The sequence below is a fragment of the Anabrus simplex genome, chromosome 5 (assembly GCF_040414725.1).
Source record: "Anabrus simplex isolate iqAnaSimp1 chromosome 5, ASM4041472v1, whole genome shotgun sequence".
Taxonomy (NCBI): Eukaryota; Metazoa; Arthropoda; class Insecta; order Orthoptera; family Tettigoniidae; genus Anabrus; species Anabrus simplex.
In genome coordinates this window covers 210879775-211168132 of record NC_090269.1, presented here as the reverse complement: position 1 = coordinate 211168132, position 288358 = coordinate 210879775, and the positions used below count along the sequence as shown (strand labels likewise).

The 288358-nt window shown below is 40.9% G+C and overlaps 1 protein-coding gene across 7 annotated transcripts; it reads left to right on the top strand.

Moving 5' to 3' along the window:
- The first annotated feature begins 102659 nt into the window (after positions 1 to 102659).
- Positions 102660 to 280003, top strand: Axs (Abnormal X segregation). 7 transcript variants are annotated; one of them, XM_067147275.2, is made up of 14 exons: positions 102660 to 102855; positions 139938 to 140103; positions 155262 to 155488; positions 166803 to 167079; positions 182701 to 182817; positions 213063 to 213238; positions 220160 to 220321; positions 243973 to 244195; positions 253749 to 253879; positions 256293 to 256382; positions 263564 to 263764; positions 268574 to 268765; positions 271553 to 271801; positions 279531 to 280003. In XM_067147275.2, the coding sequence occupies exons 2-14, from the start codon at positions 140007 to 140009 to the stop codon at positions 279606 to 279608; spliced, it is 2220 nt and encodes a 739-aa protein (XP_067003376.1). In that variant the 5' UTR covers positions 102660 to 102855; positions 139938 to 140006; the 3' UTR covers positions 279609 to 280003. The 7 variants fall into 7 exon arrangements, with proteins under 7 accessions (XP_067003376.1, XP_067003381.1, XP_067003378.1 ...); XM_067147276.2 differs by having other exon boundaries at positions 102730 to 102748; XM_067147280.2 differs by lacking the exon at positions 139938 to 140103.
- Positions 280004 to 288358: the final 8355 nt, after the last annotated feature.

The window sequence follows — 288358 nt, the reverse complement described above, 5'->3', positions numbered from 1 at the left end:
CCATCATCTGTTAATTTCACTGGCACGGAGCTGGGTGTATGTGTCGTCTTCATCATCATTTCATTCTCATCACTACGAGCAGGTCGCCTACGGGAGTCAAATCAAAAGACCTGCATCCTGGCGAGCCGAACGTGTCCTCGGACACTCCCGGCACTAAAAGCCATACGCCATTTCATTTCACAAAACATCGTTCTGGTAACGCTGTATGGAATGTAGTGTTGAACTACGACCAAAGCTGCCAAGCGTCATCATCATCATACTATGTGGATATCTCCATCGTTGATCACATTCGCAATGACACTCCCAGACAGCTATTATACATGAGGAAATGCGAGAAGCAGTTCCGAAGATTTGGCCTGGTCTTATGGGCGACCATTATCCCCTGTCGCTTTCAACAACAATGGGCAAGGGTCACTTGGTGGGAGAAATGAAAAACTGCAGGAGAAGATGAACATGGTCATGGAAATCTGTGTAATTTGTCCTAAGGAAGCCCGAAAAAAAAACTATGATCCAAACCCAGGATCCTGCGTTTACGAGTTAAGGCTAAGAAGAAGAGATTTCTTTAACATTTAGAGCCTTACAGCACTACTTAGGACAGCATTTTAAGCTTCAGATTAGATAGCCCGTGATCAACTCTCCCGTGAATTAATAAGACTTCGGCGGAGGTTAGGTTTCAATGTTTTTTCCAGTGTGAGTAACTTATGGCCCAATAGCTCCGGGTTCATCTTCCTGATGTGTCCATCAAAGGCTAGTTTCCTCTCCTTTTACTCGTAGTCATCGTTACTTTTTGACCATCATATAAATCTCCTGAATTGGTCTCAAGCGGAGGGTGAGTTGTTCCGTCCGTAACTTCTTTGATCAGAATTTCTTTCTAAGGACTTTTTTCTCTCTTACTAGTATCTGCATCTATCATCCTTGTCAGAACTTCAGTCGCATAGAGGCATTTCGTTCCATTCACAGCACTGTAATGCAGTAATGCTGAAGATTCCTAAGACATGGTGTGAAAGCTATCTGAGTGTGTAAGCTTATATTTCGAATGAAAGGCTGGCCTGGAGGGTGCGGGCCGAAATTCAATGGTCAGTGTAGAACTGTATATCAAAAACTTTCCCAAAAGGAAACCATAATTTAATTTCATCGACACGATAATACGGATACGGTCAACGCAAAACAGACTAGACAGGACTAGACAGATGTTTCATGACGATGGTTTATGAGGAAAAATGTAATACGGAGTCCCTCCTTCTATCTGATATTTAAGGACCCTGCAAATATTAAGGTATTTAGGCATTTTTAATCGTGAAATTGCCCCAGTGTAGCAGTGGGATCATCAGTTGGATTTTTTCCGCCTTTCAAAAACGCCTGGCCTGCCCCAATGTTGGCTATCCTGAGAATGGTTTTCCGTGGTTTCCCATTCTCCTGTACTAAGGCGAATGCCGGGACAGTTCCTAGTATACGCCAAGGCCGCCAACCTCTCACTTACTCCGCACACCTCCTCCGATACATATCTCCTGGCCTGAGAGATGCGTCACCGTCTAAGAGGCCCGCCTTCCCCTTCAAGGGAGGATGACAATATTTAGTAGTAATAATAGTGGCTCAAAGACGCACTAGCTACTAGAGTCTTGGGAAGTTGTAGCAATCCAACTGATGAGAAGTTGATCATCTGATGTTTATGGTGATCTAGTTCAAACAGCCTTAAAAATAAAGTCAACTGACTGATGTCTGCAAGTGAACGTAAAACGTTCATAAGCTTCGAACCATAATATTCGGTAAATTAAACAAGATTATGGAAGTAAGGAAATAAAATAACTCCTTGGCCTCATAAAAACCAAAGCTCGTCAACGTTAGGATAAAACAGCATTTGATCCAGGGAGGCCAAACAGAAAGAGTGACGGGGACCTTGTACATGTAAGCGAAGTGAATCAGTGTCAGACTCAGATACGGTCCTGTGGTTCCATACCACTCTCACAAACCGTCAGTATCTCTGAAAATGAATAATGTTGAGGATCTGCTGGTAGGAATTATTCAGCATGAAACGAAAAATTGACCATCTAGTTCATATGATTGAAGCCACAGTAGATGTTTCATGACGATGGTTTATGGGGACAAATGTACAGTAATACGGAGACCTTCCTTCTATCAGAGATTTAAGGACCCTGCGGGCAGTTTGCCAAACTGAGTCTCGGCACACTTAGAGGATAAGGATCAATAGTGAGGTTTATGACTATTGCGATTAACCTGAGCCACAAAGCATTCGTTAGTCCAATTAGCAATGTGGTCTAGAAACTGCTGCAATGGGTTTATGTAACGTGGCAGCTCTTGTAATGCAAAGACCTACACTTCTACTCAATCGCCACAAGAAGGGAAACGTCTTAAAATGGTGAAATAGTATAGAACGTAATTCTAATTCAACCAGAAATATATCCTACGGCTGTCCGGCTCCATGGCTAAATGGTCAGAAGGGTCCTGGGTTCGATTCCCGGCAGTGTCGGGAATTTTAACCACCATTGGTAAATTTGGCTAGCACGGGGGCTGGGTGTATGTTTCGTCTTCATCATCATTTCATCCTCATCACGGTGCCCAGGTCGCTTACGAGAGTCAAATCAAAAGACCTGCATCTGGCGAGCCGAACATGTCTTCGGACACTCCCGGCACTAAAAGCCATACGCCACTTCATTTCATCCTACGGCTGCCACACATTTGGTTGAACATCCAAAACTGGTGATTAAGGAATTTAATGTAATTTTACTTATTTTACCACAATGAACTCTTGGTAATACCTGTGTTTCTACTATTTTATTTACAAGCACGAGATACAATGGAAGGTGTCAGATGCAATTTTTAATTTATAACTAAATGCAATTTATTTCAACGATGCATATCTGTTCTCTAACATTAAGTTACATTAATTTACTCATGAAACCGAAGAGATTAAAATTTACTTACTTGTCACGTAAACATATCATCGGACGATCTATTCATTACTACTTAAATAATTCATCCTACCGTACTTATACCCAAACCCGATCGTCATATGCGTGTCCTGACCTCCTCCTAGTATTTGTACTCACATTTTTTCCTCCAAAAATGGACTAGTCACCGTTGTCTCTAATTCTGATCAAATTTCACCAAATACGATGTCTTCTTAATAATGAGTTCTGTTTATACCACTTTCAACACTCTTCGGAAAATCTACATTCAAAACTGTATACCTTCTTTCTTTCTTCTATTGTACATGTTCAATTTCTGCACAATGCAAAGGTCACAAAAATGACAGGAACACATTATTCCACTTAAATCTTGGTGACGTCTTGTCCGTAAGGATCCACAACATTCTGAACAAGAGTGATGAAAGGACGAGTCCGATAAAAGAGGTCACAAAAGAGAATGAGAAGTACACAGCAAACATGGCAATCAGGTCCCGTAACAACAAGGGAAGTTTTGAAATACTGGTATAACGTCAGAGGCTTTGCTTCCAGAATCCATTTCTTCAGTCATCTCAGAATCCATAACTGGCAACGTTGATGCATTCAGAAGACATCATTATACCCGCCAGTGAGTGAATTTCCACGATGATAGCTTCTCAATCTGATATATCCAGCATATGCTGACTTCATTATATCGTTTTAGATTTCTTTACTCCCATCTTGTTCTCCTCTAAGACTGTGCCTCCACCACTCAGCAGCTTCTCCAGTTCTTCTGCGCACGATCACATTGGCATCGGCAAAACTTCTAAGATTTCTTCTCCTTTAGCTGCGATTCCCTTTCCAAACATCGCATTGATTGTTTCGTTGCCAGTCCTAACATAAAGACGGGGAGAGAACAAAATATAAATCTGCTTTATTCCTCTCCTTCAAACCTCTCGACTGTGTACACCTGCCGATTTATTTTCGTACAAATTGTGGATAACATATCTTTCCCTCCATTTAATTCCAAACACTTTAAGAATCCGTGAAATCTCGAACGTTATCACACACCTTTTCGAGATCTACAAATGATCTCCACGTGGGATTGCCCTTTTTGGCTTTAATTTGCATTTGTATTCTTCGTGAATAATTCGAAATATAAATTCCTCACATTTCAGATATCCCAAGGCAGCTAGACATGCTGAGAGCATATAATCAATTCAGGTGCCTTGTCCCTAATCAATGTTCCTCAAGGCTCTAACTTCAACATTGGGTCTCCCATCCCATCAGTGTCAATAGCTTCTTTTCGTTCCAGAACATTATAATACAATTCGTTCCCTTGATAAATTTACTCAATGTTTTCATGTCATTTTTCAGTTTGGTCTGTTTTCCATATGTCACTTTCCCTCTGAATTATTATTCATACACTAATATTTTCTTTCTCCAAACGTTTCCTTATTTTCCCCTTGTGCAGTTCCGACCATTTTACAACCATAAAATCTTTAGTAATTTTGTTTGACACTCTACTTCAGCTGCCTTTCACTCTCAACCTACTTCGTTCTTTAGTTGCTAGTATTCATCTGACCCTTTTCATATTGTACTTTTTATATTTCAGCCGTTCGCCAGTCAAACGGGTCCAGTATCTCCTGAGTTATTCATTGATACCTATCTGTTCCTGCCTTCCTTTCTACCATGTGATCTGTTGCCCTATTCTTCATCACTCTTCACCCTCCATCTAATGCAATGTATATTTTCACTCCGTTCAGTTAGTCTTTGTGCAGCCGGTTCAGTAAAACATTTCTTTACTTCCTGTTTCATCAATTGAACCACATTCCATCGCTTTGCTTTCCTTTCTTTCTTCAGTTCCTTCAACTTCAATAGACATGACCACTAAGTTATGGTTTGAGTCTGCTCTTGGCAAGATTCTGCAGCCTGCAGGTTGTATTCGAATTTCAGTCTCTTCGGACGCCTATATTCTTTCGATTTTCTAATCTTCTAGAGGACCAGTTGTAATATCGTGGTCGCCACGACATTTACATAATCTGATTGCCCACCCGAATTAATTATATATATCATGTAATTTTATTCATTATTAACGTCCATCATCATCATTTATGTAATTTTACGTAAGAACGAGAAATTACTGTAATATATTAGAATTCCGTGGTAATGTCAAGACAGGTCTTGCGCTAACAGGCTACTTGGTGTCTCGCAATAGTCCAGGAAGGTTAATTTTGGATGGTTCTTGGAAACGTACACAACAGCAAGAGGAAGATACATAATTTCGTTGTTGGGACGCTAAATTACCCCCATATCACGTGCTCCTTTCAGGAGGGCTTTTTCTGTGAAGGACAGACACTTCATCTATATATCGACCGATTGGTGACGTATATCGGCTCTCATTGGAACGAGATGTCATGTGACATCAAGGGAGGAAGTGGGAATATGAAGAGGATTTATATAGATCTACACGGCGTGGTGAAGATCATTCTGATTCTGCATTCTGCATTCTTCATTCTGCATCCAGCTTTCTTGAGTCTCCATTCTCAGGTAATCCACGTGCTTTTAGAGAGTCACTCTGCTATCTGAGTGCATAGCTTACGATGTGCTTATACTCAACATTTCTTATCAGCTCTGTGAGACTTACTCAGATTATTTAGAAAGACGAGTTCATATAATATAGAAGGACTGGAAGTTTTCTGTTCTCTCTATTCAATTAATTCCGATGTGGAATGTCACATTGTAAGGCTGGTACTATGTGTTTGGTACTCAGCACAATAGGGAGTGATAGATTCAGGGTGAAATCCATTCCATGAAGCAGATGCCAAGGATGATGCTGGTGGAAGAAGGACGACAACGATCAACCACGGAAGCAGACGACGAAAACATCAACCTCCGGTGAGCATGAGTTATCCGTGTTATCGCAAGTCCGCGCGTGTCGATTGACTTGTAATCTCAGTCAGCTTTTTTTTAATTTTGGTAAAAACTAGTTTTTAAGTAATTTCATCATTTTTTGGAATACAACTTTTTTCTTTTTACATCGTTAAATAATTAATTTTTTAATAGGTTCCCTATGTTTTTCCACGTGGTATTTAATGATCAGTATCCTTATACCTCACGACCGGGATAGTCTCATTAAATTAAGTTTAGTACTTTTTAGATCTAAAGTTGGTTTCGAAGCCTGGCGTCCAGTGTGCAATTGTTGTTAATTATCTATATAGGGTGTTTGATCCGTTACACAGTGTGTACTCTATATATACTTGTAACAAAGAAGTAATAATAGGCTTCTTGGCTATCTTAATAAATATTTGACTGAAATGAAAACAGCCTTTCACAAGTTTATATTGCCAGGGATCTTTGAGAGTATATAGGATAATTACATTGTAAAAATAGTACAATGAAGTTGTCATTAATATAAAAACTACTGAGAGAGTCGAGTTACTCTTAAAAAAATGTGTATACCTGGATTATCTTTGTAGAATTCTTGTAGTGATTGTATAGTGTTGAATTTTTCATCCCAAGTTATACAGTGCGTTATACTGTATTTAAATTTGATCAAATACGTTATCATCGTGTTGGTACATTTACTAATTACTATTTAGTATCGTGGTTAGTGGTGTGTATTACTAGAGTCACGTTCTACTTCGTAAAACATGGTCAATGTGGCTGAATTGTTTAGTAAGTGGTCCTGAGATTCGGAATACAAATTGCTATGGAGTAGGAGTTGGCATCTCGGACATATTCAGGGTCATGGCTCTCCCTGCGATCAGGCAGCTACAACTATACAACCCACTAGTCGTCCTTAAGCCGTTAGAGAAGATATTCTCACTGGAACTATGTATAAGTAGTGTAGCATCCTACATCACAGACAATTTACCTATCACACTCAGAACGTTTTAAGCAAGCTTCAGATCTATGCAATGACGGATTCCCACTTCCATCTGACAGGCCAGGAACTCTTGGAAACAAAATTGTGCCCGAAATGGATTCCATGGGAAGCTATTAATTTTAATGAAACTTATGGAATAACTAAAACAGAACTGACTGAATCAGCAAAGGGGATGCGGTTGGATGTGTTAGGAAGTAATGATATTCAGGTAAGGAGAGATACTGAGGAAGGTATAGGAAATTAGATGGTATTCTTAAAAGATGTGGCAAGGTAAAGGGCATAGTGTGGAGCAGGACTGTTCATCATTAATACCACAGCACGCAACATACTGTTAAGCATCTGAATGATGTAGATAGATTTAGCGGTTGAAGGAATTAGGTCGGGAATTGTCTTAGTGTATTCTGCATTCACCAGATGAAGATGAAGTAGACACGTTTTATGAAGTGCGGAGCGACGTCGTAATCAGCGTCAATAGCAAGAACAAAGTAGTGTTCATAGGCGATATCAGTGTTGGAAATACAATAGGAGAATATGAGGAGGTGATTCAAAAATGTGGCGATGATATAGAAACTAATATAAATGGGAAACGTTTACTGGACTCCTATCTCTGTGCTAGTAAGGAATTAGCAGATTTGCAGATTCATTCTTCAGTCGTAACTCTATTCAACGTTACACATGCTATTCAAGCATAACGTTATTCACTCTTACAAACGAAAAGGTCCTCCCATTGCTATTTATTTATGGGTGCCGTAAATTTTCATCTGCTTCTTGGCACGGACCAGAATAAAATGTAGCTTCCACCGAAGTCCCAAACCCAATCGCGCTTGTGATAGTATGGGTGGTGCTTATTACAGTGCCTCTGAGTGTTATGAAATGTGCTACTCATAGGATCAATCGAGCTAAAATAGCAATTTCGGGCCCTGTGACGAAAGCTCCCCCCTCTCGTCTTCAATCGTAGTACGCCTCATTTTGGCGTCAGAATAGGTTTTTGCGGCTTTGCTATAACTACATACACTTCAGTGGTGCTATTTAAGAATTCAACAAGATTATGGGAAGGTAGAGAAACTAGGTCCATAATAAACTATATCATGACTGACTTTCAATTCAGAAAAATCTATTAGAAATATGCGGATATTTATAATACAGACAACTATTTTATCTGCAATGAACTATCACTAGAGCAAAAATAGAGAAAGGTTGCCTGCAGACGGATAACGGATAACGGTAATAAATATCCACAATGAGCAAATCCGAAGTACTTGGACATGATTTGACGTTTCTCAAAATGTCCATAAAATAGTCAGTAAAAAGGTTCAGGATTTGGAAAGAGAATGGGTAACCTGCAGAATTGCTCCAGTAGAACGAGAAAAGAAATGCCTTGCAACAACTCTATTTAAAGATGGGAAAAAGCGAACATCTTGATGGAAAGATGAAGCGATAAAACCTTGTAACTTAAATGTAACAAGAATTAGGATAAAACATATCTTCAAACAAGACCTGATGTAGAGAGCAAATTAAGCGAAAATGAAAGAAATAGAGTAAAACAATCATTGCAGAATCCAAGAAGATACCAAGGAAAGGTTTTTGGTGATAACCTTCAAACCTTTGGTCAAGCAGCAGAGGAACCTTTCTGGATTATAACAAAGAATCTTATAAAGGTAGGGCAAAGCAAATTAACGGCATTTTGGGTAAATCAGGTGAACTCATAGTATATCCCAGGGAATATTGAACAGATGAAATGAATATTTTGAAACTTTTCTCAACGTAAAAGGAAACCTTTCTGTTGAAGTCGCTAACAGTGAAGTCCATCGGAAAGAGAACGACGATGGGGGAAAATTACGCTCGGCTAAGTGTAAATGATGGTAAATACATTACATTGTCATAAAGTATCAGGATTGGATGAAATTAGGCCTGAAATTGTGAAATATAATTAGAAGATAGGAATGGAATGTCTTCATGGAATAATAGGATTAGCGAGGAATGTGAGCAAGTTGGACGAAAGTAGTAATTGTACCAACATGTAAACAAAGGAATAGAAAGGATTCATAAAGCTATCGAGTATTTAATTGGCCAGTAGGCCTACCCCTGACAAGGCGTTCTGGTATTTTGTAAATGGCGTAGAATCGATGGCGGAAAGTTAGGTGGATGGTTTGAGACCACACATAGGCAAGCAGGGTGAGATTTTCAGCAGACGTCAGGGAATTACAAAATTCTACGAGAGGAATAGTCATATCAAGGGAAGAGATGTGTTCCGTACTGGGGGTAGAATGAGTTCTTGGTTCAAAATAGTTACAGGAGTTAGACAAGGCTGTAATCTTTCACCATTTCTATGCTGCTGACTTGACTTTAATGATAGGCAATGCTGAAAGTCCGCAATATGATATCCTAAGTATATTTTCAAAGGACGTTCGGTGAGTACGATATTGCATTTTCAAGGCAAAAGTGAAGTCAGCAGCGAGGAAGCTTAAGAGTGTTGAATATGAAATGGAAACCGGTAAATCTTTTCAAGTATTGAGGATATGTATTCTCCCAAAATTGTGGTATATTAAGTCAGACTGAATTAAAATTCAGCAAACTTAATATAGTGAGCTTTCAGCTGCTATCAATTGTATTTTGTAAGAGAGAAATACACTGGTGGAATAAATATCTAAACACCAAGAAGGGGTTGTGCTAGATTAACGAATGTCGGTAGGCGTGTTTGTACATTTGAAAGAAGAAGTTGATTCAAATTTCCTGCAAATCGCATTAGCGCGGTGCTAATAGCGGCCCCATGACGTTGCATATCAGGTTTGCTTTAAATACGGCCTGTACTGTGCGAGAGCGTTGGTTACATGTAAGATTGGACGGAGTGACTGTAAGTGGGTCAAGAATGCCTTTACGACTACGAAGAGGCCAGTATCAACAGCTCACTGCGGTTGAACGACGCCGAATAATTAGACTACGTTAAGATAGATCTTCCTTCCGCGTTATTGCAGAACGACTTGGCGGGAATGTCTCCACTGTGCAAACGTGCTGGCAGCAGTGGTCACGAGAAGGAGCGCATGCAGGAAGACCGGGCTCCGGACGTCGCTGTGACACCACCGTGAGAGAGGACCGCCGTATTCGGCGTATAGCTGCGGCACAGCGGACTGCGTCTGCAGCAGCAATCTGAGTGGCAGTTGGCACTACAGTGACGCAACGAACTGTTCAAAATCGGTTACTCGAAGTACAGCTACGAATCAAACGCCTACGGCGTGCATACCACTTACTCCAAACCACCGCCGTCTGCGACTTCAGTGGTGTCGAGCGAGAGCTCATTGGAGGATAGAGTGGAGGTGCGTTGTGTTTTCCGATGCAAGCCGGTTCTGCCTTGGTACCAGTGATAGCGTTGTGTTGGATAGAAGGACGCCAAGTGAGCGCCTGCATTCCACCGAAACACTGGACCTACACCCGAGTTTCTGGTCTGGAGATCAATTTCCTATGACAGCAGGAGCACTCTCGTGGTTATCCCACGCACCCTGACTGCAGATGTGTACGTCGGTCTGGTAATTCGACCTGTTGTGCTGCCATCCCGGGGGTGTGCACGCCCCCATGCCGCTGTTTTAACCCAACGTGCTCTACAGAATGTCGACATGTTGCCTTGGCCTGCTCGATCACCCGATCTGTCCCCAATTGAGCACGTATGAGACATTCGTGGACTACAAATCCAGTATCATCCACAACCTGCACTAACCGTCCCTGTATTGTCCGACCAAGTGCAACGGGCTTGGAATTCCATTCCACAAGCTGACATCCGGCACCTGTACGACACAATGCAGCTACGTTTGCATGCCTGCATTCAACAGTCAGGCGATTACACCGGTTAATAATGGACCAGCATGGCACATTTGCGATGGCTTTACTCGCGTGGATATTAACCTGTAGTTTTGTATCTTAAACGAATTAAATATATTACCTCGACTAATACATTGCTAAACTTTCCTTATTTCATGGTGTTTGGATATTTATTTCCGCCAGTGTAGGTTAGCTCCCAGACGAAACTCTCATTACATCGGTCCAACTTCAAACCCATGTTGCTGTACCACAGTGAAAGCTGGATGGGCAGAGGATATCTTGTTCGTAAGTTCGTAGTAAGGAGCATAAACGTAGCGGTAATGATTGCTGGTGAAAACAGGTGGAAACAATAGCAGCAGTGTACTCGGAATGAGGAGATAAAGGCCAAGTTACGAATTAGCATGATGGATGAAGCTATATGAATAAACCGACTTGGGTTGTGGGATCAAGTCAGGTGAAGGGAGGAGGGTAGGTTACTAAGAAAAATACTAAAATTGTCCATTGAGGGTAAGATTGGAGAGAAACCATGAGACAATGTTTAGACTCAGTTCCTAATGATAATAATTGAGGAATAAATCGAGGCCACAAGGCTTCTAGGTAATGAAGGTTTGTAAAGACGCGTAGTTGCTTAGTGATTAAGCAGCACTCAAAGCCATAGTAGTCTGTAATGGATATGTATGTATGTATGTATTATTATTATTATTATTATTATTATTATTATTATTATTATTATTATTATTACGGTGATAACCTTACATTCAATAAAGTAATATGTCCTTTGTCGATTTCTTGATTCTCCTCTTGATGATGATGATAGTGACAGTGATGGAAGTGATTGAGTAAGTGGAAGGTGTGATGATGATTTTAATGAAATACTTGAGATGTCTTTAGTCATCAGTCCTTAGTAGTACGGTGTGTAAGATCAGTCTGATAAATTGCCGTACTGTGGAGTCTTGTTACGTCTGTCCAACACATTACTTGAGCTTAGTAGCGGGGTTATATTCCACAAACTGAAGTTCCCTGGAGAATATGTGTTACAGATGGTATATAATCACACTCATACTATGTCTTGTAAGACTTAGAAATCGAAACTCGGAACTCGTAAATATATAATTCGTCTTTGCGCTGTGTAAATTACCGAAGCATTCTACGACGTTGGGTAAATGTTGATACTGGTTTCTTCGTCAACTATTGTTGGTCTTACTAGGGAGCCACCTCGCTCAAGCAAGCAAAGGCATGCTCGGTTCACGCGAAAGGACGTGTGTTCGATTCACCGTCATGAATTCGAAACACTTAGAAACGAGATGAAGGGAAGATGGTCCCGGGGTTCACTTAGTTAACAATACAAATAAGCTATAGGTTAATATCTGAGGGTAATGCGACCGAGAATTGAGCTGACCACTTTGTCCCACCTATTATCGAGGGTAAGAATAGTGATAGCCTTTAAAAATCACTCCTCAAAGGAACTTCAAGACCCGTACGGAGATGACTTTGCTTTCCTTATCAGTATACCCTGCCTGCTGTAAGAGGCGACTTGAGAACCTGGGTTGGCCCTAGCTGAGTCTGGTATTGCCGCCACTCACTTGTGTCAGGCTACTCGCTTTCATCTCTCCTATCCGAACACCCTTGGTCAACTCTGTTCTCTTCATACCCCAACATTATTAAGTTTGTAACTCCTTAGGATTCTTTAATTTTCACGCCCTTCGTGGCCCTTCACTTCCTTTAGTCAATACCTTCACACCATAAAATTCTCTGACCTCTTTCCTTTTCCTTCTGATTATTGTTAATAGAGGATGGTTGACCTGTACTTCCTCTTGAAACAATGATCAGCACCACCATCACCCCCACCACCACAACCTTTTCTTACCTGTCTTTTGAGAGACGTCAGAGTACATGAAGAGACTTATATTGAACAAATTACAAGTACACCAATATAATTTTGTTGCACATGAAATGTTGAACTTTGTAGTGAAATGCACATGCATCCATGCCCATTTCGTAGACGTCCGATGCAATTCTTCAAAGGAATTTTTGATGGCTACCTCAGTGTTGCTCCGTCTCCCGTCAAAATAAAATGTCTGAATCTTTAACAAAAATGTGGTTGTTGCTTGATGAGACGTCAGGCAAGCGTCGTCCATGAGGATGTGTCTCAGAATATAAGCAGGGCGTTTTTGGACTACTATCTTGACGTATCACGAATCAGTATAACTTCTTCATTATTAATCAATCTAGACCAAGCATGTCTTTCGACGCATATTTCAGGGCCTTATCAGCACCTAGCCGTTGTTCAGATCGACGACGATTATCATCCATTCTTTGTACATTCTGCTCAGAAATGGAACGTTTCTGTTCCACAAGCGCGCGTAAGTTCAGTTTTGAAGACCACGTCGTAATTTACAAATTAAATGATTCCGGGCCCACGCTCAGAGATATCCAACCCTTAAATACACAGTGTAACGTATCTGCAACAAGGTTTTGGATTGCCGTGGGCGCCTCTGGAGGGAAATCATTGAACTACTGTGTGCTTTCTGTCCTCCATGATTTTAATATATTACTAGGTGATGTACCTGTCCTTCGCTACGGAATTCTACATTTTGTACTGGAACCTTTCCCACCGTCCCCCATGACTCATGGGACCATGTGACAACAAACCAACCCTTTCGGGTAACGAACACATGGGACCATGCTCCACGGAAGCCGATAGTCAAGGGATCTTTTTGGCCTGTGCCGATTCCTCCTCATTGGGATTGTATATTTAATCCACTCACATGAGAGGTTATCGGCCATGCGGCTCAGCTAGATCAAAGCTACTCTCCCGTTCCTGAGGTCTGAATACGGACTCCTCAGGGCCGAAGACCGTTCGCGGCATATAAAGGCTATCAAACATAAACTATCTTAAAGGCCTACAATGAACGGAAGAGGATTCTGGATGCATGTTTTTCGGTATAGATAGGCACGAAATAGTTTAGAACAATTTTCTATTCACTCGGTGAAATATACAAATTTTACATACACTCTTGATACTTATTACACAATTGATATAAGCAATCACTTATTTCAGCAGCGGATAAATCCGTGCTGCCATTAACATCAGCTGTTACCTCCACATTCCACAGACAAAATCTATGTGGACGGCAACGTTAGCTGGTACTTTCTCTAATCCAATAAATTTTCCTCTTTGACACGGACGTTAATATCCATATCCCTCTCTACCAGAACAGAGAATAACCGAGAGGTTGTTAATATGATCTCACTCTTTCACATACTATCACTTTGAATTGCCTGTGCCCTACATTGCTTACATAAAGACTACATTGGTTTGAATGTATGCTGCACAGATTGTTTTGTGTATTATCGCGATTGTTCTGTGCGTGCTATCACCCGGTTTACCATAAACCACTGAGTACGACATAGACAATAAAATGACCCTACCATATTCACAAAAACAAACAAGCCATGTTTCCCCCAATGCGAGTATTCCATGGGACTGAATCCCGTATTACACGTTAAAATCTATTTACACAAAAGAAAAATGTCCGCTTTTTGAATGGTCGGCTAACTTAAAGTATCAGTAAAGTGAATATTAAACAGGATTAATCCGAACATATCAGAAATCCATCACTAAATCACGGAAAAGAAAAATAAATGGACTCAAGTCTTCCATAAAATTAAACACAGACTTGAACAACCACTTGCAATCACTACCAGTGGACTTTCACGAAGTCTAGATTCAAAACGACATCGATTACAAGTAAACAAAAAACACATCCTGGAAAAGAAATATCAAACACATGTATCAATAAATACAATGGCTGTAGTTGATCCGTTGTAACCCGCTATCTTAGCGAGCTGTTGATCCCTGCTGTGCTCACACGAGATTTGAACCTGAGACTCTGGTCGTCTCCATCCAGGGCGCTGTAATGCAAAACCCTAACTAAGCTAATCATGTCTCGTACAGTAGTTACTCTCTACATTGTTTTCCGGATCAAGGCTAATGGACAGTGTGTAGTAGTTACATAAATTTTGTGTCTTATTCCACACAGTAGAACGCAACATTCTACCAGAAACGTTTTCTTAACAAGGCGAGTTCTCTTTCAGCTCTGGCCATAAATCCTGACCCCAGTCCATCCCCCTCTCGCACCACGGCGAGACTAATTCACCACATTCACAGGCGGCCTTCACGGAGTCAATAACATCATTCAATTTAGCTAATGCAGGGTCACCTGCTCAAATTAGCTCAATACGATAATTATTTATTTATTTTTATTACTCAGCCAGATTATATCAAAAACTCCCTCATTATACTAGCAGTTGGGATTTAACCCTTACATTTCCAATCGTATCCTCATTCACACTTCCAATCGCCTTTCCTCGAAAGACAACGTCTCCTAATTCCACCCGTGTGGGTATAGATTGTGTACCTGGCATAACATTAACTTGCCATTTAAAATAGATCGGCATGGAATCATCGATCAAAATATGAGAGGGAGATAATAATAATAATAATAATAATAATAATAATAATAATAATAATAATAATAATAATAAAATCAAAATTATTTTAAATTATTAAATCCTGCCAAACCACTAACAGACCTTCTACGTGTAACCTCAGTAGTGTAGTGGAGGACAGGGGTTCAAACCTCGGCATTTCATTCCTTGAACATCTTCAGTTACAGCCAAAACTTATATTACCATGCAACAAACTACTATTTATGTCTTTACGAACATAGTGCTGATTCTAGCCCAAGCCTTTCCTTTTATACGGGCACTTGTTGATGACTCTGTCACCTCGCTAACCCCTGCGTAACTTAGGCCATTGCTCAGATGAGATCTACATCATTAATCTACATAGCATTCTACTCCTTTTCCCCCTCAATTCCTTCTCAGCACTAAATAAACAAAATATGATAACATGCAAATATAGCCACTAAAAGGGGTCCCATATTCTATACACTAACATAGGATCACTCCCTTCCCATATCTAATTAATTACAAAATGAATAAAAGAATTCCCGACCATTCTTAGGCGGATTTAGCCTATTTAATCATGTTATTAATAACCCTATACTTCATGACTGTTATTTACAAAGGGAAATACTAGCATTGGAATAGAAACATAACTTTGTACTCAACGGTTGATGTCTTCGGCCCTATCCGGAGGTTCCGGAGGCCTACCCATGTTGGATTACTCCATGGCACGGGATCCTGGAGTCCTGGAGTTCAGAAGTTCCATATCTTGTCTCGCGTAATCCATTTTAGTAGCACACGGATCACTGAAATTAGATTGTAATTTACACAATTTATCGATTTCTTGCTCACGCGTCACCATTCACTCCTACTACTTCTTTGTCTACCCACTGATAGTTACATGGAGATGATTATACCGGCTACTTTCAGCTAGTCTACCCCAATTGCATTGTTACGCCGGGCATTCCCAGCATCCGCATGATGCAGAATTTTCTATCCCTATCTTCTGTAGGTTCTAATAGTTCAGGAACACTTCTCACTGCCTGTTAATCAGTTAATAATCTGACCTGCGCTTTGTTCAGAAAACCGCGTAGATTTATACAGTTCTTTGTCTCTACCTTACCTATTTCGCAAAGGTCTTTGAATACTGTGATTCTGTCCCTCTCACTAGTTCGTTCTTACGGCTATTGATTGTCAATCTACGAGAGCGTTCTCCTACATAAGTCCTGCGTCCTATCATGTAGTCGTTGCTATACAAATCCTACTTCACATTTCACGAAGTCTTAGTCTATTTTGCAACCGATATCTTAAGTACATCTCATTACCATAATCTTCTGTCACCTATCACAAATTATAAGCGAAAAAACTGAAACATTTTACTCCCGCTTTGTTCACATAGTATACAAAGGAGCGGTAATTCGATAGCGAACCGGCCGTCGTTTCCCGTCGAAAGCTCCTCACCGAAAGCTGCAGCTCCTTAGGAAGTGCAAAAACTTATACTGGACCCGGCAGTAGGGGCGGCTAGCGAGTTCATCCCCCACTCTTATTTCGACTGCCTCTGGATAAACCAGCCTGTCGAAATTTGCAATACGCTAGACTGTGTGACTTGGTTATGCACAAGTGCACTATGTCATGCGGAATTGAATATGTTCGGCGGATTCGCAGTAATTAATTAATCAGCTTGGAGGGGACGTAGGGAGTCCCCGAAGGCATCTGGCTTTCCACTAGGCGTACGTACGCTAACGCAGTTATATAAGTTGTTTACCAACGCCTTTCGCTTGGAGAGTATTTTCTATCCGAACTCCTGACTTTATAATTCCACCAAAATTCAGCACACTGCTCTGACGGGTGCAGTTTTGTTAATCAAGCCTTATTTACGCCGAAAATACATTAAATTTGGCCCGATCGCTTTGGCATCGCTGTACGCTGGCATTTGTTTTCCAATATGGAGTCGCTAAATAGTGTTCTTCTCCTGCTTCTTCTATGACGTGTGCCTAGTTCGGGGATTCTTTAAGCCACCCAGTGGGCGGGTCAGGCGTCTCTCTGGCGGGCGTCCTATTGCACAACCTGAAGCCACTCCCAACATCCACACAAAGAAAGCTTACTGCCTGCTTCCTTACCAAGCATATCCCTTGAAATAAATATTAATTGTGCCGATACGGTCACAGTACAGAAATCTATGTTAGGTAGTGTACACGTTGTAAGTTTGTATTCAATTGCATGGTTTTTAACTTTACCTCAGAAACGCGTCGGTGAAATCACAATACGTCTTTTCTCATATGAAGACTGGGTTAGAGAAATTTTGTTGTAATGGTAGGCCCACTTGACTTACCATCAGTCACAATCAGGTTGGGGAGTTTTCAATATAATCGCAGACACTCACTCCCCGCCTGCCTTTCTACATCCTCAGAAAGACTGTCTTAGTGGTTTTTCGAACTGAAATGAACATAGGTCATTACAATGACGTTAGTAGGAATGGTGCGATTAAAAGCAATGCTTTCATATGAAATACTCGATCCAATGAAAATCCACACATTTTCTCACTTTTAACGAACAGTACTACGCTGCCGATCTAACAGTCCAAAGTTCCAGAGCTGGAATAACCAGACCGCAGACAGCGATGATCCGTGAACTCTCTTCGTCCTTTATCTGCGGGGGTGGGGTCAAATGGTCGAGAGTCCCAGGGAAAAATTTGCTCTTTTACTAATCTGTTTCCTATGAGTACCCGATGGGCCGGAAAATCTCAATTCACTACACTGGCGGCGGAAAATCTATCTTAATTAGAGGCAAATTTTCCCTCCAAGTCAGAAGAGAAACCCCCTCTTCACTGCTAATTTGGAATAAAATGAGTGTAGAAATTAATAAAAGTGAAGAGGGAGAAGCTGAATTCAGAGCTGAATTTTTAGTTATTTAGTGAATTGTGGTGCTGTAATTTGGAATAGGCCTAAATTGTAATTCTAGACCAGGTCATACTACTACTACTAATAAGTAAGCCTCTGCCTTAACAGCACGTCAGAGTAGGGATCGAAAGGCTGAAATTCTATGATGAACCAGTGTGTTACGTACCAGCAGTATCAGAAAATGTATGAACCAGAGGAATGGCATGTTAAAGAAGAGAGATTTCTAACTCCTTAGCCATTTACCGCCAATATTCAGTCAAGCTGTTATACTCGGTGAGCAACAGTAATCCCATCCATCGGAGTTAGGTGGCAGCATAAGATACAAAGAACATCACAACAAACAACGGTCAATAAATGTTATTGTTGATCAATGTTATGCGCATTCGATATTGTAGGCCTTCACATTTAGTTTTCTTCCGACTCTGAAATACCACTCTTATCATAGTCAGCACGGTAAAACTGAAGGAAACATAAATGATAGGAAATTGTATTCTCTATAACTTTTGTTAGGTAGTATTTTTTGATCGGACCAATAGCATAGGTAACTTATTTAAAAATTAAATTTTAGGCGCCTTCCCTTAAACTACAATTCCATCGAGGGTGAATAAAATTGTTTGCAGCTTAGACTGTATTTTCTTATTCCCCGACTCTATATACCGATTTTCATTAAATTCTTTTTTACCCATATTCTCGTGGCTCGGCGTTGATATGGACTTAGCAACAAAAATACAAATTCATGAATATCTGTGTTATCACAGCCGATACGGTAAAAATGTTTAAGACATAAATGATCGGAAATATAATTCTATATAACTTTAGGTATGTAGCATTTATCGATAGGACCACTAATAAGATAAATATTTGATAATTAAATTTTAGGCCTTCCCCTAAACTACCATTTCTCTCAGCGTGAATAAAATGATTTATAGCCTATATTGTAGTGGATCATCCCCCGACTTTATATACCGATTTACATTATTTTTTTATTTTTTATTTTTGCTAGGGGCTTTACGTCGCACCGACACAGATAGGTCTTATGGCGACGATGGGGTAGGAAAGGCTTAGGAGTTGGAAGGAAGCGGCCGTGGCCTTAATTAAGGTACAGCCCCAGCATTTGCCTGGTGTGAAAATGGGAAACCACGGAAAACCATTTTCAGGGCTGCCGATAGTGGGATTCGAACCTACTATCTCCCGGATGCAAGCTCACAGCCGCGCGCCTCTACGCGCACGGCCAACTCGCCCGGTGATTTACATTAAATTATCTTCAGCCGTATTCTCGTGATGCATGTACACACATACATACATCAGGGGCGGCTTTTCAGCTGAAGTAAGTGAAGTACCATTTCACCATTTATTTTTACCGGAATTATATTTTTTTAATTTATTTTTCTTATTACATTTGTTGGTTTTGCGGAAGGAACATGTTTTTTGTACGGCGTTTGGAGCAACAAGAGCTCGCATCACTTGATGAGAACCAGGGGAACTCACGAAAACGCCGGCTGTCGGCCACAGTACAGCGCGTGAGATTGAGTGAAGACGAGAGATTCCGCCGCTGGCTCTACTCCCAAGTACTCCCTCGTACCGCTTGGTCTTGGCGGTTGCCATGACAACCGTGACGTCGCCAGCGCACTTTCCTCATGGCGGAATGTGCAAGTGAAGTTGCCGGAAGATGGGAATGTTTCATCTTCCCTGCATCATCCTGTGTGAAGTACGAGTACTCGCACGTTGGAGAAACGAAGATCAGAACGTGAAAATGGTGTTTCTAATACAATACACACTATCTCATAAACAGGATACATGTTTAAATAAAACAGCACAACACTACGAATGAACCACGATGCACCGAACAGTGTACAAATACTGCAAGAGGAGCTTTCTCTTTCATTAAATTTGGTCTTACAACAGAGTTGTAAAATAATACGAAAGTGTCGCGTAATGTAATTTCAGAAGAGAGACTTTCTTATTTGGGGAATATTGCTATTCAGAAGGAAATACTTATGCAGTTAATGAACAAACAACCATTCTTTGAATACATTACCGTCAAGTTTTCAGCTTTAAAGGGCCGGAGGATCGACTTGATGTACAAAAAATAGGCGAGTTCAATTATTAAGAAAAACAATTAATGTAAATATATATTTTCTTTACTGGATTACCATCCTTTTTCCATCACTCTGCGAAGAGATCTCACGCCATTTCTGCTGTATTGAGGCCACGCATTCCAACCGTGACTCCTGTCCGCTGGAGCTCGAACTCAAAAAATTGTTGAGTGTAATTGTGGATGACTGGGAAAAGCTGAAAGAAGTTTTCGAAAATATAGTTACCAGTGAACATTCCGGTGACAAATGTATTCTACTTGCCAGAGGCTTTCTTCACGACATGAACAGTTTTAAATTCACTTTTCTGTTAGTAGGGTTTCATGACATATTTTGTTTAACTGGTATTCTTTATGATATTTTGCGAAATAAGTCATTGGATGTGAACTATTGTATATCAAAAATAAGAACAACATGTGATCTTCTAAGAAACAAGAGGACCAATGTGCATTTTCTAATTATATTTGAAAATTCCAGCAAAATTACGGATATGCCCCAAACCCGAGAGTATAGCACCCTTACTCAGGACCAATGTGTTCAGGTGTATCTAGTTTTATATTTTTAAATTTTGGATAACATTTTGATGGAAATTGATCCGAGGTTTCGCGATTGTGGAAAAAAAATTAAATTTGTTTCCTAAGCCGATAACAAAATTTGAAGAATACAACACGTGCTTTCCTACTAGAGCTCTTGAAAACGTGCAAAATTTCTTTGGATCTGTGTTTCCCAAGATGCATCGCTTAAGAAATGAACTCTCTATTTTGTATGCTGATGAGAAGTACAGACATGTTTCTACTGAAAAGATGTTCCAAATGCTTCACGTAGATAAAGACATTATTACGGACGCTTATAAATTGTTCTCCCTTATTCTGTCCATCTCATCTACTACTGTGTCAGTGGAAATAAGCTTTTCTTGCCTAACGTATAAAAACATACCTTAGAAATGCAATTTCAGAAGAGAGACTTTCTTATTTGAGGAATATTGCTATTCAGAAAGAAATACTTCTGCAGGTAATGAACAAACAACCATTCTATGAATACATTACCGACAAGTTTTCAGCTTTAAAGGACCGGAGGATCGACTTGATGTACAAAAAATAGGCGAGTTCAATTATTAAGAAAAACAATTAATGCAAATATATATATTTTTTACTACTATTCGGTTTCTAGCGTCAGTAAACTGCTGTGCGTCGTAAATGAAAACACGACAAAACGTCCAGCTCTTCCTGAGGGTGCCGCGCTTCCATAATTGTTAGTCTCCCGGTCAGATATTATCTCTACTTTGCATTGTAGAGCTATGGTAGCCACATGGTTGCCGCGCTGTGACGTTATACAGCGCTCCGGTCTGTACACATTTTTGGTCACGTGCTGGACCCTCCGCCAGTCACAGGTACGAGGTACGAGTACTAAACAACCAAAACAACACGTAGTTCCTAAATGCGTCGCTCGAAACCGAACGGGTTATAGCTCCTCACCATACTTTACAGCCACGAGCCGCCACTAACATACATACATACTGTACAGACAGACAGACAGACAGACAGACAGAAATTACGGAAAAGTAAAAAAGTGCATTTTCTTGTTACTGTGGACATGACCGGTACAGAAATACCATTCTTTTCAAATTCTGAGCAATGCACAGACAAAACTCTTGTTTTATATAACTTATATAGATATTTCATGAGTACGTACATAATCCTGTCTTCGACAGTCGAAATTATTATCTATAAAAAAGCTGGAAATGTTAAATGGCCCATTAATATACCTTATGAATAAAAGTTAAACTTTCCATGTTTTATAGCATTCGAAAGAAATCAAAATCAGATATTATAGCATTTTCTTACAAACCATAATGAGTGAAGTTGTAGCTCAGGGTTGTACTTTGACGTCCACTGATCTGCGTACTCCTGAGAAAGCCACATACAACTGTCCAAAATACTGACATGGGGAAACGTATACCAACTTTAAAATGCATCCTGGTGACGTATTGAATGTGACAGAGATGGCTAAATTTAGAGGAAATTGCCTCTATTTAAGAACGAATTGTTACCCTGATTCACATGTTCTAAATCTATTCTTGGTATAAAATACTTTCTTCCTGAAGCCGAGTCAGTCTGAATTTCTGCACTAACGATATTTTTGTTTAGCTTTGGTAGATTTAATCTCGTTCCATTACATAAAACGTCATTAACATCATCGCACATTATCGAGACAATGCTAATGTACGTTATTTGGTCACCTATCAAACTATTCGTAACCTATTGGTTGATCATGTTTGCTTGTTCGTTTCTTGGACAAAAAAGAAGCTACTTTGGAAAACATTGTACTCTGATTTGGTTGAAAAGAATAACCAATTGAACAATGTAAGAAAAAATTGAAATACTGTTTTGTTGTATCTCAATAGTACCATTTTGCCTAGTTCACCGTTCTCGAGGTTTATAATCCGTTCAGTGAAGTTAAATCTTAACGTTGGGCCATAAAGTAGAATATTTCTAAGTTCACTGGATAACATCTGTTCTGTTACAGTGAGAAATTACTGTTGGGCACTGTCTGAAGTCTGCATTAAACAAGATAACTTTTCTAGCGAAATGTGATTTGTTGTTTATTATAAGTAGCTGACGTACTACTGCAAGAGCGTAAAAAGGAGCTATGTTTGGCTCGTCCCATTTAACTTAACCTGTCTCATTTACACCGCGTCTTCTGACATTCTGATGTTAGACGTAGAGGTCTGCAAATTGCTTTCTCTTTCCTGTGACTTAACTATTCTCAATTTATCTTTCTCGAAACGTATCGTTTTAGCTTCAGTTGTTTGTCTCTGTGACTGCGTACTTTATCTTTGCCACTTCTGACTTTGTTTACTCTTTTCGTCTTCCTCGTGGAGCTGTAGTACGTTGAATGGTCGCAAATATATTTTAACATTTTTTTTATTTAAGACACCAAAATTTATACAGCCTTTGACGATCGAAAATTCTTTCAAATGAGACCTCATTCCTTCATGGAAGTCATGTTCTCCCGAAGGATTTCTGAAGAAGTGGCGGATACAGGAAAATCGATGGCGTAAATTCCACAATCAATTATGTTTGGCAAATTATCTACGTTTTAGCTTCAGTTGTTTGTCTCTGTGACTGCGTACTTTATCCTTGCCACTTCTGACTTTGTTTACTCTTTTCGTCTTCCTCGCGGAGCTGTAGTACGTTGAATGGTCGCAAATATATTTTAACATTTTTTTTATTTAAGACACCAAAATTTATACAGCCTTTGACGATCGAAAATTCTTTCAAATGAGACCTCATTCCTTCATGGAAGTCATGTTCTCCCGAAGGATTTCTGAAGAAGTGGCGGATACAGGAAAATCGATGGCGTAAATTCCACAATCAATTATGTTTGGCAAATTATCTACGTTTTAGCTTCAGTTGTTTGTCTCTGTGACTGCGTACTTTATCCTTGCCACTTCTGACTTTGTTTACTCTTTTCGTCTTCCTCGCGGAGCTGTAGTACGTTGAATGGTCGCAAATATATTTTAACATTTTTTTTATTTAAGACACCAAAATTTATACAGCCTTTGACGATCGAAAATTCTTTCAAATGAGACCTTATTCCTTCATGGAGGTCATGTTCTCCCGAAGGATTTCTGAAGAAGTGGCGAATACAGGAAAATCGATGGCATAAACTCCACAATTATGTTTGGCAAATGATCTACTCGGTGATAAACATTGAGACAGGAGTCAGGAACCACCTAAATATAAAATCCTTCTGTCGTGACAACGAAGTATTAGTGTTTAAACAATCGTGAATATTAATGTTGAAGCTGTCATTAAAAACAAGTATACAATGCGTGACGTATTCAATGTTTTGACATTTCTTCTAATTATTACCTATATGTGTGGACGTATAGCCGATTGAACTAAGTCCAAAACTCCAAGCTTCAAAGAAAAAAGAAGCATTGTATGGCCTAAAATATGTTTCCCTGAGGACAATATGATGAAAAAATAATTCACATAATCTCCTGGTAAATAATCATCAGATTATAATTCACTCATTAAATCTACCATTATAGTGCGAGCGAACTGAGATGATGTGTACCACCCAAAACACTTAAATGCACAGAATAGAAATATATTGAATATTGAGTTATTGTTATGTGATAATATGTCTATCTCTAATGCGAAGACATGAAAGCGGCCAGCAGGACTTGGTTCAGTATAATGGTATTAGATTCCCTTAAAATGACAACCTCACTGCAATGAATGAGAAACACCAATGATTGTTGTCCATTATCGCATTCAATACGCGAAAACTTCAAAGCAACGAGTAGGATTTGGTTCAGTCTTATGCTAATACATGAAGATAATGCAAGAAAATGGCAATTTCGCCTCGTTGAATGAGAGGCATTTTGTCGAGAAAGAACCAAGCATACGAAATTTCATCTCAACTGAAATATACCGTATATCTACCATAGAAACACCTACAACGAAGCATCCAAGATCACCACTTGTTAAGATGTCATTACTCATACTTAAAGGAAGGCTTTCTGTCTCACGTTTTATGCCAACACTTATCCCGTTTCTCTACGGAATCGGGTATGAAGTTAGGTGAAGCGAGATTTTACAACCAGATGCTCTTCCTGACGTCAACCTCATCAGAGGAGTGTACGAGATGAAATTAATTACGTGATATAAGATAGTAGGAATAGAGAGGTTGAATCCCGGTGTCGGGCACGTAGCCTACTCCTGTCGAATAGCGCCAAGGGGTCTGTTTAAGGCTTTAAGTCGCCACCCGACGGACGAATCACCATCAAGAGCGTCATATGCCTTCACTCCATATGAGAACTGCGGAAAGAATTGGAATTCAAACCAGGCTTTTGGCATGTATTCCAGTGATTAGAAATTATACAACACCACTCCCCTACCCTGCTAGACATCATTCTGATGGTAAAGATATTTTCAATTAACGGGACTCGAACTGTCTAGCCATGATGCCCTACCATATATATTTATATATATTTGACGCGTTAACGATCACGGCCACCATGTGGGTTGGTCAACTCAATGCTTATTGATAGAGATAAACATCAGAATGGAAAAAAGTGATTCATTAATTTCGCTGAAAGATAGTGTTTTTCACTGATCAGTTCAAGTATGATTTTCATCATTGTTCTGTTCTTGTAACTCATTTCTCGTATCACTGAAAGTAATAGAAGCCAGGATGTACGCAGATCTATATCAAGCCGATAGGTGTAGCTGTGTACCAACGCCATCATGGCGAATATGCGACGACTTCGCTCATAGAAACGTATCTTTCTTCAAAAACAGGTACAAAAGTCGTGATCCTGAGAGGTTCATTGTATTTTTCTTGTAAAGAAGACATAGAAATCTATAACACGTACCAATTTCAGCTGTTGAGACCTTTTCGTTTTCTCAATATCGCTGTGAATGACAGACAGAATTAAGGATTATATACAGATATTGGTTGCTGAGTGATTAACTTCACCAAAAATTTACGGTGGTATACTGTATGCTGATGAGCCGGAAGATACCACCACATGCTGCATTGAGCTGAAGTTTGTTATTCGATTTGCCACACAACCGAGATGGAGTTCTCCTAGAGTGACAGAAACTGTAAGTTAGACAGAAGGCTGAATCATGGGTTCATCTATAATTTTGTCAGTGAACGAACACACACTGTTTTTGCAGATCATTTGTAGTAAGCACGTGGAAAAGAAACTTCTTCATGAGCATATTTTACAAAGTAAAATGTTGACTGTGAAACAAATGCTTATTCATGCTGTATGTAGCATATATGCAACGTGCAATGAAATATATTTGCTCTTTAAGCTACCGACATGGAAGTGTTTAATGATTTTCTCTTGCCATAAACCTTCCAAGGATCCGTAAAACAATTTGTATCATAATTTAAACCTATCTTGTATTTAAGGGTTAAACAGTAGGCCACTACCCAACGCACTGGCACCGTCTAGCGATGTTGCTAAATACGAAAGAGTCATTAAATCCCTAAATCTGACTTTTCATGTACATCAGCGTGATGCATGGATCGAACATCAGGTTGTACGAAAAATGTATACAGAAGATGGAAATTACTATGTAAGAGCATAATTATAATGCTTGTAAATATTTGCATTCTCCTCCATAAACAACAAAATATTTCATAACTTTGCGTTTGCGTTGATTATGTTGTTGTTGGGATCTCACTGTTTTTCATTCCATCGTCATATTACCACGATGTACCTCCCGTAAATTATAACTTTCTCAATTAGGTCTCGTAGGAGTAGACTCATCAAATGAACTGCCACCATCCAACGGAAACCGTGCAGAAAATCACTTAATTAACGAAGCTCAATTTCCTAAGTGATTTACATTCGTGGGATGATGAAGCTGCAAACTGGAGTCATAACTCCAAACAGGTTGAGGCGCACAGCCAGCCCCTTGGGGCCACTGCTGGCTGGGCTGCATACTAATCAGGCGAGAACATTATGCCAGGTTCTTGCTCACTTACTACTGGCACACTGAGAATTAATTCGCTGTAAGGAAACAGAAAATGTATTAACATATACTTCACGTGAAGAATGTCCATTTGCGTAGTGTAACGGTTAGTGTTATCTGCCGTCTTCGGGGCCCGGGTTCGATTCCTGGTACTGCCAGAAATCTAAGAATGACAGGAGGACTGGTATGTGGTTGAAATGGTGCATGCAGCTCACCCCCATTGGGGGTGTGCCTAAAAGGAGCTGTACCATCTCGGGATGAGGATGCAAGTTTACTTTACTTTTACCAGAAGAATGAAGATATGACAATGCATAGTACGTCTTCAGTATTATTTATAAAAAGAATAAATAAATAAATAAATTAATACGTTCTATAATTACTTTGCATTAATATGTAATAGGTTTTGACGTCAAGAGTTTAACATTGGTGTAACAAAATCTCGGGTTCGACCTTGGTTGAGGCTGATGTATTTTTAAAAGCAGGAATATCCATAGCTAACCAGTACGTGAAAGAGCCATGATGAACACATTAGGAATTTGGTATTCACTAGGTTAAATTAAATCAGTATTATACTATATCTATGCAATTTAAATTTTGGTGATGGGAGCGCTGATTAAGGACTTAGATGGGGTGATCTGCTGATAAGAATGCAACTACGAAACCAACACGTGCAGAATATTATAATTTCGTCACCTGAAAATCTTCTTCTTCTTCTTCTTCTTCTCCTTCTTCTTCTCCTTCTTCTTCCTCCTCCTCTTCTTCTGTGAATCTGTCTTGAGACAGGTGTATCTTTTCCTTTTCTTTATCTGGTTACCTTACAAGGTTGTTTCTTTCTCGGACTCAGCGAGGGATCCCACCTCTACCGGCTCAAGGGCAGTGTCCTGGAGCTTCAGACTTTGGGTCGGGGGATACAACTGGGGAGGGTGACCAGTACTTCGCCCAGGCGGCCTCACCTGCTATGTTGAACAGCGGCCTTGTGGGGTGATGGGAAGATTGGAAGGGATAGACAAGGAAGTGGGAAGGAAGCGGCCGTGGCCTTAGGCTAGGTACCATACCGGCATTTGCCTGCAGGAGAAGTGGGAAACCACGAAAAACTACTTCCAGGATGGCTGAAGAGGGAATCGCAACCCCTCTACTCACTTGACCCTTCGAGGCTGAGCGGACCCCGGTCTAGCCCTCATACCACTTTTCAAATTTCGTGGCAGAGCCGGGAATCGAACGCGGGCCTCCCGGGGTTGGCAGCTAATCACACTAAGCACTACACCACAGAGGTGGACAGACAGGTATATACGGTATTATTATTATTATTATTATTATTATTATTATTATTATTAAGTGCATAAATTAAAGACATCAAAATGGACACATCTTACATACGAACAAGTGCTCTAATCATATAAAAGTAATAATATTAATAATAATAATAATAATAATAATAATAATAATAATAATAATAATACTTGCTTTACGTCCCACTAACTACTTTTACTGTCTTCGGAGACGCCGAGGTGCCGGAATTTTGTCCCGCAGGAGTTCTTTTACGTGCCAGTAAATCTACCGACACGAGGCTGACATATTTGAGCACCTTCAAATATCACTGGACTGAGCCAGGATCAAACCTGCCAAGTTGGGGTCAGAAGCCCAGCGCCTCAACCGTCTGAGCCACTCAGCCCGGCCATACGAAAGTACAACTATAAATATTTGATCACACACATTTTGACGAACTGGTAATATTATGAAATATAAAATTTTATTTCAAATGTATCATTAGTTTATTATAAATGTTAAATATGAATAATATTAGATATTAGCCCAACGTGTAAATTATCACTCCTGATTTGTAGAGATTAAACCGCTCAGTCCGGTGGTATGTGAAGGTGCTCAGATATGTCAACATCGTGTCGTAAGAGTTACTGGCGCTTAAAAAAGACTCCTGCGGACAGCATTCCTTCATCTCGGCGTCTCCGATAATTGCCGGCACCATAGTGTAGGGGTAGCGTGCCTGTCTCTTACCCGGAGGCCCCGGGTTCGATTCCCGGCTAGGTGAGGGATTTTTACCTGGATCTGAGGGCTGGTTCAAGGTCCACTCAGCCTACGTGATTAGAATTGAGGAGCTCTCTGTCGGTCAGATTGCGGCCCCGGTCTAGAAAACCAAGAATAACGGCCGAGAGAATTCTTCTTGCTGACCATAGGACTCCTCCTAATCTGCATACCTTCGGGCTGAGCAGCGGTCGCTTGGTAGACCAAGGCCCTACAGGGCTGTAGTGCCATGGAGAGGAGGTCTTCTATAAACCATAATAGCAATCATAAAACCAATAACATAAATATCATTCCCTTTTGTAAATGACCCATGAACACATTGCTGGTGTACTCAACAAAGAAATACCTCGACAGTTGTTTCAAACCTTCCTGTTTCTTCGCTTGTAGATTGGTGCAATTACTGTCCACGCATAATCGGAAGGTCCCTTTCCATAATCATATTATTTATTCCATTTATTCCATCGCTTTCCACTCTTCTTCAACATTTCTGGTCGAAATCCACCTACTCGTGTAATTCATTTCTTATTCTTTCCACTTAACATCACCATTGTTTTAATTGCACATCCACCGGGGTTGAACCCAAGAACTTAAGACTAGGAAGGCCATTGTTCTACAGTCCGAACCAGTCAGGCTGGCTGTCATTCAATGTGTCAGCAAATCTGTTGAATTGGGTTTTCGCATATAGACATTTTCAAATGCTAAAACGATTGCGTCAGTATCGAATTACTGCTTATCTGAAGATCTTTCTAACAGTCACGGTAAAATTTCGTTTACCAGTTTCTTGTCACTTTGATGTCTCTAAATATCGGAGCTATTGCATAAAGAAATTTCGTATGCAGCTGTGTGCATTTACTGTAATTCCTATACATCCCGAGAATTGTTTCACAACGTTCATATAAAAGTAAATAGGAAAGCTGAATAAGAAGCAATCACGCGAAGTGAGTGAATGTCACACAGAACTTGCAAAATATATTTCATCTGATTTCCTCTCTCGAATTACTCAATCGTGGCGGTACTGTGAGCATTTTTCACTGCCATGCAAACGAGAAGCAGCTAGCAGCTGTCCTCACAAAGAGTACTGTTAGGCAGGTACATTGGAAAATGTCTACAGTGAATCAGCGCGAAAATAAAGAGAGAATATCCATTTCCGTCTTCCCAGGTGATAAGAGGGAATGCAGATCGTTTTGTCAATATCGAATGGTAGTGAGGGTAGGTATATAGAGCATGGGACTCGGAACACAAAGTTTCTCTATAAAAAAAAGAGGAGCTATAAATATAGTAAGTGGATATTGTTTTCCACTTGCACTCTGCATTCGAGTGGTGTGATGTCATAAATTGTTTCCTACACTCCGCACTGCCGTGAGTTACATCCACGTCGCTCTGCTTGCGTTTTATTTCCCTGGAGAAAAATAACAGAACAGGAAAGTGAACTCGCTGTGAATCCTGGATGAGTAAACTGTTAACAGTTAGAAAGGGAACCTTCACATCAAAACTACGGGTCTGAAATAATATAATATAAAGGTTTTAATTCAATTGTGCCTTACTGGCTTTTCAAAGCTGGGATAGCGTCATTTCAAGTCCTTTCAAGTCCTGTGGCACCTTACCCAATCCTAGCGCCTTATAAGTTGATGAAACTCATATGGCTACACATTTGTAAAAGTACAAGTTAAAGTCAGGTTCCACAGGTAAATGTATGTGAAGTTGATCAAAATATCTCTATTCTTTAAATGGTGACAATTGGACGAACGAAGAGAGATTCTGTAAAAGTCTAAAGCAATGCTACACTTGTAGTAAATTGAAGGCGTATTGTCGTAAGTAAACTGTAAACTTAAAAATCACTTAATTAAAGTGTGATCTAAAATACCGGGGAGAATATCCAATAGATAACCGATCAGCCAACTAATCAATTCGTACAGAACGTTAATGATAACATTGAACTTCAGTTTTTTCTATATTTGATTACTATTTTTCTAGAATGCAGGTTTATATCTGATGTCGAGCATGAGGGTTATATGTTAGATTTCCTGTCCTGTACTTAACTAAAATGTTAAGCATTTTCCGTAAATAGTCATGTCGTGGAATACAGGTAGTCTAATAACTGATAATGGGAGTAAATCTTCGATGGAAGCCATATTTTTGCTCTGGTCCAGGCCAAGAGACAGATGTTAAAAGTACTACATCCATCAAGAAATGGCAACAGGTTGTTCACAGAATACAAAAATACGCATTTCCCACATTCTGTTATTCTAGACTTCGTTTACCAATGTAGTCTATAGAAAACATGAGAGGCAACTTTAAGCTTAATCATTTTCCCCTGTTAATAATACAATTTCATTTTACTTAAGAATGGATAGCATTTAGAGTTCAAAGTTTTAAGAACGAGTATTAAAATTCTAGTTCTTTAAATAAACCAGAAAATACTCAGTACAGCAAATTACCTTCCCCACTTCTATGGCACTCCAACCTAATGGGCCTTGGTCTTACGAGCTACCCCTGCTAAGCCCGAAGGCTTGCTTATTACGGTTGACGCGTGGTCATCGCTACGAATACTCCTAGCCGTTATTCTTAAATTTCTAGACAGGGGCAGCTATTTCACCGTCAGATAGTCCCTCACGTAGGCTAGGTAGACCTCCAACTTGCCTCAAATACAGGTAAAAGTTCCTGACCTGGGCGGAAATCGAAACCGGGGCCAGTCTCATCCACGGCTGTGACAATAGGGACTTGTGTCTGAGTGTTATGAAAGATGCTGGTCATAGGGTCAGTCGTGATGCAATAGTACTTTCTGACCCAGTGAGAAAAGCAGTGCCAAATTATCTCACTCTTCGTCATCCCTAGTACGCCTCCTTTTGGCGCCACCTTCGGCTTTTGCTGTTTCCTATAACCACATGACCTTTGGGGCTGCTGTTTGACGATCCAACCAGCCTCCGGGCTGATGACTAAACAGAGCAAATTGAACATGTTGACATTCTCTGTTTTGAAACTATTGGTATCTTTGTTGTTGTGGCTATTCTTGTCATAATGGAAAATAATAATAATCATAATAATAATAATGACCGCCTCTGTGGTGTAGTGGTTGGTGTGATTAGCTGACGCACCCGGAGGCCCGGGTTCGATTCCCGGCTCTGTCACGAAATTTCAAAAGTGCTGCGAGGGCTGGAATGGGGTCTATTCAGCCTCGGGAGGTCAACTGAGTAGAGGGGTTTTTGATTTCCTCCTCGCGCATCCTCGAAGTAGTTTTCCGCAGTTTCCCACTTCTCCTCCAGGCAAATGCCGGGATGGTACCTAACTTAGGGCACGGCCGCTTCCTTCCCTCTTCCTTGTCTATCCCTTCCAAACTTCCCATCCTCCCGCAAGGCCCCTGTTTAACACAGCAGGTGAGGCCTCCTGGGCAAGGTACTGGTCATGCTCCCCAGTTGTATCCCCGACCCAGAGTCTGAAGCTCCAGGACACTGCCCTTGAGGTGGTAGAGGTGGGAGTCCGAGGAAAAAGCTGTCCCTGGAGGGTAAACAGATGAAAAAGGAAAATATTATAATAATAATATTATTAATAATAATAATCATAATAACAATAATAATAGCAATAATAATAATCATAATAATAATAATAATAATAATAATAATAATAATAATAGGTAGTATATGAGCCAGGGAGAGGTCTGATGCAGGTCTTTTGAATTGACGAATTCACGCATACAGGTGACCTGCGCGTCGGTCAGGACGGGCCCTGCCTATGATTCATTCTAATGTTGAAGACAGCACACACACATACACACAAACAGACACCCAGCCCCGAGACAAAGTAATTATCCAATGAATATTAAAATCGCCGAGCCAGTGGAAAATCTAACCTGGGGCCCCTTGGACTAATGGCCAGTACCCTAAAAATTTAGCCATGAAGCCGAACACTGCGGAGTAACAGTTGGCATAATTAATTACTAATTGAACGTATGGGGTGTATCATTTTCTTCTCTACATCTCTTTTCTAACTCTTAGGAAAGCGTTCCTTTTGATTCTGAATCTTGGGGCCTAATCTTTACTGTATAAAACTTCCTGAGGGAGGTGAAGGCGAATGTTGTATTAAGCGTGTTAATAAATGAGATTACGATCCTCAAAGCTGGATTTTATTGGCTGATGTGACATTTATGGAAAGCCCAAAGCCTGAAATACGTTGATCCCCGTAACAAATTTTCTTCTCCTTCACTATGCTGCAAATTTTTTTGTTTATTTATTTATTTATTTATTTATTTATTTATTTATTTATTTATTTATTTATTTATTTATTTATTTATTTATTTATTTATTTGCTAGTTGCTTAACTTCGCACCGACATAGATAGGTCTTATGGGACGATGGGGCTAGGAGTTGGAAGGAAGCGGCCGTGGCCTTAATTAAGGTACAGCCCCAGAATTTGCCTGGTGTGAAAATGGGAAACTACGGAAAACCATTTTCAGGGCTGCCGACAGTGGGGTTCGAACCTACTATCTCCCGAATACTGGATACTGGCCGCACTTAAGCGACTGCAGCTATCGAGCTCGGTATGCTGTAAAATGACATACTGAGGTTACGGACACGTCTTAATTTGTAATACCCTCTTGTTTTTACTTAAATTCTACAGCAGTTGATTTAAAATAGCGTTGTCCCACTCCTCCAGCTGCCTTCCTTTTCTTCACAATTACTCGTATTCTATCAGTTTTGCATGATCTCCAACAATTTCATTCTATTCTTTCTTGCACTTTAGGAGATTCGATGTTATAGGTTGTATTCTCCCTTGCACTACACAAGAAATGATACTGTAGATATTATTTTCGCGAAGCGAAGTAAATAATAAATATACCGAAGCAGACAAACTTCCTTTCGATGCAGCACATATAACAATATTAGTTTTCTCGTCACGCATTTCCCTCAAGGAACAACAATACTTCGAATCGTTCCACTTATATTGGATCTCCTCTCCTCAAAGAGAAGTGAAAATAAATAATATATTGCAAAATTTGTTTTATTCATGCAGAAAGGTCTCAACTGTCAGTTAAATCATTGACACACATCTTACAAAGTACAGTACAGTCCCCTCAGCAACAACATTTAAGACGTTCCAATCATTCAGATTCTTGTTGCAGAAATAAAAATCTGATTTCAGTCTGACTTATGCATTTCAATCCTGTCGTCACTCAGTGAAGACATCATAAATAAAAGAAATAAAGAAACAACCCATCACAGAAGTAAACAAAAATTAAATTTAGAGAGAAAATTCAAATAGGCCCTGGATTTGAAAATGTATTTATTTTTCGGTACAGTTTCAAAACGGTGCATTATTTCCCTAAATCTAACCATTTTACCCCAGAATCAGTCTTCGTAAACATAAGTGAATTCTCAGGTGCTTGAAGTTACAAACGCCAAAAGAACGGAAGTCAGGAGCGGAGCGCACGTATGTAAACATATCTCAACAATTTTTACTTTAATTTTTTAATTTTTACAATTTGCTTAACGTCGTACCGACATAGATAGGTCGTATGGCGATGATGGGATAGGAAAGGGCAATGAGCGAGAAGGAAGCGGCCATGGCCTTAATTAAGGTACAGCCCCAGCATTTGCTTAGTGTGAAAATGGGAAACCACGGAAAACCATCTTCAGGGCTGCTGCCAGTGGGGTTCGAACTCACTATCTTCCGAATGCGAGCTCACGGCTGCGCGACATTAACACATGTTCGAACAGTCGCGGAATACGAAATATAACCTGACGTGTTGATCATCGAAATGAAAACAGATAAAAAATCAGTTTAGGTTCTGTCTAAAGTACTTACAATTATTAGAGAGCAATTTTTCTGTCCTGCAAATAATAAAATTCCGGATCTGGACAAATTTGCCATGAAAGCGCACATATCGCATGCTTTCGCATCGAGTCTTATTTTGCATGCTTTTCCACTTTCAAAAACGTGTATAGAATGACACTCACACATAACTAAACGGCTCCTTGACTGAATGGTCAGCATCGAGGCCTTAAGTTCAGAGGGTCCCGGGATCAATTCCCGGTTAGGTCAGGGATTTCAATCGTATCGAGTAAATTTCTCTCATTCGGTGACAGGGGTTTGTGTATGTCCCAACACTTTCTCGCAACACACTACACAACCAACCACCACAGAAATACTTAATAGTCAAAACATCCCTCCACACACAAGTTTAGAATCAGAAAGGGCATTTGGCTGTAAAACAATGCCTAATTCACATGTGTGACACAGATGGCACGCGTGACTCCACCAGGATTTGGGAAAGGCGGTAGAAGAAGACTATAACTCCAAAGTTCGTGGATACATCATATGTGAAATTTCAAGGTCCCTAAAACAGACATAAATATTATGTTCGTTCCATAACTAGATTGAAGTTCGAAGTGCGATCTGGTATGCAGTTATGAAATGTCGCCGGTATACAGCCTACGTTTGATAGAAATAAGCACATCCGTATACGGTATTTGTAATCATAGAGCAGAATCATAGAATGAGCAAAGTATATTCTGGAACAATGGGTGTTGAATCAGCATTTTCCAATGCTTTTGACGGAAAATTTGAATGTTTGCTGTGTCACAATTTTTTGGTGCGGGCACGATCACTGTCCTGGGAGTCATTGGCCCTTAAATAAAACTGTAAACCAAAATTTATATTTACTAGCATAGAGACTTATACTTAAATCACAGGGGTAGGATTTTAAATAATTAACCATTAAGTATCGCTTAAGAAAGAAAATTAACGCAATATAAAATACAAATGAATTTATTATACAAAAAAAATTAGATGAATCGGAAAAGTTTCCTTAAAGCGTGGAGGAATTTATAATTTACTGAATTTACTATTGCTTGCTTTATCTAATTGAAGCTCACCAACTGCAGCTTTCGTTGACGTCATCTGGTTTCCGTGGTTACTCGTTCTCTTCTTCTCGATGTAGACTTTACTCCATGGACATCCTTCCTTCCTTCTCTGATATGGTACGGGCTATCTGGACTAACACTCCCTACTTGCCTAGTCTTTAAATTAGACATTGGCCCTATACTTGTAATAACTGATCAGCGTTGATCGTATGAGGAGAAAATTCAGAGATATGAATTTTTCCATATTAGTAGAAATATCAATCCAACTGAGCTATACTATTTATACGGTACAGACTTGTACCAAAATTCCGTAGACTTGAACTAAACATAGTTCTTCGTCCAGAATATTTGCTGAAAATAACACAAGCCGTAAGCGTGTTTCGTTTCACGTAGATCCGATAACATTACCGCAACTAAGTACTGTATCGAAGCGATAACACATTGTACAAAAATAACTCTGTCGCGGAGCGACCACACACTGTTTCAAAAATCAAATCACGTCGTTCAAAGTAGATGTTCACAGTAGAAGTAGTAGTGATGGAGTATCTCGTTAGGTTGTAAAGTCGTAAGGTCCCGTTCTCGTGTTGAGAATCAGTATATATCCGGGCTCACCCCCACTCTTGGTAACAGTTCAATCTCAAAACTCATATACAACGAAGTATCTGATTCTATAGATCGAAGCATCAACTCCCCTTCTCTTCCTCCTCTACAAATCCAGAAGGCGTGGCGATGATATAGCTGACCAGCTTGCAAGCCTCGAGCGCGGGTCGCTGTTTACTAGCCTTGGTCATAAGATAAACCCATGACGCACGCAAAATCCCAAGCTTCAAGAATAACCCTCCGCATACACAAATATGAGATGAAATGAAAACAACTATGTCTCAACATATTGACCGTATTTACAACATAATGAATTCTTATCCTACATAATATAATAATTTAAATACTAAAACGATGTTATTATATATACAATATGATTCCAAAAAGCCTTGATTACAAATGATTGACGTTGAATAAATATGTTATTACAAATAATTGCCGATAGCGGATAAACTTGATATCAAATGATATCGCGTAAAATGATATTATATTAAATTAGTAGGGCTGGAGAAGCCTGGACGGTTACAATGGTAACAGCGGTTTTCCACAAAGGATAATACGATTCCTTCTTGGTGAAAATTTCGCCTTTGTCACGATGATGAACTGTTTACAACCTATGTCGTCTTTACCCTAGATACAGGTTTTTAAAGACAAATGAACAAAATGTTATTAAAAGTGGTAGGAAAATTATATTTATATTCTTACAAGGTTTCTATTGAATATTACAATATCCCTGTAGAGATATGACTGTTGTATACTGTCTGCGCATGAATTGCAAGTACATTAAATAAATTAGTTTCTCAAAATGACTCCGTTCCACTTTCTCATGTGATAAAAACGCTCCCAAGCGTCTTGTCAATGGAAGCACACACTACCTCCACCAGCAAGCACTTCCTTTCCTCAGTATTCTGTGAGTCTCTCCGCACAAACCAACATAACTTTTGCAGAAGTTTCGTGACAGATACCCACAATTAATTATCTTTCCGGCTCTTTGGCTGAATAGTCAACGTAATGGCCTTCGGTTTAGAGGGACCCTGGTTCGATTATCGGTTGGGTCTAGGATTTGAACTAAGTATGGTTAATTTCTACCTTTTTTACGCCGCACCGACATAACAGGTCTTGTGGTGACGATAGGGTAGGGCAGTGCTAGAACTAGAAAGGAAGCAACCGGGTATTTTTCCTGGTCTGGAAATGGAAAACCACGTAAAACCAACTTCAGGGCTGCTGACAATGGGAATCGAACCCACCATCTCCCGAATGTAGACTCACAGCTATGTGTCCCAAACCGCGTAGCCAACTCGCTGGGTCGAATGATTAATTCTTCTGGCTCCGGGGATAGGTATTTGTTCTCGTATTAATACACTTCTCTTTATCTACGTACAACACGTCACACTACCAATCACCATAGAAACTTGCAGTAGCGAATACCTCCCTTCAAATAGGGTGGGTGTCAGGAAGGGTATCCGGCTGTAAAACTGAGCCAAGTGTATGTCAAGTGCCGACTCCAATAAACTGGAAAAAGACCAGGAAGCATAAGAAGAATTAAAATTACTCTTTTATCAAACTATCAATGCAGATAAATTCTCGCTTATTAATATCTTGCTATGTGTCTGTGTACACATATATACGTCTTCCTGACCTTTCTTCCAATTATTTGGGTTCGGATCTACTTACGAAGGCTATTAATACCACTGTCAAAGACGCAGTAAGCTTTCTGTGCGACTGGCCAAGAAAAACTGTTTATTTTCAATTGTGTATGTCCTTCTTCGACTAGAGTTGACTTTATGGTTTTAAGAAGTGAAACATAAAGTCGTTTCTGTGTTATTCGTCGTTTGAAGACGTATTTACGTTCTGCTATGGCTCAAAAGTAACTGGACCATGTGGTAGTTCACTTTACGTACCATACCACTTAGGAAATGTTGACTTCCAACACAAGTGGCCGCGATCTTTGTGTTCAAGAACGATAGAAGAAAGCCACTGTTTGGTACTGCCCATTAAGATCGCTGCTGTCTGATGAAATTTTAGAATTTATCTTTTAGTGAGCCATTTGTTTTTATTTTAACTGTTCTATGAATGATGGGCAGAGCAGTCAGGGAGGACAGAAGAAAACGTTGTGAAGTCTTGTGAGAAGAAGTACCAAATTAACTTCAGCAAATGGAAGAATTTAGCGTTTGACAGGGCGGTTAACTACGGATTGTCCACGGAAAACCATTAAATTTTGAACTACATTAACGAAAGGTATGAGTGTGATAAGGTACCATCCTGGAATTTTCCTGGAGGAGAAGTGGGAAAGCACGGGAAACCAATTCGATGATAGCTGAGGTGGGAATCGAACCCCCGTCTACTCAGTTGACCTCCCGGGGCTGAGTGGACCCTGTTCCAGCCCTCGCACAACTTTCCAAATTTCGTGGCAGAGCCGGGAATCGAACCCGGACCTCCGGAAGTGGCAGCTAATCACACTAACCACTACACCACAGAGTGGGTCATAATATTATTTTATCTTAAATGGAAATCCACACTGTTCGCTTTGTGCAACTCTTTTTTTCGAAAGAAGTTTTAAATTAGGATTGTAATAAAATTGGCCCAATTCTTCTTATTTTCTTCTTCTTCTTCTGCTTTTTAATTTGCGCTTTGTGTCATCCTCATTGTATTTTTGAAATACTGCACTGTATAACATATTCGCGAATTCCATAACCTCGACTCCGATTGCGTTTCCATATTCGGCACGTCGCATCTTTGCCTCTTGTATACACTGTTTTGACTACTTTCATGGAATTAATTAGCCTCATGGTGCCAATGTACACTGTTTACAAACTAATTCTCAACCAAGCACTCCAAAAGACCAACTCCTTCAACAGTAATACCAGTCAAGCAACTAGAGTGAGTACTTGTGTAGCTACAACATGCCACCATAAAATATCACTAGCAGACATATCCTGAGTTTTCTGTGGGAAAAATTCAGATCATTGTTTCTGTGATGATCGATGTATTATAAGCATGTTTTCGTTCGGTCCTGAGTTTTCATGGTCAAGTACCGGTACGGTATGCGGCAAAACAAACAGTACTGAAATTACGAATATGCTCTGAACATTAAGATATGTCTTCATAATATGTAAGGTGACAATAACAACACGCATATAACTACAAAAATGTGCAGCCTCACATCTCACGCATTGTTCATAACGGTCTTGTTGTTTGTCGAATATGATGGCGATCACAGATTGCTGCAAGTGGTGGTGGTGGTGATTATTGTTTTAAGAGGAAGTACAACTAGGCAATCATCCTCTGTATAATAACCAGAGAGAAACAATGGAAGGGGCCCGACACTTCGAAAAATGAAGGTATCTGCAAGTAAGACAAGGGCCACGAAGGGCATGAAAAAGAAAGACTCCCTGGGCCTCCATACGTAATACCGTCGGGGTCTGAAAAGAACAAGAGTTGACCAAGGGAGGTCGGATAGGATAGATGAAAGTGAGTAGCCTGGCACAAGTAAGTGGAAGCAATGCCAGGACTCAGCTGAGGGCCCCGTGGTCGCTAACTTACGCTCCAAAGTTCAGAGCCCCTGAGACCCCTTTTAGTCGCCTCTTACGACAGGCAGGAGATACCGTGGATGTTATTCTACCGTCCCCGCCCACAGGGGGTGATTGCTGCAAGGACATAAAAAATGACTGTATCTTCTCTCTCGACTGGGGAACATCCTTAGGTGAGTGATCTGACCGGTAAACAGATTCTTTCAACATGCCCCTTATGTTTGCATTTGAGTGCGTAAGATTCGGGAAGTAAGAAGAGTGCATACAGGAATTCCTTTGCACGGGGAAATAAACGACCTCCCAATTGTCGTAGAAGAGCAAATGACCGGTCGCGGTGTGGCCTGTAGCTCCATCTTGCTCCATACGTGCCATTGCAGCAGTTAAGTTCCTGGCGACATTCAGTACTGTTTCATGGTCATAGTATGTTTGTAATTTCAGTACTGTTTTGCCGCATACTGGATATTCCTTGTCAAAGTCAATAAATCTACTTAATCCTTGATCTTGCCTTGGTCTTCTATAAATTGATCACAAGTCTTGGCTCATTTGCCTCTTCTACTACAAATCTCGCTTGTATGTCACCAGGTGCTTCAGAAAGGAGCCTTAAATCGTGAGATAAATCAAGGTCAGTCAACCTGTTAACATCATTGGATGACTCTTTTCACTTACCTAGTAACATTCTTCATTGCCGAGTTGATCACCGTCAAGAACAAGGTATGAGACAGAATGCAGGTTTGATGAATTCATGAGTGTGCTGCTAATGGCTCAGATATTCAGATTTCGTCAATAAGTATACATGTAATCACGGCACATTTATGAAACGATGTTAATGATGTGTGCTGACTATCCATAAGTGCTGTGACTTGTGAGCATGCTGAAGGAAAGCATCTACGATTTCATTAAGCGAGACTGGGGTGACTGCAGAAAATCTAAATCAGATTTCATTCATAATAAGAATCTATGATAGCAGACAAATGTACTGAACAATATTGTATCGAAATATGATTTTACAGCTGTTTTGCCCCATTATCCTAGCACTGATTAAGCTTAACTTCCCGAGTCCAGCTCATCAGCTGTCTGTTATATTGTTTAAAAGTGAAGTAATGTTATAACCCCAGCAGTGACAGGCACATAGCTTTGTAGCTCTTTTGTTAGTCTCCATTATGATCCTGGATGGACACTGAAGAAAATGGAAATTGCAACACCCAGAAGGAGTGGTGCTACATTGCTGCAAATGAACATGCAGGACGAGTGTTCGGTTTTGCTTCGATGATTACACTTTCAGGTCTCTCTGACGGCAAGTTTGGACAACAATCAATACAGGATGTGCCCACCACGAGCTGCAATACATTGATGAATTCGTCGAGTCATGGAGTCAATAAGGCCCTGGATCGCTTCCTGAGGAATTGTAGCCCATGCTTGCTGCACTGCATGGGTCAGTTGTTCCAGAGTTGTGGGTGGCTGAGGACGGTTGGTCAGTTGTCGACCCATCATGTCCCACACATGCTCAATAGGTCTGAGGTCCGCGGGTCTGGCGGGCCATTCTAAGGTTGTGATGTCGTGGAGAGCTTCTCTGGAGATGCGTGCAGTGTGAACCCGGGCATTGTCCTGCTGAAACATCCCATTAGCAATGTTCGCCATCATAGGGACAACCACTGGATTGAATACCCTATCAACGTACTGTCGAGCAGTCATAGTGCCCTCAACAAGCACTAATTGCGATTTCACATTAAAGCCAATAGCTCCCCAAAACATAATGTTTGGTGTTAATCCTGTGTGACTCTCGACAATAAGATCTGGGCGGCCCCTCTCCCCGGTACGTCGGCGCACACGATTCCGGCGATCACTGCGGGCAAGACAGAAGCGCGATTCATCACTAAAGACGACCCTATGCCATTCGTCGACCCACGTCGAACTTTCTCTACACCAGGCCAGCGTGATGCGGCGATCCTCTCTCACAGTTGTCTGTCGCGCTGGACCTGTGCTAGGTCTACGAGTGTAAGTACCTTCATTTGACCACTGCTGCCATACACGTTGTACCGTAGATGCCTGTCGGCCAACACGTGCAGCGACAGTCCTTAGCGATAATCCAGCCTCACACAGCCCAATTATCCGAGCCCTCTCAAACGGCGACAGTTGTAGATAGCGTGCTCTTCTCTGTCGTCGAAGCATGTTTGACGGGGAACACTTCACTGCACAGACTGCAAGTCAACTACGCTACACCGAGTCCGTATACTGGAGTTGATTCCTCCGCGACCAATCACGTGGAGATACCTGTAACAACAATCCAATGGGTCTGAAACTTTGATCGTTTACATACCTACATGATATCATTCCATATCTTGAAAATTAACACAAACGACCAATGCCTTCATGGTGTTGCAATTTCCATTTTCTTAAGTGTATTACATAGAGGAAACCTTCAATGTGCCATGTATAAATAGCGAGATATTCGTCTAGATAAGTGTTCAGTCGCCTAAAGTTGAAACGTTGGCTATATTAAAGCTCAGAAAAACTTTCTACATTTTTTGCGCTAATTTCTTTCCAAAGAATTTACTTATCGCATTTCTCACGACTTATTTTAATTTTTCTTCGAATATGAGTAAAAATACTGCCCCCCAAGGGACTTTCACTTGAAACGTAATTTTCTAGTTGCAAATACAGAGATAAAATCTAAGGTTGGAAGTTTTCTGCTACATGAAGCGCTGCAGTCGGTACTAGTCGAAATTTAGTGCGTTATTCATGGTAGTCAATACGTCAGTCATCTTGTGATTATTGCTCAGTTTATTATGCGCGTGACATTTCCTAATGTTTTCTTAATCCGGGTTGTTTTAAGTATGCTACTTTCTTGTGGTGTAGAATAAGCGTGTGAAAATACTTTTGCGCTGCTATGTTCCAGGTTGCAGGTCAGGTTACGACCATAATCCTACCGAAAAAAGACATTTCTTCTTATTCGCGAATTGGTCGAAAGCTATCCCACGCCAAGATTTGCGGTCGTGAACATGTGTTGGACATTATTCCACAACTTATTTCCCATTGTATTAGATGTTGCTTTTCCTTCCGAATCAAAGAACTGACAAAAGAATTGTAAGACTGCAAATCATCTAAAGCGACCCGAAAGCTGTCAAAGGTTTTTATTCGATGACTTACTGATGGTGAGGTATGGTAAGATTGTACACAAAGTAAATAATGTTGTTCATTTGCATTAACGGGGCAGTTAAATTTTAACGGATTTTAAGAAACGTGTGGTTTATGCCACTGATGATTTATTTCAATAATGCGCGTAGGCTATATTTAGTAATCTAGTATACTAGATTTAATTTACTCAAAAGCGGTAGGATCTGCATGAACTTAAGGAAGTTGTATTATTACAAGGAATGAGATGGCTGTTTCATATATTTCTAAAGAATGATTTATTTCAGACGTATCTCCTTGCTGTAAAAACACCAGTGTCAATATTCGGACACTGGTCTAATAAACCACCTCACTTTTTATTCTTTCTTTTTGCACAATTATTATGATATAAGAGGCTCAGAACTAGAAAAAATAAGTCATTTTCTTTGTAAATAAAAAAATAGGGGAAGCAATATTAACGAATAAAATAACAACTCATTGCAAAATATTCACTGGAGAATATCTCTGGTGTCAATTGCAATCACAAAAATGGTGTATACTTCCTAAATGAAACTCTGTCAGATGTTCGAAAATAAGCCTGTAAACACTGGAGCACAACAAATAACGTAAGCATTATTTAAGAAGCACTTACTAAATTTCAATCAATAATTTAAGTGACCGTTTCCCACATGAGGTCCATATGTTTACGTTCAGAAATCGCCTGCTGACAAAAGTAGCGCACTGCAGCGGCAGAGCATGTGAACTAGCCCCAATCAGCTCACTATATTACCGTATTCTATTCATTATGTTAGAATATTCAGCCTAGAACTTTAGGAGCGGTTTATATTCATAGTCTACATGATCTGCGAGAAGAGAACCTCAAATAAGGAAACGTTGGCCATATTACTTTCATCTTCAGCACTAGGAGTGAGGGACCAATAATCTATAGAAACCAAAACACCAATTGTACGTCAGAATAGGAAGAAATATTGTTTCTCTTATTATTTTCCCTTCTTCCTCAAAATTTGAACTATATGATTCTCCTTTCTTTGTTCTTTTGATTAGTTATCCGTACTCTAAGTCATATGGATAAGTTTTTTGTCACACTTATTTATCCCCAGTTACACACCGATGAAGCTGTAACGAATCATGTAGAAGAGAATTATATTCTTGCATATAGAGTCAAAGAAATTACGTCTTCAAAAGTTCTGTCTAGCTATGACACTCAGCTATATTTTGTACCTCTTGAGAGGCAATTTAAAATCATATGAGGTTGACGAGCAAGGCAATGCCTCGTTACTGCCTTTACTAGAACATCCCATCGAGCAGAAAGCAGACAGGAATACCGAGAGTGCACGGCGTTCACGCTCTAGATAACCATATTTCACTTATAAATAGGATTCCGGGAATGTACAAAGCCATTCAGAGAATATGATGAGACGAAACTTCCACAGAAAAGAGATGGTTTGCACACATTAGGGGAGATACAAAGTCGCAGAGCATATCTTTTCATATAGAGCTCGATGGAGTACGTTCTTAATAGCACTGAAACTCTTGGGATGATCTTCTTTCTTTCTGAATGACGATGTATTACCCTCTATCTTTATATGAAGACAGTATTTGAACACATTTTACCTTCACGTGAAATATTCTCTCTTATTTCAGATTAAAACTAAAACTACTATTATATGGACACTGGAAGCACACGTTATTGAAGAAAGTTAGAAATATTCGGTAGATTGTAAATCTCCCGTCACACGAGTCATTTCTAAAGAAGAATTAATTTCTCTTCTGCCAGATAAGATGTCGTGTTTTTGAAGCATTAGTCCCACATCGACATGACTTTTATTCTCTCATGTGACGCAGTAATAATAATAATAATAATAATAATAATAATAATAATAATTGTACCAGGAGTAAGGTCTCTCAGCTGCTGACGTCAAAGCATTGCGGCCTAACCCAGTGATAGAGTGGAAGTATCCATGTTGTTTGGAGGTGTTGAATGTTATCTTGGTGCCGAAACACGTGGGTCTAGTACTGTTATTGTGAAATATTGTTCAGATTACGTAAGTAGAATGCCTCGTGAATGTTACGTCCCTGCCTGTAAGGGCAATTATTCAGCCGCACCAAAAGTGAGTGTTTTTCTCTTTCCGGATGATGAAGACCTCAAAGAAAAATGGATTAAAGCTATTCACCGGGATGCATTTGTGCCTTCCAAACGATCTGTGATGAGTTAAAGTTTTTCTAGTTTAATTTTCTAAGTGTTATTTGAATGTTTTACTCCCTCTTGTTAATATACAGAGTAACTGAAATACATGAAATAACCAAATGATGAGGTATAGAACTAACTTCAGCTCCTAACCTCACCGACTTGAAGTTATGATACTTTTATCTTAAGTTACTTGACTTTATAAATAAGATATTTTTCAAAACTTTTGTGCATACTGTAATATTGACATTCTTCTTTTTTGTCAGGCCTGTGAATAACATTTCCAGTCCATTGATATAGAGAGATGTACTTCAATGTATGACCCTAAAAGTGGAAGGTTATTAACAGCACCCAGCACCCCTAGACAAACCTCATCTCAAGAAAGGTGAGGTATTATCCGCACACTTTATGTTGGTGCATTTGTGTACGGGGGTGAGGAGTAAGGAGGGAGCTGTCCCGGTATCGATAGTGCTGCCTGGTGCTGCCAACTGAATGAAAATGAAATCTGAATTGAATCGAGAATATGATTGATCGATATGAAATTTCTAAACCGTTATCATCTTAAGCCAACAACTATGTCACATACACATTATATAACATTATAAAACATTTCTCGATGCGAATCTTATTCCTGGCATAAATTCTATACTTTGGCTTTGTTGTGTAAACAACAACTGTACTAGTACGTAAAGTGTACGCCAGATGTCGCACAACGATGCTTAAGCGATTCATAGTTTGTGCTTCAAAGGTTGTGTTGTAAACAAGGTTGGGTTTACAAAAACACAACTTCTTTATTTACTTCACATGTAAAATTACAATATTTATACTAACAAAACTGGAACTTATCTCGAAGCAAATTGAACTATGAATTTGGAGAAAAGAGTCTGTCTTTGTACACTATATACATGTTGGAGTATTCACGTTCACTACTATTTCGGAAAGATAGTCCTTGTGACATGAAAAGTTCTTGATAGTTGAAAACTATCAGAAGCACTGACGTAAATATCTCAGAGAGTCCTTCCTTGTTGAAGTGTCTGAGTTCATTAACGTAAGTTCAATGACTGAAGAGTTCCTACTTAGCAAAACTAAGTTGATAATGGGAGCTTGCATTAGCTAGGGAATGATAGTGGCATATAATGGTAAGACTGGGCATGGCAGCGGAATAGACAAGAGGAGCGGTGACCCGAGGTGAGACCTCTTACTGCCAGAAATTCAGTCCACCTGGCCGAAGCACATTTTCAAGAGGAGTAGCCTCCGTGCTCGACGTAGGGTGTATTCTGGAGCTGGACACCGGGGTCAGTGGGCGTCTGGACAGACTAGGAGCTCCTTTTTATAGCACACACGACGTTCCAGGCACGCGCACTGAGAGCTGCGCGTCGAGGCTCGAAGAATAACACACTGGCACGCGTGTAGCTGGCTGGCGGATCAAGAAGGGAGCGACGGACATACAACAGTTGCCAGTACGAATCTCGAAGATCGCCGAGGTCGACCGATTCAGCACTAGGGTGTAAATGCACCAAGATAAAGTGTGCGGATAATACATGTTCTACAGTAGTCTATATGTGAATATAGTTGAATACCTATAATGATAGCAGAATTGGTACTATCATATGCCTAAGTGCTGTACATACAGCATTATTATTATTATTATTATTATTATTATTATTATTATTATTATTATTATTATTATTATTATTACCGAGTTTTCGTGGAACAGAGAGGTGAAACTTTAAAAATTAACATTATATTTCTTAGATATTCAATTTTAACAAACCAGATTTCAGGTACAGAGCTAGTTTGGTACAAAATAGAAAAAAGAGAAAAACCTAGAAAAGGTTCGTTACAATTTGAGTTCCCTATTTACAGAAGTCCCTACATCACTAATGTTGCGTATAGACAGATAGACAAGGAGACGAATCTCCCAATTTCTTTTACAGGATATTTAAAACACAATTTTCAAGAGCACTTTGATCCAACGGTTACAGGTTACGGCCTTACAAAGGCACCACTTAATATTTACACAAATATCTATTATATTACAAGAAAAGAGCCTCAATGCTCTATAATTCAACTGCGCTCCCTAAACCTTACAGCCTACTCAAGGCAACCTTTACCTTTTGACTAGAGATTAGAGAGTCTTTCCTCAATAAAATTTACACTTTCATGCCTCTCGAAGCACTACCTACCTACATTTAATAGTTCAAACAGACAGCACTATCTTCAACACTCAACAGTTTAACCACTTAACAGAAAAGTTTTACAGGATTATAGAAATACTCATTCTACCGGGCCTTGGTGGGAAGAAAGAAACATGTTAAAGTACTGGTACAAAAATATGTATGGAGGTGTACACTTGCGCTCCTTGAAGTCAAAGATTAAAATCCTACTTGGGCTTGTGGCCCGACAATGCAGAGGCTAATCCCAAACTACTGAGGTGACCAGATGGACAAGTTAAGTTACAATTTACAATAGTGAAAACAGTTACAAAATCATAGTCACCTCAAGATTAATTGAAGGGGAATTCGAGAGGGTAACGCACTCTCCATCCCCGGATTTACGTTAAGTACTAGTTGAACTTTTACATGAGAAGGAAGAAAGGTTTACATTTTACAAATTTTACGGTTACGTTATTAAAGATAGGAAAACTTCCACTCTAGTAAGCTTGCGGAGATAACTACTGAGTTAGAAAGATGGTGGCCATTACCTTAGCTGATGTTCTGCCTGCCGATGGATGAGGCCTCCGCCTCCTCTCTTAACACACACAGTCAGTAACACGACGATCAATAAGACAAGTTAGGTCGTAAAGGTGTCACCTTGTATACCCAGAGGAAGGTTCGAGAAGGCTCTGGACTAAAACCAGACACACCCTCTCATTTTTATTGGACAGTTGAAAATTTACAAGAAGCCTATGATTGGCAGAAAAATAAATACACACAATTTTTGATTGGTCAGAATCCAAAGTTGGCAGGATAAGTAAGAGGTGTTGCAAACCTTGAATTATCAGAAACAAAGAAAGTCAATTCAGTGTACAATTAATTTAGAGCTAATTAAGCTCGCATCCTTGGGTTTTCTCAAACATAAAATCTTAATTAACCTTGGGCTTTTTGGTGTTGTTGCTGGGGTCTCTTGCTCCCTCACTTTTGCTGTATTATTTTGTTATCTTATGGTGAAAAGAAAGAAAATATAGTAGGCCTATTCGCAAATGTTATCAGATTTATTTGAATTCTAATTCTGAAGAAATTTGACACAGTCATTGGAACTAATCTGAATGGGTTTCGAATGTTAGTGTTTTCTATGATTTGAAATACATCGCTGGAAATTAAATCTTTCGACGCTAGTTTTCGCAAGAAGATGGAGGGTTTACCACTGCTGCTAACTTCAATACCTCGTGCTTCAACATACGAAAATCAAATGAATCTACCGTCATTGATACATCATTCTCTTAGTAATACAGTACCTATGTCACATTCCTACCCGTGAATCGCATTTTCCATTAATTTTTGTCTTTGCCCCTTTCTACTTTAAGGTATCTGTTCAATATAAACTCGGTTCTAAAATTTCTTTGGCAGACTCTTTTACGGTGGTAACCTGTTTCAGAACCTGACAAAGTATCTTGAAGTGTGTTATCAATTGCTTTAGAGAATATTATTTTCTAAAACTTAACTTCCGTTTATGCTAGTTTCATGAGACGTCTACGGACCAAATTTGTATTTGGATACAATTGGATTCCTTAAAACTGTGGCAAAATCCCCTAACGCATATTTCGCGTATTTCAACACATTTCAATACTCGCCAATATTGATAGGATTCTATCTTGTAACCGTAAACTCAAGTGGTGAGTGTCTCACCATCTCGCTATACAGTTAACCAACACTTAACTAGCAGTACCGCAAAACCTCGGAACAACGTTCTCCGCAAACTATGTGGTACAACGTTGAACTTTAGTGCTCAGTCATTGATGTAGCCTTTTCTGCTCCTGGGTACTGTGCCCAAATTGCTTAAAGAGTTATCATGCCAAGAAAACTGATGTACATCTCAACAATACAGTACTAGAAATTCTAAACCAACTTAGTGACTTTCTCTTCTGTGTAGCATTCCTCCTTTATATGTTCACCGACTTCATACTCTAGTTAGAGAATTCCAGAAGATAACAGGTAGTCCATAATTAACCCATACATAGTGACGTCACTGACCTATATTCCAGCAGGCTCAAATCAAGAAATCCACCCCTATGCACAGCCCAGAGACTAACAAAAGAGAACTTTATTCTCACTAGCCAGTGATCACTAGGTTTGAACTCAATTTGTCTTGAATTTCACAGTATGACCTCTGTCGCAGTGAAAGGTTGTAGATTCGCTCTACCCATAAGGCTATGGGCATAGATGAATAGAATTTTTATCGCATGTGGTATATGCGCTTGTGCTCACCACAAATGGAGCAAGTTGTCATCTCCTGAGTGTGATTGAGGATCGACCTTCAAACATACTGCACACGAGTGTTCCATGAGGACTTACTCTGGTACCTCTGGATGTCGCCAACGTTAAACCTAACACTATGAACTATCTTAGGAACTTGTGTATATTTATCCATATAAGTTTGTATTTTTGTAGGTGTGCATAGTATATGTAATTCCATACCATGCATTAATAATAATAATAATAATAATAATAATAATAATAATAATAATAATAATAATAATAATAATAATAATAATTTTCATTTCTGAAAAGTCACTCCGAATAAAAATCTGTCTAAAAATTTAACATCTTCGGACTCGAATCCGAATCCTTCAAAGCTTTTCGACGGGAGTGAGTCCATTGATAGAACGTAGACAATCAGGAGTTTCGTCGAATTTAAACTACAGTTATACGAGTATGCATAGTCCTCTAGCAGAATAGAGATGAAATCTTGTGACTTCTCAGCTAATGTGAAATTTTACGCATCACTTAATGACGACTTAAAGAAACTGAACTGAAAAATTTATTTATTTATTTATTTATTTATTTATTTATTTATTTATTTATTTATTTATTTATTTATCTATCTATTTATTTATTTATTTATTTATTTATACATTGAAGATGATGTACAGTCACAGGTTTGATACATAACAAACAAGAGGCTGCAATTTTCTGAATTTTCAACAAATGCCATCAACCGAAGCAAGTCATGCTTTTCATATAATACACCGCAGATATTTCATAATTAGTGCTTCAAAAGGCACTAAGTGATTTGGTTTTTGTTTCGTATTTTTTCAAAATATGCATTTGTGATAATCTATCTACGATATTTGAAATCCTTCGGTGACATTTTTGACTGTGTGCATATATTCTAAGATTTTCACTAAGAGTGGTGGTGGTGATTAATGTTTAAAGAGGAAGAACAACTAGGCAACCATCCTCTACATAACACTAATCAGAGGGAAAAAATGGAAGGGATCCGACACTTCGAAAAATGAAGGTATCGGGCAAAGGAAGACAAGGGCCGCGAAAGGCGTGAAAATGAAAGAATCCCTAGGCCTCCATACGTAATACCGTCGGGGTCGGAAAAGAACAAGAGTTGACCAAGGGAGGTCGGATAGGATAGATGAAAGTGAGGAGCCTGGCACAAGTAAGTGGAAGCAATGCTAGGACTCAGCTGAGGGCCCCGTGGTCGCCAAATAGCTTATCACGGTTTTGGTCGTATAAAAGAACTCATTCGTTATGATCGTTTTATCTTGAAAAATAAAAATATTAGAGGATATATCTCATATACCAAACGTTAAGATACTTCAATGTTTAGAAGTCTTAGTCCAGGGAATTGTTCCAGCCATGTCGGTAAATGTAAATTAGAAATCACTTTCAAACACGCCATAAAATGAAAAGGTAAAGTAGGTAACTCTCAAGATACTTATATTTGCTATAACTTTACTACGCAAATCAACAATATTTCTCAGCCAATTTTTCATTAATCTCGATCAAAAGTGGAATATTTTTGAGGATCTGCAGTTTTTGAGTCTATAAAAATAAACTACCACTTTTCAGTACGGTACCCTACTGTATGTACACAATGAATTCGTCATTCTACAAATCTGAATAAATCGTCTTCCGAAAAATAGTTCTGACTGAGCATTACTTTATCCTAAATAAAATGTTGTATCAATTTACAGACTAACCACATATTTTAATATTTAAGCTCATATTTTAATATATAGAATAATTCTTCTTCGAATCATTCTTCTTACAATAGAGTCCGTTTCCTTTCCAACAAACACAATCTTCAAATTAATGTTCAGCTGGAGTGCCTTAGCTAATGTAATTGTATGTTCTTTGTTTCCACTTCACTATAATCCAGAGCGCTTCTCTCCAAGTGTAGATTTGCAGAAATGATCCTTCGCGTTACTGCTTCACGTAACAAAGAAGAGAGGCAGTGTGATAAATATCGGGCGAGCTTATAATGATACAGATGAGCTCTGTAAAGCTTTTAAGCTGAGAAGGAGCTTAGCACAGACATTATGCTATCTTCTAGTGAGAACAATGCTTTGCTGATGTTTCAGCATGCTTACTTTGATATCCATCGCATAGGAAATCAAGTATGGAACTTGAAACTTCATCAAAGCGGCCTAATATATAACTCCTACTGAGATATGAATGAAATTTTCAGAGGCAAACTCAGCTTTAAGCTGGCGTCAATAACATTATCTGTTAGCATTCTGTATTGGCATATCTGTTTAACTGCCATTAGAATTATTTTAGTTAAAATAACATTCATACCAACTTTTAACTGGTAAGTATTTTTCTCACATGTCTTCATACCCGTCTCATGTTGTCTACAGGAAACTCCACCGTTAGAAAATCCTAGCGCAGATATCAAGTGGTTTGAGTGTGACTCATTTCCTGGTAGAATAGAATACTCTCATCTCCTAGTTCTGGATCATCTGAAACTGGGAAGAGAGCACTCTTGTACTGGGTAATGTAATTCATTATAATTATTTGACTATTCTTTCTTTTCCTTTCTTAATCTGTTCCAGGATTGGTTTTTCCCTCGGACCCGGTGAGGGATCCCACCTCTAACGCCTCAAGGGCAGTGTCCTGGAGCGTGAGACATTGGGTCGGGGATACAACTGGGGAAAATGACCAGTATTCGCCCAGGGGGCTCACCTGCTATGTTGAAGAGGGACTTTGTGGGGAGATGGGAAGATGGATAGACAAGGAAGAGAGAAGAAAGCGGCCGTGGTCTTAAGTTAGGTACCATCCATGCATTTGTCTGGAGAAGAAGTGGGAAACCATGGAAAACAACTTCGAGGATGGCTGAGGTTGGAATTGAAGCCACCTCTACTCATTTGACCACCCGAGGCTGAGTGGACCCCGTTCCAGCTCTCGTACCACTTTTCAAATTTCGTGGCAGAGCCGGGAATCGAACCCGAGCCTCCGGGCCTATTGACTAAACATAATTAACTTTGTCCTAAACGCTAACAATGCTATATTGTCTAGGACAACATATATATCTCACTTTCCTTGGCTTACTTAATGCTTACTTTTGTGTCGCAAGTCTTTTGGAGTAACCTACCATCAACAACACTTAACAGCTAAATTAAGAGTAGAAGAGAATGACACGATAGTACAACAATTTTTATACTACTATATGTGATGTTATACCTAACCTACTACCGGGCGAGTTGGCCGTGCGCGTAGAGGCTCGCGGCTGTGAGCTTGCATCCGGGAGATAGTAGGTTCGAATCCCACTATCGGCAGCCCTGAAAATGGTTTTCCGTGGTTTCCCATTTTCACACCAGGCAAATGCTGGGGCTGTACCTTAATTAAGGCCACGGCCGCTTCCTTCCAACTCCTAGGCCTTTCTATCCCATCGTCGCCATAAGACCTATCTGTGTCGGTGCGACGTAAAGCAACTAGCAAAAAAAATACCTAACCTACTAGTAATTATATTCATTATTCTAGAGCAGACATGCCTCTTATCCATCTTATCCTTATCCTTTCTATTCGTATGTTTTAACATTTTTTAAATTTCTCTTTTTCCACATAATTTTTAAAATTCGAAACAACTTTGCTGTTCTTCCCGGTGTAATTCAATGTTTATTAAATACACTGACTGACAGAGCAAATGCAACACCAAGAAGGAGTGGTCAGAACTTTATGCCAATTGCAGGGTAGACTGACGTCACTGAGGTATGCTCATGATGTGAAATGCGCCGCTGTGCTGCGCACGTAGCGAACGATAAATGGGACATGGCGTTGGCGAATGGTCCACTTCGTACCGTGATTTCTCAGCCGACAGTCATTGTAGAACGTGTTGTCGTGTGCCACAGGACACGTGTATAGCTAAGAATGCCAGGCCGCCGTCAACGGAGGCATTTCCAGCAGACAGACGACTTTACGAGGGGTATGGTGATCGGGCTGAGAAGGGCAGGTTGGTCGCTTCGTCAAATCGCAGCCGATACCCATAGGGATGTGTCCACGGTGCAGCGCCTGTGGCGAAGATGGTTGGCGGAGGGACATGTGGCACGTGCGAGGGGTCCAGGCGCAGCCCGAGTGACGTCAGCACGCGAGGATCGGCGCATCCGCCGCCAAGCGGTGGCAGCCCCGCACGCCACATCAACTGCCATTCTTCAGCATGTGTAAGACACCCTGGCTGTTCCAATATCGACCAGAACAATTTCCCGTCAATTGGTTGAAGGAGGCCTGCACTCCCGGCGTCCGCTCAGAAGACTACCATTGACTCCACAGCATAGACGTGCACGCCTGGCATGGTGCCGGGCTAGAGCGACTTGGATGAGGGAATGGCGGAACGTCGTGTTCTCCGATGAGTCACGCTTCTGTTCTGTCAGTGATAGTCACCGCAGACGAGTGTGGCGTCGGCGTGGAGAAAGGTCAAATCCGGCAGTAACTGTGGAGCGCGCTACCGCTAGACAACGCGGCATCATGGTTTGGGGCGCTATTGCGTATGATTCCACGTCACCTCTAGTGCGTATTCAAGGCACGTTAAATGCCCACCGCTACGTGCAGCATGTGCTGCGGCCGGTGGCACTCCCGTACCTTCAGGGGCTGCCCAATGCTCTGTTTCAGCAGGATAATGCCCGCCCACACACTCCTCGCAGCTCCCAACAGGCTCTACGAGGTGTACAGATGCTTCCGTGGCCAGCGTACTCTCCGGATCTCTCACCAATCGAACACGTGTGGGATCTCATTGGACGCCGTTTGCAAACTCTGCCCCAGTCTCGTACGGACGACCAACTGTGGCAAATGGTTGACAGAGAATGGAGAACCATCCCTCAGGACACCATCCGCACTCTTATTGACTCTGTACCTCGACGTGTTTCTGCGTGCATCGCCGCTCGCGGTGGTCCTACATCCTACTGAGTCGATGCCGTGCGCATTGTGTAACCTGCATATCGGTTTGAAATAAACATAAATTATTCGTCCGTGCCGTCTCTGTTCTTTCCCCAACTTTCATCCCTTTCGAACCACTCCTTCTTGGTGTTGCATTTGCTCTGTCAATCAGTGTACTTTACCATTGGTATAGATTTCTCTCCCTCTTTCAATTTTTGTTTTATATTCACTCCCAGTGGTTCTGTTGCCCTACAAAACCTTAATAAATGCGCTTCTTCCATTTCTTCTCCACAGAGTAAGACATTGATTTTCGTTATTTCTCTCTCTCTCTCTCTCTCTCTCACACACACACTGATCCTTATTTTTATATATTCCCATTATCCACCACACCATTCCTCTTACTTCTCTCTCAGGAAGCCTTTCTCTCCGTATTGCCATATTTGTATAATTTGACTAAAGTATAGCAGTGTCATTTCAGTTCCACATTCTGCCATAATCGACTGTTTCTTAATATCCTTCACTCTAAGCATTACATTCTTACTGAATTCCTTATCTTTATACTGAATCTCTTTACCCCAGTAGCTTCTCATTCCTATTCTGTTGAGCGTCGTTTCCACTTTCTATAAAGTGTCCGGATCCATGGCTAAATGGTTAGCGTGCTGGCCTTTGGTTCACAGGGCCCCGGGTTCAATTCCCGGTCGGGTGGGGAATTTTAACCTTCATTGGTTATTTCCGATGGCTCGTGAGCTGGGTGCATGTGTTGTCTTCATCATTAGAAACGTCCGGCTCCATGGCTAAATCGTTAGCATGTTGGCCTTTAGTCACAGGAGTCCCGGGTTCGATTCCCGGCAGGGTCCGGAATTTTAACCATCATTGGTGAATTTCCCCTGGCACGGGGGCTGGGTGTATCATAATTTCATCCTCATCACGACACGCAGGTCGCCTACGGGAGTCAAATAAAAAGACCTGAACCTGGCGAGTCGAACCCGTCCTGGGATATCCCGGCACTAAAAGCCATACGACATTTCATTTTATCATTAGAAACGGTACCAGAGGTACACCCACTCCGTACGTTTAAAACTAGTACTTTGGATAATGCCATGTGCAACATAAACTTTGAAACCACTAGTTCAAGAAGTTTGAACATTTCTCAACAGATGTCGCTACTGTAAACTTAGGTTGTGCCCACTGGGGTGAAGATGAACTATTAAAATTCAAGAGTAATTTTGTATGTTAAGGTTTCCTAAACTGGAAAGTTTAGTGTTTTTTTTATGTTCAAAAGTTATCAACACTTCTATCTCTTCCCGCCAACTTAAGCCATTGGCCAATCAAAAATTTTGTGCATTTATCTATTCACCAATGATAATTTTTTATTTGATTATCCAATGAAAATTGGGGGTTTGTCAGGGCCTTGGCCCAGAACTTTCTGGAACCTTTCTTCCCCTCTGCTATAAAAGCTGGAACATTTTCGGACCAGGTTGTCTTAGTGATCGCTCCAGACTAGAGTGTGTTCGTAACGGAGGCGAGGGCCGCCTCATCCATTTTAGGGAGGTCCACCATTTCAAGGTAATGGCAGATACTGTTTAACATGTGATAGTCATTCAAAACTAGCTCGAGGGGAAGGTTTCAAATCTTCAATAATGTAACTTTATTTTCTAAACTGTAAATTTTTAACTTTAAATGTAAATTTCAAACAAGTTAAAAGAACTTAACCTAAATCAGGGAAAAGAGAGTGAGGAAACCTTTTGTATTCACTCTCAACTTGACCTTGAGGTGAATATGACTTTTTAACCTTTAAAATCTATCTTGCAGTATAAGCTTAGCCTCTGTAACGTCTGGCCATAAGCCCAAATAGGGTTTTAAACAGTTCTCTAAATTCTAGGAGTGCAAGAGCTCACCTCCTTACTATTTCGGTTTTTGTCCAGTAACTTCAACCTTTGGTTTTCACCGAAGGCCGTGTAGAATGGGTACTTGTTACCCCTCTTAAACTCTATCTCATTTACTTCATGTTAAAGGTATCAGACTGTTGAGCAGTTAAGACAGTAAACACTGTTTAATTTTTTTAAATGTAGGTGATGCCTTTGATAAGCCTGGAAAGTGTAAATTTTCGAAAATAGATTCCTAAGTGTAAATTTGTAGAGCAAGGATGCTCTTCCTTCTGATGTAAAAATTGGGAGACCCGTCTCCTTGACTGTTGATTGAATGGAGCAGTAGTGCACAAGTAACATTTGTAAAATTTGTAAAATTGTTATCTGATTATTCTAGATCGTCTTTCAAGCTCACGAGCTAAAATTGTACCTGGTTTTGTCATTTTATTGGTAAGGTATAAACTTTGAAAAGAAAAAACAGGGAAAGGTTAAGAAAGGAAATAAAACTGCCAATTTTAAAGTTTTAAATTAATCTTCTGACTGTTTCATATCCACTCATTCATGCCCGCACCTTCTTTCACCTCTAAGTTCCACAGAATTCCCGGAACAGAAACCATCATAGGTAGGGCCCCATCCTCACGGATGCGCAAGTCGCCTATACTGCGTCAAATCGAAAGACCTGCACCAGGACTCTTCGGTGGTCGCACATCAAGATTATTATTATTGTATTTTTTCTTCGAATAACCTTTTTGAGGGTCCGATAAATCAACTTTGGTTACTTTTCTTTGCATTTAACTTTCTTCGCTTACAAACTTCCTTCATTTTCTCAGAATTTTGTTCCTTTTCCTCTTGAGTCCATTTTTTCCAGTTGTTAATTTCTTTCTCTCCTGAAATCCTGCCTTTCGTGTTACTTCTCTGAAACGTACTCTGTTTTCTATCGTATATATTTTAATTCCAGCGTTTTTCATATCCTTTTCAATTTTATTATTATTTTTTTTTTGCTAGTTGTTTTACGTCGCACCGACACAGATAGGTCTTACGGAGACGATGGGATAGGAAAGGGCTAGGAGTAGGAAGGAAGCGGCCGTCGTCTTAATTAAGGTATGGTGTGAAATGGGAAACCACGGAAAACCATTTTCAGGGCTGCCGACAGTGGGGTTCGAACTTACTATCTCCAGAATACTGGATACTGGCCGCACGTAAGCGACTGCAGCTATCGAGCTCGGTATTATTATTATTATTATTATTATTATTATTATTATTATTATTATTATTATTATTACAATTTAGGAAGGCTCGGCTTGTACCGGTAACATAATGGGCTGACTCGACCTAAGCAAGGAGTCACCCTCTTGATTATGAAACTATAGGTACATATGTCTGTCTGTCTGTCTGTCTGTCTGTCTGTCTGTCTGTCTGTCTGTCTGTCTGTCTGTCTGTCTGTCTGTCTGTCTGTCTGTCTGTCTGTCTGTCTGTCTGTCTGTCTGTCTGTCTGTCTGTCTGTCTGTTAGGTCATCAGCCCAGAGGCTGGTTGGATCCTCAAATAGCACCACCAAAGTTTATGCGGTTATAAGGAAACCGCAAAAGCCAATGGCAGCACCAAAATGAGGCGTACTAGGCAAGACGAGGAGTGAGGTAGTTTGCCATTGCTTTCCTCACTGGGTCAGAAAGTGCTATTGCAGCATGACTGACCCTATAAGCAACACATTTCATAACACTCAGATGCACTAGTCGTGCTCTGAATGACATTACTCAGTACCACCCACACCCCAGCAGCTTCCATATTGTCAAAGCCATGGATGAGACTGGGACTTCGGTGAAAGCTACACTTTACTCTGGCCTGTGCCAAGAGATGGATACAAAACTACTGTATCCATCAAGAAATGGCAGCAGGCAAAATAGGTACATATAAAATATTTACAACAGAAATAATTACAACATATACAGATACTCCGATAAATATTCGGTCACTTTGATTTTTCAAACACTGATAAGGTATAATACAAAGAAACATGTAGGAAAACAAAATAACACGTTATACAAACATTGTGATGTAAGTCAAACTCTTCTGACAGTCATTAGTACGCCGTGTATCATTAAATAAAAGCAATAATTCCTGTGCCGCCTGTAAAATATTCGGCCAATACACAAAAAGCAGCATAAACTCGCATAATTCACAACACTGTTACATATCCAGTACTTTATAGGTCCACCTTGATGTTTTAGGACCTATTCCAGTCGATTCGGCATGCTGGCGATAAATTTCTCAATATAATCTGGGTTTAATGCCGCCCATTCTTGTAGCAGTATTCTCTTCATGACTGTGAGAGAACTTAGCCGCCGATATTGCAGAGCTGCCTTCATTCGACTCCACATATTCTCGGTGGGGTTCAGGTCGGGTGATTGTGGTAGAGTCCCCGAAACCTTTGGGCAGTTGTACACCAGCCACTCCTTGACAAGTTACGACTTGTGCTTGGGGTCGTTATCTTGGTAGAACTGGAAAGTACGCTGTGTACCAAATTGTTCCGCAAATTGTCGCAAATTGTTTTTGAGGATAGCCAAATTAAACCTTTTTTGTCAAAGTATGTTCAATGAAACTCAGTGCACCAACCCCGTTCGAGGCAACACATCCCTACACCATTGCACTTCCTCCACCACCTTTTACCGGACCCGAAGACGTTGAACTTTGACTCATCAACAATTAACACATCCTCCCACCAAGCAGCGGGTTTGCTTACGTAGATTTTCGCGAACTCTAGCCGCTTGTTTTTATTTACCGCACTAATGCATGGTTTCTTACTAGCTCTTCTCCGAAGGAACTCGTTCCTACGCAGTGCTCTTCGCACGGTTTCAGTACCCACTTTCTTTCCACACTCCTCTAAAACAGCCGCTGCCAGTTTCAGAGCACTAATTTTCGGATTTCGTTTCCCATTCTGAAACACAAACCGCTCCTCGCGTTCTATCACCCTTCTTGGTCTGCCTGTCTGGGGGAACTGAATCAATTCTGTCTTCATTTTTAAATCGTTTTATTATATCTCCAGTTGTTGTTCTGCTTATGTTAAGCATCTACGATATCTTTCTATGCGAATTACCTCGAGCACGATGGAATATCACGAGCTGGCGTTCTTCAAACGTGGTATTGTGTTGTCTTTTGCACCACCATTTGATACCAGTCCGCAATACTGCAGCAAATGATTTCGGCACGACGTGGCTTGCGGCACCGCACTACTGAACTGAACGTTTTGCAACGCTATCTGCCCGGTCTCAGCCAATGAACACACCGGCAATCCGGCCTTTCCGGGTGACGGAATATATTTGAGGCGTGTCATTTCACCCATGTGCACCATGTCCTTTCGTATACAGCATACTGTGCATCAAGAGTTCCGTGATTCCTCTTCGGCCTAAGCAATCACATGTAGTTCCATTACTTGGACAAATTTGGTTTCAATTTCTGCTCATGGTTGCGTTGTTGTCATCACTTTTTTGCGGATTTTATCAGTGGCCGAATATTTATGGGAGTGACTGTAATATACAATAAATATGCACAGATGATGTCACTAAACAACTTCTTATCTCCCCGTTTTGGGAATCTGTTCTTCAGTATTAGTGGAACTGCAGCCTGGAACTTCATGCTGTTTGGCGTGAGTCAGAGGAAAAGTCGTTCCTAGAAACTTTCTCACAATGTGGCAGGTGCTCAGGAGGGTGGCTTTCTGTAGTTCAACATGCCGGTTTAATGCGGCCAGAGAGCTGTGCAAGCTTTTCGGAATAACACAGGTACATGATATTACTATTGGAACTGTGGTGACTGATTCTAGTTTCCACAGGCGTTGTATTTCTATTACCAGTTATTATTATTATTATTATTATTATTATTATTATTATTATTATTATTATTATTATTATTATTATTATTATTGTTGTTGTTACGGAGTTATCCGTGGAAGGCAGAGGTGAAAGAAGGGGCGGGCTGGAATGGGTCTAACTACAAGTCTTAAAGATTATATTTTCAACAGATAAGAACATTTAACAATATTCACTAAGTGAAATAACAAAGAAAATCAGGTACAATGCAACTTTACAAAAGAAAGCACAAGTTACGGGGTCTTTACAATTTCTGGGCTACGAGCCCAAATTCGTCAATCCTTGAGCTCACAGCTGCAACCGCTCCGGGTTAAACATTCTTTGCCCGTTACCTCCATTTTCTAACTCGTCGTTGGGCAGCCTAGTTTGACGAATGGAGTCGCTCAGCGGATACCTCAGGGTTTACTTATGGCAAGTAGGACATGTAATCCTACTGTAGAATTCGCTTTACGTGAGTCCAAGAGAATTCCAATTCACGGGTGATACCTATCGTTACTCACAACATAATGATAATCATCGCCGGCAACCTTATCAGAGTTTGACCTCGAGAGAAACTAGCCATGGTTAAATAAACACTTAATTGTACGGTACCTTACTTAGCTAGTAGTTAACTTACAATCTAGACAGTAATTAAAGAACTCACGACACCAGCAATTAGAAAAATAACAAAATATTTATTAATAGAATATTAAATTACTAATTTCATATTATGCAACGCATTATTCAAATTAACTGAAAATACGTAATGAAAATGAGTCAGCGCTGGCTCGTATGACAAACAAAAGATAATATTGAGTATTTAAATTGTTAAAATGATCAGTTCCTTTGTGAAGTTGAAGTTCAATATTTGCTCTTTTACAACAGATCACTGGACACATCTGAGGTCCACCTCGCATTTGAATTATAAGTATAACATCGACACAATTAATTCGTTCCGAAAGTTCACTTTCTTTAGTCGTATTTAAACAATCTCACTTGGATACAATATCCAGCCGCAATGCATCACAAATAGATTAATAAATTAAGTGTGAATTAATTGGAATACTTTAAGTAGTTCTGAGCGAATTATAGGAAATCGAAAAAAGAACTGAGTATATTAAGTTAGGTTCTAATAAAATCCGAAGACATGATTTTGTTGCAACGAACTCGTTGTGCCTTGCAACTCCTTACAAACTAAGGCATTCTTTCCTAGTGCCAGTTAAATACGGTTCCTACTCTAGCCTTTCCCTAGCTGAAGTTCGTTAAAGAAATGTATGTTCAAAAACGGAGAATATTAACCAATCTAGCTATCTATCTAACTTCAGCGTAATCTTTAGCTGTCTCACACATGCCCTTATAGGTTCAATGTCCCTTTTAATAGTTATCTTCAATAACATTCAACCACAATGCAAGCTACTTTACTCTCTTGCAATTAACATGGAAGCGCTAAGCTGCGAGGTTTGGAAAACACAATCTCATATATATATATATCGGTGTCGTAATACTTCTGGTTAACTACAGCTATTCAAAGTCGTATTATTCTATGTTCATAATAAGTCATCTATACTGAGATACAATTTCGTCACGAGCATACATCTATACTAATAAATCCAGTTCGTACCTTGGCTTATGTAGCTCCCGCGGTGTGGGCACTCTTACGCAAATAAATCATATAATTCACTTGTAGTGTGGTATAACTTGAATTGCAGGTACACGAAGATCCTGCATCGCGTAAAACCTTCTCAAATCACTATACATAACTCGAAACTTTCATCTAATTACCATATTCATTTTCTCATAACAACATCAATCTTATATAAACACCGTAGCCTCCATAAAAATATATCGCGTTTCCCAACTTGACGACTACGATAAAGTACCACACTGATTCTTAATAATATTAACAAGTCGCAGATTCTCATAACCTACAGACGAAGTTCAATGCCCTCTCTATGAACCAAACAAATGCGTAATTCCATATTTCTTTCTACACCGCGCACAACCATACGTGACGTCAACTTCATGCATTACTTCAATGAAATCTCTATAATCTCCCAGTATGTCATTTCAATCAGCTGCTTCATATTTCTCTACAAACATCACACTTCTTTCAAATGTTCAGGTCGATATAGCATAAACTATTGCTATATTATTAAATCGTAACTTCGAACTTAATTATTTTACACTTTTTTGGTAATCATCACTTGCATTGCTATATTATCGGTCTACAATTGCCATCAGCACATACCTAAGGTACATGTGTAAGCAAACCAAAAATTATGCAATAAAATGTTATCAATGACTTAGCTCGCTCATGGTTGTCCAGCTGTTCCATTCCCATTGGATGTAGATGGGTCTTCGGTTCGGTCACGGGTTAGACATCTGGAACGTCATCCGCTCCTTCGTTCTGGTAGCACAATCTGGTTACCCGTCGCCTTCCTACGTCATGGCTCGGTCGGATGGTTACCCGTCGCCTTCCTCGTCATTTCCAGGTCGTATGGTAAGATGAATTGTTCCCAGGTCGGTCCATCATGTGAATTTAGCACATCATCTTGATCATCTTCTTGACAGTCACAATGTTGAAGATAATATTGCAATATACTGCCATTTTAATATTCTTCTCTGACGTCGTTTATCCTTAATTTAATTTATTTTTATTTTTCTTCGTAACTCTTCAACGTATCCGCAATTTCTTACGTAACGACTTCAGTACGTTTATTTTCGTCACGACTGACTTTGAATTCTGGCGAAGACTTATATTTTATTCTTATTCAATCGTTGTATTCTTTCTTTTCTCATACGCAATCCTTTGCTTCTCCAAAAGAAATATTCCGATGACGGTAATTGCGTCCGCTCTCGATGTCGTGAAAATTCAAGATGAAAATTATTTAATAATAATGTTTTTTCTATTTTTTTGAAAACAATACTGTAGACCGTCCTCTGTCCGTTTTACTCGAATACATGACCATTCCGAGAAGTATATGGCCCTCTGAGACATCATAGCAGGTAACTATTCCTTGCTTGTTTTAGATTACAAGGCCCATACCTTCGGTCGGCGCCATTTTGTAATCTGTCGTGGACGTGCGAACGGGCACACAGCTCACAACCACAAAATACCAAAGGGCAGAACGCCCCTAATTACATGGAGCACTAGTTCCCAGCAATCAAAATGTCACGCCTCCCCGAGGCACCTATTCAAAATACCGGAAAGAGCTGACCCGCTCTCAAAGCCTATCAAGAGGCCATAAACGGACATTATTACAAACTGCCCACAAGGCACGCTTATAAATAAACAGGGGTAACTTGTACCCAACCTACAGGGCCTTCGCAATGAAGGAAAAACAACAGGTTAAGTTACTGGCCCAAAGTACAGTGAGGAATGGAGGCGTGAACTTGCACTCCTAAATACACATTTTAAAACCTAAGTGGCTCTCGGCCGATTACACAGGGGCTAATCCCAAGCTAGGGAGGTGACTCGTATGAGAAAACTTTAACACATTAAAGAATAAAAGGTTATGGAAACGTAGTCGCCTCAACTTCAAAATGAAGGGGAGCTCGAGAGGGTAAAGCACTCTCTATCCCAGAATTATAGTTCAAGTTATGTGAAGTTCTTACAAGGATTGAAAAGGCTTACATATTTAAAGATATAGGTTACATATTAAAGGTTTCGAACCTTCCCCGCGAGATGAACTGCTGAGCTAGCAAGAAATAAAGATGTTAAAAGGGCATTACCTTGTTGAAGAGCTGCTGCCTGAAGAACGAGGCGCTTCCCGCCCCCTGCTACATATTCACACACTGAGAAAGATGTTATACGAGTGGCCCGGAGACAAGTAAATCAGCAGTTTTTATACCTTCATGGAAGGTTCGAGACCTTTCATGAATGATAACAACCCGCCCTCAAACTTTTATTGGCTACAGTACACGGTTACATACAAAATTGAAGTAGAAAGCCCCGATTGGCCACAAATTAATTACAGAAATTCCTGATTGGCTACATCAAAACAGGCGGAGAGAAAGGGTTAATATTGCCAACCCACAAATGACAGAACAAAATTTAGTAAAGACAAAACCAATGAATACAAAATTTCACCAAGAAAGTTCATTCCTTCACACCAGAGCGCATTATCATAGTTTTTGGTAGAGACATCTGTTAGAGAATGTCCACACTTCTTGATCAATGAAAAACAAAAGCAAATCAAAAACACACAGTGACATCTTCTGATAAACAGTAGAGTTAGTTCAGTTGTTAAAGTTCAGGGTTTCTCCAGTAGAGAGGTAATTTAAGGCGGAACATTCAAATATGCGGCGTATAGTTGTACCAACCGGTACTATTATTATTATTATTATTATTATTATTATTATTATTATTATTATTATTATTATTATTATTATTATTATTATTATTCCGAGGTATCTGTGGAACAGCAGAGGTGAAAGAAGGTGCTGGGATGAATAGGTCTCAACTTACGAAATTAAAGTTAATTTAAAATTTAGCAAATATTATACTTTCTTTTCAACATCAAGAATTAACAAGTATGACAGGTACTCAGTAGCATATCAACAAATTAAGAAAGTACAATTGCAATTTGGTAATGGATTTGGGCTTCGAGCCCCCAGACACGCAATCCTTGAGCAATGAGCCCAACTTTACCTATGTACCAAGATCAACAAAGGGGCAGAAAACCCCAATCATGCCAAGGAGCACTAGCTCCCAAATACCCAGTTAAGCCTGTTCGAGGCACACAGAAACCAAATTTAAGAAAGAGCAACCTGCTCACAAAGTTCAAGCCTTTTCAAAGGCCACACTAAACTCAACCTTCAAGCTGCCCTCCAGGCACACAAGAACAGGGGTAAAAATACCCAACCTACTGAGGCCTATTCAGTAAAGAAACAGGACAATTACATGGCCCCAAAATACCAACTTGAGTGGAGGCGTAACTTGCACTCCTAATACACCTTTTTAAAACCTATTTGGCACTAGGCCGCTTTTGCAAGGGCTAATCCCATACTACGGAGGTGACACGATAGGAAAACGTTATTACATTACAAAGAGAAGGGAAACTGTTATGAAAATGTAGTCACCTCAAAACAATATGAGTGGGAGCTCGAGAGGGTTAGGCACTCTCTATCCCAATTTGTAGTTAAAGAGACAGAATTTTATACCAAGTGTCTTTTACATTTTAAAGGAAAGTTACATTATAAAAGTTTCGAACCTGCCCCGAGGGTTAAACTGCTGAGCTAGCGAGCAAAGAAGTTATTAAAAGGCCATTACCTGATGGATGAACTGCTGCCCGAAGAAAGAGGCGCCTCCCGCCCCCTGCTACATAATCACACTAGGATAGATGTTACTGAAGTGGCCCGGAGACCAGAAAATCAGCAGTTTAAATACCCTCGTGGAACATTCGAGGCCTTTCAAGAATGAGAACCCCCCCCCCCAATTTTATTGGGTAGCATAAAGCAACATCTCCATATCGGAGAAGACATGCGTTATTGGTCAAAAATTAATTAGAGAAATTCAGGATTGGCTAAATTCAAAACAAGCGGAAAGAGAAGGGTTATACTGCCAACCCAAAAAATAACTGAAAGAAATTTAACAAAGAACAAACTTATAACTACAAAATTTCTTCAAAAAAGGTTCCTTCACTTCGCACTAGTGTGCACAATTGTAGTTCTTAAGTAGTTCCATCTAGAAGAGAATGTTCACACTTCTTACTACAGAGCAAACAAATATAAATCGAAAAAGACACAGTTCAGAACTCTTCAAAATTTACAATAGCGACATCTTCTGAGAAACTTTAAAATTAACATGGTTGTTAAAGTTCAGGCTTCCTCCAGTAGAGGAGTTTCAACTGGCGCAATGTTTGAATTAGCGGCGTGGAGGTGTACCGCCCGGTACAATTATTATTATTATTATTATCGTATAAGTGTTCCATCTGTTGTTGGTATGCTAAATTCAATTCCCTGGCTATTACTGCACCACTCCAGACATGCTGAGATTGTACAGTGGCTATAAAAAATCTGGGGACACCTAACCTAACATGTACACGGCCTCAGTAATTCCAGCCACGTGCTTAGTCACAAAGCCTACGATAACACACATAATCATATAGTTCCTACAAACACGTACTGTATGTAGACGAAATAGTTGTCAAGGTTGACACCCAGAATGTCTTCTTAAGCCCTAACGTGGACTAACAGCAACATGAACAAAAACTCACCCTTACGATTTCATTGAGTATACATTAAACACAGGACAATGAATAACGAATTTTCAATTATTTATATGTTGTTATATTATACTGCATCTCTCCTATGGATTATATAACGTCCGAGCTCTGGCCGAGTCTGTATTTGCTCCCATTGCTCCTAAAAAATTGCTAATTAGTGTATTTTCCGGGTTGAACTGTGTTTTTGTTATCTGTACATTACGTACAGTTTGCCGACGTTTCGAATACATTGCAGTATTCTTCTTCAAAGCGACTGAAATACCCCTACTCGATCCGAGGTGGTCAGTCCCCAGGCGGGGCAATGTATTCGAAACGTCGGCAAACTGTACGTAATGTACAGATAACAACAACAGGGTTCAACCCGAAAAATAAGCTAAATAATTCTACACACCGTGGCAGCTTCACCTCTAAAAAAATGTTATTTTCACTGTTTTAATTACTCGAAACTGCTGGTGAATTCTTATTCCCTTTGGGCCCTGCACGACATTATTATTATTATTATTATTATTATTATTATTATTATTATTATTATTATTATTATTATTATTATTATTATTATTATTATTATGGATTCCTCTGTGGATTCTGATAGAGTATCAGCCTCCGGATTCCGAGATCATGGGTTCAAACCTGGCAGAAGCAGTCGGACTTTTGAGGGGCGGGTAAAAGGTATTTCGGCACTCTTTTTCGTACGAAGTCGACGTGTAACCTATTTCTGGAGACACGCTTATTTTTCATCCGAAATTAATAATTATAATGTTACTTGCTTTACGTCCCACTAACTACTCTTTTACGGTTTCGGAGACGCTGAGGTGCCGGAATTTAGTCCCGCAGGACTATGTGCCAGTAAATCTACCGACACGAGGCTGACGTATTTGAGCACCTTCAAATACCACCGGACTGAGCCGGATTCGAACCTGCCAAGTTGGGGTCAGAAGGTCAGCGCCTCCTCCGTCTGAGCCACTCAGCCCGGTGATCCATCCGAAATTAAAACTCAGTCATGGGTTGCCACTCAGCCCGGCTTTTGTTAATGTTTCCATTCTATACTGCGGACCTCCTAGAGGGCCGAATCTGTCACTGTTTCGATGCACAGTAATACATTAAACAGACATGAACATAAATGGAAAGTAGTTTTTCTAACGTCATGTTGCATGACGCAAGAACGTGTATTTACTTTCAAGTTTGATCACTTTTGATTTTAGGTGCGGAGAAGGTGACTGGGTAGAGGACGTGGCGTGTAAAGGAAATGTCCCAGCACTTACCATGGTGCAGGAGAATGGGAAACCACGGAAAACCATTCTCAATTCAGCGACGAATGTAGAGTTGCAAGACTAGTAACACTCGCCGCTGTTAGGCCGAACCTACTCCGCTCGTGAACATCTATGGTTATCCTTTTTCAAATGTAATTTCATGTTGGTGTTCGTTCATTCGTAATCTGTTTACCCTCCAGGGTCGGTTTTTCCCTCGGACTCAGCGAAGGATCCCGCCTCTACCGCCTCAAGGGCAGTGTCCTGGAGATTCAGACTTTGGGTCAGGATTACAACTGGGGAGAATGACCAGTACCTCGCCCAGCCGGCCTCACCTGCTATGCTGAACATGGGCCTTGTGGAGGGATGGGAAGATTGGATGGGACAGGCAAGGAAGAGGGAAGGAAGCGGCCGTGGCCTTACGTTAGGTACCATCCCGGCATTTGCCTGGAGAAGAAGTGGAAAACCACGGAAAACCACTTCCAGAATGGCTGAGGTTGGAATCGAACCCACCTCTACTCAGTTGACCTCCCGAGGCTGAGTGGACCCCGTTCCAGCCCTCGTAACACTTTTCAAATTTCGTGGCAGAGCCGGGAATCGAACCCGGACCTCCGGGGGTGCAGCTAATCACGCTAACCACTACACCACAGAGGCGGACATGTTGGTGTTTTTCTTAAATATGCATACACATTTTACTCTGCTGCAAAAAACTTTCTTTCTTTCTTAATCTGCTTACACTTCAGAAATGGTTTTTCCCTCGGTCTCAGCGAGGAATCCCACCTCTACCGTCTCAAGGGCAGTGTCCTGGAGCGTGAGACATTGGGTCGGGGATACAACTGAGGAGGATGACCAGTACCTCGCCCAGGCGGCCTCACCTGCTGTGTTGAACAGGGACCTTGGTGAGAGATGTGAAGTTTGGAAGGGATAGACAAGAAAAACGGAAGGAAACGGCCGTGATCTTAAGTTAGGTACTATCCCGGCATTTGTCTGGAGGAGAAGTGGGAAACCACGGAAAACCACTTCCAGGATAGCTGAGGTGGGAATCGAACCCACCTCTACTCATTTGACCTCCCGAGGCTGAGTGTACCCCGTTCCAGCCCTCGTACCACTTTTCAAATTTCGTGGCAGAGCCGGAATCAAACCCGGGCCTCCGGAGGTGGCAGCTAATCACACTAACTACTACACCACAGAGGCGGACTGCAAAACCTTCGTCACATGAATACTTGATAGCTCAAAGAAGCGTTGATTTTACTGAGGATGCTACACTCGAAATCCAGTACAACATGAAGCGTGCACTGCTCGCACCATTCCTCACACAAATTACAAAGTTTCCTTTTTATTCTGGTAGTAGTTAATGATGCCGCCAGGCTGCGCATTGTCACTGGCATTCCGAGCAGTTTGGCAAGTTCCGCTCGTAGTAGTACCATCTATGGAAGATGTGGTGAACGATGGCGAGTATTGCTAGATCTCACTACTTGGTGCGCCATGTCAGTTGAAGGAACTACATGTAAACATTGATTTACCAGCACAGTGCAGCTGAAATAATATTAAACGAATTACCGGAATGACATTCGGTAAGTAGGCTTGTATTTAGCAACATAATGCATTAACTGGGACTTATGTCACACATCCCACATGTCCTCAAGCAAACGTTTGCAAATTGACATTAAAAAATATATAACGTACCAAAAAAACCGAAGTTCTTATTGTGAATTCATTTCACAAAGTCAGAATAGAACTGTCAACCTGACTCCAGCCATCGAAGAATAAAAGAACAAATTACAGTAATCTCAACGAATTTTAATACATTTCCTCCAGTTATTAAGCTAAAATATTATTGTGGTTATAATTTCAATATAATGAATAACTTCACCTACAATTGAGGAGCTTTCTTGCAAATACCATTTTTTCACATTTTTGTTTTCGTGTTAAAAATTCTAGTTAGAATGACGTGTTTGTGCTGCAGTAAAAACTTTTAAGTCACACCCGATTTACTTTTGAAAACGCGCGAGCATGTCATTCTAATAACAATGTTTAACACAAAAACAAAAAATTTAAAATGACTTAATTGGTGTTTCCAACAACATTTCCCAATTGTATTCGTACATTAATAGCCCAGGACACTGCCCTTGAGGCGGTAGAGGTGGGATCCCTCGCTGAGTCCGAGGGAAAAGCCGAACCTGGAGGGTAAACAGATGATGATGATGCTGATGACATTAATAGCCTATGTTCAAAATATGGGAAATGTAAAGAAATGGTTCACTTAAGAACCATGTAAAAATATCTGTAATTGAAACGGGTATTCTGTATCGTTCATAAAATTTAAATCTCCAAATATTAAAAAGGAAGAAGAAATTTTGTTCAGGAGTCATTAGAAAAGTCAAAACACATTTTTTTTAACACGGTCATTTCATTTGCGACATCACAAAAGCGAACGTCTTACACTTCAACAAACGCCGAACAACTGTTAACTGTTACCGTTATCAAGTTCAGTTGAAAATAAAATAACAGCTAATTCGCAAACAATGAGCCCATCGGTTATAGGAATTTATATTATGATAACCCGAGAATGGGCTCGTTTATGAAATATTTCCGAATCTTTAATTGTTTCGATGCACAGTAATATATTCAACTGACATGAGCATATATACATGGTACTTTTTGTAACGTCGCGTTGAGTGACGCAAAAAAGTGTATTTATTTTCAGTTTCGATCAAATCGGAGACACCTTTCGGGTCACCGAGTTATAATCCAATACTGTCCCGGAAAATCTGGGACACATAGCATCACTAATACAAAATAGAAACCAAAAAGAATTGTAATGTAAGCAGTGTAATTTAACATCTAATAATCGACTTGATGACAAAATTATTATATATTAAAAGCTGAACAAAAATTAATGGATTTACCAACTGGATAGGATCCACTCTCTTTTCATCTCGTACTCTTCATCGTACATTTCTTTCGCTACCGTGCTAAAATCTAATTCTGAATTTTTGGCATCAAACGATTTCTAGTTCATGGATATTCTGCAGAAGTACCTTGAGCTATTCCGATTCATATAAGGACCACTTACACCACAACTTCTAAAATACGGAAAATTTACATTCCAAAACGGAGGAGAGCGTCCCCCGTACCTTGCTGGAGGGCTGATAGGTCTGTCATAGCAGTATGAAATTATAATTAAATTATTGCACTCCATATAGCTGTATGTTTTAAGTGTTTCTGGATATTTCTTCTTCTTATTATTATTATTCTTTCTTGCATGGGGCCTCTAAATATTAGTTCCTAATTAGCGTCGACCTCTAAGATCTTTTGCTACCATGTTTTCCTTCATTCCCACCTAGATATACCGTTCGCGCACCTTTTAGCGATACATGGACACCCTAGTGCTCAATAGGTCGACCTCGGGTATCTTCGAGATTCGTATTGGTAATCTTTGAAACACAAACTATGAATCGCTTATGCATCGCTGTGCGACATCTGCCGTACACTTTACGTACTAGTACTATTGTTGTTTACACAGCAAAGCCAAACTATAGAATTCATGCTGGGAACAAGATTTGCATCGAGAAATGTTATATAATGTGTGTATGACACAGTTGTTGGCTTAACATAATAAAGGTTCAGAAAATTCACATTGATTGATCATATTATCGATTCAATTCAGATTTCATTTCCATTCAGTTGGCAGTATTAACGGAACAGGGAGAGGTCCCTCCTTACTCCTCCTACCGTACAAAGAAATATCGCTAAAAGGTGCGCGGACTATACGTGGTCTCTTCACAAAGCTGCAAGTTGTTCTTATTGGGTCTTCTTGGATTTTTCTCCCTCTTCACCTGGTAGTCCTAGAGTGGAGAGTCTGATTCTACCCAGCGCCTCACATTCGAAAAGTGTGTGTTCAGGTGATTCCTCTGCTTCATTGCATTTCCTACATAGATTGTCTCTTATTACTCCAGTTCTATGTAGTTTTCTTTTTTTTTCAGATGTTTTTTCCAGTTTTCTATTTGTTTCTTTTGTACCCAGTTCCCTATGTAGTGTCGGGCTTGTCCACAGGAAATCCCGCATACAGGTTCTGGGCCTACAAAATATGTTTCTGCCCCTTTCCTGGCCAGTTTATCTGCCTTTTCATTTCCTTCTATACCTGCATGCCCTTTCTGGACATTTAATAGACTCTTCCTTTTTTTTTCGTACAATCTTCCGATAGTGGCGACATTTACCCTCCCTCCAACGAGTCTATAGTATTCCAACTATTTACAAGGAAAATATTGATTCAGCACAATTTCACTTTCACAATATAGCTCCTTGGTCGGTATTCTCTCTCTCTTTCTGTTCGGCTGAATGGTGAGCGTAGTCAGAGGGCCCTAGGTTCGATTCCCGGCCGGGTCGGAGATTTTAAATATAAATGATTATTTTCCATAACTCGGGGATTGGGTGTTTGTAGTATCTCCAACATTCCTGCAACTCACACACCACACTATCCTGCGTTACATAAACATGCAGTTCCCATACACGTCAGATGCTGCCCACCCTCATCCGAGGGTCTTCCTTAGAAGGCTGCACCAGGCGAACCGAACATGTCTTCGAACACTCTCGATACTAAAATCCATACGAGAAATAAATAAATAAACAAATAAATAAATCTCCCTTGTTCTCAAACTTGGGCTAGGAAGCCAGAGCTGAGAAGGTTGTAACCGGACTACAAATATATTATTTAGTTAATACGAGTATGATACAGCATTTTTGCACCGCCACTAGTGATTGTGGTTTCATTATAACCACGTAACAATTGGTGGTGCCATTCAAGGATTTTTTTCTATTTGCTTTACGTCGCACCGACACAGATAGGTCTTATGGCAACGATTGGACAGGAAAGGCCTAGGAATGGGAAGGAAGCGGCCGTGGGCTTAATTAAGGTACAGCCCCAGCATTTGCCTGGTGTGAAAATGGGAAACCACCGAAAACCATCTTCATGGTTGCCGACAGTGGGGTTCGAACCCACTATCTCCCGGATGCGAGCTCACAGCTGTGCGCCCCTAACCGCACGGCCAATTCGCCCGGTTATTCAAGGATTGAAGCTAGGTAACTCCTTATTGAAAGTTTCGAGAAACCTATTCCAACCGGAGGGCCAAAAACTTACAGTTGCACACGATAATATGGTTTATCAGCCATATTATTCCACGGTATGCATCAGCTAGACAGATGCTTGTATGATACGTTCACGAAGACAGACCACATCAAATCCTGCCATAAATGGTAGGAGTTAAGAAGCTTAAGTGCGAGAGATATGTCCCATTAGTTTATAAAAACACTAATTGACTCTTCTCACTCAGTTTCAGTACAGAAGTTTCCAATCCCAAGACAGCTGGTTCGATCCCAGGTGAGGTCGATACTCCTTGTGGGTGTCTAAAAAGAACATTAAAGATGACGCAGTTCCTGATTTCCTTGATTTCCCTCAACATTTGCTGCAGACACTAAAGAAGAAAATACGCATAATCTATCGTCATTTTCCACAGAAGGAAATTCAATTCATAATCTGGATTTCACCATCAATCATAGGTATCGTGTGATGCATATTTTCATACCAGTCTAGTCTGCGTTAGGGTCGCCTTAGCCGTGGCAATATTTTCTGGCCGGCCCCGTGGTGTAGGGGTAGCGTGCCTGCCTCTTACCCGGACGCCCCGGGTTCGATTCCCGGCCAGGTCAGGGATATTTACCTGGACCTGAGGGCTGGTTCTTTCACACCAGGCAAATGCTGGGGCTGTACCTTAATTAAGGTTACGGCCGCTTCCTTCCCACGCCTAGGCCTTTCCTATCCCTTCATCGCCATAAGACCTATCTGTGTCAGTGCGACGTAAAGCCACTAGCAAGGGCTGGTTCGAGGTCAACTCAGCCTACGTGATTAGAATTGAGGAGCTATCTGACAGTGAGATAGCGGCCCCAGTTTAGAAAGCCAAGAATAACGGTCGAGAGGATTCGTCGTGCTGACCACACGACACCTCGTAATCCGCAGGCCTTCGAGCTGAGCAGCGGTCGCTTGGTAGGCCAAGGCCCTTCAAGGGCAACTTGCATTGTTGGTTGTAACTGCACGCAAACAGGATGTACGCGGAACAGACCACAGACGACGTGGAGTACAGTGGACTCAACGTAGGAAAGTGTCTGGCTCGCACGCTGTAGTCCCATTTGCGATCAGTCCCATTTGCGATCACTCTTATCACACTGCAAGTGCAAGGAATTAACATTACAGCGGCTATTAAGGAAAGAACTATAGCAGAAATGAAATGTGAAATGGCGTATGGCTTTTAGTGCCGGGATATCCCAGGACGCGTTCGACTCGCCAGGTGCAGGTCTTTTTATTTGACACCCGTAGGTGACCTGCGCGTCGTGATGAGGATGAAATGATGATGAAGACAACACATACACCCAGCCCCCGTGCCATTGGAATTAACCAATTAAGGTTAAAATCCCCGACCCGGCCGGGAATCGAACCCGGGACCCTCTGAACCGAAGGCCAGTACGCTGACCGTTCAGCCAACGAGTCGGACTATAGCAGCAATAATCGCCATAAATGACAATAACGCTGTTTCTAGGGGAACTTTTGCGAAGGGTACTAATATATGTGTCTAGTTTAATCTCCCACCCCATCCTCTCTTGCAAGTTTTGAATAAAGTTATAGCGTCGTCCCCTGTTCTTATACCCTTGCCGTGTTTTATTGTTTAACTCTGGAGCAGTACCCTTATTCCCCAGATACATTAATGGTATGCTGGTGCACTGAGTACCCCAGAACAGAAACACAACCCTCACATATTCAAATTATGGATTACTAAAAACTGTAAATATAAATGAGTAAAATGAAGCTTGTGGCACAGCATACACTAGATATTAAAGTTATAAAAATATTCAAAAGAAAATTTATAGAAATTTCAGTTATTCTGTAGACCTTCGTTCTTAGATCATAGTCACCATTTTCACTTCTCACAATCACAACAAAACACCAAGCTATGATGTTTACACACAAACGTCTTGCATTCTGAGCACAGTGGTCTTGGTGTCCTTGGATCTTGGGCAGACGGAGGACCTTCCGGACGATCAACTGGATGTTGATGACTGAGTGGGCATCTCAATTCCCAGTCGTTCCACGATGGCCACACGGATGTAGGTGTTTGAAATCAGTGTATCATCCAGGACCTCATCAGTTCTTCTCCCAACGTGAAGGGAAAATCTTCCCTAGATTTTACTTCTGATTTGCTGGAAAAATGTTCTCCCTGTAGATGATGTACCCATTCAAGCACGCAGTGTTTATCATCCCATAGAAAAGGCAAAGTTCCCATCGTCTTGTTTTCCTGCCTCAGTTGTATGTTCCACATATCTGGTCGAAAACATCAACTTCTCCCTTAGTATTGTTATAGAAGTGATTCAGCTCTGGGAAGTTTGAGTTCTTCAACATAGACCGCCCCTGGCGCATGTTTGAGAGGAGGAGGATAATTCTTCCTTTCTTTGGACAGTATGAAAGCAATGTAAGTTCCTTGTCGTAAAAAAACATTGCATTTCTGCTTTACGGTGTTTCGTAGCAAGTAATAGTTCTGCAGGAATTTCAGGCTTAGTTTTTACGAAGTGTTCCAACCACACCGCCAACGGCCGTAGCCGTGTTGAAACACCGGATCCCGTGAGATCTCCGAAGTTAAGCAACATTGGGCGTGGTCAGGAGTTGGATGGGTTGCCACGCGCTGTTGGTGGGGTAAGGGGATGGAGGAGAGGAAAGGAACTGGCCACCCTACCGCACGTAAACTCCGGCTCAGGAACACCCTGCGGAGGTTCGGACCTGCCTTCTGGCAGAATAACCCTTACCTTACCAACCACACTTACATTGTGCTTTTGAAGCATGTAGTTGAACAAAGGAACTGATGAGAACCAGTTATCGACTGTAACATTGCGTTGATTTCCATGATTTTATTTCAGACAATTTTTCCACAAAATAACCAGCTTTAAGTTTACCTCCGGCGTATTTATTTATTTATTTATTTATTTATTTATTTATTTATTTATTTATTTATTTTAGTGAATAGCATCCAAGTATATGCTCCAACATGTGATGCGTCAGACGTTGATGTCGAATATTGTTTACACGAAAATCGAAGCAGCCCTGTCATACACGAAACCATCTGAGATAAACATTGTGATGGGCAATTTCAATGCAAAAGTCGGCCATGGCCGACGGGCTGATGTAGTCGGTGACTAGGAGCAAGCAATACTCGAGGTGATCAACTGGTCCAGATGTGCCAAGAGGAGGGCCTTATTATAGCAAACGCATATTTCCAGCTACCTCCACGTCGCCTCTATACGTGGACCTCTAATGCTGACAGCAGTACTAGGAACCAGATTGATTAGATCAGAATTAACAAGCGGTTCAGAAATTCTATCAAATGTGTGAAAACATACCCTGGTGCTGATATCAACTCAGACCATAGCCTACTGTTTGCTTCCATGAATCTCAGGCTGAAGAAATGCCATTTAAAGGGGAGTTTTAGTCGGATTGTGATTCAGAAGCTTCAAGATCAAGCACTGAAGGATGAAGTTCAGTCAGCCCTACGTGTAAAACTTGCGGAAGTTCAAAACAGGGCTAATGTGAATGATGTTGAAGGCACTTGGAATCACATCAATTAACGACGTAAGTCAGGTAAAATTAAAGGATGCTGGACGAAGGAAAAACAAGCCGTGGGTGACAGAAGAAATCCTGAAGCTGATGGACCAGAGAAGGTCTTTTAAGAACAAAGATTCTGTAAAGTACAAAAGTTTGCAGACGTTAATAAGACAAAAAATAAGGAATGCAAAAGAACAAAAACTCTTTGAGGAATGCAACGAAATAGAATTAATGAATTCAAAATATTTATTTTCCAGCATGTACAAGAAAGTGAAACAAGTAACCGGTGCATATAACAAGAAGGGTTAGTGGGGTCCCCCTTAATAAGAATGGTGACATCTTAGCGAGCACAAAAGAGAAACTGAAGGAATGGATGGAATATTTACAAAATCTCTTCTTGGATCGTAGAAATGTGGATCATGGTTCTTGGGCAGACGATGGTGTGGGTATCACACGTGCAGAAGTAGAGTATGCCATAAGAGCAGCGAAGAATGGGAAGGCTCCAGGCCCTGATGAGATGTATGCTGAGATACTGAAACTGCTTGAGAAAGAAAAATCCCTTTCATTATTAGTTTACCTATTCAACAATATTCATCGCAGTGGAGCCATTCCTCGAGACTGGCTCAAATCGACTTTCGTAATATTGCCTAAGAAAGCCAATGCAAAATTCTGCAATGAATATAGAACAATATAGTTTAATGAGCCACGTTCTGAAAGTATTCCTAAAGGTCTTGCATGTGAGAATTTATCATAAATGTGAGGAGAATGTCGGAACCTCACAGTTTGGCTTTAGACATGGTTTTGGTACTAGAGAAGCATTATTCAGTCTGCAGGTATTAGTCCAACGGTGCCGAGATATCAATGTCGATATTTTTGCTTGTGTCATCGATTACGAAAAGGCCTTCGATACAGTCCGCCATGATGAACTTACGAACATTCTTCGAGAATTAGGACTTGATGAGCAGGACGTCCGTATTATTGGTAGTCTCTACTGGAACCAGAGTGCTGGCATAAGAGTTGATGATCGTGTCCCGGAAGGAGTCTCAATTATGACAGGAGTTCGCCAAGGCTGTATTCTTTCACCCATGCTTTTCAACATATATTCAGAAAATATTTTTGGAGATGCTCTTTACGGAAAGACTCAAGGAGTTGTTGTTAATGGTTTCATCATAAATAACATCAGGTACGACGATGACACTGTGCTACTTGCAACCAATCTCCAGGATCTACAGGAACTACTGTATTTAATGCTGTCACTGAAGCCAGCAGCTCAATGGGCTTGAGCCTTAATGTAAAGAAGACCAAGTGGATGGTTATAAGTAGGAAAGAAGATGGCATTCGAGGTAATCTCACAGCAGCAAAGGACCAGATCGCAAGAGTTGCAACATTTAAATACCTGGGATGTCACATCAGTGATGACTGGGACCTTACTCATGAGATCCGATGCAGAACTGAGCAGGCCAGAACTTCTTTTCAGAGACTTAGAAAACTTTTGACAAACCGTGACCTTTCCATTACACTACGGACACGACTACTCCGGTGCTACGTTTTCAGTATTCTGTTATACGACGTTGAGACATGGACACTGAGACCATGTGCAAGAAGTTGCAAGCATTTGAAATGTGGACGTACCGAAGGTTGCTGAAGATACCTTGGACAGCTAAAATGACCAATATAGACGTTTTGCACCGTATGAACAAAGAACCAGAAATTCTCACTACCATCAAGAGAAGGAAGCTAGAATACTTTGGTCATATGATGCGGAACAGTAAATACCACCTTCTGCAAGTAATACTGCAAGGGAAAATTAATGGAAAACGTGGTCCGGGAAGAAGCAGGATATCATGGCTTAGCAACTTGAGCCAGTGGTTTGGGGTGACAAAGCTTACTCTGTTCAGAACAGCTATGAACAAACAACAGATCATGCTACTTATCGCCAACGTTCTGCGAGGACATGGCACATTATGAAGGAGAAGAAGTACATATTTTTGCCAGTGTACGGCATTGCATTTAACAGATATCCTTACTACTGTTGCATATAATTACAACCTGTATTCCATACTTGACGAGCTTGCTTAGTATACACATCCTAAAACGATAAGTTCTAGGTGTACAAGAAAACTTAAAGTTATAAATGTGTCCTACAGTTCTCTGATCGCAACTAGAGGATCGCTTTCCTTCCTTACGGCTTCAGTTGTTCTATCATCAAAACGCAAATTGTTTATAAAAAACTCAAACATTCTGAAACATAACGCTTCTGGTTATTCGAACATCCCTCGTTTTGTGCCGGAGGGGGCCAGCCAAATCGCGGTTCTGGGGCTGTGCACCAAAATATATGAAGAATCCTAACAAAGCCTTAATATCACTTGTTAATGTTTCACCCACAAAAATGTGGTCACCTTCATAATTAGCTCGCTGAATTTCAGTCTCTTCGTTGGTAAAATTTACCATGTTCCCAATCATAATTATGTTCGGTTAGAAACAGTTCAGAAGCACCTACTTCGTTTTTGAGCCCTTTGGCGGGTCCTTTCGGGTGAGACCTGATTATGACTATGTTTTTCAGAGGTGTTCTTCTTGTTCTTGAAGGAGTTTAGATGTCTAACGGTTTCCATTCCTGCTTTCAAAGAACCTTTTGTTTGAACAACATTGTAATCGGGCAGATCTGAATACTCGGCATTCCTGCATGTTTATTTGATGTATCAGTGGAAGTTCTAGCTTTTGAGTATTGCTTTGCTTAGAATTTCCAGTTCTTCTCTTTTTACATCACACCACAGTACCTTCTTCTTCACTCGTTGACTCAGGAATGTATTCATCTTTCGAAATATCTGGAGTAAAACTATCTTCCTCAACGTGATTTCCCTCTACGCTGTCTATTTCACCTTCGTTATCAGAACAGTCCTCAAAAAGATTTATGTTATCACACTCTGGCCTGCCTAATTCGGGTAAAATTACTTCGTCACTTTGAAAACAATCCATTTCGTTAAGACATATCACGAACTACAAAATGGTATTTGAGATAACATCCAAGAATAATACGAACGACAGAAAAAGTTACTTTAGCAGTACAGAGGAGTACTGAGTACCCCGGAGACACTGATTTGGGTATAAACAGTGATCTCAATATATTACAGCTCAATGGGTATAAATAACTGTTACTGCTAAGAAGTACACAGTAAAGCAAGACCGACTACAAGACCTTAATGCTACTATCGATTGGGAGGAAAATGGCGCCTGCATGGGCGAACGTTTGAGACATGTGGTGTGTACATATCTGTGTTTACATTCTGTTAAAGAGTGTTATTTTGATCGAGTTATTGAAGTATAAAGTATATATTTGGTAAAATAGTAATTTTTAACGATTTATTAGTATGGTGTATTGCTAGGAGTGTATATGATGGTATTTTTAGTGTGTAATAGTGTTTATATTACCGTGCTGTAGCATTTCACAAAATGGGTCGTTCCTGCTGCGTTAGTGGTTGTAGATCGAATTATACCGTTGCTGAGGCTTTAAAATTCCCTGAAGATAGATCTTTACTGGGGAAATTGATAAGGAATATTCATTGGGAATATTGAGTAAAGTTTAAAAGTCACACGAGAAGGGCTCTAATCAGGTGTCCCAACATAACTTAATCCGGGAACGAAAATTCTCCCCAGCATTGAGTGCCCCAGTATATTGTTCCAGGGTTACTATTGCGAGATTCGCATTGTATGCTAGTCATTGTCCGATTTCTCGATCTATTATAAGGCAGTTTCTTCCGTTATTATATTGTCATTAATTATGGTTTATAGTTTAAGTGAGGCCATCCGTCTCATCCTTATGAGATCTGGGGAAACATAGTTCTTTAGTAAAAATAAAACCCTTGTCAGTGGGAGATTTTGCGTGATATATGCTATCCGTGTTTTAATATATTTAGGGAATTCTTCGCCGATATTCTGTATTTGTACACTACGTTTTATTATTTTTATGTGGGCAGAAGTAATATATCTGAGATTTCTTTTGTGTGTTTAGTTGTTTTGTAATCTAAAAACCTAACCTATATTATAATTTTAAGTGGTGATGGAGGCACTTTTGTGTATATGGGGCTATGCCCTTTCTCCATTCACCATCCCTAAATTGTAACTACAATTAGTGGAAAATAAATAATAATAATAATAATAATAATAATAATAATAATAATAATAATAATAATAATAATAACCTGGCTCATTATTTGTGTTTGTTTACTTTGGTCATCAAAGGCAAAGAATCCGTGCTTAAAAACCATGTTATAAATTTTTATGTTCGTATCTTCACATAACATTTATTTTCAAAGTATTTTCTGTATATATTGACATATTTTTACAATTTTGAGATTGTTTATGACCTTTGTATATTAGCTTTTCTGGTACAAGGGCAGTGCTTTCGTAACCTTACTTACGATGCTCTACAGCGAGTTAGTCGATCAACTTCAGTATTATAAGATCTATGATTGCTGAAGCCCTGATAGAAAAGCACTATACAGTCTACGAGGAGGTACATGGATTGTCTCAGACAGGGTCAAACTGGCGGATTGACATGATAGCTACATCACCAGGCTCAAGTAAAGTGTTCGTAATAGACCCCACAAGTAGAACCGAAGCATCATTCACTCAACCGAATGAATGTACTGTGGTGTTCCTAACTCGCTGACTGTCTTTTGAAACATATCAAACTGCATTTAAATTAAAAAATATGAAATATCTGCATTTAAAATGGAAAATATGAAAATTAATATTCATTAAATAAAATACACAATCGTCAGACCATGTACTCACACTTACTCCTTACCTGCTTACTTAAACATACGTTATTTGATGGGCGCCAGCTACCACTCAGTGCAGCAATAATAGAATGAGAATCTTGACTATCTCTAGGGTGTGGGGTAATAAGCTTACTTTTGACAACATACCATATAAGTTCTGGGAAAAGGAGATTGGCGTTAGGTTTCCCCATTAAATTAGGGGTTAAGTGATTCTACTCTGTAAATGAAACGAAAGATTAATTTGATAGAACAAAATATATTCTTGAAATAATTTCAATAAAATTTAGTAAGTCTTGTTGCGATAAAACAGATGAGAATATGAAATTATGACATTGCAACTGAAAGAATCTAGGCATGAATTTGAATCCTTCTTGACCGGGCATTTAACAATTTATACAAAATATATCCCTCACTGGTTCACTTGACTGTACACTGAGTGTAATTACGACGTATCCCTTAGATCAAGTGCTTACTGTAGATGTGTCACGCCTAATTTGGTAATGTATCCATGTGACTGCTTCTTTTCCATATCATATGACTTTTTTGTAAGTCTGTATGGTATGACTTCTTTGCAAGTGTATCCTTCTATGACTCCATCACTGTTCACCATCCACTTCTTCTCTCTTCACCTTCCCTTTAACTAATGACTCCCGTTGAGTGACTGAGGATGTCGCGGATTGACATTGGTTACGTCAACATCGAAATATCTATGTATTCTTTGTATTTGTATAGTTGCCCTTTTTACTCTGTGACGTATATGTATTGTTGAATAATAAACGTGATATTGTGAACACGACAGTGAAGTCCTCTTATAATTCAGTAGTTACGATTTATAACAGAGGACACTCCATCTCGTTCACTTAATGGCCAACTGTGGCCTCTCCTTCCAGTAGAATAATGACTGACGCTACTATATGCAGCCACCTTATATAGACGTTAGGTTGACGCACCTACGTAATCTCCAGAAATAACTATTATCTACTCCCACCTCGCGACAAATGTTACATACAATGGTGTAATAGCCGGGGCTCCCTAGGAAACTCAAAGAAACTGAGCTCATCGCTAAATGCTCACGATGATGTAGCCATGACGTAGCGATGATTCTGCATTTACTCCAGCAGTATTGCACAATGTAGCAATGTCATATCCACATCTGACATACAGCAATTCTTTACTGTACATGTCTTTAGTGTTAATCTACACACACGTATATATGCATACAGTTAACTACAATCACGCAAGCGACAAGCATTGCAAAATTGAATTGAATAATAATTATAACACAATAATAGTAATCTCACAGATAAAATAATAATATGGACATAATAATAATAATGACATAATAACAATAATAATAATAATATCACAGGTGTAATAATAATAATAATAATAATAATAATAATAATAATAATAATAATAATACAGATATCACCCTGTAACGGGATTTGAACCGTTACAGTGCACAAGGAGAAATGTGATATATATGAACCCACAATTCCATACTATGCCGAGAAATATCATCTGGACTCCATAAATGTGTTAGGATTGATGATAGGAGCAAGAGGCACCATTACTCACATGTTCCACAAATTTTGTAAAAAAAAAAATAATTTGCATAACCAATTTATTAAAGACATTGGGTTAGCAGCCCTGAAAGGATCGTTAGCAATAGTAAAAAATCATTTATACTCCTAGCTATATCTTTGTCCTATGAGGATGTTCTCGTGGATGTCATAACTATTGACTGATACAATTTTTTATTATTTAGGCTTTACCATAGTATACCTATTTATAGACACATCTTAAACGGCCCTTGCGAATACTAATAAATTTTTTTATGTAAGCTTTATCTTTTTTGCAGCCTCCAAATGTGGGAAGCAGAAATAAATGCATTTCTCAAAAAAAATCTGTCAAATAGGCGTATGTTTCTTAATACCTATGAATGTACACATTTGGTGCAGTTCCTATGAATCTCGGGCAGTCAGTAAGTCACAACATACCGTAACTAGTTTTCCTATGTGAGGTTAAAAATCTGGCATGGATGTTGTAACTGTTCGTTCTCCTCATCAAGACACTTGGGGAGATGAAAGTTATTACCTTGGGACACATGAATATCAAATAAACTATTTGTGGCTTGCCCGCAAATTGCTACGCAAATAGAAACAATTAACAATCCATGGTTTCCCATTTCTCTACATGTTGATAAGTTATCAAGACTTTAGGCCTACGGAATAGTAAAGAGCTGTACTGAGTTATAATAAATATGAACGTGTTGCACTATGTGATGTTTGGGCGCCAGGGTTACAGTTTTTGTAAACCAAAATTTATATTTACTAGCATAGAGACTTATACTTAAATCACAGGGGTAAGATTTTAAATAATTAACCATTAAGTATCGCTTAAGAAGGAAAATTTACGCAATATAAAATACAAATGAATTTATAATACAAAAAAATGAGATGAATCGGAAAAGTTCCTTAAAGCGTGGAGGAATTTAGAATTTACTTTACTGAATTTACTAATTGCTTGCTTTATCTAATTGAAGCTCACCAATTGCAGCTTTCGTTGAAGTCATCGGGTTTCCGTGGTTACTCGTTCTCTTCATCTCGATGTAGAATTGGCTCCATGGACATCCTTCCTTCCTTCTCTGATATGGTACGGGCTATCTGGACTAGCACTCCATAACTGCCTAGTCTTTAAATTAGACATTGACCCTATACTTGTAAAAGCTGATCAGCGTTGATCGTATGAGGAGAAAATTCAGAGATATGAATTTTCCCATATTAGTAGAAATCTCAATCCAACTGAGCTATACTATTTATACGGTACAGACTTGTACCAAATTCCGTGGACTTGAACTAAACATAGTTCTTCGTCCAGAAGATTTACTGAATATAACACAAGCCGTAAGCTTGTTTCGTCTCACGTAGATCCGATAACATAACCGCAACTAAGTACTGTATCGAAGCGATAACACATTGTACAAAAATAACTATGTCGCGGAGCGACCACTCAATTTCTCAAAATCAATAACGTCGTTCAAAGTAGATGTTCACAGTAGAAGTTAGTTAGCATCACAGCAGAAGTAGTTAGGTTCACAGCAGAAGTTGTAGTTAGGATGTTAGGTGCCGTTCTCGTGGTGAGAATCTCTATATATCCTGGCTCACCCCCACTCTTGGTAACAGTTCAATCTCAAAACTCATATACAACGAAGTATCTGATTCGTAGATCGAATCATCAACTCCCCTTCACTTCTTTCTTGACAAGTCCAGTAGGCGTGCCGATGATGTAGCTGACCAGCTTGCAAGCCTCGCGCGCGGGTCGCTTTTTACTAGCCGTGGCTCATGAGTTAAACCCATGAGTCATGCAAATTTCCACACTCAAGAATAACCTTTCCGTATACACAAATATGAGATGAAATGACAACAACTATATTTCAACATATTAACCAAATCCAATACATAATAAATTTCTATCTTTCATAATATAATAATAAATAATAAATGATGTTATAATATATACAATATGATTGCAAAAACCTTATTTACAAATGCTTGACGTAGAATAAATATGTTATTACGAATAACTGCCGATGGCGGATAAACTTGATATCAAATGATATCGCGTAAAATGATATTATATTAAATTAGTAGGGCTGGAGAAGCCTGGACGGTTACAATGTCAACTCATCAGCGGACATGACAAAGCCAACGACACAACCGACTGATAATCTCCAGGAATTTTCATTCTGTGGGAAGTCTCTTAGGTCTATAAGAGGAGTCAATATACATATCAGTCGAGCGCATCCTATTGGGCACCGAGCGCAATTAGTAAGTCAACAGAAACTGCCCAGAGAAATCCAAAGGACGGACGTATACGGTACTAGCTGATGTACCCGTGCTTCGCTGCGGGATTCTCAGAAAGACTGATTTTGTGGTTTTCCTAACTGAAGTCAACATATATCATTACAAAAACGTCAGTAGGAATGTAGCGATTAAGAGCAAATTTGTCATATAAAATACTCGATCAAATGAAAAACATCACATTTTGCTACTTTTAACGCACAGTACTACGGTGCTGATGTAACAGTCCAGAGTTTCAGAGCTGGAATGACCAAGATGAACCAGTATGTTACGTACCAGTAGTATTAGAAAATGTATGAATCAGAGGAATGGCACACTAAAGAAGAAAGTTATCTAACTCCCCAGCTACTTCCGCCAATTTTCAGCCAGGCTGTTACACTCGGTACGCCCGGGCGAGTTGGCCGTGCGGTTAGTGGCGCGCATCTGTGAGCTTGAATCCAGTAGATAGTGGATTCGAACCACACTGTCGGCAGCCCTGAAGATGGTATTCCGTGGTTTCCCATTTTCACACCAGACAAATGCTGTTATGTACCTTAATTAAGGCCAAGGCCGCGTCCTTCACACTCCTATCCCATCGTCGCCATAAGACCTATCAGTGTCGGTGCAACGTAAGGCAAATTTAAAAAAAATACTCGGTACGCAGCAGTAATCCTATCTATCATACATGAGTGGCAACAGAAGACACAAAGCACATCACAACAAACAATGGTCAATATAATGTTATTGTTGATCAATTTTATTTAAGAGCTTTCTATATTGTAGCCAAAACATTTAGTTTTCTTTCGACTCTGTGATATTAGGGCGTCTTATAAAATTATTTATAGCATAGACTGTAGTTCCTTATTCTTCGACTTTAAATACCGATTTTCATTAAATTCTGTTTACCCATTTTTTTCGTGACTCGGAGGTGATACTGACTTAGTAAAAAAAAAATCCAAATTCATGAATATCTCTGTGATCTTAGCCGGTACGTTAACAATGTTCAAGACATAAATGATCGGAAATTTAATGCTATATAACTTTGGTTATGTAGTATTTATCGATACGGCCACTAATAACACAAATGTTTGAGAATTAAATTTTAGGCCTTCCCCTAATCTACCGTAAGTCTCAGCGGGAATACAAGTATTTATAGTCTAGATTGTAGCGACTTATTACCCGACTTTACCTGCCGATTTTCATTCCCCTAAATTACCATTTCACTCAGCGCGAATACAATTATTTATGGCCTAGATTAAATCTGCTTATTACCCCGACTTTGCATACCGATTTTCATTATGATACGACCAATAATAACATAAATATTTGAAAATTAAATTTTAGGCCTCCCCCTAAACTACCACTTCACTCAGCGTGAATAAAATTAGCATGGCCTAGATTGTAGTGACTTATTCTGCGACTTCGCATACCGATTATCATTAAATTCTCTTACAGCCGTTTTCTCGTGATGCGTGTACATACATACAGACAGCAGACAGAAAGAAATTACGGAAAATTAAAAGGTGCATTTCCTTGTTACTGTGGACACGACTGATATAGAAATACCATCCTTTTTAAATTCTGAGCAATGTACAGACAAAACTCTTATTTTATATATAGATAGATTAACGTTGAACATAACAATTATGGCATCAAAAAAGACCGCAATGAGCATCAGTTATATCGAACCTCGAGAGTAAATTCAGTAGGGAATTAAGTAACTGGAAAGCAAAATTCACATCGGATATGAATAATGATATCTTTGATACATTAGTAAGTAACTTTCTGTCATTCCTCGCCACAGCGATACACCTTCCTCCTGGTCCTAAACATCCTGCTCATAAATATTACGAATTCAGAAAAAGTAAACGCGATGTGGTTGGTCAGCGATCATATAAAACTAGTTCCAGTCCAGAACGAGCTAGCAAGAAAGACAAAGAGAAACGAAAAGGCAAAGATTTGTATCAATTAACTCAGTTCCATTATTACAATCAGTGTAGGAAGGCTATTCGTACAGTATTTGAATGTGAAGCACCTTTATGCACTCTAGACAGAAATTGCTTACACACGAATTTTTCCAACCTCTTTTCGAAGCCCAGTGATGAAGTGAGACCAGAATACCCTTCAAACGTTAACGAAGCTGAACTTATTGAGCAAAAATAATTTTTAAGGACGTTATTTCCAAAGAAAAGGTTAATGCTGCAATAAAAAGAATTTTAGTAGACACGGCCAGTGGTCCCGATCGCATCATTGTACGCATAATTAAGAACGGAATTGCCTATGAAATCATTTCGTTGGTAGGTACTAGAATTCTGCAAACTGGATTTGTATCGTCCACCCTGGAAAGAGCCAGGACAGTTCTCAATCACAAAGAAAGAGACAATGATTATCCAGCTAACTGACGTCCAGTAACCATCTGTAGCATAATTCGGAGGGTAAGTTAAAGAGTATTAGACCAAAGGTTCCGTCGATATATAGTTTCAGTCAGAACCAGAGGGGATTCATTAAGTCCCCAGGTACGCATCTAAATACGTCAATATTAGAGGTGGTTTTACGTTCGGTTAAAGTGAACAAATACGACGCCTGCAGTGTGCTTTTAGACATCAGAAAAGCTTTTGACAATGTTGGCACCTCCATCTAAGGAGGACTCTTGATTCAATAGGTATTTTCGATAATTTGACCAATATTATTACGAATTTACAAGAAGATAATAGTACGCAGATTGAAACACGAAACCAGAAAACTGATCCCATCCAATTTAAACGTGGTGTATTGCAAGGTTCTCCACTATCTCCTGCTCTGCATACTTTAGCAACAGATCACATTCTTGCAGAATTATCTGAGGAATCTGTAGCTAGTCAGTATGGTTTCCTTCTAATCAATGGAGAACAAAGACAGACGCTCATGAGTTTCGCAGATGACACTGTGATCATCGGTAACAGTGTAGAAGCAGCAGCTGAACTGACAAAAATTGCCCTACAATGGTTTCATGACATAGACCTTGATATAAATATTTCAAAATGTGTAACTGTATGCGTCGAGAAAGAGAAATATTCAGACGAAAACCTCAGTATAAATCAGCAAGAAGTAAGAACACAAGCCCGCGGTGAATCAATACGCTATCTAGACATAAATTTCTTCGACGAACGGTTATTTGACCCTCAAATTACTCTGAAGAAACTACCAGACGGTGTAGAAATTCTCGTTAACTCACCTTTGCTGCAAGCAAACCATAAATTCCAAATTCTAAACTGTTCTATCACTCCAACACTTATATATCCATTCCAGGCAACGCCTATGCATAAACTTCCACAAAAGTTTCTATCCGATGCAGATAAGATAATATAAAGCACTCTGAAAGAAGTCCTTCAACTACTAACCGATACGCCAGACCATATGCTATACACGGCAAGGAAATACAAACGTTTTGGTCTTTTCTGCGCCTTTTTGGAAGCTCGACTTCAACATACAAACAGATTTTTAGCAAAGAGAACAACCCTTATATAAATGGCGGAAGGGGCCTTAAAGCGAATCAACTCGGCATTGAAGCGACTGACCTAATCATCAACAGTCGCACTCAATTTCCTGATACCAGGAAGGTTCGTACAGAATTGAGAAAACGTGAATTTTTGCACTGGAGTGAATTGCCTCATAAGGGTAAGGGTGTCACATTATTTAAGGAATACGCACCAACTAATAAGTGGATAACTGATCACCATTATCTGTCATGTTCAGAATGTCGCGAAGCAATCAAGATGACAGCTAACGTTGTTGCAGTTCGTTCCCTACTGGACAGATCCCAGGACAACACGCCCTGTCCGCGTTGCCACAGAGAACACGAAACACTTGCCCATGTCCTGGGTGCTTATCCGTTAGGAGATGTTTTAAGGAATAGTCGACACCGGCCAGCACCCTCAAAGAACGAGACTATATGGTCTACGAGGAAGTGCCTGGATTGGCAGCGAATGGAAGCACCAGACGAATAGTTATAATTTACACCAGAAAACAAGAACGAAATGATCATTGAACGAACGGTGCGGTGGTCAACCAGAAGAAGTTGATTTAGAGAAGAAAAGCATTTATGACCCTACAGTCTCGTATTAGAAAGAAAAGTATGGACTGCAAAACATATCCGTTACAGGCTTGATGGTGGGAGTCCCGGGATCAATTCCTAAATTCTTATCGCAGTTTTAGACTTCACTAGGTTTAGGAAAACATATTTTGACAAACATAGCGGTAGCTGTCATCCGCGGTTCAATATTAATTTTAAGAAACCATTTATACAGTCAATGGCATCGTGTACGTACTTTTTGCTTATTCATTCCTTTTCGTACTGTATGTAAAAGACATTTCATATTCCATGTTTATATGATTCATTACATAGTATTCTTTTGGTTTTGTATTGAAAATTGAAGTATACTTTGTCCTAGTGGCAACCCTATAATTAGGAAAGTAATGAAATATAAAATAACCACTTTTCTTCTCTTACAAAAGTGTATTGTCCAGTTTGCACTCCTTCGATATATTCATATTTTCAAGTTAGCCAGATTCTTGCCAAAATCCAGCCAAACTTTAAGACTTCCTGGCTGGACCATTTTCTTGGTTTGCGTTGTGTTCTTTTTCCTATGCTCACGTGTAAAGGAAACTGAACCTTACCGTACCGTTCTGTAGAGATTTATGCTTGTATGGCGCATTTACGCACTCTACAGTAGGCTATAATGTACATGAGATTCATTTTCCTTTATACACAAGCGTAGTGCAAAGGAACAAATATTCTTCTGATGGACTGCATATCCATATGTGGCGGGGAGGGTTGACCAATCTTAAGGAAAATAATGGATAGGTAGTGCATTGTCAGATAGGCGGCATTGTTTCTTAAGCGACGATATAGGCATACACTTCTAACACTACGCCCTACCAAATTATGTATTTCTGTCTTCAGAGGTAAAACAGAAAAATCAAAGTACATCAAAAGCGAGATAGCGTGAGGTGAGTTCAGCCGTACCGAAGAATAAGAATAAGAATAAGAAGAAGTCAAAATAATGGACCAACACTCCTGTTCCTTAATTAAAGCTTCTCTTTTCCAAAATCTTAATAAATCATGGATGTTGTTATTTTCCCCCTCTGGCGCTTTGGCTGAATGGTTAACGCTTCGTGCCTCCCCCCCCCCCCGTCCCATTTATGATACCTTCATTCTTCATTCTTCGGAGTGTTGGACCTCTTCCATCTCCCTTCTGATTAGTGTTAATAGAGGATGGCTGGCCAGTTGTACTTCCTCTTAAAATAATCACCACCACGGAATGGTCAGCGTACTGGCCGTCGGTTCAGAGGACCCTGGTACGATTCCTGGCTGAGTCGGATATTTTAATCGCGTCTGTTAATTCCTGTAGATCGAGGGCTACGGGTTTGTGTTCATATCCATACGCATTTTCAAGTATATACAATGCATGATACGAAAAACAAGGACAGAAACACGCACTAGTGAGTACGGTATATATCCCTCCACATGTGATTGCTGTTATGAAAGGTATCCGGCCGGAATACTAGGCTAAGTCCATACAAAATCCTGCGCTATGTAATTGAGAAAAGGCTAGAAAGAAGAGGAGAGCGTAGTTGTTAAATATTTTCTCCCGAGGCTGGGCGGATACTCAAACAAATTCTACTTTATAATTTTTAAGACATAGCGAAAGGTACGACTAACATAATGTCCGTTTGGAGGTTTATGAAGGAGGCATTTCATATTTTAAAATTTCATTCTTAATTATTATGATTATTCAATTATTTTAACAAAATTAACTTATTTCCAATTAGAGTGTTGCATTCCTCTCAACTGTAGCATAGACAAGTATACAGTTCACACCAACATGCTAGATGATATAGATGTTGATTCCCATAGGGAATCTGAAATATTTGTTCCGAATGAGTATAATACCAATATAAATGGTCCTTATTGGACATTATGCCGGCCCCGTGGTGTAGGGGTAGCGTGCCTGCCTCTTACCCGGAGGCCCCGGGTTCGATTCCCGGCCAGGTCAGGGATTTTTACCTGGACCTGAGGGCTGGTTCGAGGCCCACTCAGCCTGCGTGATTAGAATTGAGGAGCTATCTGACGGTGAGATGGCGGCCCCGGTCTAGAAAGCCAAGAATAACGGCCGAGAGGATTCATCGTGCTGACCACACGACACCTCTTAATCTGCAGGCCTTCGGGCTGAGCAGCGATCGCTTGGTAGGCCAAGGCCCTTCAAGGGCTGTAGTGCCATGGGGTTTGGTTTGGTTTTTATTGGACATTATAAATTTTCCAGCTAACTCATTCCTGGTTGCCAGCGTTTCGCCCTCGTGTGCTAGGCTGGGCTCATCAGTTGGTACCTAGCACACCTACCAAGACGCTGGCTAGTGCATACCGTGGAGGCCACTGCGTAAGCTAATTGTAGCCACCGGCAGTGCCAATGCACTATGAGACACTTTGTCCCATTATCAAAAATTGATGCCTGCTTGGCCATTAGATGATATAGATGTTGATTCCCATAGATAATCTGAAATATTTGTTCCGAATGAGTAAATTTATAATACCAATATAAATGGTCCGTTATTGGACATTATAAATTTTCCAGCTAACTCATTCCTGGTTGCCAGCGTTTCGCCCTCGTGTGCTAGGCTGGGCTCATCAGTTGGTACCTAGCACACCTACCAAGACGCTGACTAGTGCATACCGTGGAGGCCACTGCGTAAGCTAATTGTAGCCACCGGTAGTGCCAATGCTCTATGAGACACTTTGTCCCATTATCAAAAATTGATGCCTGCTTGGCCATCAGATGATATAGATGTTGATTCCCATAGGGAATCTGAAATATTTGTTCCGAATGAGTAAATTTATAATACCAATATAAATGGTCCGTTATTGGACATTATAAATTTCCCAGCTAACTCATTCCTGGTTGCCAGCGTTTCGCCCTCGTGTGCTAGGCTGGGCTCATCAGTTGGTACCTAGCACACCTACCAAGACGCTGGCTAGTGCATACCGTGGAATCAACATCTATATCATCTGATGGCCAAGCAGGCATCAATTTTTGATGATGAGACAAAGTGTCTCATAGTGCATTGGCACTGCCGGTGGCTACAATTAGCTTACGCAGTGGCCTCCACGGTATGCACTAGCCAGCGTCTTGGTAGGTGTGCTAGGTACCAACTGATGAGCCCAGCCTAGCACATGAGGGCGAAACGCTGGCAACCAGGAATGAGTTAGCTGGAAAATTTATAATGTCCAATAACGGACCATTTATATTGGTATTATAACACGCTAGATGTCACCACCGTCGCTGTTCGCACTACACTCCATGCTGTCGAGATAGTACTGCCCGGTATTGGTGTATTAAAGTATTTGACCATACAAATAACCCGTAAAGAATGCGAATAACACGGTCGAAATAACATTAACTATCCTGTAATACAATGCTAACATTACCATGTGAGAACTATACCATACATCCCCCCTTTTAAATCGCGCAATTTCCCTCTCAGTCGATAGTAGCATTAAGGTCTGAGATATTTTGGTCGGTCTCTTGGTCAAATGCTTTAATATTAAAGTATTTGTCTTGGTCACCGCCGTCTCGATCCTCCTATACTGCCTGCTCTATGCGAGCCTTTTTGCGACTACGCTGCGACAAAATTTCTCCGCTAGATGGCAGACATAGACGCACAATGTTCTAAACTTATTCTAATGACGACAGCCTACAAAACACTATGCAGTTTGGTCATATGTTCACTAAAGCTCGTAAATTACATCAGTAATATTAAATATCGGCAATATTACCTGCATGAAGTTGCAGTTGGCCTCTTCATGGACAATTTAAAGATTTTCCTGGACGAAGGTTTGGAGTGGTACCGTACTTTTTGTGTTCTTGTCAATGCAATATCAAATAATAGAGGTCTTACGAACTTGGTTAGGATAATATCACTAACAGTTTGCTGATGTTCTTTGACCTCACACTGTAACAAAACACATTCTGAAAGGTTTTTTTTTCTATTTGTTTTACGTCGCACTGACATAGATAGGTCTTATGGAGACTATGGGATAGGAAAGGCCCAGGAATGGGAAGGAAGCGGCCGTGGCCTTAATTAAGGTACAGCCCCAGCATTTGCTTGGTGTGAAAATAGGAAACCACGGAAAACCATCTTCAGGGCTGCCGACAGTTGGGTTCGAACCCACTATCTCCCGGATGCAAGCTCACAGCTGCGCGCTCCTAACCGTACGGCCAACACGCCCGGTATTCTGAAAGGGAAGACGTCGCAAGTCGTCGTATTACGATCGTACGTTTGAAGAATTTCGACAATAGGGCACAGCAGCTTAAACGAACTCCTACAGATGCTTCACCAGAGCGACAAAACAAGGTTTTGAGTATCGAACTCCTCCTCTGTCCTAATGCATAATTAGTTCTATTTAGCTGTGTCGAAGCCCTAGGCAGTGAGATGTTGCTGACACAAATGTCACACTCCATCCTCTCTTCTTCAACACGAACCGAGCACCCGCAAATTAGGATCTGATTTCCTGTTTCTAGTTTGATTAGAATATTATCGTCTGGATATCTGAGGTTGTCCAAAATGTCTAAACATGAAGACGTTTGTTGTGTGATTGCCCGTCACAATTCTTATCACAAGGAATCCACCATCCTCCACGGCTTTAATCACCTTCTGAAAAAAAAAAAAGCAGCCTGTTTCCAGTCATTCGACCGGGTCAGGAATGGAGTGAATGAAGCCCCCATCTAGCAGCGAGGATATGAATCGTGCCGGCTGCCGAAGCCTGTCGCACTCCTCCCGGGCAATGATTAATGAATAACACATGAAATTAAATGAAATGAAATTATATTCGAGAGTGTTGCTGGAATGAAATATGACAGGGAAAACGGAAGTATCCGGAAAAAACCTGTCCCACCTCCGCTTTGTCCAGCACAAATCTCACATGGAGTGACCGGGATTTGAACCACAGAACCCAGTGGTGAGAGGCCGGCGCGCTGCTGCCTGAGCCGCGGAGGGTCCATCACATTCTGAAACAAGGTGTAAAGGCACAGGTGCGAGAGTAATCTGAGAATATCCAATTGCTTTCTTTATTAGGTCCCAGCCTAGATAAAGCCGACAGCCGCTTTTCTCTTAATTCCCGTCTAGACGGTATTTCATGGAGTGGTATCTTCTTTGGCTGTGAACGACCTTGCTGAGACTGGCAAAATTGTACACAACAGTTGAATATTTCGGGGAAAGAATCTGAAGTTTCAGTTCTGCGAAAAATATTCCTTGCACAAACGGAAAGAAACAAGTACCAACACCTTAAAATCACTTTTGAAATATCTATAAGCATAACATGATTAATTCATTTCACTGTTATATACAAAATATCGCTTGTACGTTTACCCGTTGTACGAAATAACTCAGGTTTTCCACACATTCATGCACCAACAACACGGTGCAATCCCACCACATTGACAGCGAAGATTGTGCGTCTACTGCTGCACTCTTACGGAGACTTGGAGAAATATTGGTAGTCGCGCCTTCCTGTGTTAAAATAGTGCCATAGAGCAGGCAGTATAAGAGGATCGAGACGGCGGTGGTCTTGGTCTTGATTTGATATTCCTTGGTTGGATCGATTTCAGTCAATTCAACAATCAAACATGATCGATAGAAAAGATACAAGTTCCCGCTTTTGGCGGAAAGATTTTAATATATTTTTAGGTTTATTTACTTTTGGATTTAAAACGTTGCCGGTAAAATATACTGCGGTACTACACCATGAGGACCTTATTAATATGTAAGTACGTATCAATCTTAAAACAGGTATTGCATAAGAATACTTGTCGTGATATAACCTATATTTAGAAATGTGCATGTATCGGTTTAATGGCAGTTCTCTCTAAATGATGGAGTTAACAGTACGCCCATACCAGAATAGCAAGAATGACTGTCCTATTAGGCAGATATTACGAGTAATGTATGATACGGAATGAAACCATTAAACTACTGTCACTCTTCATAGCTTAGTATAGGAGGATTTTTCCATCAATGACACAACTAGCCCTGTTCATTAAGATAGTATGAGAGTGTTTTGATGTTGATGTACACAAAACAACCAGTGCACGTAGGAAATATAGTAATATTACAAGTAGTGTTGCGTTTTGTTTGTTATCAATCCTCTTGCGTCATAACCTAAATGTTAAAATATTGATGAATAGGCTTATAAAAATGCAGTTAGGCAGAAATGAATCACTAAATCTAGGATTCTTCGTGCCCACCTAAACGACCTGGGCTTCTCCATTATTAAGCGCGTGATAAATACCAAGAATCTTAACACCGGATTAAAATATACAGACCTTTGTTAACGTATGGCCTGGTATAACCTTTACTTCGACAATTTCCAAATAGAAACTTCACTGTTACTACCAGAAATTGTTTCTTAAAACGACAGATACCTCCCTTCATCAAATTAGTGATGAAGGGGTGGGGGTTGCTTCTCTGACTAGGTGAAAAAATTACTCTCTAAGATGGAGTTCCCGCACCCCCCCCCCCCACCTCCTTTGCAAGTGCAAATAATTAGAGATTTTTCGATTCATGGGGAAATCCCGGAAACCAATGAGTAAAAGGGCATAGTTCTCGCCCTGGTACTTTCATCTACTTGTCCCCAATGCTTAGGTCAACTATCACTATCAAACTACATTCAAGATAAACTCTAAAATACATTTTCACTTTTAATAATAATAATAATAATAATAATAATAATAATAATAATAATAATAATAATAATAATAATAATGTTATTGGATTTACGTCCCACTAACCACTTTCACGGTTTTCGGAGACGCCGATGTGGCGGAGTTTAGTCCCGCAGGAGTTCTTTTACGTGCTAGTAAATCTACCGACACGAGGCTGACGTATTTGAGCACCTTCAAATACCACCGGACAGAGCCAGCATAGAACCTGCCAAGTTGGGGTCAGAAGGCCAGCGCCTCAACCGTCTGAGCCACTCAGCCCAGCAATGTAGCTTTTTTCTAGATGGCTGTATTGTGTGCGATCTATAAATAACCGGTTTCTTTCTTTACAATAAAAACAAACCTCCTTTTGAGATAAGAAAGGGAGTCATTGTATCCCTTAATTAAGCAGCACGAACAATACGCAATGCCGTAATTTTATAAATTCAAACGCAGTAGAGAACAGATACCAAGACCACTGAAGGGAGGGATTGCGAAAGCAGATCAGATTACAAGTATAACAAGAAGAAAACAAAGCTAATGCTATTAGAATTAAAGTAGCCTAACAAACTGCGAATAAACCGCGACTTTCACCATTCCAAACGAATTAGCTCGTGAGATGCAAATGGAGTGACATAATGTTGCCTTCGCCGATGGTTTAGTAATTAACGTGGTAGCTTCTGTACCCGACCCAGTCTGCGCCGTAATGAGGCGTACAGGAATGAGGTAGTTCACCATTGCTTTTCTGACATGTTCAGAAAATGTTATTGGAGCACCACTAGCTCTATGATGAGCATCTTACGAAACGTCCTGGCGCACTAGTCGTTCTCCGAATTTTATTACTCGGCACACCTATACCTCAGTAGCTTCCGAAAACTGAGACTGAGACTTCAGTGGAAGCAATTTTTTGCTCTGATCTGTGCCAAAAGACGCATGTAAAACAAAAATTTACATTCGTACATTTTTTCCGCTACAATAATAATAATAATAATAATAATAATAATAATAATTTTGTGTGGCAATCTCTAGCCTGGTGCAGCCCTTGTAAGACAGATCCTTCGACGAGGATGGGAGTCATCTGCCGAGTGTGTAGAAAACTGCGTATCATTATAGTGGAATATAGTATTGTGTGTGAACTGCAAGGATGTTGGAGACAGTAAAAACACCCAATCTCATGTAAGGTTAAAATCTCCGATCTAACCGGGAATTGAAACCTGAACCGTCTGAACCGAAGAGCACTACTCTGGCCATTCAGCCACGGAGCTGGAAACTTAACTAATGTAGAAATATGTTGCGAAGCACTGCACACTCACAGATGTCAGCTGTTGCTCCCATTGACTATGCTTGCAATATATACCAGCATCATGAGTTTTCTTTATCACCCCTCAATTTGGTTGGTTGGTCTGGTGCTTACTACGTTCAATCTCTCGCGGTGTACTAATCGATCGACCAGTTATGTGAGGTAGACCACGCTCTTATTCTAAGGAAGTTGTTGGTTTTTCCGTGGTGGCCTGCATAATTTCAACTGCGCCGTATTGTTATCGTGTGTCTCTTTCTAGCGGGTTAGTGAACACCACAGAACAAGATATAACTGAACACTGTCAACTATTGAACTCTGGCGGACAGGCCAAATAGTGTAAAATCTGACTTACTCGCAAATTTAATCTTCGTATGACTTGCAACATGATACACTCATTGGTGGTATACATTGTTTCACAACAGTGTTTATTGTCCATCAATAACTGCAATTCTTTTTAAATGTTGGTAAACTCATTCTTGTTTCGATGAACTAATTGACATAGTTTCTAATAACAAACAAATACTGTATATGTGTATCCAACACTTGTCCCGTTTCTCTACGGGGCCGGGTATGAAGTTAGATGAATCTTCACAGCGAGTTTTTACGAACGGATGCTCTTCCTGACGTCAACTTCTTCAGAGGATTCAATGAGATGAAATAAATGATTTGATATATCATAGTCTAGCAAGAAGGGAGAGGGTGAAACCCGGCACCGGCACATAGAGTGTTCCTGACGAATAGCACCAAGGGTCTGCTCAAGGGTTAACGTCTCCATCCGGCGGACGAACCACCATCAACAGCGTCATATGCCCTCATTCCATATGAACACGACAGAGAGGTTTGGAGCTGAATCCAGGCCCTTGATACGCTATTGAGTGATTAGAAATTCTATACTACCATTTCTCCTACCCTGCCGGCCAACGGCGAAATTTGTTTTCGATCAACGGAACTCGAACAGGCTAAACACTGTTTCAGACCATATAGGCGTGACGCCTTATAGATCATGACCACTTGGCGGGCTTAATAATAAACAAATGTATTTGATAAAAATAAAAAGTCAGTAATTTGTTTAAATATTAAATTGTAATTAAAACATGTCCATGTTATGGTATTGGCCTCTATTGTTTCCATTACAATCAATCAATCAATCAATCAATCAATCAATCATCTGCATTTAGGGCTGTCGCCCAGCGTTTTTATGGTTACTGCTTTCAACCACCCGGTCTAGAAAGCTAAGAATAACGGCCGAGAGGATTCGTCGTGCTGACTACATGACGCCTCGTAATCTGCAGGCCTCCGGGCTGAGCAGCGGTCGCTTGGTAGGGCAAGGCCCTTCAGGGATGTAGTACCATGGGGTCAGGTTAGTTAGGTTTTCAACCAGTGAAGTGTATGAATCAATTTCGTAAAAATCATGACCACCAGGCTTAATAATAAACAAATGTGTTTGATAAAAATAGTTGGCGAGAAAATGTAATAACAGTCCATAATAATTATAATGCTGCAGTACATATCTTCAGTAGTATCCTTTACGAAGTATTTGGAAATCATCCTACACGCCCTCCGCCAACAGCTCATCTTAAAACAAGCAAGCTTTACTGTACCACGGGCGACTGGATCCCTCGCTGCGTTCTCACTAGAGCGACGCATCAAGTCGGCCGTGACAGTACATACAAGATTTACGTAATATTCACATGAAGCGCTAATGTCACATTTAAAAGTCGGTACTCGGTAAAACTTCCTTTTACCACGCGCGCGACGTCACAAGTGATAAAGAATATGTGTCAGTGTCTGAGAAGAAAGAGTAGGGAGATTAGGATATGGGTTGGACATTAACAGCGGTTTGGGGACAAGCAAAGCGGGTCTGCGGTCGAAAGCCACCAGGTATTAGATTTGCGAATCTTGGGGCGTCTTTTATGTTCACAACCTTCGTGACCCTTCCCTCTCTTTTGCTGATACCTATATTTTTCGAAGGGTGGGGCCTATTTCAGTTTTCATTTCTGGTTAGTGTTAAGAGAGGATGGTTTCCCAGTTGTTCGATATTGGCCAGGTCGGGGACTTCAACCTTGATTGGTTAATTCCTTGGTTCGAGGACTAAAGGTGTGTCGGCCCGTATTAGCCTATCTCAGACGCGCAGGTCACCCATGGTTGTCAATCAAAAGACCTACGCCATTGCTGCTGTATTGGCTGAATACGAATAGTTAGAATTATTCAAGGTAAACATGTACAGTACAGTGAGTGGTGTTGATAGAACCGATATAAACAAATTACGCCATAATTTGGTTTAACCAATAAGTCCAAGTGGTGTACGAAAATTGAAGAAAATATTATTAAGTTAAGAATTGAAATTTTAATCGAGTAACTGAGCAGTTGGCAGCTCTAATGGCTGTATCAGAGACTATATTAAATAAATGTCTCGAGTTGCTCTTTATACATGCTAGAATTGAAGACCTATGTATTGATATGAATATTATCTTTCATGTGCAGTTAAATGTAAGCATCGGTAGCACTTATTATTATTATTATTATTATTATTATTATTATTATTATTATTATTATTATTATTATTATTATTATTACCTGGTATTTTTTCCAGTTATCTAAGCTCAGCACTAATGTGGATTAAGCCTCGCTTTACGACTGGATGTCCTTTCTGGCGCTAGCGCCATGTGCAGGGATGTAATCTCTGTTGCGCTTTTCTGCGGTGGGTAGTAGTGTGAGATGTTGAGCGTAAAATCAAGTTGTGTAATAAGACAATCGCCAACAGTCAGCCCCGATTGAAATCGCTGGGCCAGCTTGGAATCGAACCCGAAGCCCTGTGAATCGAAGTTCACTACGCTGACCATTTAGCCAAGGAGGCGGATAGACATCGGTAGCACTACATCTTGGAGATCATTCCTTCCAAGACAGTCCTGGTGTTCATTAGTCGTCGAAACACACAAATAAATGCGTCGGCCAAATAAAATAAGGCGGTAATTTCAGTGGCAAGGGATTGTTGGAGAGAAAAAATGGAGAGTACTCATTGTTTCCACTTGTGTCACTTTCAAGTTTCCTATCCGACCTCCCTTAGTCAACTTCTGTTCTCTTCCCACCCAACGATATTAGGTTCGCGGGGTTTAGCATGTCTTTCCTTCTCATGTCCTTTGCGCTCCTCCTCTGCCTATTGAGTATACCTTCATTCTTTGAAGGGTGGGAACTTTTCCGTATTTTTCTCAGATAGTGTTAAGGAATGATATGTACTCCCTCGTAAAACAATAATCACCACCAACACTTCATTTAGGGTCTGCCTAGCTGAAGCGGTAAATGCGTGCTCGAAGGACGTCAGGAAGTCGAAATATGTAAGAAACGAGATCTTCACTTCTGGAGTAAGCAGCCAGTGCCAAAAGTGAATACTAGGTTAACTACTCGGATCTAAGGCGGCCGGGCACAGAACTAACCACTCTATGACACTTAGTGCCGACGTTACGGGAGGTGGAAGCCTTTACTTTCCACTCCTACAGTACGAGAGCCTTCATGGCCTGTATGGATTGGCTTTGCTTTGTTTTGCTTCCGCCACCCCCTTTACCGCACCCGTTACAAGTGAGCTACCTTCATGACGAATCCTCGAAAATACATACTTGTTGCTGATGATTACTACTCGCAGATTTTGTCGTCTTGTACTTACTCTCTGTTTATAACTATAGTGGGCCGATGACCTTCGATGTTGGGCCCCTTAAAACAACAAGCATATAACTATAGTAGCTATCGTCCCCGTTGGTGTGATTAGCTGCCACCCCCGGAGGCCCGGGTTCGATACCCGGCTCTGTCACGAAATTCGAAAAGTGGTACGAGGGCTGCAATGGGTCCCACTCAGTCTCGGGAGGTCAAATGAGTAGAAGTGGGTTCGATTCCCACCTCAGCCATCCTGGAAATGGTTTTCCGTGGTTTCTCACTTCTCCTTCAGGCAAATGCCGGGATAGTACCTAACTTACGGCCACGGCCGCTTCCTTCCCTCTTCCTTGTCTATCCCTTCCAATCTTCCCATCGCCCCCACAAGGCCCCTGTTCAACATAGCAGGTGAGGCCGCCTGGTCAAGGTACTGGTCCTCCTCCCCAGTTTTATCCCCCGACCCAAAGCCTCACGCTCCGGGGCACTGGCCTTGAAGTGGTAGAGGTGGGATCCCTCGCTGAATCCAAGGAAAAAACCGATCCTGGACGGTAAACAGATTAAGAAAAAAAGATAAAACGCTCCACAGTTGCAATAAATCCTGGCTGTGTCAAACAAAAACTCACTATGATTTTCAGGTTTTTAATGTTTGTATCTTGTTCCATAAAAAGAACAAACACTTCATACCATTTGTCACTTACGCTTTAATTCACTCCACACTTCACCTTCAGTGCCGGGCTGAGTGGTTCGGTGGTAGAGCGCTGGCGGTCTGATCCCAACTTGCCAGGTTCGATCCTGGCTAAGCCCGGTGGTATTTGAATGTGCCTAAATACGTCAGCCTCATGTCGGTAGATTTACTGGCTCAGAAAATAACTCCTGTGGGGCAAAATTTCGGCATCTCGGCGTCTCCGAAAGCCGTAAAAGTAGTTAGTGAGACGTAAAAACAGTAACATTATCATAATAAATGGCTAAATATTATTAAATATATTCGAACCAAATATCAAAATTACCAGGTAAATCTCGTATTATTACTTCACCTTTACTTTCACTATATTTTTCTTTCATGAAAACTCATGAACTAGTACTCTCTGTTCACAGGTTTTTTTTTGCTATTTTCTTTACGTCGCACCGACACCCAGAGGTCTTTTAGCGACGATGGGATAGGAAAGGCTTAGGAATGGGAAAAAAAGCGGCCGTGGCTTTAATTACGGTACAGCCCCATCATCTGCCTGGTGTCAAAATGGGAAACCACGGAAAACCATCTCAGGGCTGCCGACAGTGGGGTTCGAACCCACTATCTCCCGGATGCAAGCTCACAGCTGCGCGACCCTAACCGCACGGCCAACTCGCCTGGTAGTAAAATTTTGTGCCACTATCTTCGTGAATAAGTACCTTCCTTGTACAGGCTCCTTTCTCCTAAAATTGATCCAATCCGTAGTTAGGAGAGACTTTCACAAAGGTGTATACCAGTCTTGAATATATTTTAATGCACGTGAAATGGAAATCTACTGCATCGTTTTGAAGCTCTTCAACTATTGTACGTCCATTCATTTTCTAGAAGCTTACTTGCAAGTATGTTTCAAATGGAATTCATTTCCGTAATGCATAGTTTCTTGTAGAAAAGAGAAAAGCGAGACAAAGCCGTGACACAGGGGCATTAAATTTTATCAATAGACAGGACTGTCCCGGGAAAAACGGGATAAATGGGAACCCTACTCATAACGGTAACAATCAATAGCAATTATTACTATTATTATTATTATTATTATTATTATTATTATTATTATTATTATTATTATTATTATTATTTTGCAATTTGCTTTACGCACCGACATAGATAGGTATTATGGCGACGAAGGGATAGGAAAGTGTTAGGTGTGGGAAGGAAGTGACCGTGGCCTTAATTAATTTGCCTTAATTTGCCTGGTGTGAAAATGGGAAACGATGGAAATCTATCTTCATAATTGCTGCCAGCGGAGTTCGAACCCACTCTCTCCCGAATGCTAATCAATAAAGTATATCAGAATTTGGAGCATACCGTTGCTTTGTATTCGGAATGTAACTTCTACAAATATGATGAAGAGCTGGCAATCGTGTTTGTCAAACAAAGGATTTGACTGCAAAATACAACTGCAGTTGATTTCGGCAAGTATAAGGAACACGTAGATGCTGCGCTCTCACGGTCAAATGACAGACTACTCTGCTGAGCGTGTTCCCTCATACAAGTGCTGCTATCTCTCCAACATTTACAAACTAATACGCTGAAGCACCCTACAAATCGCATAGTTCGTAAAGAAAAACTACATACCAGTTGGCGCACGACAGCACCAGTCTCCAAACGTGGCACGCCTCCAGAATCACAGTGGGAATGTGTACAAGCGTGAACAAGGTCTGGCTATATTTAGGCTTTACATTTGTTTTAAATGGGCAGTTGTCGTGATCCTTAAGTTGCAGAGACAGGATGTTATGAAGACCCGCCCGTGCTGACGAACTCAGGTAAGTCTGTCAGCTGACTGCGTGATCTCATCGACCATCATGAGTTGTGCAACTCTTCTATGCGCCCTTTAACACTACGTTAAGAGCGAATAGACTGTAGTGTAACGTAATGTATAACATAACTGCCTGGACGATAGTTTGATGTGCTACAGTGGGTGTAGAAGAATTGTCTCTGTCACTATTTTTTGTATGCGTGTATAGCATGCACCAAGAGACGGTGTCAGCACCTTATTCGAACTTCGAATGGTGCGAATATACTGGCACAATAGGCAAGGCCGCATGTATGAATTTTATTCCCTTAACATCACTAACCATCCCTCCTTTTACTTCTAAATCACGAACTACTGACATTTATTTCTATACATTTTTGCTGTTTTAGAAAAGCAGAAGATCCAAGACATTCTCGAGAAATGCCACCTAAAGTGACACGGTTTTGAAATGTTATGCTACTATTGTCATATTATGAGCTAATATCAAATGCATAAGCGGTGTTTCATAATACTTTCGTTGCTACCCAGCCTTTAGTAATTGGATTGCCACATGGCCTATTGTTGTAGTAGTACCAGCCGTTTCTCCCTATATGTTAAACGCCGCACTGACTCATGCAGGTTTTTGGGTACGACGGGATAAGGCAGGCCTAGGAATGGAAAAATAGCGACCGCGGCCTTAATGAAAACCATCTTCAAGGCTGCCGACGGCGGGGTTTAAACCCATCATTTCCAGAATATCAAACATATAGCTAAATATCCAGTACCACGTAGGCAGCTCACTCAGTAGAAGTTTAATGTTGTCGGTTTGGTTTCTGAGAACATTTTGGACCAACTACCACATTGATGCTTGTTGTTTAAATGGGTCTAACATCTAGATAATCGGCCCAACTACCACATTTATATATTGTATATGAATTGTATGTGATAGCCTATGTTACTGTGATTTCTGTTGTGGTATGTAAGTTATCCCTCGTCCGGTTCCATGGCTAAATGGTTGGCGTGCTGGTCTTTGGTCACAGTGGTCAAGGGTTCTATTCCCAGCAGGTTCGGGAAATTTCACCATCATTGGTTAATTCCGTTGGCACGGGGGCTGGGTGTATCTGTTACCTTCATCATCATGTCATACTCATCACGACGCGCAGGTCGCCTACAGCGTCATATCAAAATAACTACGCCTGGCGAACTGAACATGTCTTCGAACACTCCCGGCACTGAAAGCCATATGCCATTTCATTCCAATTTGCCCTCAATTTTGGACCAGGATAGCGAAGGAAGTTGCCGGAAATAAAACTATTCCAGTACATGCCTGGATTTTAAACGATGGAAAATAATTCGAACCCATCTGCCTCCAGAGTCCATGGGCACTAGTCTGTATTAACCAACTTGTCTGGCTGAAATTATTCCATTTCTTTCTCTACTCGAAGTAAGGCGGGCCTCAGTAAGTCTCTTCTTTTCTAAGATCAAGAAAATTGAAGTTATTGTGAGCATAAAATAAGAAAAGTGAAAGGTGTAAATGAAGAAGATATTCAAACCGCCGGTGTCCTTTTTAATTGATACGTGGAAAGCGGCTGCGAAAATAAACATACACAGAGAGTTTCTGAAATACTTCTAGGGACCTGCAGGAGTATGTCTGAAGGAAATCGGAAAGGTATTTCGAGATAATCCTTTACAACGTATGTACTTCAGAATGGACCAGAGATAGTTCGTGGGTTATAATGAAGTACATATTGGATAAGCAAACAGCGCAGGATTGGTGTCGGGACAGTTGTTGAAACTGTCAGTCTAAATTGAAAGAAAAAATCGTAAACGTCACGTAGCTGTTAAATAAGGATGAGTTTCGTTATGACAAACCTCGAATCTGCTGCAGCACCCCACTGACCTAGGCTATGAAAGTATTAAACTACAATGGCAAAAAGTCATCCCATTCTTTTTTTTTTTTTGTGGCTATTTTGCTTTTACGTCACACGGGCACAGACAGGTCTTATGGCGACAATGGGACGGAAATGGCCTAGGAATGGGGAGGAAGCGGCCGTGGCTTTAATTAAGATACAGCCCCAGCATTTGCCTGGTGTGCAAATGGGAAACCACAGAAAACCATCTTCAGGGCTGCCGACAGCAGGATTCGAACCCACTATCTCCCGGATGCGAGCTCACAGCTGCGCGCTCAAACCGCACGGCCAACTCGCCCGGTCATCCTATTCCACCTGTTGCTCCGTGCCTCGAGGTACTAATGCTGAAATAACAAAATCGACGTAAGCAATCTTACTAGTCACTCAGGTACAACTGCTTGCAAGGTCACGTTTTATTATTGCGAAGCATAAGGCAGCGCCATGTTACACTTAAATGACTGGTTTTTTCTATAATTAAGTGCTTCTCGGTCGCAATCTTTATTATTTCCATTCAAGAAAGTACCTGCTAGACGTCCTAAAAAAGGATTGTAAACATATTATTATTATTATTATTATTATTATTATTATTATTATTATTATTATTATTATTATTATTATTATTATAGTCATCATGTACGCCTTTGATGGCAAGACCTAGTGTTTTAGACTGCACTATGTCTTTTGGTATGGGCTAGAACAATTTTGTTACTTTCATTCACCTGTCTCAGTCTCATCCTTGGCTTTGACAACATGAAAATGACCGAAATATGAGTTATGCTAGTAATGCCATTTCTTATGCAGCCAGTCCCTGTTATGAATGGTGTGAAAATGTTCCTTGTAGGATCGGTTGGTGTGGGCATTTCAGTGGGCATGGCAGACCGATATGTAATAGCAACTTCTGGGTCAGTGAGGAAAGCAACGGGAAGCTACCTCACTTCCCTAGTACGCCTCTTCAGGGACGCCTGGGCCACCTGTGACGGCTGATGGCGGAGCTGTTGAGGTCCAAGCCAGCCTCCGGGCTGAGCACTCAACATAGACTACATATACTGTATTAATAATAATAATAATAATAATAATAATAATAATAATAATAATAATAATAATTCATTCGTTATGCCCAACTAAGGAGCGTGTTTGAACTTATCAGCACATTTTTTTTGTTTTTTCTTCTTCTCTTCCCAATATCTCTTCATCCTCTCTCTGTATTCCTTTTTACGTTGTTCAGTCTCTCTTGTATTTAGTCGGGTGGGCTTTACATAAAATGTATGTTTGTGAATTAAAATTCTGAATTTAATTCTATCTTGAATGATTTCTTCATTAATGCCAATTTAATTTAGGTCTTCCCTGATTTCTTTTAGCCAATTGTGTTTTTTCGTTGATAAGGCTAAGTTTAAAACTTTCAATAATAATAATAATAATAATAATAATAATAATAATAATAATAATAATAATAATAATAATAATAATTCGCTTTGTATATAATATATAATTTCGTGTGGTTATTTCTAGCCGGGTGCAGCCCTTGTAAGGCAGACCCTCCGATGAGGGTGGGCGGCATCTGCCATGTGTAGGTAACTGCGTGTTATTGTGGTGGAGGATAGTGTCGTGTGGTGTGTGAGTTGCAGGGATGTTGGGGACAGCACAAACACCCAGCCCCCGAGCCATTGGAATTAACCAATGAAGGTTAAAATCCCCGACCCGACCGGGAATCGAACCCGGGACCTTCTGAACCGAAGGCCAGTACGCTGACCATTCAGCCAACGAGTCGGAAAAACCACTATGTATATTTGAACTGGTTCTTCCCTTACCTGTTCCTTTTCTCCTGACACCTCTTTCATTATCATTGTTTCTCTCTTTTCCGCAATCCAAAGGAAACTACTATTCTTTCCGACCTTTTCATGGAAACCTCTAGCTTTTGATAATTTATTCTTAAGTAATGAACATCTTTTGAATACTTATGCGGTAATTAAGAGTTCTTCTGTGTCATTTTCAATTAATTTAAAAAACACACATTTTTAATTTTCTAGGTTAGTTGAAAATTATCTCTGCGAGTCAGTTTGGGATTCATTCTGTGGTGGTACCCATTGAAAGAAACTCTTATTGTGTCTATTGTTCTCAGTGTGTGTATGAAGTTCGTTGTTATGGCGTCTTCAGTATTGATTTCCGCCTTTAACTGGTCCCAGTACTTTCCTTAATACACCTTACTTGTGTGTCCAACCCTTGTCCTGTTTCTGTACGGGGACCAGGTATGAAGTGAGATTAATCTTCGTAGCGAGTTTTTATGCCTATGCTGGCGAGATGTAGTGTTTACAGTGCACTATGTCTTCTGGTATGGGCTATATCAAATTTGTTACTTTCATTGCCCTGTCTCAGTCTCATCCTTGGCTTTGACTATATGAAAGTGACTGAGGTATGAGTGATGCTAGTAATACCATTCCTTATGCAGCCAGTCCCTGTTATGAATGGTATGAAAATATCGCTCATAGGGTCGGTTGGTGCATACATTTCAGTGGGCTTGGCAGACTGATATGTAATAGCAACTGCTGGCTCGGTGAGGAAAGCAACGGGAAACTACCTCACTCCTCGTTTCCCTAGTACGCCTCTTCAGTGACGCCTAGGCTATTTATGACAGCTGTTGACGGAGCTGCAGAGGATCAAACCAGCCTTCGGGCTGATTACCCAACATACATAGCGAGTTTTTGCGACTGGATGCCCTCCCTGACGTCAACATCATCAGAAAAGTTAATGAAATGAAATAAACGACGTGATATATAATAGTAGGAAGGGAGAGGTTGAAACCTGGTGCCAGCACATAGCCTAACTCCTTTCGAATAGAACCAAGGAGTCTGCTCAAGGCTTAACATTCCCATCCGACGGACGAATTACTATAAACAGCGTCATATGATCTTCTAATATATCATTAATTAATGTCCGACTCATTGGCTGAACGGTCAGCGTACTGGCCTTCGGATCAGAGGGTCCCGGGTTCGATTCCCGGCCGGGTCGGGGATTTTAACCTTAATTGGTTAATTCCAATGGCACGGGGGCTGGGTGTATGTGTTGTCTTCATCATCATTTCATCCTCATCTCGACGCGCAGGTCACCTACGGGTGTCAAATAGAAAGACCTGCACCTGGCGAGCCGAACCCGTCCTGGAATATCCCGGCACTAAAAGCCATACGATATTTCATTTTTTTCATTAATTTATTATTTGTTAGAGGAAAGTGACGTGAATGTAGACTACAATAATGTGATGTTAGCAGTGAATACAGTATTAAGATTCCTTTGCTGGCGAGACCGGGTGTTTACAGTGCACCATATCTTCTGGCATCGTCTAGAAACCAATTATATACTTTCATTGACCTGTCTCAGTCTCATCCCTGGCTTTCGCAATATGAAAGTGGCTGAGGTACGAGCAATGCTAGAAATGCCATTTTTATTATTATTACAACTCCCCCCATGCGGAGGCTGCCACAAGGACAAAGTATGTCGACTACACAGTATTTTGTCTTCTAAGTTACTGTTGACTTTGCTAGTGTGCCAGGTAGAAGATTCACCAAAAGGCTTAGGAATAGATTTGCAATACGGTTCTTCAGATGTTATATAGATGATTGCGGAGTATGGTCACTGAACCTCGTATTGCGGCGATAGCGATGTCGTGAAGTCGTGTCCGGCTGAGACCGAGAGAATCCCATAGCTGTACAAGAAATTTAGGGATTGTGCCTCGAGCTCCGATCATGAGTCCATGGAAGGAAATATTGTCTAGGTGATATTTATCTTTACTAATACAGTCAGTCCCTGTTATGAATGATTTGAAAATATCTCTCATACAGTCTGTTGATACAAAAATAGGTGGATTATTTAATAGTTGTATGTCAAAATGCCCAACTATTGTCCAACGTTGTTTTTTTTTTTCCTTGGAACACAGTGTCGTCATTATCAGTAATACTTTAATGTCTTCATGTTCAATCATATTTATTAATTCATTAGACTACCGGGCGAGTTGGCCGTGCACGTAGGGGCACGCGGCTGTGAGCTTGCATCCGGGAGATAGTAGGTTCGAATCCCACTATCGGCAGCCCTGAAAATGGTTTTCCGTGGTTTCCCATTTTCACACCAGGCAAATGCTGGGGCTGTACCTTAATTAAGGCCACGGCCACTTCCTTCCAACTCCTAACCCTTTCCTATCCCATCGTCGCCATAAGACCTATCTGTGTCGGTGCGACGTAAAGCCCCTAGCAAAAAAAAATCATTAGCCTATAAATTGTAAAAAAATACAGCATTGTTTTGGAATACAACAATACCTTTATCAGCTTCAGTGAGAATTTAGGCCTATTTCTTTCTTTCTTAATCTGCTTACCCTCCAGGGTTGATTTTTCCCTCAGACTCAGCGAGGGATCCCACCTCTTCCGCCTCAAGGGCAGTGTCCTGGAGCGTGTGCGTGATACATTGTGTCAGGGGATACAACTGGGGAGAATGACCAGTACCTCGCCCAGGCGGCCTCACCTGCTATGCTGAACAGGGGCCTTGGTGGGGATGGGAAGATTGGAAAGGATAGGCAAGGAAGAGGAAGGAAGCGGCCGTGAGCGGCCGTGGCCTTAAGTTAGGTACCATCCCGGCATTTTCCTGGAGGAGAAGTGGGAAACCACGGAAAACCACTTCCAGGATGGCTGAGGTGGAAGGTCTACTCAGTTGACCTCCCGAGGCTGAGTGGACTCCGTTCCAGCCCTCGTACAACTTTTCAAATTTCGTCGCAGAGCCGGGAATCGAACCCGGTCCTCCGGGGGTGGCAGCTAATCACACTAATCACTACACCACAGAGGCGGACTCTATTTCACCGAATATAAATGTCTCTTACAAGTCACTTTTGATGGGGAATCCGTTTTTCACTGTATATCACACACAGTAGTTTATACTCTAGTACGTCCTCGTTCTTTGGCCAGGTCCAAAAGTTTCCTTTACTACACATACAGCTGATCGTTGCTCCATTCACCGAAACCTTGATCACATTACAAGGCCAGTATTCACGCTACCGTGCTGAGTGGCTCAGACGGTTGAGGCGCTGGCCTTCTGGGGCCAACTTGGCAGGTTCGATCCTAGCTCAGTCCGGTGGTATTTAAAGGTGCTCAAATACGTCATCCACGTATCGGTAGATTTACTGGCACGTAAAAGAACTCCTGCGGGACTGAATTCCGGCACCTCGGCGTCTCCGAAAATGTTAGTAGTTAGTGTGACGTAAAGTCAATATTATTATTATTATTATTGTTACCGTGTTTTAGCGGTAGGTAGAGGCGTAAGAAGGTGCGGGCGTGAATGGGTTTCAAACTACGGAATCAACGTTAATGTAAAATTAATTTAAAATTTAACTAGGTTATATTTTCTTTTCAAAAACAAAGCAATAACAGACATGGCAGGTACAATGTAGCAAAACAAGGGGAGATACAATATTTACAGGTTTTGGGCTTCACGCCCTGACTTCAGCGATCAGCTCAGTTTTACCACAAACACAAGTTTTAACAGAGGGGCAGAAAACCCCATTCATCCCTAGGAGCCCCTGGCTCCGAATTACACAGAAAAGCCTCCACGAGGCATATGACACTCCATTTTCAAAAGAGCGATCCGCTCTTAAAATTTAAGCCTCTCAAAGGCCACACCAAACTCTACCTTCAAGCTGTCCTCTAAGGACGTATTCACAGGGGTAAAATACCCAACCTACAGAGGTCTATTACATGAAAAGAAGGTTGATTACATGACCTCTAAAATAACAATTTGAGAGGAGGCGATCTTGCACTCCTAATACACTTTGTTTTTTTAAAACCTAATCTGGCTCTGGGCCGCTAACGCAAGGGCTAATCCCATACTACAGAGGTGACTTAGAGAAGAACACTTTACATTACATAAACGAAGAATAGTTTGAGAAAATAAGTTCACCTCAAAACAAATGTGAGTGGGAGCTCGAGAGGGTTAGCACTCTCTATCCCAATATGTAGCCTTACAAGAAAAAGATGAAAAGAGTAATTACATTTTAGGAAAAGGTTACATGATGGAAATGCTTCGAACCCGCCGCGAGTGTTAAACTGCCGACCTAGCAAGAAAAGAAGTTATTAATAGGCCATTACCTGGTGTTGAACGGCTGAAGAAGAAAGAGGCGCTTCCCGCCTCCTGCTATGTACTTAATACACTGAAAGATGGAACAGAAGTGGCCCGGAGACCCCAAAATCAGCAGTTTATATCCTCTCGCGGAAGATTCTAGGCGTTAGGGGAAATAAAACACCCTCCCTCAAAGTTTTTATTGGCTAGGGAAAAGAAACCCCTACATAGAGGAAGAAGAAACACATTATTGGTGGAAAATTAATTAAAGAAATTCGGGATTGGCTAGATCCAAAATAAGGGGAAAAGGAGGGGTATACAGCCAACTTAAACCATGACAGAAAGAAATTTAACAAAGAACAAACTCTTGAAATAAAAATTTCTCCAACAAAATAGTTCTTTGATTTCGCACTAGGTTGCACTATTGTAATTCTTCAGTAGTGTCCTCTAGAAAAGAAAGTTCACACTTCTTACTTCAAGCGAAACAAAAACACATCAAAAGTGACACAGTTCAAAAACTCAAAATTTTCCACGTGGTGACATCTTCTGAGAAAGTAGAGAATTAATAGAATAGATAAAGTTCAACCTTCCTCCAGAAGAGGAGTTTCAACTGGCGCAACTTTTAAATAAACGGTGTAGAGGTGTACCGCCCGGTACAATTATTATTATTATTATTATTATTATTATACACGCTCATAATTTACAATGACAAATCCTTTGATTCTCGGTGAATATTCACTGTCTACGAAAGAAGTACAATCTCCATCTTCTGATTCTAGGAGATTAGAATCTATGGATAGTATACAACTGACCGTTGCTCCAACTTTTCTCCTGTTCGTTATTTAGGTTATTTCCGTTCCAGTGGCCTGAAATTGAAAACTGTAACTCCTTAAAGTTTTCAAAACATTAAAAAATTAATGAACACTTCAAAACAGCGTTTGCAAAGGTTGATGTTGTGTTTCCTTTTAAACACAACCAATCACATGTATATTTTAATAATAATCATGGATAATTATATCATAAACACATCACCAATAATAATGTAATTACAAAAACAACATAACCTTCAAAATGTGTTACTTACCTTGCTGTCAGTGCACAACAAAGTTTGCAGGTGTGTCATCTCACGACAAAATGACTTCCCACAAATAAAACTATCTCCAACTCTGTCGCTTCTTTCTTGCTAGTAAATTATTCTTCCAAAGAGGGCACCACTAGCTAAGCTTCGAAGTTCAACGCAGAAAAATATGTCTCCCGATAACTGAGTAGAAGAATCGGTTAACGCAGAAGTGTACTGCAATAACGGACCATAATTGCATGCCTGGTCTATAGTTATGGAAGTGAGAGCTATGAATTCAATAAAGCTGGGGTTTCGAAAATGAATTTGAAGGAATCGACGTAAGTTTTTAATTAGCTGTAATTAGAGAAGGGAGTGAACTGTGGAGGTTTGGTTGCAGATGATGTGTAAGATACTGGCAGTGTAGAATTTCAAGGTCATTGGGAGTCAGTGAACGGGCAGAAAGAGCCAACAATTTATAGGTTTTTCAATTTCTTTTTCTTTTTCGTTATAGAATATCCATCTTTAGGCTGATGAAAGAAAAAGTATCTCCACGACATCATAAGATGTATTGTACTTATCAACGTCCATGTATGCCGCTCGCTATATTCCACTCTGTCGTGTGTTATTTCCTCTTTTTCCGTAACTTTCATTTTTAAAACAGTGTTATTGGTTTTACGTCCCACTAACTACTTTTTGTGGCTTTTGGAGACGCTGAGGTGCCGGACTGTGTCCGACAGGAGTTTCTTTACATGACACAAGGCTACGATATTTGAGCACCTTCAAACACCATCGGACTGAGCTGGGATCGAAGCCGCCAACTTGAGCTCATAAGACCAGCGTTTTATCACTTTAGCTACTCAGCCCGGCACTTTCATTCTTACACATGCTTCTCGTCATAATTTAAAAAACTATTTAAGATAGTACCATAATATTTTGCATGGTAGTGTGTTCTATTTACATAAACGACATGCTTTAAGCTCTTTTCTCCGACACAAGTATTTGGAGAGAGATAATTCACCCGATAGCCTCCCCTATTAGGGCATCGAAATGACTGATCTCGTAATCAGTTCATGATTAAGAAAAGTGTTTTCAGAAATATTATCTAATAGATTCTAGAATATGCTGAAATCTCTAAATTATTTTAGCAGAAGTTTCACTTGAATGTTCAGTTAATCATAGTAATGTGCAAATCAGTTATTATGGAGGATGGTTACCCAATTGTACTTCCTCATAAAATAATAATCACTACCACCAGCTGCGAACCCATTTTAGCTGGGAAGGCTCATTATTCAAATTTAATGTTTTCAACGCCGGTGATTACTAGACTCTAAAATCTGAATATAATTTTCTGAAATGTAATAAACATATACAGCCTGCAAAACAATTTAAGTGGCATTTTTTGCTGCTGAGCTATAAACAAATTAATGTTAATCTACGAAATTGGATTCATTGTTTAATCTGAAAGGATACATGTACAGTAGGTATGATTCAGTAGGCTTATAGTCATTCCAAAATGCTGGTAGATTTACAGATAACGTAGGGAACATTTCTTCATGCAAAATACCGCAATTCCAGGGTCTCTTTAATATCGATTGCAATTGAAGGCGAAAAATACGTAACATCATGTTATTTGAATCCGGAAGAAGGAATGTAGGCCGTAGTCCTATTTGGTTCCGAGCTTACAACGTTTAGCTATTGGATTGTCCGCTACTGACCTTCGGAGAGATAGGTAGCTTGACAATTCCGGACTCCTCCTGCAGGTGAGTGAGGTATATAATATATTCACAGAACGAACGAGTTGGCCGTGCGGTTAGGGTTGCGTAGGGAAAGATCTTGTATTCGGGAGTTGGTGGGTTCGAATCTCCCCATCAGTCGTCAGCCATGAAGATAATTTCCCACTTTTACATCAGGCAAATTCTGAGGGCTATACCATAATTAATAACACGGCCACTTCCTTCCCATCCTTGCATCAGTGAAAACCTTGAATGTGTTAGTGCGACCTTAAACTACTAGTAAAGAAAAAAGAACACATTCATGGTATCCCCTGCCTGTTGTAAAAGGCGACTGAAATGGGTCCCAGGGCTGTGGAAATGATTCCACTTACTTTCACCTTTCCTATTCGACCTCGCTTGGTCAACTCTTGTTCTCTTCTGACCCCAGAGGTCATTTTCACGCCCTTCGTGGCCCTTCTGTTTCTTTTGTTGAGAACTTCTTTCTTCGAAGGGTTGGACTTATTATTTTTTCTCTTCTGATTAGTGTTGAGAGAGTATGGTTGCCCATTTGTATTTCCTCTTAAAACAATCACCACCACCTCCACCATCACCACAAAATTCTCGGTGCAGTTTCCGATGAAACGTTGGCAGATACGACGCCAAGATTCTAGCCCAAGGCCTACAAGACTGAAAATCTGACCCTGTATTTATCGCCGGCCGTGAAAGTCATAATATTTTTTGTTTAGTTTTATTTAGCACCCTTTCAACTTCTGTCGTTTATGAGGGATCCTGGAGTGCTGGAATATTGCTCTGAATTGCCAGAAACTAAACCTACTAATATGGGTAACCCATATTTGAATTCTCTGTCTACTGGATTCGACTCCACAACTTTAACAAAAGGAAGAGAACGCTTATACAACTTACCTGTGTAGGTGGCTGTGTGCATAGTAACTTCACGATGAATTTACGCTGAAGTTTCTTCTATTTTAGAGACGGATGTCCTCGATGTTTAGCCCCTTAAAGCGGCAATCAACATCATTTTCTGTTTTAACTTTGCTAGCCACGGAAGTTTTATGTCTGGCTCTTTGGCGTAATGGTTAGCACCGTGGCCTTCGGTTCAGAGGGTCCTAGATTCGATTCCTGGCCGAGTCGGGGATTTTAACTGAATCTGGTTCATTCCTCTGACTCGGGGACTGGATGTTTGTCCCAAACCACTCTTCATAAATACACTACACTACCAACCACCATCGAAACAGGCTTTAGAGAACACATCTCTCCACATCGGGTTGGCGTCAGGAAGGGAATCCGGCCGTAAAACATGACCGCTACACAGTTTGCACCCACTACTCTATCAGGACGTGGAAGAAGTGGTGAAAGAAGAGGAAGTCACTGAAATGTAACATTGTTTCATTATTAATGCACAGTAACTGGATGATGATGATTATTATTGTTTTTGTTGTTGTTTAAAGGGGCCTAACATCTAGGTCATCATCCCACAGTAACACGAAATGTTGCTCGTATGAACAAAGGCACGTAAGAAACTTTCAAATTCAGCTGCATCCTTCCTCTGATTTCTTTTCAGTGTCCGACTCCATGGCTAAACGACGACGCGTAGGTCGCCTACGGGAGTCAAATCAAAAGACCTGCATCTGGCGAGCCGAACTTTTCCTCGGACACTACCGCCATTTCATTTTTTATTTTTTATTTTTTTCCCCAATACTTATTGTCACATTATACTCGATGACTCAAGTTGGTAACCTGAAGCTAGAATTAATTATCTTCGGTAAGGAATTTCTGGTTACGTCATCACCCGACACTGTTGTTACTTAACAGAGCGCCCGTCCACTGACGCAGTGAAATCCCTCGTCAATACCATTAGCGCGATTGCATTGTCCTGCGTTGCGCCAATTCATTGCAGATGAGCTCCTTAATGTTCTGTGTCTACGTTTCCTTATTCATTTTGTATTCACTAAGAGCAGCTTAGAATATGATCAAGTTATGCTGGCCATTGGTTTAGTGTTCTGATGTAGATCAGACATTGAGTTTTCGGAGTCAGAATTGACAGGTTCGATCACGGCTTACTATGTGGGTATTTGGAGGAGCTCAACTTTGTGTCGGTGGATTACCGACACGTAAAGAACTCTGCGGGGCAAAATTCCAGTACCTCGAAAACAGTACAGGTAGTTAGTGAGACGTAAAGCCAAACACATTGTTAGTATTTGCATAAAGGAGAAAAACAAAGGAATTATCAGCCCCTTAGTGTTCTAACCGAGATTTCTTTCTTTCTTAGTCTCTTTACCCTCCAGGGTTGGTTTTCCCTCGGACTCAGCGGGGGATCCCACATCTACCGCCTCAAGGGCAGTGTGCTGGAGCTTGAAACATTGGGTCGGGAGATACAGATGGGGAGGAGGACTAGTACCTCTCCCAGGCGGCCTCACCTGCTATGCTGAAGAGGGGGGGAGGGAGGCTTGTAGGGGGATGGGAAGATTGGAAGGGATAGACAGGAAAGAGGGAAGGAAGCGACCGTGGCCTTAAGTTAGGTACCATCCCGGCAATTGCCTGGAGGTGAAGTGGGGAAACCACAGAAAACCACTTCGAGGATGGCTAAGGTTGGAATCAAACCCACCTCTACTCAGTTGACCTCCCGAGGCTGAGTGGACCCCGTTCCAGCCCTCGTACCACTTTTCAAATTTCGTGGCAGAGACGGGAATCGAACCCTAGGCCCCGGGGGTGGCAGCTAATCACGCTAACTACTACACCACAGTGGCGGACTGTAGAAAAAGTCAGGTTTAAAATTACATTTGTTATGGATGTCTTTTTTTTTTCAGCTTTACCTTCGCACCTTTTAGATGGGGTCAGTGGAACACTCAGGTTCAGGTTAGGACTTGGTTCGGTGCTTAAGGGTAGATGTCATTCCTGTTGCCATGCGCTAGTCTTATTAAAAAATCCACCCGAAGTCTCCAAAAATCTTCCACCGTTTTTCACACTCCCTTATGGGATAGAGGGTGTTGCACTTGTGGATTTGGCCCTGTTTTACGGCTGGCTGCCCTTCCTGACTTCGAACCTATGTGGAGATCTACTATTACGTGTTTCTATTCTTATTGTTAGCGTCTATATATATACAGAGAGAGAGAGAGAGAGAGAGAGAGAGAGAGAGTGTGTGTGTGTGTGTGTGTGTGTGTGTGTGTGTGTGTGTGTGTGTGTGTGTGTGTGTGTGTGTGTGTGTGTGTGTGTGTGTGTGTGTGTGTGTGTGTGTGTGTGTGTTAAATGTGTATTGGGACAAACACAAACTCCCAGTTTGCGAGTCAGAGTAATCAACCAGACGCGCTTAAAATCCCCGACCCGGTAGGGAGTCGAACCTGAGACCATTTTAAACGAAGGTTACGAAGCTGGTCATTCAGCCAAGGAAATGGACAATTATTATTATTATTATTATTATTATTATTATTATTATTATTATTATTATTATTATTATTATTATTATGTCCAGATTTCCCCCGATACAGTGTGATGGACGTCAACGTGTATGGAGACGCCGTAGTAAACAGTACATACCGAATATCCAGGAAGGTGACCGAGTCGGACAAGGTTCTGTGATGTTGTGGGGTGGCATCAGTATTGATGGCCATACGGGTCTTGTCGTCGTCCGTGTTGATCTTACCGCTGCGGGGTAGATCGAGCAGAGTGTTGGATCCTGCATAGGGTGTTGGATCTGAATTCGCACTCAAACATGGCAATGCCAGGGCTCATGTAGGGCGCATCACCAAAGCTGTCTTGCGAAAACTGGACATTCAAGAGATGGAATGGCAAGCAGTGAGTCCCGACCTTAATCCCAAAGAGCATGTGTTGGATAAGCTTGACAGAAGGGTTCGTGGGCGTTCTGCTCCACCACAGACTCTCATTGAAGAATGGGACCTGATACCGCAATGTGACCTTCGTCGACCTACAGCCGCTCACAAAAATATTCGTCCGCTCTCTTCATGTGAGGACAATAGCCAACAGCACTAATACAATAAAGAAGTTAATTGTAAACAAGTAATAGTATGTTTTATTTGCCATCTGAACAGCTGAGGACATAATTTATAGCACCCTAAGCACTGGCATTTGGAACAAATAAAACACAATCCAACTGCTTGCAGGAAAGTCACGTTGCAAAAGTATTCGTCCACAATAAGAACTCAAGGAATGTCCAGTCATTTCCTAAGTATCAGTAGCGCGTCGAACGTCCTTTGGAACCAATCACGGCTTGAAGGCGTTTCGGCATGGATCACCAGTTTTTCTGTCACTTCCGGGCCTATTTTGTGCCATTCTTCTATGAAATATTGCTTCAGAGCTTCTTTATTGGGAATACGCTGCTTGCTCAGCTTACACTTTAATTCCGCTCATAAATGCTCTATGGGGTTTAAGTCATGGGACTGGTGTGGTGTCTGCAGCACATGAGGTGTATTGCAGAGTAGCCATTCCCTAACAATCCGAGCAGTGTGCTTAGGGTCATTATCTTGCTGGAAGAAGTACCCACTACCAAGACCTAATTTTGCTACGATGGGTGTTAAGTGTTGTTTTAATATATTCAAATACACTATCGTATCCATCCGTTCAGGTATTATATGGCAGTTGCTACCCCAGCCGCCGACATACACCCCCATAACCTTTATGGAACCATATTTTACGGTTGGTTGCAGATTTTGACTTTGGAGCTCGGCGTTCTTCTTTCTCCATACACGTCGCTTTCCAGAGCAATTAAATAAACAGAATTTGCTCTCGTCCGTAAACAACACGCGTTTCCAAAATGCTGGTGGCTTCATAACGTTCTGTTTGGCAAACGCCAGCCTCTTCTTACGGTTCACCTTACTTAACCAGGGCTTCTTCCGACTTGTACACCCCTGCAAACCAGCTCTTTGTAACACACGTCATACGGTATCGGTACAAATGTTCTTTCCAGTGGAGGTTTTTACACTACTGTTCGAAGCACAGATCCAGACACATGGGGATTTTTCTGGACGGTGCGTATAATGCTTCGCTCTTCGCGTGCTGTCAGCTTCCTTGGCTGCCCAGTTCTTGTTCTGTTGAGTACAGTTTCACTGGTCTTATATCGCTGAATGATACTTGCGACTGTAGATCGCGGTATTTCGATTTTCTCAGCAATTACTCGTTGCGAATTACCAAGTTGGTGGAGTTGGATAATTCGTTGGCGTTCAACAACAGTCAGTTCCCTTATCTTACCCATTGCACTCGGGGCATGCTCACCGACACTGTCCGTTTCACTGATGGACTGAGCTTGGTGATGTCTCACTTCCTCAATGCTGTGTTCGTTATACAAGCCAGTGCACAAGGTGGACGAATACTTTTACGTTGCCATTCCCTAGCCCAACCACACTCATTATCTTTTATTAAAGAGTATTGACGTGCAAGAGGTATATTCTGCCGGTATTGTTGTACGTATATATTGCATATTCACGGCGTATTTGTTTCTGAACGTATCCGAAGCCTTGTAATGCAGTTTTGGTGTTCAATATATGAAAAGGACAGATGGACGAATACTTATGCGAGCGACTGTATACGGAGCATGCCACATAGGTGCCAAGCTGTGATAAATGCTCGTGGTGGACATACACCGTACTGAAGCTCTCCAAATGTGATAAAAATCCACCCTGGTTGACTGTTCTCACTTTGTTTTCGGCCCTATTTGGACATTTCAGTTTGTTTTCTGAAAATGAACGCGAATCCATTGATGTCCTTTTGTATACTTCAACGGTAAAGATAAAAGGTTTAGTTGGTAATATACCTGGGTGTGAGATATTGTTTTGAGGAGCATGGCATATTTTCAAAATCATGTTCCCCTAATTTTTTTGAACTGTGTATTTAGAATGACAACAAAAGCCTCGATTTCACTGTCGATCTCGTCGCTGCTGTTTACAGACTATCGAAGCGTGTTCGGAAGCTCTTTCACAAACTGCGTGGTATTCTTCTACTTCATCTTCCTGAGAGAAGGTATAAGCAGATACGAAGATATTAACATCACTTGAGAACATCTTCATTCGTTTTCACTCATGACACCTTCCGGGGAAAGCTATACATTCTAAATTCCTTGGTTCTAGCGTCATGGGTCTTCCTGCTTAGTTGACCAATGGGGACTAAAGCATCACGAATGATTTCTGGACCATGCATTGCGTACTTGGCTACCTAATTTTTACTAACTGTCAACTTCTGAAATAGCTACTGTTTGAAAGGAAGCAGACATGAGCAGGATTTGTTTCCCGTTACGGCAAGTACAGGGTGATCAGATATGGAAGTTTAAGAATTTCATTCGTTATCACATTATGAAAGGAGGTGTTCATTCTTCCCACATTTTGGTACCTCGTTAGGGAATTATTCATCACCCGCTGTAGTTCAAGTTGAGGAATCAGAGACATTTCCTGACGAATATTGTGTTTCAGTTCTTGTATGGTGTCCAGGTCGGCATTTTTAATATACCCCAGAGATAATAATCGCAGGCGGACAAATCGGAGGCCGAGGGAGTCTAAAAACTCTACTAATATCTGTGGAAATACTTCGCGAATTTCTCTCATGGCATTATTCGCAGTGTGAGCAGTGGTAGAGTCCTGTTGAAAAAAAAAAAAACGAAATCGCGCTCCCTGTCGGTTAATTCTCTGAAAAAAGGGATTAGTATGGTATTCACATAAGTAACCGAATCGACCGTATTATTAAAAAAACATCGTCCTATGATTCTTTCAACTCTGGTGGCACACCATACACCAAATTTGCGTCATGGAGGGCCACTTAATATACAAAGTCAGGTACAGTTGAACTAAACCTCGTCCGAGAAGAATATTCAATTTGGGTCGTTTTATCTGTTGTATACAATTTACAGACTCCTCGCAAAATGTGCGCCTACGTACAGGGTCACCTGGTTGAAAAGCATGTGCCACAGTCATTTTATACGACTTTCAGTGCAGTAATTTAGTATCCTTTTGTACAAACTCATATGAAATTCCCACTTGTTGTGCAAGATGGCGGAGTAAATATTTAGGAGAATTTTCCAAACGATGACCAGTGTCATAAAACCACCTTCAGAGCTGCTAACAGTGGGGATCGAACCAACTATCTCCTGAATGCAAGCTGACAACTACGTGTCTTAAACCGCCCAGCCACTCGCTTGATTTTTGCTCAAGGCTTTACGTCGCCATCCGACGGATGAATCACCATCAGCAGCGTCATATGCCCTCACTCCATATGAGCACTGCGGAGAGGTTGGAAATTGAATCCAGGCTTTTCGCACGCATATTAGTGATCAGAAATTATATACCAACACCCCTCCTACCCTGCCGGCCATCATTCTGATGGTGAACACTTTTTCGATCAACGGGACTCGAACCGGGTAACGACGGTGTCAGACCATAGACTTCACGCCTTAACGATCATGACCACCAGAAATGCATTTTACCAAATATTTCAGCTTGGAAGTCCGCCTATGTTGTGTAGTAGTTAGTGTGATTAGCTGCCACCCCCAAAGGCTCGGGTTCGATTCCCGGCTCTGCCACAAAATTTGAAAAGTGATACGAGGACTGGAACGGGATCCACTCAGCCTCGGGAGATCATCTGTGTAGAGGTGATGGTACCTAACTTAAGGCCAGGGCCGCTTCCTTCCCTCTTCCTTCTCTATCCCTTCCGATCTTCCAATCCAACCTCAAGGCCCCTGTTCAGCATAGCATGTTAGGCCACCTGGGTGAGGCACTGGTCCTCCTTCCCGGTTGTATCCCCCGAGCCAAAGTCTCACTCTCCAGAACACTGCCCTTGGGGCGGTAGAGTTGGGATCCCTCGCTGAGTCCGAGGGAAAAACCAACCCTGGACTGTAAACGGATTATGAAAGAAAGATTTTAGTTCGGGATGAGGTACACAAAGATTGACGCTGATTCTTCCGTACAACATTCCGCTGACTTTTTTATGTCATGAAACATGCATTTACTACAGTAGATTTAAACGTAGGAAACCATGGAAAGCCATCTTCACAGCTGCCGATTAGTTCGATTGTCTGGATAGTAATTATACGAGAATGTAAATGGTAATCATAATAAAAAACCGAGCGAGTTGGTCTCGCGGTTAGGGTCGCGTAGCTCTGAACTTCAATTCAAAAGACAGTGGGTTCGAATCCTGTTGCCGGCAGCCCTAAAGATGGTTTTCCGTTGTTTCTCATTTCCATACCCGATAAATGCGGGGAGTGTACCTTAATTAAGAGCACGGTCACTTCTTCCCAATCGTAGCTCTGTCCTATTCCGTCTTCGCCGTAAGGCCTGTCCGTATCGGTACGACGTGTCCGGCTCCATGGCTAAATGGTTAGTGTGCTTGCCTTTGGTCACAGGGGTCCCGGGTTCGTTTCCCGGCAGGGTCGGGAATTTTAACCATAATTGGTTCATTCCCCTGGCACGGGGACTGGATGTATGTGTCGTCTTCACCACCATTTCATCCTCATCACGACGCGCAGGTCGCCTACGGGGGTTAAATCAAAAGACCTGCACCTGGCGAGCTGAAGTCGTCGGACATATCCCGGCACTAAAAGCCATACGCTCATTGCATTGGTGCGACGTAAAATACATAGCAAAAAATAAACAAACGATATCAGTCACATGCGGGATAATTTGCTGAAATCGAAACTAGTACCGATGATTAGGAGTGTGCTGAGATGCGACACATCTCACGCGCCTCTGGTGCTATGACAACAAATGACAATGAACTGCTTCTAGAACTAGTTCAATAATTCAAAGTGGAAACCGGTAACAGTGCACAAAACCTGTACTGCCTCCCCTTGAATTTCAAGAAGGGTCGTGGAGTCTTATTCCTAGACGCAAAGCTGAAAAGACCAGCGTATAACCGCCCGAGCCACGAGGGGGCCAACATAAAAGACTGTGAGCATTGTATTATTGAGTCTATGTTAGGAATATATAGCCCGATGTGTACATTGATTTTTCAAACTGAGCAAACGTCTTGAAATCTTTACTTGCATTTAATTATTAATGGATGCAGAACAAATATCACATCAGAACTATTTCCGAATTTTATGAAATATGGAGTAGAGCCTACGTAAAGTAAAATGCATATTCACATTTATCAGTGATTGTTTCTCTTGAGTACTCGTGCCAGGTTCCTCCATTTCATAACATTCTGTACTGGGATGGGTGACTAAGATGGAAAAGCGATGGCTTTCTGAGCCCAAGTTGGCGGACTGAGCTGATGGGTATTGGAAGGTTTATCAAATACGCTAGTCTCGTGACGATAGATTTACAGGCACGTAAAATAATCCCTGCGGGGCAAAATTATTGCGTTTCGTCATCTTCGAAAACGATAAACGTAGCCAGCGAGATGCAAAACTATTATTATTATTATTATTATTATTAATCACATACTGTAATTTGAAGCGTACTGTCCTGGGAATCAGTTGCTAAAAATGACCGATTATAATAGGTTAAAGTGTACTCCTAAATCATTTGTTTACCATGAGCCGAGCTGAGTGGTTGAGATGGTAGATCTTCGCCTTTCTGAGCTTCGGTTGGTGCTTCGAGCTTGACTCAGTCCGTAGTGTTTTGAAGGTACTCAAATACGCAGAATGGACGCCGGCATTGAAGACATTGCTCCCAGTTTTTAAACTCATTTTGTTAGATGAACGTGCTGTTGTCTGTCAGGTCAATCAGCCCAGAGACTGGTTGGATCCTCAAATAGCACCACCAAAATTTATGCGGTTATACAGAAACCACAAAAACCGATGGCGGCGCCAAACTGAGGAGTACTAGGCAAGATGAGGAGTGAGGTAGTTTCTCATTGCTTTCCTCCCTTGGCCAGAAAGTGCTATTGCAGCACCTTTCATTACAATCAGATGCACTAGTCATGCTCAGAATGTCATTACTCAGCACCACCCATACCCCAGTACCTTCCATATTGTCACAACCGTGGATGAGACTGGGACTTCGGTGGAAGCTACATTTTGCTCTTGCCTGTACCAAGAGACAGCTGCAAAAGTACTGCACCCAACTGGTACTGGAATTTATACAAAATATAAAATATAAAACAAAAGTGCCCTATGTTCCAAAATAGCAAATAAGGATAAGGACCACTTGCGCTGGATGAACACCAATAGGTCCTGAAGCACTGAGTCAGTTTGTTTACCACGCTAACTTCGTGTGCTCTCATGCGGGTAAGTTTTGAACTACGACATACACCACTTGGTCAGTATATGAGTTACCCCTGAAAGAGTTGATTTGTAATGATAGTACAAATTCGAAAATTTTGTACTTACACCACTAGGAAAATAAACGACTCTTGTATCAGTATCTGTCTTTTAGGTCATCAGCCCGAAGGTTCGTTGGATCCTGAGATAGCACCACTGAATGGTATGTGGTTATAGAGAAACTGCAAAAAATCGTTGGCCACGCCACAATGAGGCTATTAAGCAGGATGAGTAAGGTAGTTTGCCATTGCTTTCCACACTGGATCAGAAAGTACAATTGCAGCTCGATTGACGTCATTGTCATTAGACACCAACACCCATTCCTCAGCGACCTCCACACAGGACTGGAACTTCAGTGGAAGCTTTCAATTTACTCTGGCCTGTGCCAGGACACAGTGGAAAAGAGTACTACATCCATCAATAAATAGCAACAGGCGGATGTCAAAGTACTGGTTCTACTTGTTTTATGATACTTTCATGAAGTTCACGGAGGGTGTAAGAGAAATATAGCAAGCAAGTAGTAAACTAGACATTTAGCTCTCATAACTGTCAGAGTGGCTTTCAGCTATTGGACCGTGGGGTCTGCCTAGCCGAGGTGGAATATTTCGTGTTCTATTCACCCGGAAGGACTTGGTTTCGATTCCTCGTTAGGAAGTCTTAAAATTTAGAAATGAGATTTCCAGTTCTGGAGAGTCACATGACCCTTAGCTACTCAGCTTACACCAAAAATGAGTAACAGGTTAATTCCTGGGGACGAAGGCGGGCAGGCATAGGGCTAACCACCCCGTCCCAACGTGCCGTGGTTACGCATAGCCCTACTGTAGTCGATGCCTTTACCTTCCACTGCTCCAGGGACCTGTGCGGAAATTGCTACTTGGTCTTGTTCTGTGACAACAAGAAGGCATGTGTTCGTGCAGCAACATGTGATCGCGCATTGCTCTGTTGAAATATGATGTCTGGGGTGTTATGAAGAAAGGGTATGGCTACGGGTCGCAGGATGTCATTCCGTTGGTCGAACTGGTCACAGTGCCCTGGACACGCACCAACTGTGATTTTTTTGTTGTACCCAATAGCACCCCACACCATAAAGCCTTGAGTTGGCGCTGTATGTCTTGTGCAAATGCAGTCAGTGTGATGCCTCTGCCCCTGTCTGCGGCGAACCAAAATGCGGCCTTCATTTTCAAACAAACAGAACTTGGTCGAAGGGGCCCCAAGGGCTCTTCAACTGAGAGCGTGTTTTGAGGACATTTCCTTGTCATATACTGTGCAAGGAATCTCAATTTCAGAGCTTGGTGTGCTGAGTCCTGGCATTGCTTCTACTTAGCTACTTTCGTCTATCCTATCCGACGTTCCTTGGTCAACTCTTGTTCTTTTCCGTCCTCGATGGTATTAGTTTTCCGCGACCTAGGGAGTCTCATTTTTACGCCATTCGTGGTTTTTGTCTTTCTTTGGCCGAAACCTTCATTTTTCGAAGTGTCGGACGCTTTCCGTATTTCCCCTGATTAGTATTAAAAGGATGTTTGCCCAGTTGTACTTTCTCTTAAAACAATAATCACGGCGAAGACCACCACCACCACAACCACCTGCGAAGCGTTTGCTCAGAATTGTCCTACCAATCTGTTACTGTGGTGTCGCGTTATCAATGGGTGAAAAATTTCACTGCACTATGTATCCCTTGAGTCGGGCCAAAATATTTTTACTTCATAAGAACGACCGCAACTGCGCTACAGTCGTTCAAATTCATCAGAGGCCCTCAAGTTTGATGCATCATACTGTTGATTGATTTTGCAGAGGTCTGTATGAACAAAACTCTCCCGAATACCCGTATATTTCTAACAGATTTTACGAATTCGAAGTCGGCTATGATATAGTCTGTTATGAATCTAGTGGCTATATCTTCCCTTGTGTAACGGTGAATAGCCTTATGCTTTAAGAATTAATTTGCAACTGTTATACAGAGACAGAAGTCCAGTAAATACTACCATTATTTTCCCCACATTTTCCCATCACCTCCTCATATCCATCACTTGTATTGCCCTTGCTGTTGACCCTGATTACGTCAAAGCGTGGATGACCACGGTGACAGCTGTAACTGAGTTTGGAATTGTTTACTGAGCAACATTGCATGTTTCTAAGGTTGACTTGGTCATGATATGTAAACGTTCCTTAGTCAGTAAACAAGAAGTATGTCAAATCTGCTGTATCAAGACTTAATATCCATTCACATAATTTGACACGATTTTGGAAGTCGCTACCGTGTATAGCATTTGTCGATGGTGGAGGGAGACATGATAAAGATATAACTTACAACGCTGCAGAATATGTAGGCCAATAAATTTGCTTGATTCATGCCGTTCCCTATTCCGATCTCGCTGGAGCTAATGTGTGGATGTACAATCGCGATCACAAGAATTCCGGACGGAAAAGGAAACGGGTAACGTTTCGGCGAAGATTTTGACCAACCCTGAGGATGAAGGAGAAGTAACCAAGGCAACGTCACGTATGTTCGTCGTCCAGGAGGTGTGGCCTGTTGCGGTACGCACTCAGAGGTCACTCCCAACACCATTTTCTCGGGAACTGATTAAGATGTTTCTTTTTTTTTTTTTTTTTTTTTTTTTTTTTGCTGGGGCTTTACGTCGCGCCGACACAGATAGGTCTTATGGCGACGATGGGATAGGAAAGGCCTAGGAGTTGGAATGAAGCGGCCGTGGCCTTAATTAAGGTACAGCCCCAGCATTTGCCTGGTGTGAAAATGGGAAACCACGGAAAACCATTTTCAGGGCTGCCGATAGTGGGATTCGAACCTACTATCTCCCGGATGCAAGCTCACAGCCGCGCGCCTCTACGCGCACGGCCAACTCGCCCGGTAAGATGTTTCTATGGTTAAATATTCTGGCTATACTGGCCTCTCCTAATCAAGGAAAACAATTAACTGTAATTTACTTGTAAATTACATATTCTGCAGCGTTGTAACTTCTATCTTTATCATGTTTCCCTCTACCATGGACAGATGCTATACACGGTAGCGACTTTCATAAAGAATGGTTCTTTTCCCCTAATTAGTTTCCTCCAATCATTTGAATTGCTAGAAAATTATAATTTTTATGGGAAACTAGTGCACTGTTTAAGATTATACAAATACAATTATTTTCGTGTGCAGGAAGCGTTCATTTTATTTATTTACATTCTTCTTATAAAATGCACTCCATTGTTTCTTTTAAGACATTTCACTGTGATATTATGAGAATATCTTCCTTTTTTTATCACCCACAATTATTTTTGGATTGTGAATAATATTCTTCATTTACATGTCTTTTAAATGTAAGCACTGTTTCTGTCTTGTATTTTTATACGTCATTTTATCCCATTTTCTATACAATTTCCCATAAATATATTAAGGAAAACGAATGGTGTAATATTTCAGTAAAAGGGGAGGCCCTAAAACTTGATATGAAACTTGTGAGTTGTATCATCATGTGTGGAGCATCGTGTGTCTACACTACGTTTGATCAGTATAGCAACATGAAAATACCATGGTTCTACTTTACTAACGATTACTATCATGAGGGGTCATTGATCTGGATTTTGGACCCCTTTGGACAACAAGCATCATCGATTTCTGGGAAGGTGGGGTATTGCAGGTCGGATCCACTGATTGTTTTAAGTTCATAATACTATTGTTCATCGTCGTCTTTTTGAATGTTAATTAGTGGATCAATTTAGGAATTATTTTTAACTTTCATTATTGTGAGTTGGATCTGCTGATTATTTTAAATTCATATTCATCCGTTCATTATTTATCCTCACGTTTTGAATTCTGGTCAGTGGATGAATTTTGGACTTTTAAATTGTCATCTCATTTAGTCTCATTCCTTACCATTAGGGGCCGAAGAACTAGACAACAAACATCATCATCACCACCATCTCTTCCAGTAAATGGTTTATTTCGGGAATGTTTTGGAGGTGTTACACATCCAGTTGACTTAAGAGAATCGTAGATAGTCGTCGGGATGTTTATCATCCGTCTGGAATTCATCGGCGTATACAATGCAGAAAAGCACGACATTCTTTCTAAATTCACCATGATACACCAGGATCATGTCGGCTTTATTAGCATTTATAAATACCATCGTCTCTAGGATATCCATCACGACTTACTTCTATAAAATACGACAGGAATTCTCAGTGTAATCTGTATAAAGGAGAAAAGGGTACATTCATACTGATACGGCTGAGATAGGCAAACACCCTAAAAGTAACGATATTTCATTAACTATCTTGATGATGTTTAAAGGGGCCTAACATCTAGGTCATCGGCCGTATCAACTATCTTCACCAGGTTCATTCAGAAGGCGCAGTTGTATTATAATGTTACATATTTTCATTTTCTTAGTGTCGTAAGACAGTGTTCTATTTACAAATTTAATAAAATGAAAAATAATTTAGATACTATATTTTGATGTTTGGGAGCCTCCGTGGCTCAGACGGCAGTGCGCCGGCCTCTCACCGCTGGGTTCCATGATTCAAATCCCGGTCACTCCATTTGAGATTTGTGCTGGACAAAATGGAGGTGGGACAGGTTTTTCTCCGAGTACTCCGGTTTTGCCTGTCATCTTTCTTCCAGTAACACTCTCCAATATAATTTTGTCTGTCATTCATTAATCATTGACCCAGAAGAACGCTATTTGCTTTTACGTCGCACCGACACAGATAGGTCTTATGTCGACGATGGGATAGGAAAGGCCTAGGAATGGGAAGGAAGCGGCCGTGGCTTTAATTAAGGTACAGCCACAGCATTTGCCTGGTGTGAAAATGGGAAACCACGGAAAACTATCTTCAGGGCTGCCGACAGTGGGGTCGAACCCACTATCTCCCGGATGCGAGCTCAAGCTGCGCGCTCCTAACCGCACGGCCAACTCACCCGGTCCCAGAAGAATGGAAACAAGCTGTGATTTTTTTTTCATTTTGATCAATGTTTGAAACTTTGCATTGGCTATTTTGTGAGACCCTGTCTATTCTTCCGTTCTCTGAAAACATCTCGTTTCGGCAATATTCACGGTGATAATTTTAGGTGATTTACCCGATTTATTCGATTCAATACATTCATGAGGTTTGTGACTCAAATAATTTGCCTAATGAACTCTATCAGGGTAATGGTGAAAAAAGTCCTTTTATTTCACAGTGAATGTCAGTGTCAATGTTTTGTGGATACATGTAAGCGGACTCGGTGTATTTGCTCTTAAGAAGTCGTTCGTAAACACAAGAAAAGTTATCAAGGGGTTCCAAATATTATAGTAGAGAAGCAAATGACATGTTGAGATTCTACGACTTTATTTTTTCCTGAAATATACGTCCTTTCTTATGTTTTTTATATTATTTGAATATTACTTTCGATAAATATGAAATTCGATGGTTACTGTATTACTTGAGGCTTTTTATCGAGTTGGTATATCTAGTTGTGAACTGTTGGACCGTGTCCAGGCAGTTCGGATCCACTGTGCGTATGAAGGCCATCGTGAACTTGCGCAAGTAAACTTATTAGTAATGTAGTTGGCATGCCAAGAGGTGTAAGTATAAATAGAAGTCAGCAGAAACTTTTTACAATCAACATGAATCATCATAATCAGTGTTCTCCCCAGAAATTTTCGTCAACCGGGTGGCATGCATGAGTAGCCAGGCGGGGAATACGACGTAAAAAATTAATATGATAAAATTTCAAAATATTCCCTTCAAAGCGTTAACAATAATATCAGACAGGTAAACATCAAATGCACAACTGAGCTATTTTAGTGTTATTATCACGAACAAGACAAAACACAGTATTTTGAACCCATCGCAGGGCAAGTCAGTCATTAGACCGAATTTAGCAAAGAAGTGTTTGTAACACCCGGACTTACGACTCTGTTGCTGTGGAGTTCCATACGGGTTTGTGACATCATGCGGATTTGAGTACTCGCATGCCATTCCACACTAATCCAGACATTACATGATAGTCAAGTTAAACATTTATATACCGATATAATTGGTGCAATTATGGTGACAATAATGAAGATTTATAATATAAATAAACAGTGTTTATTTTCACTTAAATTTGGAGCACCCAATGATTCAAATATGTATTAATATTATGTAACTAGCATACGGTATATCTATGTCATGTTAAGCAGCCGGTCTGCAAAACACGGCAGGGTGGTGCGCTCATTAAAAGGGTTCTAGGGAGAACACTGATAATTATTCCAGTTTCTAATCCTCCTTTGGTTATTGACGTACCGTGGTATTAGATACGCTTCTTTCATAAAAATATCAAATCCACGGTTCCTACTTTTCACGCATTATTTAAAAAATAATTAAACAGGTCTTTTTCTTTGAGTACAAAGCTTTCGTGCGACTAGTTTACAAATCTTGTGATTTATGAAGAGTATCCATGATTTTCTTCTTCTCATGATTTGGATACTTTTTAGAAAGCTACTTGAAAACATTGATAGTGAAGTGAGTTTTGTTCAGTTCTGAAATTCTTGACCAAGCACAGTTGCTTAAAGAATTGTTTAAGGTCCGTAGAATTGACTTGTTATACTAATTGAAACTATAAGAAGTAAATTTTAAAATGACCCAGATTAACTGCATACTGATAACTCAATCAGCGCTAAAGAGGGCAATGGAGATACGTCTTCCTCTTCCGGCAACCGTTCATTGTTCAGTTTCACCATCTTTCTCGTCTTGGCAGTATAATGAGGTAATTTAATACGTGGATAAAATTTGTTTCTAAGTTAATGCAATTAAGGCATGATACATTATTTTATTGTCATGAAATGGGAGGAAATTTCATCAAGAGAGGATTTTAGTTGGCATCTACAGTAGAGAGAACCTTATTATTAGAATGGTTCATTAGGAAATCTGGAAATTAGCATAATTTCTCGAAGGAGATTAGTGACGATATTGATTATAATACCCATGGTGCAACAGCTCGTTTAGGGCCTTGGCCTGTTAAGACAAGTCCTACCCAATCAGATGCAGATATTGGAGTGTCACGCGGTAAGTGGTGAATACGTCTCCAGACATGCGACCGTTTTTGATTCTTCATCTAAACTTATGTACAGCAGAGTCAGACATTGCTGTCATTTGCTTGTTGTAGGCTTCTTTTATATATTTCTGACTTCCATTTGATCAACTCTTCCAACAGTGGTAATGGTAGTGACTTTTGTCTTCATGGAAAGTACACGGCTATAACCATTCCCTCTGAACTAGAATCAGTAGAGGAATATGAATATGGTATATCTAAACATGTGAGTATTAACAAAACAATAGGGAGAGGCTACGAAGGATGCGAAAGTAAAGACTCATTATGCTTCACCACGGTGCTCCTAGCTGAGTCTGGTATTCCTCCCATTTACTGTACATGTTCCAACCGGGCGAGTTGGCCGTGCGCGTAGAGGCGCGCGGCTGTGAGCTTGCATCCGGGAGATAGTAGGTTCGAATCCCACTATCGGCAGCCCTGAAAATGGTTTTCCGTGGTTTCCCATTTTCACACCAGGCAAATGCTGGGGCTGTACCTTACTTAAGGCCACGGCCGCTTCCTTCCAACTCCTAGTCCTTTCCTATCCCATCGTCGCCATAAGACCTATCTGTGTCGGTGCGACGTAAAGCCCCTAGCAAAAAAAAAAAGGACATGTTCCAGGTTCCTATCACTTCCATCTGTTCTTTCTGACTTCAATTGCTCAACTCTTGTTCTCTTCGGTTTTGTTTTCGAAGCTTAGGAAATCATTCATATTCACGCCCTTCGTAGTCCTTAATTTTCTTTTGCAGGTAGTTTCATTCTTCGAAAGATCGGACTTCTTAACTTTCACTTCTGATTAGCATTTAGAGAGGATGGTTACCTAGTTACACTGACCCTTAAATTACGAGTAATAATAATACCGAGTGAGTGGCTGCGTGGTTTGAATCACAGCTGTCAACTTGCATTCGGAAGATAGTGGGTTTGAACCCCACTGTCGGCAGCCTGAGTATGGTTGTTTCCCATTTTCACACCAGGCAAATGTTGCGGCTGTCCCGTAATTAAGGCCACGGTCGCTTCTTTCCCGCTCCTAGCCCTTTTCTATCCCATCGCCGCCATAAGACCTGTCTATGTCGATGTGACGTAAGAAAAAATAAATAATTAAGAATAACCACAATCTTCATCGTCGACATTCTTAGGTCTGAGCTAGCGTAAGTAATAGTACAGTACTGTATTTTCTCTCAGGATCTTGTACTGGGATATGAGCCTCGAGACCTGAAATAAAACCTTCCTAGGCCTTCTCCCACAGTCCAACGAGGGAGTTGTTTGCACTACTTCAAACAGCTTCAGATGATCACCGGCTTCCTGGCAGCAGTATGACCATGAAAACCAAGTGATGTCACCTACCGGCAGAGAACCCCATCTCTGGCCTCTGGATCTGAGGTGTGACGGGAATCATCTACAGTTGTTGACAATGTTGTTTGACGATTAGTTCTTAGAGCTCACCGAACCCGATTTCGTGGGCCTACCAGAGAAACGATTTGGTTCAGTGCTTCCATAACGTTTCCATTTGACAATGGCATTGTTAATAATTGACCAGAGAACATTTAACTGCTGATATTCCTGAATTTATGGCTCGCACACTGCAGTTCAGATGAGCAATATCTTAGCTCTGATTGAGTGACACATTTGCTAGAGCTTAGGTATTGAGAATTAAATGTTGAAGTAGATATCGCTGGAACTTGGGCGTCGAGAATGAGTTTATGGAGTGGCTGTCTAACTGCCGTGAGGGATGAATGTTCTCTCTTTTATGACCTCTAGTCAAGCGACACAAATATAAGTATTACCTATCTAGGTTGTAACTGTTCTGTCTCCTCATCAAAACACTTGGGGAGACGAAAGTTATTGCCTTGGGACACATGAATATCAAATAAACTATTTGTGGCTTGCCCGCTAATTGCCACGCAAATAGAAACAATTAACATTCCATGGTTTCCCATTTCTCTATGTGATGCTTGGGCGCCAGGGTTACAGTTTTAAACAAAACTGTAAACCAAAATGTATATTTACTAGCATAGAGACTTATACTTAAATCACAGGGGTAGGATTTTAAATAATTAACCATTGAAATGAAATGGCGTATGGCTTTTAGTGCCGGGAGTGTCCGAGGACAAGTTCGGCTCGCCAGATGCAGGTCTTTTCATTTGACACTCGTAGGTGACCTGCGCGTCTTGATGAAGATGAAATGATGATGAAGACAACACGTACACCCAGCCCCCGTTCCGGAGAAATTAACCAATCATGGTTAAAATTCCCGACCCTGCCGGGAATCGAACCCGGGACCTCTGTGACCAAAGGCCAGCACGCTAACCATTTAGCCATGAAGCCGGGCAATTAACCATTAAGTATCGCTTAAGAAAGAAAATTAACGCAATATAAAATACAAATGAATTTATTATACAAAAAAATGAGATGAATCGGAAAAGTTTCCTTAAAGCGTGGAGGAATTTAGAATTTACTGAATTTACTAATTGCTTGCTTTATCTAATTGAAGCTCACCAATTGCAGCTTCCGTTGAAGTCATCTGGTTTCCGTGGTTACTCGTTCTCTTCTTCTCGATGTAGAATTTGCTCCATGGGCATCCTTCCTTCATTCTCTGATGTAGTATGGGCTATCTGGACTAACACTCCCTAATTGCCTAGTCTTTAAATTAGACATTGGCCCTATACTTGTAAAAACTGATCAGCGTTGATCGTAAGAGGAGAAAATTCAGAGATATGAATTTTTCCATATTAGTAGAAATCTCAATCCAACTGAGCTATACTATTTATACGGTACAGACTTGTACCAAATTCCGTAGACTTGAACTAAACATAGTTCTTCGTCCAGAAGATTTACTGAATATAACACAAGCCGTAAGCTTGTTTCGTCTCACGCAGATCCGATAACATAACCGCATCTAAGTACTGTATCGAAACGATAACACATTGTACAAAAATAACTATGTCGCGAAGCGACCACACACTGTTTCAAAAATCAATAACGTCGTTCACAGTAGATGTTCTAATAGTAGATAGGTTCACAGCAGAAGTTGTAGTTAGGATCTCGTCGTTAGGTTCCGTTCTCGTGGTGAGAATCTCTATATATCCGGGCTCACCCCCACTCTTGGTAACAGTTCAATCTCAAAACTCATATACAACGAAGTATCTGATTCGATTGATCGAATTATCAACTCCCCTTCTCTTCTTTCTTGACAAGTCCAGTAGGCGTGGCGATGATGTAGCTGACCAGCTTGCATGCCTCGCGCACGGGTCGCTGTTTAGTAGCCTTGGCTCATGAGGTAAACCCATGAGTCATGTAATTTTCCCCGCTCAAGAATAACCGTTTCCGTATACACAAATATGAGATGAAATGACAACAACTGTATTTCAACATATTAACCAAATCCAATACATAATAAATTCCTATCTTTCATAATATAATAATAAATAATAAATGATGTTATATACAATATGATTGCAAAAACCTAATTTGCAAATGCTTGACGTAGAATAAATATGTTATTACGAATAATTGCCGATGGCGGATAAACTTGATATCAAATGATATCGCGTAAAATGATATTATATTAAATTAGTAGGGCTGGAGAAGCCTGGACGGTTACAAGGTTAACAGAACGTCCAAGCTCTATGTAAGAAATTCAGTTCATTTGCGTATCGCCATGTTGTAGGTCACTCTCGCTGTCAGTATGGGAACCCAAAACTAGGACACTACTCGAGGCTTCCAAACGCACATTCTTGTAAGTAGACCGATTTCATTGTAGAAAATCACAAGTTTATTAAGAAGGTAGTAGATTAATAGTATAATTGTTTTGAATTTTAACATATCAGTGCAACATGTGTTAGCAATATTTTTTTAAGTGAGTGAGTATTTAGAAAATAAATTAGTTGTAGGGCTGGAACTGATTATAATTGGTCAGCCATTCCTCTTTAAAAGTAAAGGTCAAGACACGGTTTCTAGGAATATTTTACATTTTTATATTACTTTTACAAGGATCTCGCTTGTGTTTTCCCTCTCCGAACTTTAACTCATGTTCTCTTCCTATGCAGACAGAATTCGATTTACAAGACTTATGAAGTCTGCCATGGCTTCTACTCCTCTTTTGCCGATAGTTTATTCTTTGATTAGTCGGACTCTATCCTTCCTTTCTCCTCTGATTGAAAAGGGATGATTATCCCATTATATGTACCTTTAAAACAATTGTCACCTACATTTCCACCACCACGATATAACTGTAACTAGCTGATGTACCCATGCTTCGCTACGGGATTCTCAGAAATTCTGACTTTGTGGTTTTCCTAACTGAAGTCAACCTAAATCATTACACAAACGTCAGTAGGAAAGTAGCGATTAAAAGCAGTGTTATCATATAAAATACTCGATCAAATGAGAAACCGCACATTTTCTCACTTTTAACGAATAATACTACGGTGCCGACCTAACAGTCCAAAGTTCTAGAGCTGGAATGGCCAGGCCGCAGACAGCCGTGAACACTCCTCTGCCATTATTCCGTTAAATATGCACACTGCTCATTCCAATCAGTGCCTCAGAGTAGGGATTGAATAGCTTGAATGCTGTGATGAACCAGTTTGTTACGTACCAGTAGTATCAGAAAATTTATGAACCAGAGGAATGACATGCTAAAGAAGAAAGTTATCTAACTTCCCAGCTACTTTCCGCCAATATTCAGGCAGGCTGTTTCACTCGGTACGACCGGGCGAGTTTGCCGTGTGGTTAGAGGCGCGCAGCTGTGAGCTTGCATCCGGGAGATAGTGGATTCGAGCCCCACTGTTGGCAGCCCTGAAGATGGTATTCCGTGGTTTTCACACCAGGCAAATGCTGGGGTTGTATCTTAATTAAAGCCAAGGCCGTTTCCATCACACTCCTAGCCCTTTCCTATCCCCATAGTCGCCATAAGACTTATCTGTGTTGGTGCGACGAAAGGCAAAATAAAAGAAATACTCAGTACGCAGCACTAATCTTATGTATCGGAGATGAGTGGCAACAGAAGACACAAAGCACATCACAGCAAACAATGGTCAATGTAATGTTATTGTTGATCAATTTTATAAGCTTTGTAGGCCCTATATTGTAGGCCTTCACATTTAGTTTCCTTTCGACTCTGTGATATTAGGGTGTCTTATAAAATTATTTATAGCGTAGACTGTAGTTCTTTATTCCCCGACTTTGCATACCGATTTTCATTAAATTCTCTTCAGCCATTTTCTCGTGATGCGTGTACAGACAGACAGACAGACAGACAGACAGACAGACAGACAGACAGACAGACAGACAGACAGACAGACAGACAGACAGACAGACAGACAGACAGACAGACAGACAGACATTACGGAAAATTAAAAAGTGCATTTCCTTGTTACTGCGGGTACGACTGATATAGAAATACCAGCCTTTTTAAATTCTGAGCAATGTGCAGACAAAACTCTTATTTTATATATGTAGATATACGCTGTCTACAATGTGGCTGCTAGCAGATTGTCGTACTTAATCTGTCCAAGCGTTGCGGCGCAAATCTTGCTTGTAAGGGTAGAATGAAATGTGTTGATGTTGCCATCGATATATTCGATGGAAGATAAATGAGGAAAAAATTTTACTTTGTGATCATCATCACCATTATCATCATTAGTTGTTATGCTCATTACTGAGCGTCGCGATGTCACAACTCCATCATTTCCATGTTGCAAACTTGACGAGATGTCTCCATTCCGAGCGGTTTTCACATTTCTTTAATATGCTCTGAAGTGGCAGACCAGTGATCTTCTTCGCCTGATCTATCCATCTACTTGCTGATCTTCCTCGTGGTCTACTGCCTTCTATTTTGCCTTGTAAAATGATATTTTCCAAGTTCTGTCCGTCTCGTCTGAAAATGTGGCCAAGGAACTGGAGGTAACACTCACTCACACGGGAAGATAGACGTTTCTTGACGCACAGTTCGTCCAGAATGGAAACATTAGTTCTTTTTTTCTGTCCAGAGTACACGTAGCATTCTCCGCCAACTCCACATCTCAAAGGCATCAATGCGCTTTTTGTCTTTAGTATTCATGTTCCAGGTCTCAACAGCCATACAAAAAGACGGAGAAAACTAGTGATTCTACCAAGCGCATCTTCGTAGCTTTTGATATTGCCCGGTTCTGCCAGATCTTAGTAACTTTAACCATTGCAGCACGACCTAAGACAATACGTCTTTTTACCTATCGTTAAAAATCGTTTTCCATTAAATCGCTATTATACCTAATTTAGAAGTTACTGTGTCATCACCACACATCGGATTCGTATGTAAATGCGTATATTGTCTGCCAATATGTAGACCTCCAAAACAGACAAGAAAGTGAAATTGAAAAGGTGAAATTGGACGAATTATTAAGTTTAATAGTGCACATATATGCATATTTTCATTTATTTGAGATAAGTGCATACATTTCAAATTTCGGATTTATTGTGTACGTTTTCGACTTATATTATGCATATTTTACCGTGTCTTACAAGCAATCTTCAAGAAAATGTAAAGTAATAAATGCCGTGAACTCTTTTCGGCAATGAAACGGTTCAAAGGGAACTGGCATTTTGCAAGACACACTTCCAAATCATACCGGAATCAATCAAGAAGCTAGAAACACGTGGACTGCGTCTTGGTGATTAGCTGGACATTATGGAGAAGGTGAAGCTTGAACTGAAAGATATCCCAGGAAAACTCGGATTCCGTCTGCAAACGAATATATTTGTGTCCTTGACCGGAATCCGAATCGAAATGGTAGCTACAAACAAATATTTGTCAGGTACTGATAACGTGGATCTACCAGAATATTTAACACCTACACTTGCTCCAAATTCAAGTCCTGCCCTCGTGTCCTGTCACATCCGTAGATGTACATAGATCATTCTTCGCACTGACGCCAGTTTTAACAGATAAACGCTATAGAGTCGTACCAGAAAAATTGGAGAAGAATGCTGTAGTGTATTGCGAAGCAAATTATGGACGGGAAAAGTAGGGTGTGCAGTGTAAAATAGAAGAGGAATGTATATTTAAGTGTGTTTCTTCACGTTTGTGTATTATTTTTTTTACACGGTTTTCTTACAAACGTACTAAGTGATGTATCATGTGTATTAATTTACACGCTGTGTCTTATCTAGGAGAAGTGTGCATGTTGCTATAACAATCAACACTGATAGATTGATACGTCTCAGAGACTATGCACGGATTGTTCGTAAGTAGTGTGATTTTTTTCCATTCAGTTGATCATTAATGATCATTATTTTATGTATTGGTGTGGGTCCAGTAAAGGAGTGTTACGTTTGCATTTTATACAAGTGTTTACTAGCATGGAAGTGCATACTTAAATGCATATTTCACCACTTTTTGCAGCATAGTTGCATGCGTATATTGGTGATTTATACAGCATATAAATCTGATGTCTAATCATCACTATGGGTGGGGTAGAATAACACTCACGGTATCCCCTGCCTGTCGCAAGAGGCAACTAAAAGGGGTCCCAGAAGCTCTTCTCCCGGCAGCGTGGGTTGATGACCACGGGACCCTCAGCTGGGCCCTGGCATTGCTTCCACTTACTTGTGCCAGGCTCCTCACTTTCATCTACCCTATCCGACCTCCCTTGGTCAACTCTTGTTCTTCTCCGACTCTGACGGTATTAGAGCACTCGAGGCCGAGGGAGTCTTTCATTTTCACGCCCTTCGTGGCCCTTGTCTTTTTTGTCCAATACATTCATTTTCGGAGTGTCGGAACCCTTCCATTGTTTCTCTCTGATTAGTGTTATATAGAGCAGAGTTGCCTAGTGGTACTTCCTCTTGAAACAATAATCACCACCAACACCACCACCACCGAGTGGAATGGCCGCGCGTATTTATGCACTACGACTACGAAGCCAAGGTCTGCATTCGGGAGACGAGTAGTTTCGAAGCCCACCGTCGGCTCTCCTGAGAATGGTTTTCTGTGGTTTCCCGTTTTCACTTCCAGGCAAATGCTGAGATAATTCCTATCTTTAAGCTACAGTCGATTCCATCCACCTTCTTACCCAGTATAATTCACCACCATTCATCTTCATTAGCTCCTCAACTGAGTTTGGTTCCAGGAAGGGCATCCAGCCGTAAAAGCATGCCACATCATTTCATACCGAGTGAGTTGACCGTGCTGTTAGGGGTGCGCAACGGTGAGCTTTCATTCGGGAGATAGTGGGTTCAAATCCCACTATCGGCAGCCCTGAAAATTGTTTTCCGTGGTTTCCCATTTTTACACCAGGCAAATGCCGGGGCTTTACCTTAATTAAGGCCACGGTCCCTTCCTTCCCACTCCCAGCCCTTTACTGTCCCATCGCCGCCGTAAGACCGATCTGTGTTGGTGCGATGTAAAGTAATTTGTAAAAAAAAAAGAACTTTCATTTCAATTCATCCCCGACCCCGTACCAGAAAACGAGACTGCTGTGTAGACATAGATTGTGTAATGAGAATGAATCGCTCACTTACTTTGCAGTTGGCCATACCGAGCTCAATAGCTGCAGTCGTTTAAGTGTGGCTGGTATCCAGTATTCGGGAGATAGCGGGTTCGAATACCACTGTCGGCAGTCCTGAAGATGGTTTTCCGTGGTTTCCCATTTTCACACCAGGCAAATGCTGGGGCTGTACCTTAATTAAGTCCACGGCCGCTTCCTTCCCACTCCTATCCCTTTCCAGTCCCATCCTCACCATAAGACCTATCTGTGTCGGTGCGACGTAAAAAACTTGTAAAAAAAACAGTTGGCAATACGTGCCACCTCGTTCTCCAGGCATTCTCAGAACAATAAATGGAAGTATCGCGACGTGATGGCTGTCAAGTAAATTATGTATAAAATGTGCCCTGAGTGATTATCATATTATTAACACATTTCCTTCAACGAAAATAAAACCACTTTGTCGGCGGCTGTCTGAGACAATTTGCTCTGAGATTTCGCTGTTACATGCGGCGTCTTATGTTACAATATTAAGTAGTTCTTTGAATATCTGAAGTAGAGAGCGAAGTGAAGTTATTGTGTAGTAGTGTATCCGTATGCATGTTGCAGTAGAGTAGAGCACTAACATGTGTTCAGCGCTCAACTCCCGGCTGCCTCTCCCTGGTCTCATCCCGGGACATGTCATCTGTCGAGAGGAAAACGTTCTCGGACTCAGTGGTCCGCTCGCGGTTAGCATGTCTTCGAGACGTCCAAGAAAAGATCTCAAATGTCATCGGTAAGTTGATGTATAGCCTTCATATTTCAGCTTTCGGGGCAATAACTGTAGAGTAGATGTAGAAGTGGATAAATCATGTGTATAAGGAATGTTTATTCCGATTCTAGAGGTTCACCTGTGATGCTTATAAGTATGCATTGGCTTTACCAACCATCAACGAAAATCCGACCAAGTGTATTATTATTCGCAGACGTGCCAACTGCCCCGATTTAAGCGGGAGACCACTTTTTTGGCCCTTCCTCCCCGTCTCCTTATCGCAGAGACTTATCTCCCGATTTTGAAGGCAGATTTAGTGTTTCGGTATTTTTGAAAATCCTAGGTTATTCCTCGTTCTTTAAGTAGCAGGATAGAATTGATGTTCAGCGAGCACTGGCAAGATAGATGCAATCAGCTTGTGGTGTTCTTAACTATGACAATCTCTAACATAATGATTTTTATTTTAATAATTTCTTCATAGCAGTGCCAACCGTGAGTATTTTTAGCATATTTACAAGGACAAAAACTCACTTCAGATCAAAACTTCCCGAAAAAGAATTCTTGAAAAACTTTTAACATTGAACATTAAAACTCGTTCAGCAAAGCCAGTGCTTTGTGCGTGAATCTAATTCAGAAATTTAAGAGATGCCTCAGTTACAATGAAGAGACGTGTTTTCTAAAGTTCAGATACTTGCAGTATTTTAGTATGTATAAATAAATAAATAAATAAATAAATAAATAAATAAATAAATAAATAAATAAATAAATAAATATAAATAAGAAAAATTACGTAGTTGAGTAGTTTGTTTGTCCAACCCCTGTCCCGTTTTCCTACGGGGTCGGGTATGAGATGAGTTGAGTAGTATAATGTGTTAAATATTCTTCAAAGTTACGTAATCAGTGATGTGTCGTAACATTTCGAGATATGCCGTAAAAAATATATCCTAATTTTTTACTTTTGAAAGTTGGCACGTCTGGGTTTTATATTTTCTTATTTCCTTGCTTTGTGTTCATAAAAGTTGACGGCGTAATATTTCATAAAAGAGAATGACAGCACCAGAACGTTAAGACTTGACCTGAAGAAACTTTGGTCATATTCAATGTGAAATTAAATAACATCTATGTATCTTACTTATGATAAATATGTATGTGTGAATTCAAAAAATAAAAAAACCTCTCAGTTGAAATTAATAGATCTCAAGTCATGTCTGATAATTCGGGTATCCACATCCACTGATATCCGTTGTCTCGTTCACACCTGAGAAAGCACCTTTAGTGATACGTAAACTGATTACTAAGCAAGTAAAAGCACTGGAAATATCTAAGATACAGTTTGTACAAAGAACAACATTAAATAAAAATACACTAATTTAAATTAAATTGCTTTATATACCACTAGGATATCTTGTGGCTCGATAGCACATTTACAAAACGCAGACAGTGAATGAATTGAGTAGCCTGCTTGTTTTGGACTAATAGGAAGTCACTTGAAGTCTTGACCATATTGGCCACCAATGGTCCGTATTGACTTAAATCACTGTTATTAGTTATTTAAAGGTCTCCGTTGTCAATACAATTCAAAATCTGGTATGAAAAAATGAAAACCTATGAAAAAATCTGGTATATTCACTAATAAATTAAATATATAAATGTAGGCCCTACATGTTTCGAGAATTCATTAAAATTCTCCTCTTCAGCTTACAGATTAAAATCACAAGCATGTAATAGACATTATTTAAAATTTATACCTGAACATAAAACTGGTTAAAAGCAATACAGTGAAACATATTAAAAGTTCAAACATGAATATCATTCATGTTATGTCCAGTTTGTCCCGTAAATAGTTCATTTGTGGTATTAATAGTAAACTGGTTAACAATTATCCAATATTGTTGTGGAGTGGCATCTGTGTGACCTTCATAAACCAAACACCATTCATGGGTCTCAAGTTGTTGTTGTTGTTGTTGTTGTTAATATTATTTAATATTAGTACCATTGGATTAGATTGGATTAGAGCTTAAAAGAGAATGTCAGATTGGTTGGCAGGTTGGTTGGATCGTTCCCGAGCGGTTGGAACGTTAGGGTTGGGAAGTTTCAACTAAGGTGCAGAGAAAAAGTGTAACCAATGGAGTAGAATCCCACGATGTTATATTCTCAGCTGAAGTATTTACAGTTATGTACACTATGTACAAATATTATAAAACTTCACGGGCAAGTTTCGAGTGAGAAGTTGTGAGAAGAATTATTATTACTGATTGCGTAATCGCCCTGTCGACCGACCAGGGTTCTGACTGCAACTGGTCCGCGAAATATTGGTAAAAGCCCTCATCAACGGCTTCTCTGAGCTTTATGGCCCTAGCGACCCCACCCAAAGTTCCAGAACTTTGTAGAATATCTCTCGACGTGATCATCGAACTTTCCATAGTTCTAACCAATCAAAGGCCTGGATGCTCTGTGCTTTTCCTGTACGTCTTAGCTGTGTCTATAACCTGGCCTATGTACCGGGTCAACATGTCTCATGTCCTCGTGCCTGTGACTCTATGCGTATGACAAACTTCTCTTGAAATATTCTCAACTGCTGTACAATTCTTAACTGCGTACATGAATATGAAATATATTACAATCTTCTTATTACTAAGTGTGATTGGATCTGTATTTTAATTTCTGAATTCTAACTCTTCATGTCTGGCTAATTCTAATACATCAGGTACAGCAATTCCTCCTACGTCCCTGTTGGTTCGATCCTCGGAGGGAATAGCTGTCCTGGGTTCATGTCCCCGAAAGGACGCGACACCATAAATGAAATCTTTACAGGGCAAACTGGGCATAACATGAATGATATTCATGTTTGAACTCTTAATATGTTCCATTGTATTGTTTTTAACCAGTCATACGTTAGGGCAGTGTCCACCAACTGACTGACGTGTGACGTAAGAGCGTAGAGTGGGACTGCCTCGCTTTGTAGTAGGCATGTGCTGTGACGTACATAGGTGGTGTTAGTAGTGGTCCAGTACACTACATACGCATGGATGAACCGAGCACATCACAGTGCGACAGTGCCTCCGATCCTTTTATCTTTATGGGAAGATCTATATGTATTTGTTGAAAATGATAGGAATGCTACAGCTAAATGTTTATTTTGTAGATAAAAGCTACGGTATGCAAAAAGATATAACTTACAACGCCAGCACAGTTTGTGTCTGCGAAGAATGGGTACGTGTAATTGCAGAACTGAAAGATGAATGAAATAACCCTATCGAGCATTCGATCAGTGAGTCAGCAGTTCGATTGAGTTTTGAAAGTTTGTATTTAATTGCAATGAAACTTAAACCGTTCAGTGATGGTAAATTCGTGAAGGAATGTTTCTTTTTTATTTTTTTGCTAGTTGTTTTACGTCGCACCGACACAGATAGATCTTACGGCGACGATGGGAGAGGAAAGGGCTAGGAGTGGGAAGGAAGCGGCCGTGGCCTTAATTATGGTACAGCCTGGTGTGAAAATGGGAAACCACGGAAAACCATTTTCAGGGCTGCCGACAGTGGGGTTCGAACCTACTATCTCCCGAATACTGGATACTGGCCGCACTTAAGCGACTGCAGCTATCGAGCTCGGTGAATGTTTAATTTCAGCAGGTAAGAAGTACTGTACTGTACCACTACTAACACCTCTATGTACAGCACAGCATGTGCCTACTACAAAGCGAGGCAGCCCCGTCGTCCCGCTCTACGCTCTTACAGCACACTGTTCGGGCATACCTTTTAAATAAGGTCTATTACATGCGTGTGATTTTAATCTATAAGCTGAAGAAGAGAAAATTTATGAATTCTCGAAACATATACTTCTATATATTTATGTATTATTTGATCTATTAGTAAATACACTAGATTTTGAATTGTATTGACAAGGCGGACCTTTAAATAACTAATAACAGTAAAAGAAAGTCTCCTTTTGAATTATTTAAAGAGTTCCCATAGCACAGTAGATTGACGTGCACTACGATTCTAGTTCCTCTGCTTGATCTCGATAGCTACAGTAGCTTAAGTGCGGCCAGTATCCAGTATTCAGGAGGTAGTGAGTTCGAACCCCACTGTTGGCAACGCTGAAGTTGGTTTTCTGTGGTTTCCCATTTCACACCAGGCAAATGCTGGGGCTGTACTTAAGGCCACGGCCACTTCCCACTACTAGCCCTTTTCTGTCCTATCGTCGCCATAAGACCTATCTGTGTCAGTGGGACGTAAAGCAACTTGTAAAAAAAAAAAAAAAAAAAAAATCTCGTAGTCTTGCCATGCCACGTTCGACACAAATGATTATTGTACAATTACAACTTGTAAATAGGTGAACTTGTGCTCCTTAATACAACATACGAGAAGTTTTAACAATCTAAATCTTGAATCGAAATACTTCCACGTTCTTCAAATAAGAACAGGACTAGTCGTTCTCGCTACAGAATATCTCGATGACCCATTTATTTAAGGATTACCAGATGAGACAAAAATAGATTACAGCTCTGTACTCTCGTCAACTATAACGAAATCCTTCAACATGCCCTAATGTGGACATCATGCCCCGACGTGATTGAGGACGACCGTACTCATAACAGCTCTTTATAAAGTAGGCTATGGGTCAATTGTTAACCCTCCTTCATCTTTTTTAAACTGACCTTTGGTACGTCATATGTTCAAATACAGTTCCATGAAAACCTTATGTAGTGTATTTCCTCAGAAGACAGGATGTTCACACATTCCTCCACCTTTCTCTCGTTATTTCCAACAATTAACAAAAGTGATTGCCCTTACTCAGTACTTCCTGTCGTTGTTCTCGGCAAGCTACCATGCTATTGAACATCACTACCGTGTAAGTTGCACTATTACGGTACATAAATGCTACCTATGATATATATAATAAAGATTACTGTTGCTTTACGGTATAAACATATGATACACGTAATGCCTTTGCTGCCGAGACCTCGTGTTTACAATGCACTATGTCTTCTGGTGTGGGCTAGAACAAACATGATACTTTCATTGATTTCTCAGTCTCATCCTTGTCTTAGATAATATGAAAGTGCCCGAGATATGACCGAAGCAAGCAACACCATTCCTTTTGCAGCCATTCCCTATTATGAATGGTGTGAAAGTGTCGGTCATAGGGTCGGTTTGTGTGTGCGTTTCAGTAGGCTTGACAGACTAATATGTGATAGCAAGTTCTGGCTCGGTGAGGAAAGCAACTGAAAACTACATCTCTCTTCATTTTCCAAGCACATATCTTTAGTGATGCCGAGGCCAACTACGACAGCTGATGGTGGAGCTTTTGAGAATCCAGCCAGCCTTCGACCTGAGTACTAAACATAGGCCTACATACACACATAAGGTATGCGGCAAGGCAAACGACATTGAAATTATTATTCATCCGCTGTCCACGTTTCCCTAGAAACGAAGTATATGTTTATTTATTCAGTTAGGTGGAAATGTAGTAAGCTGTTTATTTATTTATTTATTTATTTATTTATTTATTTATTTATTTATTTCTTCTTCTTCTTTCGAATGGGCCACCAGAGGACCACGTGCCAATTTCAATTCCTTCTTTGTTCTTTCCTTTTCTTCCAGTATGCTTTCATCTGTTCACTATCTTTCTTCTTTCTGTCTTCAGACCACTTTGAACCAGTCTTTTTTACTTTCCTACCTTGGAATCCTTCTATTTTCAATACGTTTTCCCGAAAGCCTTCTATTATTTATTTCTTCTGTTGTTATATTGTTTTTTTTCTAAATCCCTTCTTACTTCATTGACCCAGCTTGTCGTTGATTTCTTACCCTACAAATATCTGAAAATCTTACTGGTTAATCTACTATCTTGCCTTCGATATAAATGTCCAAAAAACATAAGTCTCCTTTTCCTCATTACATCTGATATATTTTCTATTTTTTGATATATTTCAGCATTACTTCGTAATTTCCAACCTTCTGCTGTGTTTTGTGGGCCTAATATTTTCCTCATAATTCGCCTTTCTAGTATTTCTAGTTTATCTAAATTATAGTTTAATGCCAGACATTCGCTTGCATATAGGCATTCTGGCTTCACTACTGTGTTGTAATGCCTTATTTTTGCATTTTTGGATAGGCATCTTTTATTGTAGATATCTTTGGTGACACCATAAACTCTCTCCATTTTATGTACCCTCTCCTCTACTGCAGAATTTTCTAAACCATTTTCTTGGATTATTTCCCGTAGATATTTGAATTTTTTTACCCTCTCTATTTGGCCAATATCTGTTTTCAGAAATTTTGGTGCATCCCAAATATTCGTTAAAAATTTTGTTTTTTCTGCAGAAATTCTTAAGCCAGTTCTGCTGGCGATTCTTTCCAAGACATTTACTTGGGTTATAGCAGGTGTCACATTTTCAGAAAGTATTGCAAAGTCATCTGCAAATGCAAGAAAATTTATTTCGATCCTTTTATTTATTTATTTATTTATTTATGTATTTATTTATTTATTTATTTATTTATTTATTTATTTATTTATTTATTTATTTATTTATTTATTTATTTATTTATTTATTTATTTATTTATTTATTTATTCTCGTTGATTTTTGAAATATTGCGGTTCTCACAACTGAGGGGGTGTTTATCTAGGGACATTACTTCCTGTCACACTGCTTGGCAGAATGGTCAGCGTTGAGGCCTTTCGTTCAGAAGGTCCCGAGTTCGATTCCCGGCCGGGTTGAAGACTTTAATCGCATCTGATTAATTCTTCGCTGGATGTTTGTATTTGTCCCAATACTCTTCTGTTCATGTTCAGACAACACACCACACTACCAACCACCACAGAAACACGCAATAGTGATTACATTTCTCTACATAAGGTTGGCGTCAGGAAAGGCAAAGAGGGCCAAATCCACATGTATGGCAGCCGTACCCGCGACCCCACAGATGTGGGAAAAGCGGCAGAAGAAGGAGACGAAGAAAAATATTGTTTCCTGTCATACTGAGTGGGCGTCAGAAAGGGCCGAGTTTGATTCATGTTAAAGAGCAGCACAAGGAGCGATTTATTTGTTTACAACTTGCTTTTAATTCGCACCGACACAGATAGGCCTCGTGGTGACGATGGGATAGGTGTGGGAAGGAAGCGGCGTGTGAAAATGTGAATCCATGGATAAACATCTTCAGGGCTGTCGACCGTGAGGTTCGAACCCGCTATCTCCCAGATGCAAGCTCACAGCTGAGCGCCCCTAACCGCATGACCAACTCACCCAGTGAGCGATTTAATAAGGAGACACCAAGTAACAGAACAGTGCTAACTGTCGTTGACAAGTTCCGTCATATGGTACCATTTCTTATGTTAACGAAAGAAGACAGAAGGGCACCCAAGAACCATCACCACGGACAAGAAACATGGGAGACTTCTCCAATAGGTATTAGAGTCCTCCAACGCGTAGCACTTGACGACGAACATCGCCAAAACTCGATTTGAGCGATAGGTCTGTTCGGTGGGTGTTTGAAGAGCTGGGCGTATTTGTATACGCATTCAAGTTGCTCAGCGTCCAATAGAAAGCGATCAACCGGCTCGATTACAGTAATGCAGCAGAATATAGAATATAGCGGGAGAAAGCCATATTCACCTCGATGGCTACATCAACCGACAAGCAACTCGGGTCTTATTTTTTAGGGTTTGAACGGACAAATCTTTATACATACACCCCCATAGAGCGCAGGTTACGATTTGGTGTGACGTGTTCGGTCTTGGAATATTGAACCCTTATTTTGTCGAGAATACTGCACAGGGTCCAAAAACTGTGGACCAGGTAGGCTACCGAAATTTCGTTATTACCCCATTTGCTCGAGATTTAAACCGTTTTTGTCTTGTCCCGCCAGAAACTTATCCCTCCAACAACAAAATAACAATAAAACAAAGGATGCAGCAAGATGGAGCTATAGTTCACCCTTCTTCGAGACTTTGGAGATAACCTAATTTCTCGTGGATCTCACTTATCCTTCCTGCTCCCTGGATATCACGGCCCCAGACGCCCCTACATATGAGGCACGTTGAAAGAATCTGTATGACCTACAAACATTCCAGAATTACGCTATAATAAAACGTCATTTTGTGTGTCCTTACAGAATCTTTGTTCTTCAACATGTGCTATCATCTTCAGAAACGTTATGATCAATGTTTTGCACATGGTGGGTATACATTTTGAACACATACTTTACCAACGTAATTAAATAACTTTTCATAGTTGTTTGTTTTGCCACATACATCACATACAGTACATATATGTTAATGACAGATATGGAATATCGAGTCATTACGAAGGTAAATATCAGTAATGGTTTTTTGAAGTAACACAGCTTACAGTTTGCACGTAGACGGTGTTGGTGCCAACTTTCTAGTTAGTTAATCGAAACTAGTTTTGTTTGATGATGAATTCCAGTGTAATACATACGATAACGTATGTATGTATGTATGTATGTATGTATGTATGTATGTATGTATGTATGTATGCAGAGAGGTTACCAGGAATTTTATTAAGGGGGTGGGGGTGGGGGTAAACTCAGCATCATTCCAAATACAAAGATTCTTATTTATTATCTTGAACTTCACAGTTGTCTACAATATTACAAATTAATTAATTCATATTTATACTTTTATCCTCCCTGCAACTGGAGGGTGACAGAGACAAAGAGTACCAAAACATTAATGAGGTCGTAAGGCATTTCAGAGGTGGGGGCATCTGCCCCACATCCCTGCCTTACTCAGCCGACACTTATGTATGTAATGTATGTATGTATGTATGTATGTATGTATGTATGTATGTATGTAAGTATGTATTTTAAGTTCACAGCTCTAAGTTTTTCTTACCGAGCCGGATGGTGGTGCTACACATCAGGTGCCTAAGCTCACTGTAATGCACACACCAGCTGAGCCTATGAGTGACAATTTCACACCAATCATTACAGAACCTGGCTTCAGAAGGAACGACGTACTAGTATCATACTTACGCTACTTTTATTGCTAAGTCCAAAGAAGAGACTGAAAGTAACTAACTTGATCTAACCCATACCGGAAAACATCGTGCAATTTGAACACAATATTTCACCAGAGGTGGATGTGGACAAAATAACGAATATCTCTCAAATAAACATAACCTACTATAATGTTTTTAAATATAATTTCAGTCTACATCAGACTAATTTCTTTGCATTACATTGCTTTACCACAGAGATAGTTATTTTGATAATTGTCTATAAAATATATTTACAAATTAAGCACAATAGTAGTGACAGAGTTACAAAATTATATTAATGATTACATTCAAGAGCAGATACGTTCTTTGAAATAACTTATATTAACTTTAAATGTTGATGGAACAAATATGTACAAATAATTCATTAACTGAAACTAACATGATTTTAGATCATCCTATATCTTGTATATTGATTTACAGTATAGCGGATGCTGTTGCTAGTGTTAATGGAGTTATAGTATACAATAGGTTTTCAAGTATGAAAATTGTGTTACCTTTCACAAGGCATGGAAGTTGTTCCTCAAATTTACATGGCAGCACATTTCATTTTTTTGTATAGTACCTCAGTGACCAGTCACGATGCAGACAGCTAAATGTACATAATTCTTTCGAATTTGAAATATTTCCTTTTTTTTTTTTTTTTTTTTTTTTGCAATCTGATATATAAGATATAACAAATCAAACAGGAACTTTGTTTTACAGTGTAAAATTAGTACGCAAATGTCCTGTCGATTATATCGAAATGAAAATTACTTTCAAAACTTTTGTTAAAAACTGGGGGGTATTTACCATTAAATATCTAATTTTGTGGACATTATCAGTTCAAAGTTTGTTGATCAAATAGAGATGGAAGCTTAAACATTGTTCACGACAGTATGTTTAAAAGCTGAAATTGATACAGTTAATATCTTAACAGTTTGTGGAAAGTTCAGATTCGAAACAGTATGTCATAAAAGTTCATAATTTTCGTGGATAAGGTTCTAACTATACAGATAGTATGTTGTTGTGTGGATATTCAGCTCAAAGACTGGTTTGATTCTCCACAGTTCCACCGACAGCTGTCATAGATAGCCTAGGCGTCACTGAAGAGTCATACTAGGGAAAAGAGGAGTGAGGTAGTTCCCGTTGCTTTCCTCACTATCCAGATATGAACAACGTATATTTAATATCACAGTATTATTTCGGCTGTCATGGTTCATTCTCTTGCTCTCAGCAGTTACAATTGTATACATACAGAGTGTGTGAGAGAAATGCCGTCCAAGAATCGTAAGCCGTGTTAAAGCAGATCAGGACAATTCAAATTAGGACTGTAATCAACCCTCTAACTACAAATTTTCATCGAGATTCAACTGGGGTAAAGTAATGCCTGTTGCTCACGGTAAAATTTTCTGTCAAATTTATTGTACAATAATTTAATTTTTTTAAATTTCTGTTGCTCACGGTCAAATTCAAGTTTTGTAAAACCTTTGATAAAACTTTTCATAAAATAGGACATGTTCTATTCCGTAAAATTAATTTTACGAAACGAACCAATCAGCGAAGCTGACATCACGATGATGCTGGCGCTACGTCGTGAGAAGATTGTGAAGCTCGATTGTAAACAAACACTTCTTTCTAAAATGGCAGGATCCGTATGGCTTAAGGAAGCTGTTAGCGTTTTACTGAACGAATACCAGAAATATCCTTGTTTGCATGAAATTAAAACGCCACATTACCACAACAGAAATGCAAGAAGAGAGGCAGAAAACACAATCGCCTAATTCCTATTTGAATGCTGGCCCTCTAACCTCAAGTAAATTTCGACAAAGGACAGCAATCCTCTACCTTCTTCTCTTCTCTTGATCCAATGCCAAATCCAGCATTTCCTGGCATTTCTTTTCTTCCTTTTTACCACTGGACAACATATAAATGCAGCTAAAGCAGCAAGTTTTGCTTTGTTTGTTGGAGCCATACTTTCAAAAGCAATGTAAGTTGAACAGCTGATTCTTGATTTAAAAGTGTATCGATAGATGGCAGCACATACAGGTCTTAGTTCAGAAGTGAGTTCATAGATGGCCATCCTGATGCTTCCACGGATTTTATAAAATAATTTTACCGTGAGCAACACAACTTGTTTTCACCAAATTTTTATAAAATTAATTGTACAAGAAATTTTACGAAACATTTTACCTTGAGCAATAGGTATAAGGTAATGTAGTTTTACAACCATAATTTATGAGATGAGAATCTTAACGGTCAGTCTTCTCGGTCTAAGGTCTATTTTTTCAGTGTTATTGTGTTATTGTTTTATTTTTTATGTATTTTATTTTTTGAATGTGGATTTTAGTGCTGGGAGTATCCGAGGACGTGTTGCTGCTTTCTACGATACACACCAAGGTAGAGGGCGACATATAGTGCTGTGTGAGTGTGTTGTCTGTGGGTGTAGGGGATGGGAAGGAAGTTGCTGAGGCCTTGAGAAAAGTGCTACTCAGACATTTGCGTGGTGTTGAAAATGGGAAGTCACGGAAAATCGTTTCGAGGATGGCCGACGGGGGAATTCAAATCCTTCTGTCTCCCGAGTACAGAGCTACAGCAGCCATAACTATGGTTTTCCGTGGTTTCCCATTTTCACACCAGGCAAATGCTGGGGCTGTACCTTTATTAAGGCCACGACCGCTTCCTTCCCACTCCTAGCCCTCTCCTGTCCCATCGTCGCCATAAGACCTATCTGTGTCTGTGCGACGTAAAGCAACTAGCAAAAAAAGAAAATAGCAGCCATAACTGGCCGTGCCACAACGCGTTGAGCTAACCTATTCGGTACGATAGTAGTGAACGAAGTTTCGTAATTTTGGAAAAGTTCGACATAAGGTTTCGGAGGGATTTGGACAATTTGTCACCCCTAGGCCCGATTTCATCAACACCTGTTAATATAGTAGCAGGTAATTAGTTAATACTGAGTTAAAAAATTTAACAACGTGGTAGGTTTCCTGCGTTTCTTCAAACTTTTCCTATGAATTTTTAACCAATTTGATGTTAACTCTCTCAACATTGCGAACTGGTGCAAATCAAGGAGGCAGTGGTATAAACATGCTGTTTTACAGCGCGCTCCGATGCGCTTTTGTTTGAATACAGCTGTTTCAATATGTCGCGTGAAGTGAAAAGGAATCGAGGTTCTATTTTTTTCTTCCTTCGAAAAGGTATTATTAATCGAATTAGTCACGTAATCCCAAGCAAGTACAGGAAATCTTCTTTTCCAGACCCATATCATCCTTTCCACGCAATTCCGTATCTTGATTGCGCTACATTGTAACGGTTTTGAGGTCTTCCTTCAGGATGTAAGTATGGGGTTTAAAGATACATACTTAGTGGGTATCCACTTTCACTTACCAAAATCCCTTCGTTAGTTGTCTTCACTTCAAACTGTGCTCTGTTATGGGAGTTTTTAAATATTGTACTGTCGTGTAAACAACCAGGCAACCTACCAATCATATCCCTGATTTGAAGTTTAGGAAAACTAATCACTTGAACATTAACAGAAAAGTATCCCTTCCGATTATGATATATTTCGGTTCTATTGCCTCCAGGTGATTGGATTCTTATGTCTGTGTATAGTCCGTTGCACCTAAAACACAAGAAAATGGCTTATTAGAAGTCTCGTATAATTTGCTGACGTTCTTCTAGCGAAGGGGATGTTACCATCTTCTCACGGATTCAGTTGCTGCAGAATTTCGACGAACAGCTCTACTAACTGTGCCTTTAGAAAATTACAGCATTGTCTCTGACCATTACGTGAAAAGAACCAGTAGCATAAAATCTTAACGTTATCACAACATGCGAGAAATAGGTCAGTTTCTTTTCGTAGGATATTCTAACCTCACTCGAATTTCGTTAACAACCTTAGCAATGACTCTGTTCGATAACCTGTATCTTTGAAGAAATTCTGCACCCGTCAGATTTTCGAAGTCTTTTATGTCACAAACCTCTTCTTCGATCAGGATTGTTGTTTAAAAGCCTGTATAGAGCAATTTCACATCCAAAGGACGATTCACAGCAGCCATTTTGGAACAGGTTGCTAAATGTTAGCCATTTAATACGGGAAACGGGGATGTTAACTTTAATCCTTTATTTAGGAAACTGACCCTCAACAGGTTTGGAATAAGACACAGTGTTGTACAATTTTTATATTTTTGAATATAAATTGTTCCTTAAAATAAGCACGGACCAGCGCACAACCGCCTCGGCAATCATGGCTAGTTTGCTTTCCTTGAGGGCAACCTCTTCCAGAACTCGGGTATGGTACGTCTTGCACCCACTAACAATCCGTAGACGGTGACGAAGTTCGCATTATATTTCTCCATGTTGTAACTGGGATACTGGAATGTAGATTGCCTCCTTTTCAGAGTACACATCGTGCGGCGGTTTTTCCCCTGATTCTAGACGTACTGTTGGGTCCAATAGTACAGAACGATCTCGCTGTGCGATGGCTAGAATATATACTCTTCTCGTGCTGCCGTTTCCAGCTAAGCAGCTCACTTCTTCATATCCTTCCCACCCGTTATCGCGAAAGGCTTTCGGAATAAGGCCGCGAATTGTGTGATGACAAGTATTCCTAACAATGAGCCCAATGGACAGTGACCGAGAACATGTCCCAAAGTTTCAATCTCACCACAGGCACGCCTGCAATGGTTGTTTTCCTGGCTTCTACCACACAAGCTTGTTACTGGAGCCACGTCTGCTGTCCACTCTTTCAGTCCACTCTAATGTTGAGAGGCCTACCTTTTCTATGAACCATTTATTTCCTTGAGGGTTCTGTGCGAAGAGGGCAATTTCTTTACCCTTTTCAGGCAGGGAGAACCATTTCTGAACTTCTCATTTCTTAACCTTCCCCTGGTAGCTCTGCTATTTGATTTTGTTGTTGTCTTCCCCGCAGCAGTGTTCAAATTACGAAAGCAGTATTTCTTCCACAGAGAGCATATACGTTGTTAGATTTTTCCAGAATGTTTACCACGTTAAGATGTTGAATAAATGCATCCCACTGGGCCTTAACTCTAAAACTAACGTTAACAGTTGTTGAAGAAACGCAAATTTTGTAAAATCGGATGTTAAAATGATTTAAGAGTTTGTAAGTACTAATAATGTTGATGAAACTTGGCCCTAGACACGAAAAAGTGGGTTTCACAATATATTTACAACATCGTGGCGACTCCTTTCGAGGCATGTAGGTCTAAAGTGGCATTGCGTTACTTTCTCTAGTTGACTCTGGATGAAAATAGCGAGATAGATACGTGGTTCCCACCCTCATTTTAATTGTCCTGATCACCCCATTTTTGTTACAGTGGACGCAATTTCTTTTAAATGTCTACTCAATGTATAACTGTGAGGTTTTCAGCCATTTCTTTTAAATTTCTACTCAGTCTAAAACTGTCAAGTTTTTTCAGTCTGTGGAAACTAAATAAAAATAGAAAAGACACGAAAAATAAATAAAAATAACATATTAATATAATTGTTTTCTAAATATATTTTTTCTTGAATTTGTTTTGACATGTATACACTACCCCCTTTTATCACGCCTTGTGATTATTAGATAAAGTAAACTCGTGTCCTCATCCCGAGGTGATACAGCTCTTTTCAGGCACACCCCCAATGGAGGTGAGCTACACGTGCCGATTATTAGATGGCATTTTACCTTCATCCTGTAAACATATCTCTACATTGTGTACCAGGTGTTCGCATCTCATTCGGCAACTCGGTGCCCATTATAATTTCCTTGTTAGATAAAGTATATCACGAAGCTACGAGGTAGTTTATATACAAACATGGTTTGCTTGCTTGCTGTCCTTCCTATCTTCCTTGAGACTTTGTGCAAGAGTCATGAACTATCCACGTGAGGAATATTGTCGGGGTCATTTGGACTCTCTTGTCATCATATATAACCCTCATAATATACGAATGTGTTTGTCTTACTGACGTGTGTGTCTGTGTGTATATGTTTCTGTAGCAGTGTGCGTTTACAGATAATCCTCGGAACCAGCGCCATCTCATTGGTGGATGTTAAACCTGGTAGGAGCCAGTGGAACCATTGAGAACTAGCTACGTGGTGTTTGTTGTGAATTACATAACCTAGCCTTAGCAGAACTTACTAATGAACGTGGAGTGAGTTTATGATGCCTGATCGTGCAGGCAGAATGGTCCGCCTGCAGTCGGGGGGCTCCGAAACCGAGCTGTCGGGCAACCACAGCGATGGGCCCGACGAGACGGCCGTCTTCCCACCTACCTACATCGTCATCAAGTTCTCCAAAAACATCCACGGCAAGGCTCTTTACTGGATCATCGAGAAGATCATGGGCAAGCGGCGCGATGGTGGTGCTGAGCTTCTTGTCCGAAGACAACCTTCGAATGGGAACAAGGTATGTTCTAAATCAGAAATATTTTTTACTTATATTACTAGCTGTTGTGTACCCATCGTTGATGGGGTAGTCCTTTAATTGCATCAGTAATGCCACCTAGCAGAGATGAATGGCAACAAAAGGGATTGTCTATCAGTGCTTTTTTATTTTTTTATTTTTTATTTACTTTTTACTTTTAATTTTATTCTCTTAGTACACCGAAGGCCGTCACATTGTTCCTTTCCTGCTCAGCGATATTAGAGCATTCGGGGAATGTTGAGTTGTGCCCATGGTCAGCTCGGAGTGAGGGTCGAATTGCTCCCATGGAACTGCCTCCAGCAGTCACAACGTTTAGAAATCACTTAAAATATGCAGTTAAAATAAGTTTTAATTGCGGTGTAGAGTCCGTGCTTAAAACTCGGTTAGGTTAGGTTTAGTGATTAAGCAATGACTTTTATTATAAATGAATTTTTTAACCTTATTTCAGGTTTGTTAAAAATGCGTTTTAATTAAGACGCTATTATGGTAATTATTAAATGGGGATGTAATAATTATTAAAATTCAATTTTAATCCTTGTTAAATTTAGGAAGGTCTTTCAAATAAAAACGAGCAACCGAACATTAACAAGTGAAGAAACCTACGCCACTGAACAGTGGCACAATTAGATTTTGACCCTTCGAGGATCGACTGTAATCCGCAGGGTTATGTTGTTTTTTGCTTTACGTCGCACTGACACGGATAGGTCTTATGGCGACGATGGGACGGGAAAGGCCTAGGAATGGGAAGGAAGCGGCCCTGGCCTTAATTAAGGTACAGCCTGGCGTGAAAATGAGAAATCACGGAAAACCATCTTCAGGGCTGCCGACAGTGGGGTTCGAACCCACTATCTCCCGGATACGAGCTCACAGCTGCGCGCTCTTAACCGTACGGCCAACTCGCCCAATGGGTAATATTTTCACCGTGGGTCCAACTCGAACGTGTCCGAGCATTCAACGCACTCCCCGCAAACCTCTTATGATTCATTTCCCCTCCCCCTTATTCTTCGAATTAACTTTCCTTCATGTATTTCTTCTAATTTCGACAGTCATCTTCTTTACCTTCCTAATCAACAGGGGCTAATGACCACACGGTTTTGGAAAACCATGAAAACAGTCACTTTCGCCACCAGATACTTCTTTACCATTACGATTGAACAAAAATTCACACGATGCTCGCCGTTATTTGACTAAGCAATAGTTATATAAATTCGTGAATATCCCCATTGTTATAGTTTGTAGGGTAAAAATATATCAGATTTAAAATTTTGGAAATAATATTTTCAATCGTTTTTTTATTTGCACATTTTAGGTACAAATAATATTTCCGGGCATATTTGGAAGTTTGTGAAAAATATGGCAAGGTATAATCGCGAATACCTCCATGTCCCCATACGAGACATAAAAGGCCAGAAATTATATTTTTTGATATAGCTAATACCAACGTAGAAATTTGACATTTTTTCTGTTGGCTCCGTTAATATCCCTACGCCACTGTATACTAATGAAAAAATATGTAGTCTAGTCCACAACCAGACTATCCCTGAACTTAAATACCGAGGAATTCTGTTAAGCTGGTTTGCCATGACAAACAAACAGGCATACATAAATTGAACTGAACCTACTTTTGATGCTTTTACACCTAACCCGCGTTAAAAAGAATAAGGTATACATTTCAAGCATACAGAAAAAACTATAATATTGTTGATATGGATATTATTTATTTATTTATTTATTTATTTATTTATTTAATTTATTTATTTATTTATTTATTTATTTATTTATTTATTTATTTTATGGCCTTCATTTGACCACTTCAGTCAATAATACAATGGATGTTTCGATTTTCTCTCAGCCCAGTACTTCTTTATTCTCTCGGATCTTGATTTTCTCTCCTCGTCTGAAAGGTGGTGGTGGTGGTGGTGGTGGTGGTGGTGGTGTGATTATTGTTCTAAGAGGAAGTACAACTAGGCAACCATCCTCTATATAACACTAATCAGAGGGAAAAAATGGAAGGGATCCGACATTTCGAAAAATGAAGATATCGGCCAAAGAAAGAGAAGGGCCACGAAAGGCGTGAAACGGAAAGGCTTCCTAAAACTCTCAAACCTAAAAGCGTCGGGGTCGGAAAAAAATAAGAGTTGACCAAGAGAGGACGGATAGGAGAGATGAAAGGGAGGAGTCTGGCACAAGTAAGTGGAAGCAATGCCAGGACTCAGCTAAGGGCCCCGTGATCGCCAACCCACGCTTCGAACTTCAGAGCCCCCGAGGTCCCTTTTAGTCGCCTCTTACGACAGGCAGGGGATACCGTGGGTGTTATTCTACCACCCCCACCCACAGAGGGACCTCGTCTGAAATCACTCTTCCCATGGTTTGCCTGTTGATCTTGGTCTGTAGTCTGGTGTCTATGTTTTTGAGTGTCTTGATTCTGTGGGTCTTGTTTTTTTAAATCCTATGCTGTGATTTGTAGTTCCTTCTTCTTCTTCTTCTTCTTCTTATTATTATTATTATTATTATTATTATTATTATTATTATTATTAGCCACACTGGATGACCTGAGTCGTTAAAGTTCACTTTCTCTTTGAAGGCTGTACAGTTTGGTCCTTGTGATCTGCCCAGTAATGTTTTATTCGTTCCGACCGTAATTTTCTCAATTTGCCTGAAATCGCTGAAGCCCATTTTTTGCTGCATGTCTGCTGAAAATTTGTGAGTCTTAAGAAAGGTGTTCTTTTTAATTTTGTTCTCTGCATGTACCTCGAGTTTAGCTGCTTTGAGATCTTGCTGCATTTCGTGGATCCATTGTCCTCCTGTCTTCTTTCCAAGATACCTCATTACTACTTGTAATATCCTGGCAGTCGCATGATGTGAAAGAAATACGAGATTCATTTCTTCTTCATTCTCTCCATAGAGAGTTTCATTAGGAACGATTGTATATCTGTATCTTATAAATAACATTCTAAGGGGTCCGTTGTCTGTAATGTCATTTATGACAAATGTTGACTATATCTGTTTCAGGTCAGTTCAAGATTGTATCAGTAGTTTTTAGCTTTCGTGTCTGTTTGTCTCTTTGTTCCACCATCACGGGTAAACGGCTGAATAGATTTCGACCAAACTTCATATTTAGAGTCTACTCACCCAAGAACAGGTCATTTAGAAATCACTGAATAGACTAGGGGTTTATAGGAAGACCAGAAGGGTCTTTTTCTAATTTTCTCCTACACTATTGAATATATCTAGATACAACTTCATATTTAGAGTCTACTCATCCAGTAGCAGGCTTCGATATGCACATCATTTAAAAATCACTGAATAGACTGAGAGTTTATAGGAAGACCAGAAGAGTTTTTTTTCAATTTTCTCTTACACTATTGATTATATGTAAATGCTGTAGACTATTTATGTGAAAAGCCCCTTCATTTTAAATACCGTAATTGTTGTACATAATTTCACTTACTCTTCAATTGGCAGAGAAAATTATTATTTTCTACGGGCTTCATGCTCTGCAGCCAATGATGGACACCCTCGCAGACATACAGTTATTTGAAGGATCCATAACAGGAAAAAATTAGAGGATGCATCATATTTCTCTTCATCTTAAAATTACCCCCACCTAATATATCTGAACACCGAGGTAACATGAGATATAACTTTTCCCTTTGCTGTCTGTCTGTCTGTCTGTCTGTCTGTCTGTCTGTCTGTCTGTCTGTCTGTCTGTCTGTCTGTCTGTCTGTCTGTCTGTTTTTATATTCCTAAAAGTGGAAAACTGCTGGGCTTATTTATTTCAACTACACTACGTACTCGGGATTGTGTTATCAGCTGCATACGACGTCACGGTAATCTTATGGAGTTGGTATTTATAGGAAGATTATTCTCAAATAATTTCGTTAATATTAGGTCTATCAAAATTCAGTATACAGCAAATGTTTAAGAATATTCTATTTCCATTCATTTATGCCATATACGCATTTATCGTACGACGGATAATAACGCAGATGATTATGAAAACTTGGATTTTTAGTCTAAGTCCCGTGGGACATTTCATGCATGTTACTTCAAGGCGGGCAACCCTGAAGATGGTTTTCCGTGGTTTCCCATTTTCACACGAGACAAATGTACCTTAAAAGGCCACGGCCACTTCCTTCCCATTCCTAGCCTTATACTACCACATCGTCGCCGGAAGGTCTATCTGTGTCGGTGCGATGTAAAGCAAATTGCGGTTATATAGTGTTGATCCTAGCGTCTATTGACAGACATTTCTTATTATGCGTTGACCGGTTTAGAAATTGGGCTTCATTCATTTTGTTACTTCTCTTTATCGATGTTTCTTTCTCGTTTAAGTTGTGCGTGGTGATTTCTCCAAGATATTTAAATTGTAGAACTGCATTAAATTTTGGATCATTTATGAAGACTTTATTAATGCTTAAGAGTTTAGTGGGCATGATCTCAGTCTTCTCAAAGGATACTTGTTATCCTATTTTAGGGCGATTTTTTGAAGACTGATATAATACTTATTATATAAAATTGTAAGTAACTTCTGTTACATATTCGCAGTTTCTTGATGACTGATGTTTCGATGGATAATTCGTTAAATAATCTTGACTTATGAAGAGGACTCTACTGAGCCGAGAAATGTTTCTGTACTTTTCTTATCATCGTAAGACTAACTCGATAGGTTTTAGGCGATGCTAAGATGGGGATGGTTAGGCTGCGAAGGTAGCGGCCAGAGCTTTTAAGATACGCCTAATGTGAAAATGGAGAGCCACGGAAAATCGCCTTAACATTTGCCCATGTTGGAGTTCGAATTCACCATCGTTAAATGCAACCATATATATATACAAGACTAGTTTCTGAAGCAACTTGGGTTGTCTGGCCAATTATAATAATTTCTATATAAATTGTATAAATTTTATAAATTATATAAATTGTAATAAACGTTACTCTAAACCTATGTCGTGACTGCACAGGAAATTAGTTGGATTCCTTTTGTTTGGTTTGGTTTCCGCGAGGTTGGACGAATTGGTTAGAAAGGTCCAACTAAGGTGAGGAGAAGTTACATCAAAGGTTTCTCCCGTTGAAGTAGTTTTTCTCCCGAGTAGAGGTACGTACACTATGTACACTCGGTACACAGGCTTATATACAATTAAGAAGTTGTCCAGAATTTGAAGAGCTGTGGTGCACGAAAATATTATTATTATTATTATTATTATTATTATTATTATTATTATTATTATTATTATTATTATTATTATTATTATTATTATTAAATTCGCTGGGGCCATCAAGGACCACGTTAAGTCTTGTTGCATTTGACACTGAACTTGGCCTACTTTAGAGCCCAAATTTCCCTCATTCTTTGTGAGTGGGCCTGCTTACGCTCCTCTGTCCAAGGGGCACCGTGTCTTCTCTTCGGTTGTTCATTTCGGTTTAGCCCGTTCGTCAATATTTTCTTGCAGAAGAGATCTCTGTTAAAGGCGTCGTCAGCTGAGATATGTAGCATTTGCAGGTCTTCTTTGGTATTTCTAAACCAGGGAATTGTGGTTTTGGGGTTTGAATCAAAAAAGCAATATCAAGATTTCTTTAGTTAACTTTCTGCTGTCCATTCTTTTCAGATGACCGTAAAATCGTGCCCGTCTTTTTCTGATTGTGTCGGTAATTTTCTCTATTTTGCTGTAGACTTCCTTGTTGGATCTCTTTTGATGGATTCCATTTCTGTACTTTGATCCCAAGATTCTTCTCACAATTTTGCGTTCTCTTTTCTCCAGTTCTTCAAGGAGTCCTTTGTTGACATTTAGAGACAGGGTTTCGGCTGCATATAGAACTACTGGCTTCAGAACTGTTTCATAGTGACGTATCTTGGTGTTTTGGGAAAGGCATTTTTTGTTGTAGATTGTGCGGGATGTTTGGTAGGCTATTTCCAGTTTGCGTACTCGCTCCTGAAGTGCTTCTTTGTCCAGTCCATTTTTCATTATGATCTCACCCAGGTATTTGAATTTGTCTACTCGGGTGATGTCCCCGTATTTTGTATGGAGTTTTGGTGGAGCCTCTTTGATGTTAGTCATTACTTCTGTTTTCTCAAACGATATCTGCAAACCAGTTTGTTTGGCAATTTCCTTTAAAATTTCAACTTGAGCTCTAGCGGTTTCTATGTCGGTTGAGAGAACAGCAATATCATCGGCAAATGCTAAGCAGTCTGTTGCGATCCCCTTGGATTTGGTTCCTATTCTCAATGGACTGTAGTTTGTTTCCTGTAATCTCACCCGCCAGGTTCTGATGATCTTTTCAAGAACACAGTTGAAGAGTATCGGGGATAGCCCATCACCTTGTCGGACTCCTGTTTTGATGTCAAAGGAATGCGAGAGATATCCGTGGAACTTCACCTTGGATTTTGTATCGGTCAGGATGGCTCTAATTAATGCCAGCAGTTTCAAATCAACTCCAAATTCATTTAAGATGTTTAGCAGGACTTCCCGGTCAATGGAGTCGTACGCTTTCTTAAAGTCCACAAAGACAGACACATACTGCTTGGACCTTAGTGTACAATATCTGATGATCGTTTTGAGATTTTGGATCTGTTCAGCTGTTGAGCGACCTTTTCTGAACCCTCCTTGGTATTCACCTATTTGATGTTCGAGTTGTGTTTCCAAACGCTCCAGGATGGCAAGTGATAGAATTTTGTAAGTCACGGGTAGCAAAGATATTCCTCTGTAGTTGTTGATGTTCTTCATGCTGCCTTTTTTGTGTAATGGATGTATCAAAGCTATTTTCCAATCTTCGGGTAGGGTCTCCTTGTTCCAAATTTCTTCTATTTGCTTTTGCAAGATATCAAGTGATTTTTCTGGGGCATATTTCCATAGTTCTGCTACTACTGAGTCTTCCCCCGGCGCTTTGTTATTTTTGAGACGGGCAATGTGGCGCTTGATTTCATCTCTGTCGGGTGGTCTGGAATCTGGATACCTGAGTAAGGGTTCCTTGGTCTCAATGGCGCTTTGCGGTTTAGAGCAATTAAGTAAATTCTTGAAGTAATCTGCCAGAATGCTGCAATTTTCTTCATTTGACGTCGCCAGTGTGCCGTCCGTTCGCTCAAAGCATAGAGATGGTGGTTTATAGCCAATGAGTTTGCGTTTGAAGGCTCTGTAGTACTCTCTGCTTTCATTCTTCCTAAAGTTTTGTTCTATCTTTTCAATGAGAGATTTTTCGTATTTACGTTTCTCAGTTCTGAACACCCTAGCTGCTTGGGCAATCCCAATCATTTTCTGATTTCGTAGAGTTGTACTGTTTCCACGCATTGACTCTTTCTTGGAGGAGGTGCTATTCCACCAGGCATGCTTTTTGCTTCTCTTGATTTCTGCAACGTCTTTGGCGGCCTCAACAAGGAGACTTTTGGCGTTGTTAAAGTCATTTGGTCTAGCCTTCTCCTGGAACTGCTCGACCCTTTGCCGAAGTTTATCATTGTCGAACCGTGTGATCTGTTTGGTTGTCTTCCTTGTGTTTGCGGGAATTGGTTTGAATTTGATAAGAGACATATAATGATCTGAGGCCACATTGATGCCTTTCTTTACCTTGACATTCATAATCTCAGGGCTGTTTCTCCTGGAGATCGCAACATGATCAATTTGGAACTCTCCGAGAGCTTGGACGGGAGAACGCCAAGTCATTTGCTTTCTGGGTAGATGGCGAAAGTGGGTCGACATGACCTGCAGGTTGTGATTTTCGCAAATGGACACCAGTCTTTTGCCGTCGGGATTGGTTCTTTTGTGAGCAGGGTAATTTCCTATAACTTTCTTGTACTTCTGCTCACGACCTAGTTGGGCATTGAAGTCACCCAAAAGAAGCTTGACATGGTGTTTGGGGATTTTGTTCAATTTTTCTTCCAGTAGGTCCCAGAAATTATCAACTTCGTCTGGATCAGACTTGTTCTTATCGTTTGTAGGAGCATGTGCGTTAACTAGGGGGTAGGTTTTGTTCGCGCATTTAATTGTGAGTATAGACAATCTGTCATTCACAGGTTCGAAATTTGCAACCGATTTAAGGATCTTGGTTCTAACAGCAAACGCGGTTCCAAGCATCACAGCTCCATTGAGGATTCCTCTTTGCGCTTTGCTCTTGAAAAATCGGTAGCCTTCAGATTCAAAAATCTCTTCATCTGGGTACCTTGTTTCCTGTAGGGCCATTATGGATATCTGATTTTCGTGAAGAGCTTTGGTGAGAGTTTTCAGCTTGCCAGTTTGTGTAAGTGAATTTATGTTGAAAGTTGCTAGAAAGGTTTCAGATTTTGGCCTGCGTTTTTGACTCTTCGGGGTACACCGAGACGCTCCGACTCGTCTCTTGCATGATATCGAGTCTCCCCCAGAATCCGAACGAGACTCGTGCGCCGTGGCGTTCACGACGAGGGATTTATCCGAAGATTTACCCCCTGGGGTATGTTTCTTGAAATGTTGTGCCATCATGCTTTTTGACTTGACTTTGCCTTGGACGGGTACCCATCCTTTTACAACTAGGGTTGTTAGCCCTAGAGGTTGCCTCAAGCGTAAACCCTCCGTGGACCGGCAGAGATTTGTCCAGCAATTGCTCAGGCGAATTCTAGATGGAAGGCCTCGAGGTAAATCTGTCATCGCTTATATAGGCCTTAATGCCCCTTCCAAGCTTTCAGAAGCTCATGGAAATCTATTATTTCCGTCCCATACAACATTCTACTTAGTTACAGCATCAGCCAATCATAGGTCTGGAAGCCTGTTTTCTTCCTATGCGTCTTGGCGATTTCTCCTAGATTGACCTAGTTCGTGGTTACTACTGACTCATCATTGACTTGTACTGTGTTCCTTTGTTGACCGACATCATACTCAAGATACTGAAAGCGTAGTTTTGACTAAATTACAATACGAGTATTATGTGCATATAATGTAAGTTTCTTATTCTATATCCAATTAAGTGTACAGTACCTTCTAACCTCTTAATTTTACTATACCTTATACTTATTCCTCCTACGTCCAACATCGGTCGATTCTCGGGGGAGGCTTCGTGTACCAAAGGGACGGCACAACACCTATTTTACTCTTCCGAAACAGTTACTACATACAAACATGTATTTTGGTTTTGTTTCCCATATAGCACTGAGGCTGTTCTTTATCACAATCGATATATAAAAAATAACATGTCCTGTCATGACTGACTGACTGACTGACTGACTGACTGACTGACTGACTGACTGACTGACTGACTGACTGACTGACTGACTGACTCACTCACTCACTCACTCACTCACTCACTCACTCACTCACTGATTCATCGTTGTCGATCCAAAACTACCGGGTGTAAAGAAATAAAATTTTGGGGATACATTTATATTACCGTGTAGGTGCTCACTAAGGAAAGATTTTTGGACATTCTGTCACTAAGGGGGTGAAAATGGGGATGAATTTTTAAAATGAGTATATCTATATCTCAAAAACTGAACAGTTAGACGTGATAAATGATATTTGGAAACTCCTTTAGAAATAAAGAAGTCGGGCTGAGTGGCTCAGACGGTTGAGGCGCTGGCCTCCTGAACTCAGCGTGGCAGGTTCGATCCTGGCTCAGTCCGATGGTATTTGGAGGTGCTCAAATACGTCAGCCTCGTGTTGGTAGATTTACTGGCACGTAAAAGAACTCCCACGGGACTAAATTGCGGCACCTCGGCGTCTCCGAGAACCGTAAAAGTAGTTAGTGGCGCGTAAAGCAAATATCACTAAAATTATTAATTTCGAAAATAAAGAAGCACGTATTGTTTATTTTCAAAAAATACACTTAAGGGGTTAAAAATAAGTGAATAAATGGTTGAATTCTTTCTATGAGGTTATTCATATCTCAAACTGAAGATGTTACAGACGTATAAATTGTTACATGGAATCTCATTTTAAAATAAAGAAACACGTATTTTTGTGTGGAAATTTCACTTACGGAGAGGTGAAAAGGAGTGAAAAATGGGGTGAACTGTTAAACTGAGTATATTTAAAAGGCATTTGTGTTCTCCTTTAAAAATAAAGAAACGCATATTCTTTTATTTTGGAAAATCCACTTAGGTGGAGGTGGAGAAGGTGGTGTTGGACTTCCCTTCCCTTCCCTTCCCTTCCCTTCCCTTCCCTTCCCTTCCCTTCCCTTCCCTTCCCTTCCCTTCCCTTCCCTTCCCTTTTCGATATCTTCATTCTTCGAAGTTCCCTTTAAAACAACTTTTTTTTTTTTTTTTTTTTTTTACAGGTCGCTTTACGTCGCACCGAAACAGATAGGTCTCATGACGACGATGGGACAGTAAAGGGCTGGAAGTGGGAAAGGAAGCGGCCGTGGCCTTAATTAAGGTGCAGCTCCAGTATTTGCCTGGTGTGGAAATGAGAAACCACGGAAAACCATCTTCAGGGCAGTGGCTTCGAACCCACTATCTCCCGAATACTGGATACTGGTCGCATTTTAGCAACTGCAACTATCGAGCTCGGTCGTTTTCCCTCTTAGTTGTTGATTTTACATTGCACAGACTCGCAGGTCTTACGGGTCAGACGATAGCAAAGGACAGGCATAGGACTGGGAAGGAAGTGACCGTGGCCTTAATTAAGGTAATCCCAGCATTTTCCTGGTTAGAAATGGGGAAACCAAGGAAAACCATCTTCAATGCCGACGGCAATAGGACTCGAACTGACCATCCCCCGAATGCAAGCTAACTGCTACACGGACTGCAACGCGTAGCCAAATCGTTCAGTTCACCGTTTTCTCCTGTGATTTGTGTTTAGAAAGGGTGATTATGTTATTTTCACGCAAAGCAGTTTTCTTTCATTCTTCAGGAACCATTGTTATGTTAACTCATTCATTTACTATTCATAAGGAAGTACAGAAGAAATTTGTGCTGTTAAGTTTCCTTTTAGACCTTTAGATCTTCGCAATGGCTGCCTCGTGGTTCATATTTGAATAATAAAAAAAATGATGATGATAATAATAATAATAATAATAATAATAATAATAATAATAATATATTAATAATAATTTGGAAATAGTGGGTGCGAACCCCGCTGTTGGCTGCCCTGATGACGGTTATCCGAGGTTTCCAAATTTTCACACCAGGCAGATGCTCGGGCTGTACCTTAATTAATGCCATGGCCGCTTCCTTCCCACTCCTAGTCCTTTCCTGCCCCATCGTCACCATAAAACAAATCTGTGTCGGAACGACGTAACGCCAATTGAGAAAGAAAAAAAAAAACTTTGGCAAAACTTGACCAATAGGTTACGTTTCTCAAATGACACTTTAGAATGTTATTAAACTGTGATTTCTTGGCAGGGTATCACGTTGCACGTATCTGCTTCCAAGATCAAGTTCCTGGAGGTGGCCGAAGAGTTGGAACTGAAGAAGAGGGACCGGGAGGGTATCCTGAGAGAGTTCACGGTCAGTCAACTAGAGGACTTCCTTGATGAGGGCATGCACATGGACGACCTGCTGACAACGGCGGAGCGACAGCGTATTGTGAGGCATGAGTTAGAGAATATACGGGCTTTGATGGAGGACGATCATGTTCCTGGACATCCAGGACTTAGTCTCTACGAGGGACAGTCAATATGTAAGTCTCAAAGAGGGGGGGAAAAAGTGGCTCCAACATCTTGGTATGGTTATCTCATATTACTTGGCACGCCATCGTCTAGGATGCAATACGTGTTGTTGGTGATACGTAGCATTCATTTCATTCTTTCCCAGTTGTTCTCGTTTTTTAGAGCGTTACATATCTCTTATGAGAAGAGGGTGCCCATTGTCAGTAGTGTTGAAGGTGATGATAATAATAATACAAAAATAATAGTAATAATAACCGATGCTCCTCTGAATCTCTACTTGAATTTGTAACGTTTAGTTGTGTATCTAATCTAGGGTGACCAGATTACAAGCGTGAAAATACGGGACACTTCGACTGACGTTGATTTTATTAGGCCCTATTTAAGATTAGAATTTCTTAACACGAGCCACAGACCTCACAAGAAGTACAGTGTATTTACAAAAAACAAGTACTGATGATCACGAATATGTCTTTCAATAAATGAAACTCAAATATTGATAACGAACGATTTATTCTCATCATTTCACAGAGCATCTTTGGCGTCCAAGGCCTATGGAACGACAAATGTGACGTCGCTGACGGTACATTTTCTATTTCAACATACTGTTTATACAAATTCACAGCCACAGCATATTTGGCGAACAAGGCTTACGGTAACGATTAATATATTTCACACATTTTGTCGCGTTACACAGATGTTTGGATGACCCCCTCAGCAATAAGACATATTCCTGCCAAAACAGTGTTCACTATTCAGGATTATAAGTTGCCATTTTAAAATTGTAAATACATCTGTCTTACTGGTTTCTTACATTTAGTGCCAACCAAACAAACTGTAATTACTTTACACAATGAGAAATATACATCAACGCTTTGTGATAAGTAAACACGATATTTTACCGGGCGAGTTGGCCGTGCGCGTAGAGGCGCGCGGCTGTGAGCTTGCATCCGGAAGATAGTAGGTTCTAATCCCACTATCGGCAGCCCTGAAAATGGTTTTCCGTGGTTTCCCATTTTCACACCAGGCAAATGCTGGGGCTGTACCTTAATTAAGGCCACGGCCGCTTCCTTCCAACTCCTAGGCCTTTCCTATCCCATCGTCGCCATAAGACCTATCTGTGTCGGTGCGACGTAAAGCCCCTAGCAAAAACAAAAAAAACAAAAAAAACACGATATTTTAAAGTATACGGGACGCCTGGGATAATATGCGTCCCGTATAGTCTTTGCTGGGACAACGGGACACACTAGATAAATAAGGGACAGTCCCATAAAACAAAGAACGTCTGGTCACCCGTACAGAACAACTTTAGTCACCACTGTATGTTTCGTAATGATGGAGAACATTGTGCTAGTTTATATACGTAGAAATTATGAGGTTCATTCATACCAGAGTATGGGTGTTAATGTAATGTTATCATTGGTATAGCACGAAAACGGTTGCATAGTATAAGTTTCACTGCCAGCGTGCAATGATAATTATTTTAGAATAAAATACGCAGTGCTGATAATACCGGCACTGAGTCACGCGCATGGACGAATCATGTAATACATGTGTTTATTTATGCTAGGTTGATTGTTTGATGGTTATTTGTTTTTTGAATCAGTACCCCGAAGGGGGTGTGGACCCCAAACTATTCCATCCTCAGGTTGCACCGAAAAGGCGACACCTCACACAGAGGTATCCTGGATTTGGAATGGTGTTAACTACCATCGCTCATACCTCACTCACTTTAATATTTTCAGTCAGACTGAGGTAGATTTAGGAAAGCAAAGCGCGTTCTAATACATAATGCCGTGTTTAATATAATAAAAACTGTATATCCAGGAACATGATGATTTCATTCAGAAATGTCCGTCTTGACCAGTTTTATTTATCATGAAGGGTTAACCTTACCTATCTCGTGTTCTTCTATCATTTCCAATTTCTCGTTCATACATTTCTACTAAACGACACAAACGAAAACACAGAATGAAATCTCACAACTCTTGGATCAATTGTTATTACTCTAAAACTATGTGACTTTCAAAATTGCTAACTCTACGACATGAAACCCTCTGATCAACTCTAAAAACCCGTAACCAAGACAAAGGTTTAGCTAACGACAGAAAATTGTTAGTGTAGATTTTATTATTATTATTATTATTATTATTATTATTATTATTATTATTATTATTATTATTATTATTATTATTATTGGGAATAGTAGTAATATCATATAAATATACTGTATGTATAGCTAACATACTATAATACATAAGTCTTCAAAGAATAAAATATATGTGTGGTAAATAGAGTATAATGCCAAATATTGTGGAACAAAAGTTTGCCTGTATAATAATGGCGATGGATCGTCAGGATCTGGCTTTGAAGTTCATGTAGAACTGGTTGAGAAAGTATCGATTTTCTTCAGAACTTTATCTAGAATCCAATAAACACAACAGCAATTCCAAATACGTTTTAGATTGGCCGTAATGTGAAGAATATCAAGAATATCAATTAATAACTCTTCACCCATCCGATTTCTCAAACCTGTTATTACCAAATTTATCTGGCCGAAAAGTTCTCTTTCTTTCGGCATATAGCCATTACAGAATCAGTAGACACAAAGCCAAATTTTGAAAGATTTTTCTTCGCTAGCGACTTCTTACCAAACTTCAAGTTTGTTTTGTTTATTAGGGTTGTTTATAGTCGCTTTAACTCCAAGGTCTTATCGCGACTCTTACATATGATTACAGAATAATGGCAATAATAATAATAATAATATTGTAATTATAAAAATGTAAAGAAAACAAATAAGTATAATGTAATTACATTTTGGAGTGCAAGCCAGTGTCTTTGAGGAAGTTGATGACTTGATGACTCAGTGCTGGAGAAGACAGTGTCAGTTCCATTCCTTTAGGTATGTTGTGGTGTTGGCGCCAATGGTCATACAGTTGACATTCTGAGATGATATGCTTGACAGTGAGAGAGCAGTTACATTTGCTGCAGGTGGGAGGTTGTTTCTTTTCTAGGAGATAGTTGTGGGTGATCTTCGTATGTCCTATCCTTAGTCGGGAGATTAAGACTTGTTCATGTCTAGTGAGGTTTTGGAGAGGATATGTTCTTGTAGATATCATTTTAATTTTTTGGAGGTTGCTAGTGGAAGTTTTAAGCCAGTTCATTTTCCATTGTTCGTGTAGTTTGATTTTGATATAAGCGATGATATCAGAATGTGGCGTAGCAATTTGACGGTCGTTGATTGGGAGACTAGTAGCTTCTTTTGCTGCTTGATCAACTGATTCATTGCCTGGTATTCCTCTGTGAGATGGGATCCACATAAAAATAACATTTTTTCCTGCGATCTTGATCTTGTGGTACAGCATTTGAATTTCTTTAACAAGTAGGTGTGTTGTTGATGGATTTTGTATTGAAGTTAATGCACTTTTGGAATCAGAGAATATTATGAATGAGTTGTTGTAGCTTGCTTTTGAAATATGAATCATGGCCTGTTTAAGAGCATACAGTTCACTTGTAAACACTGTAAAAAGATCTGGTAATCTGTATAGCTTACTATAGTCTTTATATTTCACTGCACAACCATTTCTCTCATTGAATTTTGATCCATCAGTATAAATTGCACTATATGATGAGTATCTATTACAAATTTCATTAAATAACTGTTGGAATTTTGCTGTGTCAGTTTGAGCTTTAAGATTGTTGTTCAATTCCCAGTTGACTGGAGGCAAATGAGTTTTCCATGGAGGGGTATCTAGTGAGTTGTGTGGAAATAAAATGGGTGGAAGGCTGAGGTTTATTTCTTTGAGAAGATTGGATATTCTGATGTTAAAGGGTTGGGGTTGAGATCCAGTTAGTTTTCCTTTATGTCTCTTTGAAATTAGGTGTTTTTTCAAGTGTTGGTTACTTGTACCAGCTATCTTGAGTGCGTATGTCAAACTCAGCTGTTTACGTCTGATTTCAAGTGGTGGTTCGTTGGCTTCAATCTCTATACTAGCTATCGGGCTGGTGCGGTGGGCTCCTAGGGCAATTCGAAGAGCTGAAGATTGGATGGTATCAAGGATCTTAAGAGTAGATGGTCTGGCAGAACAATATACTATACTGCCATAATCCAGTTTGGCTCTGATTGTGGCTCTGTATGTGTTCATTAGGAGATGGTAGTCTGCTCCCCAGTTTTTTGCTGAGAGAATTTTCATGATATTCATTCTTCTTTGACACTCGTCTTTAAGATTTTTAAGGTATGGGGTCCAGGTGAGCTTGTTATCAAATAGAAGTCCTAGAATTTTAATAGTTTTAACTGATTCAATTTTATGGTCTTCCATATATAATTCAGGGTTAGCGATAGTATGTTTATTTTTGGAGAAGAGAATACGTTTGGTTTTAGTTTTAGAAAATTTGAATCCTGTGGTTTTAGTCCAGTTTTGAATATTTACAATTGATTCTTGTAATAGGAGTTGAGTCGTTGTAATGTTTTTCCCTGGGCAGAAGATTATCAAATCGTCAGCAAAAAGGCAACACTTAACTGGTGAGTGGATGTTAGAGACTATACCATTAATTGCCACAAGAAACAGTGTTACACTGATAACTGATCCTTGTGGGACTCCATTGTTGATTACTACTTCCTTTGACAGCATTCCATTTACTCTAACTTGAATTCGGCGCATTTGGAGAAAATTATAAATGAAATATAGGATATTTCCAGATATATTATGTGTCATTAGAACTTTGATTACATAGTCTTTCCATACCATGTCATATGCCTTATTAATATCTAAACTGACTGCTATTAGGTGTTGGTTATTGAGAAACGCTTCCTGTATTTCAGATTCCAGACTTATCAAAGTGTCTGTTGTGGAGTGTGCTTTACGGAACCCGTTTTGCACATTACTGAAGAAATTTATGTGCTCGAGATACCAGCGTAATCTTTTGTTGACTATTTTCTCCATGAGTTTACACATCGCATTGGTTAAAGCAATAGGGCGATAATTTTCTGCAATTGAGTTGTCTTTCCCTGGTTTGGGTATTGGAACTACAATGGCATTTCGCCATTGGTCAGGAAATGTCTTAGAGCTCCATATGTGGTTGAAAATGGCCAGAAGATAATTTATTGCACTTAGTGGAAGCTGTTTTAGAAATTCATAAGGGACTGTATCTGGGCCAGGACTAGATTTGCCACATTTGTCAAGTTCAGTAATTATTTCCTGTAGTTGAAAAGTATCGTTTAGATTATAGTTAGGGTCAGAGATAGCTTTCCTTAGATCAACGGATTCACTGGATTTCTTTGTATGGAGAAATTCAGGATCATAATTTTTGTCACTAGAGATCTCGGCAAATGTGTCAGCTAATTTATCAGCGATGTTTTGAGGTTTGTTTATGAAGGTTCCATCAACAGAGTTTCTGAGGGAAGTAATGTAGAAGTGATTATATTTGCCATTTATTCTTTGAAGTTTATTCCACATTTCCTTTTGTGGGGTTTGGGAACTTAGCGAGGAGACAAATGATAGCCATGAATTCTTTTTGCTGAGTTTAATTTCTTTTCGAGCGATTGCTCTATATTTCTGAAATTGGGCTTTATTTTCAGGTGTGGGTTTTCTTTTGTAGAGGTAGAAAGCACGATTCTTATTCTTAATAGCCTCCTTACAAGTGTCATTCCACCAAGGTACTTTTTTCTTAAAGGAGTTTGAGGTTACTTTTGGAACACTCATGTCTGCAGATTTAACAAGAACTTCTGTGAAATCTTGAACAATGATATTTATGTGCTTAGAAGGGAAATCATTTGGAGGGGTTAAGTCTTTTAAGTGGTTATTGACTGTCTGCCTAAATTTTGTCCAATCTGCCTTATTTAAGTTCCATTTGGAGTTGTTAATAAATGAGGAGTTGACAGAAGAATTTTCATTATTGATTAGTATCGGGAAGTGGTCACTATTTCCTTGGAGTGTTGAATAAACAGACCAGTTGAAAAGGGTTGCTACGTCCGGTGTGCAGATGGTTAGGTCTATACTACTACAGGTGCCGTGGGCTATGTCAAAGCGAGTTGGAGCAGTAGAGTTCATTAGAATTAAATCAAATTCATCAAGTATCTTTTCTATCTCTTTTCCTCTTGCATCAGAACTATGGCTACCCCATAACGTGTTGTGGCTGTTGAAGTCGCCTACTAGGATGAATGGTTTAGGTAGTTGGTGGATAAGGTTTCGTAGATCGTCACCTTGAAACAAATAACTGTTTGGAATATAAACATTGCAGATACATAGAGAAGGTGGTAGATGGACTGAAATTGCTACAGCTTCCAAATTAGTGTTAACAGTAATTTCCTTTGCATAGATATTGTTTTTGATATAAGTAGCTACTCCTCCACTCGCATGATTCACATTAGTTCTATTTTTGTGGTAGACACTGTAGAGTCTTAGATTGGCAGCAAAGTCGTTCTGAAAGTTTGTTTCTTGGAGACAGATAACAGATGGTTGGTGTTTGTTTATTAGGAGTTGTAGATATTCTAACTGTGATCGATAACTGTTAAGATTCCATTGGAGTAATGTTGCCATAATAATGATCAAAAGCAGAACGAGGTTTATCTCCATTGTTATACTGGGAAGGAATTGTCGTCGCTGGAATAGTCTGGCGTTACATTGATATGCGTTGGGTCTTCACTTTGACTGGCGGATTTCAGTAGTTTTTTTACTATTCGAGTGCTTTTGTTTTTTATGCTTTTATCGGTATAGTAAGGATAGAGTTTTTGAAGGGCTTTAGCAAGACCTTCTAAGTCTTGTGTGTAGTTTGAAGCAATTTCTGATATGTCCTTGGCACCAACTGTATTTTCAAAGAAGGACTGGAGCTGTAGGTAGCTGAGGGGGAATATTGATGGGTCAGCTTCCAAAACTTGTTTTACTGGCAGGAGCATATCACTTATTGATTTTTGCGTGTCTGTCTTGGGTTTCTTGGAAGTGTGATTTGTCTTACGGTTTTCTATTTGTTCAGGAGAGGCCAGTATGGATTTGTTGCCATCAGGAGGATTTGGATTAGTTGTTTCACTGCTAGCTAGTGAAATTGGCCTTTTACATCCAGGAAAATTCACTGTTGTAGGGGTGGCGTGTGTTTCCATAGGTGCTGCAATTTCTCTCTCAATTTGAATTCTGGAGGAGGGAGGATCATTACAGACTTGGCTAAGTGCTAAGTCAGGGTTGGTCATTGAAGTGGCTTCTTGAGTAGGCCTATCTTTTGGGAGTGAGCTAGAAGAGCTAGAAGTACCGATGTCTGTTTTGGGGTTTTCGACCTGTGACTTTTGTGAAATCTCTTGGAGCTGAGGAAAATTATTGGAAGAGGATTCATCTTTTGGAAGTGATACGTTGTTAGGACAATCTTTGGCCAGATGTCCTTCGGTATGGCAAAGAAAACAAGTGGGTGAATCGGATGATAGGTAAATCCAGTAGTTTGTACCATCGTATTCGAGATGAAGGGATTCGGGGAGTTTATCAAAGTCTTCATTCTGAATGTACATTTGTCTTCGAAAGCTTAAAATGTGGGAGAATCCAGGAATTGACAAACCTGCTCTGATTGGGGTAATCCTAGACATGATTTTCACACCGAGTTTTAACAATTCCTCTTCAATAACATAGTTTGGGATCACAGGACAGACGTTGGATAATATAATACGCTTGTTTTTTGTTAGAAGGGGTCGTATTTCCAGTGATACATTGTTTATTAAGATCTTAGGGTTTGTCAATATCAGATCTTCGACATTTTTCTTACTAGAGAGAAAGATGCATATCCTTCCGTTCGATATACGTGAAACAAACCGAATGTTGCTAGGGGTTGTAAGTTTACCAATAGCTAGCACATATCCTTGATACTGATCCCGTCATGAGATTCGATTACAATAGCTTGTTCTTTGGAGGGGTACGACTGTATTGCAGCAGAATAGCTTAACCTTGAATTACGTTCGTTACTAGGCCTACTTGTGACGGTTGTCATTTGGTTACCTGATGCACTGTTAGGATGTGGAGGGTTATTTACGGTGTTGTTATTATTATTTGTTGGCTTGCATGGTGTCTGTTGTGGAAAAATATCATTGATTTTTTCATTTATTGAATTCGATAAATGCCGACCTCTATCAAGAGAGGTGGCCATTTTGAGTGGGTCAACAAAGGGTTTTAGGTTATCTCTATAGTTCGTCACTTCACACAAGGACCACGGAAATAATGTCAGGTATCTTACTTACAAGAATATAGTAGGTGATCTAAATATTTACTTCTGATCACTCTTACACTAATGTAACGATTATGAACATCTATTAAATACCAAAACTTGAGCAAGGTATTTACTCGCGAACATCATCAGTCACTGCCTTCTCGATCGTCAAACTTCAAGTATATTTTCTGTATTGACCATTCTATCAGCGTTAGTTTCTTCCGCTGAAAGTGTGTATTTCTGTGATCTCATCATCTTTATACTTTGTAAGCTCTAGCAATGAACTTACGGATGGTTTGAGGACATTCAGGCATTAAATGACAGTATTGAAATATTTTGTAGTCCTTCAATGTTTGTGAACAAACACTGTTGCGACTTTCGTGAGTTTCACAACAAAATGACATCAGCAGTGATTGAATAGTCTTATCTAACTGAAGTGACAATGATTTAATGCCTGACTCATGTCAAACACATACTCATTTGTACACTCAACAAAAGTCCTCTTACCCCTTGACCGTGTTCCTTTCCCTCTGAAGAGACTTCCAGAATGAGAGGGAAATCTCCGATACCAGCAACACTGGTGATGCGACAACTTCTAAGTAAAAATCAAATTAGACATTTCTAATTAAAAATAAATTAGACATTATACTGCAGCCTATAGGCTTTTGGGCTTATGCCGTGTCATGAAAATAAGGTGAAATTCTTTACGTTTCGCAGAGAACTCTGCCTTTCTCGTGGACAGTCGAGATTTCTTCTGAGGACGCAGAGCACAGTTCTCTGCGAAACGTAAAGAATTTCACCTTATTTCTTGACACGGCATAAGCCCAAAAGCCTATACAGCAGGGCCTCTCAGGATGCATGCGCTTGGTGCATGCACTGTGCACGGTGCAAAAGACGACTTCGCTTGGTTGACCAGAGTGCAGACCCCCACTCCTCGATTTGGAGCAATAGCGCTGTCTCTCTCTTTCCCCACGCCTGTCTCCCTCTTCCACACTTGCTGCGTAGCGCTCCAAATCCGAGCCGAATTGATCCGAGTTGAGCCGAGCTTAGTCGAGTAGCCCAGAGACGAAGCGTTGGTACGAGTCGTGCCGAGCGGGAGCGATGCACAGTGCACGGAGCTCTTGCGCCTCGATTTGCACGCGTGAGATTTTGGGCGTTTGTGAGGCCCTGCTATACAGTATCATGTCTATAAGTACGGACCATGAAAGCATCACTGACAACATTACAAATAAAATTGTTTCCTAACAAAAGTTCCCGCTTGTTGCTGACACAGATTTAAAAGTTTTGTAATGATAAATATCAAACGATTAACAATGCAGGCCTCTACAGTTCTTTCATGTCAACACTGTCATCCAACAGAAGGCAGAAATAAACAATATGATAAACTAAATTGTAAAACAATCTTGTACTAATGTAATCTGGCACTGATAATATAATAATGGCGTGTGGCCTCCGACGAGGCCTGGTGCAGGTCTGTCGAGTTGACGCCGTACAGGCAACCTGCGTGTCTGCGAGGATGGGACCATACCAGTGATGAGCTCTAATACTGAACACGAAACACACACCCACCCTCCAAGTCACTGGGATTAACCAATGAAGTTTAAAATCCCCTACCCACCACGGAATAGAACTCGGGACCCCTGGTCCAAAGACAAGCACGCTAACCATTTAACCATGGGGCCGTGGTGCTGATTTGAGGAGTAAATAACTTAATGATATCAGTAATGAATACTAAAATACAGGACATGTCCTTTATACAACTCCGTTTCTATGTTCTTAGTTTGTTATAAACTGGATTAAAATGCAGTGCTTAGCCTACCATCAGCTTAACTAAATTTCCGTCTTATCGAAAAAAAAATCACCTCGTGGTCCTTTGAAACCCGTTCTGTTTCCACATTCTGGAGGCTTCTGGCTAATACAAAGTCATTTTATGTACTTGTAAAATCGTTCTGATAATTATTTTCCTTATTTACTGGTTTCCTTCTTATGCAGGGTCCATGATGTACAGATTTTACTGTAGTGTTATCTGAACTTCTTCTTCTTCTACCTATTTTCACACACCTATGGGGTTGCGGGTGCGAAATGTGTCGCACATGTGAATTTGGCCTTGTTTTGCGTCCGGATGCCCTTCCTGATGCCAACCGTATATGGAAGGATATAATCACTATTGCGTATTTCTGTGGTAGTTTGTAGTGTATTGTGTGAATCTGAAGAGGAGAGTGTTGGAACGAACACAAACAGTCACTCCCCGAGTCAGAAGAAGTAATCGGACGTGATTAACACTATGAGCCCGGACTAGCCAAGATAGCGTCCCTACCCTGTGCGGGCGTGATTTCAACTCTCAGAAAAAAAAATCAATTTTGTCAGTTTTTGCAGTATAAATAAACAAATGTATATACACATTCTAGGAAAAGTGGACTATCACATATCAATTAAAAATTGCGTACCTTCAGCATTGGAAGTAAAATCAGGTAATAATATTGGTATATTCTGGTATCCTCATTCACGCACTTGAATTCCTAATTCACTCAGAAAAGTTCGATAGTTTTCAGTCACTGAACAACAAAATTACACATTGTTATTCCCAATACCTAGCTTTGGTACGGTAACACTCGAAACATTCTCCTATGCAAAGACCTATTCTTACATCATATTTACGGCAATATACGCTCGTCATTTTCTTCACAGCACGGCCGGTGTTGTGTTTGGACTTGTCGTAGCAAACCTCGTACGTATGCTGCGAGTGTCCCTAGTAAATGAAATCGACAACACTATAAAAATATCTAATTCGATAACATTAATAGCTTTCGAGTGACTGAATTACAAATTTCGTGGTAGTATTATTATTAACACTGGCATTCGGACGGACACCTCGTGGTATTAATATTAATACCGCCGGACGCATAGTGCTAAAATCCCCGACCTGACTGAGAATCGAACCCGAGACCCTCTGAACCGATGTCTCAGCGCTGACCACTCAGCCAAAGAGTCGGGTAGATCTGGCCTTACTGATTCTGTGTATTATTTTGTTTAATCAAAATTGGTAATTTTTAAAATTGGCCGTGGGAGCAGTGATCTGGGACAGACTTCACCTCAAGTGAACAGGTGGAAACCAGTGATGTGAATGAGTTTCAGGTAATGAGAAGTGGAAGGTATTTAGTTGTCTATAAAACCAGCTTGGGTGCTAGTGACTAGCATACACTTTAATATCAATGGGTCAGTCTGTTATATAAATAGGCCTATACAAAAAAAATAAAGAGGACATGATTGCTAAATATAAACACCAGCATTTTACGGACTAAGGCACTTGTCGCCTCAACGCTGACCATTCAGCCAAAGAGGCGGACACAGTTCACACCTACGACCCCATAGTGGGAAAAGCGGTGGAAGGAGATTGGAAGGAGATTTCCTAGGGCATTTGCTGTTATTTACCACAGCAGCACGCTGGTGAAATGTAACCATTCGGTTCCGAACACGAAGAGGCTGGGTTCGTAATCCGATTCTTTCGATGGCAGCTGCCCTTAAATCCCTCGTCAAGACCGAAACTAACCCGATTACTCCACTTTTCTTGTCACTATTTTTTATTAATGTTAGTTCCCTACCTAACGATCGCCTGGATTCCTAACAGTCATAAAATATCACAATTCGCGAGTAAGTAATATTAAACTGGTGCATTAGAGATGAGGAATCAAGTAGTTCCCCGTTCGTCACCAAGCCGCTATTGCGTATCAATCTACCACGTCTATTGAAATAGATAGTGATCATACAAGCGACATATTCGTACTATTCACCACATGGACGAGTTGCATAAGAAATTGTATTATTGGCGTCACTCATATCTACTGTATATATTGTCAAATAGAAAATAGAGCCTGAGAAAAATCTATGAAAGAACAAACCTCTTCTAGCACATATTAGAAAACATGCCTACTGCATAATGCCCTCTAAACATCATAATTCTCCAGATTTGGATATGGGCATTTTATTATGGGACAAGATCTGGAAGGGATAATGAATTTAGGATGAATGTGATAATTTACTGATCTAGAAAAGGACTGTACTGGTACGCCAGTGCAAACATTTGGAAAAATCTTTACTGAGAAACATTACATTACAATTCAAATTTTAATATTCATAGTTAATGTTCCTACCGAGTGGAATGGCAGTGCGTGTTAATGCGCTACGGCTATGGAGCCAAGCTCTGCATTCGGAAGGTGAGTGGATTCGAAACTCACCGCCTGCTTTATGTATGTATGCGGGGTCAGGGATGAGGTGAAATTATATTGTATGGCATGTGATTATGGCCGTATGCCCTTCCAATCCTAGTCGAGGAGCTAAGGAAGATGAAATGAATGATTGTGAATGAAATTGGGTAAGGAGAGAGAGAGAAAGAATCGGCTGTGGCCTACGAATAGGAACAGTCTCGGCATTTGTCTGGAAGTGAAAATGGGAAACTACAGAAAACTATTCTCAAGACAGCCGGCGGTAACTTTCGAACCCACTCACCTTCCGAATGCAGAGCTTGGTTCCATAGCCGTAGCGCATTAATACGCACGGTCACTCCGCTCGGTAGAAACATTTTACTATAACCATTGAAATTTGTAAGATGAATATGTTTTAAATGGAGGAAGGTAAAAGGATTACTTCAGGATAAAATTGACACCATACAAAAAAATGTAACAGTTAATAGGAAATGAAATGAAATGGCATATGGCTTTTAGTGCCGGGAGTGTCCGAGGACAAGTTCGGCTATTTGACACCCGTAGGCGACCTGCGCGTCGTGATGAGGATGAAATGATGATGAAGACGACACATACTCCCAGCCCCGAGCCAGCGAAATTAACCAATTATGGTTAAAATTCCCGACCCTGCCTGGAATCGAACCCGAGACCCCTGTGACCAAAGGCCAGCACGCTCACCGTTTAGCTATGGAGCCGGACAGGAAATTAAATAATACTAGTGGTCCCGTGCTGTTCCACAGCATTCGTTAGAAATAGGTCAGATAACTCGTCTTCATATACCTGTCGTAGTCATATTGTTTTGTCTGCCCTCTTCAGCAGTTTTGTGAATATTTTATACCGGTACATAATTGATTCATCCGTAATGTAGTTTACATCACTTCTTTCCATATATTATTCACTGTCCTTTGACCAGTTGGGCGTGTCTGGATCTTAACATTTTTAAACGATCTTGCCCGAGATAATGCATATATATATATATATATATATATATATATATATATATATATATACAACTGAATACTGATTCGGGTAAGTAGACATTCTTTTTTTTCAAGAGGTTGTCCCTGCGCTTTATTGAGGGTCATACAGAAGTCTACTCAACTTGATAAATTCCCGTCTGTGCGTACGTCCGCTGTTTTTTTTTTTTTTTTTTTTTTCCCCTTAGAATCTTGCAAGTTATTAGGAACGTTCTGCCATCTGTTGAGTGTATTTAGAATCTGGGGAAGGTTAGAGAATCAAATCAAAGAGTATCTAGTAGCAAAGAACCGTATTCTTTCGTGATCAGAGGAAGTGTATATTCTCAGGCTTGGCAGGTAGTAATCAAAAATGGCTGCATGTAGTCAAATTACTAAGGATGAAAATAACATAATATCAGAATATTAATGAAAGTGTTAGTCGCTTAGCAACCCGCTAAGTACAAAATGCATTGCGGACTAGAGTAAGCCTTCGCCTGCACTTATTGGAGTGGTCATTTAGTGATTTGATTTCATGACTACTCAACCTTGACTGAACTTAGAGACTTATCAATGGCTGATGATTCACCGACAGGTGATTCCGGAGAGAATAGAAAAGGAATGGAGGAAATCGGTCCAGTAGAACGGCCGGACGGACTGGACAAAGTTGTTTTTATTCAACCTTTATAATATATAGACTACAGGACTCGTACTGCTCCGCAGCATTCGTTATAAATAGCTCAGATAACTCGTCTTGATATGCCTGTCGTAGTCATGTTGTTTTGCCTGGCCTTTTCAATGGTTTTATGAACATTTAATAAGAAACGCGTTATGGTATATCGCAGTTCGTAGTCAGAATTAATCCATTCTGAAGTCATTATGCCGTCTGTTTGGTAAAAATCTATCCATATATTCGATTTTTTTATCCAGCAGTTCTTGATGTAGAGCTTGGCCATGCCCCAAGTCTCAGACGGAATCCAGGTAGATTTGGATCCGTTGAGGATTTTAGCCCTCCGCCCGTGTAGGTCTTGGGTGCTATCTCTTAACTAGTAGACAGAAGCTGCATTGATGTAAGGTAGAGGGACCTGGTAACAACGAAATCAGTGCTGGTCAGAATGTGACCTGCGCCCTTTTTAGGGGGCGACTAATCTAAGACAACCTTGGGTCGCTTATAGCGGAGGCCAAGGATATCATAATTGCCCAGCGTCGAGATGAGGGGGTTGGGCTTGGTAGTTAGACCAGAAAAGAATTTCCGGGATGTCTTCTTTATTCTGGTTCTGCTCTCATCAATCAAGGGATTGATGGATATCCCGATTTCGGGGTGTCGTAGAAGGCGATTATAACGGTTGTGAAGAAACTCTTTATGCCTAGTAGAGAACTTTTTAAGACACATGGCCTTCACTCTAATGTAGCTAGGTTATCCTTCGATAGGTGTTCCCAGATAATGTCTAAGGCGTATGTCACGATGGGTCTGTTTGTTCGTTTTTTTTTTCTCTCTTTTTTTCCTCCTAGTGGCATGTAAGTTGTTAAGAGCGCTCTGCCATCTGTTGAACGTATTTCGAAGCTGGGAAAGGTTAGAGAATCAAAACATATCTAACAAGGAATAGTATTCTTCCATGATCAGAGTAAGTATATACTCTCTGGCTTGACAGGTAGTAATAAAACACGACTGCATGCAGTGAAGGGTATTACTAAGGATGAAAATCACATGTATAAGAATGTTCATGAAAGTGTTAGTCGCTTAGCAACCCGCTAAGTACAGAATGTATTGCGGGTTAGGGTAAGCCATCGCCTGCAATTATTGGAGTGACAATTTAATGATTTGATTTTATGATAACTGGAAGTTGGCTGAACGTAGAAACCTGTCAGTGTCTTTTGATTTACTTTCACGGAATTCCGGAGAGAATGAATCAAAAATGAAGCAAATCGGTCCAACAGAATGGACTGATGGATTTGTCAGAACTGTTTTTAGTAAACTCCTTTAATATATAGATTATTATAATTTAACTTTTATTCGTTACATTAGTACTGAGGCAAAAGGATCAACGAAGATGTAAATAGATAACTAATATTCAGTCATACCTTAGATTAAAACTGGTTGTTTGTTTAGCTTGACTTCAGTACCTGAAAATTAGGGTTCCACGGATATTTTATTTCGAAGTTATTTCGAACTTCCCTGAAATTTTCTTTTCCATAGTTTTAGTAATGATAATAATAATAATACATTTACATGTTTTAATTGACTCATTTATGTCTACAGTACAAGCCTGCCTGCACTGGAAGCTGGTTGAGCAGTTGTATCCTCTGCATGAGAAGGAGGTGCTCAAGAAGCTTGGCAAGAAGTGGTATGGCACCCTCTTCCGCAAACAGCCGTTTGGTATGTAAATGCAACAGAAATTAATAGTGTTTGTTTTGCTTCTGTCTACAGTGAAACGACTGATCATTTTCCAAAACGCCTAGTAAATTATAAACTTCTAGGGCAGTTTGCTAAACATCAGCATGTGACAGGGTGTTTGTTTATTATAATAAAAGGAACTGATTTTGCGATTTGTTTCCGTAACGGATACACACGGATCTTTCAGAAATATTGTGAGTTTTTGTGAAGATTTTAGGAACAATGCATTAAGTATGTAACTATAATCGTTGCGCAGATTGACAGAGACTCACTCAACGCTTCGTTCTGTGCTTTGTGCCTTTCAATAGTTACATTTGTTTCTACGGGAAGTCAGGGATTTTTGCCGCAGCGATGGATGCGGTGTGGAGCCAGCGGTATACAAGTACTCCTTTCTTGGCCACTTAATTCACCCTACCGAGCAAATGGTTGTGTGGTTTGGGTCAAGTAGCTATCACCTTGTATTCGGGAGATAGTGTTTTCGAACCCCACTGTCGGCAGCTTTGACGATGGTTTTCCATGGTTTCCCATTTTCAACCAGGAAAATGTTGGGGCTATACTTAAGGCCATGGTCGCTTCCTTCCCACTCCCAGCCCTTTACTACCACATCATTTCCATAAGACCTATCTGTGTCGGTGCGACGGAAAGGAAATTGTTAAAAAAAATCTACCTTAACAGAATGCGACTTTTTTCTGTGGGATACCGCGAAAGACGAAGGCTTCATCTGTAACTGCTACTATTTCGGATATGAAGGTATGTATCAGGTCTGCCTTTCAAAACATCGCCGACGCATGCTGAAGCGTGTGTGGGAAAAAAAATCCATTATTGCATAGATGTCTGCAGAGTGACAGATATTGATCGCATTGAGCCTTTGAAATGCACATACTACTCTTTAGACTTTTCTTTATGAAATAAGATTCGTATACTTCTCGCAATAACTGTACTATGTGTAGTGTTTTGACCTCCCCCAATCTCCTCTACAATCTTCTTGAATAGTCATATATGATTGTACCATGTGACTTCATGAGCGAGTATTTACTTCGAAAATACAATATGGTCGCCAAACTGAAAATGGATGACCTACAGCTTGTCCTTTAAGAGAAGGGTTCTAACCAACGAGCTAGCTCGTTGGTTCTAACAGTTGCGTCCGTGACGAGAACTACTACGAAAACAATGGCGAACCGCGTTACGAGATATCCATCAGCTTATTTATCTTTCAATCTCCAAATGGCATTTCTGCGTCAGTTTTCGTAATGAAATGTTTCGCTTCCCTAAGCTATGAAATTTACATATTCGATCAACCTACAACATGCATTCTTAAATGTACTGTAATGCTATTGCCATAAAATACAAATATAGGAGGGCACGTAATATTAACCAAAAACATCCATCTGTCATAACGCATAAAGAAAACAGGCACTCAGCAAAGCCATTCTGACGAGGTAATAACACTCCAGCAATACATGCATGCATTGAAATGACAAGCTATAATACATGTGGGCATGTGCATGGAATGACGGCTAGGTACTTCTAAGTAACTGAATCACGCGGTAATGCGCGGGTTAATAACAGCTTACTGAGCGATCGCAGCGCTCAAGTGTCAGAATCAGTCAGAACTCAGAACTACGCACAAAACGTCAACTGATACTACCATACTTCTAAAATTCCTGTTTTCTTTACTTTGAATCAATCATTACTGGGTGTCTGTTATTAAGTGACGTAGGTCTAATTTCTTCATGTGTATCGTTGATCGTTTTGAGAAACATCAGAACCTGAACTAGCGCCAAGATGTAAGAACGTGCTGCATGCCAAGACCTGTCTCATAACTAGAGACAGGTAACAAAACAGTTTTAATGAAATGTTACTGGAATGGTATATTAGAAATATGGAAAGGGATCTTCTCTATCTTCACGTTTCACAACACAAATTTCACTTGGATCACTGATATACGAATCAGCGATGCAAGCCTAGCCACATACGGGTCATAGGAATTACAGAAAGCTTACACTTTACTGTTGATATCGTGGCCTGAGCCACACGACTTCCAGTTTTACGTGGAATTTGAACCGTAAGGACGTGACTTTTCATTTCAAATACTCCACTTGCATTGGCTGAACGGCATTAGTGAGAAGTCAGAGAAAAAAAATCACTCGGCTGTCAAGCTCTAGAACTTAAAGAGTGACAATCATTCGAATTCTTGCCCTGGCAATTTCAGCTTTACCTTGTGTTTATACCATGCACATTGTCATTACGTTACCTGTACAAATTGTTTGATTTTTATACTCGCCGTTCTGTAAACATAAAAACTGTCTGTTAGTATGGTAAAGACCAGCAATTCACATTTCATTAAATCGGGGACTTTGTCATTAACATCAAACAAAAAGTTAATTATTTTCGTTTCGAAATTGTGACCTCACATTTAGTACATCCAATAACTTTGATTATACCATCTCAGGAGAAAGAAATGAAAATGTGATCACATCGGCCATTGAGTTCGATTCCCTCACTCTTCAGATGGTTAAGTTAATTCCATGTTATACTGTTGACATTATATCCCATTAAGGGCGATGACAAAGCTTCTATTGTTCATGAAATGGATATGGTGAGTAAGCACGATATATTGTAATATGATATGATATACCTTCTCTACATTGACCTACAATGGAACAAGCAGCCTGTAAATATTTCGACCTCGTTAAATGGTGTGAGTAATGAGCTTGTCTTGGGTATAGACGAATTAGTATGGCGCAGTAATGATACATATGTTTTAAATGCATACAAACTTACGAGATTCTTATTCTTCTTCAAGGCAACTATGCGGAATAATTGCAAGTTAGAGGCTCAATTTCTGATAATATGACAAATTGAAGAATAACTTGAATGTCTTACCCATCATAGCATATCCAGATTGAGTGGATACAGAAGAGGAAGTAGGCTTATACCGATTGGTTGTAAAAATGTGCATGATTTTTAAGGATATATATATATTTCTTGAGTTCTACGTACTGCAGATTTAACCCGGAATCCTTAATCATGACGAATAGAATACCCAAATTGTAATAATTTATGAGATAGATAAATCTAAAGTTCGAAACTTTAACGACGATATGTTAGAATAGGGCAGTAATAATGGCTTATGGCCTCCGGACAGGCTTGGTGCGGGTCTTTTTCTCGTAGACGGCATATTAGGCGACCTGCATGTCTGTGGAGATGAGGGCCCTACCTAGGATGATTTCTAATGCTGAATACGCCACTCACACCCTGCCCCCCAGCCACTGGAATGAACCAATTAAGGATAAAATCCCTGACCCGACCGGGAATCGAACCCAGGACCCTCTGTACCGAAGGCCAGTACGCTGACCATTCAGGCAACGAGTTGGACTAGAACAGGGCAATAATAATCATTAAACAAAGGAAGATTATGCAGTTCTCGGTATTGTTTTGTTTTTCTTTTCTCTTCCATGTAACAAGTTGTTGCAAACTTGTGAAGACCTGATCTCTTCTAGACATTTATATCTTTTCAAGTAGCCCTTTTGCAGACTTTTTTTAAATTTTCGAATAATGTACAGTTACTTGTCATGTGTTAGATGATTAGTATTGTCCTTGTTACAGAGAGTCTGGCTCCTAGCTAACTGATTAGCATGCTGGACCTTAGTCCAAGAGGTCTCGTGTTCGATTCCTGGCCGGATCGGAAATTTTAACCTTGTATTTCTTCTGACTCGGAGAATGGATGTTTGTGCCGTTGTCAACATTAGATTCCATCCCATCCCATCCTCACAGACGCATAGGTCCCCCATCAGCATCAAATGGAAAGAACTGCACCAGGCCTCTCTGGAAGCCACACTCCATTACTATAAGCCAAGAAAGGTAAAATACATGGAAACATTGGAAAGAGCGGGTACTCATTGCCATGTACGTATTGGTTGGTAATCACTGTATAGATGTAGTTAATAGAGTTTGAATGCCTTGACACTGCCATAACATCCAACAATGAAAACAGCAAATAATTGTTAAAAAGCTTGATAACAGATTCACCGAGCTCGATAGCTGCAGTCGCTTAAGTGCGGTCAGTATCCAGTATTCGGGAGATAGTAGGTTCGAACCCCACTGTCGGCAGCCCTGAAAATGGTTTTCCGTGGTTTCCCATTTTCACACCAGGCAAATGCTGGCGCTGCACCTTAATTAAGGCCACGGCCGCTTCCTTCCCACTCCTAGCCCTTTCCTGTCCCATCGTCGCCGTAAGACCTATCTGTGTCGGTGCGACGTAAAACAACTAGCCAAAAAAAAAAAAAAAAAGATAACAGATTCGTACAGTCACTGGTTTCTTACTCAGAGAGCTGCGGTTGGAATCCTGACTAATACATGTGAGATATGTTACTGTGGTTCGGATTCCACGTAAAATTGGAGTCCCGTAGCTATGACCACGACTCACCAGTTACGTGAAGCAGCAAGCTTCATTTTATTCTTTATTTTTATAAAGGCTGTATATGGTGAAGAAATGTTGTTATGGGATGAAACGACTACTGACAATTTCTCATCTTACACGCAAAACGAAATGTATGCTCTTTGAGACATTGCTGCCAGTATTAATGTATGGATCGGAGAGGGGAACGTGAACTGAGAAGGATGAGGCTGTTAAGGCTGTTACCCCCATTCGTATCCCTTTCACATACATACTTGCCCTGCCAGAAACTTACCTATGGTTATGAGACGCTACTCAGAGTAAAAGAATAGTATTTCAAACGTTATTAATGCAAATGCAGCCAAAGGCACAGCCAATTTGCAACATCGGAATCAGTGAGACTTCCACAGTTAAGCAATATTAGGCGTGATCAACACGTGGACAGGTGGATTCTGTGCTGTTGGCTAGAGAAGAGAGAGGAAAGAAACTAGCCAACATACAACTAGTAAATTCCAGTTCAGGTTGACCAGTCAGTAGCCCCTGATTAAGCTGGTGGCTCCAACTAGGTGGCCAACGTCCGGGCTTGGGTAAAGCAATGCGCATATTCTTAAAATATCCATACGTTTCTCGCCGGTAAATTATGCGTGGAATCCAACATACTTTTATTTCCATAAATCCCGCATGCATTGGGTGGAATTGGAGCGACATCCGCCTTTGCGAGAAGCAGTCTCTATGCCGTTCTGCTATCTCGTCCTCAAATAAAATTAAGGAATGAGGACTGTGCTAAAGATATGCCCATACAAATTTATTTTTAAAGAAAAATGGCATCATTTTTTATCCATCACTAGAATTAGATGCCTTTGCTGGCGAGATGTAATGTTTACAGTGCACTATGTCTTCTGATATGGGCTAGAATAAATTTGTTACTTTCATTGACCTGTCTCAGTCTCATCCATGGCTTTGACAAAATGAAGGTGACTGAGGTATGAGCGATACTAGTAATACCATTCCTTATGCAGCCAGTCCCTGTTATGAATGGTGTGAAAATATAGCTCCTAGGGTCAGTTAGTGCATGCATTTCAGTGGGTTTGGCAGACTGATATGTAGTAGCAACTTCTGGCTCAGTGAGGAAAGCAACGGGAAACTACCTCACTCCTCATTTCCCTAGTACGCCTCTTCAGTGACGCCTAGGCTATCTATGACAGCTGTTGGGGGAACTGTGGAGGATCAAACCAGCCTTCGGGCTGAATATCCAACATACATACTAGATGTAGAATCTAGGTCTAGAATCTGAAAACGTAACTTAATTTTCAAGATCCCTTTCATCTCTTCTTATATGTTCGTCAGGCTATATTAAGAAGAATCCACTTGGAAGGATCTCCCAGAGTGGCCTCTTCCATTAGATCATATTATGATTACTGTACTATCAATTCTCCATTCGACTGGCTGCTCATAAAACATTAATGACCTCATTGTTCGAGACATTCTCAAGAGCAATAAGCACCGATCTGGCGTACTGTGGACTGATCTTGGCTGCTCACATTTATTGAAATATCATGAATACCCAATTGTTATGACATTATTATTATTATTATTATTATTATTATTATTATTATTATTATTATTATTATTATTATTATTATTATTATTATTATTTTATCCCTTTTGAGTGGGGAATAGAATATATCTACGGTATTCCCTGCATGCCGTAAGAGGCGACTATATGAATCGAGTCCAAGGGACACTGTTTCCCGAAGCGTGGGGTTGTAACCACTAAGCTCCCAACTGACGGTGAGTACTGTTTACACTTAGTAGTTCCAACCCTTTGAAGGCGAAGATTTGTAATACATCCATAGTATCCTCAGCATGTCGTAAATCGTAAATACGCGAACGAACGAGGTGATCCTCAGTTTTATTTAAGAGGGAGTAGTTATCTAGTTGTACTTCCCCTTGTAACAATAATCGTAACCAATACCGTTACTTGTTCCAGGCTGCTTGCTTTAACTTTTGATCAGCCATGTTCAGAGCCACATGACCTCCATTTTTACGCGGAAACTTAACCTTGCGAACGCCACTTTTCATTTCAAAAGGCCCTCATGCATTGATTGCGAATCGAACCACGGCCTCTGCAATAAAAATTTGATGTTTTCTCCACACCTAGACGGCATTATTTTTGCGAGATCTGGGGAAACTTTTACACCTTCTAAACTTTCTAAAATGCTCCCTTTTATTTTGAGGATATCCTCATATTTCGAGGAGTGGGATATCTGTCTCTTCCGACTGCAGTTCATAGGGTTTAACTACTTCAAAATTTCTCACCAGTAATATCGAAATTAATAAATCATCATTTGTCATGATGAAAAGCTGGTTCCCGGTCACCATATCAATAGTTAACAAAAATACATAGTTGCAAAAATAGTAAAAAACATTCGTTCGAAATCATGTAGGACTATCTGTCCCAGAGACACACAAAGAATGCATGTGGTATTCAATTAAAATATAGAGCCCTTAGGATATCTGGAATAGTGGTAGAAATCCACGGCGCAGGTTGTTGGATAACAAAGCTATAAAAGAATGCAGTGAAAAGCAGACGAAGAAGCGAATGGTTGCTGTGGCGTGGCATATCATTTACGTGATGGTGGTGTTGTTGTTGATGATGTTTACGATGATGTTTACGATGATGATGATGATGATGATGATGATGATGATGATGATGATGACGACGACCACCAGAATATTCTTTACTCATGTGAAACATTATGTTTATTTTCTTTCTGGGGATCGCCGATACGTTCATTTGTCGCCAAGTCTCGGTCCTCTTCCATTTTTGCCCTCTGACCAGTGCTAATAGAAGATGGTTACCCAGTTGTACTTCCTCTTAAAACAATCAGCACCACCTGCATTCACACTGATCAGTGAATTCTTACCTGGACGTACGTAAATTGAAATTGATACTTGTGGCTAAGTTTATTTCTTTTCTTCTTAGTTCAGTCTCGAGGTGATCACATTTCACATGAGAGCTTCCGTCCAATACTAGAATACCTGAAGTGCTTATTATGAAATTTCCGAAAAGGGTGGTTATAGGTAGCACAAATCCTGGTTCCATTTGGCCAACTATACGCATGCAGTCGATAAATTAGCCCTATAGTGGTCACAGGATCTTTCGACGCCACTATTGATTCCATATCTCGGACGATCAATTGTATTATTTTATACAGTACCCGCATTTGCCACATTTCTTGGCAGCTTCACTACTTGGCTGTACATCAAACTCGCACACGGAGCTTCTTTAGTAGTGAAATCACCAACGACACAGTAACGATCTTAAATGCATTACCATGCGTTGAAATGAAATTAAATGTCGTATGGCTTTTAGTGCCGGGATATCCCTGGACGGGTTTGGCTCGCCAGGTACAGGTCTTTCTATTTGACTCTCGTAGGCGACCTGCGCGTCGTGATGGGGATGAAATGATGATGAAGACACACTGCACCCAGCCCCCGTGCCATTGGAATTAACCAATTAAGGTTAAATCCACGACCCGGCCGGGAATCGAACCCGGGACCCTCTGAACCGAAGGCCAGTACGCTGACCGTTCAGCCAACGAGTCGGACGCCATGCGTTGAAGTCCCTGTATATTTCGTTGTTTTCTTGCCTGGAGGACAAGAACCACCATAAACAAACCATTAAACCAGGGCCATCCAAACAGCGCTCCCTGAGCTCCAGCGCTCCGGCCGCGCTCCAAGCCAGTGCTCCGAGCGCTTTGGGGGAAGATAGTTTCGGTAGTGGTGGGAGGAGCTTGGCTGGCTGAGCGAGCAGCCGATCCATCAGTCGCTAGGCTAGTCCAATGCGCTTTATTGACAGAGTGTAACTAAATCAGTTTCCCAGCTGTCATAAAAATGAAATGAAATGGCGTATGACTTTTAGTGCCGGGAATGTCCGAGGACAAGGTCGGCTCGCCAGAAGCAGGTCTTTCGATTTGACGCCCGTAGGCGCCTGCATGTCGTGATGAAGATGAAATGATGATGAAGACGACACATACACCCAGCCCCCTGCCAGCGAAATTAACCAAATATGGTTAAAATTTCCGACCCTGCCGGGAATCGAACCCAGGACCCCTGTGACCAAAGGCCAGCACGCTGACCATTTAGCCATGGAGCCGGGCGCAGCTGTCGTTACTGAACATCATACAAAAAAGGAGTGGTGAAGCAGAATGGGAATTTTCATTTTTCTGTACAGCTTATCTAAGGCACGCCAAATGTTTAGTGTGGCACCGAGATTTAGTGTGTTTAAAATAAACACAATTTGGAACGGCACTACAGTGCCAATAGGGATGATTATGGTGATTTGGCAGGCGCCAGTCGCCAATCGATTTTGGAAGAATTGAAAGAAAATTTCAAGCAGCACTATTCTATAAGTATTATTTCTTTAATTTTAAAATGATTGTTTACAAACGGAAATGAAGAAATATTTGAATTAGCCTGTCTGAAGAGCATTAAAATTGTGACTTGCCGAATTATTATTATTATTATTATTATTATTATTATTATTATTATTATTATTATTATTATTATTATTATTATTATTATTATTATTTTGACAGAACAATGAGGAGAGTGAGGTTGGTGGACCCATTTTACGATCAAGCTACAAATGTTCGCTGCGAATTTCCAAAGCTGTAGAACGCTTCACGGAAGGGAATTTAATCAAGGAGTGCCTTATGGAAGCGGCGGCATGTATTTGTCCTGTGGAGCTAGTTGAGAAATTTGACAAAAATCTCTCTTTCTCGTCAAACTGTGGCTCGCAGAAGAGACAATATGGCCATTGACATGGGACAGCAATTAATGGAGAAGGCAGCAAATTTTGTATCATTTTCCATCGCCCTCGACGAATCAACCGACATTGCAGACACAGCTCAGCTCGTTATTTTCATTCGAGGGGTGGATGACGATCTTCGGGTCACAGACTATTTCCTAGACTAGGTAGCTCTCAAAGACACCACTACCGGTTTCGAAATTTTCTAAGCTGTGGAGGGTGTTTTTGAGTCAGTGGGATTAAAATGGGAGCGATTGACGAGTGTAACGACAGATGTAGCTCCTACTTTACGTGGCTTACGCACGGGGTTCCTCAGCTATGTAAAATTAATAAATGGCTGAGAGCGGTAGTACCCTAATGGCGGTGATCCATTGCTTGATACACCAGGAGGCAATCTGTGCAAAAATCGCCAAGCTTAAAGACGTAATGGGAACAGTTGTGCGAATGGTAAATTTTCTTCGCTCCCATGGACTCGCGCACCGTCAATTCAAAGAGTTCTTGGATGAAATCGAAGCGGTGTATCCGGATATCCCTTACCATACAGAAGTAAGATGGCTGAGTAAAGCGAATGTGCTTCATCGTGTTTTTTTTGCTTGCGCAACGCAAGCGATACCTTTTATGACATGAAATGGCGGCCCGAAGTTATTTTGCGTGATCCTAAGTAGGTGGTGGACTTGTCATTTTTAAGTGACATTACTACCCATCTGAATACTATGAACACTTCGCTTCAGGGCGAAAAGCACAATATCTGCGATTTGGTGGAAAGAATTCAAGCGTTCAAAAGAAAATTGATTTTGTGGGAAAACTAGATGCGCACAAGGAACACAGGACCTTTTTTATAGCTTAAAACAGAGAAATAAGGTGTCGACTTTGATGAGTACTTGCAGGTAATCTGCCAATTACAAGAAGAGTTAGAAAAGAGATTTTCAGAATTATCCGAACTCCAAGCGATGTTAGGTGTATTTGTTCGACCATTTTCTCTTAGAGCAGACAGTGCTTCACAATTAAGAGTTGATTGAACTGCAGTGCAATGTTCGTTTTAAAGACCGCTTTCTAATGTCACGAATTTTAGAAGAATTTTAAAAAGCGGCTTTCCGCAAGAAGAAAACCCACATTTGTATCAACGGGCATGTAAAGTTATGTCAATGTTCAGGTGAACGTACATTTGTGAGCGTTTCTTTTCGGTTCTTAAGTTTACCAAAAGTAACATCGTGCAACGATGAGCGACAGAAACTTTAGCAATTGTTTAATAATAGCTGTGTCGAGAAATATTGTACCCAATTTGGAGAAGATTATTTGCTCCTAAACTAAAAGCTCGTAAAAACGACTGAGCAAAAATCCCTCAAGGTCTGTACTGTCTGTACATATTTGTATAATTTTGTTGAATTTTCCTCTCAGATATGTTCTAATTTCAGTTTTGAATAAATCACATTATTCTTTACTTAACACTTGATTTCGGTTCCTGCATATTCCATAATCGGAGTACCTTTCGATTTATATATGCGGTATATTTGTGATGGCAAAACAGCCCTATCAATATGTCAACAAAACCACAAAATCCGTCGGCTGTACGTCTGTACGTACGTATCTAGTCAGGGTGGTCCGAACATCGTCCGTCTGTCCCAGGTCTCCTCGCTGCCACACTAGTGGTGGTAGGGGAAGGAGAGCGCTAGTCTGACTGCCCAGTGCTCCCCGGGCGCGGGCGCACTCTCGGAGCGCAATGACTGGATGGCCCTGCATTAAACTGCCAGATGGGTGTATTAGCCGATTGATAATATCGCTCACCAAGGCGGCTACGTTTTCAATTCCAGCCCTCGTATACTGTATGGTTTTGAAATGAAAATTCATGTCCTTGTATTCCTCGTAAAATGACCACGATAACTGAAAATCGCCCAGAGCAGCTGACTACGTTAATCTGTGGACACTGGTAGCTTCAAAATACACCGGAAGTTGTTTCTGAGAGGCTACTGTTATGTTATTTCCACTTTAAAACCTGTTGGTGGTGGGTAAATACATCCCTGTGTCCTCTACCTGTCGTAAGAGGCAACTAAAATGGCTTTCAATTTGTAAGTATAGGTGACGTCTGGTCGCCTAGCTGAAACCTGCATTGCTTACATTGAACTTCTATCACACTCTTCACTTCTACACTTCCATCCAATCTCCCTTAGTCTCCTATAGTCTACCAAAACTCGACGGTATTACATTTTATGAGGCCTAGGGAGTAGAAGTGAAGAACGAGTCGGCACTCTCAAACCCCATGTCTTCGTTCGGCAGTGAAACTCCTAGCTAGCAGCCTTCATTACACAGGCTACTTTCGGACACATGATCCCTAAGTCCATTCTGACGTCATGCATACTAGTCCCGTCGCTGCATAAACACAGACTGTTACATATATATAAAAGGGTGGAATTGCCCATTAAATGACACATTCCCTTCTTCAGGAGAATTCGCTTCCTTTCGAGGTTCATACATTTGCCCATCAGTCAAAGAAAATCTCGAAGCGGTTGTAAGTATGCTGTACAAAGAAAATGAGGAAAATCCAAACGTCTCAATTGGAAATTGCGCGTGGTCCTTTTTAAACAAACCTCTTTGAAATAAACTATCCTGTTCCTTGGCCTGTGATGAAATTCCTCCAATAATTGCATCTAACGATATTACCATCATTTCCTGTAGCAACTATCTTGTCTTCCAGCTTATTGGGTTGTAATTTTGGTCTACATTAAAGAGAAGACTTCAGTGTATTCGTTAATTTAGAAATAAGTGACGTAGTCGCTTAGGAAAATATTGCTATATTGCTTGTTTCCTGTATGAAGTACTGTTTATTATTTTGTGAAAGAAAGATTGCCACTATTTGTTTTAAACGTCGTAGTCCATATCGTTAATATTGTACTGTATATTCGAAATAAGATTGTCCTTGGGCGAAGCGGCGTTGGTATTTGTTCATTGCAGTTCGTGCATAAATACAGTACATCCGCGTGTCCACTGCCTGTCGTAAGAGGCGATTAAAATGGCTTTCAATTTGTAAGTATAGGTGCAGATCCTACAGGATCCTTCTCCCGTTTCTTTTAATACCACTTATTAGTACATCGGAAATAACTTCCCTTGCAAAGGAACTACAATCGTGCATTTAACGTAAAATCTTCCTTCTTCCTGCTGGTATCACTTGAATGGAGAGACCTGTCTATTTTCCAGGCTAGAGTCCCACGTATTGTATGTTAGAGGTGGTAGAATACACCAATGGTATCCTCTGCCTGTCATAAGTGGTGATGGGGCTCTCAGCTTTCGAGCGTGGGTTGACCACCATGAACTCTCTAGCTGAGGAAAGTATTGCCATATTGAGTCAGACTCCTCCCTTTCATTTTTCCTGGCTGACCTCCACTGGCCAACTCTCTTCCGACCCAAATGGTATTGAGTTTGCGAGACCTAGGGATTCTTTCATTTTCACGACTTTGATGGTCCTTCCTTTTCTTTTGCCTAAACTTAATTCTTTGAATTATCGGTCCACTTCATTTTTCCCCCTTCTGATTACTATTAAGAGGGATGATCGCCCACTTTTACTTTCATTAAAACAATAATCACCACCTCAAGAATCCCATTGAACATCTCTGGAATGAATTGAAACCACCTGTTTATGAACGTTCTGACTGACCATATAATTAGAGCCCTGCGCGGATATACAAAATGTGATCCACATCCGCTCCAGACCCACACTTCCTTCATCCGCACCCTCATCCGCATCCGCGAGTGGTTATCCGCATCCGCGAATGGCACAGGTTTATAAGGGATTTTCTCTTGCAACAACTACCGACGTATTGGCCTTTGTTCCTCCTTTCCATTAACTTCGGGCGGGAGCCACTTAGGCTTAGGTCACATTTATTGTACAGCTTTATGGTGTAATGGCTCTTTTTATATCACCATTCTCCCATACCAATGTCAAGGGTGGCCGAACCACCAGTAAAAAGAACAGCATATCTGAATGAAAATCAGTAAACTTCATTATTTAATTTCCGCAAAATGATCCGCACTGCCATACAGTTTGCATCTGCCAAGACATCCGCATCCGTGCAGGGGTCTACTGGGACCTTTCCTACCGTCCCCCATGACTCATGGGGCCATGTGACAACAAACCGACCCTTTCGGGTCACGAACACATGGGACCATGCTCCACGGAAGTCGATAGTCAAGGAACCTTTTCGGCCTGTGCCGATTTCACCTCATTGGGATTGTATATGTAATCCACTCACATGAGAAGTCATCGGCCATACAGCACAGCAAGGTCCATGCTACTCTCCCGTTCCTGAGGTCTGAACACGGACTCCTCAGGGTCGAAGATCGTTCGCGGCATGTAACTATCTTAAAGGCCTGAGGTTACCCTTGCTAAAATACAAGAAATCTACTTTAATACGTAAATAACATTCACTGCTAGCAATGAGGCCTATATCAAACAGTACCATCCGAATCATACCCGCGAATACGATTACCTGAAGGGTATCGATATTCATTTTTCCCCAGATTCTGGAAAATCATGTTATTGTTTCCTGGGCTCGATTGAATCCTTATTTACCTTCCGGGTACGTCCATTGCTTTGAATGACCGTCATGGTTATTGCAATAATAATAATAATAATAATAATAATAATAATAATAATAATAATAATAATAACCACGACATACCGAAAACTTCTCAAATTAACATTTATTGTTTACTTTGTCATTCATATTTACCTACTGGTCCAATTACGTGCATCCAAAATATGAACTAAATCAGTTCCTTATCATAATTGGCCATTCCGATCCATTTTAACTTAGGTATATGTGCCATGTGCCCAATAAAAGAAAAAATTAAAATCCGAAAATACCTATCGAAAAACCCGAAAAACCTACTGAAAATGCCGAAAATGCCAACACGAAGGGCGCCATATGGGACCTTTCCCACCGTCCCCCATGACTCATGGGGCCATGTGACAACAAACCAACCCTTTCGGGTCACGAACACAGGTCCCACTACATATAATCTGCTTCGTGATCGGCCACCAATGCTTCCAATATGCGAGTCCGTGCGATCACCCCTTTAGTCGCTTCTTACAACCGGCAGGTAATACGCCTCCACCCTCAAAGTAACCTACTTTAATCTCTGCGTGGTTTCCCATTTTCACATCAGGTAAATGCTGGGGCTCTACCTTAATTAAAGCCATGGCCGCTTCTTTTCCACTCCTTGGCCTTTCCTATCCCGTCGCCGCCATAAGACCTATCTGTATCAGTAAGACGTATAGCAGATCGTAAAAAGAAAACCTTAATCTGTCCTTGCAGCTTCCATTTATTCCAGTACTTCTCAATTTCGTATTCCCGGATCAACCTTCCTTTGTCATCCCTTGTTCTCACCTGACGGTGTATGGTTTGAGATGCCTATGGGGTCCTTCATTTCCACGCCCTTCGTGATCCTTCTTTGGTCGATGCCTTCATTCTTCGAAAAGAGTAGAGCCTCCTCATCAATAACTCAGTCACCACTGATCTGCATTTAGGACTGTTGTTCACGAGGCAGATTTCCTATCGTTTGTTTATCTAGTCTGTTGAAAAGTTATCAAATATCTCCTTTGGTAAATTAGTCCAGTCCCTATTTGTTTAAAAACAAATATTTGCCCTCTTCAATTCCTACTTTATCTTCATATTATGATCTTTCCTAATTTTGAAAACTCCACTCGCCAGGCTGAGGTGCTGGCCTTCTGACCCCAACTTGGCAGGTCCAATCCTAGCTTAGTCCGGTGGAATTTGAAGATGCTCAAATACGTCAGCCTCGTCTCGGCGTCTCCGAAAACCGTAAAAAAGTAGTTAGTGGGATGTGAAGCTAAAAACATTATTATTATTATTATTATTATTATTATTATTATTATTATTATTATTATTATTAAAATCTCCACTCAGACTTATTCGTCTACTGATGTCATTCCCAGCCATCTCTCCGCAGACAGCTACTCAGAAGTTTGCAACATTTTCTGTAATACTACTCGTTTGTCGGGAATCACCCAGAACAAATCGTGCTGCTTTCCTTTGGATCTTTTTCAGTTTTCGAATTAAGTAAATTTGGTAGAGGATTCCATACACTACGTAGAATCATACTGTAATTGGGCTTTTACCAGTTGCGTATACGCCCTCTCCTTTACATCCGTCCTATAACCCCTAAAACCGAGCTCGATAGCTGCAGTCGCTTAAGTGCGGCCAGTATCCAGTATTCGGGAGATAGTAGGTTCGAACCCCACTGTCGGCAGCCCTGAAAATGGTTTTCCGTGGTTTCCCCATTTTCACACCAGGCAAATGCTGGGGCTATACCTTTATTAAGGCCACGGCCGCTTCCTTCCCACTCCTAGCCCTTTCCTATCCCCTCGTCGCCATAAGACCTATCTGTGTCGGTGCTACGTAAAGCAACTAGCAAACAAAAAAAATAACCCCTAAATACCCTCGTAGCCATAGGAAGATATCTGTAACCTTTATTTAAATTCCGGTTATGTGATTACTTCAGTAGAGGTATTTCCCGACATTAACACCTAAATACTTACAGTGATATCCGTGAGTTATTGTCACCCTATCAACACTGCAATGTTCTCATCTGGGTGGTGTTGCGACGGAATGTTTATCTCAATGTTTTTAAAACAACCACCACGATCACTCACAACGCATGTCTCATTTATATTACTGGTATAACTCGTACTCGTGATCACGTTTACCGATGCGATTTTCAATAAAAGAAATCAGCCAGATTTGATAGCTCGAAAGTATATAATGAAGATCCAAAAAGTGGACCTTTATTAATGCAAGTTAGGTGGTAATCTATACACTTCAGAAGCGAATCATTAAACGACATTTATTTATTTATTTATTTATTTATTTATTTATTTATTTATTTATTTATTTATTTATTTATTTATTTATTTATTTATTCCTCCGGTGATGAGGTATATGACTTACTCTATTCAGTGTTTACTAGAGTTCCTTCCGCTACAACGATGACATTGCAGACGTAATGTTATATGGGATGATAAAGGAGCTTATGATCTTCGCCTGCTTGCTATCAGCCAGTTGCGAACGACCACGTACGTACAACACCTCTATAACACAACCACGTACAAGCTTTGTCATGACATCTGTGTAAGCAACTTGCTTGTAATGCCACGTCTGACTTAAGTACACGTCAAAAACAAGACGGGAAGAATGATAAGACTTTTACAACACGTTTATTATGACATTTTTAACAACTCTCTAACTACCGGAATTTCGTACTAAAAGAGGTTCTTTAACCTACTAGTTAATCTGTTTACACATGTATCTTGCATTTTCTCAGGAGCCAGAGAACGATCCCGCAGCTTTGAACGTGGAGACAAGTGCTGCCCAACTAATCTGCGTAGTCAGGAGCTGCCTGACCGAAGCAGTAAAAGCGTGTTCGCTTCACCGGAAGGACGTTGGTTCGACCTCGTCATGAAATCGAAACATTTAGTAACAAGCGTTCCATTTCCGGAAAGGCAAATAGCCTTGGGTTTCATTCAGCTTACATAAAAAATGAGTACCTGATTAATTCCTAGGGACAGTCCGGCTCCATGGCTAAATGGTTAGCATGCTGGCCTTTGGTCACAGGAGTCCCGGGTTCGATTCCCGATAGGGTCGGGAATTTTAACCATCATTGGTTAACTTCGCTGGCACGGGGACAGGGTGTGTGTGTGTCGTATTCATCACCAATTCATCCCCATCACAAAGCGCTGGTAGCCTACGGGCGTCACATCAAAAGACCTGCACATGGCGAGCCGAACTTGTCCTCGGACACTCCCGGCATTGAAAAGCCATACGCCATTTAATTTTCCTAGGGACACAGACGGACGGACGTTGATCAATCAATTCTATCCTACTTATTGCCGAGAAAGCTCGCCTAGTGGCCATGATTGTTAAGGCGTTAAGTCTATATGGTCTGACACCGAGGTTAGCCGGTTCGAACCCCGTTGGTCGAGAAAACATATCATCAGAATGTTGGTTGGGAGGGTAAATGGAACAAGATTTGGACACTCCCTCCCTCTCTCTCTCTCTCTCTCTCTCTCTCTCTCTCTCTCTTTAATATTATAAATATTAATATTATAAAAATGTAGTTACTGTTTTCATAAATCTGCATTGTATTATAAGAAGACGCTACATAAAGGGGCTTTTCAGTCTCAGTGGCATGTAAATCATGATCAATAAATTCAAATTCAAAATATTCTCTCTCTCTCTCTCTCTTTCTCTCTTTCTCTTTCTCTCTCTCTCTCTCTCTCTCTCTCTCTCTCTTTCTCTCTCTGATATTAGGAGTCGTGATATTAAGACTGTAATAATAATACAAAAAATTGCCTCAGCTGATAGATACCATAACAAATTTGCTAGGTGACTTGCTGTGGAGTTTTAATTAGTTTCATATGATAGACTCTATATATGTCTCCAGGGATCTTTAACATACTGATATCGCAGGACATGGAGTACCGTATCAAATAGACTTTTTTCCTTCCTCCTCTGCTGGATTTAAGTGCGGCCAGTATCCAGTATTCGGGAGATAGTGGGTTCGAGCCCCACTGTCGGCAGCCCTGAAGATGGTTTTCCGTGGTTTCCCATTTTCACACCAGGAAAATGCTGGGGCTGTACCTTAAACAAGGTCACGGCTGCTTCCTTCCAACTCCTAAGCCTTTCCTGTCCGATCGTCGCCATAAGACCTATCTGTATCGGTGCGACGTAAAGCAACTAGCAAAAAACAAAAAAACAAAAAAAAACAAAAATCCTCTCCTGGATTTGAACTTGAGACCATAGATTTGGAGGCCGAGGCTTTCCCTGACTTACAATATAGTTGTCTTCGTAATTTCGGTGCTAACTAATAGGCCTACACAGAACTACTTTAGAAATATGTATATCTTTGAGAAAAAGTAGTTGTCATTCAAACAAAGGTTTTATTAAAAACATTATGCATCTGTCAAAACCTTTGGGAATTTGCTAATTCGAACATCATTTCGTAGAAACATAATTATAAATGAAGTTATTTCTGGATAAAGAATCGTATAATTATGAAGACTTATCGATGACAATTGTACACTGACTTTTAGCAGATGTCATGGGATAGTCACCTAATAGCGTGTGGAGCCTCTTCTGGCCCTGCGAACTGCAGTGAGACGCCGTGGAAGTGAGTCGACAAGTCCCTGGTAGTCCAATGGACGCAGCTGACACCAAATCGTTTGCAGAGCGGCCGCCAATGCTGGTCTGTTCGTGGGTGCAAGATCCATGGCACGGAGCCTGCGTTCCAGGACATCCCAGATGTGCTCGATAGGGTTCATATCGGGGCTCCTGGGTGGCCATGGCAGTCATTAGACCTCCGCTGCATGTTACTGGAACCATTCCCGGGTGACGTGGGAGCGATGTGGCGGCGCGTTATCATCTTAAAACACCGCAGAACCGTCTGGGCGCTGGAAGGCCAAAAATGGGTGGAGATGGTCTCGAGCAGCTCAACATACCGCGTACCATTCAAAGTCTCTTCCAGAACAACTAGGGGGCCCATTCCATACCAGGAAAATGCACCCCAGACCATAACAGACACCAGCGCCCTGGACCACTCCTTCGAGGCAGGCGGGATCCATCGCTTCATGTTGTCTGCGCCATACACGGTACCTCCCATCGGCATGCTGCAGTTGAAATCGTGATTCGTCCGACCATATCACGTTACGCCATTCTTCCATTGTCCACCCCTGGTGACTGGCGACAAATGCGCGTCGTTGTGCTCGATGACGTTGGGTTAACAGTGGCACCCGTGTGCGGTGCCGGCTCCCATACCCCATAGAACGCATGTTCCTACGGATTTTCCACTGGGAGACATGTCTAGCACGGCCTGTGTTGAATTGAGCCGTGGTTTGTTGCACGGTTGTCCGTCTGTCACTACTGACAATCCGTCTCAGATGTCGCTGATCACGGTCATCGAGGGTGGCTGGACGGCCAGTCGTTCGTCTGTTGTGGACGGTGACAGCCGCATTCAACCATTCACGATACACCCTGGACACGGTTGATCGTGTGAAGCCGAATTCCCGCACCACTTCCGAAATCGCACTTCCCATCCGTCTAGCAACGACCACCATACCCCGTTCGAACGGTGTCAGCTCACGACGACGTTCCATGTTACACCTGTCACATGCACAGCCACTGCTCGCAAGGTCTCCTATACAACTGCCGCTGGCACAGGGGGCGTGTGGTGCGCAGACAACATACCTGCGCATCAGTGCTCCGCTATCCCATGACATTTGCTCAGACATTGTATATACTGTACAATTGGCTTTACGTCGCACCGACACAGCGAAGTCTTATGGTTGCTGGTGTAGAGAATCCTGTAGTTAAGACATTTAGGCCCACAAGTTTCATTTTAATGTAATCAATGATAGTATTAATGTGGCATAAGCATAATTAAATTAGTGGCCTCGGCTTTGAACAATGACTCATTGTATGCCTTGGAATTTCCCGAGTTACAATCTCCATCTAATCGATTGATCTCCCAATTTATCTGCAGCATAAGCTTACCATTAGCGGATCAGTATTGTGGTACCATCTCAAAAGTAATGTTGCCCAACATAATACCAGATCAGTTAAGCAAGTAGATGTACTTCATTATAGGTAGCAAAGTAAAGGTTCAAACCATGTCATTGTTCTGTTAAAAATGTTAATTAAATAAAATTAGTTACCCTCAGATATGAAAGACCATTCAGTATGTTCAAATGTAAGTTTAAGGAGCAGTTAAACGTAAATCTTTTTTACTGTGCAGGAATGCTTAGTAATTACTGAGTGTGATGTTATGTATTATTCTGCGTATGTACATTTGTAGTTTTACTTTCGTTGACCATATCTTCTTCTGGCTTCCAAATTTGGCCAACTGTGGACCGCGTGAAACTCAATGCTTTCTGGCCAGTCTTCTTCTCTTCTCTTCCCAGAACTTCTTCATTCGTTCACTCCTTATTTTTCTCTGCTCCTCAAATATTACAAATTTGGGCCTGTTCTTCCGCTGCTCTTCATGTAATTTGTAGTCATCTACTCGAGTTCTGAACTTCTTTCTCTGGAGGATCAATTCCGGTGTTATTTTAATTTCTTCTGCGTCCTTCTTAACCTCCTCCACCCATTTTGTTGTCATTCTCAATCCAATTATATATTTAAATATCCTTTTAGTCAGATGGTTGTCATTTCATTCTGACGAGATGTCTGTAAAATTTCAGTCTTCGTTTTCGCATTGTGTCCGTGAACTTTTCGGAATACTTGTAGAGATCCTCATTTCTCCTTTTCCTCCATGTACCATCCGTCGTTTTCTGAGGTCCAAGAATTTTCCTCAGAATTTTCCTTTCCTTCTTCTCGATTTCTTTCAGTTCCCCATTTTTATTTAAGATAAGGCATTCTGAACCGTACAGCCCCTCTGGTTTTACAACAACGTTGTAGTGTTTAATTTTGGCTTTGTAGGATATTGCCCGTATATTGTACCTGTTATGGGTCAGTCTGTAGGCCAGTTCCAATTTTCTAGCTCTTTCCTTCTTTGCCTCCTTGTCTAGTCCATTGGGTTGGATCAGTTCTCCTCTTCTCCTCAGTTCTACTCTTCTAACCTTTCCACACTTCACTTCCATGCTTTTCTTTCCCTGATGTCGGTACTCCATGTACTTCGTCTTTTTGTAGGAGACGTTCAGACCTGTTTTCTTCGCAATGCCATGAAGAAGCTCCAGCATCCTTTGGGCATCCTCTCTGTTTTGAGCTAAGAGAGCAAGATCATCAGCAAAAGCCAGACATTTAATTTCCAAGTTTTGTCCCTTGCTCCCAAGATGAATTCCCTGTATGCCTTCTACTTTCAGAGAGTTTTCTTAGGTTCTTATGACTTTCTTCAATACAATATTAAACAGGATGGGTGATAATCCATCTCCTTGTCTGACTTCTGTCTTTATTTGGAATGGGTCAGAGATTTCTCCAGCGAATTTAATTTTTGAGATGGTGTCTGTCAAGATTTGTTTTATCATTCCTCTCGTTTTCCTGTCGATTCCAAACTATTCTAGGACATTAAATAATGTCTGTCTATCAATTGAGTCATATGATTTTTGGAAATCGACGATTACCACTGTGTTCTGGCCCCTCAATGCTCTAGTCCTTAGAATACCCTTGAGGTTGAATATCTGTTCTGTACACGACCTCCCTATCCTGACACCAGATTGGTATTCTCCAATGATGGAGTCCATTTGTTCTTCGACCCTGTTCAGTAGCACTTTGGAGAATATTTTGTACCCGACTGAAAGTAAAGTGATACCTCTATAGTTATTAATATCCATGTGGCTACCTTTCTTGTGGAGTGGGTGGATAAGCGCACATTTCCAATCGTTCGGAATCCTTTCAGTTTTCCAAATCTCTCTTATGAGGTGATATATTCTTTCTGCAGCCACTTCTCCGATCTTCCACATTTCTGTCACAATGCCATCATACCCTGGTGCTTTGTTTTTAAGCTCTCTGATTATACATTTTGTCTCATCTACACTTGGTGGTTTGGAATTTGGATTCTCATTGGATAGTTTCAAGGCAGGCAATCTTTCATGCGGTTCTTCACAGTTGAGCAGCGTTTGGAAGCAGTTAACCAAGAGCTGGCAGTTTTCTTTATAATTTGTTGCTATGCTACCGTCTGTTCGTCTGAAGCACAGATTTAGTAGCGTGTATCCCTTTAGGTCTTCTTTGAAGGTTTTGTAGAACTCCCTGGTGTTGTTCCTTTTAAATTCTTCTTCTAGCTTCTCTATCCTGTTCCTGTCATATTTTCTCTTCTCTGTTCTTATGATCCTAGCTGTTCTCTTCCTTGTTCCTTGAAGTCTTCCAAATTCTCGCTGTTGCTGTTCGAATGCCATCTCTTTCAGGCCTTTATTCTACTTTCTAGTGCATCGACACATTTTTCGTTCCACTATCTATGTTTCCGTTTCCTCGGAGGATTCCCCAAAACTTCAGCAGCTTTGTTCATGGAATCTCTGATTTCATCCCAGTTGGACATCCTTAGTTTGGATAGGTTCTGTTTGTATTCCAATTTATTCTGCTCCAGAGTCTGTATATTGATCGTGGGCTTCCTTTGCTGTCTCGGTTTAGATCTATTCGGCTGGAATCTTACTTTTATCTCAGACAGATAGTGATCCGAATCAATATTCAGGCTTTTCCTTACTTTGACATTTAGGATTTATTTCTGGTTTCGTGCTGTTATTGCAACATGGTCAATCTGAAATTCACCCAACATTGTATTAGGAGAGACCCAAGTTTTCTTCTTTTTTGGGAGAGCTTTGAAATATGTGGACATGAGTTTCAGGTTGAATTGTCTGTTCGTTCTTCTGTGTGCTGGGTAATCTCCCACGACTTTTCTATGTTTCTTTTCTTTGCCTATCTGAGCGTTGAAATCCCCGACGAAAACCTGTACATGATATTGTGGAATTTTGGAAGTTATATCTTCAAGAGTTTCCCAAAATTCGTCCACCTTTTCTGGACGTTTCCTGTTATCTTCATTTATAGGGGCATGTGCGTTGATGATTGTGTAAGCTTTGTTGCCAGATCTAAAGGAGAGAAGTGAGAGCCTCTCTGTTGGTGAGGTGAAGTTTATGACGGACTCAGTAATGCTTCTTTTGACTAGAAAGGCCGTTTCCAGAATTGGTATGTTAGAGTTGTTTCTTATTGCAGGTTTTCCTTTATAGATTCTGAAACCGTCTGACTCGAATGAATTTTCGTCCATAAATCTCGTCTCTTGTACCCCTAATATGCAGATATCCCGTTCCTTTATAATACTGGTAAGTTGTTTTAATTTTCCAGCCTGTAGAAGAGTGTTAATGTTCACTGTTCCCAAAAGGTGTTTTTTCTTGGGTCGAATCTTCTGCATTGAAGTTCTGGGAAGCTCCGACTCTTCCCTGCATGATGTTCCAGAATCCAACGGCCTGGTTGCACTGCTCTTGGCAGTGGGGTATTTCCATTTCTGGGTACCCCCAGGAGTAGTTTTTCCATCATGCCTTAAGTTGAAGTTAAGTGGGAGGGCGGGAAGAGCCTGCTCCTCAGAGTTAAAGCTAAGGTTGTAAGACCCAGAGTTTGTTCTAGGCCGCCCCTTACATGGGGAACAGACGCCCTTGCAGCCGCCCCTCACCTGGGAAACAGACGCTGCTGTTGGATAGTAAGGCAAACTCGTGTCCTCATCCCGAGGTAGTGCAGCTCTTTTCAGGCACACCCCCAATGGAGGTGAGTTGCGTGTACCATTTCAACCACATACCAGCCCTCCTGTCATTCTTAAATTTTTGGCAGTACGGGGGGGAGGGGAGGCCAAGGACGGCAGCAAATAACACTAACCGTTACGCTACGGAGGCGGACGGTTGGATAGTGTACTCGATGGACTTCGGACCGGTGGAGATTGCGGAAGAGGCAGCCCAGTATTCAGGGAAGAGTATGAGTACACTATCCAACATACTATTCCCTGAGTACTGGACTGCCTCTTCCGCAATCTCCACCGGTCCGAAGTCCATCTTCTCCGGTGTAGATTCCGTTGAGGTCTTCGCTCGTAACTCTGAGCAGGGACCCTTACCAGATGTTACACACCGGGTCATTGTGCTCTGGGACTCACATAGGCAGGGGCGCCAATCCCTGGGCAGGGCTGCCTCCGAAGAGGGTCTCTATCTGCTACCTGCGTTGACCATATCTATTGTACTCTATAAGGCCTAATGACTGAATGAATCCTCTTCTAGTTTGTTCTGAAATGTTCATTATCCCGTTTAGCTCCTCGAAGCATCCTATGGAAAGCACGGAATTCTAGCAGAGTAATGACAACGATGATGATAATTATAGGGCACAAAAACAGCAGTAAAGGAGTCTTTTAAGTCGTTGGGTGTCACTTAAAACAATAATCATCATCACTCATCAACACCTTAGAATCAAACGTTCCAGGAATTCAATCTTCAAACGTTCTACACTTACGTGATTTTTGAATGACAAACTATTGTCGTTTGTTCACCCAGCCCACACCGTGACACAGCCTTAAGGGCCTTGGCCTGCCAAGACGACTTTTGAGCAACCAGAAGGGCTGTAGATGTTGTAATGACACGCCGTCAGCGTGACGGCTTACTCGGCCATATTTCTTGTTTTCTGATATCTCCTCAGGTGACCTCACGGGGCTGAGTGAGCTCGTTCACATCCTCAGACGAGGATTCGTGGACGAACTGGAAATCAAACCCAGGAACCCCGACTAATACAGTCGAAGAGACACTACACTCTCAAGACGGGGATGTACAGGCGATATCTTTTGTATAAGGCGACAAAGGAAAGGTGTTGTAACTCTTAAATGATAGAGATCACTAAGAAGTGGCAATAATGTAACTTCCAGATGCCATTCTTCAAAATAAACTATGTTACGTGGAAATGTTAGTTCGATATTATGAACTGCGGAAGTACTACATGAATTGAATAGCTAGGATAGTCATTGGGTTTCTTCGAGCAACTGCTGTCTGGTGGTGGCGGTGCAACAAAATGTACCTATTAGGTACAGCGCTACCTGACCTGTGTAGAAGTATGAGTACCGGTGCTTATGGTGAGAAAGAAACAACAAACTGACACTCGTTATCCACTTCATGGACATTAACCTGCCCATTGTTCTCGTAACAGCGTTCCATGAAGGACAACTCCTATAAGTGACAATACCGCAAGCCCTAGACTTAGACAAGGTTTATAGGAAAGCAATTCGCATCGCTGATAGATCGAAAGGGAGAACTGCCTTGAAGACAAAATCTGCCCTATTTCACGTGAATAACTTTTAATTGTTTGCGAATTTGTGTCTTCAGACTCAAAATAAGAAATAGAGGCCTGCTTGCAGCATCTGAGGACATCCTTTGTGAACGTAGGGATACTCAAAACAAAGAAATCTTTCTCTTTATCCAAATAATGTTCAGTTTTGTTCGTAGAGTGATCTTACATCTACTTACACCGAAGGGATCCATTCCACGCAATTCTAGTCTCATTAAGCTTTATCTAAAAGAAAGTTAAATAACTCCTCATGGGGTAGCAAGCCAAAGTAAAAGTAAAATGAACAACAAAGTTTCCCATATTATCTCTACTAGAGTAAGCCACCAATATCAAAAAATCATTTGGATATAACCTAAACGCAGTTATCACTAGTGGAAAAAGGTACGGAATCGTCTGGAAATGACAAAAAAACCGGAAAAGAACATGTACGAAGTACTAAGATAGAGTATAAGTCCCTAATATGACATCGTTAACGGTTAATTATTTTCTGACCGAGCTCGATAGCTGCAGTCGCTTAAGTGCGGCCAGTATCCAGTAATCGGGAGATATTGGGTTCGAGCCACACTGTCGGCAGCCCTGAAGATGGTTTTCCATTTTCACACCAGGCAAATGCCGCGGCTGTACCTTAATTAAGGCCACGGCCGCTTCCTTCCTTTTCCTTGGCCTTTCCTATCCCATCGTCGCCAAAAGACCTATCTGTGTCGGTGCGATGTAAAGCAAATAGCAATTATTTTCTGGAATTTTGCTTTATGAAACTATCCCACCACATGGCAGCGAACGAAACGAGATTGCTTACTTAAAATGTAGGCCCAGTTAATCGAACACTTCAAACAATATTCAAATGATTATGAAATATTAATATTCTTGAACCACTTTCTCACGGAAAAAGTGATCAGTTGGGTACAATAGGAGTAGTAATATAACGAGAGCTCCAGAATTTATCTTGAGAGAATCTTGAGCTCTGATTGTATTAATTTTTACCATTTTGCGAATAACTACACAATTAAATAAGTAATGATAATATAACTACATCGGTCTTAAACAAATAAAATACATAGGTATTCCTAACCCGTACAGAGAATAAAACATTCAGCACGGAAATATACCATTTTCATTTTGCCTTTGAACACTGCAGTCTCCCAAAATATCGGCTGTCGTCTTCATCAGAATAACACAGTTACTTCGTCTTGATTATGCCGTCTGGTTAAATTCTTCTTGCAGATGTTTCAGTGCACTATTCTAATTGAAAAAGTGAAATGGCGTATGGCTTTTAGTGCCGAGTTTCCGAGGACAAGTTCGGCTCGCCAGTTGCAGGTCTTTTGATTTGACGCTCATAGGCGACTTGCGCGTCATGATGAGGATGAAATGATGATGAAGACGACACATACAACCAGCCCCCGTGCCAGCGAAATTAACCAATTATGGTTACAATTCCCGGCCCTGCCGTGAATCGAACCCGGGACCCCTGTGACCAAAGGCCAGCATGCTAACCATTTAGCCATACAGCCGAACACTATTCTGATTAATTTACATCAAAACAAGTGCACGTAGGTGTCATAAAAAGAAAGTGATAACATGGAAACGATATAATTGTAACGATAGACAGCTGTTGATTGGTTGCGAAGTTCCTGATATTCTTATACCATATTCATCACTGGGGCATGAGCTGAATATACATTTCTTGGCTAGTTATTTATTTTATTTATTTTACATCACACTGACACAGGCAGGTCTTATGATGATGATGGTATAGGAAAGGGCTGGAGGCGACCGTAGCCTTAATAAGGGTACAGCCCCACTATTCGCCTGGTGTGAAAATGGGAAACGATGGAAACCATCTTCAGGGATGCTAACAGTAAGGTTCGAACCACCATCTCCCGAATGCAAACTCATAACTACGTGATCTAAATGGTATAGCCAACTTGCTCGGTTGGCTAGTTAATACGCGGAGGTTTATCAATATTCCGCCAATAACACTTCTATGTATTTAGCTACAAACTACCCTAAACGCTGCTTGTCACTTTGTGTAACATAATAGAGGGCCAAATATATGGTAGGCCTACTGCAAAGAGTAAGGCAAGAGGTAGTTTATTACGAGGAAACCATACCATGGAAAGAGGTATAAGTTACAAAGTTTGACACTGATTCTTCAATACAAGAGTCCACTAAGTCCACTAACTATGATTACATAGTTTTAAAGTAGAGTGAAACGCCGATTATCTGGTTCAAACAGGATAGGAAACTGATAAGATGATTTTAAAAACCCGGATAGTTAGTTAACGACTTAAATATTAGTTTATACACGTTTTATATCCGGATTAACGGGATACGAATAAACGTTGTTTTCAGTTCTGTTCCGTTGCGAAACACCGAAACCTATGAAGAAAATTACCTAGAACTTCCTTTTTTATTTTTTTATTTTAGTAGATTAAGTTTAATAAGCTGGAGCATTTGTGCTTATTTCTCTGATAGTTGGTAATATACATTCAATGTTACTAATACGACAATATATTCGTCTTATGAAGTATGCTTATTGGGAATAATTTATAGGCCTTTCAAGTTAAATTTTCTGTTGAAGGGACTGAGAGCATTCGTCCTCTACCTGAAGGACGAACAAGACGTATTCTGATTCCGATTCCGATACTTCTAATAATAATAATAAAAATAATAATAATAATAATAATAATAATAATAATAATAATAATAATAATAATAATAATAATTTCGTGTGGCTATTTGTAGCCGGGTGCAGCCCTTGTAAGGCAGACCCTTCGATGAGGGTGGGCGGCATCTGCCAAGTGTAGGTAACTGCGTGTTTAATGTGGTGGAGGATAGTGTTATGTGTGGTGTATGAGTTGCAGGGATGTTGGGGACAGCACAAACACCCAGCCCCCGAGCCATTGGAATTAACCAATGAAGGTTAAAATCCGTGACCCGGCCGGGAATTGAATCCGGGACCCTCTGATCCGAAGGCCATTACGCTGACCATTCAGCCAACGAATCGGACCTTCTAAGAATGAAATCATCCAATCAAAAAAAAATTTGACCAGAAAGGCAGGAAAGTAAGTCTCTCCCTAAGCCAGCGGTACCGGACTGAGTGGCTCAGACGGTAGAGCCAAGTTGGTGGTTCAATCCTGGCCCAATCCGCTGGTATTTCTGAAGGTGTTTAGATGTACCAATCTCATGTTAGTAACTTACTGACTGGTAAATGTACTCCTGTGGGACAGAATTCCGGCACCTCGGCTTCTCCGAAAATCGTGCAGCTAGTAGGACATACTTCTACGTGTCTATCATCTAACCTACAAGACAATTCAGAGAGGTGGTTAATCAGGCACTGAGTGTCACACAGTCTACATAACGTAGATTTGCAGACGTTTAGTGTGGAGTAAGGCATACAGCGCATCGGCCAGGTATCAATACTGATGTAAAGTTGGCCTATCTCTTATCTCTATAGTTTCTCTACAGATCGTCCACGGTTCCTTTCCTAATTTAAATTGATCTTCCTTACTACGGAGCTCGTCATATCCTATACCCCACTTCTGTGTTCATAGCCTTTTACCACCTATTCTTGCCTCTCATATTTTCTTGCCTTTTTTCGACATTCTTGCTGTCCTAGACTTTTTACATCAGACTGAAGATCTATGAAAATGGTGCCTCAATGACTGTTGATACCCGCCTCTCTGATCTGTCTGTTAGGTCATCAGCCCAGAGGCTGGTTGGATCCTCAAATAGCACCACCAAAAGTTATGCGGTTATGAGGAAACCGCAAAAACCAATGGCAGCACCAAAATTAGGCGTACTAGGCAAGACGAGGAGTGAGGTAGTTTGCCATTGCTTTCCTCACTGGGTCAGAAAGTGCTATTGCAGCACGACTGACCCTTTGAGCAACACCTTTCATAACACTCAGATGCACTAGTCGTGCTCTGAATGTCATTAATCAGCACCACCCATACCCCAGCAGCTTCCATATTGTCACAGCCATGGATGAGACTGGGACTTCGGTGAAAGCTACACTTTACTCTGGCCTGTGCCAAGAGATGGATACAAAAGTACTGTATCCATCAGGAAATGGCAGCAGGCAAGCCTCTCTGATATGGAAAGCAAAATATAGCTCGTTGGTTGCTGAGATACGTCTTATGGCGACGATGGGATGGGAAAGGCTTAGGAATGGGAAGGAAGCGGCCGTGGCCTTAATTAAGGTACAGCCTCAGCATTTGCCTGGTGTGAAAATGGGAAACCACGGAAAACCATCTTCAGGGCTGCCGACAGTAGGGTTCTAACCCACTATCTCCCGATTACTGGATACTGGCCGCACTTAAGCGACTGCAGCTATCGAGCTCGGTGAGAAAAAATGAATGTAGAACCAGAATTGATGAGGAAAGAAGCGAACCTACATACATTTAAAGATGGCAGTGCATGAAGATATGGAGATGTTTATTTTCTTCTGTATTTTCTTTATTCTTATCTCCTCTTTCTGTTGCACTCTCTACCCACTTGTTATCGTATTGCGTGCTCCTTTTCGTGACCCTATTACTTTTGTTATCCCTTGTTTCTTCCTTTCGATTCTTCTTCTTCTTCTTCTTCTTCTGGACTTTTACCCAATATATCGATACTTGATCAGGATTTGGCCCAGTTTTACGCCCCAGTGTCCTTTCTGACGCCAACCTTGAGTGTAAGAATGTATGCATTGTTGCGTGTTTCTATAACGGCAGTGTGGCGTGCTGTCTGTAAATGAAGTGTGGTGTACGAAGACAGTCACAGGCACTTAGTCCACGATTCGGAGAAATTAACCATATGCAGTTAAAATCCTCGGCCCGGCCGAGAATCGAACACATGGCCCTCTGAACCGAAGGCAAGAATGCTGACCATTCAGCGAAGGAACCGAACTGTTTATTCCTTTCCATTACTTTCTTTTATATCTATTTCCCACTGACACCATTACTGCCTTCTCAACAAAGCAACTGCGGTTCGAATCATGGGCAATGCATGTGTATGGGGTATTTTGAAATGGAAAATCACGTACATATAATTTGGATTCCATATCAACCTATCAATCACATAACTGCAGTGAATTAAAACTATATAATTGCTTTCATTTCATCTGTAATCATCAAACTGTTTCCTTTCCTGAACTCTTTGTGTTTTTCAGTTCATGCACGTAGCCTAGTGCTTATTTTTCACATATCTAATTATCCTTGTCTTTACATTCCAGAGGAGATTCGACTCTACTTCGGCGAAGCGGTATCATTGTACTTCATCTTCCTAGGCTTCTACACGACGGCGTTGGTCATTCCAATGATCCTAGGCTTCATACAGCTCCTGGTTTCCGCTGAGAGCATCACCTTCTTCTGTCTTTTCAACGTGCTATGGGTTACTGTCTTCCTCGAAGTGAGTACTGATGCCATCTCGCTTTTATTACAATGAATAGGAATGTTGTAGAAACGATGGTTGCCCAATTGTCTTCCTCTTAAAACAACAATCACCACCACCACTCAGCTGTTCTTCCTCTTAAAATAGTATCCTCCACCATCTCCGTATGATGTAGAGGCCATGTTTTCTTCAGTTCCTGTTACTGGCAATCCCCAGGTTACATCACCGATTCACCGATACTCACGAACTTTGATAAGTTACATAGTAAATAGAAAAATGTTTTCATTATCACTTTCATGTCATTAGCAGAATCAGTCGGCAAAGATGAGCCGCTTTTCTCCTGGATTAATTGCAAAAAAGACGAGATCGACAGAAGTTGCAGACGAAGCTCATTTGTGCTTATGAAGTACAGTGGCGGCTCGTGGATATCAACAGTGGGGGGCGCGCCTTAGTTTCATAATTCCATAATATATCTCAAGTTCTTCAAACCATGTTATCAAGATACACACTTCGAACACTATACGGTGCAATGCATATGCAATTATTTTTATTATTATTATTATTATTATTATTATTATTATTATTATTATTATTATTATTATTATTATTATTAACATTTGCCTGTTCTTGTCCACGATCGAATTATGTTTACGAATAGTTTCACTGTAGTGATCACTTAAACAAGACACGACATTGACTTCACCAAGCATTTCAGAGTCCATGGTACTATTGATATCACCCCTGTGGTGATCCATTTATCTCCTTTCCTAGAACGGGAGAATAGCAGGCAAGGAATGCAGAAAAGGTTTCTGAGATATCACTTCCACATATCCGCGCGTTCTTATTATATACGTCAGGAGAATTCATTTGTCTTTGGAAAGCCCTATTTTCATTTTCCTTGGTCTCCGGTTTTTTCAACAAGAAGTCTGGTGTCGGCCTACCACACTCCTTCAGTTCGACTTTCTTTTCGATAGAAAGAGAAGAAAACGTTAGTTCTTTAATATGTTCGACAGTAATCATACTGTACGAAGTGCAAACATAACACTACCCCTACATATAAATCACAACCTTTCTCCTAATTTCACCTTAACACGGTCACTTCACGAGATCATTCATCAACACACAGCTAAACATCCCGCTCTCCAGTGAGTATGGCCAACATGAGTCAAGTGCGAGGAGACAGTAGTTACCGTCGTTACTCGTTTCGTTAGTTAATAATCCTAAAAATTACAAGACTAATTTAAATATATACCGGCACATTTAACTCAGGTAAGTGCCTCAGTAAAATAGTCCCTAGTTTTAGGAGAGAAATGGCACAAACTGACCCCTGTTAAATAGAAATCAAATCAGTAATGTTTCGGGTAGGTTGGGTGCAAGGATAGGCCGCGGCAGAAACGCGCCGGAATCTCCGTTAGAACAGCACATCACTACTGTGCCTCTGATTGGCTCCCTCAAGGCCAGTCGAGTGAGACTCGGAGTATTTGGTCCGCTATGAGAGAGCGCCCTCCTGCGCAGGGCCAGCAGCGCATCGGGCCGCAGTACAGTACAACTCGCGCCCTTGGTAATAATAGTAAATTTCCCTTGTTAACATTTAAGATTAAAATTCCCTAATTTAACGGAACCCCGTGGGAGGCGCGCGCCTTAGCGCCTCCCAAACGAGCCGCCACTGGAAGTAGGGTAGTCTGATCGTTAGCTAAGGAATAGAAATTAACCTCATCATCCTGGATTAAATCCCACTTGGCCTGTTAGTCAGGAGTCGTTCGTATCTGCAGCCAAAAGATTGAATGATGGTCATGTTGTACAGCGTAATGTAAGTTATTGCCCGAGGTCTTCATGATAGCATTTGTGAGGTTGACAACTTTTCCAAAGAAATAAAATGTCGTTTCTTACATATTGGTCAACTGTAGCCGAGAATCTGATTTTATTGTATTTAAAGACTGGAGAAAATGGTATTATTGGAATGAGTTCAGCGAGAAGTGCCGGAAATACCACTAACACTTCATTAAATGGAACTCTAGAAAAGTTATAAAAAGAGGAAGATCTGCTGTAAAGTCGTGCAGATGGTGTATGTGTTTCCTATACGCGAACAAAAAAATCAACTCCCATAGGTTTTAATTTGTTTGATTATAGTGTTGTAGTCTTATTAAGTCAAATTAAGAGATTATTATTATTATTATTATTATTATTATTATTATTATTATTATTATTATTATTTTAAGGATCACCTACTTGGCTGAATGTGACCGTTGAGGCCATCGGTTCAGAGAGTCCACTGATCGGCTATACCGGGGATTTTAGCCACACCTGCTTAAGTGTTTTGACCCGGGGAATGGATCTTTGTGTTTTTTATAATATTTGCTTCTTCATTTAGAGAGGGTCCCGTGTTCGATTTCCAGCCGGGTCAGGAATTTTAATCGCATCTGATTTAATCTTCTGGCTCGGGGACTAGGTATTTGCGTTTGTCCCAACACTTTCCTCTTCATATTCAGACAACACACTAAACCACCAACCACCGCAGAAACGCGCAATTGTAAGTACATCCCTCCACATACGGTTGGCGTCAGGAAGAGCATCCGGTCGTAAAACAATGGAAGGACCATGAAAATGAAAGAATACTGTCGGGGTCGTAAGGGAACAAGTGTTGGCCAAGGGAGATCGGATAGCAAAGATAAAAGTGAAAAATCTGACAAGTCGACGCAATGCCAGGCTCAGCTAGGGAAACCGTGGCCGTCAACCCACACGCTTGAGTTGAGAGTCCTTCGTCCCCCTTTTAGTCGCTTCTTACGACAGGCAAGTGATACTGAGGATTTATTCTACCACCTCCACTCAGAGGAATGTCAATTTAAGGGCCAAATACGAAAGTAATTGCCTCTGACATTTTAAGAGAAAGTTAAGAATGCACGAATGAATTAAAACAATTATAAATAAATAACGCCTCTTGGTGTAGTGTTTAGCGTGATTGTATGCCACCTCCGCAGGCCCGGGTCCTATTTCCGGCTCTGCCACGAAATTCGAAAAGTAGTACGAGGGATGGAACGGGGTCCACTCAGCCTCGGGAGGTCAAATGACTAGAGGTGGGTTCGATTCCTACCTCAGCCATCCTCGAAGTGATTTTCCGTGCGTTTCCCACTTCTTTTCCAGGCAAATGCCGGGATGATACCTAACTTAAGGCCACGGCCGCTTCCTTCCCTCTTCCTAGCCTGTCCTTTCCAATCTTCCCATCCCCTCACAAGGCCTCTGTACAGCATAGCAGGTGAGGCCGCCTGGGCGAGGCACTGGTCCTCCTTCCCAGTTGTATCTCCAACCGAAAGTCTCATGCTCCAGGACACTGCCCTTGAGGCGGTAGAGGGGGGAACCCTCGCTGAGTCCGAGGGTAAAACCGACCCTGGAGGGTAAACATATTAAGAAGAAGAAGAAGAAGAAGAAAATTACATGAGCTTAATATTAATCAAGCCGCCATTGCTGACAGGAATGCATACCGTTGACCGTTTAATGGTCAAAACTAAACCTTTCCTAACATCCCTTACATCAGCTAGCCACCGAGGACCCGGGAATTGGTCAGAGGTCAGAGGAGCGCAGGAAAGAATTCAGCGATAAAATGAAGGAATACTGGGCCAACAGGAAGGGTCAAGAGGCCACTAAGAACACAATCCAGTACGCCAAAAGGGGCAGACGACGACAAAAACACAGCTAGAACACAAGCACCGTGGTCCACAGATGGCCTAAACGCAAAGAAAAATAATCTACAGTAGACTACTTAATTTTTAGCCATAGAATAAAAAGTTACTGTAAGCCGGAACGCAAATATCCTTGATAATAATAGCATCTAATAGAAGGTATAGGTCATACAGGCACTCTGGCGTTCTGACAAAGTACGAAGAATTTCTTTACAGTTGTTTAGAAATGAAATGGCAACTACGCTAGAGCAAATGTATCTTCTCTTCAGCTTCATACGTCCTCGATTAATTGCAGTGTTTACACACTACCATAAAAAATCTATCAAGTGAACGGGAAATGCAGATTCAGGAATGTCAACAAGTCGTATACGTTACATTCCTCACTCGAAATAGAACGTTAGAGCTAATGAGAGACTGATAACGAATATACCAACATACAATACGTCGTACCTTGTACCGGTACTGTAGTAGTAGTAGTACCAAATGAGTTGAAACTACATGTAAACCTGATCTCAGACAGGAACAATTGGAGGAAATTAATCTACACAATAACCCACTAAGCGTGTGTGTGGGAGGGGAGGATAACTGTAAGGAAGAAGGACTCTATAATACCCGGCCTGGTCGGGAATCGAACTCGGGACCGTATGGACCTAATGCACGCTGACCATTCAGCCAGGAAGTTGAACTCAATACAGGGTGTTGATGATCTAAATTTCCGAAGCCTCTAAAACTATTCAACAATAACATTACACGCACTATTGTTAAATGAGACGTGTTATCTCTTCCGCTGCCACTCGTCTCTTTCAGGTGGCATATCACAGCACTGAAAGGATAATAAAGAGACTCTAAAAATAATGATAATGTTTCTACGCCCCTCTACCTACTTGCATGGTTTACAGAGACGGCAAGGTGCTGTAAATTTGTCCCACAGGTGTTCTTTTACGTGCCGCTAAATCTAATGACAGGAGACCGACGTATTTGAGCACCTTCAAATACCACTGGACTGAGCCGTGATCGAACCCGCCAACTTGGGTACAGAAGACCAGCGCTTCTACCGTCTAAGCCAATCAGCCCAGCTTACGAAGTTACGTTTGCAGCACTTGTATAAAAAAGCCGCCTGCTAAATTTATATAACCATAAGAGAGACCAGTAAGATTCTCCGGATGAGGACTCTATTCCAACATATTGTCTGAAGTGAGAGGTCGGTGATCCGTTGTCATACGTGTGCTAATATTTAACAACGTATTTTTCTATGATTACAGGTCACGGTAGCCTTCGTGGCTCAGTTGGCAGTGCACCTGCCTCTCACTACTGTGTTCCGTGGTTCAAATCCCGGTCACTCCACGTGATATCTCTGCTGGACAAAAGCGGAGGTGGCTCAGGTCTTTCTCCGGACACTCCGGTTTTCCTTGTCGTCTTTCTTTCCAGCAACTCTCCCATATCATTTCATTTGTCAGTCATTAATCCTTGCCGCAGACGAGTGCGACAGGTTTCGGTAGCCGGCACAGTTGCTATTCTCGTCACTAGATGGAGGTTTAATTCATTCCATTCCTGAACCACTTCAAACTGGATTTTCATGTTCATAATAGGTCACGCTGAGGCACAGGACATGTTACTCTACCTAATTAAATTGTTGTATGATGCAGAAAGCAGACGACACACCCTCTTGACTCACAGTGAATAATTAGGTCACTCGGCGAGTCTGAAGCGGAGAGAATAGGTTATAACTAGATACCTTCGACTTGAAGGTGAAACTTAGTTGGGATATACTCCTGTAAACCGGCTCAATCGGTTCGTCCGCATGCGATTCGGACAAGCGACAGCGCTGGTAGGAATGCGTTTGGCAAAAAGATGAGGGACCTAAAATAAGGGGACCAATGATCGAAGGAATTATTCTACAACAAAACTTAAAACCTCATTGTAACTTGAATGTGATACAGATTAGAATAGCACATTCCTATGCTATAGTTAGGACAGAAATGAAGGCTGCGTGCTCAGACAGTGTCATGGAATTACATTTGGAATGTTAGAACTGTCTTTCGTCTGTTCTGACTATATCAAGCAAACTAGTCATGGCTAGAAGATATTTTCCTTTTTCCCTCTTAGCAGGAGGATTAGAATGGCGGGCAGTTGCTCCCTTCAGTTCACGCCATTCACGTTCATCACAATTCATGTTCGCAGAATACGCCGCCCACACAATTTGCAGTAGGCCTTTGCCGTGTGTCTCAACCTTCACAGGTTTACGATACTGCTGAGATGGGGCAAGGCTTGATTCTGGGAAGATAACGGCCGTGGCCTTAATTAGGGATACAGGAACGCAGAGTTCAAGGCCATGCAAGCACTTTTTTACATAGCCTTATTTGATCGTGGTGCTCATTTCTTCCTTTGTGTTGCGTTAAACTTTGATATGTGACATCATTCTCTAAAGATCATCGCGTTAGCTGAAGTACTACTACATTATGCGGTCTTGTTAAGGAGTTTCGCCCTAAACTGCACGACTTTACAGCAGATCTTCCTCTTTTTATAACTGAAAATTAGTATAACTCTTTGCCTCAAAACATGATAATTCAGTACCTCAAATAAAATATGCAACTTGCAATGTAACACACTATCCTCAAATGCTATCCTCGATGATAATTATTATAATACTATATAATCATTATCATGTCTTATCACCTTCTTAATAAAACGTAAAGAACTACCCCCCTGGAAGGAGGCAATACCCCCTTTGGAAGGTTGGGGGGGAGGCCGCCGGAAGTAACTGGTAAAAAAAAAAAAACATGGTACTACAGCCTTTGAAGGGCCTTGGTCTACCAAGAGACCGCTACTCATACTGGTGCGCATCGGATGAGGAATGGAGAAAAGGAAGACGGGAGTGTGTGGAGTCAATGTATCTACCTTCAGACCTGTTTGCTTGTATCCTGGACCACAACGTTTTCTGAAAATGTTCGATCCGCTAATTTTCAAAAACATTATAAGCGTTTATTCCTATTCTCCCTGTTCTCATATCACGGATATTAGTTTGTATTTTCTACTTTATAAGATCTTTTTTATTTTTTGCGACTGCGTTATCATCTTTCGAATTTCTCTGTCATACAATGCATATCAAGCTGCCTGTCGGTCTACTTCAGGAGATCCTGGTTTTTATACATTTTTTCACGTTAACAGTATGGTCATGTATTTTGTATCTATACCGTATATCTTGATGTGTGTGTGTGTGTGTTTCCTCCGTAGCTTATGTATATTTTATTTTGTCTTACAGATATGGAAACGCAAAAGTAACGAGTTGGCATTCTCGTGGGGTACTATCAACATGACAAGCTTGGACGACGACCCTCGCCCCAACTTCCGGGGCCACATGGCAGTGGACCGGGTTACGGGACGCATTCAGCCACAGTTCCCGAGATGGAAAACGTACGCCAGGGTTAGCACCTAGTACTGAAATTGTAGCTCTTGTGAGTGATGTTGATAGTGATTTGTTGTTGAACACAACTGCCATTTATGTTCCTGTCTTTCAGAGTACCACTCCCGAACTTAAATTTAATGTTGTAATGAAATGAAATGGCGTATAGCTTTTAGTGCTGGGAGTGCCCGAGGACATGTTTGGCTCGCCAGATGCAGGTTTTTGATTTGACTCCCGTAGGCGACCTGTGCATCGTGATGAGGATGAAATGATGAAGACGACACATACACCCAGCCCCCATGCCAGCGAAATTAACCAATGATGGTTAAAATTCCCGAGCCTGCCGGGACTCCTATGACCGAAGGCCAGCACGCTAACCATTTAGCCATGGAGCCGGACAATTTTAATATTAAAGGTAGTTGACATAGTTACTGTTGGTCATTAACATTTAGATGTTAATGCCAATAATTTTAATTCTTCTTCTGCCGCTTTTTCCACATATGTGGGGTCACGGGTGCGAACTGTGTAACATATATAGATTTGGTCCTCTTTACGGCCGGATGCCCTTCCTGATGCCAACGCCATATGGAGGATGTAATCACTATTGTGCGCTTCTGTGGTGGTTGGTAGTCTAGTTTGTTGTCTGAATATGAAGAGGAAAGTGTTGGGACAAACACAAATACCCAGTCCCCGAGCCAGAAGAATTAATCACACGCGAATAAAATTCCCGATCCGGCCGGACATCGAATACGGGACCCTCTGAACTGAAGGCCTCGACGATGGCCATTCAGCCAAGGAGTCGGGCAATAATTTAAATTCCCACAAACTAATTTTCATGCTGTAAATTTTACATATTTTTGTTGTGATAATTCATTGCATGATGTAATATTTAGTACAACTTTCCTCATGGGGAATTTTCTACGAGGACATAGTACACTAAACTGAAACGTAAAGTAAGAAAGAGGCAACGAAAATCGAACGTCGATGGCAACTAGACTCAACAGATACAAGTCCCTTAAGGGTACTGCTGATGTGGAATTGATTCGCACATTGTTAGTTAGCTCCTTTCTTCTTCCCGATCTGACCTCCATAGTCAAATCTTGCTCTCTTCCAACGCCTTCTTGTTCTTTTCCGACCCGACAGTATTAGGTTTGAAGACGTAGGGAGTCTTTCCTGTCCCTTTCTTTCTTTCTTTCGTCGATTACCTTCGGTTTTCGAAGTGTCGGACCTCTTCCATTTTCCCTCATTAGTGTTATTTGAGGGTGGTTGCCTAGTTGTACTTCCTCTTGCAACAGTAATCACCACCACCATCACCAGTCCGCCTGGTGGCCATGATTTTTTTTTTTTCTTCGGGGGGGCCCCCGAAGCCCGCTCCCCCCGCGTGACCATCGACTCAATCTACATGGCCTCCGACATGCTATTATTTCTAAGAAGAAGAAAGAGATAGCAGGGAAGAGTGGGAAGTGATACAAGGAGTATCTGCCGGTTTCCGAGTCAGACTCGCTACCACGGCAAAGTTTGTATTGGTTGGATAGTGTTAAGGTATGGTATTGAAGGGTCAGGGAAAAACCACATAGGCAGAAAGAAGAAAGAGCCTACATGTAAAACCTGACATCTTTTGATAGCACATGCAAGGATGTGGGCTGGAAAAAGACCAGAGGTTATGTTAGTTAGGAACAGGTAACATGCACAAACATAAACCAATTCCTTGCAATTTTTGTTATTATGGGGATCAGTCCTTCTTGTCACTGCCGGGTCGGCTCGGGTCTGCTAGCGTCTGGGCTTTGGGCCACAGGTTCGTCCCATTGTCCAGCAGCCAGCAGTCCCTGGTGCCAAGTCTCCTTTTGGAGAGGGGGGAATTAGAGCCAAACCTTGCATGCAAGGGGCTATCTTCTTCCTCCTGTCGATGTCCCTCTATGCGGTGTTGTTTGAACACACTTGTCACTGCAGATCTAAAACTAAGATTATTAATAACATACGTATATACAAGTTCTCATTGGAGTGCCGGCTGTTTGCCTGCTCTCATGTCCAGCTTACAACCTAGATAGGAAAGAGATAACAGATAGATATTAGTGCTGTTTATAGGGCGCGGGCTGGTGTTCCGCTCCCATGTCTCTGTAGGGGGGCGGGGGTGGATTGACACGTCCTTGGCCGTCTGGCTGCGTTGCCGTCGTCTTCTTAAGTTGTACTTTTTGTCAATCTTCCTCGCCTGGTCCCTGGGTCTAGGACAGCTGAAACATATTTACATATTTACATAGGAGTCTGCAGTGTGTGGGTGTATGTGGTATATAGGTGTCAGCTTGGCGGGAGTGGGTTGGCTATCGGCCCCTCGCCCACCCAACCCTGTGGCTGAACAGAATGTGCTTCGGTGTAGGATACTTTTTGTACAGATCAACGTCGTAGCGTCCGATCCCGCTTATTAACGGGTTGATCTTATTACTCCATGACTTTCTGTACATGTTTAGTGTCTGTTTACGTATTTGGTGCCTTATTGAGCTGACTTTCGCAATACTGCGTAGTTGGCGTATTGGCGTGTCGAAAGGGAGTCTGGTCGCTGCTCGTAGGCATTTATTTTGTATTAATTCCAGCTTATCCAGGTTCGTCATTGCAGTGTACCCCCACGCTGGGGCTGCGTACATGATTATTGGTCTGATTAAGGCCTTATACATGTTTATGGCTACTTCCGTTTTTATACTGGACTTTTTGTTCAGTATAGGATATAGCTGGTTAAGTCGTATGTGTGCTTTTCTTTGAATATCATTGATGTGGTGTAGCATGGTGAGCTTTCTGTCTAGGACTACTCCTAGGTATTTGACTTTGTCATGCCACACTATATCTTCGTTGAAAAGCTTTAGCGCTTTTATGTTGACTGGTTTGCGTGTGAGTCTGTTCTTCTTAGTGAACAGCACTGCTTGGCACTTGTCAACATTGACCTTGATGCCCCATTTCGTTAGCCAAGGCTCGAGAGTTCTTAGTGCTACTTGGAGCCTCTTTCGAGCGCACGCTAGTTGTGGATGTTGAACTGAGATAGCGGTGTCATCAGCGTAGAGGTGTGTGGTAGTGAGTTCTGTCGTAGGCATGTCGTTTGTATACAGGACGAAGAGGATTGGGCCGATAAGGGACCCTTGGGCTACGCCCGCTCTAATCCTGCGAGTACTTGACAGCGTGTTATGTACGTCTACTTTGAACTCTCGGCCCTCCAGATAAGATTTAATAAGTCTTATATAGCCTGGGTGGAATTCGTGGTCTATTAGTTTCGCTAGTAGGCCTTCGTGCCAGACTTTGTCGAATGCTTTCTGGATATCAAGGAAAACCGTTCCTGTGTCTCTTCGTTTGTTGAGACCTATGGTGGCTTGTTCTATGAATCGAGTGAGCAGTTGTGGGGCAGAATGTGCGTTCCTAAAGCCAAACTGCTCGTTGCGAATTATACCTTTTTCCTTGATATGCCCTATTAACCTTTTCAGTAGTATTTTCTCGAATACTTTACTGAGGGCGTCCAGAAGGCTGATGGGTCTGTAGTTGTTGGGGTCTGACTTGTCTTTGCCTGGTTTTCCAAATACGAGGATCCTAGCCCTTTTCCATTGTTCAGGGTAGTATTGTAGTCTGAACATTGCATTGAAGATGCTGGTAAGTAGTGTTAGGGCTTTGTGAGTTAATTTCTTAATTATTATGTTCTGGATCTCGTCTGGGCCTGGCGCCTTCTTGGAGTTAAGATGACCTATAATCCACTTAATTTCGTGTATATTTGTCCTCTTAACCTCCGGCTTAGGTGCGTTTTCAAGGAATTCTGCTACCTTTGCCTCAGTTTGCCTGATGAAGGCTGGGTCAGATGGTATTTCGTTTGGGGTGAAAGCCGCCTCTATGGAGTCCGCTATGATTTCGGCTTTGTCACGGTTCTCGTAAACCGGGCCGTTAGGTCCCTTGATGGTAGGGATGTTATGTGGTTCTCGCGTGAAGTGTCTCGCTAAGTTCCACACTGGCCTGGTGTTGGTGTCGAAAAGTTTGAGGTGGTTGTTCCACTTTTCCGACCTGTATTCGAGTAGTTGCTTTTGTATTTCCGTGTTTAGTTCGTTTTTCATCTCGCGGTCTTCGTCTCTGTGATGTCGAGCCCAGTTACGCCTGTGGCTGTTACGCCTGCGTATTAACTCTTTAATGTGCGCTGGGATCTAGAAAAGAGGTGTTTCTCTGTGTTTGCTTAGCGATATGCTCGCAGTTGTGGCTGTTTGAATTGCTTCTACGAGGGTTTTGACTGCTTCGTCAATTTGGGCTGTGCTGTCTATTAGCATGCCTTCGCTTCCCTGTAGGAGTGTGTCTAGCTTGCGTTCGAATTTGCCCCAGTTGGCTGCTTTATAGTTGAGCCGGCGTCTGGGGTTTTTCTCATATTCCTCTGGGTTCGCATCTAGTGTAAATATCACTGGTTGGTGCCTCGACCCCAGGTCGTTCACTACCTTAATGCTATGCCTTTGAGGAATATGTCGCAATAGGGCTATCTCAAGTATGTCGGATACGTGATCGTTCGGTGCTAGGAACGTGGGCTCACTGGGGGCCGTTACCACATAGTCCTGGGTTAGCATGTGGTCATACAGCCTTGTGCCTGCTGGGTTTGGTTTCAGGCATCCCCAGGTGGCGTGTTTCGAGTTTAAGTCCCCTCCTAGCACTGTGTTTCGATTTAGCCCTAGTACTGTTTCTATGTCTTGAGTGTTAAGGCTTGTCGGTCTGGAGTATGCTGCTATTACATTTATGAGTGTTCCTTGCACTGGTAGGGCTATTCCACATGCCTCTAGCGTGACCAGCTCTGGTATGTCTACCTCCATGTGCTTGATGTCCTTCCTTACCAGGACTGCCACTCCTCCAACTTTGTTAGCCTTATCGCTTCTGTGCATTTTGTAGCCTCTTATAGTGAACTTCCTCCCCGGAGGGAGGAAGGTCTCTGTTAGGAGAGCTACGTGTATTGAGTTCGCAGCTAGGAAGGCTTCGAGTTCATATTTCCTAGATCTGACGCCCTGGCAGTTCCATATTAGAACTCGAAGCTCCTGCGTGTTATTGTTATTATTATTGTTACCGCGTTTTGATGGTAGGTAGAGGTGTAAGAAGGTGCGGGCGTGAATGGGTCTCAAACTACGGAATCAAAGTTAACGTAAAATTTAACAAGGTTATATTTTCTTTTCAATATTAAGTAATAACAAAGAACAGGTACTTAGTAGCCGAAACACAATTTGAAATGTACAATTGCAGGGGTTACAGAGTTTGGGCTTCGAGCCCTGAGTTCACAATTTTTGAGCAACTAGCCCAACTTTCCGATGTACAAATTTTAATAAAGGGGCAGAAGACCCCAATCAAACCCTGGAGCACTTGCTCCAAATTACACAGTAAATCCTCCTCGAGGCACACCACACTCCGTTTCCAAAAGAGCCACTCGCTCTTTCATTTAAGCCTTTCCCAGGCCACACCAAACTCCACCTTCAAGTTGTCCGTCAACGGACATAAACACAGGGGTAAAATACCCAATCTACTGAGGTCTATTAAATGAAAAGCAGGTTAATTAAATGACCTCTAAAACAATTTGGGAGGAGGCGAGCTTGCACTCCTAATACACTTTGATTTTAAGACCTCCTTTGGCTCTTAGGCCACTGATGCAAGGGCTAATCCCATACTACAGAGGTGACTTAGAAAAGAACAATTTGTTTTACATTATCGAAGAATAGGTTGAGAAAAATAAGTTCACCTCAAAACAATATGAGTGGGAGCTCGAGAGGGTTAGCACTCTCTATCCCAGAATGTAGCTTTACAAGAGAATCGAAGAAAAGAGTAGTTACATTTTAGGAAAAGGTTACATGGTAGAACGCTTCGCACCCGCCCCGAGAGTTAAACTGCTGAGCAAGAAAAGAAAAAAAATGTATTAATCGGCCATTACCTTATTGTTGACCGCTGCAGAAGAAAGAGGCGCTACCCGCCTCCTGCGATGTACTTAATACACTGAAAGATGGAACAGAAGTGGCACGGAGACCCAAAAATCAGCAGTTTATAACCTCTCGTGGAAGGTTCTAGGCGTTAGGGGAATGAAAACACCCGCCCACAATTATTTTATTGGCTAGGACCCCGCAATCGATTCAAGTTGGGGGAAGATACATCTGATTGGATAGAAATTAATTTAAGAAATTCGGGATTGGCTACATGCAAAACAAGGGGAAAGAGAGGGGTATACAGCCAACTTAAACAATAACAGAAAGAAATTTAGCAAAGAACAAACATTTGAAATAAAAATTTCTTCAACAAAATAGTTCTTTGACTCCGCACTAGGTTGCACTATTGTTGATCTTCAGTAGTGTCCTCTAGAAGAGAAAGTTCACACTTCTTACTTCAAGCTAAACAAAAACACATCAAAAGTGACACAGTTCAAAAACTCAAAATTTTCCACGTGGTGACATCTTCTGAGAAAGTAGAGAATTAATAGAGTAGATAAAGTTCAACCTTCCTCCAGAAGAGGAGTTTCAACTGGCGCAACTTTTAAATAAACGGTGTAGAGGTGTACCGCCCGGTACAGACCTCCCCCCCAAAAGTTCCTCCAGGGGTGACGCATGAGATCAGTTTGAAACAAAGTCCAAGTAATGATGTTGATATGAAGATAGATAGCAGGAGCATTTACAAGATTTCTTAATTCAGTTTCAAACTGTTGTTGTTGCAGGTGAATGAAAGTCTTTATGTTTGTAGAATTTGAATTTCTGAAGATAAACTTTTACTACTTAAAAGTGAAGAAAATTTTGCAATGTCCACCAAATATTGTTGTTGAATTCCCAAGTGTAATTATTGCTTATGGTGACTGTCCATGTAGTTGATGTAGATTAAGTTGGATGGCCAGACCGGCCGTTGCGGCTTGCGTCCAAAGGAGGCCGCTCGGACCCCTCAAGTACCCTGAGATACCGCTCGCCCGCACTATGAGGGGAGCAGAGGTGTTGAAATACGCCGCGCCCGCGGTGAACATATACAGGCTGCGGGCCAGTAGCAGGTCGTGCGCCGCACATCAGCCTTGGCCGGGAGGAGAGCTCCGGCTCGCCGTACACATGTCGTCCTCGCTGGAGAGGAGGGGGCCCATCCCCCTCCCCAGTTGCTGCACGGCGCTGCGCGGCTGCGGGGGCACTGAAACATAAAAGCTCGGCGGCAAAATTGTGTTGGACCATCATCTTTCTTTTTTTGAGCGCACAGGCATGTAGATTGAGGGGCCAGCGGCGTGGCGATATCCATGGCATTTCATCTAAGCCAGCCACTGTATTTAGTGGAGCAGGAGACGGGAGCGTGGTAATGGCCGTGACAAGGACAGGATGGCAGTTTAACAATCGGGGGAGGTTTACAAGAAATGCTTACATATAAAATAAAATAGAAGGAGCAGAATGCCTTAAAAGTAGAACTCAAAAAAAAATATAACCATCATATTCCTATCAAATTATATGAAGCAAGTTGACACAAAATTTACACCGGTTTCACCTGGGACAGGTGAACCCTAAATATCCTCTCGGTGGCTGGATTGCTTACTAACAATGTAACCGGTGTGAGAAAATCGAGAATGATGCATGGCCCATGGAATCTGGGGGCAAGTTCCCCAGAAGAAAGGGTTTCCATTATCGGAGCCAGCGTCGGATCTTCACGTTGGTATTTCTCAATATCTCTAAAAAGCATGGGAGCATCTGTTAGGATGGCATTAACCTCGGATAGTATGGACTCGGAAGGTGATGAACTGTCGACCGGTTCGTGGGTCTCGACCTCGTTTGAAAACATACGGCTGAGTCCATCAGCAACAACATTTTCAGTACCTCTGATATGCCTGACATCGAATTGGAAGGCAGAAATACGAATGGCCCAACGGGCTATACGACCAGTACGACGCGGCCTGCCTAAGACCCAGCTTAAGGCTTGATTATCTGTTTCCAGGTCGAATTTGACATGTTCCAGATAGAGACGGAACTTCTCTAAGGCGAATAAGACTGCCAAACCTTCGAGCTCATAGATGGAATACTTGGCTTCTTGAGCCGACAAAGTCCTAGATGCATAGGCGATGGGTCGCCTCCCTAGTTCAGTCTCTTGAAGAAGGACTGCAGCTACAGCTGACGACGACGCGTCCGTTTGGACGATGAATTTCTTTGAGAAATCAGGCATAGCAAGGACAGGGGCATTACAGAGAGCTAATTTCAGATCTTCAAAAGCGGCTTGTTGAGAAGGTCCCCACTCGAATTTGATGCCTTTCCTACGAAGAAGGTTTAAGGGCGCCGCTCTATTAGCAAAGTTAGGAATGAACTTTCTGAAGAAATTCACCATACCAATAAACCTGGCGATGCCTTTAATGTCCTTGGGAGGTTTAAAATCACGGATGGCCTGTGTTCTAGAATGATCGACTGCTACACCATCAGGTGACACAATATGCCCTAGGAAAGACATAGAGGGCTTAGCAAAGGCAACCTTGGACAACTTAACAGTTAACCCAGCCTTACGAAGGCGATTCAGAACTTCTCGCAGATGATCTAGATGTTCTTCGAAGGTCTCCGATAACACGACTACATCATCCAAGTAGTGATATAAGTATTCAAATTTGATGTCGGAGAAGACCCTATCTAGTAGCCTAGTGAGCACAGCTGCCCCCGTGGGGAGCCCGAAAGGCACGCGGTTGTATTCGTATAAATTCCAGTCCGTGGCAAACGCTGTAAGGTGTTTAGACTCTTCGGCAAGGGGAATTTGATTATAGGCCTGATTCAAGTCCAAGATAGTGAAGAACTTGGCCTTACGAAACCATGAAAAACAAGAATGAAGGTCAGGAAGGGGCACAGATTGCAACACCACCTTCCGATTGAGAGCCCTGTAATCAATGACAGGCCTGAAGCCTCCTTGGGGTTTCGGGACTAGAAAAATAGGCGATGAATACGCCGACTTAGAGGGCCTAATAATACCATCCTTCAACATCTGATCGATGATTTCTTTCAGAGCCTTCATTTTAGGTGGAGATAGCCTATAAGGTGGAAAACGGACAGGAATCGAATCCGTGACCTCAATTTTGTATTCAATAAGATCAGTAACACCAAGAGTATCAGTGAATACCTCTGGAAATGACTGACATAATTTACGAATACTATTAGCCTGCTCCTCAGGTAGGTGTCTAAGGTCTAACAACATCTCATCCTGGGTAGGCGAAATAGAGAAACATGACACAGAATTACACGTTAATAGTGGGATTTTACAACTAGAAACAAATTTGAATGTGCACGACCTAGACTGGAGATCGAGCACAAGACCAGTGTGAGAAATAAAGTCCGCTCCCAGTATGATGGGGCAAGACAAGTGCTTAGCCACAAACAGTTTGATTTTCCATGTAAACTTAAAAATACGAATTTTGACCAGTAAAGAACCTAGAATTTCTAATGGAGATCTATTAGCCGAAACATATTTAACAGGAGAAGAGTCATAGACAGGTAGTTTACAAACAGATTTCAATTTGGAGTACCATTCAGCCGAAATAATGGAACAAACACTGCCTGAATCTAATAGAGCTGTTATAGGTTCGTTATTTATCTCAATCTTAAGAAAAGGAACAGGTGCGGGGATATCCGCCGCAATCCTAAGACACTCTTTGGGGCATTCAAAAGATGTATTCGAAGACTTATCGTTCCCTGAATTCTCGACCTTTTTGCCAGGGGCTGAGCCTTGGGAAGATGGATTAGTTGACTCAGCCGAAGCCACTAGTCACTTTTGACTGTTGTTGGAAGTTACCCCAGAAGTTGAGCAGGAGGGGGTGCTATTCGAATTGGGACAATTCTTGGCGATATGTGAGAAAGCCCCACATTTAAAACAGCCCTGTGATGAACCAGCTCCATTATTTGCCCTACTAGACTTGATCAGAGGACACTTATTGCGCAGATGGTCAGGCGACCCGCAAGCATAACATTTACGAGGGGTGACTGATCGGCGAGGTGGAGGCCGAGTGTTACTAAAGGAAGGCGGGGGTTCTTTCGCAACACGCAAGGAATCGGCGTATCTAACTCCTTCCGCTGAGACGGCCAATGCTTCAAGTTCCGAGAAAGTTTGCGGGCATGCCGCGAAAAACAAATATGACCTGTAGGGTGGGGAGATCCCTTCAACAATAGCTTGCACGATCTGATCCTCAGGGAAGTGGAGAGCAAACACCCTAGTATAAAACTTAATGTCCTGTATGAAATCAGCCAAGTTTCCATCCAAGCGCTGTACCCGATAATAGTATTTCTGAATCAGAGATGACCTCGCGCGGGCAGGAATGAAATTTGCAAGCAAGTGTGCGTGAAAATCTTCAATAGATGACTGTTCAGCAATAGCTCTTACTATTTTATCTGAGAGAACACCAATAGCATAAGGATAGATAATTTGCAAAATTTGACAAGGGGAAAGAGAAAACACAAGGGCGTGATCCTGAAATTCAACTAGAAATCTTAAAAATGAAATTACATCACTGGTGGTGTTAACAGAAAACTTAGAAATACCTCTGAGCAACATTGCCAATGGATGAGGCAAGCTGCTAAACCCGGGTGACGTAGTAGGTAAAGGTTTCAATGGTACGGAAGTTAATTCAGAACGGATGTTACTCAACGATGCACGGCGTTCAGATTCGGTGTCCAATGGGGCCGGGATAGTTTGAGCAGCAACGGTTATCCTATTGACTTCTCCCTTGGGAGGCGCTTCCTCACTACCTGCATTCACTATGGTGGGCTGATCAGATTTGGGAGGAACTTCCCCAGTTAACAATTGAGTGACTTTACTAGACAATTCAGAAATAGTTTCAAGGAGCGTATTAGCTTCCTTCCTCTGAACGTCATTCACCTTTAGAGACAACAGATCATTAACTCTATTTGAAAAGTGATATAGTCTGCCTTGCACCCGCTTAATTTGATTAGGAGACGGATCATTTTCATCAAAAAAACTAACTACAGATGCTAGCCCAGAAATATTCTCGACGATCGTGGAAAGAGAGTCATCAATTTCTTTCTCTCCCAAATTGGGGATGGAAATGGGCAAATCAAGGGACTCTCTAAGTTTGTTAGTGTCGATAGCAACCGTGCCTCCAGATTGCACGTTTCTAATAGTTAATTCGTAGATCAACTCCTCTTTGCGCAAATAGTTAAGGAGGAGAACATCGCGAGGGCCGGGCATGATGACGGAAAAATTTTGAACAACCTCAATAAAAAATTTCCAGCAACTGAGAAAATGGTTAGAGTTCGGATCAAAACAGTGTTTAGCCGTCAAAAGGGGCTAAATTGAGACCCATTCAACCACGCTCTGCTACAACTTGTTACCGCGTTTTGATGGTAGGTAGAGGTGTAAGAAGGTGCGGGCGTGAATGGGTCTCAAACTACGGAATCAAAGTTAACGTAAAATTTAACAAGGTTATATTTTCTTTTCAATATTAAGTAATAACAAAGAACAGGTACTTAGTAGCCGAAACACAATTTGAAATGTACAATTGCAGGGGTTACAGAGTTTGGGCTTCGAGCCCTGAGTTCACAATTTTTGAGCAACTAGCCCAACTTTCCGATGTACAAATTTTAATAAAGGGGCAGAAGACCCCAATCAAACCCTGGAGCACTTGCTCCAAATTGCACAGTAAAGCCTCCTCGAGGCACACCACACTCCGTTTCCAAAAGAGCCACTCGCTCTTTCATTTAAGCCTTTCCCAGGCCACACCAAACTCCACCTTCAAGTTGTCCGTCAACGGACATAAACACAGGGGTAAAATACCCAATCTACTGAGGTCTATTAAATGAAAAGCAGGTTAATTAAATGACCTCTAAAACAATTTGGGAGGAGGCGAGCTTGCACTCCTAATACACTTTGATTTTAAGACCTCCTTTGGCTCTTAGGCCACTGATGCAAGGACTAATCCCATACTACAGAGGTGACTTAGAAAAGAACAATTTGTTTTACATTATCGAAGAATAGGTTGAGAAAAATAAGTTCACCTCAAAACAATATGAGTGGGAGCTCGAGAGGGTTAGCACTCTCTATCCCAGAATGTAGCTTTACAAGAGAATCGAAGAAAAGAGTAGTTACATTTTAGGAAAAGGTTACATGGTAGAACGCTTCGCACCCGCCCCGAGAGTTAAACTGCTGAGCAAGAAAAGAAAAAAAATGTATTAATCGGCCATTACCTTATTGTTGACCGCTGCAGAAGAAAGAGGCGCTACCCGCCTCCTGCGATGTACTTAATACACTGAAAGATGGAACAGAAGTGGCACGGAGACCCAAAAATCAGCAGTTTATAACCTCTCGTGGAAGGTTCTAGGCGTTAGGGGAATGAAAACACCCGCCCACAATTATTTTATTGGCTAGGACCCCGCAATCGATTCAAGTTGGGGGAAGATACATCTGATTGGATAGAAATTAATTTAAGAAATTCGGGATTGGCTACATGCAAAACAAGGGGAAAGAGAGGGGTATACAGCCAACTTAAACAATAACAGAAAGAAATTTAGCAAAGAACAAATATTTGAAATAAAAATTTCTTCAACAAAATAGTTCTTTGACTCCGCACTAGGTTGCACTATTGTTGATCTTCAGTAGTGTCCTCTAGAAGAGAAAGTTCACACTTCTTACTTCAAGCTAAACAAAAACACATCAAAAGTGACACAGTTCAAAAACTCAAAATTTTCCACGTGGTGACATCTTCTGAGAAAGTAGAGAATTAATAGAGTAGATAAAGTTCAACCTTCCTCCAGAAGAGGAGTTTCAACTGGCGCAACTTTTAAATAAACGGTGTAGAGGTGTACCGCCCGGTACAATTATTATTAATATCTTCGTGGGGTTGTTCAGCCATCCGGGGTTAGGAGTTCGGCGATTGCATTAGCCAGGTCCCTTAGCCAGGGGTAGGGGAGCATGTTGGCCATCATAACCCCAGTGGTTATGGCTACCGTCAGGTTCAGGTTCGGAAAGAAGTTTTCAGGATTTCTTCTATCCTTTCCCTGAACGCCTTTACTGCCATGTTCCCCGCTGGCTGTTGTGCCTGTAGCTGTGTTGTTTGTGAGATTGGTGTGGTGAGAGGTGAGGGCGAGGGGGGTGGTGGTGCGGATGCCGGCTGGCTATCGGCAGGTTCTCTGCGGGGGGTGGAGCTGGCCTGGGGTGGGCCTTCTAGTAGCTCGGGAAGTGCTGGCGTGGACTTAACCTGCCTTTGTTTGTTTTCTTGGGGCTGGGCCTTCTTGTTGTTCTTACTTGAGGTCTTAGCTCGGACGGTGGTGGGGGCTGGTTGGGCTGAGGGCCCGTGGTTTTGCTTGCCTACCGTCCGTACGGGCTTGAAATTTAAAATGCCTCCGCCTGATGGGCGCTGGTTGTCTGAAGGACCTTGCTTTTGACCCTTTGTGCCTGACGGGCCTGCGAGACCTGAAGGGTCCTTTGTACCTGATGGGCCTGGGTTCTTCTTGCGTGAAGCGCCTGTGCCTGAGGGGCCTGCTTGGGCCTTAGGGTTGCCACGCTTATTACCCTTTGGCCCTTTGCCTTGATGGGCGGCTTCGTAGTCCTTGCGGCTAGGACAGTCTTTAAAGTTGGCCGCGTGTTTTCCCCCGCAGTTAGCGCACTTAGAGTACGCGGGGTCGTTGCCGTGGGGGCAGTCGCGGGACAAGTGGGAGGCGGCGCATCTGCGGCATCTGGGCTCCAGTCGGCACGCCGCCCCTGGATGGCCATGCCTCTGACACACTCCACATTGGGGGCCAGTGGCTGGGGGGCGGTATGGCTCGACCGACACCAGCATGTTCGCGAGCATCCGCATTTTCCGCAGATTGTCCGCGTCTGGGGTGTCCGCCACTGCAACTAGGAATAGGTTGCCCTTGGCTGGCCTATTCCCTGCCCGCATCCGCACAACGGAGAATGCGGGGATATCCTGAGCTTTCAATGCAAGCTGTATTTCGTCCGCATTACTTCCGTTAACGGGGGTCCTCACTACGAACCGCTTCATAGTGCTATTGGGCAATATTCTTACAAATGTAATATTCAGCCGTTTTAGCACCTCGATAGCGGTTTCGTAGCTCTCAAAGCTCGTCATGTGCAGCCGAATCGCTAAATGTGCGTCTACTCTCGGCCTAGAGAAATAATATTTTCTCTCTTCATGCGGCAGCTTTTTGAGGAGCTCCGTTTCGAGTGTCTTGGTGTTGGTGGTGTATACCGTAAGGGGTGGGGGGTTGACCCCTTACGGGTGATCTGTTTCTTTTGTTGTGGTGGTGGAGGTGGGCTCTGACGAGTCTGCCTCTTGTGTGTGGAGTGCTGGGGTTGGGTTGAGCTGATAGATGTTTCGGTGCTACTATCGACTCGGGTACTTGGCTTATTTCTCCCGCCTGCCTGGGCCTTGCGGCTCAGGGGCTGGGTTACTTTTCCTTTCCCCTTTCCCTTCCCCCTCTTCCTCCCTTTTGCCTCCCTGAAGCCGTCACCCTGGTTTCCCGGCTGGGTGGCTGGGACCTCGGGTTCGGTCACCCCGTGCTGGCTGGGTCCTTCTCCCTCGGAGCTCTCAGATTCGGCCTCCCGGGATGCGCCTGAAAGGTCGATCACCAGTGGGGCCTCGTCCGACTCCGAGTCCGAGTTTCCCGCTCGCCCGGGTGGGGGTTGGACTGTAGTTGGCGCCATCTGCCGAGTCCGTTTCCCCCTCTTATTCCTTCCCTTGTGCGCTGTTGTCTTCGCGCTCGGGTTTGCGGAACTGGGTCCCGCTTTCCCGGCGTCCGACTGGCTGACCACTGGGTTGGGTTCGAGGGTTCGGTTCGTGTTGGGGGGAGGAGTAGCCTCCATTTTGTTTTCGTGTTCCTCCTCAGCCGCTAGCTCAGTGGAGCCATACGACTGTTCCTTCCCGTGTTCGGGTTCCGGCACATCAGGGGCTAGCCCCGGTTCCCGGTCGCCCGAGCACAGCGTCACGCACTCCAGCTCCGCTTCCAGGCTTCGCCTGCTCTTATTTCGGGGGTCAGCCCTGTGGCTGGCCGGCCGATTGGGGAGCGGCTGCACTGGTATGTGCGAGCTGGCTTGTACTGACGGGGTGGTAATCGGAGATGTCGTGGTGTACGTAGTAGTGGTGGTGGTGGCGCACGCATAGTTACGCACAGCTTGCCCCGTCAGGTAAACGTTTCCCGTCAGGTTTATTTGCTGGGAGTCAGGGGTAAAGTCTGCTCCCAGCTCCTGCACATTTCGTTTCCTGCTCTCGGAGCACGCTAGGCGCTGAGTCACCTCCAGCTCCCGCTCGGCCGGGTCATTGACCCGAGCGAGGACTGGTAGCGACAAGCTATGCGCGCTTGTAGCATTCCACCCTGCAGACAAGTGCAATATATTATTGGTCTATATGGCCTGACATCACTGGTCAGAGTGCCGTAATAACGACAGCTCCTCACTCTCCGTCATTTCTAGAAGTTCTCGGAGTTTTGTCTGTGTGGTTCCAGGCTTGCCGACAAATTGCTCTTTCCGAAGCGTGACATTGCTCTTTTCTGAATAACAAGCCTGGTTCCGTGTGTGTAGCTGTTGGGACATACGAATTCGAGCTAGTAGACGCGGGATGATCCGTTGTTAAGCGGGTCCCTGGCCTACAGATTCCCTATCTAACCCTAGGTACCGAGAGGCGGTAACCGGCTGGGACAGGTAGTGTATTCTCTCGAAGTTCTCGGTGAAAGGAGAGAGAGAGCGCAGCGAGAGGCACGTACGTGCTTCCCCTACGGCAGTCAACTCGTCCTTGTGTGGCCATGATCGTTAGGCGCCGAGTCTATATGGCCTGACATCACTGTTAGCTGATTCGAGTCCCGCTGGTCGAAACAATTTTCACTATCAGAATATGGGGTGAGGGCACGCTGTTGATCGTGATTCGTCCGTCCGGTGGCGACGTTAAGCCTCGAGCAGACCCCTTGGTACTATTCGATAGAAGCATGCTGTATGCCGCCACAGGGTTTCACCCTCATCCTTCTTACTATCATGTATCACGTCATTCATTCACCTCATTAACGCTTCTGATGAGGTTGACACCAGGAAGGGTATCCGGTCGTAAAAAACTCGCTACGAAGATTCATCTAACTTTTTACCCGACGCCGCAGACACACGGGACAACGGTTGGAGATACACCATCAGTCTTTTGCAGATTTGCGATCATCATCATATAGCTTAATCAAACCCCTTTTGGAGCAAAGGCCTCCTCCATCGCCTTCCATGTTCTTCTGTCTTGGGTAGTTCTCATCCATAATGGCCTCACAGTTTGCCTCACTATATCGGGGATCAGATCCTGTCACATGCCCAGCCCAACTCACCTCTTGAGCTATATTAGACTCTATACCCTCTTTTATACGGTACATTGTTTAGTACCGGGCGAGTTGGCCGTGCGGTTAGGGGTGCGCGGCTGTGAGCTTGCATCCGGGAGATAGTGGGTTCGAATCCCACTGTCGGCAGCCCTGAAGATGGTTTTCCATGTTCACACCAGGCAAATGCTGGGGCTGTACCTTAAGGCCACGGCCGCTTCCTTCCAACTCCTAGACGTTTCCTATCCCATCGTCGCCATAAGATCTATCTGTGTCGGTGCCACTAGCAAAAAAGTAATAATAACACTGCCATTAATGCTTTCGCGGCCCGTACTTATAGGCATGATATTGTATAGGCTTTTGGGCTTGTGCCGTATCAAGAAAATAAGGTGAAATTCTTAACGTTTAGCAGAAAACTGTGCTCTGCGTCCTCAGAAGAATTCTCGACTGTCCACGAGAAAGGCTTCTTAAACAATGACACTTTTGAATTTGGAACGTTATAATAGAAGTAGAAATGGAAATGGTACGTTCATTCACCACCAGATGGCCCCTAGGACGTGGCACAACGCTAGCGTTCGAAGCGGAAGCTGACCGAACCATCACAATCAGACTAAGGCGGTTCACGTAACGTGTCTGCGTAACATATGACAGGTGTAAGACATAGACATAAGCCTGGAATGAAACATCTGGCGACGAGGAACGTACGAATTTGGAAAACACCGAGACGAAATAACAATAGTGAAAGGGCAGGGAAGGGAACTACCTACGTAAATTCTTAATGGCTGGCAACCAGGTATTACTTAATTGATAGCCAGTGTCCCTGTTGAAATTGTTAGGATTATTACGTATTTCCACAGCTTCCCGTATAGACTAATCCTGGACCTGTAGTGTCTAGTGTGGGTAAGAGCTCGAGCATCTTGGAACATGACATCATGACCCGACGATAGAGCGTGCTCAGCTATTGCTGATTTGTCTGGCTGGTTGAGACGAATATTACGTTCATGTTCTTTGATACGGGTACCAATGGATCGGCATGTTTGGCTGATGTATACTTTACCGCAGTAAATTTCGTATACCCCAGGATGTAAAAGTGGGGACAATTTGTCCTTGGTTTTACTCAGACTGGCAATTTTAGTGGCGGTGGCGGTAAGAGAGGGCCACGAGCCCTAACTTCGCCACTGCTAAAGTCAATAAATAAATAAAACACGGTTTTTACATTGTGTTTGCGGAGGACCTTGGCAATTCGATCTGTAGTGTTGTGAACGTAAGGCAAGTAGGCAGTTCCCTTCACTTCTTCCTTCTGTGAGATTTGCTTGGTCGTTTCTCTGGGATGTGGGGCTCTACTTCTATTATAACGTTCCAAATTTCAAAGTGCCATTGTTTAAGAAGCCTTTCTCGTGGACAGTCGAGAATTCTCTGAGGACGCAGAGCACAGTTTTCTGCGAAACGTTAAGAATTTCACCTTATTTTCTTGACACGGCACAAGCCCAAAAGCCTATACAATAGCATCTCAATAATAACATTGTTTAGTCCAGTTTAATGTTGTACAAGAATGTTACAGAGACGGTTCCTCAAAGAAACGCCCAGTAAGCTTATTTCTATCCTTTGCTGATAGACTTGAAATTCTTTGACCTTTTTAGTTGCGGAACTACAGTATGTGAGAAAAAAGCAAAAGAAAAGTGTCCATCACTTCCCTCTTATTGTACTCCGCTTAAAATAATGACCACAATCAAATAATGCCAAAATGGGCAGCAGTAAAGAAGTATAACCATTTCTTGTGTCCTAAAAGAGGATGGTATACACATTTAGGTTTACAAGACGGGACTTCGTGTCCTCCCACTCGTCAAAAAGCAGATTATTTCTCACATTAAAGAGCGGCCTCACGTACAAACAAGGCATAGAGTGTTGAGGATTCTGAGCTAAGATAATGATGATACTCCTTGTTTAAAGGGACCTTTCATCTACGTCATCGGCCCGTCTGAGCTAAGAAATGACATAAACACTTGCAATCGAGCACCTGTGACGATAATCAAAATGCCTGTTATGTATTAAACATCTAAATCTATGCAAGAGATTTCAAAGTATCCAGTAATCATTTCTGGAGCCCTTCATAATTGAGTCCAGAGAGCCATGATTTTTAATCTTGACATGTATAGGAGGTCACAGTTTGCATTATTGATTTCTGACGAATGAGATGCAAATGAAGAGCTTGTATTCTCGTAAGGCTGGTACTCTTCTCATAAATTTCCATTTTATAACAGAAAGAAGACCCTGGTACCGAACGCAATCGAACAGTATAGAGAAAAAGAAGTGTTATAGGTCGAATAATCTGAATGGAGAGGATTTTGAGAGGCCATCATAGGTTGGTATCTTGGCATAAATACCGTTAAAATATAGGACTATTGCTATTTATTGGCGGATGCAGTTGTTCCTTTTCTGTTTCTTGACTCTGCAGTGTAAAATTTAGCTACCACTGAAGTCTCACTTCTCATTTACGACCGTAAATATGTAAGCTGCTGACGCATGGGTAATGCTGAGTAACGACATTTAGAACACGCCTAGCGTGTACACAATAGTCTGTGTAACTGAAAAGTGTTGCCGGCAAAGGCAGTCGTACTGCAACAGCACTTTTATAGCTCAGTGAGAGAAATAAGAATATTTTTCGTTATCAATGGAACACGACAAACCAAAGTGCGCTGGCTACTAGACACCCAAAATGATCTCGCAGAAGTCGACATTGACCCACTGGAAACCACAAGGACTTCATATAGACAAAAGATTAACAGCCACGAGTTTGCGCCCAAGAAATTTGAAAAAAAAAAACGCGTGGACACAAGAAAGACAGGCCCGTAGTGAAAGGATAAGGAAGGTTTGGGAAGATAAGAACAAGATCAAGGATACCAGTGGTAAATAATGGTTCTATGTTCTTCTTAGAGGACCAAACGGATGTATATATATAGTAATTGTGTCTTTATTTTACATTTGATGGTTTACATTGGATAATTATTAGTCAATTATACAAAGGATATTTATTCTCTTATACCAATCTGGTTTATCATAAAGAAAAATTTTCTCCTATATACTTAAATTTAACAACAATTTTGATTTCATGTCCATCAATTGTGATTTTATTCACCAGTTGTGGATCAATCAACATGATCTCAGGTTTTTCGAAGGATATTCTAAGACCTATTTTTCGTGATATTTCTTGTAGGGATTTAATTTAGTATCCAGTTTCCTGAATATTGTTGGACAACAGAACAAGGTTATCAGCAAATCCTAAACAGATTAAACTTACATTTTAATTTGTCGCCATCTCGCTGGTTACTTGTCAATTTCGATGTTACGTTTTACTCTAGGCCTACTGGATGGCAGAGTCTACGACTGAATATTTAATGAATATTGTCAGGTAAACATCAAATCTGTCACCGAGATCTTTCACATTCAAACATCGTACGACATGGAGTGTGGAATGGACTCTTTTCCTCCCTTCAAGAATCCGACATCCTCTGTCGGGTATCTGTGATCCGGAGGCACTCTACCACTGATCCATAGAGGGAGCTGAGGAAAGCAACGACAAACTACCTCACTCTGGACTTGCGCAATGCACCCCATTGTACGGGCACCATCGGTTTTCGAGGTTTCCATTCGGTGGGGCTCTTTGAGGATCCAACCAGCCTTCGGGACGATTCATTCAATTCATTGTATGATACAAGATTGCACGATACTTCAAGGTTAATTAGTCCTCAATTTCAGGCTGATATTATCTAAATTTCTTATTATTATTCTTCTGCCGCATTTCCCAAACTATGAGGTCGCGGGTGCGATCTAAACTGCACATGTGGATTTTGCCCTGCTTTACGGCCGGATGCCCTTACTAACGCAAATACTATGTGGTGGGGGATGTAATCACTATTGCGTGCTTCTGTAGAGGTTGGTAGTGTAATAATAATAATAATGTTATTTGCTTTACGTCCAACTAACTGCTTTTACGGTTTTTTCTGAGACGCCGAGGTGTCGGAATGTAGTACCGCAGGAGTTCTTTTCTGTGCCAGTAAATCTACCAACACGAGGCTGACGTATTTGAGCACCTTCAAATACCACCGGACTGAGCCATGGTTGGGAGTGTGGTGTTTTGTCTAAATATAAAGAGAAGAGTGTTGGGACGAACAGAGATACCCAGGACACCCAGTCCCCGAGCCAGAAGAAATAATCAGACCTGATTGAAATCCCCGACCCGGCCGAATCGAATCTGGGGCCCACTCAAATGAAGGCCTCAACGCTGACCATTCAGCCAGGGAGTCGAACCTGATAATATCTACATTAATGAACTTAGACTAAATGATGGTAATAATATTGACAGAAGAATATCAAACGAGTTCTTTCAGCTAGTGCATTGGCCTGTGAAATAAACTCTTCTTCCACTGCCTACTGTAATTTCTATGCACTAAGTCGAATGATGAAGTCTGTTTCTTATCTCGTAAGATTTGCTTACAGATCCGGCTCCATGGTAAATGGTTAGCGTGTTGGCCTTTGGTTACAGGGGTCCCGGGTTCGATTCCCGGCAGGGTCGGGAATTGTAACCATCATTGGTTAATTTCGCTTGCACGGGGGCTAGGCGTATGCGTCGTCTTTATCATCATTTCATCCTCATCACGACGCGCAGGTCGCCTACGGGAGTCAAATCATAAAAGCTGCACCTGGCGAGCCGAACATGTCCTCGGATACTCCCGGCACTAAAAGCCATTCGTCATTTCATTTTGCTTACAGATTATTTCTGAGCTCGCTGGAGCTACCCAGGCTCATTTTGGTTTTGTCTGGGAGATTAAGACCGGATGCCGTTCCTGACGCCACGTGATTCTTGAGATGAAAATCCCGACCCAGATTCGACCGGGATTCGAACATCAGTCTTCCAAGTGGGATGTCAGCAGCTAAACCACTGATCTCATAACGACCAACCCCCCCCCCCTCCACCCCACCCCTCACCCCTTTTTTTTCTTACATATTACTAATATTACGACCGACTTGTTGCGTTGCTCTAGGTCCTGTGCCGGCCTTGACAATCGTTTTTGAAACCTAACCTATTCGTCCTAGCCTATCATAAAGCTGTAATTGGAAAGTTGCTCCATGATGCCGCTGGGGCGCTAGCAGCCCTTGGTACTGGCAGAAAGCTGTGTATAGAATTTCCAGTTTCAGAAGTATTGTTTTGTTGTTGCTAGTATTGCAAATGTAGGCCTATTCATAAGATGTTTGTTTGTTTGTTTGTTTGTTTGTTTGTTTGTTTGTTATTGAGAGTTGACTGTGTAGTGTAGTGATTTCGTTTCTTAATTTTTACAAATCTTCGAATATGTATTATTGTGTGCCTTTTTATACTTCGAAGAGAACAAACCAAAGGGACACTGTCGTTCTTCCTGCAGATAAGGACAAATATAAATGGCTCAAACCTATTTCTGGCAATAACTCTGTCCCAGTCAGTAATTATGTTTCTTCGGTTGTCTGTACCCGTCGTTTCATTTCAAATAAGATGATTATTCATCTGTAGGCAAAATTAGGAGACTAAAAATCAGTTCTGTACAATCAGTGTTCTCTGTCTATCCTAGTACTAAGAGTCCCCGAAGAAAACTGACCAAACCGCACGTCCCTCACTGAAGAAACGCAAACGAGTTGAGGCTGGCTATGATTTTCAGAATTCCGATGCAGGATGTTCAACATCCAATAATGAAGGAAGACGCAATTTTGAATCTAAAATTCATATAAGGGTAACCCGTACATTCACTTAGACTAATGATAGACCTAATAATAAAAATATGGCGCGTGGTGGAGGTCATTTGTGTTGATGCATTATAGTCGACGTGCGCGTCTGTGAATATAGGGCTCTATCTGTGACGAATTCTAATACTGAAGACGGCACATACACCAGCTCTCCGAACCAACGGAATAGACCCGACAGGGAATTGAATCAAAGCTTTTGGCACCCTATCTAGTGATTAGATATGCTTTAACATGTTAAGGAATCATTTCGGGCAACAGCCTGAAGGGCTCACATGGCGAGCATTAGGATGGTGTAAAAATGGGTATTGACATCCATTATTGCCGCAATTCCAACTGTTACGTTTATTTTATTAAAGTAACTTCTTTAACGTCCCGGTCTAGAAAGTCAAGAATAACGGCCGAGAGGATTCATCGTGCTGACCACATGACACCTCGTAATCTGTAGGTCTTCGGGCTGAGCAGCGGTCGCTTGGTAGGCAAAGGCCCTTCAAGGGCTGTAGTGCCATGGGGAACTTCTTTAACGTGGAAGATGGGGAAAGGGAAATAAAAGAAAATGTGGAGTAAGCCGAAGGGAATGTATATCTGCGACCCTTAAAACAGAATGAACTCTGAATGTGAACTCTTTTAGAATTACTTGTAATGTTCTCCAGCTACGGGAACTAAAATGCCAATTGATAAGCGAAGGAGAGGAATGAAGCGTGACAGAGAGGTTGATCAGAGGTAAATTGTTAGACTGCTCGTTGTTACCAACACTGTACAATTCTAATGTCTAATTCTGATTTTCAATGCGGGTGGAGCCACGGAATCTGCTAGTATCTGGAAATAGTGAGGAAAATGGGCCAGTTCATGGAAAAGGACTAAAGCAATTTAGTCTTCAGCCTCATTTCTTTACCATGTATCAGAAATCCCATTTGGCAGCGTTTTCTTTACTGACACGTATTCTTTTTATTTAATTGGGACTAGGATTGGGAAAGGAAGTGATCGTGGCTTATATATTAAGTTTCACCTCGGCATTCTCTTAAAAAGTGGAAGAACTATAAATCAGCACCTCTATGAAGCCGGAGAGTGGAATTCAAACCAATCATCTCTTTGCAGCCCTCATACCAGCATTTATATTCACCATGGCAGAGCTAGAAATTGTGAACTCTTACCAGCCGGACGGGAAGCTCTATGCTGACCCGTAGATTACTGTAGTAGCACATCTGGAATGCGAAACTCGATTGCCGAGACCATATCTTCATGCACTGCAGTGTCCAATCTATCGGGCAGCTTTAACTCTGAAAAGGCTAGTACCCCTGTTGTGAACAAATGAGAACAATTTATAAAACTTCTGTAGTTACACTAACCATCTTCTTTGCATTTTCCCCATTTATGTGGGGTCTGCCTTCTTACAATGTTTCCGCCACTTCAATCGATTCTTAGCACCCCGAGGGCTAAGTTTTGTGAGTCACATGTCATCTCTCACCTGGTCCAGCCAGCGAGTTTGAGGTCGCCCTCGAGGTCGGCGACCCTCCACGTTCAGTTGAAGAGCAGTCATTGCAACTGACGTTTCACTGCTAAGGAGTAGTTGCACTAATATTTAAATGAATTAATTACTGTATAATGTACAAAAACCTTTGCCTCAATGGACTGATTCTTGTTTACCAGATGTACTGCATCTCCCTGCCAATTGTTATTATCTGCATGATGGGTGCCTTCGTGATCATGTTGGTGTCCTTCTGGGCAGAGGAACAACTGATGGTGATGAAGCGGGAGGAGGATTTCAGGTGGAGCACTGTGATCGTCATGATGCCGAGTGTCGTATACACAGGACTCGTCTACATCATGAATTTGTACTACCGGCAGCTCGCCACTTACCTCACAGAGTGGGGTGAGTACACAGTAATTCTATTATCGTCTATTTTAATCATGCCATGTAGATAATAAATACTGTATTCAGTTGCACCGCATTAGACTCCTCGCATAATTATTCGGACAGACATGATTTATTACATTTTCCTTTTTCAGTAATAATAAAGCACTGATATAAATTGAATACAAGTTTCTGTAAGGAATATAAAAACTAAACGTCCATCATTCTTCTAATGAACACTGTCAATGCAAATATTATAATTAAAAAACAAAATCAAAACCAAAAGCAATATTGCACAAAATTATTCGGACACTTTTTTTACATATGGTCTTAAAAGTTCGGCTTCTGGTAGGCTTTCCTTTCATTTTAATTACTTCCTTGAGTCGACTTGGCATGCTCTCCACTAATTTCCGGGTGTAGTCGGGAGATATCTTCTGCCACTCTTCTTGAAGTCGGTTTTCAAGCTATTCTCTAGATGCCATTGTTGTTTTTCTTATTTCTTTATCAAGTTTGTCCCAAAGATTCTCAATCAGATTCAAGTCTAGTGATTCAGAGGGAGGATGATGAACCTTTGGGCATTTAAATAATAACCACATCCTTACATTTCAGGGCATATGCTTTGGGTCGTTATCTTTATAAAACTTAATATTTCACCAATACCCAAATCTTAGGCACTCTTTTTCATATTGTCCCTCAGTATTATAAGGTAATGAAAGTGGTCAATGTTACCCTCAATAAAAACAATCCACCAACTCCATTCATCGACATGCACCCCCACACTATTACATGTCCACCGCCATCCTTCACAGTAGCTCTCAGATTTTTTTCTTGAAGCTCAGTATTAGGACGCTGCCAAACTGTTATCCTCTCATCAGACTGAAACATGTTAATTTACTCTCATGAGCAAATATAACGTCATTCCACCACTCATTGTCTTCTCTAACATGCTCTTTGGCAAACAGCATTCTCTTTCTTTGATTTATTTGATTTATAAAGGGTTTTCTTTGTGCAGTACGGCAGTGAAAGTTACCTCTTCTGAGCACTCTCCGTATTGTTTCGGGATGAACTTTCTGTGTCTGTGGCAATCTCCGTAACGAGTTTTGGAGCTCTAAATTTGGGTTCCTCTTTTTTTTTTTTTTTTCTAATTATATAACACTCTTCTCTCACAGAAAAAGTTCTTGGACGTCCCATATGCGGTAGATGTTCAATCCTATCTTCCTTCCGGAATCTTGTTACAATATCAGAGACTGCACTTTTCTTTATTTGTAACATTTCAGCAATTTGAGGACAACTTTTAACTTTAGCATGATGAAAAATTACTAGCTGCCGCTGTTCAATTGTGCTCTCTCTTCCTCTGCGGCCCATTTTCTCTTAAGTTGTACACAGTAACTTCCTCTAACTCACTGAATGTTTACGTTCATACTGTCCGTGGCACTTCTACACACGACAACTGACTTGTGTCCGAATAATTTTGTTGTAGCACATTAACTGCGTTCTGAGGCTCCAGCGTCTCTGGTTCTCTCCTGTTTTCTAAAAGTACTCATTTCAACGCCGTGTTGAATCTGTCAAACTGGGTTCTGTCAGAAACTAGTTTGCGAGTACAATATTTTCTGTGAAACATAGGGCCAGAGTGTGTAGCAAAGCAAACGTGATGTGAGTCACTGTACATAGTTGTGGCTACGGCTACCGCATGATCAGGTACGGACACGCGACACGTCATCCTCTCGAGCCTTGGTCAGCTTATAACCTTCTGATCCGTGATTCAGAATGATTTCAGCCGTAGTTACTTTGAAATAAATATATGATGTGCACTTGCCATTGCAAAAGTGAAACAAGCAATGAAACAATTTTCGTCGCCTTTGCTAGAACTCGTAGACCGAAGTATACAATGGAGCCTTCACTAATTTGAAGAATTAATGGATAGAATATCGCTTCATTACTCAAGCAGGGGTGGACAATTTTCGTAAAATGTTAATAATATATGGATAACAAAACCAACATTTCAGCTCCTCCTCTAAAATCTGGCAGAGTTGTAAAATAAGATTTGCTTAATACTTCAATAGTCGACATTCTAAGCACTTTTCCATGCGTCCATCTGTGCGTGGAACAGGAGCACTAGTTTCATGTGCCCCCCCCCCCCCCCCTGAGCTCTCTTGGTTATACTAGAATAACGTACAGTCGTCTGCCAAATTATTACACTCACAAGGAGAATAAGATACTTTTGTTTATTTTGGAATATATATTATATACGAACTGGTGAATAGTTACACTTCCTTTATTGTATGAATATTTTACTTGGTTTACAATTAATTTTCTGGACAAGAGCAATTTGACAATCACCAATTTTCTTCACACTAAACTAACTACAGTATCCAAAACTTTGTGAAGTCAAGCTTATCCGCACTCACTCGAAACGCTTTTTCTTGTTATTTCCCAGGATTTTCCACGATTCGTTTACTCTTTCTATCAACATAATTGGCAATAACTCCATATGCCTTAATATTGTTTCTTCTGTGTCATCCAAATGTTTTCCTATTGGGTTCAAGTCAAGAGAATTTGCTGGCCAGTCCTATTATATGAGATAGCTGTAGCTTAAAACTAACCCGTTTTGATCCGTCTCTGTTATTCCTTAAACAAAATGTGGACGTCTTAAAAATTGCAGCACCTACCAGCGAGTATAATAATTTGGCAGACCACTGTATACCTAGGTACATGGGTTGGAATTTTAATACGAGTATTTACAAATGTTATATTACTATGGATATACAATATATATGTTTATAATGTTTTCTGGCCTTCGATGGAGCCAGTAGTGTTTTGTGTAGAAATCAAAACATGTCATCGACGGCGCCTGTTTGGTTGTTTGCTGGAATAGAGCAGTCTATTCCGTAAAGAATGTTTAGAATAGTTCTCATTGAATACTATGCGGCTGTTAGGTGTTAAGGGATTAAGGTAGATGGTTGATCATTTCACAGATCCTTGGACTGCACATTTTAACCACACTTCTTCAACATCCGCTCTAGTATTTTAATGCAAAATGATGGGTCGATTTGTACAGAATATAGGTCCAGTTCCTTTTTCTCAAAGCCAGTCTCATATTGTATTTCAAGAATTTAGTGTAACACTCACCTATCAGCTTGCATGGAAAAAAACACTGGAGTGTATAATGCAGTAGCTAGGGTTGAGGATTCTGTTGGTAGGATTCTTATAAAGAGAGCAAGTTATTATAACTTCCATTTATTCCTACGTTTGCATACGTATAGATACTAATCCGATGATTCTAAGATCCGTTGCAACTATTACGAAGGAAACAATTTCTTTTAATATAATACAATATATTACCGGTGAGATTGTAAATTTAGTTGCAGAAAATAAAAATACTTAAAAAGAATATGAGGTATTTTGCTGACAAGATGGGCAACTTGCACTGTTGGTTATAATTGCTGCTATCCGTTTCAGTATTCCGCTGTTGGTATAGGACGAGTATATCAGCTGATTCATATATTAGTCCAACGGTGCCGAGATGTCAATGTCGATGTTTTTGCTTGTTTCATCGATTACGAAAAGGCCTTCGATACAGTCCGCCATGATGAACTTATGAACATTTTTAAAGAATAAAATAGGACTTGATGGGCGGGACGTCCGTATTATTAGTAATCTCTACTGGAACCAGAGTACTGGCATAAGAGTTGATGGTCGTGTCTCGGAAGAAGTCTCAATTATGAAAGGAGTTCGCCAAGGCTGTATTCTTTCCCCCATGCTTTTCAACATATATTCAGAAAATATTTTTCGAGTTGCTCTTTACGGAAAGACTCAAGGAGTTGTGGTTAATGGTTTCATCATAAATAACATCAGGTACGCCGATGACACTGTGATACTTGCAACCAATCTCCAGGATCTACAGGAACTATGTAATGCTGTTACTGAAGCCAGCAGCGCAATGGGCTTGAGGCTTAATGTAAAGAAGACCAAGTGGATGGTCATAAGTAGGAAAGAAGATGGCATTCGAGGTAATCTCACAGCAGCAAAGGAACAGATCGCGAGAGTGGCAACATTTAAATACCTGGGATGTCACATCAGTGATGACTGAGACCGTACTCACGAGATCCGATGCAGAATTGAGCAGGCCAGAACTTCTTTTTTAGAGACTTAGAAAACTTTTGACAAGCCGTGACCTTTCCATTACACTACGGACACGACTACTCCGGCGCTACGTTTTCAGCATTCTGTTATACGGCGTTGAGGCATAGACACTGAGACCATGTGCAAGAAGTTGCAAACATTTGAAATGTGGACGTACCGAAGGATGCTGAAGATACCTTGGACAGCTAAAATGACCAATATAGACGTTTTGCACCGTATGAACAAAGAACCAGGAATTCTCACTACCATCAAGAGAAGGAAGCTAGAATACTTTGGTCATATGATGCGGAACAGTAAATACCACCTTCTGCAAGTAATACTCCAAGGGAAAATTAATGGAAAACGTGGTCCGGGGAGAAGTAGGACATCATGGCTCGGCAACTTGAGCCATTGGTTTGGGGTGACAAAGCTTACTCTGTTCAGAACAGCTATGAACAAACAACAGATCATGCTACTGATCGCCAACGTTCTGCGAGGACATGGCACATAAAGAAGAAGAAGAAGTATATTTCGATATTTGCGACGTAGTTCAGCTCCCCACCGTAGTTTCGAGAGAAGTTACTGGGTCACTGTTTTAGACGTCTTCCCTAGTACTTGCGATATTTCAGCACTTTAAATTTCTGGTAGCACATAGGAGAAGAATAATAAGGGAGAGAAAATCCACTTTTCCAATGTTTTAAATGTTGGGACATTTATTAATTTAGTTTAACACTCAAGCATCAACTTGCATGACAACGCTGGAGTGTATAATGCAGTAGCTAAGTTTGAGGGTTCTGTTGATATATAAAAACAGCAGGTTATTATAACTTTCACACTTCCTAGTCTAAATACGGCATCAGGTATTTAGTTTTAACTTCACTTCTGTTGTTTCAGATAACCTTGTTCAAATTAGGATAAACGTAAGTGTACTTTAAAATTGTAGTGTAGTTATTTCAATTTAATTTAACTGCAGTTCTTTTTAATAGAATAATCGCATTCTCTAGTTCCGGATGACTTGGAACTGGGGACTGAGTATTCATTTATTGCACAATGCAAATGGTTGTTTCTGCATATTTTTTTAAATTTTTCTTACTACAGTTAGTTTGCTATTACTACATTAAAGATTGTCCGCCTCCGTAGTGTAAAGGTTAACCCTACTAGCTGCCGTTCTCAGAGGCCTGGATTCGATTGCCGGTACTGCCACAAATTTATGGCGGGAGGGCTGACATGTGGTTGAAATGGTACATGAAGCTCACCTTCATTGGGGGTGTGCCTGAAAAGAGCTGTACCACCTCGGGATGAGGCCACGAGTTTACGTAAAACATTAAAATTACAGTAAGCCTAATTAATGTTTGTACCCGTTATTCAACTGATCACTTTTTAGTCCTCGATGTTAAACATTATTACATATTCTAGGATAATCTGTATTCTACCATTTATTAATTTAATTAGTAGGCGTACTTTTATTTTGCCATATCGGTTTTTGATATACAAACACATTTTGCTGTCCTACCCCGTGCGATCCAATCTTTGTTTATTCAGTTTCTCTCTTTTTTTTTTTTTTGTTGTTTTTTCTTTCGAATCACTGTCCAGGTATTTGGCCCTAGGTGAGTATGTATCCCTTCATACGCTTAACAGAATGCCTCTTCAATTATTTCTCCACATAACAATCCACGATTCTCTCCATGCTTCCCTCTTTGACCCTTATTCTTATAGATATCCATTAACAACCACACCATTCGTAAGTCTTTCTTTATCAACAACGTTTTGCTAATTTCACAGAATTCCAGTAATATCATTTTGGTCCTACATTCTGACATGATCATCTGCTTCTCAGTATCTTTCACTTGAGTAGTTACTTCCTTACTCAGCTTCTTTCTTTGTTCCGAATCACTTTATGTCAGCAGTCTCCCATTACTATTCTATCTAGCATACCTTTCACCTTTTCTTTACCCAGTAATCATCATGTAGATGTTTTATCTGATATTGGTATGCTAAATTCAACATTTTTCCTTCCGTTCTCCCCCCCCCCCCTTAATCGTAACCAATAATTCAAGTCAAGTTGCGATGGCATAAAGTTGTTAGTGTTAAACTGTAGAAATATTGTACAGCAAAAAAAGTAATATGATCTATTTTGTAATAGGAGTTGAATCATGGCTGAGAAGTGATATTACAGATGCGGGAATTTTCTCGCGGAACTGGGGTGTATCTCAACGGGAGAATAGGAACGATCGGAGGGGGAGTATTAGTAATGGTGAAAGACGAATTTTTAAGCTACGAAAAAGTAAAGGATGAAAAGCATGAAATTCTAGTTGTATGGCTCATCTATAAAGATAATTGGCAACGTGATATTTTTGGAGTGTACAGACCTGAAAAGCGTGGCCCTGACGCTGGTGAGTGATTATTTTATAAGATAATTATCTATGTGGGGAAACGAGACAAAAGGAACCTTATTGTAGAAGATAATCTCAATTTATCAAATCTTGACTGGGAAATACCAGCAGAAAACATGAACAACAAATCGTAAATAAGTTAATCTGGGGAGGAAAGCAAAGTCAGGAAGTGATGGAACCAAATAGAGCAAAAAATATTTTAGACTTGGTGCCGAGAAAGCGAGATGAGCTCTATAGAAACTGAAGTGATTGATGGTATAAGTGATCACAAACATTTTTTCGTCTAGTTGAAAATTAATGGGGAAGGTCGTACAAGTAGGGCTATAAAGGAATATATGGTTGATAAGAAAGGCATGGGGAAATATTTTTAAAGTAGGTAACTATGATCAGTCAAAAATGGTGGGTTTAAAGCAATTGTTGAAGAGTGTGAAAACAGATATTTACCTGTAGAAGTGGTAAGGAATGGTAAACAAGACCAAATCCCATGGCTCAACAGCCCCTCAGGGCCTAGGCTTACCAAGCGACCGTTGCTCAGCACAAAGACCTGCAGATTACGAGGTGTCGTGTGGTCGGCACAACGAATCCTCTCGGCCGTTATTCTTGGCTTTCTAGACCTGGGCCACTATCTCACAGTCGGATAGCTCCTCAATTGTAATCACGTAGGCTGAATGGACCTGAAACCAGCCCTCAGATCCAGGTAAGAATCCCTGTCCTAGCCGGGAATCGAACCCGGGGCCACCGAGTAAGAAGCGGTCACGCTACCCTTTACCACGGGGACGATAAGAAATGGTAAGGATCCACTACGTTATAACTAGGGCCCGGATTTTTAGGTTCTTAAAAACCACGTTTTAGTTTTTTAGTAGCTCAAAATAGTTTTAGTTTTTTATCCTCCTGAAATAGTTTTTAATGATCATTTCAATCATTACTAAAGTTATACTATTCATTCAAACTTTTTTTGCAGTCGCTTAAGTGCTGCTAGTATCCAGTAATCGGGAGATGGTGGGTTCGAATCCCACTGTCGGCAGCCCTGAAGATCGTTTTCCGTGGTTTCCCATTTTAACACTAGGAAAATGCTGGGGCTGTACCTTAATTAAGGCCACGGCCGCTTCCTTCCCATTCCTAGGCCTTTCCTATCCCATCGTCGCCATAAGACATATCTGCGTCGGTACGACGTAAAGCAAATGATGACTTGCCTCTAGGCATCGCTACTTCTGAGATGCGCAAGCTTCTTAAACTGCCTTCAATAATAACTTGATTTATAGGGAAAATTAATTTTAGTCCGTCGCATAATAATGTGTATAGAGCTAAACAGCCGTAGCTGGCGTTAGTCGACCGTACACAATGAGAGATGCACTGAAGCTGGCAAGTTAGGCGGGCTTGTACCTGCTAGATACAGGTCAGTGAACGCCAGGGGGTTGTCCCTTGATTTGTGCTGTACCCTAGTGGAATAGTATCGTATCACGTTGTTTCGCTCTCACTAGTTATACTTAACAAACCACTTCCAGTTCCAAACCATGAAGTCATTTCAAAAAGTCGTGCATAATGTTTATTTTTAAAAAAATCATTTAATTTCATTAATATTTGGTACTTCTATTTCAAAATAACGTAATACTGTCTTGAATAGCCCATTTAGTTTTTTTTAGGTTTTAACGTCTTATTTAGTTATTTTTAGGTTTTATAAGATTCGAGTAATTTACTCCAATGATAATGAAATGGATAAGTAAGTTAAAATACTGCAGTTAGCTAGCAAGGAATAAAATAGTTTAAAACCTAAAAATCCGGGTCCTAGTTATAACAGAGAAATAAGAACATTAAGGAGATGCAGGATGGGAAGAAATGTATTTGAGAATGGTTGTGGAAGTAAGTAAAAACTGAAGGAACTGACTAGGAACTGCAAAAAGTGTCAGCTAAGGATAACATTATGGCAAACATAGTATGGCAGTCATGCGAACTTCAGGAAAAAGTGGATGGGTATATATCTCTAGGTACTTTAAGCCAGAAACAGGTTAGGTACAGGAAGGACATTACAGGGATCATAATGAAGAAGGGGAGTGTACGCATGAGGACTCACAGAAGTATGCTTACAGCGATCACCGTGAGGTACTTTGAATCTCATCAATACCCTGTCAAAAACCTTGAATAGGTCAATAGTGATATAGCCCATTTGATATCTTGAATCCAAAATATCTGGTATTTCATGGTGTAATCCTGTAAGCTGAGCCTAACTGGAGTAAATTTTCCGAAACCCGAACTGCCTTTTATCACACCAATTAGTAATTCAACTGTTATACATTGGGGTTACTAATTCTATTCATTTGATATTGCTCCTTCAAGCAAATCAGTAATCAAATAATTCAGATACAGCACTATAACCAAATCCATTACCTTTAGTATATCCCCAGAAATCTTATCAATTCCAACTGCTTTTCTAGCTTGCAAATGTTTTATCTTTTGTAAATTATTTTATCGTCACGGGACAGACTTTTGGGTCACTCTGTACAATCCCGGGTTTATACTTCACAAACACATGTGCATGAGAGTAAGCCCAGTTTCCTGTGAAATATTTTAGAGTTACGAAGAAAATACATAGAAGCATTTTATAGGAAAGTCTGTTCTGATTCCTGTACTTGTTCTTTTTTTCTGATAAGACTGACAGCTTGACCCACTTTTTTGTTTTCGTCTGATAAAATATGAAGAAAAACACTTAAAATCACATTTGCCTGGAAAACTGATTCCTTTCAAAAACTTGAATTTTAAGTACACTTCTTAAGCTCCAGTTTTAATAGGACTAACTGTGTACGCAGCATATTTTACCTCTGACTTGCGTCACATTTTCTTTTGTTGCATGACACCCTTGCTAGAGTGTATGATAATAGACAACAATGTTATTCCTAATCATACTCTTATTGTGCTTGCAGTTTAATTCAGATGCATCAAGTCATTCAGACGTGATAGTTCCACGAACATCCAAACAAATTTTCACATTTGTTATATTAGTAAGAAAGAAAGTATAACCGAGTTTTATTGACGCATCTACTTTGATGTGCTGTTGACAGAAAACCACCGCACGCAGTCCCAGTACGACCGTCACCGTGTCACCAAGCTTGTACTCTTCGAGTTTGTTAACAACTTCATGTCTCTCTTCTACATTGCCTTCTATATCCAGGACATGGATATGTTAAGAAGTGTAAGTCTGCCCTACGCTGAGTATAACCAAGTGTCATTGTAACCTCTTCCTTGCGGTAGAAATAATTGTAATAATTGTAGTAAGATTTATAACAAACGAATCAAGCTTTTGTATTAGCAGTTGCCATGGATCACAAAGTAAAATATAGTGAGGGCATTTGACCTAAGAACCAGCCGCTCTGTGTTTTTCTTTTGACAGTCGTTAATGTGTCGGCTGAGTTTAGCGACGGTGATTCAACAATACAACAGTCATGAACTACTGTATTGTAAGAAGTTTTTTACTTACCAACATTGTGAAAGTAGACGCTGTTACTGAGATACAGTGGCTCAAAAATTATTGGTCTGTCAAGATATGCTACATGTGAGGAGGAGGAGGAGAAATCGAAGGGAATGATGGTAAAAATTGATATATACTAGAATCCTTGATTATTTATTATCTTGTGTAACATGTACATTGTAAAAGAACATAACTCTTCCATATCCATATAACTAAAAAATATTACTTAAAACAATAATTTTCACTTGTCATCAAAAAAGTATTGATCTGAATTAACACAATGCATTTTTGATCCTTCGTGAACGTTTCAGTACCTGGTAGATCCTCTTTTCCTCTATATAATCTCATATAACCTATTTGGCATCGATTGTACCAAGGTTTCCGTAGTTCCCTTTGGTATGTTATTCCATTCGGTAAGTAAGGCTTCTTTCAGGTCAGCTATGTTTGATATTGCATGTTTTCTCACGTTTTTCTCCAAATAGGGCAACAAATTCTCGGTGGGGTTGATGTCGGAAGATCGTTGTGGAGTTTCCATCCAACACGGTGTATTATACAACAGCCATAACTTCATGTTCAGCGCTGTGTGTTTGGGGTCGTTATCTTGCGTAAACGTATACTTGGCTGAGGGTCCTATTTTTTGTACACTTGATGGAAGATGTGTCTCGAGGATGTTAATGTATGCTTTGTGATCCATAGCCCCTTCAGTAACTTAAAGGCTAATTCACCTACACCATTCGCACTCATGCAACCCCAGACCACCAGGGAACCGCCTTCATGTTTCACAGTAGCTGCAGGTTCTTCTCTTCAAGTTCAGAATTCATCTTTCTCCACAGTCACTCGCCTGTCTGACCTGAAGAAGGTAAATTTACTCTCATCGACAAAAAAACGACTCTTTCCATCCTCATAGCTGTCGTTTCTGTGCTCTTTAGCGTACGCAAGTCTCTTCTTCCTGATAGCCTTGCTGATGTACGGCTTTCTACGGGCTGTTCTTCCCCCATACCCTCTTTCGCGTAGCACATTTCAGATGATTTCAGATGACACTTGCACTCCTACATCTTGTTGTAACGCAGCTGCTGTCTTCGGCGCACTTAGCTGAAGATTTTGGGCCACTTTACGCACAATTTGCCGTTTGGTCTTATACTGATAACTTTGAGGGGCGGCCACTTCTTGGTCTATTTTCTATTATCTATGTTCTTTTGAACCTGTACACAATATTTGTAACAGTTCTAAGAGCTCTTCCAATAATTTCACTCGTGTCCTTGAAAGTTTACCTCTTTGAAATAGTCGCTCTGCAATCTTTCTTTTTTCCACGATTGTTCCTTCCATTTTTCTTCCCATTGCTAGCTGAGCATGGAAATAGTGTTGAATACCTTCCAAGGTATCAGCACAGACACAATGAGCCCGAGTTGCGGCAGACAGCACGATGTCACGGTGATATTGTTTACTAGACCAATACTTGTTTGGCATATAATAACGCACACCATTGTATTACTGGTCCGTTTGCAAACAACATGAATCCCTTTGGCTCCATATTCAATCTACCTGTGTACTTGACTGTCCTACATGCAATTCCATTATATGCACCATTATTTGTACTATACTGTTCCGTTCATACCACGGCTATTGACAGACCAATACTTTTTTGAGCCACTGTACGTCAATATGTATCAGGAAAATGACATATTTCTCGTTCTTTTCTAACCTAACGCTATCCTTTTCATCTAAACTTCCAGAGGCTAACTGAATTTTAAAATGTGTTCAAGAATGATTGTATACATAGATTGTTGTTCTAAACTGTCACTAAAAAGGAGAATTTCTTGTTTTTTAATTTAAGGAAGTTTACATATTAAAAGATGGGAAGTATATTACACATTCTATTAAATCACTATCGTAATGGTCTTCGCCATCCAGTTTCCTTAATTGGATCTCTGTATTAGACTACGAAATCTCTGTAGGAACTTTTCCTAAAAAGCATAGTTAATGGCTCATGAGCTATTAGAATTGGTTTTAAATGAAATTGTTCCCTCGTGTTGTAGTACTCAGAAATCGGCTTCTTGTTCTTTAGTTTGTAGTAGCTGCACTGTTAAATAATATAATTTGTTCTCTACCTTTATCTCGGCATTTTATTTGTTTTCAGCAATTGGCGGTGATGTTGATCATCCTACAGGCCATCAACAACTTCCAGGAAGCTCTCTTGCCACTTCTTCTTAAATATTACGGCAATAAGGTAAGCCTCCTGTGATCTTCATGCATTTAATATGTGGATCGTTCGATAACAACAAATGTTAAGAAATACCTAGTACCGGTAACAATTTATTTAAATCCCTTGAAAAAAATATATTACATAATAACTTAACTTCCTGTTTCTTAATCTCTGACCGTTTCATACAATCACAGATGAGGTTGAGGAAGTGACTTTGGATGGGCCCTTTACTTATGACTTCCCTATGCTTTCTTGTCTCTGGTTAGCGCATCAACTGGATATTATACGTGTATCCCTGAGTGAATGTAACGTTCACTTTTACTTAAGAATATCTAACAGTGTTAAAAGCTATAAAGTCAGTTTCCATATTGTACAAAGGTACCGAAAAAAATCCAGAAATCTGGGGGATAAAATGTACATCTAATTTACTTAAACCTAATGTCACTCAAATACATAGTCTGGATACGAAGCTCGGAGAATATATGTAAGTCACTGAGGAGAGAAAGAATTAATCCACCCCTGTTTTATTCACACAAATTTTACATGTAGTCACCAAGACGGTGCAGCGATGAAAGTGCGACATCCTAACCACTGAATGCTCTCGAGACATAACATGATTATCATATAAAAATAACCAAGAATATTTTAAAAGTGGAGAGGAATTATTGTGTAAATTATTATTATTATTATTATTATTATTATTATTATTATTATTATTATTATTATTATTATTATTATTATTATTATTATTATTATTATTATTATTATTATTTTGCTAGTGGCTTTATGTAGCACCGGCACAGATAGGTATTATGCCACGGGGCGAGTTGGCCGTGCGGTTAGGGGCGAGCGGCTGTGAGATTGCATCCGGTAGATAGTGGGTTCGAACCCCACTGTCGGCAGCCTCGAAGATGGTTTTCCGTTGTTTTCCTTTTTCACACCAGGCAAATGCTGGGGCTATACCTTAAGGCCACGGCCACTTCCTTCCCATTCCTAGAACTTTCCTATCCCTTCGTCGTCATAAGACATATCTTGTGTCGGTGTGACGTAAAGAAACAAATTATAAAAAGAAATTGAAAAAATAAGTGCAAATACACAACTATACAATTACTTTGAAGTAACTGTTCATTTTAACATAGGTCTATCTGGATTTAGCGTTATGATTTCCGACACCACTGTAACCATAAAATGAAGTGGCGTATGGCTTTTAGTACCGAGAGGTACTGGGGCTGGTCCTTTGATTTGACTACCGTAGGCGACCTGCACGTCTTGATGAGGATGAAATGATGATGAAGACGACACATACACCCGGCCCCCGTGCTAGCGAAATTAACCAATGATGGTTAAAATTTCTGACCCTGCCGGGAGTCGCACCCGGGACCCCTGTGACCAAAGGCCAGCACGCTATCCATTTAGCCATGGAGCTGGTCACTGTTACCATAGCAACCAGTGGTGGTCTATGTATACTAGGTCAGTTGCGTCATCTTCTCACTGTGCACTTTCTTCTTGTAACTAAGAGCTTGAGGCAATTAACCCTGTTTTATTCCACGGTCTAGAATTAAAATTCTTGGACTGGCCGGAAAACTGCCCAGGGTCTCGGAATAAGAGACGGGCACAAGACCTCTGCACCGCAGGGTTGGCTAATAATTTTTTTAAAATTTATTTATTTTACGCCCACATTGGAGCACTGAAATCAATCTATATACAGTCAAGTCTTATGAATATTGGTTGCAAATTTGGTTGATGTTTCTTCTTTTGTTCCCAGAAATGTATCATTCTCTCTGATCTGGCTGCCCGTTCTTCGTCAGTTATGTTGTACTGTTCGCGTGTATAGGTCTTCAGTTTAAGTCTCACGTCGTTATTTCTCAGGATCCTATTCTCTTCTGTGTTTTCAATGTGTTGAATTGTCAGGCCTAATTCATTTAAATCTTCTTGGACTTCTTTGAACCAGTGATTTTTAGTTTTACTTTTCCAAAAGTAGTTGAATAAATGTTTGAGTATCCTAGTCTCTGGTATTCGTAATATGTGACAGAAAATAGCAACTCTTCTTTTCCGCATTGTATCTATTCTAGACTCAAGACTCCTGGTATACAACTTCATTAGGTAGTAATCGCCATTGTCCATCTGCTTGTGTTTTTTGTTTAGAATTGTTCTAATGATTCGTCTATCTATTTTCTGTAATTTATCTGTACGTTGGCTAATAATAATAATAATAATAATAATAATAATAATAATAATAATAATAATAATAATAATAATAATAATAATAATGTACAGGGAGGTACACCTCAACGCCGCGCATTCAAAATAAGCGCGTTAATGAACTCCTCTATCGAACAAAAGTGGAAACTACTACAACAGGAACTTGGAACTTTAATCAGAAGATGTCACCACTGAAAAATTAAGTAATTGTTTTGTTGTAAAGTTTCCTAAACTGAGTGAATTTCTCCATGTTTTGTTTGCCATTCATCAAAAAGTTTGGTCATTCTTCCATTTATGACACTACCAAAAACCTATTATCATGCACCCTGGTGCAAGGTGTAAGAACTTATAACTTAAAAGAAGTTTTGTATTCCTAGGTTTTTCATAACTGATCTATGTTCATTTATTTTTGGGTTGGCAATACTTCCTTTTCTTTCCGCCAGTTTTGAATCTAGCCAATCAGGAATTCTTGTAATTAATTTTCAACCAATCCCGCATTTCTTGTTCATTTTGTGTTAGCCAATAAAATTTAAGAGGGTGTATCCTGATTATTCTTGAATGATATCGAACCTTCCCTGAGGGGTTATAAACTGCGGCTTTTCACGTTTCTTGGCCAATTGATCGTCGTCTTTCTGAGTGTGTGTGTTTAAGCAGGAGGCGGGCGGCCTCTCTCGTCGGAAGCTAGAACATCTACAAGGTAATGGCCACATAACTTCATTCTTTCTTGCTACCTCCGCAAATTATTCCGAGGGGAAGGCCCGAATCTTTACTATGTAACCTACTTTTCTAAAATGTAACTTGTCTTTTAACTTCATAAAATCTTTAATTGTAAATTGGGGTTAGAGAGTGAGTTACCCTCTCGAGATCCCCTTCATCTTGGTTTGAGGTGACTACGTTTTGTAACTGTTTTTCCTTCTGTAATGTATTAAAGTAATTTATATGCGAGTCACCTCAGTAGTTTGGGAATAGGCCCTGTTTCATCGGACTAGAGCCGTGTAGGTTTTCAAGTTTTTATTATCTTGGAGCGCAGTGTACGCCTCCATTCTTTTTGTATTTGGGCCAGTTATTTAACCTGTTCTTTTTCCATGTTGGGTATTAAATACCCCTGTATACAATTATTTTCAACAATTATTTGTAAGTTGTGCCTTGAGAGGCTAGTGATTGTAAGTTGATGTTGCCTTGAGTAGGCTTGGAAAACTGAGTCTGTTAGCTCTTTTTCAAAGTTTTGTAACTGTAAAGTGTGCCTCTGGGAGGCTAGATATTGTGATTTAGGGAGCAAGTGCTCTTGAATTAGGGGATTTCTGCCCCTAACTAAACTACTCCACTTCCATTCGTAAAACTGTAAAACTAGGGGCTTGAAGCCCAGAATCTGTAAAAATCACTAATCTTGGACCTTCCTAGCCTTGTTTCAAGATTTTTTGTACCTGACATATTGTTATTTGTTGAGTAGTTTTTTTTTTTTTTTTTTTTTTTTTAGGAAATATAACCTTTCGTTCAAGTTTTAAATTAAATTTGATATTGAATAAAGACCCGTTCACCCCGGCACCTTCTTTCACCTCTTTCTGCTCCACGGGGTAATAATAATAATAATAATAATAATAATAATAATAATAATAATAATATATTTACGAGGTTTAGAATGTATTTCATTTTCTCCCAATTTATAAGCCCATTCATTTCTGTTCCGATTCTGTTACGATTTATCGGAACTCGTTATCTCTCCTGTGGGTGGAATCAAACGTTTGTCGTAAGTGGCTACTAAAAGGGGAACAATCAAACAATCTTTACTCGCTCTCTCGTCTTCTAAGCCCAAAAGCATGTCCGTGATTCTATTGTAGCGGACAAAATGTACAAGTGAATTTTGACACACACTGCGTGAATTGAAGAATTTGTAATATTTCATATTTAAATTTCACTTTGCTGCAGAAATTACCGGATCTCATGAGATCTCCGATGTTAAGCAACATTGGGCATGTCCAACCTTTGGATGGGTTGCCACGCGCTGTTGGGGGGGGGGGTAAGGGAATGGAGGAGCGGAAAGGAACTGGCCACCCTACCGTACGTAAACTCCGGCTCAGGCACACCTCTGCGGAGGTTCGGACATGCCTTCGAGCAGAATATACCCTTACCTTACCTTATCAGAAATTAGGCCAGTTCCCAGTATATTCTTGTACACTCAGTTCATAATAAGATTTGTGTGCTTGTTGCTTGTGGAGCTCCAAGCTGCACGAGAGTGCTCGTTGGTGTTCAGTCTCTCCGCATTCAAAAAATAAGTGGTTTACATCGCCACTTTCTGTAGTACTGAAGGGGCAACTGGTTCTAGCGGCAAGGGCGTAACGTATACGATTCGGGCCCGCCTGCCAAAATAAAAATTCGGGCCGCTCTCATACTGCAAACCCTATGAATAACTAATATAAATTTTATTTCATTAGGTAGATGTAATGCAATATATTGTCAAGTTATATGGACAAAGGGATTATTCTTTAAGATTGTTACAAATAATGTTTAATGGGCTTTATTTGACTGCCTTCGTCGTTTAACAGTTGAACTCCTGAACTGTCAAGCATGCACCACTTAGATGATCGAACTTAACTTTAATTGGTTTTGTTTTTCAGTAACTACAGAACTATACTCTGTAACTAATTCCAAAGTCTTCGTTATAATAATATATTCGATTACAAAAAACGAAAAATTTAGGGAGCAAAAAAATGTGCAGACAACAAAAAGTACCCGGTTTTGTGGGATATGATGGTGAAGGAGGGACGTATATACATTAAAACGGGAAAAAAAGCTGCAAAGTTTTTTGATGTTCTCTGAGCGAATTTCGAGAGAGGGGTAAAGGTTGACAGTATACAACTTAAGCGTGGCAATAATAGTTTTGTTTTTAGATTGTGATTCAATACCATACAATGAAACTTTCACCAAAGGAACTACATTACACATCTATTTCAATTCAATAGAAATATAGCGTGATTATACAATTAAAATAATTTAGTATTTGACTACTCACTAACAAATTAACGGGCATTAAAGGGACTGACTAATGCGCGCGGCAAGCGGGTGAATCATACCTCAGTGTCCATGACCTTGGCAAAAAATTGTACCCCTGCTTCCCTTCCCCACAGCACATGCAAAGTCTCCACCATACAAATCGGTTAGGCGCGACAAACGACATGTTGTTCGTATTTCTGCTAATAATTAAAGAAAATAAAGGAAAGAATTAGCTGACAAGACAATAGGGCTTGTACAAATTGCTTTTTTAAATAATATTCCTAATTCCTACTTTCAGCCGGCTAAAATGTAATATTTTTTCCACAAGTAACCGCCGCTCCTTATTCAAAACGCACAACTGATAAGCCTAATTTATTAGTGCCTTCGTGCAGAGAGATCTCATTCGAAACTGAGTTATATGAGTATTATTTTCATTTATTTGCGAGAAGAATGCGGGGCCCCTTAAAGGCCCGGGCCCGCCTGCATTGCAGGCCTTGCAGGCCCTAACGTTGCGTCCCTGTCTAGCGGTGACACTATCTTCTTCTTATGTGCTGGAAATGATCCACGATAAACCTCATCCGTATAATTGTATATGTCCTCTGGCCCAAAGAACGTGTGTATACCATGGCTGTATTGATATATTTGCCTTAATATTAGTACTAAATGTTATTAGAATTATGCCTACCATGCTCCATTGTTATGAGAAAAATAAAATTATCTACGAAAACAACACAGATACTGGTATATCATGTTAGTCATTGAACTTTAGTACACAGTATTCATTTATTTATTTAATTGCACAATATCTGCCGCTGTATAGGGGTGAATTCATTACAGATCTGGCGGTTGTTTCGAGCATGGAAGTCTGTACAGAGGAAGCGTATCGCAAGAAACGGTTCATTGTGAGCCCCGTGTTTGACCTACATGTCAACGATATTTTGTTATGTACAACTCCTGTTACTTTAACCTGTCTCAGTCTCATCTTTTTCTTGGACAACATTAAATAGACTGATATGTGTTAGTGAGGAAAGCAACGGAAACTACCCCACTCCTCATTTCCCTAGTACACCTCTTCAGTGACACTTAGGCCACCTTTGTAGACAGCTGTGTGTCCTGGTGTATTCAAGAGTAAACACTGCTGCTCCTAGATGCCACTTAGTGTGGATGTGTCCCTCAGGGTGCCCTAACTTCATGTTTGCACTTTGTGAATCAGAGTTGATCAGAGTCTTAAGGAACTATGTGTGTCGACTGTAATACATTGCTTCACGTATAGCTTAGACTTCAGCTATGAAGATGGACGCGTCGTTAAGTAGAGACAACGAACGATAATCCTCAGTTTGTGGGCAGCAGTAAGTAAATCCAACATAGTTCTTAAATCTGGTTCAGTCAGTGTATCTGTGAGTGTTGTCGGACCATGTGGAGTTGATTGTCTTATCGCATTTTGGTTTACGTTAGCTCCAAGTTGAAAGAAATGAAGAAGAAGAAAGGTTCCTTATATACTGAGAAAAAAATAAGTATAATCGTCATCTTCTGGATCTCCCTCAGCTTCTCTTGTCTTTTATGACTGAATCAGTTGTTTTTCTTGGTAATCTAACCACCTCCATTCACTTACAACAGAAACCGGTTGTAACACAATTTTATCCATCCAGTTAATTTTTAACTAAGGCTTTATCTCTTTATTGAAATGCCTTTCTCCCTTTAAAATATGTATAATAATAATAATAATAATAATAATAATAATAATAATAATATTTTTCAGCTATTGCTGTTGATTTTACTATATACATTATTATAAACCGGTATGCCTTTCAGCAGTCTGCAACCCTCTGTGAATGTACTAATAATGTATTATTATTATTATTATTATTATTATTATTATTATTATTATTATTATTATTATTATTATTATTATTATTATTATTATTATTATTATTATTAAGAAGTAGCTTTGTAAACTTAAATCATGGAGATCAGAATATGTAGGTGTTGTTTTATTCCTTGTTATTTTACAGATGAGCAAGATTTTTAACTCCGAGAAGCTGTTCGGGTATGAGTCTGGCGATTTCTCTCTTAACATGAAACCAAAAGCTAAGCGGAAGCTATCTGACACGGATCCGGCTTTGTTACACTTAATGGAAATTGTTCCAGAGCTGGATATATGTGATCCTCGCATTAAGCAAGCCGACAAAGAGGGAGAAATGGACTACTTTGAGGTAAGAATTTGTCGTCACTAAGGTAAGTTGTGTTGCAATAACTCTAGTTCAGCTATTACTATTTATTTTACCATATGTATGCATCATTATTATAGAACGTTATGCCTTTCAGCATTCAGTCTACAACACTCTGTGAATTTATTAATCGTCGCCATAATCCTCCATTTGCAACTGGTACTGTGGCCTTATTTACTTAGATACTTCTTACCTTTAAACTGTTAGCAACAGAGTCTAACCATCGTCGTCTTGGTCTCTCAGTAGGTCTCTCACCCTTCGTAACAGAGTCCATTATTCTTCTAGGTAACCTGTCCTCCTCCATTTGCCTCACATGACCCCACCACCGAAGCCGGTTTTTTCGTACAGCTTCATACATTGAGTTCATTCCTAACTTAGCTTTTATCTCCTCATTCCGAGTACTCTCCTGCCAATGTTCCCACCTGTTTTACCAGCAATAATTCTCGCTACTTTCATATCTGTTACTTCTGACTTATGAATAAGATATCCTAAGTTCACCCAGCTTTCACTCCCGTAAAGCAACGTTGGTCTGAAAACAGATCGATGTAAAGAGTTTCATCCGGGAGCCGATTTCACTAGAATACTGGAATTTACATTTATTGTTAGACTTTTTGTAAACGTCCTCCTAAATCCTAGCGACCAGGAAATAGCCGTACACATAAGGGAGTAGGAGGCATTCCCAAGCCTCGCATTTCTCGTGGCCCAGTGTCAAACTGTTATAAAATCACCGCATAACAAGCAGAGTGTAGCTTCCACAGCAGTCCCAGTCTCATCCATGGCTGTGACAATATGGAAGCTGCAGGGATGTCGGTGGTGCTGAGTAATGGCATTTGGAGCACAACTAGTGTCTACGTGTTATGAAAGGTGTTGCTCATAGGATCAGTCGTGCTGCAGTAGCGCCTTCTGGTCCAGTGAGGAAAGAAATGGCAAACTACCTCGCTCCTCATCTTGCCTAGTATGCCTCATTCGGGCTCTGCCGTTAGTTTTTGCAGTTTCCCTATAACTGCAGAGTCTTTAGTGGTGCTATTTGAGGATCCAACCAGCCTCTGGGTTGATGACCTAACAGACAGACAACAAGGAATGGAAGCAATAATGTACAAGTACAGAGTGATCTGGCTACGTGATTCGATTCACGTAGCTATGAGCTTGCATTTACGAGACGGTGGATGCTAACCCCATTGTCTTGGCTACGCGGTTCGATTCACGTACCTGTGAGCTTGCATTCAAGAGACGGTGGGTTCTAACGGCATTGTCGGCAGCCCCGTAGATGATTTTCCGTGGATTCCCATTTTCAAGCCAGGCACGACACGATCGGTCCCTGCCCAGTCCTAGACCTATCCCATCGTTACCATAAGATCTAAGTCGGTGCGACGTGAAACAAATAGCAGTAGGTAGTATACAGGTTGTATGAAACTGTACGTTGGCGACATTTAGTTTTTTTTTTTTTTTTTTTTTTTTTTTACAAGTTGTTTTACGTCGCACGGACTCAGATAGGTCTTATGGTGGTGATGGGAAGGAAAGGGCTAGGAGTGGGAAGGAAGCGGCCGTGGCCTTAATTAAAGTACAGCCCCAGCATTTTCGTGGTGTGAAAATGGGAAACCACAGAAAACCATCTTCAGAGCTGCCGACAGCGGGGTTCGCACCCGCTATCTGCCGAATACTGGATACTGGCCACACTTAAGCGACTGCAGCTATCGAGCTCGGTCATTTAGTTTCTATCGAGCCAATTGCGTATCGAGCACAATGAATAAAAGGATAACAAATAATATATCAAATCATCGATAGGAATATGTAGGTTTTGTTTTATTTCTTGTTATTTTACAGGTGAGCTAGATGTTTCCCGGTTGGGATACTGAAAACGTGCTCAACCCTCGCCAAACTCGAACCTCCCTCTTTCAGTGTATTTGTCATCAGTGATGTTCCCACTCTTGTAGCTTCTGAAACTGTCTTTACAACATTCAGTTTTTAAGATGTACCGTATTCATTGTTCAGAGTTTTAGTATGCTCACTTTGAACATAATTTCACAAGCATGACCACAGAATGGCCTCCAAGATTTAAAGGAGAATTTAGAAACCATAATTAAGCTAACCGTTGTCACTTCTACAGGATCTTTATATGAAATTTGCACACGGTATGAGTGATGCTAGTCGTACGGTAATCTCGCCACTTGCAGCCATGGCAGCGGTGTGATCACTGAACAAGTTGCTGTGTGGTTTGGGTCACTGCATTCGGGAGATAGTGGGTTCGAACTCCACTGTCGGCAGCCTAGAAGATGTTTTTCCGTCCATGGTTTCCCGTTTTCACACCAAGCAAATGGTGGGGCTGTGCCTTAATTAAGGTGACGGTCGCCTCCTTCCCTACTCCTTGCCCTTTTTCCTATTCTATCGTCGTCATAAGACCTACCTGTGTCGGTGTGACGTAGAGCAAATTGAATTGCTGTGTTACCTTCAGCGTCTGACCGACTGCTGAGCGGGTTGATATAACATTAATATGCGACACTGATGAAGGAAGTCACCGTATGACTTCGATAAGCGTTTAGTGTTGTTGTGATCACTATAGCGTAAACGCGTTTATTTTGGCACTGTAATTTCTGTATGAACGCTGTTAGTGCTTAAAAGGTGATGTTTTACATTAGAACATTGTGGAATGCTTCGCGATTATTCGTCTGTCATGGAAGTTCGGTTTCAATTCATGCACAGATTTCCTGGTGTCCGACTTCCATGTTGTCACTGAGTCCGTTCTTAATGAAAATAACAGTAGGAGATGAATTGTGTTAACATAGGAAAAAGCTCGACGAAATGGGAACTCTCTTGGAAAGAAGTGCATCTAAATCCGTCACTGCTAGACCCCCTTTTTAAATCCCTGTAAGGAATGCCGAAATCAACGGTGTACGCCAAGGCCTCTCAAACACCCAAAATCTCACGCGTGCAAACTGCTGCGCAGAGGTCCTGTGCACAGTGCATCGGTTTCACTCGGCTCGGCTCGGCTCGGACCAGCGCGTCGCCTCGGGGTGACTCGGCTAAGCTCGGTTCAACTCGGTTCGGATTTGGAGCGCTACGGAGCAAATGAGGAAGAGGGAAACAGGCGAAGCGAGCGAGACAGGCGTGGGGAAAGAGATAGACAGCGCTATTGCTCCAAATCGAGGAGTGGGGTCTGCACTCTGGTCAAGCAAGCGAAGTCGTCTTTTGCATCTTGCACCGCGCAGTGCACTGCTGCATGCACCCTGAGAGGCCCTGGTGTACGCTAACAACCCTCACACAACAGAACTACAGGAGAACATTCGGCAAATTATATTGAACATTTCACAGGCTGAGGTTCGTAGATAGTCTGCAAACCTGTTTAAGAGGTGGAAAGTGTGTTTGACAGCTGAAGGGCGTCACTTTTGTATGACTTTTAATGCCAGGTAAGATTTTAGTCCCTTAATTCACCAGAAATAGGTTTCTATGACTGTTATATAACGCTGAGTGGTGCGTATTTTACCGGCCACTGGACGAATGTTAACATGGCAATTATCATTGCTCGAATGGTGCTACTGCACAGTTACAAAAAAAAATCTCTGTTTCTTTGGAAGGCCTGCGACTCCGCGGAGAGACACAGCCAAGGTAAAATTTTCAAGGAACTAGGAGTAGACAACAGAACCCCAAGACTCGTTCTACAAACCCTAACTGGCACTCACTCCAAGGTTAAGTTCATAGCTTAGATCTCGTAAACCTTCGAGATTAAAACAGATGCCAGATAACGTGACAGACTTTCCCACCTCCTCTTTAACTGCGTTCTTTAAAAAGTTGAGAGAACAGCGCAAGGAACTAGTCAATTTGGAGAGTGCTAGCTGGGACACAAGAGGAAAGGGCAGGCAGTAGATTATCTGGTCTTTGCAGAGAACATGGCATGGATCGCTGAATCGGGAAATAGCGGCAATCCAGGTCAATTATCTCAGAGGAGAAGCGACCAAAGCAGGACTTAGTGTCAGGACTTAGTCAGATAAGAATTTTCAGACGGATCCTAGGTCCGGTACTGGAAGAATACCGGTGACGTCACAATTCAGAGATCTACTCCCAGATAGGAAGGATCTCTGACTATGCCGCGAAAAGAACGGTAGCTTTCTACGATCAATTGGCAAGATTGTCTCCCAAAAGACTGACCAATCACCTGTGACCTGGTAAAACAAGTGTGTCCGCACCACATGGCTGACTGAGACTGAGAAAGTCATAAAAGAACTGGAACCGACACATTTACGAAACGAATAGGCTGGAAGACAGACCCTGAAGAAAGTCCGTGGTTTTCGGGTAAAACCTCTGAAGACGGACGGTACCCTCGGGTCGGGGGAAGAAATGAGCTCCGCTGGGAAACGGTGCGATGATTCTGGGGATAGATCAAAGCCCAACGGCTCAACAGGCAGTCACGCTCTCTCTCTCTCTCTCTCTCTCTCTCTCTCTCTCTCTCTCTCTCTCTCTCTCTCTCTCTCTCTCTCTCTCTCTCTCTCTCTCCCTCTCTCTCTACATGCGCGATGAATTCTCGAGCATTATGTTTTCCAGAAAATCAAGCTGTTATAGTAGTAGTCCTCATTTTGCGAGGTCATGATAGGATCCCTCCTTTACTGCTTCATTTTCTTCAGCCAATACCCTCATTCTTCAAGGGACTAGAAATAAGGCTGAAGGACTGACAATATGTTTGATTTTATCCCTGAAAACAACTACCACCACCTCCGTACTTCGCCCTAGAGCAATTTTTGTCAAAGTACTTATATCTCCACAATAATTTATTCTTGCTGATTTTTTACTTTTTTATTTCAGGGCACGTATGATGATTACTTGGAGTTATTCGTGCAGCTCGGCTATGTACTTCTCTTCTCGTCCGTCTATCCAATAGCAGCCTTTTGGGCTGTAGTAAACAATATTATCGAAATACGTGCAGACGCCTTCAAACTGTGCCGAGTCTTCCAGAGGCCCATGACCAAAAGAGTGAAAGATACGGGAGCATGGCAGGTATGCTACATTAATTTTTCTAATCTATTCACAGGTAGAAAGTTTATAAATGCTTGCTCACTCTAAATAATGATCCAAATGCTCGTAAATACTAAGGAATAATACGATATTTTTTCTCTCTTAGATCAATATTCTTCAGAGCCGTTTATATAAACCATCATTAATTAAATCAAAACTGTACTACCAAAAAAACCGGTCCCATAGTTCTTCTTATTTTGGTTCTGAACTGAGGGCTCGTGAGACTAACTGAGAAGCTGTCTGATTTATCGATCACGGAAGTCCAGCAATACGACTGAAGTTATAGTCACGCTGACCACGTAACACTACAGTATCTTCTGGTCATCTGGGTGACTTGGCAGGGCAAGGTCCTAATGAGCTGTTGCACCACAGGTTTTTAACTCGTTGTCAAAAGGGTTTCTGTCGAGTAATCAGAGTATTTACCTCATCATCTAAAACATAATGTTACAATAGTTCGTCACCTTCATACAAATACAGCGGCACCCGCCTCTCCATATTCTGCCACACTTCTTGGAGTATGTGGTTGTTGGTGTGGTTAACTTCTATTTTTTCTGAGATCCAAGCGAGCATTCTTGGAGAACAAACTTCTGCAGGTATCCACAAAGAAATTAGCCAGGAAAAATGAAATGAAATGGCGTATGGCTTTTAGTGCCGGGAGTGTCCGAGGACAAGTTCGACTCGCCAGATGCAGGTCTTTTGATTTGGCTCCCGTAGGCGACCTGCGCGTCGTGATGAGGATGAAATGATGATGAAGACCCCACATACATCCAGCCCCAGTGCCAGCGAAATTAACCAATTATGGTTAAAATTCCCGACCCTGCCGGGAATCGAACGCGGGACCCCTGTGACCAAAGGCCAGCACGCTAACCATTTAGCCATGTAGCCGGACATTAGCCAGGAGTGGATGGGGAAATTGCAGTGACTACTTGCCTACTTGGTCTTAGAAAGAAGGGGGGGGGGGGGGAATGATGGACATACAGTAATACCCACATTGTAAAAGTAACTTCCTGACAATAGATTCCAAGTAGATGTGACCGTAAGCAGCAGTATTTACGAAGGAAACGGAATCAATGATTCTCAAGATACTCACTTCGTACTAGACTCCTGATTTTCTCACAATTAAATTGTATTGAAAGATATAACGTGGGGATATTTGTAGTCAAATATCTTCCATCATAGTTTTGAAATAATCTATAATGTTGCCCCGCCTTACGCAAAACCAAGCTACGAATTTGATCTCTGGTGGAATATTGTTTTCATTATTTCTAACTAGGTCCTCCAATTTTTACTCTATATGTTCTATGTACAGTCGTATATCCGCTTTCTTTAATATCCTCTGATATGCTAGATGATGATCATGTCTTGTGGCTTAATCAGCCCAACGATTTCTTCTATAAAGCTGAACGTCGTTTAATATCATGAACACAAGTTTTAGACTGTGCAATCTGCTGGGTTGAGTGGCTCAGACGGTAGAGGCGCTGGCCTTCTGACCCCAACTTGGCAGGTTCGATCCTGGCTCAGTCCGGTGGTATTTGAAGCTGCTCAAATACGTCAGCCTCGTGTCTAGAAGATTTACTGACACGTAAAAGAACTCCTGCGGGACTAAATTTCCTGCACCTCGGCGTCTCCGAAAACCATAAAAGGAGTTAGTGGGACGTAAAGCAAAATTATTATTATTATTATTATTATTATTATTATTATTATTATTATTATTATTATTATTATTATTATTAGACTGTGCAGTCCTACATTTACCACACTCACAGCGGATAGAGCCGATTGATTTAATCTATATTTCTAACGATAGTACTTATTGATTTGCTTTGATCACTAAACATAAACCAAGGTCTTTTGAATTTGTAATTTAATAATCCAGGCATATTACTCAGTAGAGTGTTGCACGATTGATTCATTTGCAGTTAAGGTGTTTTCAGTACTCGTCAACACGTTAATTTCAGCCAAAGTTGTAAAATTGTAAAAGGCTACATGAATCATCGTATTGTTGATCAGTGAGACAATGAAAAAGTAAGTTCTAGTTCGAATTTTTTGCGAACTGCATTTAATCACTATTCGGAGTTAAATTTAGCATGTTAACATATGTTGGTAGTAATTATCTTCTTACAGCGTCCGGAGCTCTCTAATCAAACAAGGGATAGTCATATGAAATGATTTGGTACAGTAACTATAAGTTGTAAAATATACCATTGTTTCTAGGTCAGTCATAGCCTACTAAGAATCTCCTTAAGTCGCAAAAACCATTGCTTTTGTATCATCTTACATCCAAATATAAAACCAGTAATCTTGTCGAATTACAATGACTGTTTTATTATGGGAGTTTTACAGTGGTTTACTAACTAGACTACAAAACAAATTAATAAGGCAGACTTTTCGATTCAGTGAGAGCTTAATGTATTCTTTGTTTTTGGAACTGACACAATCTGAAAAATAGGACTGTTTTTCTATTATTCCCTTTTCGAACAATAACAACAATGATGATGATGATGATGATTATGATTATAATAGCAATAGAAATTCATTGATAACAGAACACTGCAGGTAGAACATTCCATCAAGAGTACATATTAGCAATATTCTGAATAGTCACTGTGTAAATACATTACATCGGTCGTCGGTAGACGTTTTAGCACACCAGTGAAGTTTAGTACCTACTTTTATTTATCTATTAGAACACCTTCCATGAGATGTATGATAGAAGAAGCACGTTCGACATGAAATTTTATTCTAGTTTGGTGTAATCGACTGTTACAGCGCGCATTCGAGGCCATAGGAGCAATGTCAGTGATGACTAACTGCGGCCTCATGTGCATCAACCCTCAACTTCGTCAACAGCGACCCGATGTTGGTGCTGTCGAATGGGTGCTGTTCTTCGTGTTTCTGGAGCATCTTCTGCTAGTAATACGGCATATACTTCACAAAGTGATCCCAGATAAACCAGAGTGGGTGCGGATAGCGCTTGCCAAGAACAATTACCAGTCTAAACAGGCGCTCAAGAATGAGGTAAGATACTGTGTAAAGTCTCTAATTTTTTCGGGTTGTTCAGAAAACTAACTTCTCGGTCAATTTTACAGACTCTGTAGAGTGTTCTACTCTTTCTCTTATTTTCATAAATTATTCATATTTATAGTCGATATACTGACATAGAAGTAAGTATTCGTACAACCACTAAGAAACGACCAATATTTGTGGAACTCCCAATACATGCAAACAAACAAATACTTCTGATATACATAAAAATCCTCTCCTGCGAACCATGTGACTTTGCCGCGGTGGGGAGGCTTGCGTGTCCCAATGATGCAGGTAGCCGAGCCGCAGGTGCACCATATCGCATGGGTATCTGTTGAGAGACCAGACTAAGGATGGTTCATCGAAAGGGGGTAGCAGCCTTTCGGAAGTTGCAAGGGCGGCAGTCTATATGATTGACTGATATGGCCTTGTAATAATACTCAACATGGCTTAGCTGTGTTGATACTGCTACACGGCTGAAAGCAACGGGAAACTACAGCCGTAACTAACTCACTCCCGAGGACATGCAGCTCTCTCTCTATGAATGATGTACTGATGATGGCTTCCTCCCGGGTAAAATATTCCGGAGGTAAACTAGTCCCCCATTCGGATCTCCGGGTGGGGACTACACGAGAGAGAGCGATCATCAGGAAGATGAATACTGACATTCTGCGAGTCGGAGCGTGGAATGTTAGAAGTTTGAATCGTCGTGGTAGATTAGAGAATCTGAAAAGGGAGATGGATAGACTAAAGTTAGATGTAGTTGGTATAAGTGAAGTACGTTGGCAGGAAGAATAGGATTTTTGGTCAGGCGACTACCGAATTATAAACACAAAATCAAACAGGGGTAATGCAGGAGTTGGTTTAATAATGAATAAGAAAATAGGGCAGCGGGTAAGCTATTACGACCAGCATAGAGAAAGAATTATTGTCGTCAAGATAGACACCAAACCAATGCCCACCACAATAGTGCAGGTCTATATGCCTACCAGCTCAGCGGATGATGAGGAAGTCGAAAGAATATATGAAGAGATAGAAGATTTAATACAATATGTAAAAGGTGACGAGAATCTAATTGTGATGGGAGACTGGAATGCAGTGGTAGGCCAAGGAAGAGAAGTTAATACAGTAGGAGAATTCGGATTGGGACAAAGGAACTAAAGAGGAAGTTGGCTGGTTGAATTCTGCACTGATCATAATTCAGTCCTTGCCAATACTTGGTTCAAACACCACAAACGACGGCTGTATACGTGGACGAAACCCGGAGACACTGGAAGGTATCAAATAGACTTCATTATGATTAGGCAGAGATTCAGATACCAGGTGTTGGATTGCAAAACTTTCCCAGGAGCAGACGTGGACTCTGACCACAACTTGTTGGTCATGAAATGCCATCTGAAGCTGAAGAAATTGAAGAAAGGAAAGAATGCAAAAAGATGGGATCTAGACAAGTTGAAAGAAAAGAGTGTGAGGGATTGTTTCAAGGAACATGTTGCACAAGGACTAAATGGAAAAGCTGAAGGAAACACAATATAGGAAGAGTGGATAGTCACGAAAAATGAAGTCGGTAGGGCTGCTGAAGAAATGTTAGGAAGGAAGAAAGATCAACTAAGAATCAGTGGATAGCTCAGGAGATACTAGACCTGACTGATGAACGACGAAAACACAATAATGCTAGAAATGAAGAGGGCAGAAAAGAATACAGGCGATTAAAGAATCAAGTGGATAGAAAGTGCAAGGTAGCTAAGGAAGAATGGCTTAAGGAAAAGTGCAAGGATGTCGAAGGTTGTATGGTTCTAGGAAAGGTAGATGCTGCATACAGGAAAATCAAAGAAACCGTTGGAGAAAGGAAATCTAGGTGTATGAATATTAAGAGCTTAGGTGGAAACCCACTTCTAGGGAAAGAAGATAAAGCAGAAAGATGGCAGGAACATATCCAACAGTTGTATCAAGGTAAAGAAGTATATAATTTGGTTCTGGAACAAGAAGAGGCTGTTGATGCTGATGAAATGGGAGATCCAATTTTGAGTTCAGAGTTTGACAGAGCTGTGAACGATCTAAATAGGAACAAGGCACCTGGAATTGATGACATTCCCTCTGAATTACTGACTGCCTGAGGAGAAACCAGCATGACAAGGTTATTCCATTTAGTGTGTAAGATGTATGAGACAGAAGAAGTCCCATCCGATTTTCGTCAGAATGTTGTTATATCTATTCCCAAGAAAGCCGGTGCTGACAGGTGTGAAAACTACCGCACCATCAGTTTAGTATCTCATGCCTGCAAAATTTTAACACGTATTATTTACAGAAGAATGGAGAAACAAGTTGAAGCTGAGTTGGGAGGAGATCAATTTGGCTTCAGAAGAAATGTAGGAACACGTGAAGCAATCCTGACTTTACGTCTGATCTTAGAGGATCGAATCAAGAAGGACAAGCACACGTACATGGCATTCGTAGATCTAGAAAAGGCATACGATAATGTTAATTGGACCAAGCTATCTAAGATTCTGAAGGTGATTGGGATCAGATACCGAGAACGAAGAATTATCTACAATCTGTATAAAAATCAGTCTGCAGTAATAAGAATCGAGGGCTTTGAAAAAGAAGTAGCAATCCAGAAAGGAGTGAGGCAAGGCTGCAGTTTGTCCCCCCTCCTTTTCAATGTTTACGTAGAACAGGCAGTAAAGGAAATCAAAGAGGAATTTGGAAAGGGAATCACAATCCAAGGAGAGGGAATCAAAACCTTGAGATTTGCCGATGATATTGTTATTTTATCTGAGACTGCAGAAGATCTTGAGAAGCTGCTGAATGGTATGGACAAAGTCTTGAGTAAGGAGTACAAGATGAAAATAAATAAGTCCAAAACAAAAGTAACGGAGTATAGTCGAACGAAGGCAGGTGATGCAGGTAATATTAAATTAGGAATTGAAGTCTTAAAGGAAGTAAATGAATATTCTTACTTGGGTAGTAAAATAACTAACGATGGCAGAAGTAAGGAGGACATAAAATGCAGATTAGCACAAGCAAGGGAGAGCTTTCTTAAGAAAAGAAATTTGCTCACTTCAAACATTGATATAGGAATTAGAAAGATGTTTTTGAAGACTTTTGTGTGGAGCGTGGCATTGTATGGAAGTGAAACATGGACGATAACTAGCTCAGAAAGAAGGAAAATAGAAGCTTCTGAAATGTGGTGTTACAGAAGAATGCTGAAGGTGAGATGGATAGATCGAATCACAAATGAAGAGATACTGAATCGAATTGGCGAGAAGAGATCGATTTTGCTAAATTTGACGAGAAGAAGAGATAGAATGGTAGGACACATCTTAAGACACCCAGGACTTGTTCAGTTGGTTTTTGAAGGAAGTGTAGGTGGTAAGAACGGTAGGGATAGACCAAGGTATGAATATGACAGGCAGATTAGAGCAGATGTAGGATGCAATAGTTACGTAGAAATGAAAAAGTTAGCACGGGATAGGGTGGCATGGAGGGCTGCATCAAACCACTCTATGGACTGATGACTCACACAACAACAACATACATAAAAATAACTGATCACTTGTACGTATGGACACATTAATAATACAATGTTAACGTTCTTTATACAAAAAAATAAATATTTTAAGCCAGACAAAAATATTCGTACACTCACGTAACATTAATATTTTTGAACGAAAACAAAAATGATGAATTCCGTCCGTCAATACTTGTTGTATCACTGTGAATCGCTTCCTTCAGTCTCTTGCTTATATTTGGCACCAGATTTCCAGTTGTTTCTGCTCCAATATTATACCATTCCTTCAAAAGCGATTATTTTGGCTGAGATTTATGTGGTGTCTTCGTACTCTGATTTCCAGTTTTCCAGAGATGCTCAATAGGATTGAGATCGATGGACTATGCTGGAATTCTTAGGGTGTTAGGCATATTATAAAGCACCCGGGGACGGACAATCTCAGCAGTATGAATGAGATCGTTGTGGTGCTGGAAGTAGTAATCTTTCCCAAACACTGTTTCTCTACATTCTTCTTCAAATAAGCAAATCTGTCCATAGTTCTGTCGATGAAACTGCTCACCGATATCAGATGCGGCCATACACGTCCAGACCGTAAAGCAACGTCCACAATGCTTCACAGTAGCTTGAAGATTCTGGATGTCAAGAGCAAATATCCAAAAGAAAACAACACGATGTGTTGTCGATGATTTCCGACATAGGAGTAATGTTACGAAAATGTTGCAAACTTGGGGCTCGGAATACTTGGGACTACTGTCGCATGTTTTAATTATGGACACTTGAGTTTATGCGTTAATTACGAATGAACCGATAGACCTATTTCAAAATTAGTTATACCAGTATTTTCCTTGTTTAATCCTGAATTAGAGCGTATAAGAAAAATTGTTTTTGAAGTTCATTATTTTTTATTTGTGGTTATAGTAAGTATTGTCCGGGTTTTTGGCTTCTTCCTAGGGACCGCTCACTTAAAAATACATACATGGAAAACTACATATCTAATGGCAATGCCATTTTTATATGTTATAGTCACATATATTCGTAATGTAATACTCAAGTTACAACTTTTTCAACCATTCTTAAGGGAAGTCCTTATCATTTGTCTAAAGCAACTTTTTCCCAGCCCAAGGTAAACGTACAACAGGAAATTTGGTTTTATTTTGAAGCACTCAGTCGTGGTCAACCGTACAGTGTAATACTGAATTTATGAAGAGTAATATTGATGGGAAGTTATTTGTGCGTCGGACCGTGCGATTAATAGCAGGCAGGGTTGCCGCGTACACTCGCCCCGGGCAGGTGTGATGTGAAATGCCGGTGACCTCGATTTGTCCGCATGTTATATTTGTCAGTCTGCCTGTGTTCTGCATGTTAGACACATCAATTCAAGATTTTGTCAGAGATCGAACTTGCAATGGTTGTGTGTGCTATTTGTTTCCTTCAAAGTGAGGTGGAAATGTAGGCGACACCGGTTCCCTGTCTACCAGAAAGTGGCAGATCTTCACGGATTATCGTTGTCATCAGTGAATACAGCAGAAGCCAGTTCAAAGGAGATTGTTAGAAATATTTAATCCAGGTCAAGAAAGAAGCAGTGTTTGAGGCCGGGGCGTTCGAAAATCCAATTCGGTGATTTTACTTTGGCCACAATACCAAGAAATATAGACGATTTTTACATGAATAAGGCGGTCCCCACAATTAAAAGCCTTCACCTCAACTGTTGGAATATATGGGGGATTTTCCTAATATGTCAATTTCTACACTTTTAAACTCTGGAAACAATGTAGAAAGCACGCTAAGAAAATGGAAGATTGCCACTGGGAGAAAGATGGGCTGGCTGAAAGTGTCCCTCATTTCGAGCCAGTCATAATCAACATGATTCATCGGAGCACAGTGATACTTCAGACGAAGAATATTAACAGAATTAAATATTGTAAAGGTATGCAAATAATATAAATAACCCTTATAAAAATTGTACATTCCTAAATTAGGAAGCCAACCAGTTGTAAATCTGCAATTGAACGCCCAAAGTCCTTATGAGAAAAGGTGAAGGGAAGTGGAATCTGTACGAGGAGATTGAAAGTAAACAAAAAACTGCGTTCGTTGCGCGCTGTGTTTACTACTGAACGCAGTAACGCTGACCAGTTTTCATCACCCTGTCTGCTGTTAATCGCACGGTCCAACGCGCACACAGCTTCTCATCAATATTACTCTTTATAAATTCAACATTACTGTTACAGTGCTTGTAGTTTCTGATGACCACGATTGCGTGCTTCAAAACAAACCCAAGTTTCCTGCTGTACGTTTATCCTGGACTGAGAAAAAGTTGCTGTAGAAAAATAAGAACTTTCTTTGGGGTGGTTGAAAAATTTAACTTGAGTATTACACTACGAATACATGTGGCTATAACATACAAAAAATGTTATTACCATCCGATAAGTCGATTTCCGTGTAGGCCCTATATATTTTTAACTGAGTGGTTCCCAGAGAAGCCAAAAAACCGCACAATATTTACTACAACCACAAATAAAAACAATTAATGAACTTCAAAAACAATTTATCTTAATAAACACTAATGCAGAATTAAACAAGGAAAATATTGGTATAATTCATTTTGAAATAGGCCTATCAGTTCCTTAGTAATTAGAGCCTAAACTCCAGTGTCTATACTAAAAAATTAGACAGTAAGGAGGTGAGATGCTCGAGTAAGTGGTATGTTCCGAGCTGTCAGTGGAGAGATGGCATGAAATGACATTAGCTTGAGAGGACCTTTCAAAAGTAGGATAGATCATAACATGCAAATAAAGTTGGAATTTAACACGACAAATTGTGGCAAATATTCATTCATAGGATGAGGAATGAGGGATTGGAATAATTTATCAATGGAAATATTCGATAAATTTCCAAGTTCTTTGAAAATATTTAAGAAAAGGCTTAGGTAAACAAATGACATGGAATCTGCCACCTGAGCGACAGCCCTAAACGCAGATCATTGATGACTGAAAATATATCTTTGCTTACTCTCTAACATAGTGCATCTGTCCAATGCACCCTTCGCTAATAAACTTACGTGCCGCTAGTGTTATTTTATTACGAAAGCAGCGTATAGGGCAATTCGTAGCTATTATTTGTACTTAAACTCAATCTAAAAGCATATAATTGCACCCGTTTGTTAGCAAATTGTATTAACTATTCAAGAAATCTCTATGATAATATGGTCCTTCCTTTCGATAGTGATTGTTCGCAGGCACTTAAGAATTTTCAGCCGATCACTTTCTGTGTCAGGGAGTGTAGAAGTATTTCAAGGTGTATGAAGTTTTTAAAAAAAAATGTTCTAAAGAAGATTTGAGTTTTTGACTGAGAAACAAAAGTTTACAGCGATACATGTCTACAGTGGTCCCTTAGCCGTACCCTGCCAGAATGAAATACTATGTTAAGGACTGCTTTAGGAGAATTCAATTTTAGCCAGAGAATGAGGAAAGGAATTAGTGGCAATGTTGTACAGCAGTTCGCATAGGACGAGATTACCGCGGTGCAATAGGTTGGTTGCTGGATTTCCACCCGAATGACCAAGGTTTAAATCCCGGTGAGTCCCAGGTTGGAATATTCACCTGAAAATCACATGAGGTCAGGCTGAAATTAAAGATTAAAAGGTAACTAGGATACACTGAAGGATTTTTTTAATAGTTGCACATAAACTTTTAGCACAAATATTACTCTTCAGTATGAATTGGAACACACAGAGCCGTCTGTAAGCAGACTCCCCTGGAACAGAGTAACGTCTAGGAGATTTTATTCGATGAATGGTTGGTCACCATGTAAAATTTTTAAATTTCGTCAACGTACTAATCGAAAGACTTGTGAAAAAGTGGAATGAAAGATTGTTATACAAACAGTTGGATTAGATTCGAGACCTAAGTCACTTAGCAAATTTCTGACAGAACATCAGTAGATCAGTATCTACCTTGCTGCTGTGTAGAAAACTCTATATGAAAAGATGGATGAAGAACTTCCATGTGATTCAACATTCGAGTTGCAGCGTAAAAGGAACCGTTAAATTATCTTTCTCAGCTCGCTCAGAAAAAGAATAAGGTTGTAAAAGAACAAAAATGAAATGTGTAGCTATAAAGACTGTTTCATTAATTTTCTCTCAAAAGGCACTCAGTGAATGTTCTTGCTGCTAGATCTTTTCTTTTAACCTGTGTATTTTTTTTCTCCTTACAGAGAATGTTAAAGAATAGGCGCCAGATTCTACAGAGGAAGTACCGAACTATTCATGGTCCACATAAACGATCGCAGTAATGTCGTCTTCGGTTAGGTAGTGAAAGAAAAATGATACAGTAATACTCCCGAGGAGTAGCAGAATATCAATATAGAAGTCGTCTCTGTGCTGTGCGAGTGCGTGATGTGCTACAAACGAGTGTTTGCAATGTGATATTTATTTTTTTCCGAGTCATATGTTTACTTACCTCCATTTTATATTTTGAATGTTGTAAATATACAAACTTTGTACTTAAGCAGACTTAAGAAAATATTAAGTAAGTTTTAGTACTTAAAAAGGTTGAAGTATGATTGTGAGGCAGTTTTCTGATAATCTGATGCTGCTAAAAGATATTAAATAAAATGTTACTCAGGGAGTAAGATACTGGAATTCTACAAGAATTTAAAGTCGCTGGATAAATGAACATACATAAAAATACATTGATTCTATCAATTAGTTGCAATACTACCTTATATTTCCATTTCTAAATAAGTACTACATTGTTGTATTATTTCCATCAAATTCTTTGCTACATGCATAAGTGTACTTTTCTGGTTGATTTGATCATGGAAATCATTGTGGTCTTCTTCCAATTAATCAACCTCAATGTATCTTGTGTCTTTAAATAAGTGATGGCGTGATAATTTTTCTTCTAGGCACCGGCATGTTTCTAAAGTATTATTATATTTATTATTCTTGCCAAAATAAGTAAAAAGAAAATACAGCCATATGTTGCCTGAAATTTGTAAAACATTACAAACTTTTGTCAATTCAGTTAACTTAAGACAATAATATGGACGAAGTCTGATTAAATGTTTATGAACTATGGTTTTAATATGTTCCCTTTCTATACCAAAGATATTATACCTGTAGACATTATACAAGATTCATGTACTTTTAGTCTCAGATATAGAAGAAATAGTCTAATTAATAAACGAACAAACATCTTGAAGTGTTTAATTTTAAACACAATTATGGGCACAAACATAAATGATAATATTCTTTCAGAATTCATTATTCCCCTTATTTTTAAGCAATTGTCAATTCCTGTTTTAATTCCTCTCTTTTTCCTTTCAAAGCATTGCGAACCGCTGTAATTCCTCAAGTGTTTTTCGGACAAGTAATGTCTTATGAATTGAACTTTACAATACCATATGCATACCTAAACAAAAATCAAATCAAAGAAGAATACATTTATTCAGACGTCTCATAACAGCTATTGTATTTATTACTTCAAAAATACAAATAATATAATTTCCCTATTATGTGTATATCACGCGAAAAAGCTTCCATAAAAGCAATGCTACACCATTATTTCGGTTGCTTTAGGAAAAAGTGTAGGTGTGGATTGTAGTAAAATATTTCAATTATTTATGGTTCTTTATAATTGCATAGGTCTATAATACAGTTATTGAAATTCCTTATAGAAATTGATTGTCAGTAGTGTAAAGAAGTCCGAAGTTGTGTTACTTGCTCCAACTATCAAGCCAATGACGTTAATCTCGTCCTTTTGGTACTTCGACCTATAATAAGTGAATGTTGTACCGTAGATGGAATATTTCTTCGCACTGGTATAAAAAGGTTGATGATCCCGTTCTTACAGTGAGGTCAATTCTTCTTCTGCCCAGACCTTTTTCCAGTTACTTGGAACTTGTATTGCTTGTGAATTAATAATAACAACAATGCTATTAGCTTTACATCCCACGGTTTTCGGAGACGCCGAGGTGCCGGAATTTAGTCCCGCAGGAGTTCTTTTGCGTACCAGTAAATCTACCAACACGAGGGTGACGTATTTGAGCACCTTCAAATACCACCGGACTGAGCCAGGATCGAACCTGCCAAGTTGCGGTCAGAAGGCCAGCGCCTCAACCGTCTGAGCCTCTCAGTCCGGCATGCACGTGAATTAAGTCCAGATTTACGGCAGGATATCTTTGCTTACGCCAACTCAGTGTAGCAGAATGTGTTCACTAGACCCATTGCGTGTTTCTATTGGAGTTTGTAATGCAACATATTTCTTGTAAATGATGTGTATTAAGACGAACACAAACACCTAGTCTCAAGGTTTGAGGCGTTAACTAGACGCGGTGGCTCGGCGAGGAATCGAACCTAGGGTCATCTGAACAGACAGATCCAACGCTAGCCATTGAACCAACGAGCCAGACAACATTAAGGCCAACACTCCTTAGAACTTAAAGCTTTTCCAATATAATAAATAAAATGTGTGTGAGGTGGTGGTGGTGGTGATTATTGTTTTAAGAGGAAGTACTACCAGGTAACCATCCTCTATATAACACTACCTAATCAGAGAGAAATATGGAAGGGATCCGAGACTTCGAAATATGAAGATATCGGCCAGAGAAAGACAAGGGCCACGAAAGGCGTGAAAATGAAAGACTCTCTCTAATAACGTCGGAGCCGGAAGATAATAAGAGTTGACCGAGGGAAATCGGATAGGGTAGATGAAAGTGAGTAGCCTGACACAAGTACAGTAAGTGGAAGTAATACCAGGACTCAGCTAAGGGCTCCTAGGTTACCAATCCACGTTCCCAACTTAAGAGCCCCTGGGGCCCCTTCTAGTCGCCTCTTACGACAGGTAGATGATACAGTGGCCCCCATCTACAGTAGGAAAATGTGTGTGGGTATACTGTAGTGCATTAGATAAGTGTTATTAGTTTAACAGACGCATTCTGATCCTTCATTGTTTCTCAGAGATTAGCAAATAAGTTTCCAATGAGGAGCTAGAGGGTGTTGCTCAGTCGATGAAAGAAAGGTATACTCAATTCACCTAGAAGGACGCGGGTTCTATTCTCCGTCAGGAATTAAAATGTCGACTTCCTCTTATGGCGAGGCACATGGCCATAGGATTCAAAACCTACACCACAAATAAGTAGCAGGCAAATTCCTGGGGTAAAGGTGAGGTAATGGATAGCAGAAAACCTCTCCTTACAATCCTCCGAGGGCCTTCTCTTTCATGCCTTTAGCAATGAAAAATCAATGGTGACTTTTTCCACTTAGAATATTATAAGTTGGTTTATTTAGGAATAACGGAGCTGAAAAAGATGTTAGTGGTCTGAAGAGTAGTCAAGGCCAGTTACTATCAGAAATGCATGTCTACACCTTAGACCAGTTTCTTCATATGGGTTCGGGAAAGAGATGAGATGAAATTATATTTGATATGCTTTTACGGCCGGCTGCTCTTCCTGTTGTCAACCGCAGATGAGGAGCTAATGAAGATGAAATGAATGATGGTAAATTAAATTGGGTAAGGAAGTGGAAGGAACCGTCTGTGGCCTGTGAATAGGAACTGTCACGGGATTTGCCTGGAGGTGAAAATGAGAAATGACAAACCCATTCTTAGCACAGCTAACCGTGGAGTTCGAACTCACTCGTCTCCCGAATGCTGAGCTTGGTTCCATAGCAGTAGCACGTTAACACGGGTGGTCACTCCGCCTGTTATTTACTATGAACAATACGTAAAATAATATTGAAAACCATTTACTCCCCAGCTGAAACACGACAACTTCACGGAGCACTGCTCTGTGCAGTGTACAGTAAAATTTTAAAAAAAATGTAACAAGTAAATGCTCAAGTACTCGAAAGCAATGCAATCAGTTATCTGCCCATAAGTTACACCTTGTAACATCCCAGAGACAAATACTCTTATCTAGTGTTTCAATTAGAAGAATGCCTTTCCTTCGCCTGTAATCAACATACCGTAATATTTTTCTCTGTTACTTTTATTTGTCTCCTACATGACTGATTATCTTATGACCATAGGCCACACGACCTACAATTTTGCATAGATTATAAATCATTCGGGCGAAACTTTCCATTCGAAAATTTAACTTGCTTTGTCGTTGGGTTTGTATTCCTAGGCGATATGTTGCCGTAGATATCAATCGACTATCTTACCTGTATATCATACGAGGAACATCGTTTCAAATCGTATTAACTGCACAGGTCATAATTTTACAGGAAGCTAAGAAAAACGTTTTAACTTTCTAACCAAATAAACCATGCCAAAATTCTAAACAAGCGTAGATAATATAGACAAAACAAACTTTGCAGCGAAGTCTCTGAAATACGTAGTGGAGTAAATGATTTAATCGGGGGCTGCCTGGCCGAGGCGGTAAAGGCGTGCTCGGTTTGCCCGGAAGGGTTCGAATCCCCGTCAGGAAGTCGTAAAATTTAAGAAATGAGATTTCCACTTCCGGAGGTGCATATGGCCCTGAGGTTCGCCCAGCCTACACCAAAAATGAGTACCAGGTTAATTCCTCGGGGCAAAGGCGGCCGGGCGTAAAGCTAACCACTCTACCCCATCAAGTGCCGAGGTTACGGATAGTGGAAGCCTTTACCTTCCACTGCTCCAAGGGCCTTTATGGCCTGTACGGAGAAGACTTTGCTTTGCTTTGCTTTGCTTTGCTTTGTAAATGATTTAATGAAACGTGTGACTGATAACAGTATATTTTTTATTTCATAAGCAAAATATTTGCAATCAAAGATAAATATTTCACTCGTCTTTTCATGCTTGAAACACAGAAATTAACTGTTCGATCTGCAAGTAGCCACGGCTGGTCCATGGTGCGATGGCTCTGCACTCCAACCGACGAAGCGAGCAGAGGATGGGTGGCCACGGCTCTACCGTGGCTGTGCACCTCCGCACTGTCGGCTATCCTGAGAAAGGCTTTCGATTCTCCTGCACTAAGGCGAATGCCGGAACAGTTCCTAGTATAGGCGACGAACGACCGTTCTATAAAACTTCGATTTTAAATAGCCTACAACGGGATCTTCAGGTCGAAAAGAACTCGCGTAACTTGAGACCTTTTTCATCCAGGCTGCGTTTACTCTATGCCTTATATCTGGCATTGTATCACAATCTGAAACAATGACTGATCCCAAAAATTTAAACCGATTTGTTTTAGGAAGATCAACATCGTCGATATTGATGAACCCATTTCGTTGCTCTCCATACTCCAAGTATTCCGTTTTCCTGACCTTAAGTTACAGTCCGTATTTATCCAAGAGACTTTTCCAGTGTTGGACTAGCTGATGTAGTTATTGGCGAGATTCGCAGGAGACCATGGTATCATCAGCATAAACCAGAGTCCAAGGATGTGGAGTCTGCAACTCTGCAGTGTGTAAACTGTGTAAACATTATTAATAATATCTCATCTTAAGATAGATCAAGGGAAAATTGTATATGTTTTTGCATATTGCAAAACTCTCCTAGTGCCCTTTGTACATGAGGCTCACGATTTTTCTCTGGGCCTTCTGTATTTCTGCACAGAATTGTGTTAAATAAATAATACTAATATCTTTTACAACTGTTCGTTGTTAGAAACGAAAACGGTGCATGCTCTAAATCTTCCTAAGACAAAGCTATTTGAAATAGAAGATTGTCCTGCATGCCCTAAATCTTCCTACGACAAAGCTAACAGAAGCAGAAGATTGTCCCTTCAACAATCTCAAATACTAATTCTAGAGTCTCACTTGTCCTCTTCTAACATCAATCATATTTGAAATATTTAAGAGAAATATATTCATAGCTATTCAGAGCATGAAAGTCCTTGGAACTCAAAAATAAGCAAACTGAAGTCAAGCTTTATTAAATAGTCTAGTGTGGCTATTGCTAGCCTGGTTCAGCCTTTGTAATACAAACACATAAACGTGGAAGGGCGCCATCTGCCATGAATGGGGCAGGGATGCCGAACCTATGACACTCGTGCCAGTAGGTGACACGAGAACACAACTTCTGTGGCACGTCATACAACATACTGAAAATGAAAACCTACAACCTGTTTACCAGTCATTGACCGGGTCAGGAATGAAATGAATGAATCATATGTAGGCTATTAGTACGATGGGGTCGCCACTCCTAAAGTGATTTTATTAATGACTGATAAATGCTATGAAATGAGAATGGAGAGTGTTGCTGGAATGAAAGATGACAGGGAAAACCGGAGTACCCGGAGAAAAACCTGTCCCGCCTACGCTTTGTCCAGACAAATCTCACATGGAGTGACCGGGATTTGAACCACGGTATCCAGCGGTGAGAGGCCGACGCGCTGCCGTCTGAGCCACGGAGGCTCCTCATACAACATACTAACATATTTTAATGTTTTTAACGTGTAATAAATAGGTCGAAAATCTTTAACATTAACATTTTAACATTACGCTTTAATGGAAAGGTATGTGTCAATTATTTTCCTTTTTTTTTTACAAATTTTATTAGGTTAAAGCAAAAATATACCTTATTCTTGAAATTTACCTGTTTTTAAAATGAACATTTCATTGATGTTTGAAAAATAAAGTCATGAAACATTCAGTCGAATTGACTTATATGTTATGCAATCTAACACCTAATTGAAGTCAAATGAGAGGTTTCATGATAATTTTAAAAGAAAATAACCGATGGGACACCAGACAGTAAAACGTAATACACTAGAGCTTAAGTGACACGCTAGTCGGTAAAGGGTTGCCATGCCTGCCCTAGGATATAAAGCGTTGAGATTAAAATCCCTCCGCCTGGCCGGGAATCGAATCCGGGACAGTGAAGACCGAAGACCAAGACACTGACCACTCATATATAGAGCCAGACTAGTTGAGCTATGATTACTTTCGACGAACATCTTGGGTGGAGGTTCTATATAATCTGCACCGGACTGAGCCAGGATCGAAACTGCCATTTTGGGCTCAGGAGGCCAGCATTCTAACGTCTGAGCTACTTAACCCGACATGATGTAGCAAATCTCTAAATGAGCTAACGATAACTAAAACAAATGTGTATACTATTCTGTTAGCATCCTAGGAAGTGGTGGCAGAGGTTAGGTCTCTAGTTGAGTCCAGCATTGCTTCCACTTGCTTCTTCTGACCTTTTCATATTCATCTTTCCTACCTCACCTGGCTTGGTTCACTCTTAATCTCTTCTATCCCGGACCCGGGCGGTATACTGTAATTTTTTTATTTATTACTTTTTTACGCCGCCGGCTGAGTAGTTCGGAAGATGGAACACTGGCCTTCCGAGCTCAAATTGACCGGTCGATCCCACCTCAGTCTGTTGGTATTTGAACATATTTAAATACGCCAGCCCCGTGGTAGTAGAACTCCTGCTCGATATAATCCCGGCACCTCAGAGTCTCCGAAAACCATAAAAGTAGTTAGTAAGGCGTAACATATTATTATTATTATTATTATTATTATTATTATTATTATTATTATTATTATTATTATTATTATTATTATGTCCGTCTCTGCGGTGTAGTGGTTAGTGTGATTAGCTACCACCCCCGGAGGTCCGGGTTCGATTCCCGGCTCTGCCAAGAAATTTGTAAAGTGGTACGAGGGCTGGGACGGGGTCCACTCAGCCTTGGGAGGTCTACTAAGTAGAGGGGGTTCGATTTCCATGTCAGCCATCCTCGAAGTGGTTTTCCATGGTTTCCCACTTCTTTTCCAGGCAAATGCCTCGATGGTACCTAACTTAAGGGCACGGCCGCTTCCTTCCCTCTTCCTTGCCTATCCCTTCCAATCGTCCCATCCCCCATAAGGTCCCTGTTCAATATAGCATGTGAGGCCGCCTGGGTGAGGCACTGGTCCTTTCCCCAGTTGTATACCCGACCCAAAGTCTCACGCTCCAGGACTCTGCCCTTGAGGCGGTAGAAGTGGGAGCCGTCACTGACTCCGAGGGAAAAACCAACCCTAGAGGGTAAACGGATTAAGGAAGAAAGAAAGAAAGAAAGAAAGAAATTATTATGATTATTATTGTTATTATTATTATTATTATTATTATTATTATTTTCACGTCCTTAGCGGCCATTCTCTTTCTTTAGCCAATGCGTTTAATCTTCGAAAGGTAGGAGTTCTACTTTTCCTCTGATTAGCCTAGTTGTTCTTCCACTTAAACAATAATTACCATTATCTGCATTGACAGACACACAGCTTCCTGAAAGTTTTCAGTGAACAATCGCACAATTCATGAGTTCATGACTCCTCAAAGGTAAGAGTAATAACACAGTCTAGTAGACTGTGGTAATAATTTACTTACACTGCAACGTGCATTTATGTTTGTGATGAATGACGAGGAGTGACAGAAAATACTGTGGCTATACGAGGAATGTTCGTAGAACACACCCACGTTAAGCTGAACTTGAAAGTCGCATGAAGGGTATGAAGTCATCTCGCGCGTGATTCAGGCGGAAGCGGAAGGACGTGTGTATGTTTCAGCTCCTCCGCGTGACTAAGTCTGCGTGACTCGAAGTACCGTGATTGGAGGCCTCTTTCCCTGATCCGCCGTGGTCAAGACGGTTAGCCCGTGTTCGATTCCTGTCTCTGCTCCCCCTGCGGGTGGGACGGTAGAATACATCCACCGTATCCCCCTGCCTGTCGTAAAAGGAGACTACAAGGGGATTTCATTTTCAAAGCGTGGGATTGGCATCCACAGGGCCTCTCGCTGAGTCTCGCATTGCTTCCACTTAATTGTGTCAGACTCTTAATTGCACCGGGCGAGTTGGCCGTGCGCGTAGAGGCGCGCGGCTGTGAGCTTGCATCCGGGAGATAGTAGGTTCGAATCCCACTATCGGCAGCCCTGAAGATGGTTTTCCGTGGTTTCCCATTTTCACACCAGGCAAATGCTGGGGCTGTACCTTAATTAAGGCCACGGCCGCTTCCTTCCAACTCCTAGGCCTATCCCATCGTCGCCATAAGACCTATCTGTGTCGGTGCGACGTAAAGCCCCTAGCAGAAAAAAAAACCTCTTAATTGCCATCTTTTCTATCCGACCTCCCCGAGACAACTC

What these genes read in the sequence shown, in the direction of transcription:
- Axs (XM_067147275.2), top strand. Translation starts at nt 140,007, where the DNA reads ATGTCATCTGTCGAGAGGAAAACGTTCTCGGACTCAGTGGTCCGCTCG. An exon ending in CTACGAGGGACAGTCAATAT is followed by an intron (nt 167,080 to 182,700) that starts GTAAGTCTCAAA and finishes TTATGTCTACAG; the next exon opens with TACAAGCCTGCCTGCACTGG. An exon ending in GAGAAATGGACTACTTTGAG is followed by an intron (nt 263,765 to 268,573) that starts GTAAGAATTTGT and finishes TTTTTATTTCAG; the next exon opens with GGCACGTATGATGATTACTT.